Raw genomic sequence first — 288,358 nt, 5'->3', positions numbered from 1 at the left:
TCATCAAGGTAGATGATCTTCAGAGATTGTGTGTGAATGGGCCTGCAGCTGGATTTTTATACATTTGTCCAAAACCTAACACAATGGAAACTGTAATCTCTTTGTCTATTGGTCACTGGGATGGTCATTTACAGTACAGGAGAGATGATAGGTCGGTTTGAATAGGTGGGCGATGTCTGGTCCAGGTGCACTTGCAGATGTTCTCCACTGGGTTCCTGCCGAATATCAGGAGTACAGTAAATACAGTTGATATTAATATTCTGCTCCTGCGCATAACTATTCGCAGGAGCGTGCGATCTTCTGCAAACTAACACCGGAATATTGTTCTTAAAATACCCTACAGCTGGATACCAAACACCACCTCCTAAACTAATTCTGTCTCCTCCTATCCTGTAAAGGTGAATCCCTTTGTTATTATACCCTTTAAGCAAGTATAACTCGCTGGTGTGGTGCATGTAGACTATGTGTACATTGTGCACTATGTGGATTAAATATGTAATGTGTTTTTATGGCTTTTCCATGCGATTACAAATACTACCATAATTACTCATACCACGCGCTAATACGCAGGACCGCGGGAGCGATCATACGCAAATTGTAAATATATGTGCACGCACGGCAGAACAAGTACGTGCACGGAGGCCATCTGTGTGTAGTTTGTACGTGATGTGTGTACTGCAATATTTTCGACTTCAACAGTCCACCATTTGGCAGTCATCAATAACTGCCACACTTGACTACTAAACAGAAAATGTTATCTACACAATATATACAAGTCTGGATGATCGGGGAGAGTTGTAGGTGGGAAATGTATAACCTAGTGGGATAGTAAAAGCATGTATGTATGAATCAATGTCTGAGGGGCATGTATCATCGTGCCGTATACTGTATGTTCTAAATAAGCTTCAAGGTATTGCGAAGTATACATTAAATCCTTCTCATCCCGTATTAAGGGTCTGTACTTGGGCAACAAACACTACCGAGCTTCGTTCGGGCAAGGGCTTTTAGTCCCTTGCCTCTTCAGCTTCTAGTACCAAGAAATGGGGAGCACATTTAGTTGATGATACATGGAGGGGTAACATATGTGAGTGCTAGTAAATGTGGTTAACACCTGTCGACTATGTGTGCCATTAACTGGAGGGTGCAGATATGAAGATAAGACACATATATAAAAATGCATTCACATAAACATTGGGTTGGGCTGACGTCTTTTCCGGTTGGATGTTTCTTTACTTGAGTGATGTGCTACTCCTGAGATCCTGCAAATTCGTACTCGCCATCAGAATCCATTCCAGATCCTTGCTCGACCTCTCTGGGACCCTCACCAAAACAAATTGTCCTGAGCAACAACAGTATTACTAGCAGAACCCGAAATGCAGTCTCTTGTGATAGATCCATTTCGTTAGGGGAAAGAAGGAAAATAAGGAGGAGAAAAGAAAGGAAAATGCAGTGGGGGGGATGAAAAAAGAAAATGGTGCAACAACCGTCCTTGATCTTGTTGCTCTCCGCGCTCAGGTGCCGTTCAACAGTCCTGCCTCTCAGCTTTCCCGGAATAGACTCTCTAGTGATATGAGGTTCTCTTCACCTTGCTCTTTGTCACGCGTTTTCTCCGGGTCAGCGACCTTCTTGCAGTGGGACGAGTGGACCCAAGTTTCTCTTTTGGCGACCTTTAATGCTGTTGTGCTGGTTAACAAGACTTGGTACGGTCCTTCCCACCTGTCTATGAGGCAACCTGAGCGTAGAAAATTTTGTATCATCACATAATCCCCAGGCTCAATGTCATGACAATTACTGTTCAGTAGGTCAGGAATCATCAGCTTTAGATTTCTTTGTTGATTTCTCAGTTGCCGGCTCATCCTAACCAAATATTTCACAGTTATTTCATTATTGCATTTCAAATCATCCTGGGGGTCTATCATTACATGCGGTTGTCGACCAAAAAGAATTTCAAAGGGTGATAAGTTAAGCGGTGACCTGGGAGTGGTTCTGATGCTGTACAACATTAGTGGCAAAGCTTCTGGCTACAACAATCCAGTTTCAGCCATCACTTTGCTCAGCTTGTTCTTAATAGTGCTATTCATTCTCTCCACCTTTGCACTCGCCTGTGGCCAGTACGGAGTATGTAGCTTGCTATTAATTCCCATCAGTTTGCACATGACCTGAAAGACTTCACCTGTAAAATGGGTACCCCTATCACTTTCAATCATTCTAGGGATACCATATCTGCACACAAATTCCTGCACGATTTTCTTTGCAGTGCACACAGCAGTATTTGTGGCAGCGGGGAATGCTTCTACCCAGTTGGAAAACACATCAGTACATACTAACACATATTTCAAATTCCTACAGGGTGGTAACTGTATAAAGTCGATTTGTATTACCTAAAAAGGTCTGTCTGTAGGAGGGATATGGGATGGCTCCGTTGGTATTGTCTTACCAATATTCTTCCTCAAGCAAATAAGACATGTCATTGCTTTCTTACCCGCATGAGAAGAGAATCCTGGTGCACTCCAGTAGGCTCATACCAGCTTGCACATACCCTCTTTGCCCTAGGTGAGTCAGACCATATGCCGCCTCAGCTAGACTTGGAAGATATGCTCTGGGGGCCACTGGCTTACGTTGTCCATCTCTCCAGAGTCCTGAGGACTCCTGACCATACCCCTTCGACTTCCAGACCTCCTTTTCCTGTAGGGAACACAAATTTGTATCTTAATTTAACTGTTGTGTGTTTGCAATGTAGAGTACCATGAGCATAACTCAAAAAAAAAAAACATCTCTAGAGGAGAGAAAGAAGGAGAAAATGAAAAAGAAAATGTCAGGTTTACCATTCACCAACAGACATATCAGTGTCTATACAAAATTTCCCTTCACCAGTATTTTCATCCTTCCTCCACCCTTTGTACATGACGGTTCCGGTATGAATGGTCGACCATGTTATGGTCGACAGTCATTAGGTCGACCACTATTGGTCGACATTTACATGGTCGACACGGACACATGGTCGACACATGAAAATGGTCGACACATGGAAAGGTCGACGTGCGTTTTTTAACTTTTTTTGGTGTCGTTTTTTGCGTAAAGTGACTGGGAACCCCAATTAGTGCTCCGCGTCCCCTCGCATGGCTCGCTTCACTCGCCATGCTTCGGGCATGGTGCTTTTGCTCCGCTACCGCTTCGCTCAGCACAGATTACCGTTCCAATTGTAGTCCACGTGGATCGTAAAGTATGGAAAAGTTCCCCAAAAGAAAAAAAACTAAAAAAAACTCATGTCAACCTTTTCATGTGTCGACCTTTCATGTGTCGACCATTTTCATGTGTCGACCATGTGTCCATGTCGACCATGTCAATGTCGACCAATAGTGGTCGACCTAATGACTGTCGACCATAACATGGTCGACCATGTGAACGGATACCGTGCATGACAGGGCACACTGCAGTAATACTGGTGTTATCATGCTGGTGAGATGTACTGGGTTCAGGCAGAACTCTGAAGGACCAATTATTAGGCATGTAGTGTTTGAACTGTAATCAGGTCCATGTATTGTACCACCATGTGTGAACGCAAAAGATGAAGAGGAAACTGTGGAGGAACAGAATAGAGGTTGGTGACAGATGAGTTTGTAGGGTAAAGAAGATTTTATAAAAATTTGACAACTGGATTGGGCACTAAGGGGAAGTGATTCTCTACTTGGTCTACTCCCCTTAAAAAATTCTGTGTTTGTTGTATCGCTATTGGGACTATCCCAGCCATCAATCCAGTGTCCTGTCCATCCTAAGTTCATAGGGAACCCGGTATCTGTGAGATAATTTCCTCTACCTGTGATGGACATGAATCTAGAACAGTGAAATGTAACATTAGTCTTCGTGGGTGTCTAACATACTTTGTACTTCCTGAGCGGGAGCACATTATATGTATATCATATCAAACAAAGCTCCTGTTAAGTTAATCAGGGGCCATTTCTGCTAGGAAAAAGAAGCAAAAGTTTAGAGGCCCAATCTTAACCCCAGCAAATTTTGTCAAAGGGTAATGTTGCATTTATTTTGTTCTTCCCATTAGCCGAATCTGTGTTTTCTATATGGCCTGTGATTCCTTACTATATGTCCCTTGGTCCCATCTATGTGTTTAATAATGTGGCTTGTGTTTTCTGTCTAGGGTGATCTATATTGACTATGTGTCCTACTACTCCTACAATCTCTGGCAAAATGCCCTTCCTTCCTACAAGTGTAACATATTATTGACCTTGACTTACCATTAAGGATCTGGGGTTTGGACTGATGGGTTTTTCCTGTATGTGTTTGTATACTTACCGTCCTCAACCTCTCCTCCTGTTGTTCTCTGCGCCTAACAATATTCTTGTGATGCTCAAAAGCGCACTCTCTAAGATTAGCTACTGTGACCCCTTTCCAATTTGGTAAAGAAGTCTGCACCCTGACCCTCAATGCTTTATTGAGACTGTCCATTAGCACAGAGACAGCCACCTCCCTGTAATTCTCATCGTTCCCTATATCTAATACCCCAGTGTATCTAGCCATTATTTACAAAGCCCTATGGAAATATTCTCTCTATTTTCTCTCTGTTTTATGGAGAAAATTTAGCTCCACTTAACAGCAGTGGGGAAATACAATCCTAGTTGCATGTTAATTCGATCCACATTGGATTCATCAGTCAGAAGATCGTCTGACTCTATTTTATACTCTGTTATAAATTTTTGGGTGTCAATATTAGGGGGTAGGCACGCTTTCAAAAGTATCTGCCAAACTTTGTTTGCAGGTCCATAGGCATTACACAGATCTTTTACATACTTCTGACATCTGGCTAAATGCTTCTGGGGATCGGGGAATTCTGAAATGATTGACCGCAGCTCTGATCTGGTCCACGGGCAATACAATGCATTATTCCTGGTTAGGGTTAATCCCTGACTATCGGTTCTCCAATTGGGAGTTACTATTTCCAGGACAGGATGTAACCCAACCATTCCATTCTTGATCTGCTCACTGTGAGGTGTTAATGTCTCTGTGTAATGAACAGTCTCACACATACCAATGTCTGTGATCTCACCAGTTCTTTCAGTGGGGGATACTGTTACTGCTCTTACTGGTTGGACAGGGCCCACATGAATTTCCTGTAAGGCGACTGCCTGGATGAGGGCTGAGAGTGGGATAGATGCATCATTTTCCTCTGACCTATGACCTTGGAGAGAATTCCAAACAGGATACAACTTGCAAGGGTTAAGGTTAACACATTGATTTTGCATTTTTCTATAATTTACAGATATACCATTGATTGTAGCCACTTTCTCTCCCCTTCGACCTGTGTCGGTAATGGTGTGTTCGTGCCCACACTCCTGCCATGTTTGGAATTTGCTGTGAGAGCCAATTCCCTCTACACATTCCCCTCTTGCTGCCACAAGTTTAAACAATCATTATGTCTGATCCTTTGTTTTCTAGGTTTGATCAGGCATATTCTAATACCTACATTCTGCAGTACCTCTGGTTCAAAGCTGCCCATCCTATGGAATGATGCCCTATCTTTGTCAGTCATATGTACCCATTCAGAACCAAAAAAGTCTCTGCGTGTGGACCATATTTCCCACACATAATAACTTCAGCCTGCACCCTGGCTACCATATGTCTCTTACTTGAGCAACTGGCTCCCATTGTGGGTCCTTTCCCACAAACACCACCAAAATACACAATGCAAGCAGACGGTGAAAGCTCTTCGAGTGCTCTTTACCCGCTCTCGCCCATGTTGGCCAGTACTACGATACACTGTTGATAGCGTAAGGCAATGTACCCAACTTAGCGCCCCTAACTGGCTTCTATTCACTGGAAGTTTTTAGGAGTGACTTACCTTTTCCAGTGAATATCTACCGTTGGAGATTTTCCAGAGAGAGACCAGTGTCAAAGTCGAAAAATATCATGATTTACATGCCTTGTACTAACCCCAATGCACATGCCCGCTGCTCGTGCATTCAGTCTGCCGTGAGTGCACATGTCCACAAATTGCGTAAACTCGCTCCGGCGATAACGCGCGTGATATGCATATTTACGGTAGAGTTTGTGAGCTTGTAGCGGGCGACTCGTTTATAGCATAGTTAACTCACATAGTGTGTTTTGTAGATAATATTTCCCTTAGCAATGACAGAAAAAATGTTTAGTTTAAATGGTTTGTGGACATGGGGATTCCTCTTTGCATGATATGAAGGGTCAGACAAAGGTTGAATGGTGGTGTTTAGTATCTAACTGAAGAGTATTTTAATAGTAACATTTCAGTGTTGGTTAGGAAGAGATTGTTCGCTGCTGAGTATAGTTATGTTTAAAAGTAGTTTATAGACATTCACTGTATTTGCAATTCATTACACATGCAGGGGGGAATCCAGAGGATACCTCCCACCTGGGCAGTTGGAGAAGGACACAGCCCATCTGTTTAAACCCACCTATGACCTTTACTATAATGTGGAGACACATTCCTGTGTCCAATGAACAATGAGATTGTAGGGACCATTGTATTGTGAATGTATGCTGTAAATATAAGGACTACCATTGCTGGGACACTCACTTCTCTCTACAAAGGTTTTCATGGTGAAAAGCTGAGGGCTGGTTTCCAGATAGCGCCTGCGAGTCATTCCCACGTGTGTAAGTTTCTCTGTAGCCATTGTGGTATTCATTGTGGTAGCCATTGTGTTATTCATTTTGTTATTCTTTATGTACGCCATTCGTTCTCATTTTGTTATCCTTTAAGTGTTTGCCATTTTATTCTCTTTGTGTTTATGTGTATTTGCGATCGTTCGCTATTGTTTATATTTCTGTTTAGTTATTCTGTTTTAGTTATTAATGTTAGGTTTGTAGAGTATAAGCTGTAACTGTTTTTCCCCTTTTTCATACTAAAATCATCTAGAAAGGTGTTGGAACCTTATCAAGCATTGTGTGTTTCACCAGTTATTATAAAGGGTTTCTGAGCGTCTTAATCGCTCAAACAGCTTTCATATTATCAGGGTTAACCAGTGTTACATCATTGCAGTATCTCAGTACTGAGGTTTACAGTATAAGCATATTCTGTGTTTAAGGTTTAAAAGGTTATTAACTGTGTGTATGCTCGCTGTGTGTATTCCGTACACCCAGTGCAGCGTGTGTACGTAACTTGCGTACCACATGCGCGGTCTTTGTACGCAAATAGCGTACGAAGTGCGTAGCACGTGCACGTGGTTTAGCGGCCATTACGGCTTCACGGTATTAGTAAATAGCTTATGTTAAAAGGTGGATATCTGACTCTATCAATTGAGGGCTCATCCGTCCACCTCATATCCGCAGTCAAGCGAAACCAGGCAGACTTTATCCGTCAGCAAAGGGCGGAAAAGTAGTATCCCCTGTATCCGTGTTTGTGGTTGGGGATACGGTAGTGCTGATCAGATAAGCGTCTGCTTCGCTTGGTTTGTAGGGATGCTGGTGGAATCCGGTTCCAGAAGGTAAGAACGTTAAGCTATTGTCTTTTTAAATCTGGTTTCAATTTCTGTTTGGTGCCAACTGCACACGCAACACATGTAACACACGCACATACCTGTACTCTGCATATCTGACCATATTGTTGCAAAACAAGGTTCAAATGAGTCATATTGTGTTTGATTCAGATTGGATTGCTTATCTGTTTAAGTAGGTTTAAAAGTATTTTTAAAAGTTTGCATAGCTTGATAGTTTTATTTTTAACCCAGGCCTAAAATAACTTCAGGGGCTTGCATGGTGATTTTTTTTTGTGACAATAGAAGCCGCATGGTCTGTCCTCAATTTTGTGTAACCCTCATGGATGTGGAAGGGGGAGGAGCAGCGGCCATTTTGGGGAATGTTATTTTTTTCAAAATAGCTGATTTTCAGTTGACTCAGGAATAATCAGCCGTCCCTTGTCAAAAAGAAATCACCATTTACGAGTTTCCAATGCATTTATTTAACCCATGTCACAATCAATTATAAATAGTTCAGATGGGGCTTAATAAAAATTAATAATACAATGAATATTTGATTTAGGAACGACACACAGAGAAACAAAGTTTTGTTTTTTGTTTTTTCCCCCTCTCCTTACCTCTAAGATTCTGTTGAACTGCTTGTTGTGAGATGGGAACCTGTGTAACTGTTTTTTCTCCCCAGCAGTGAAGAGAATCACCTTCACATACAGTCAAGGGCACATTCATATGCAAATTAGAGGAGTGAATGGGTCTCGGGAGACCAGTGATTAGTACCTAGATGTAATATTATAATTAGAATTGTATTGTATCTGTGTATTTTCACCTATCTACCTTCCTGTTTGCCATTTGCATTGATAACGTGCTGAGGAAATTTGGTGCTATTTTAGTTAAAAGTAAACAGTAATACTTAAGGGAGTAATTATAAAAACACGCACACAGCATAGCAGATACTGTGTGGTGTACGGTAGGTGATTATAGTGAAATATCGCTTACATTTATAGAAGCGTGTTATTTGTGTTACTGTAGACGTATCCAGCCTGTGTACACGTGTCTCTCACCGAGTGCGAGTCAAGCGTACGCGACGCAAAGGCCTACACACGTAGCGTGTTTACGCAACGTGCGTACAGATACGCCCACTAAACACAAATCACACGATAGCATTGTTTTAGTAAGGCGACACGGAAGCCACGAAGATAATAGCACACATTTGTTCAGTTTCCAAAATTTAGTTTAAATACCTTACTTTACTGTAATACCTCTGGGGAGAGCTATCAGATTACAGGAAATGATTATTTTTTTTCTGATCAGAAACCTATAGAATGATAGTGTGGGCAAAAAGGAAAAAGGTATGAGTGTATTGAACTCCGCTTGGTGGTCTTGGTGAAGTCTTGGTGAAGTCTTGGTGAAACTTGGTGAATCACGGTCTAGGTGAAAACGTGCGAGCACGGTCTTGGTGAACACGTGCGACTGTTAGGGTCTCCTGCTCTGTGCTGCCACATCGTCATGGCAACCGGGAGACAAGTGCTAGCGGAGTAACCTGAGCGTAGCTGATACTCCGGTTCGGGTCTTTTGCTGTGCAATGGTTACAGAATCTGTGCACGGCAGGGGATCTGGTACTGGTTTTTGTGCTCACAGTCTGTGAGGTCTGAGTGGGGCGTGGACAGCACCTGCTATATAAACCCTCTTCTCAGGTTAGGCAGCTGCTGCTGAATCTTTGTTGGTTAGTCAGTTCCTGAAAGCTAGCTAGTACTGTGTAAACTTTGTATTTGTTTGTTGCTTACTGCAAATAGGCCTTGGGATTTGGTATTACACTCTGCCAATCCAGACCTAGCAGTAAGACTGGAGTCAGTCGTTTAACCTGCTGGGGTTCTTTTGCTACTCTGTGAACCTAGCAAGTTTGCGGCTGTATTCTCAGACTTGCCTGCCAAAATCCTTTCTCACTGTGCAAGGTGTTCAGGTGTCAGTTTAGTGGCAGTAAGCTGAACCAGTGCACTGCAAGTGAGGACTAGGATTGTGGAGACTCTCCTTGTGTCTATTATTCCATCTCTGACCAAGGAGTTTACTGCCACACCCGTTGGTAACCCTTTAGGATTTTGCTGTTGCCCTTAGCAACAGCATTTCGGGTTCTCTACGTATTAAATCACAACATCTCGCTTCTTTCCATCTGAGCATTCCTAATACTAGGGAGACACCCAGTTTCTTAGCCTTTGGGCTTCTCTGTTCACTTTGTGTTTATTTTGTTACCCTATCACCTTCTATGTATGTAAAGTCATGTTCCCCAGTCTGTCTGTGAGTTCATTTGTTTTGCATCCCTCTCCGTTCAGACACCAGTACATTCCTGCTGGCACTGGTGTGCATAACATATTCAGCAGCCTAATACTCCTGTTGAAATTTTGTGGGAAAATGGAGCATACCCCTCAAAATACTATGCAACAGGTGGTCGATCAGGTGCAGGTCCTGACTCGACAATTTAATGATTTGTCCATTAAAATGCACACCTCGCAGGCCGCTGGCAGAGCTCCCGCAGCAGCAGTGCCTTCAGGGGTTAAGGAGCCGAAAGTAAATCTCCCGGATCGTTTTTCTGGAGATCGCTCGCAGTTCTTTTGTTTCAAGGAGAGCTGCAAGCTATATTTCCAGCTTAGGCCTCAGTCTTCTGGGTCGGAGATTCAGCGGGTGGGCATAGTGATTTCCTTGCTACAAGGAGACCCACAGGTCTGGGCATATGGGTTGCAGCCTGACTGTCCGTCGCTTAAAAGTGTTGATGCTTTTTTTACGGCACTGGGCATGTTGTATGATGACCCTGACAAGACGGCCTCAGCCGAGGCTCAGATTTCGATCCTTAAGCAAGGGCGAAGGCCAGTTGAGGTTTATTGTACGGAGTTTCGGAGGTTGGCCCATGATACCCAGTGGAATGACCCAGCCCTGAGACACCAGTACCTAAGAGGTCTTTCTAACCAGTTAAAAGACCAACTGGTACAATATCCCTTGCCTGATAGCTTGGATCAGCTCATGCAGTTATCCATTCGGGTGGATAGACGGCTGAGAGAGCGCAGGCTTGAAAGGGAGACCGAGGTTTCCTTCTTTCCCAAGGGAACCTCAGACTCTGAGGAATTTTCCGAGGAGCCTATGCAGATTGGGGCTACCCGCCTCTCCTCGCGTGAGAAGACGCGGAGGAGACAGCAGGGGTTATGTTTGTACTGTGGGAATAAAGGTCATGTGGTAGTATCATGCCCAGAAAAGCCAGAAAACTTCAGGGCCTGAGGGTGATGGGAAATATCCTGTCAGGCCAGAAGTCAGAATTTCCCAAGAAGACTTTTATCATTCCGGTGACCTTGAAGATCCTCGGTCAAACTGTCAAGACTGAGGCCTTTGTGGACAGTGGGGCCGACGGGGTTTTTATGGACCGCCAATTCGCCCTGAAACACTCTGTTCCCTTAGTACCCTTGGCATCGGAAATTGAGATTTGTGGGTTAAACGGGGAACCATTATCCCAGGGTAAAATTACCTCTTGCACTAGCCAGATTTCTTTGTTTATTGGAGCCACACACTCTGAAAAATTGTCCTTTTATGTGACTGTCTGTACTTTTGCCCCATTGGTGTTGGGGTTACCCTGGTTAAGGGCCCACAATCCTCAATTTGACTTGGTCTCTGGGGAGATTCTTAGTTGGGGTACTGATTGTTTCAGGAGTTGCTTGAGCCTTCCAGTCAGGCTTTCGCAGCTAAGTTTGCCAGGATTGCCAGGATGTTATGCAGATTTTGCGGACGTGTTCTCCAAAAGAGTTGCAGAGGTACTACCTCCCCATCGCCCCTATGACTGTGCCATTGATTTGTTGCCGAATGCTAAGCTTCCCAAGAGCAGGTTGTACTCCCTGTCACGTCCTGAGACTCAGGCTATGGCAGAGTACATTCAGGAGAACTTGGCTAAGGGATTTATCAGACCTTCACAGTCTCCAGTTGGGTCGGGGTTCTTCTTCGTGGGTAAAAAGGACGGTTCGTTGCGACCCTGCATCGACTTCAGGGAATTGAACCGTATCACGATTAAAAACTCATACCCACTGCCTCTCATTTCGGTCTTGTTTGACCAGCTTCGTACTGCCACCATTTTTTCTAAGATTGACCTACGCGGTGCGTACAATCTAATCCGAATAAGAGAGGGGGATGAATGGAAGACTGCCTTTAATACCCACTCAGGGCATTATGAATATTTGGTGATGCCTTTTGGGCTCTGTAATGCCCCGGCAGTCTTCCAGGACTTCATGAACGATGTGCTCAGGGAATATTTGGATAGATTCTTAGTTGTATACTTAGATGACATCCTAATCTTCTCCCATTCCCTGGAGGAATATCGGAAGCATGTACGCTTAGTCCTCCAGAAACTCAGAGACCACCGGCTTGGGGCGAAGCTGGAGAAGTGCGAATTTGAAGTTCCGCAAATCGCATTTCTAGGATATATTATCTCCCCAGAAGGTTTCCAAATGGAGGGTTCCAAGGTACAGGCAGTCCTGGATTGGGTGCAGCCCACTAGTTTGAAGGTGCTTCAGCGTTTTCTGGGCTTTGCGAATTTTTATAGACGATTTATCGCTGGATTTTCGTCTATAGTGGCGCCCTTGGTGGCACTCACTAAGAAAGGGGCGGATGTTGCTCACTGGTCTTGTGAGGCCAAAGGGGCTTTTGCCCGTCTCAAAAGGGCATTTGTCTCGGCCAAGGTGCTGCGACACCCAGATCCAGAGCGTCCTTTTGTGGTGGAGGTGGATGCCTCTGAGATGGGTATTGGGGCAGTGCTCTCTCAGATGGGGGTGTCTGATAATCGCCTTCATCCCTGTGCTTACTTTTCCCGTAAATTTTCGCCTGCCGAGATGAATTATGACGTGGGTAACCGGGAATTGTTGGCTATTAAGGATGCACTCGAGGAGTGGAGACACTGGCTTGAGGGGGCTAAGTTTGTGGTCTCAATTCTCACCGACCATAAGAATTTGGCATATTTAGAGTCAGCGAAGCGCCTCAATGCCAGGCAGGCATGATGGGCTTTGTTTTTTGCTCGCTTTAATTTTTTGACAACATATCGCCCTGGGTCAAAAAACATCAAGGCTGATGCGCTCTCGCGGAGTTTTGCTCCAATCCAGGAGACCACCGAGGAGCCATTGCCCATTGTGTCCCCATCATGTATTAAAGTGGGCATTACCCAGGACCTCTTGTCATTAGTCCTTAGAGCACAGGAGCAGGCTCCTCCAGACCTTCCGGTAGGTCTTTTGTTTGTGCCTCCTAGGTTAAGACAGCGAGTGTTCCTGGAATTCCATGCCAAGAAGTCGGCAGGTCACCCGGGTATTGCCAGAACTCGGGAGTTGCTATCTAGGGCGGTGTGGTGGCCCTCGGTGGCTAGGGATGTGGATCAGTGGGTTCGGGCATGTGACATCTGTGCCCGAAATAAGACTCCTAGAGGGGTTCCTGTTGGCCCATTACATCCACTCTCTATTCCATCTAAGCCATGGACCCACATTTCAATGGATTTTGTGGTGGACTTGCCCAAATCCTCGGGGATGACAGCCATCTGGGTTGTCGTTGACAGGTTTTCGAAGATGGCGCACTTTGTTCCATTGGTTGGGCTGCTATCGGCCAGACGCCTGTCTGAATTAGTTATGCTGCATGTTGTGCGCCTCCACGGGTTGCCACTTGATGTGGTCTCTGACCGCGGATCCCAGTTTGTGGCCAAATTCTGGAGGGCATTTTGTTCCGATCTCCAGATTTCTGTCAACTTATCGTCAGGCTACCATCCGCAGTCTAATGGGAAAGGGTGAACCAGTCCTTGGAGCAGTTCCTCAGGTGTTATGTCTCCAAGTGTCAGACTGACTGGGTTGCTCATCTGTCCATGGCGGAGTTTGCCTATAACAACGCGGCTCACTCTGCTACAGGGATCTCTCCCTTCCTTTGTGTGTATGGGCATCATCCTAAGGCCAATTCTTTTGACCCCCAGGACTCCACGCCTGGTGGTTCCTCTGTGGTTTCGGTCCTTAGAGGTATTTGGAGGAAAGTGAAGAAAGCCCTTGTGTCTGTGTCATTAGTGACCAAAAGGGTTTTTGATAAGCGGAAAAGACCCTGCAGCTTCAAATTAGGAGACTTCGTCTGGTTGTCTACCAAGAATTTGAAGTTGAGACAGCCATCTCATAAGTTAGGCCCCCGGTTCATCGGTCCTTATAAGATCACTAGGGTTATCAATCCGGTGGCATTTCAGTTAGATCTACCCCGTTCTTTGGGTATCAATAAAACATTTCATTGTTCCCTTTTAAAACGGGCGATTAGTAATCCTTCTTCCAGTGGAAGACCTTCCCCTCTTCTGATACGTGGCCAGAGGGAGTTTGTTGTTGAAAGGATTCTTGACTCCAAGATGGTTCGGGGTCGGCTGTCATTTTTGGTGCACTGGAAGGGGTATGGCCCGGAGGAGCGGTCGTGGGTGCGCAGTTGTGATCTTCATGCCCCCAGACTGTTACGCTCTTTTTTCTCGCAGTTCCCCGATAAACCCGGTGGTAGGGGTTCTTTGACCCCTCGTCAGAGGGGGGGGTACTGTTAGGGTCTCCTGCTCTGTGCTGCCACATCGTCATGGCAACCGGGAGACAAGTGCTAGCGGAGTAACCTGAGCGTAGCTGATACTCCGGTTCTGGTCTTTTGCTGTGCAATGGTTACAGACTCTGTGCACGGCAGGGGATCCGGTGCTGGTTTTTGTGCTCACAGTCTGTGAGGTCTGAGTGGGGCGTGGACAGCACCTGCTATATAAACCCTCTTCTCAGGTTAGGCAGATGCTGCTGAATCTTTGTTGGTTAGTCAGTTCCTGAAAGCTAGCTAGTACTGTGTAAACTTTGTATTTGTTTGTTGCTTACTGCAAATAGGCCTTGGGATTTGGTATTACACTCTGCCAATCCAGACCTAGCAGTAAGACTGGAGTCAGTCGTTTAATCTGCTGGGGTTCTTTTGCTACTCTGTGAACCTAGCAAGTTTGCGGCTGTATTCTCAGACTTGCCTGCCAAAATCCTTTCTCACTGTGCAAGGTGTTCAGGTGTCAGTTTAGTGGCAGTAAGCTGAACCAGTGCACTGCAAGTGAGGACTAGGATTGTGGAGACTCTCCTTGTGTCTATTATTCCATCTCTGACCAAGGAGTTTACTGCCACACCCGTTGGTAACCCTTTAGGGTTTTGCTGTTGCCCTTAGCAACAGCATTTCGGGTTCTCTACGTATTAAATCACAACATCTCGCTTCTTTCCATCTGAGCATTCCTAATACTAGGTAGACACCCAGTTTCTTAGCCTTTGGGCTTCTCTGTTCACTTTGTGTTTATTTTGTTACCCTATCACCTTCTATGTATGTAAAGTCATATTCCCCAGTCTGTCTGTGAGTTCATTTGTTTTGCATCCCTCTCCGTTCAGACACCAGTACATTCCTGCTGGCACTGGTGTGCATAACAGCGACGGAGTGTGATAGAAGTTTTCGTGGTATTACGCTCCAGCTGTTGTGGAGCACAGTAGGAAGACTCCAGTGATCCTACCACTTATAGATAGCAAGTGTCTATAAGCGGTACGATTGGACCGCACGGTTGTATGGGCAACACGGCGCAACGTGATACGAAGTTTTGCATATTTGTGCGTAAATCTCGTCATCATAAGCGTTATGTGAAGCACATGTAAGCGTGATTTGTGTAAAATATAAAGGTAGGCTGGTAGGGCCTGCAACGACTACACGTGTCTGCTAAAAGAGGCGGATCCGTGATACTCGGAGCAGAAGAAGCTGGTGGAAGAGCTTGAAGAACTCCCACCGTAGACTTCTGTGTTTGGTGCATTTTAGGAAGTTTTTCTGTGTTTAAAAGGTCCACAATGGAAGCCAAATGCACAACATAGGGACGTTTAGCAGTCAGGGTTCAGACTGAAGAGGCTTGCAGACCCCGAGGGTCTGCTCGGTTAGTAATGTGGGGGAAGTATGGTCCCCACACTGAGACCTTTTGTGATGAATGGACACGAATGACTGTGGGGGATAAAGCACCATTTCCTGGGATAGGTAGTTTTGACTCAGAGGTATTGCATAATCTAAGGAGAAGGATCTGTCTCATAAAATCCAGGAAGCAACGGATTAGACATTATGATTGTTTACAGATATGGCAACAGGAAGGTGAGATACAAAGGGAATTAGCTTACACAGCTGGTTCTCACCTTAGCAGGAAACACATGGCAACTAGAGAAGCAATGGCTACAGAGAATGGCATACTGGGATATGATGATAATAATGCACTTAGTAACTGTATTAATGATGATCGTAATAAATGTAATAATGATAGAAGTAAAACTGATGAATGTACAAATTCTAACCCGTGCAAGTTGCACCCCATGTTAAACTCCCCTCAGGATTACAAGCAAGAAAGTGAGCCCAGCACGATGTCGGCACCTTTTCCAGCAGCCATCATACGAGACCCCCAGGTGGGCACGGCCTGATCGGTAAAAGTAGTAGTAAAGCCCCCTAACGGAGGGTCAGGTGAGGTCGTGTCCACAGGTAAGTATGGTATTGTATGTCATGCACAGACAATTGCACCTCACATTGTAGAGTCAACACAAGATGGTGTAATTGAACTAAATCCTGTCAGGGTGATCACAGTCCCCAATGGGAGGACTGACGCTCAGGGAGTCACTCCCGTCAGAGACATTGCTATGCACTGTCCCTGGTCCCGGATGGAATTGAGGACAATTATGTCTGAATTTCCTGATCCCAGGAGAGATCTAGCCGCATGTCAGAGGTTTATTAAAGAATTAGGTAACGCCGCAGAACCCACAAACAAAGATTGGCGAACAGTGCTACGAGTATGTTTACCTTCCAACATTGATCCTGCAAAATTCATCACTGATTGTAGGTTAGACGCAGACGTACCTCTCACTGAGGAATACACCCAGGAGAATGTACGACAAATCAATCTGCAATTAGGAGTATATTTCCCAACTGTTGTCGAGTGGAACAAAATTTTCTCCATTAGACAAAAAAGAAGGTGAAATGGCAGCGGAATATTTCCATCGAGCACTGCAGGAAATATCTAGATACACTGGGATCACGGACATTGAGGATAATGTACATCATAGGGAGGTAGCTGTGTCCATATTAATGGACGGCTTAAAAGACACACTAAGAATCAGGGTACAAACCTCTCTACCTCACTAGAGAGGTATCTCGGTGGCTGCATTAAGAGAGTCCGCTATCGAGCATGACCGTAATATCCAAAGAACCAGGGAAGCACAGGGAGAACGGTTGATGGTGATGAGCATCCAAGCACTAGAAGAGACATCAAATCGACTAAAACCCCAGGCCACTGGCACATGGAGGAAGCCAAGGGTTTGTTATCTTTGTAAAAGAGAAGGGCATTATGCCAGCAACTGTAACAGCCCACATAAAGTCAGACCCCCTAGACAAGAACACAAGCAAAGTTATGACACACGCAATTGTAATCAGGGATCACATATGAAGAAGTTTGGGCCGCACCTGTAATTTGCAGCCAGTAAAGTTGATCATTAGCCCTGATAGTAAGCCTGAGGTTACAGTCAATGAAATTGGGAGGTCAGTTCCTCGTAGACACAGGGACGGCCGAGTAAACTTTGTAATTTATCTTTAAATGTTTTCTTCTCATCTCTAACGTTCACCAACAGAACTCAAACGTCACATGACTACTTGGTCTTTTTCAGAGGTCTACCCAACCCCAGTATATCTTACCAGCATCGTTGTGTTTGGCCAGACACAAAGGGTGGAGAGTGGAGATACTGGTGGGGGAGACTGTGCAGAGATACCGGTGTTCATGTTGATGCGACAGCCTGTTGATGAATCTGACAATGTTTTCCTTTTCTATTTGTTCTCTCTCTCTTTTTGTTCTTTCATGTTTTACGGATAGTATGTCACACATCAGTTAGACAAATGGTAATGCAAGATTTATGCTCCTTACAGAAAGATCGCTGATTTGGAAAGAATATTGTATCACCGGAGTGTTCGTTTTGGGAAGAACTGAGAGACAGCACCTTTGAGATGACAACTGAGCAAGAAGAACAACAAGACTAGAGGACAAATTATCGTAACAAGTTTTTTTCCCTGCAATTATTTTCTGTACCCCCATTACAACTTTCCCTTTCTCCTCCTGTAAGATGGACTCGCCCCAAGAGACTGCAGTCTGTGATTTTCCTGTTGACCCTGTTGTTGACCAGAGCAGTCTGTTTCGGTGAGAGTACCAGTGAGGTCGAGAAAGGATCTGGAATGGGTTCTGATGATCAGGATGGATTCGTAGAATTCCAAGAGCAACACAATCACCGAGCAAAGGCGAGTATCAGAAAACGATCTGGTAGCCATGACATTAATAGACATTGTGAAGGATTGTTAGCTGAAGAGAACTGCATCTGTAGGAATTATGAAAATATATTTGAGGACGACTGCATCAAGAAATGTCAGTCCAGTTTTAATATCAACATGGACCGGCATCCATTGAGTGACTATCACTCATTAGTGGGTAAAGTGTTAAATCAGACAGACTGCTGGGTGTGCTCACAAGTACCTCAAGGTCATAGAAAGTCAGGACTAGTGCCATACCCTTTAACGACAGATGAGGTACTAGAGCTAAGGGGTGGGAGACCGGTGGACAAGAGATTTAATATTTCTAGTCCTCCTAGTTTGAAGCTCCACCAATACCGTGTAGATAGGTCCCTAATATGTTTTAACATTTCCAATCCCCGAAAGCCGGGAAATTGGGAAGTGTCATGGAACAACCAAACCATGACATTCTCACCCAGAGCCGACAGAATGCCCGTAGACTTAGAACTTATACGCCAAATAACCGACAGTGGAAAATATTTCCGGTATAGGTACACTCTAGGAAGTAGGACCATGCGAGTTGGAGAAGTATCACCAAGATAGTGTGCACATATCATACAGACTGATACGTGTACTAGACAAATGAGAGAGTTAGGGATAGGACTTTTTACATGGAAGGTTTGTAAATGGTTATGTCATATTCTGTCCCATATGTTCTCCCCGATGACGCATATTTCATATGTGGGAGAAAGGCGTATAGGTTCCTTGCCCCAAACTCAGAGGGATTGTGTTACATTGGAAAAGTGTTGCCTGAAGTGAATTTATGACCCGTCAATCGAGACAATGTTGTGATAAAATGTGATTCCACAGTCCGTTTCTTTCACCCTTTTCTCCTAGGTACCAAGAGATCCACCTGGAAGAAGAAGAATTTGATGACCATTTATACAAGACCACTGATGAACTGTGTCCCAGACACCTAATGAGCTTTTTAGAGACTGTAATTCTTTCTTTATGGACACTTGAAGAAGCTTTCGATTGCCAATAACCGCAAAGCTACAGTAAAGATACGACAATCCGGACAAGACATCAGACAAGACATCAACAAGACCCCAATCGGCGAACACATACATAATCATATGACTGCATTTATAACGCATGTTTCTTATCTTCATCTCTACAACCTCCAGGTAGTACCCCACATAGTCGACAGGTGACTTTCACATATTAGCATTCACATACTTTCCCCCTTCATGTATCATCAACTAATGTGCACCCCATTTGTTGGAATTGAAAGCCGAAAAGAGCTCGGTAGAGTTTGACAGCCCATCCACACACCCTTAATACGGGATAAGAAGGATTCAAATGTATACTTCGCAATACCTCGAAGCTTGATTTAGAACACATACGGCACGATGATACATGACCCCTCAGACATGGATTCCATACACACATGCTTTTACTATCTCACTAGGTCATATCTTTCCCACCTTCTCCTCTCCTCCCTCTACCCAATCATAATAAGGTATTCCATGATGACATATATATTTTTCTGTTTGAATTGTTTAGAAAGTGGCAGTTATTGGTGACTGCCAAAGGCTGGACTGTCAAAGTCGAAAAATATCATGATTTACATGCCTTGTACTAACCCCAATGCACATGCCCGCTGCTCGTGCATTCAGTCTGCCATGAGTGCACATGTCCGCAAATTGCGTAAACTCGCTCCGGCGACAACGCGCGTGATATGCATATTTACGGTAGAGTTTGTGAGCTTGTAGCGGGAGACTCGTTTATAGCATAGTTAACTCACATAGGGGTATATTTACTAAGATTCGTAATTTCCGAAAATAGGTCAAAGTTCAATCACGAATGACATCGAGAGTGTAAAACTGCAACTTTTTGAATTTATTACGATGGATTTACTAAGCTGTCGTATTCGTGTTTTTCTTTTCTTCCGATGTCGATGTCATTCGTTTTTTTTTTCCTAATTTTACGGCAGTGATTAGCAAAACACTGCCGTTTTTTTTTACAATCAATCTCGGCCGGATCTGTGTGATCCGTGCTGGGGTTCTTTTTATTTTTTATTTTTAATTAAACAATGTAAAATCCCCCCAAAAAATGCGTGGGGTCCCCCCTCCTAAGCATAACCAGCCTCGGGCTCTTTGAGCCGATCCTGGTTGCAGAAATATGGGAAAAAAATGACAGGGGTTCCCCCATATTTAAGCAACCAGCATCGGGCTCTGCGCCTGGTCCTGGTCCCAAAAATACGGGGGACAAAAAGAGTAGGGGTCCCCCGTATTTTTAAAACCAGCACCGGGCTCCACTAGCTGGACAGATAATGCCACAGCCGGGGGTCACTTTTATATAGTGCCCTGCGGCCGTGGCATCAAAAATCCAACTAGTCACCCCTGGCCGGGGTACCATGGGGGAGTGGGGACCCCTTCAATCAAGGGGTCCCCCCCCCCCAGCCACCCAAGGGCCAGGGGTGAAGCCCGAGGCTGTCCCCCCCCATCCAATGGGCTGCGGATGGGGGGGCTGATAGCCTTTGTTGTAAAATAAAAGATATTGTTTTTAGTAGCAGTACTACAAGTCCCAGCAAGCCTCCCCCGCATGCTGGTACTTGGAGAACCACAAGTACCAGCATGCGGCGGAAAAACGGGCCCGCTGGTACCTGTAGTACTACCACTAAAAAAATACCCAAAAAAACACAAGACACACACACCGTGAAAGTATAATTTTATTACATACATACACACATACATACATACTTACCTTATGTTCCCACGCAGGTCGGTCCTCTTCTCCAGTAGAATCCAAGGGGTACCTGTTGAATAAATTCTACTCACGAGATCCAGGGGTCCAGGCTCCTCGGCAAATCCAGGGATAATCCACGTACTTGAATAAAACAAAAAAACGGTTGCCCGACCACGAACTGAAAGGTGACCCATGTTTGCACATGGGTCACCTTCCCACGAATGCCAGAAACCCACTTTGCCTTCTGGCTAAGTGGGTTTCTTCAGCCAATCAGGGAGTGCCACGTTGTAGCACTCTCCTGATCAGCTGTGTGCTGCTGTCCTCACTGACAGGCAGCACGCGGCAGTGTTACAATGTTGCGCCTATGCGCTACATTGTAACCAATGGTGGGAACTTTCTGCTCAGCGGTGACGTCACTTTAGGTCAACCGCAGGGCAGAAAGTTCCCACCATTGGTTACAATGTAGCGCATAGGCGCTACATTGTAACACTGCCGTGTGCTGCCTGTCAGTGAGGACAAGAGCACACAGCCGATCAGGAGGGTGCTACAACGTGGCACTCCCTGATTGGCTGAAGAAACCCACTTAGCCAGAAGGCAAAGTGGGTTTCTGGCATTCGTGGGAAGGTGACCCATGTGCAAACATGGGTCACCTTTCAGTTCGTGGTCGGGCAACCGTTTTTTTGTTTTATTCAAGTACGTGGATTATCCCTGGATTTGCCGAGGAGCCTGGACCCCTGGATCTCGTGAGTAGAATTTATTCAACAGGTACCCCTTGGATTCTACTGGAGAAGAGGACCGACCTGCGTGGGAACATAAGGTAAGTATGTATGTATGTGTGTATGTATGTAATAAAATTATACTTTCACGGTGTGTGTGTCTTGTGTTTTTTTGGGTATTTTTTTAGTGGTAGTACTACAGGTACCAGCGGGCCCGTTTTTCCGCCGCATGCTGGTACTTGTGGTTCTCCAAGTACCAGCATGCGGGGGAGGCTTGCTGGGACTTGTAGTACTGCTACTAAAAACAATATCTTTTATTTTACAACAAAGGCTATCAGCCCTCCCATCCGCAGCCCATTGGATGGGGGGGGACAGCCTCGGGCTTCACCCCTGGCCCTTGGGTGGCTGGGGGGGGGACCCCTTGATTGAAGGGGTTCCCACTCCCCCAGGGTACCCCGGCCAGGGGTGACTAGTTGGATTTTTGATGCCACGGCCGCAGGGCGCTGTATAAAAGTGACCCCCGGCTGTGGCATTATCTGTCCAGCTAGTGGAGCCCGGTGCTGGTTTTAAAAATACGGGGGACCCCTACTCTTTTTTCCCCCCGTATTTTTGGGACCAGGACCAGGCGCAGAGCCCGATGCTGGTTGCTTAAATATGGGGGAACCCCTGTCATTTTTTTCACCATATTTCTGCAACCAGGATCGGCTCAAAGAGCCCGAGGCTGGTTATGCTTAGGAGGGGGGACCCCACGCAATTTTTTTTGAAAAAATAAGCACTTTCCCACCCCTTCCCACTGATATACATGCACGGATCTCATGGATCCGTGCATGCCTATCCAATCACGAATAAAAAAAAAAGGTCTGTTTTTTTTTAGCACTTTTTTACGAGTTGTAATTTTTCACGGCAGTGTTTGTTCTTTTTTGGCTTTGCACTTCTTAGTAAATGACCGAGATTCATACTTAAACAGCCGCGTTTTGACCGATGGTGTATTCATTCGTAATTTTTTACCTGAACTTGCAAAAAATTACGAATGCCCTCATCACTGCCGTGATTAGTGTTTAGTAAATTACCGAGATTAACCGAGATGACACTTTGAAGAAAAAACGGCATCTCGGTCAAAATCGGGAGCTTAGTAAATATACCCCAGAGTGTGTTTTGTAGATAATATTTCCCTTAGCAATGACAGAAAAAATGTTTAGTTTAAATGGTTTGTGGACATGGGGATTCCTCTTTGCATGATATGAAGGGTCAGACAAAGGTTGAATGGTGGTGTTTAGTATCTAACTGAAGAGTATTTTAATAGTAACATTTCAGTGTTGGTTAGGAAGAGATTGTTCGCTGCTGAGTATAGTTATGTTTAAAAGTAGTTTATAGACATTCACTGTATTTGCAATTCATTACACATGCAGGGGGGAATCCAGAGGATACCTCCCACCTGGGCAGTTGGAGAAGGACACAGCCCATCTGTTTAAACCCACCTATGACCTTTACTATAATGTGGAGACACATTCCTGTGTCCAATGAACAATGAGATTGTAGGGACCATTGTATTGTATGCTGTAAATATAAGGACCACCATTGCTGGGACACTCACTTCTCTCTACAAAGGTTTTCATGGTGAAAAGCTGAGGGCTGGTTTCCAGATAGCGCCTGCGAGTCATTCCCACGTGTGTAAGTTTCTCTGTAGCCATTGTGGTATTCATTGTGGTAGCCATTGTGTTATTCATTTTGTTATTCTTTATGTACGCCATTCGTTCTCATTTTGTTATCCTTTAAGTGTTTGCCATTTTATTCTCTTTGTGTTTATGTGTATTTGCGATCGTTCGCTATTGTTTATATTTCTGTTTAGTTATTCTGTTTTAGTTATTAATGTTAGGTTTGTAGAGTATAAGCTGTAACTGTTTTTCCCCTTTTTCATACTAAAATCATCTAGAAAGGTGTTGGAACCTTATCAAGCATTGTGTGTCTCATCAGTTATTATAAAGGGTTTCTAAGCGTCTTAATCGCTCAAACAGCTTTCATATTATCAGGGTTAACCAGTGTTACATCATTGCAGTATCTCAGTACTGAGGTTTACAGTATAAGCATATTCTGTGTTTAAGGTTTAAAAGGTTATTAACTGTGTGTATGCTCGCTGTGTGTATTCCGTACACCCAGCGCAGCGTGTGTACGTAACTTGCGTACCACGTGCGAGGTCTTTGTACGCAAATAGCGTACGAAGTGCGTAGCACGTGCACGTGGTTTAGCGGCCATTACGGCTTCACGGTATTAGTAAATAGCTTATGTTAAAAGGTAGATATCTGACTCTATCACCAGCGAAAACTCCCTATGCACTTATTCACAAATCACGCTTGCATATGCGTCTGCACGGCGCTAATGATACCGTGGTTTTGTGCAAAAAGTTCGCACAAGGGTATCAAATTGCGTCACGTATCGCACCCACAAACGCGCTGTCCAAACGCACAGCGTATAGGTACTTGTTACCTATCCGCTCTATAACTACTGGAGTCGAATATACAAGCTGCGATACCCATCCGGAGCGTAACAAAAAACCTTTACTTCAATATTTCACAATGCACAAATCCCTATTGCGCTCCTCTGCAAATTTCCTCACGATTTGCGTACTTCACTATACCATATTCAGCATGAGTCAGCCGCCAAGCCTCCAATTACTTGGTGTACCAACGATGGGATCCCGAATTCACGGGGTTCAATACACTCACTCTTACTTTCAGCTCACACAAATACACAGTGTTTTTCTGTACAGAAAATTTCCACTCTTTCTGATCGTCCGCTTTACCCCAGAGGCAGTACAGTTTAGACAAAAGTCTTATACTAATCTGCTTTTGAAATCAGATAGTACTGTGCTATTTGTATTTAAGGTATACTATCCCTCCTTTAATTGAACAACTATCGTGTGATTTGTACTTAGCATCCGCACTCCTATGCAACCTTGCGTAAACACACTACCGTGCGTGCCTTTTACGCCACGTGCGCGCTCATGTACTTTGTCTGGGCCACGTGTACAAAACGTGTGTCCGCAATAAAACAAATCACACAACCTCTATAAATGTGAGCAATACAAACTATAATTGCTCACAAACACAACCAGGCCAGAACTGCAGTTTGTGTTTTTATAATTACTCCCTTAACACACTAATTCAAATTTATCTATATTGCAAACAAATGTATCCAATTTCACACAGCTCTAAACTGATTTAAAAATCTATACCTTGCGGCAACAATATGTGAGAGGGTATGCAAAGTATCGGTACCTTTTGTGTACGCTTTTGGCGCCCCAAAAAAAATTACACAGATTTTAAATAGCTTTTTTTCCTGTTTACCTCCGGATTCTTTCAGCACCTCTGCAGACCAGTCTAACAGCACACAAATAGGGTTTAAAACATCCAGCAACCATAAAAAGGTTTAACGTAAAGATGTATTTCCACCCTTTGCTGATAGATTAAAGTCTGCTATGATCTGCTAGCCCTTGAGTGTGTGAAAAACCGGATCGAGCCCCCAATTGTGAATGCTGATTATTTCACAGGACAGAAAGCAATACCTTAATACACTTAAATTCGAGCCACTGCGGCCGCTGTATGAAATCTTTATCCTACGTACTTTTTACACAGTTAGCGTACAAAGACCCGTACCGTGTACGCACTTTGCGTACCAACGCCACGACGGACATACAAAGTACACGCAGTGCATACAAACACACCAACATGCTGAGAGCACAATGCAGCTACACGTGTGATAGAAATATACCTTAAACCTTAGCAGGAAATGGGACACAACACCAAATTGTATTTCAAGACTATGTTGGGGTCCAACCCACCAACGGTTATTTTACTAACAGGGGGTTACAAGAATAATACAATACAATAAGAGAAAAAGGCTACAGTCAATGGTACATATGTTTGTTCACCTGCGCTTCCCAGTCCGGTCCTCAATCATCAAGGTAGATGATCTTCAGAGATTGTGTGTGACCGGGCCTGCAGCTGGCTTTTTATACATTTGTCCAAAACAATGGAAACTGTATTCTCTTTGTCTAATGGTCACTGGTATGGTCATTTACAGTACAGGAGAGGTCATAGGTCGGTTTGAATAGGTGGGCGATGTCTGGTCCAGGTGCACTTGCAGATGTTCTCCACTGGGTTCCCACCAAATATCAGGAGTACAGTAAATACAGTTGATATTAATATTCTGCTCCTGCACATAACTATTCGCAGGAGCGTGCGAACTTCTGCAAACTAACACCAGAATATTCAGTTTCTCCACAGGATTGTAATAGATGTTTATAAGAAGGTGAATGAGAGTAACACTGTGATCTATTTGTTGTGAAAACGGCAAAGAGGATAAATACCACATAATAATAACCAATTCTAACTAATTAAATTATGACGTCACTTCCTGTTGAATTTCTATTGGGCACATGCCCTTTAAATATCAAGCAACTGCCACACTCCATTATGTCTTGATAAAGGCCCAGGCCAGGGCTGAAACATGTTGACAACAGGAGTGTGAGTAGTTATTTACCTATTGGATATTTCAAACAAAAACTTTTCTGCTGCTTTGGAACTTTTAACCCCTTTGCCGATTTTTGCTGCTATTTTTCTATTTTGTTTATTTTATGGATGGACTCCATTTTAAGTGTTCATGTTTGTGATTTTTATTAAATTTGTGTACCTTCCTGCTTCCACTTGAGGAGAGTGAGTTTCTTTGGGGCGCCAACATTACCACTTTATGCACACAGTCCGGGAAACAGAACTGAAATATACCTTTATGGGAGCACTGTGAGTTGGGGTACGCTTGAGTGTACCCATATTTCACTCCTTTCCATACTAAAGATACCTTGATGTGTTTAACACCTACCTTGCGAGTGTGAGTTCTTGGGTACGCTTCATTTATATATATATTTCCATCCTAAAACATCACGCCGGGCGTAGTTCAAGTGGGCGAGGCCACGGCATTGGGCAAAGAAACCTTGATGGGCTTATAGCTTCTTAATCAAAGTGTGAGTGGGGTACGCTCCTAAGCCACCTCTTGATCATATAAAAATACACTAAGAACTGTGGATACATAAAAGGAATCTACTACACATTGGGGGTAATTCTGAGTTGATCGCAGCAGCAAGTTTGTTAGCAATTGGGCAAAACCATGTGCACTGCAGGGGGGGGCAGATATAACATTTGCAGAGAGAGTTAGATTTGGGTGGGTTATTTTGTTTCTGTGCAGGGTAAATACTGGCTGCTTTAATTTTACACTGCAATTTAGATTTCAGTTTGAATACACCCCACCCAAATCTAACTCTCTCTGCACATGTTACATCTGCCCCTCCTGCAGTGCACATGGTTTTGTCCAACTGCTAACATCTTTGCTGCTGCGATTAACTCAGAATTAGGCCCTTTGGTCTTTATTTTTTATTCCCTTACATGTTACTATACTCTGGAGAAATTCCATCAGAACATTCGCTTTGAGGACTCCATTACAGGAACCTTCATTAAGGGACGTTATGGTGATTTTTATTTGTCTATAATTTTGTGTTAAAGCCCTGTGGTTATCAACACAGATCTCTGATTTTGTGGTAACACCGGAATATTGTTCTTAAAATACCCTATAGCTGGATACCAAACACCACCTCCTAACCTAATTCTGTCCCCTCCTATCCTGTAAAGGTGAATCCCTTTGTTATTATACCCTTTAAGAAAGTATAACTCACTGGTGTGGTGCATGTAGACTATGTGTACATAGTGCACTATGTGGATTAAATATGTAATGTGTTTTTATGGCTTTTCCATGCGATTACAAATACTACCGTAATTACTCATACCACGCGTTAATACGCAGGACCGCGGGAGCGATCATACGCAAATTGCGAATATGTGCACGCACGGCAGAACAAGTACGCGCACGGAGGCCATCTATGTGTAATTTGTACGTGATGTGTGTACTGCAATATTTTCGACTTCGACAGAGCATCTACAGTAGATCCACGTACCAGGCCCTTCTTGGCCAATCCGGAGCAATGAGAATTGCTTGGACCTTTTCCATTTTTATTCGTCTGAGAATTTTTGGGATCAGTGGAAGAGGCGGGGACACGTAAACCATCTGGTAGACCCATGGAGTCACCAGAGCGTCCACCGCCACTGCTTGTGGGTCCCTCGACCTGGATCAATACCACTTTAGCTTCTTGTTGAGATGAGAGGCCATCATGTCTATTTGTGGAATTCCCCACCGACAAGTTAAGGACTCGAACACCTGCGGGTGAAGGCCCCACTCTCACGGGTGGAGGTCGTGTCTGCTGAGGTAGTCCGCTTCCCAGTTGTCTACTCCCAGAATGAAGATTGCAGACAGTGCTACCGCCTGTCTTTCTGCCCAGAGGAGGATTCTTGTTACCTCTGAGATTGCTGCTTTGCTCTTCGTTCCGCCCTGTCGGTTTATGTACATTACTGCCGCCACATTGTCCAACTGAGCCTGAATGGCGTGATCTTGAAGAAGATGGGACGCCTGTAGAAGGTTGTATATGGCCCTTAGTTCCAGAATGTTGATCGGAAGAATGGCTTCCTGAATTGACCATTTTCCTTGGAACTTTTCCCGCTGGATGACCGCTCCCCAACCTCTGAGGCTTGCATCTGTGGTCAGCAGAATCCAATTTTGAATCCCGAACCTTCGACCCTCGGTCAGGTGAGAAGTCTGAAGCCAACACAGAAGAGAAATCCTGGCTTTTGGTGAAAGACTTATTCTCTGGTGCATGTGGAGATGTGATCCGGACCATTTGTCCAACAGATCCAGCCGGAAGGGCCTTGTGTGAAACCTTCCGTACTGCAGAGCCTCATAAGAGGCTACCATCTTCCCCAGAAGGCGAATGCATAGATGCACCGATATCCGGGCTGGTTTTAGAACATCCCGCACCGACTGGATTACCAATGCCTTTTCCAATGGAAGGAATACTTTCTGTTCCTCCGTATCCAGTATCATCCCCAGGAACAGAAGCTTCCGTGTGGGTTCCAGGTGGGATTTTGGTAGGTTCAGAATCCACCCGTGATACTGGAGTAGCTGGGTTGACAGGACAATGCTGTCCAACAACCTCTCCCTGGATGGTGCTTTTATCAGTAGGTCATCCAGGTACGGTATTATGTTCACTCCCTGCTTGCGGAGGAGAGACATCATCTCTGCCATTACCTTGATAAATACCTTCAGCGCCGTGGAGAGGTCAAATGGCAGTGCCTGGAATTGGTAGTGACAGTCCTGTAGTGCAAACCATAGATAAGCCTGATGAGGCGGCCAAATCGGAATATGAAGGTACGCATTCTTGATGTCCACAGACACCAGAAATTCCCCTTCCTCCAGACCTGAGATCACCGCTCTCAGAGACTCGATCTTGAACTTGAACACCGGCAAGTACGGGTTTAGCGATTTGAGGTTTAAAATGGGCCTTACCGAACCATCCGGTTTCGGAACCACAAACAGGTTGGAGTAATAACCCTTGTTTTGTAGTTGAGGTGGAACTGGGACAATGACCTGAGTCAGTACCAGCTTTTGAATGGCTGTCTGTAAAGTCATACTTGCTTCTGGAGAAGATGGTAAGCCTGATTTGAAGAATCTGTGAGGTGGGAGTTCCTCAAATTCCAGTCTGTATCCCTGGGTGATAAGGTCTGTTACCCAGGGATCCAGGCAAGATGCTGCCCAAATGTTACTGAAATAACGTAACCGGGCTCCCACCTGCCTGTCTTTCAGGCAGTGTGGTCCACCGTCATGCTGAAGGCTTTGAGAGAGAAGATCCGGAGGTCTGTTCCTGAGAACCTGCAGCTGCTGGTTTTCTGGGTTTACCTTTATTGCCTTTGAAGGCTGTAGAAGAACCCTTGGTTTTGTTTTAAAATTTCACTGTCTGAAAGGACTGCAGAGTTAGAGCAGAGTAGGTTTTCCTAGCTGGGGGTGCTGCGGAAGGAAGACCTACCCGCCGTAGCCTTGGGTATCCACTTATCCAGTTCATCTCCAAAAAGGGCCTCACATGTGAATGGTAGGCTTTCCACGCCTTTCCTGGAATCCGCATCCGCAGTGCACTGGCGTAGCCAAAAGCCCCTGCGTGCTGACACTGCCATGGCAGTAGTGCGTGCGTTGAGCAAACCAATTTCCTTTATGGCCTCTACCATAAAGTTTGCCGAGTCTTGAAAATGCTGTAGGAGTAAATTTATTTCCCTCCTGGGTAAGGAATCTAATTAGTCAATTAGGTTACCTGACCACTTAGCAATGGCCTTAGTGATCCATGCACAAGCAATAGTGGGTCTCTTGGCCACACCCGCCGCAGTGTATAAAGATTTGAGAGTGGTCTCAATCTTGCGGTCAGCCGTATCCTTTAAGCAGGGCTGTTTCTAGCCAATTTGGCTCCCAGTGCGAGATTAAAAAATGCGCCCCCCCATGACATAAAAAAAATGTGCCCCCCCCCCCACACACACACACCTAGATTAAAAAAAGCTTGCGCGCGTACCCGGCAAGGGGGCGTGGTCTCATCTAAATGGGTGTGGCCTCGTTTGAAAAGACTACCTCACAATCCAGTTTTTGACCCTGCTCCAACAGATCACGACCACCACAGGAAAAAAAAAATCTACCATATTAAGCCCCACACAGTAATGCGCCCTGCACCATATTATGCCACACTCCGCAATGCCCTTGATACATTAAATCCCCACACTACAGCAGGCAAGAGTCCCCATTTCACACATTATGGCAGGTGTCCCCATTTTACACATTGAGAGAGAGAGAGAGAGAGAATACTTACAGAGGCGATTACCGCTCTTCGGCCCGCCTCACCAGTCGCTCCTCGCGCCGGCCTTTCCCTCTTCTTAACTTGGATCCCCCTCTGTACTCCGCTCGGGGGGCGGGGAGTTTCGCGGAGTGACGGGGTTGCGTCGTGATGTAACGACGCAACCGCGTCATTCTGTGAAACTCCACCCCCCGAGCGGGTTACTCGGGGAGAAATAGTAGGGGGAGGCAGGGAGCCACAGTTAGTGCCGCGGCGGGCGCCCAGTGCGGTTGCACTACTCGCCTGCCCCAAGAAACGGCCCTGCCTTTAAGGATGCTGCCCCAGGAACAGGTAAGACTATCTTACGTTACAACCTAGACACCGATGCGTCCACAATCGGCGGGTTCTCCCATTTCTTTCTATCATCCAGACTAAATGGAAAGGAAGTAATTGATCTCTTAGGGATCTGAAACTTTTTATCAGGATTAGCCCAAGTTTCCTCAAACAGGGCATTCAATTCCTAAGATGCAGGAAAAGTTGTTGGGGATTTCTTTTTCACATTACAATAAGATTCCTTCTCTACCTCCGCCACCCTGTCAACTTGTGACAGGACAGAACCCCCCCCCCCCCCCCCCCTCCCAGTTGCATCCACCTCACCCTCCTCTGGGTCTGATGTATCGTCATCAGTATCAGCCTGCATGAGCTGGGCCAGAGTACGCTATTGTGGGCAAATGGCGGGGACCTGAGACGGTGGTATGGGAACTGAATCTCTATTATCAGGTCATCCAGAACTGCATCTCTTTCTCAGTATGGGATAATTTAGTAGAAATATTAGCTATCAACCCTTTAATGGACTCCAACCATGGGGGTTCACCCCCACTGGCCTGAGAATGTACACTATCCTGAGTACAGGGTAGTGAGTCTCCTGGGGAGGACAGACACTATGCTGTTCAGGAAACACAGTTTCTGGACATTGCAACGTGAAGGGACACACACACCCACACACACACAGGAGGGGAAAACACAGTTTAACCCGCACAGAGCCCGCAGGGAGACACAGAAGCCGGAGCAAGCCACACAGCTCCCTTCTAGCTAAAGTAAAACTCAGCTGGGTCGCAAACTAAGCACCTTAATAGGGCTTAGTATTTGAACACTGCTCCCCACCCCTTACTAAGACCACCTGGTACCGCTGATGAGACATGGAGTCCTTGTGGAGGAGCTGCGCTTCCCTGTGAATCCTGTCAGTTGAAGCTGGAGAGGGAAAATGGCGCTGGTGAGCTGTTGGATCCGCTCATAGTGAAGCCCTGCCCCCGTAATGGCACTCGGCTTCCCGCATTTTTTATACTGGCCAGAGGGCTTATTGTGACTATCAGAAGGTTAAAACCATCTGTAAGGTATGTGGCCAGATTTGGGTACTCATTGGTGGCTCAGCGCACCTGCCTCACAGCGGGACACATTCTGTGTATGTCCTTACTGAGCCCCCTGGAGCGCAGCCTGCATCAGCGCTGTGCTCCCACACTTGTGCCGCCATTCCCGCCGGCGGCCCGCTAACTGGGACTCCAGCACTGTACTCACCACTCTTCTACCTTCTGGCTCTGTTAGGGGTGGCGGCATGCTGCGGGAGGGTACGCTCACCGTGGTGGGGCTTGCGAATGACTCCCTCAGGACTCAGTGTTCTGTCCGCGGAGAAACGGGACCATTAACTCTTCAGGAAATTGGGCCGTTCTCCCCCCTAAGTCCCACGAAGCAGGCAGGCTGGTGCCAATCAGCCCTGCCTGAAAATAACATACGGAAAATAAATGCAGAAAACTCTTCAGGAGCTTCCCTTAGCGTGACCTGGCTCTTACGGGCACATTTTCTAAACTGAGTCTGATAGGAGGGGCATAGAGGGAGGAGCCAGTGCACACTATTGATTTTTTAAAGTGCCCAAGGCTCCTAGTGGACCCGTCTATACCCCATGGTACTAGTGTGGACCCCAGTATCCTCTAGGACATAAGAGAAATTTAAAAAATTGGAGAGAGATAAAGTACAAACTTTAATACATCTCCCCCCAAAGTTTTTTGTGTTCAGCCTTAACATAAAGATGATTGGTAAAAGTACTGAACAGAACAGGGTTCATAAATACACAGGACTAACTTTATACCCAGCAGGCTGCCAGAAGACATACCCATCAAAGAAAGAGTAGAGACCTTACCAAAATATTTAATGAAATTCTGAAGCAATCACCGGATGCACAAATTGCATTTGACAGGGAACACAGTGCCCTGAGGCCATCAGGACTCAAACAGACTGATCCAGAGCCATTCGCTGCCACCTACAGCCCATCCAGGGTCCTGAAAGTACAGCCTTTAACATTCCAAATATACCAAAACAAATTCTATATTATACCATATCAAAGGTGTCTTTTCAAGCTGCTCACAGATGGGGTTTGCAAAAAACATGTGCGCTGTAGGTAATTTTTGACCTTAAACAAGAATGTCCAAGATGATGTGAAGACAACATGGCTGCAAGAACCATAAGATGTACTGTAGGTCCTTATGCTTGTTAGAAATAACTGTACATAACTAGTGAGAAAAGTCGCAGTGCAGCAGTCACAGAAGAACAAGTAATATTGGTCTATCTCCATCTATACCACATCTCTTGGTAAACTAATCAACTCTTTCAGCTTTCAGTAGCATCTGTATGCGAATGATACTCAAATCTACCTATCCTCCCCAGATTTGTCACCATCTGTATTGGGCCTTGTCACTGAATGCCTTTCTGCCATTTCATCTTTGATGACATCTCACCACCTCAAACTTAATATTTCCAAAACAGAATTAATTATATTTCCACCGGCCAATAGTAGTTACCAACCTGATATCTCTATCACTGTTGATAACTCAGCAATCATCCCTACCCCACAAGCTCGCTGCCTAGGTGTCATTCTTGACTCTGAACTGTCCTTTGTTCCCCACATTCAATCTGTCTCAAGATCATGTTACATACATCTAAGAAACATATCCAAAATACGACCAAATCTTACACAAGACACAGCAAAAATTCTAATCCATGCTCTCATTATCTCCCGCATTGATTATTGTAATAGTCTCCTGACCGGTCTTCCCAAACATAGGCTCTCACCACTACAATCCATTTTGTATGCAGCTGCGAGGCTAATCTGCCTCGCTAGACGTTCATCATCTGCAGATCCGCTCTGTTAGTCCCTCCATTGGTTACCGGTATTCTACCGTATTAAATATAAAATGCTTTTACTTACATACAAGGCTAGTAACCAAACTGCACCAACAGACATCTCTTCACTCATCTCAAAATATCTCCCTACCCGTCCTCTCTGCTCTGCACAAGATCTGCGTCTCTCATCCACACGCATTACATGTTCACACTCAAAATTACAGGACTTTATCTGTGTGGAATGCCCTCCCACGCACAATAAGACTCACCTCTAGTCTCAAAACCTTTAAACACTCCCTAAAAACTCACCTCTTCAGACAAGCCTATCAAATTCTAAACCCACCCACATAACCTTCAGTGCTTCCCTATCTAATTGCATCCTCTCTGTACAGTACACATAACATCACATATCTTGTCTTTACTCTCACACCCTCTTGACACTTGGCCAACATTGCTGGGTGATCATATCATACAACCCATTAAGAACCTAGCAATCTGGTGGACCATTATGCAATAGGTAGCATCTATCCTTGCGTATCAATGCCTATTTCCCTATAGATTGTAAGCTTGCGAGCAGGGCCTTCCTACCTCTATGTCTCTCTGTTTTTACCCAGTTTTGTTCTATTACTGTTGTGTTTTAATTGTAAAACACAACGGAATATGCTACGCTATATAAGAAACTGTTAATAAATAAATAAAATAAATAATAAATATTGGTCACTGGATTAAGCTGGGGGCATTGTGTAAATAATGAGCATAACATTCAATAACTTATGACGAACACCGACAAAACATACTGAACCCGTATGGATACAAAAAAATGGAAAAAATCCTACCGCGCCCTCTGGGTTGCAGCGATGGGTGTATAGAGGGAGATGTCACACAACCTCCAAGGGGGAAAATGATCAAAAGAAAAAAGTTCTACCACCTAAACGCGCTACCCAACACAGATTACAGTGTGCGTGTATAGTAAATATGTCCAAACAATGGATGACAAATGTTCCAAATGATGGAAGAATATATAAAATCTTGAAGAAGGGGTATTTAGGGAGAAAGAGTTCCTGGAAGCGGAGAACAATTCCACGGGGTACACACACCGTACTCACATCGACAAAGAAAGGTCGGTATTCGTAAAGGTTTCTTTTCCTGTCAAAAGTCCATGGGGTGGATGTCCGTGAAGAGAGGGAGATCTTCCAAAGCTGGTATGTGATTTCCTCTGAGATACAAATGACAAAGAGACTAATAGTATAGTATGTCTCAACCAAAACTTGAAAAGATAATAAAGGGAGCTAGGGATATTCTGAACAGTAGAGGCAATTTCGGCGTACCAAACTTACGGTAATACGTAAGCAAATCCTCATATAAAGGTATCTTTGGTAAGTGGGGAAGTGGGTGTTATTTTTCTTTAGGTACACACCGTACTCACGTGGAATCAAGATGTTTGAAGCTCATAATGGTTTCTTTTTTCCAGTCGGTGACTCGTTTGGAAAATGTCCTTCTAGTGGTGCCTCTTCATATCGATACGCAGTCTCCCAAGTGAGGCAAGTGGTAAACAGTCTCCCAGGTGGAACCGAGAATGTAAGCAATAAGAAAACCAATGGTATGGCGTATCCCACCCGTGAAAGGAGGGCAAGGGAAAGATTCAAAAAATGTAAACAAGAGAGACGTACCAAACTTACATAATCATAAGTAAGGATCCTCATATAAAGGTACCTTTAACAGGTGAAGGAGAGAGGAACATAAAAAGAGGAGGGATCTCTAGATAAGGCGTACCCTACTCACGTGAACACAATGAAGGACGAAACTCATAAAGGTATCCTTAGGTGATTTTTCCACCAGTGTTCTATCTTTCTGGAACCGGCACTGGTTTATTACCAGGATGAGCTTTCTTGCAGCCTCCTTCTTTTTGCTTTCTCTCGTGATCCCACAAAAAACAAGCAGAAACAGGGAACCAACGTTGGTTGTCACTGGCCAATTTAAATGTCAAAATGTATGGAGGAGATTATCCCACCTTTATGAAAAAAAGGGGTTACCCAAGTTATATAAAAAAGGAAATTTAATCATGATCCATTAAAAATACATCTACAATGATGTGTATAGAAGCACATGTGACCTGGGGGGCAGATTAAATAAACAGAACCTGGATAGTAGTGATGTCCGGATCATCACGCTCCCAGGGACTTTACCCCCAAGTAAACAGGTGCCCTAAAATTAAACCAACGCGTTTCGACATACAGTCTTTCTCAAGGTCACATGTGTTTTGGTTTTCTGGTGTTTGATGTATTTTTTTTCTGCCCTATTGAATCTCAGCAACAAAAAAAAAAGATATATTTATACATTTATTTTGCTTTCCGATTGGTGGGTGACAGAAAATAAGATTTTAAACCTACCGGTAAATCTTTTTCTCGTAGTCCGTAGAGGATGCTGGGGACTCTGTAAGGACCATGGGGATAGACGGGCTCCGCAGGAGACATGGGCACTTTAAGAAAGACTTTAGGTGTGGGTGTGCACTGGCTCCTCCCTCTATGCCCCTCCTCCAGACCTCAGTTAGAGAAACTGTGCCCAGAGGAGACGGACAGTACGAGGAAAGGATTTTTGTTAAATCAAGGGCAAGATTCATACCAGCCACACCAATCACACCATATAACTTGTGAAATACTACCCAGTTAACAGTATGAAAACAACATAGCATCAGTCCAAGACCGATGAAAATAACCCTTATGTAAGCAAAACTATATACAAGTCTTGCAGGAGTAGTCCGCACTTGGGACGGGCGCCCAGCATCCTCTACAGACTACGAGAAAAAGATTTACCGGTAGGTTTAAAATCTTATTTTCTCTTACGTCCTAGAGGATGCTGGGGACTCCGTAAGGACCATGGGGATTATACCAAAGCTCCAAAAACGGGCGGGAGAGTGCGGATGACTCTGCAGCACCGATTGAGGAAACAGGAGGTCCTCCTAAGCCAGGGTATCAAACTTATAAAACCTCGCAAGGTGTTTGAACCCGACCAAGAAACCACTCGGCCCAGCTGTAGAGCCGAGACCCCTCGGGCAGCCGCCCAAGAAGAGCCCACCTTCCTAGTGGAATGGGCCTTGACCAATTTAGGTAACGGCAATCCAGCCGTTTCACGCTCGCTGAATAGTGTTGCAGATCCAGTAAGCAATGGTCTGCTTTGAAGCAGGAGCGCCAACCTTGTTGGCTGCATACAGGACAAACAGTGCTTCTGTTTTTTCTGACTCTAGCCGTTCTGGCTACGTAAGTTTTCAAAACCCTGACTACATCAACGGACTCGGAATCCTCCAAGTCACGCGTAGCCACAGGCACCACAATAGGTTGGTTCATATGAAAAGATGACACCACCTTAGGCAAGAATTGAGGACGGTTCCGCAATTCCGCTCTATCCATATGGAAAAAAAACAGATAGGGGCTTTTATGAGACAAAGCCGCCAATTCCGACACTCGCCTAGCCGAAGCCAAGGCTAACAACATGATCACCTTTCAAGTGAGATATTTTCACTCCACCATTTTAAGTGGTTCAAAACAGTGCTCCTTAAGGAAACTCAACACCATGTTAAGGTCCCAAGGCGCCACCGGAGGTACAAAAGGAGGCTGAATATGCAGCACTCCCTTCACAAAAGTCTGTACTTCTGGGAGAGAAGCCAATTCTTTTTGAAAGAAATTGGATAAGGCCGAAATCTGAACATTAATGGAGCCTAATTCTAGGCCCAAATTCACTCCAGTTTATAGGAAGTGAAGGAAAACGGCCCAGATGGAATTCTTCCGTAGGAGTATTCCTGGCCTCACCCCAAGAAACATATTTTCGCCCATATATGGTGATAATGTTTAGTTGTCACGTCTTTCCTAGCCTTTATCAGCGTAGGAATGACATCATCTGGAATGCCCTTTTCCGCTAGGATCCGGCGTTCAACCACCATGCCGTCAAACGCAGCCGCGGTAAGTCTTGGAACAGACCGGGCCCCTGTTGCAACAGGTCCTGTCTTAGAGATATATGCCACTGATCTTCTGTGAGCATTCTCCTGCAGATCCGGATATCAGGCCCTTCGTGGCCAATCTGGAACAATGAGAATTGTCTGCACTCCTCTTTTTCTTATTATTCTCAACACCTTTGGGATGAGAGGAAGAGGAGGAAACACATAGACCGACTGGAACACCCACGGTGTCACTAGGGCGTCCACAGCTACCGTCTGAGGCTCTATTGACCTGGCGCAATATCTTTTCAGCTTTTTGTTGAGGCGGGACGTCCTCATGTCTATTTGGGGCAGTCCCTACTGACTTGCAATCTGTGTGAAGACTTCCTGATGAAGTCCCCACTCCTGGATGCAGGTCGTGTCTGCTGAGGAAGTCTGCTTCTTAGTTGTCCACTCCTGGAATGAACCCTGCTGACAGTGCGCTTACATGATTTTTCGCCCAGCGAAGAATCCTGGTGGCTTCTTGACACTCTGCTCCTTGTGCCGCCCTGGCGGTTTACATGAGCCCCTGCGGTGATGTTGTCTGATTGGATCAGAACTGGTAAGTCACGAACCAAGGTCTCCGCTTGACGAAGGGCGTTGTATATGGCCCTCCGCTCCAGGACGTTGATGTGAAGACAAGTCTCTTGACTTGACCCAAGACCCTGGAAGTTTTTCTCCTGTGTGACTGCTCCCCCACCTCGGAGGCTCGCGTCCGTGGTCACCAGAATCCAGTCCTGAATGCCGAACCTGCGGCCCCCTAGAAGGTGAGCACCCTCAGAGGAGAGATACCCTGGCCCTGGGGGACAGGGCGATCAACTGATGAATCTGTAGATGTGATTCGGACCACTTGCCAGTAGGTCCCATTGGAAGGCTTTGTATGACGCCACCATCTTTTCCAGGACTCGAGTGCAGTAATGCACTGACATCTGTTTTGGCTTCAATAGGTTCCTGACCAGAGTCATGAGTTCCTGAGCCTTTTCTATCTGCAGATAAACCCTTTTCTGGACCGTATCCAGAATCATGCCCAAGAAAGTCAGACCAGTCGTAGGAATCAACTGCGACTTCGGGATATTGAGAAAACAGCTGTGTTGCTGTAATACCTTCAGTGAAAGTGATACTAATTGCGACATCCTGCTTGCGCAGGAGCACCATCATTTCTGCCATTACCTTGGTGAAAATCCTCAGTGGAAAACCCTGGTAATGACAACCTGCACCGCAAATCTTAGGTACGCATGATGTGGTGGACATATGGGAACATGAAGGTATGCATCCTTTATGTCCAGGGATACCATAAAATCCCCCCCTTTCTAGGCTGGCGATGACCGCTCTGAGCGATTGCACCTTGAACTTGAACCTTTTCAAGTATAGGTTCAAGGATTTTAAATGTAAAATGGGTCTGACCGAACCGTCCGGTTTCGGGACTACTAACAGGGTTGATTTACTACCCCTTCTCATGTAGAAGTAGGGGAACATTGACCACCACCTGTTGATGATACACTTTGTGAATTGCATTTAACAGTCGCTCCCTTTCTGGGGGAGAAGCTGTTAAGGCCGATTTGAGAAACCGGCGAGGAGACACTTGTTCGAACTCCAGCTTGTAACCCAGGGAAATAATTTCTATTGCCCTGGGATCCACCTGTGAGTGAACCCAGATGTGGTTGACCAGTCGAAGACATGCCGCCCCTGTGGCGGACTCCCTCAACGGAGTTTCTGCATCACGCTGTGGATTTTATAGAGGCCGGGGAGGACTTCTGCTCCTGGGAACTAGCTGTGGTTGGCAGCTTGTTTTCCCTGACCTTACCTCTGGCAAGAAAAGACTATCTTCGTACTCTCTTGTTTTTATATAACCAAAAGGACCGCATGTGTTAATGTGGTGCTTTCTTAGGCTGTGAGGAAATACATGGCAAAAATGTTATTCAGTTGCAGTAGTTGTGGAGACCAGGTCCGAGAGACCTTCCCCAACCAATTCCTCACCCTTGTAAGGTAAACCTCCCTATGCCTTCTGTCCATTGCCGGGTCCATAGGACTCGTCTAGCAGAAATCGACATAGCGGTGATTTCTAGAACTCAGTAGGCCAATGTCTCTTTGAGCATTTCCCATATATAAGACAGCATCTTTAATATGACCCAGGGTCTATAAACCGGTATCCTTATCCAGGGTATTAATTTCCATCGATAAGGCACCTATCCTTGCTGCTACAGCGCTACAAACCCAAGCCGACACTAACGCCGGGTTGAGTAAGGTACTAGATTGTGTAAATGGACTTCCAGGTAGCCTGCTGTCTGCGATCAGCAGGATCCCTGAGGGTAGCCATAATGGCAGCGCTACCTTTTTTGGATAAGTGTGTCCAAGCTTTTTTCCCTCTTGGGGAAGATTCTTACCGTAACCTGTCCTTAGTCGGGAAAGGATACGTCCTAAGAATCCATTTTTGGGAATCTGCAGTTTCTTGTCTGGAGATTTCCAAGCCTTTTCAATAACTTGTTCATGAGATGGGGGAAAGTTTACCTCAGGTATCTTTTCCCTATACATGTGTACCCTCGTGTCAGGGACAGGGGGTTTGATATGCAAATCCTCTTTTATTACAATAATCATATATTGAATACTTTTAGCCAATTTTGGCTGCAACTTTGCATCATCGTAGTCGACACTGGAGTCAGAATCCGTGTCGGTATCTGTGACTATTATTTGGGATAGAGGGCGCTTTTGAGACCCTGAAGGCCCCTGCGACATAGGGACAGACATGGGTTGACTCCCTGGCTGTTCCTTCTCATCTTTTGTGCAATAAATTTACATTAGCACTTAAAACATTCCACATATCCATCCAGTCAGGTGTCGGCGTTGTCGACGGAGACACCACATTCATTTGTTCCCCCTCCTCCCTAGGAGAGCCTTTTTCCTCAGACATGTCGACACACGCGTACCGACACACCACACACTCAGGGAATCCTCTTATCTGAAGACAGTTCCCCCACAAGGCCCTTTGGAAAGACAGAGAGAGAGTATGCCAGCACACACCCCAGCGCTATATGACCCAGGAAAAAAACACAATAAACATATGTTTACCCAGTAGCGCTGTGTATAAATGTATATATATGCGCCTAATTATGTGCCCCCCATCCTTCTTTAAAACCCTCTTTAACCGTGGTATAAGCAGGGGAGAGTCCGGGAAGCTTCCTCTCAGCTGTGCTGTGGAGAAAATGGCGCTGGTGAGTGCTGAGGGAGAAGCCCCGCCCCCTCGGCAGCGGGCTTCTATCCCGCTCAAATATACTGAAAACTGGCGGGGGCTCTTATATATATACAGTGGCCAGCTGTATATATACTATTTTTGCCAGAAAAGAGGTTTATATGCTGCCCAGGGCGCCCCCCCTGCACCCTGCACCCTTACATTGACTGCCGTGTGTGGGGTGTATGGGAGCAATGGCGCACAGCTTCACCGCTGTGCGTTACCTCAGTGAAGATCATGAAGTCTTCTGCCGCCTCTGAAGTCTTCTTTTCTTCTCATACTCACCCGGCTTCTATCTTCCGACTCTGTGAGGAGGACGGCGGCGCGGCTCCGGGACGAACTCCAGGGTGAGACCTGTGTTCTGACTCCCTCTGGAGCTAATGGTGTCCAGTAGCCTAAGAAGCAGAGCCTTGAAACTCACAGAAGTAGGTCTGCTTCTCTCCCCTCAGTCCCTCGATGCAGGGAGTTTGTTGCCAGCAGGCTCCCTGAAAATAAAAAACCTAACAAATATACTTTCTGTCAGAAAGCTCAGGAGAGCTCTCTGAAAAGCACCCAGTGTCCAATGGGCACAGTATCAAACTGAGGTCTGGAGGAGGGGCATAGAGGGAGGAGCCAGTGCACACCCAGACCTAAAGTCTTTCTTAAAGTGCCCATGTCTCCTGCGGAGCCCGTCTATCCCCATGGTCCTTACGGAGTCCCCAGCATCCTCTAGGACGTAAGAGAAACACCCTTTTGGTTCTTGTAGCTTTCTTACTATGTTTATGTATATTGAAATGCACATTATTATTATTATTATTATTATTATTATTATTATTTTTCATTAATACTGTGCATATGCATGTGAATTTCCTACATTACAATGCTGCAAGTGTTACAGTCAATTGCGATGCATAGTGACTTTAACATCACCACTGATGATATAATCAAACTTCCCTGCTGGCTGTACAAAATAATATCTAACATTTGGGACTCAAAGGGAACCACTGCAAATGAAACACAGAAGGAATCAGCACATCCTCATGTCACAAATGAGCTAGTATGGACATATTTAGAAATTACTGCAGATACCTTGGGTGAAATTCAATTCATATCCCGTCGGCAGCCACTAGATGGCGCCCAAACTGAGCTATTCAATTGTAGCTCTGTTTACGGGGCTAAACCCGACACTAATGGGCACGATCATTGTAATAGGGGGAATTAAATATCACCCCAGCGATCTTCCATCACTTTAGACGGACGACCGGGGGGGGGGAGGTAACAATTGAATTCCACCCATTGTGGCTAGTCTAGGATCTCCAGACTTGCTTAAAATATCTATACACTATGTCATCAAAAATACAAATTCCCGATTGAGGCCGCAGTGGCCACTTCCAGACACTTTGTGAAGACCTAGGAGAGGGGTATAGCCAGCAAACTACCTGAGGCTCATTTGACCAAGATCTTTAAAATTACTCATGCCTGCTCTTACAGCAACCAGGTTACTATACCTAATACTACAGACTCACAGGGGTAAATTTGCTAAGGATCGTCTTTCACCCATGAGAAAGTTTTTTCACAACTAACTAATGGACTATCAACTCGTCACCAGCACCCTGGGATGTAGGAGATAGCCCTGGCCTTGGGAGCCTGGGCCCTTTATTGAAGGGGGTCCTCACTCCCCCAGGAATCCCTGGCCAGGACTGACTAGTTAGGGGGGGCGGTTAATGTTATGGCAAGGGGACCAATTTAAGAACGACCTCTCTAGCTAGTGGAGCCCAGTGCTGGTTTCAAAAATATGGGTGACCCCTACATTTCCCCCCCCCCCTCCCCCCATATTTTTGGAGCCAGCACCGGTCAAAGAGCCCTGTGCTGGTTCTTAAAATACTGGGGGACCTTACACATTTTCCCCCCTTCATTTTCAGAACCAGGACCAGCTCAAAGAGCCTGGGGCTGGTTATGCTTATGGTAGGGAAAAGGGGGGACCCCACACAGTTTTTTAATCTATTTTTTAACCTTTTAACACATTTACACAGACAAGCACTGCACTGATCTCACTGGTCTGTGTATGCTTCTCTAAACATGCTTCTGAGGGGGAACGTCTATTTCAAAAGTTCATTTTGATCAAAGTTTTAATATTTCACGGGTGTGTTTGCAGAAACAATTCTAGGTAAATTCCAGTGTTTCAGTGTTTTCTATGGAAATCACTAAATCCCTTCTGAGTTTGGCCGATGGTGTATTTGATTGCATGTCCATGTCCACCCGTTTTTTGTACATCTATTTGAACAAACACTCCCGTGTTTGTTCTTTAGTAAATTTCTGTGAAAGATAAAATGCCCAAACATTCCCTTGTTTGCCAACTCAGGTAAATACGGAGCTTAGTAAATGTACCCTTTAAACTCCATATTCTCTTCACACTATGCTATACTTCCTACAACTTTTCATGAAAGGTCACAGACTGCGATACATTTTCCAATTGTTCAACTCATCTCAGTCCTCTGGCAACTTCCCTTCATCGGTTGCAATGTCGGCAGTCACATACTGCGACACATTTCCCACTTGGTCAACTCACATGACTCATCTGGCAACTTCCCTTCATCGTATGAAGATGGGAATGAGTCCGTACTGTTGGTAAAAATAGGTAAATATGGTAAAATGTGAACCAATGTGCTAAACTGTAGTTTTAAGTTTTGTACAGTATTCTATTGGTGGTGCTCCCGGAATTTTTTTGTAGATATAGACTACACAATTACGAGAGAAAGAAAGACAAAAAGATCTCTTCAGGAGCACTCTTATGTTTATTTTTTAACTTGAAATACCACCTTACTTATTTCAAATTCAAAAATAATAATAAAAGTGCTACTGGAAGAGATCTTTTTGTCTTTCTCTTGGAATTGTGTAACTTCCCTTCATCCTCAATGCATGCCCTGGTCATTTTTAAGAAATACTCTTTTGACCACTTCTCACTCACTAACTACTATTCCATCTCTCTTGTCCCCTTAACTTCCAGGTCCTTGAAATTATGGTATACAATCCCCTCACCACCTTCCTCTCCACCCATTCCCTCGTACATCCACTCCAGTCTGGCATGTAGTCTCTTCATTCCACCATAACTGATGTCATGAAGTAAGTCAATGAGCTCATCATTGCCAAATCCAATGTCCAGTTCTCTAAGCTTATGATCCTTGACCTCATAGTAGCATTTTACACCACTGATCTCCTCCTCCTCCTTCCAACCCTCCACTCCATCTGTCTTTGTGTCTCAGCAATCTCCTGGTGTGCCTTCTATTTGTCTCATTACTCCTTTTTCCTTATCTACACCCACCTCCACCTCCACCTCCCTTCTGCTTTCCCTTCCTATTGGAGTCCCCCAAGGTTCTGTCTTTAATTCCTTCCTCTTACCCATCTTAACTTCTTTCCTCTGCAAACTTCTTAGTTCCTTTGGACTTCCTTATCACCTCTATGCCATTGGTGCCCAAGTTTACCTATCTTTCCCGGACATATTTCCTTCTTTGTCATCCTGTGTAACCTCCATCCTCTCTGTCAACTATCTCAATATTTCAAAACAAAGCTTGTATTTCCCCCTGCCAAGGACCCCTCTACTGAAACCTTATGCCTTTCTCTTGCCAATGTTTTCTCCTAAGTTTCCCAAGTCTGATATCTAGATGTCACGCTTTCCTTCTCCCCTACATACAGTTCCTTTCACAATCCTGCCTTTTCCACCCTTCAATATTTCCAGAATCAGGCCCTTCCTCATCCTGGAGGTTACTAAAACTCTAATTTCATTTCTTGAATTGATTACTGTGATCTGTTCTGGGCTTTATAACTCCAACCTTGCACCTCTTCAGCATAGATGTGCACATGCGGGGTGTCTTGTATGTATATGAAACCCTAATGTTTGTCCAGGGCCGATGTGGGGTAAGCATTGCAGTGTAGCGCTGGGTTGGAGGGGTGTTCTCCCTGCTGCTATCCAGGGGTCAGTCAGTTGTTCCCTCTCCACCCACAGCAGCATGTAGGCAGGAGGCTGGCTTCTCTTCTGCTGCCACCTGTCCCGCTGTGTGCATCCCATTGATACTGCCCATTTTAAAATAATTTAATTGATTAATGTGGTGGGAGGGTGCTGGGTGGTGCTACATGCAGCAGAGTAACTTGGCCCGCCTCCTCCAGTGACAATCCCAACCCCCTGGTGGCAGCAATGGGCAGTGATGTCATCACACAAATGACTCACGTGCAGCGTGAAGAGGAGCCAGGCTGAGAGCATGAGGAGACTTGAGAGGACCCACAGGAATGCCACTGCCTTCAGAATGGAGAAGTTCTTCCCAGATGATGTGCATGTGAGTGGTGTGTTCTGCTGGGGTGATATTATTGAATAGGGGTGGGGGAGCTGCTGGGGTCTCTTTAGTGAATGAGGGGTGTTGGTCTAAGCACTGCTGGGGTATCTTCAGTGAATTAGGGGTGTGGGTGTGAGTGTTGCTGGGGTTTCTTTACCTCTACCCATCTTCTCCAAGGAATCTCCCCAGTATCACTTACTATCTTTCCCTAGATTCATCCACTGCTATCTCCTGAGAGTCTCCCCACTGTCATCCACTGCCTCTCCCCAGCCTCTCCACAGTGTCACCCACTGCCTCTCACACTGTATCTCCCTAGAGTCTCCCCACTGTCACCCACTGCCTCTCCCCAGCCTCTCCCCATTGTCACCCACTGCCTCTCTACAGCATATCCCCAGCATCAACCACTGCCTCACCCCAGCGTCTCCCCAGTCATCTACAGCCTCTCCCCAGTGTCTCCTCCAGTGTCACCGACTGCCTCTCTCCAGCCTAACTTCCTAGTGTCACCCACTGCCTCTCCACAGCATCTCCACAGTGTCACCCACTGCTTTTCCCCATCGTCACCCACTGGCTCTCACACTGCCTCTCTCCAGCATCTCCCCAGCATCAACCGCTGCCTCTCCCTAGCATCACTCACTGCCTCGCCCCAGCATCTCCCCAGTCACCTACAGCCTCTCCACAGTGTCTCCTCCAGTGTCACCGACTGCCTCCCCCAAGCATCACCCACTGCCTCTCTCCAGCCTAACTTCCTAGGGTCACCCACTGCCTCTCCCCAGCATCACCCACTTGGGAGGTAGTGGCTGATGCTAGTCATAAAAAAGGTTCTATGAAAAAAGAAACACATTAATATTCTCAATTAAATAATGATATTGTTAGTCTGTTATTCATTACAGTTTAAAAAGCAAACTAATATATACTGTACAGTAGTTTGCTATTTTATATTCTAATAACAAGCTATCAATATAATTATATTATTGAGAATATTAAAGTGTTTATTTTTGTACAGAACATTTTTCTATTCTATCTATCTATCTATCTATCTATCTATCTATCTATCTATCTATCTATCTATCTATCTATCTATCTATCTATCTATCTATCATCTCTATCATCTCTATCTCTCTCCCTCTATCTATCTATCTATCTATCTATCTATCTATCTATCTATCTATCTATCTATCTATCTATCTATCTACAGTATCTAATGCAGGTAGTAGTTATGGTGTCGTCCGTGACTATGTCAATCTCAGAATGTAGGTGCTGCCACGTTGACAATGTTAATATGCTATTTGCAGCATATTAACTGGATCGAGAGCGCAACTTGAAACTTGCTACCTAACTTGCGTGTTTACAGTTGTAATACCGATCCAGTTCACATGCTTTAAGTAACATGTTTTTAACCTTATTCATGTGCCAGCGCCTGCATTCTGGGATCAACATACAGTAGTCAGAGATGATCCCACGTATCCCCCTTTTTTTGCATTCTTACTTTCTCTCCATACACTTATTGTAAAATAGTGCTAGACACACTCGGTAGGCCGTACTAGACACATCCCTCCGATGGTGCACCCCCTAATAAACTGTGCTGCACACATCAATGCTCTTCAGTCTATCCACAACTCCTCTTCACTCTATGGCCCTCATTCCGAGTCGTTCGCTCGGTAATTTTCATCGCATCGCAGTGAAATTCCGCTTAGTACGCATGCGCAATAATCGCACTGCGACTGCGCCAAGTAATTTTACAATGAAGATAGTATTTTTACTCACGGCTTTTTCTTCGCTCCGGCGATCGTAGTGTGATTGACAGGAAATGGGTGTTACTGGGCGGAAACACGGCGTTTTAGGGGCGTGTGGATAAAAACGCTACCGTTTCCGGAAAAAACGCAGGAGTGGCCGGAGAAACGGGGGAGTGTCTGGGCGAACGCTGGGTGTGTTTATGACGTCAAACCAGGAACGACAAGCACTGAACTGATCGCAGATACCGAGTAAGTCTGAAGCTACTCTGAAACTGCTAAGTAGTTTGTAATCGCAATATTGCGAATACATCGGTCGCAATTTTAAGAAGCTAAGATACACTCCCAGTAGGCGTAGGCTTAGCGTGAGCAACTCTGCTAAATTCGCCTTGCGAGCGATCAACTCGGAATGAGGGCCTATATTTGCTGTCCCTCTTTGCCAGTCACTCTGTTGGCACCCTATACCAAAATTCAAACTCCTCTCTCACCGACAAACCTCTCAACCTCCGCACTCCTAACATTTCCTGCCCTATTTCTTTGATTACTCTCTCCCACCCTTTGCACTCTACTAATAATTAATGCCTCCCGGATCGAAAACCTGTAAACCTGATTAATTCATTATAATGGAGTTGATTTATGAAACAATGAAAAGAGTAATGAAATAGACCAGTAAAGAAGTTGCCCATAGCAACCAATGGAGAATTTCTCCACTCTTTTCACTGCTTGACACATTGGGGTTAATTCAGACTTGATCGCTGCTGTGCGTTTTTGCACAGCGGGCGATCAGGTCTAACTGCACATGCGCCCAGCGATCACCTCTGCCTGACTGACAAGCAGAGGCGTTCGCTGGATGGGCAAGTAGCATTGTGCCGCTGTTTTGGAGGCATGCGCCGAGCAACGCAGGCGTGCCCGGACCGCTTGGGGGGCAGACCGCGGCGGCTGCGTGACCCAGAGAGCGACGGGTAGCTCGCAGCCAGCACGCAGGAGCTACACTGGTAGGGAGCTACTCTTCAGGTACAAAAGCATCGCCGCCGTGCAATGCTTCTCTACCTGTGCAGCGGGGGGAGGGCCAGACATGCGGAGCGGACTAGCTCTGTGCAGGGCGTCCCCTCTTCATGTCAGGGTGGCTGATACGAAGCCGTGCAAAACTTTGCACGGCTACGATCAGGTCTGAATTAGGCCCATTGACCCCAAGGCTCATTCTGTGACCTCAGTTAGTTGAGTACATAGGCAGAACTGGTGCTAACACCAGGGGTGAATCTAGAGAGGAGGAGACACATGTGCAGGATCTGTCTGGGTCTCCTCCGCTCTAGCCGGCAGTGCTGTAGAGCTCTGGGCAATAGGGGACCCTAGTGCTGTCCCAGAGTCAAGAGCGCATGCGCAAATCTCTGGGAAAATGGTGCGGTGGCCATTTTCTCAGTGATTTTTCTACTGCGCATGCACAAAACACCAGGAAAATGGCACAGCTCCATTTTTCCAGTGACTGCTGCTGCGCTGTGGGACTCTGGATGGTAAGTATTAAAAATAATGGGTGCAGAGTGTGCGGTCTGGACACTGCACCCATTATAAATACGCCAGTGTATCACATGTTTCTGCAAAATCTACTTGACATATTTGAGTGAACACTGTTATCATCCACTTTCTGAGACATTTCCATTTTTCCTATATAGTGTTTCTGTAGCGATATATTACGCATATATGATTCGTCCAGCGTCATTATTGAATGCAGTTATTCAAGTGTGAATTCTGTATGACATGCCTTACTATGCAGCTAGATAAAGGAGGGGTGGGGGGGAGGGGTGTATTACTGTACTTCTAGATAATTATAAAAGAAAGCAGGTCCTTTATTTAATTTCCAATGATTTGGAAAACCTATATATACATTTCTCTAACGTCCTAGAGGATGCTGGGACTCCGTAAGGACCATGTGGAATAGACGGGCTCCGCAGGAGATAGGGCACTTTAAGAAAGCTTTGGATTCTGGGTGTGCACTGGCTCCTCCCTCTATGCCCCTCCTCCAGACCTCAGTTTTACACTGTGCCCAGAGGGAAATGGGTGCACTGCAGGGAGCTCCCCTGAGTTCTCTGCCTAGAAAGCATTTTTGTTTGGATTTTTTCTCTATTTTTTACAGGGAGCACTGCTGGCAACAGGCTCCCTGCATCGAGGGACTGAGGAGAGAGGGGCAGACCTACTTAAATGATAGGCTCTGCTTCCTCGGCTACTGGACACCATTAGCTCCAGAGGGGGTGAACACAGGTTCGTCCTGGGCGTTCACTCCCAGAGCCGCGCCGCCGTTCTCCTCACAGAGCCAGAAGAAAAGTAGTCAGAAGACATCTCAGGCTGCAGAAGCCTTCAGAGCTTCACTGAGGTAACGCACAGCACTGCAGCTGTGCGTCATTGCTCCACACACCTCACACACTCCGGTCACTGTAAGGGTGCAGGGCGCAGGGGTGGTGCCCTGGGCAGCAATATAAACACCTCTCTGATGGCAAAAGACCATATACATGTACAGGTGGGCACTGAACATGTATATAAAAGAGCCCCCGCCATGTTTTAATAACTTTGAGCGGGACAGAAGCCCGCCGCCGAGGGGGCGGGGCTTCTCCCTCAGCACTCACCAGCGCCATTTTCTCTCCACAGCACCGCTGAGAGGAAGCTCCCCGGACTCTCCCCTGCTTTACACAGGGTGAAAGGGGGTTTTGAAGGAGAGAGGGGGGGGCACATAATTGGCGTTTTATTACTACACAGCGCTACTGGGGAAAAGCATTCTGTGTTTCTTTCCAGTGGTATAGCGCTGGGGTGTGTGCCTGCATACTCTCTCTCTGTCTCTCCAAAGGGCTTTAAAGGGGATACTGTCTTCAGAAAAAGAGTTTCCCTGTGTGGGTGAAGTGTGTCGGTACGCGTGTGTCGACATGTTTGACGAGGAAGGCTTGCTTAATGTGGAGGGGAAGTGCTTGAGGATCCTGCTGATCGCAAGCAGGATATTACCATGGAGCACATTTACACACATTCAGGTACTATTGTTAGACCGGCTATGGCGTCGGCCTGGGTTTGTAGTGCTGTCGTGGCATGGGCAGATTCCTTATCTACGGAGCTTGACACCTTAGATAGGGATGCCATTTTAATGACCATAGAGCATATCAGAGATGCTGCCTTGTATATGAGAGATGCTCAAAGAGACATTTGTTTACTAAGCTCCAGAATAAACGCTATGTCTATTTCTGCTAGGTGACTCTTGTGGACCCGACAGTGTACGGGAGACGCCGACTCAAAGCGGCATATGGAGTCATTGCCTTACAAGGGGGAGGAGTTGTTTGGAGATGGCCTCTCGGACCTTGTCTCTACTGCTACGGACGGTAAATCGAATTGTTTACCTTATGTTCCCCCGCAGCATGCATTATCAGATGAAGTCCTTTCGTTCCAATAAGAGCAAGAAGGTACGGGGATCGTCCTTTTTTTGCCAGAGGTAAAGGCAAGGGAAAAAAGCTGCACGCAGCTAGTCCCCAGGAGCAGAAGTCCTCCCCTGCATCTGCAAAGTCCACCGCATGACGCTGGGGCTTCCTGGGGGGAGGCAGATCAAGCGGGGGCACGTCTTCGATTTTTCAGCCACGTCTGGGTTCACTCGCAGGTGGATCCCTGGGCATTAGAGATTGTTTCTCAGGGATACAGACTGGAATTCGAAGACATGCCTCCTCGCCAGCTTTTCAAATCGGCTCTGCCGACTTCCCCGTCAGAGAGGGAGCTAGTGTTAGCTGCAATCCAAAAATTGTATATTCAACAGGTGATAGTCAAAGTTCCTCATCTCCAACAAGGAGAGGGATATTACTCAACCCTGTTTGTGGTCCCGAAACCGGACGGTTCAGTCAGACCCATTTTAAATCTAAAATCCCTGAACCTGTACTTGAAGAGATTCAAGTTCAAAATGGAATCATTCAGGGCGGTCATCGCCAGCCTGGAGGGGGGGGGGATTGGATGGTGTCCCTGAACATAAAGGATGCATACCTTCATGTTCCGATTTTCTCCCCTCACCAGGCGTTCCTGAGATTTGCAGTACAGGACTGTCACTACCAATTTCAGACGTTGCCGTTTGGGCTTTCCACGGCCCCGAGAATTTTCACCAAGGTAATGGTGGAAATGATGGTGCTCCTGCACAAGCAGGGTGTCACAATTATCCCATACTTGGACGATCTCCTCATAAAGGCGAGAACTCGGGAGAAGTTGCTGGACAGCGTGTCTCTGTCCATGAAGACGTTGCAAATGCACGGCTGGATTCTCAATATACCGAAGTCCCAGCTAGTCCCTGCAACGCGTCTGACCTTTTTGGGCCTGATTCTAGACACAGACCAGAAGAGGGTTTTTCTTCCGATGGAAAAGGTTCAGGAGCTCATAGCCCTGGTCAGGAACCTTTTGAAGCCAAAAAAGGTTTCAGTGCATCATTGCACATGGGTTCTGGGGAAGATGGTGGCTTCATACGAGGCCATCCCCTTCGGCAGGTTCCATGCGAGGACCTTTCAATGGGACCTATTGGACAAATGGTCCGGGTCCCATTTACAAATGCATCAAAGTATAACCCTGTCTCCCAGGACCAGGGTATCTCTCCTGTGGTGGCTGCACAGTGCTCACCTACTAGAGGGTTGTAGGTTTGGCATTCAGGACTGGGTCCTGGTGACCACGGACGCAAGCCTCCGAGGCTGGGGAGCGGTCACGCTAGGAAGAAATTTCCAAGGTCTCTGGTCAAATCTAGAGACTTGTCTCCACATCAACGTCCTGGAGTTGAGGGCCATATACAACGCCCTACGTCAGGCGGAGAAATTGCTTCGGGACAAACCGGTTCTGATTCAGTCGGACAATGTCACGGCAGTGGCTCATGTAAACCACCAAGGCGGAACAAGGAGCAGAGTGGCCATGGCAGAAGCGACCAGGATTCTACGCTGGGCGGAAGGCCATGTAAGCGCACTATCAGCAGTGTTCATCCCGGGGGTGGACAACAGGGAGGCGGACTTCCTCAGCAGGCACGACCTGCATCCGGGAGAGTGGGGACTTCATCAGGAAGTCTTCGCACAGATCACGGGTCGGTGGGGACTGCCTAAGATAGACATGATGGCATCCCGTCTCAACAAAAAGCTGAAGCGGTATTGCGCCAGGTCAAGAGACCCTCAGGCGGTAACGGTAGACGCTCTGGTGACACCTTGGGTGTTCAGATCGGTCTATGTGTTTCCTCCTCTACCTCTCATACCCAAGGTGTTGAGAATAATAAGAATAAGCAGGGTCAGAACAATCCTCATTGTTCCAGATTGGCCAAGGAGGACTTGGTATCCGGAGCTACAAGAGTTGCTCACAGAAGATCCGTGGCCTCTTCCTCTAAGGCAGGACCTGCTGCAGCAGGGGCCCTGTCTGTACCAAGACTTACCGCAGCTGCGTTTGACGTCATGGCGGTTGAACGCCAGATCCTAGCAGAAAAAGGGATTCCGGAAGAGGTCATTCCTACCCTGATCAAGGCTAGGAAGGACGTGACATCGAAACATTATCACCGTATATGGCGAAAATATGTTTCTTGGTGTGAGGCCAGAGCTGCTCCTACCGAGGAGTTCCATTTGGGCCGTCTACTTTACTTCCTTCAAACAGGAGTGAATTTGGGCCTTAAACTAGGGTCCATAAAGGTCCAAATTTCGGCTTTATCCATTTTCTTTCAAAGAGAATTGGCCTCTCTTCCTGAAGTACAGACTTTTGTTAAGGGGGTGCTGCATATTCAGCCTCCTTCTGTACCTCCGGTGGCGCCTTGGGATCTTAACGTGGTATTACGTTTCCTCAAGTCCCCTTGGTTTGAACCACTCAAAACAGTGGAGTTGAAATACCTCACTTGGAAAGTGGTCATGTTGTTGGCATAAGCTTCGGCAAGGCGTGTTTCAGAATTGGCGGCTTTATCACATAAAAGCCCATACCTGGTTTTTCACGTGGATAGGGCGGAGTTGAGGACTCGTCCTCAATTTCTGCCAAAAGTGGTCTCATCTTTTCATATGAACCAACCTATTGTCGTGCCTGTGGCTTCACGGGACTTGGAGGATTCCGAGTCCCTGGATGTGGTCAGGGCTTTGAAGATTTATGTGACCAGAACAGCTAGGATCAGGAATACTGAGGCTCTGTTTGTTCTGTATGCGGCCAACAAGGTTGGCGCTCCTGCTTCAAAGCAGACTATTGCTCGCTGGATCTGTAACGCGATTCAGCAGGCGCATTCTACGGCAGGATTGCCATTGCCTAAATCGGTTAAGGCCCATTCCACTAGGAAGGTGGGCTCTTCTTGGGCGGCTGCCCGAGGGGTCTCGGCATTACAGTTGTGCCAAGCAGCTACTTGGTCGGGGTCAAACACCTTTGCGAAGTTCTATAAGTTTGATACCCTGCCTGAGGAGGACCTCCTGTTTGCTCAATCGGTGCTGCAGAGTCATCCGCACTCTCCCGCCCGTTTGGGAGCTTTGGTATAATCCCCATGGTCCTTACGGAGTCCCAGCATCCTCTAGGACGTTAGAGAAAATAGGATTTTACTTACCGGTAAATCTATTTCTCGTAGTCCGTAGAGGATGCTGGGCGCCCGTCCCAAGTGCGGACTTCTTCTGCATGACTTGTATATAGTTATTGCTTACATAAGGGTTATGTTGTAGTTTTATCGGTTGGACCGAGGCTATGTTGTTGTTCATACTGTTAACCACCTCTGGGCACAGTTTCCCTAACTGAGGTCTGGAGGAGGGGCACAGAGGGAGGAGCCAGTGCACACCCAGAATCCAAAGCTTTCTTAAAGTGCCCTATCTCCTGCAGAGCCCGTCTATTCCCCATGGTCCTTACGGAGTCCCAGCATCCTCTACGGACTACGAGAAATAGATTTACCGGTAAGTAAAATCCTATTTTTACTTTTTTTAGGCTTGTCATTGCAATCTACCATTTATGGGTAACTTAAATTATTTGCTACAAGTTACTCAATACCGATACTTTGTTTGTAGTGAGTGCAATGCCTACATTTTAAATGTCCAAACAATTCAATTTTCTAAATCACATGTATAGCTGAATCCACAGTAGCATCTAAATTATTTATAGCAGACCACAGCCAATCTTCTCCGTGAATATTCAAAATTCCTCGCCCAAGAAGCCAAAAAATTACAGAAAACATTTATATGTTTATCGTGCCATCTGTCAGCTAAACCTTGTTTGCTTTTGGACTCTTACCAACTTTTTAAACCAGATTTTTCTTGTCTCCGTTTTGATCTACATTTTAGAACTTAACACTGCAGTGTTTATACACATTTGTTTTTATTATACCTGCACACAAGACACCCAGAAAGACAAGAACAATTTATTATAGCGTGATATGAAAGAGCTCCAAAATGTGTGTACTTATTAATTCTTAGACCGTTTGTTGTTTCTCAAGAGTAAAATAATTAGAAGTGGTTATCTTGAAGACTGATGATATCACAGACCAGTGTGCAACAGGCTGATAATCTTATCAACCATTGATCTGTTTTATTTGGTTTTATTCTTCTTCCAGTAAATAAGACAAGACATTCAGAACATGAGCATACTCAGGCACTGAATTACATATAGGCTTCATTAATATAGGATAAATGTATTGAATTGAGTTACTCAACTTTCAACATTTTATAATAAAAAGTTAAATCAGGGGCATTCTTCTTGCATAGTTATCTGTACGCCATTCTTCAGAAATACAGGGTGAGTCAAAGAAACCTCCCACATTTTAAACAAAAAAAGGCATGACAAATGCAATTCAAAATGTAAGTACATAATCTAAAAGTGCATGCAATACAGTTTATTTTCAATTGGTTTTGAATACGATATCGTCCAGATGGTGGTCATTATTCACGATACACATTTGTAGTCGATTTCTTTTTTTAACTCAATACATTTTTATTGAAGAAAAAGTGGTAGTACATTCGGTATAAAACACTGATCAATCTTACCATACTGTATATAGATTACAAAGTACTATGTTAAAGATATCTGTAAAAGAGAAGATACAGAACAACAGGAGATGTAGATGATTTCTGAAAGTGAGCTTTGTCACTTGTGTGCAGAACCGGGCAGGCAACAGAAATCTTGGGGTCCAACACACTGATGTCTCTAGGGGCTCCCACCACACCTACCACCCTCGGCTTTACAACCCCATACTCCCCCCTGTGTGTGCTAATATATGTTCTAAACATGCCATGCTGCTGGGTATCCCAGATTGGTGTTCTCTTGTGCTGGCACCACACCGCTGCCGGGTGTTAGCGAGTGCTCCCAGAGACAAAATGGACATGACATACAGTAAATATAAACTTGCCATACACTTGTTTCTCTTCTTGATTAAGCACTGCTGTGGCCTGTGGCTGCCTCAGGGGTGGGGAGGCTGTCTGCAGTCAGCAAAGAGACCGTGCTGGTCTTGCTGCAGCTTGCTTCTTGTGCTTGCAGCCACGTCGCGATACAAGCTTGTTCTTGTCTTGCCTCCTGTGGCTCTTCAGTGGCCACCACAGCAGGTAAGCAGGGAGAAGCACAGAAGAGCTGGTGCAGAGTCGGGCATAATGATGTAGCCGTTGTTCATTCCTATGGCATGTGCAGAAAACACCAGACCAGCGGACGGGAGTAGCTGGGGAGGGGGTCGCTGGAGGGGAGAGGGGGCTTGTTACTCTGGCCGGTTTCCTTGTTTGTTTATTTAATGCTAGTTGCGCAGATGGATGGATGGTGTGGCCTGCATGTAAATCAAATTTAGATGCTGCTGACCCGCTTTTGTGTGGTTCCTCTGAACCTCAGGGCCCCTTTGTACTGCGGGGTCTGGGATGGGTCTACCCTTTGTACCCTCCTGTCGCTGAGCCTGGAGAACAGCATTTGCAGGAACTCTTTGAAGGATAGCCTCAAAACATGCCATTCAGTTCTCCCAGTCGTGTATATATTGAGTTCCTGTACAACCATCATTTTGTACGGAGGGAACCATCCCTTCCCTTCATGCTCCTCATTTTGCTGTTTACTTTTAATCCCACCTGCCTCCTGATGTGCAGCAGGAGAAGAAGGTCCCAATGATAAGGTAAGTGTGGAAGAAAGCTTGGCCCACATGCCAAAGATAGCAGCTATGGCACAGAGGGGTATAATCCCTTGTGTTGCAGTGCCATTTTCATATGAACTATTTATTATTTTTTATTATTATTATTATTATTATCCTTTATTTATATGGCGCCACAAGGGTTTCTGCAGCGCCCAATTACTGTACACAGTACATATGCACATAATCAAAACAGGAAAACAGTTGAAGACAATATAGGACAAGTACAGGGTAACTAAGCATAACTACATCAGTAGATGACACTGAGATAAGTATCAAGGTGGCTGAAAACTGGAGGATTTGGGCAGTTGGGGATTATTAAAGTAAGAAAAGGAAAAGCACATGATGCAAGAAGGCCCTACTCGTGAGAGCTTACATTCTAAAGGGGAGGGGCAGACAGACAGGGGTGACTATCATATAATATGTACTGTAATTGTATATTTAATAATGTATTTTAACATATTTATATTTAATGCACTGTGCGCAGTTCTAGAACTATGTAAAATGCATGTTTAGTGCATGGACTATTATTTATTTATTTATTTATTACCAGTTACTTATATAGCGCACACATATTGTGCAACACTTTACAGACTATGCACTTATAGGAAGGTATTTTGTGTTACAAGCGTTTGACATTTGGAAACAAATTGCTCTTGAGACATTCTCACATAGGAATTGTGTTTGGTGGTAACTGAACATACCTTTTCTTGCAATTCACACTGGGGGGTCTCCTGTGTGTCTTTGTGTAAATTGCTCAACAGTTGTGAGGAAAAGCAATTTGTTTTCAGAAGTTCCTGTACATTTATGAGAGTTACGTGCTAAATCAAATTGTGTTTTAAGAAAGCAAACTTTATGTATAAAGGATGAAGACAGTCTAGTTCCCTTGAAATGTAAAAACGTATTCATTTATATTTTGTGATGTTTCGAATAGTTAAGGGAAGCAGAGTGGGCTGTGGTATTATGTTTAGAATGAGATAAAAGAGGGCCCTGTGTGTGTGTGTATCCGCTGTAACTTCAGTAAGGATTGTACTTTTATACCATCTGTATGCTGTGAATTGTCCCTAGCGCCTTTAGTGATGGGTTTTAATCGTTTAAAAGACTTTTTGAGCAATAAACATATTGCCTTTAAGATTACCAGAATAATGCAAAATGCTATTCCTTTCTCTGGCTGTTCTGGGTTGTTTCTCCAGGCTCAAGCTCTGTGCCAGCTATGCTGCAAGGACTGGTAAATTGTGAAAGACCAGTGGGAATTTTATGACACCAACCAGGAGGTGTTGCAGAAGCATGTCCACTAGAGATGAGCGGGTTCGGTTCCTCTGAATCCGAACCTCCCCAAACTTCACCCATTTTACACGGGTCCGAGGCAGACTCGGATCCTCCCGCCTTGCTCGGTTAACCCGAGCGCGCCCAAACGTCATCATCCCGCTGTCGGATTCTCGCGAGATTCGTATTCTATATAAGGAGCCGCGCGTCGCCGCCATTTTCACTCGTGCATTGGAGATGATAGGGAGAGGACGTGTGCAGCGTTCTCTCAGTTGTGTTCAGTGTGCTGCAAATATCTGTGCTCAGTGTGCTGCAAATATCTGTGCTCAGTGTGCTTGCAAATATCTGTGCTCAGTGTGCTGAAAATATCTACGTTCTCTGCCTGAAAAACGCTCCATATCTGTGCTCAGTGTGCTGCAAATATCTGTGCTCAGTGTGCTTTATTGCGGGGACTGGGGACCACCAGTATATAGTAGGAGGTTCAGTGCAGAGTTTTGCTGACCAGTGACCACCAGTAATATACGTTCTCTGCCTGAAAAACGCTCCATATCTGTGCTGCATTGCAGTATATAGTAGGAGGACAGTGCAGAATTTTGCTGACCAGTGACCACCAGTATTATATCAGTACGGTACAGTAGTCCACTGCTCTACCTACCTCTGTGTCGTCAAGTATACTATCCATCCATACCTGTGGTGCATTTTAGTTGTTGTGCGCAGTAGTAGGAGGACAGTGCATAATTTTGCTGACCACCAGTATATAATATATAGCAGTACAGTACAGTAGTCCACTGCGCTACCTACCTCTGTGTCGTCAAGTATACTATCCATTCATACCTGTGGTGCATTTTAGTTGTTGTGCGCAGTAGTAGGAGGAGAGTGCATAATTTTGCTGACCATCAGTATATAATATATAGCAGTACGGTACAGTAGTCCACTGCTCTACCTACCCCTGTGTCGTCAAGTATACCATCCATCCATACCTGTGGTGCATTTTAGTTGTTGTGCGCAGTAGTAGGTGGACAGTGCATAATTTTGCTGACCACCAGTATATAATATATAGCAGTACGGTACAGTAGGCCATTGCTATTGATATATTACTGGCATATAATTCCACACATTAAAAAATGGAGAACAAAAATGTGGAGGGTGAAATAGGGAAAGATCAAGATCCACTTCCACCTTGTGCTAAAGCTGCTGCCACTAGTCATGGACGAGACGTTGAAATGCCATCAACGTCGTCTGCCAAGGCCGATGCCCAATGTCATAGTAGAGAGCATGTAAAATCCAAAAAACAAAAGTTCAGTAAAATGACCCAAAAATCTAAATTAAAAGCGTCTGATGAGAAGCGTAAACTTGCCAATATGCCATTTACGACACGGAGTGGCAAGGAACGGCTGAGGCCCTGGCCTATGTTCATGGCTAGTGGTTCAGATTCACACGAGGATGGAAGCACTCATCCTCTCGTTAGAAAACTGCAGTGCCACTCCTAGATGGGCCAGGTGTTTGTGTCGGCCACTTGGGTCGCTTAGCTTAGTCACACAGCTACCTCATTGCACCTCTTTTTTTCTTTGCATCATGTGCTGTTTGGGGACTATTTTTTGAAGTGCCATCCTGTCTGACACTGCAGTACCACTCCTAGATGGGCCAGGTGTTTGTGTCGGCCACTTGGGTTGCTTAGCTTAGTCACACAGCTACCTCATTGCACCTCTTTTTTTCTTTGCATCATGTGCTGTTTGGGGACTATTTTTTGAAGTGTCATCCTGTCTGACACTGCAGTGCCACTCTTAGATGGGCCAGGTGTTTGTGTCGGCCACTTGGGTCGCTTAGCTTAGTCACACAGCTACCTCATTGCACCTATTTTTTTCTTTGCATCATGTGCTGTTTGGGGACTATTTTTTAAATCTGCCATCCTGTCTGACACTGCAGTGCCACTCCTAGATGGGCCAGGTGTTTGTGTCGGCCACTTGGGTCGCTTAGCTTAGTCACACAGCTACCTCATTGCACCTCTTTTTTTCTTTGCATCATGTGCTGTTTGGGGACTATTTTTTAAATCTGCCATCCTGTCTGACACTGCAGTGCCACTCCTAGATGGGCCAGGTGTTTGTGTCGGCCACTTGGGTCGCTTAGCTTAGTCACACAGCTACCTCATTGCACCTCTTTTTTTCTTTGCATCATGTGCTGTTTGGGGACTATTTTTTGAAGTGCCATCCTGTCTGACACTGCAGTGTCACTCCTAGATGGGCCAGGTGTTTGTGTCGGCCACTTGGGTCGCTTAGCTTAGTCATTCAGCGACCTCGGTGCAAATTTTAGGACTAAAAATAATATTGTGAGGTGTGAGGTGTTCAGAATAGACTGGAAATGAGTGGAAATTATGGTTATTGAGGTTAATAATACTATGGGATCAAAATGACCCCCAAATTCTATGATTTAAGCTGTTTTTGAGGGTTTTTTGTAAAAAAACACCCGAATCCAAAACACACCCGAATCCGACAAAAAAATTTCAGGGAGGTTTTGCCAAAACGCGTCCGAATCCAAAACACGGCCGCGGAACCGAATCCAAAACCAAAACACAAATCCCGAAAAATGTCCGGTGCACATAACTAGTGTCCACGCATATCTATAAGTATGCAGTTCCAGGTGCCGGAGGTAGGAGCCTGGGAGAAGTCGTTCCAGGTGCCAGTGTAGGAGCTTCGGTGGAAGTAAGCAGTTCTAAGTGTAGTTGTAGGAGCTTGGTGGTGGCAACAAGTTACCTGCCCTCTGCACAATGGCTGGAGTCAGTAACAGGTGGTTACCGAACCTAAAATGGAATCTCTAATATTCTAAGTCAGCAGTGGGATGACAAAAATCTGTGATAACTTGATGGAAGGAGGCCATCCGGTTACAGTAAGTATGTGTGTTATAGGTGTAATGTGGAGAGTTGGTGGGTGCAGTTTTGGTGTAATGTGAGGGAAAAGGGGTGGGTATGGTATTGGTGGAGGAAGACGGTGGAGTTGCATTAATGTAATGTTTTGAGAGATGTGTGCAGAGCTATTGGTTTAATGTGTGGGTAGATAGGTCCAGTCTTTCACTCACTCTACCAGGCCCAGTGAGCACCCAGGTGGTGATGTCCTCCTAACTTCCAACTTTACTTCCATGTAATACCACCCAAACCTCCCTCTAATTCTCCTCTTTTAGGGTCCACTCAAAATGTATCTTTTTCCCATGTCACCTATCTGTTTCTATTAACTACCACTTCAATTGACCATGCCATCTTCTTCTCACTATAATTCCTACTCTCTCCTATCTCAAACAATACTAGTACTATCTACAATCTTTGTCTTACCACCAGCCACAGCTCATTTGCCCCTGCTATCTATTGACATGACTTGGGTAGTTACAATAAGTACCACCAGAATATGAATTGGAGATTAGTCCACACAGTAGGCTTGTAGGTATATTTGTAACAGCAGTACACACGCAGTGGTAATGGAGATACACAGCAGTAGCTATATGTTTAGCTAGCTATAGCAAGTAATATAAATGGTATATGGACACACGTCTAAGGAGCTAAGTACTGGAGAGCCATGTACCACTATGACACTAAAATAGTGCCACGTGCCAGGTTAAGCATGCTCAGTGATATCATTCTGTTAAGGTCATTGCCCTGAAAAGAAGACAGCACAGGAGCTCATTACTCTCCAACACCACCTTGGTCAAACTCTGACAAACCCCCAAACCTAGAATTCTAAATTGACCAGATTCTTTCACCAATGCTCCTGCATTTACTGTGGAGGAAGTATCACTCTCTTACTGACTTCCTTAATTTGTTCTCTCCTTCTGTAGTTCAGCTGTCACATAAAACAAACTACTTCTTCAAGGATTTTATAGCCTCCCAATTTTCCAAATCCATGTTTTTCTCTATGCACCTCTACCACTCATCCTGTCCCCCACCATCTCCCTATAACTTATGTACCTTTTCAATATTTTCCCTCTCTACTTGTATTTTTTCCACTTCCATCAATCATGTCCTCATATCCCCTTTCCTCAACAAACTCATCCTTACCACCACCACCACCACCACCACCACTCAATCTAACTACAGGTATAACAAGTGTGTAAACTATGTGGAACAGGTCAGGGATACCTTGATGGGATATTCCTCCTTCAGCAGCAGCTCTTCCCTATTCCTGGCAGAGAGGCAAGGTTTTCCCCAGACACAAAGAAAGGCAGACTGGGCTTTGCATGAAAGAATAAACGGTTTACTACGTAACCCAGAAAAGGAACTGATTACAGTAGGGAAGGGAAAGATTTGATTCAAGCAACTTAAACACAGACACCATATACACTTTAAGTCATTACACAAATGGCAATATAACTAAATCTGAGATTAATACTATGTTGCTTAATAATAGAAATCAACCTATGCAGACAATATTTAAGTCCCAGATAACTTTGGTGTCACTGCAGGGGGTCTCTATGTGCACGTCGGGGCCCGGTCATCTTGTTACATAGTGATATGCACCTATTGTGTCTTTTAGCCGTGAACAAAATATTGCAACTCTGTGTATTAAAGATGATTGTTTCAAACAAACTGGAGCTGCTTCCCATATAAGAGGCTGCATAGGTATAGTAAATATAGGATAATGTCCTATGCAGTGGAGCAGGTTTCAGTATAAATATGGATTTATCTCACCCAGTCAACAGATGTTGCTGAGGCAGTTTCCCCTCAGATGTAGGCCAGTCAGCATTGGTATAAAGGCTTTATACTCTCCTGTCTCTGACACTTGCTGTGCACTCTCTTGGCTGAGGGTGTCATGCCATTCTTACTTGTTAATTGCTGCACTTCCACTGCTGTATTTTGCACTTCTGCTTATTCTCTCGTGCAACTTTGAGCTTATTTGTCTTCCCTCTCTCAGCTGCTCATCTCTGCATAATGGAGTTACCAGCTCTTTCCTCGCCACAGCTCCAACTGACTCTTCTCAAACTGCTGTTCATTTTTTTTTTTTTAAATAAACTTTATTTAAAATGGCACAGCCAACTACACTGTTGTCAAAAATGTCCTCGATTTTATGGGATGTCACACAGTTTTTTCCCTTTGCCTACAAAACTCTTTATAGGCTTGTTATCACCCTCCTCTCCACCTTTTTTCTCTGTCAATTTCCTCCTTGACCCTCTCTATTTCAATTTACACCCCCTCTACACTACAGAAATTGCCCTGACCCTAGTCACTAATGACATGTTCTCTCTGCTGAATCCAAGGGTACTTCTCTGTCCTATTCTTAAGTTCTCCACAACATTTGAAATATTGACTACCCACTTGTTATCTGCTCCATTTGTGCACTTGTTCTAAGTGATAAAATCCTCTCTTGGTATTTATGTTGATAATATCTAAAAATATCTGTCCCCCCTGATCACTTACATTATATTCTCTGGCATTTCAAACTGTCCATCTAATATCTCCTTTTAGATGTCTCATGTTTTTCTCAAACTGAATGTCAAAGACTGAACCTTACCATCAACAACACAACCATTTCTTCACTTCATAAAGTCCACTGCCTAAGCGGCACTCTTGGCTCAGCTCTCTCATTCACTCCCCACATCTAGTAATTTACCCACTCTTGTAGGTTCCATCTCCAGAGTAACCCCAGGGTTCAAACATTAATGTTCTCAGCATCTCCCATTACAATTCTAAAATTCTTCTCTAGTCCTTCTCACAGGATAGGTATGATTTACCGTTTGCCGGGATGCCGGACGTCATTATACCGATGCCGGCATCCCGGCCACCAGGATGCCGGCAGAGTGGCGAGCGCTAGTAAGCCCCTTGTGGGCTCACTGTGCTCGCCACGCTGCGAGCACGATGGCTCGCTGTGCTTGCCACAGGTTATATTCTCCCTCTATGGGTGTTGTGGACACCCATAGAGGGAGAAAAGCTTGTGGCGCCGACATTCCAGCGTCGGTATTGTACCACTGTGCGGGATCCCAGCATCGGAATTGTGGTTGCCGGGATCCCGTGCGGTGGTATGTTAAACGCATACCCTTCTTACAATCTCCTCTCTCTCTCCAAACTGTTCTTAATGTTAGTGCTGGACTGATCTTTCATTCACAATACTCTGTTTCTGAATCCCCTCTCTGATAAACCCGCTAATGGCTCCCTATTCCCTACAGGATGCCCTCACCTACAAAGCTCTTATGTTTTCCTCTCCCACCTGCATTTGCAACTTCATCTCCCTCCACACCCCCAACCCCTTTTTGGTGGTTTCTCGGTGACTGATGAGTCTCCTCACACTGCTCCTCACTGCCCAAAATCTACAGCGCATTCTCCCTCAATCCCATTCTTTCCAAACTTCCATTGCTTTAAACACTCCCTGGATCTCTGCCTAATCTATCCATTCCATCCTGAACTCCTACCCGCTTAAGCTTATAGAAGTGTCCTTTGCACCATACGGCACAAAACATCTGACAGGATTCACATATTGCATACTTATTCCTCAATTTTGCTACTTTCTCCTTCATTGTGCTTTTTCCTCAATTGTGCATCTTAATACACAAATAGTGTACTAGGTACTTAATTTAGGATTATGTTTTTAAACCTGGATTGTGTAGTTTTTGCTCATCCTTGCTACTTTTTCCTTCATTATACCAGTTTTTCCAGAAGTTTGCATGTAACATAGTAACATAGTAACATACATATAACATAGTATCTGAGGTTGAAAAAAGACAATTGTCCATCGAGTTCAACCTATTTGTGGTCTCCTATGCATGATGATTTGACTAAAATTTCTGACTGATGCTGCTGTCAGCCATTGCATTTTATCCCTATTTCTAGTAACTATAATGCATGACTATGCACCATACCCCTGGATATCCTTATCCAATAGGAATTTATCTAACCCATTCTTAAAGGTGTTGACAGATTCCGCCATTACAACTCCCTCGGGCAGGGAATTCCAAACACGTATTGTCCTTACCATGAAAAAGCCTTTACGCCGTATTGTGCGGAATCTCCTCTCCTCTAACCTGAGCGAGTGTCCACGAGTCCTCTGTGTTGATCTAACCAAAAACAGGTCCCGCGCAAGCTCTGTGTATTGTCCCCTTATATATTTGTAGATGTTGATCATATCCCCTCTTAGTCTCCGCTTTTCCAATGTAAACATGCCTAGTCTTTCAAGCCTTTCCTTGTATTCCATCGTCTCCATGCCCTTAATTAGTTTGGTCGCCCTCCTCTGTACCTTTTCAAGCTCCAGGATATCCTTTTTGTAGTACGGTGCCCAGAATTGTACACAGTATTCAAGGTGTGGCCTCACTAGTGATTTATATAACGGGAGTATAATACTCTTGTCCCTAGCATCAATACCCCGTTTTATGCATGCTAATATCTTATTAGCCTTCTTTGCAGCAGTCCTACTTTGGGTACTACTGCTTAGCTTGCTATCTATGAGGACACCTAAGTCCTTTTCCAGTACAGAATCCCCTAATTTTACCCCATTTAGTAGGTAGGTGTAATTTTTGTTCTTGTTACCACAGTGCATTACCTTACACTTGTCTGTGTTGAAGCGCATTCTCCATTTGGCTGCCCATGCTTCTAATTTAACTAAGTCGTTCTGAAGAGACTCGGCATCCTTGTTAATTCACTTATAGTGTTCTCGGTACTTAGGATTAGTGTTATGACACGGCTAAGTATCAAAGAGCTATGGCGTGCTAAATGGGGCTATTTTGCTCCATTTGAGGACAGGTGTGTGTGGGTACTACTGTATACTGTATCTCCCTAGTACCTTCACTCATTCCCCTTCACTTTAGAATGTTTCCTCCTTGCCCTTCACTTCAGAAGCTCTCATGTTCAGTAACTGCCCTCTTTTTGCCTTATCATTCCCTGAACATCACTAACTGAGCCAACACATATATGCCTAACACATATATATATATATATATATATACTGCAATTTTTTTACTTTTTTTGCCATTTTTTTACTTTTTTTTTGCTTTGTTTTGTATCTTTGCTATGTAAGGCTAAAAATATTGTATACAATTACCTTCAGGCTGTGTGTCTAAGGTGGTATATATGCAGAGGCGGCCATAGGCCGGCCATAGGCATAGGCAAACTAGGCAATTGCCTAGGGCATTTGATATGCCTAGGGGCATCAGCAGCTTCTGCTGATTAAAATGATATGCAGAATGCATATATTCTGTGTGTAGCATTTCATATGCAGATGCAGCCAAAGTATCTCACAGTATATAGGCATGCTGCATATCATTTTAATCAGCAGGGCATTATTGATGTGCAGCATATGTGTAACAGGGTACTACTGTATATGTGTCATTATGTGTATAGGGGCACTAATAATGTGCAGCAAATGTGTAGGGGGCACTATGTGTGTCATTATGTGTATAATGGCATTAATGTGCAGCATATGTGTAAGGGACATTATGTGTAAAAGGGCATTAATAAAGGTTGTCATAATGTGTAAGGCACTTTATGTTTATAAGGACATTAATAATGTGTCTCATATGTTTAAGGGGCATTACTGTGTGGCATTATGTGTATAAGGTGCTCTACTATGTGGCATTGCGTACAGAAAGGGCACTACTGTGTCGTCTAATGTGAATAAAGAGCAATAGGGTGTGGTGTAATGTGAATAAGGTGCAATTCAGTGTGATGTAATGTGAATAAGGGGCTCTACTGTGAGGAGTAATGTTTATAAGGTAAAGTGATACTACTGTGGGATGTAATATGAATTATGGACACTATCGCATGATCAAATGTGAATAAAACTGCAGTACTGTGTGGCGTAATTGGAATTGGGGTTACTATTGTGTGCCATGTCCCTTGCCAGCAAAAACACCCCCCTTTTTGGGCTATACGCCAAATGTGCGAACTGTTCCTATTTAAAATATAGGGGGTACTAACACCAAAATAAGGACTGCTATGGATGAGGGGTGGTGGTGCTGGGAAAGCGGTCCAAGGTCAGAGGCGGAACCAGCAGTGGTGCTAGGGGGCACCAGCCAAAATATTGTCTAGGGCATCATATTGGTTAGGGCCGGCTCTGTATATATGAAACATAAATGTGTTTCGTGTTTAGATGTCTCATTATGCATGCAAATATTTCAGAATAATATATATATATTTTTTAATCCAAAATGCTTCTGGTCCAAAGCAATTTGGATATGGGAGACTCAGACGGTATAGCCATAATTTTCTGACATTAAAGCAACGGCAAGGTAGCACAGGTCACATGATCTACAATACAAGGTATGGCTATTAAATAACAAGAAAAAATAAACCATACTGAATGAGTTAAAAGGGAATGGAGAACTTTGACTATCCACAAACAGTTTTGCAAGTTTCACCCTTCTCTCACAAATAAAATGCTTATTTCAATAGTAGAGGATTATGTTAACTTCAAACTTTTTGATAAATTGAACAAAACGCACACAAAATATTTCCATTTGCTAATCAAGGTTTACGGGGCAGATTGTATGTCACGTGCACATGTGTTTGAGTGGCACAAAAGATTTAGTGATGTTCATGAGGATGTCGAAGATGATGAATGTCCCGGAAGACCTTGCACATCAAAAACAAACAGAAATGGGGGCGTGGCCTGGAGCCTGTTGGAGCAGGCTGTGTTTCTGAGAGCTCTCAGGGATCTGAGAGTTTTTAACATAAAAATACAGTCTCCACGCAAGAGATAACAGCCCAAAACACCTGGACTACCTACCTGGAGTGTGGGAGCAGGTGGCGAGGACGAGCTGCGGAATCGGGGAGCCGGTTTCCTGGCTCCCGCGGATTGCGGCCTGCTCGTCGCCCAGAAGCCGGGGCCTAAATTACACACTGTCCCCCGGCCGGGAGGACGGCCTGCCCGGGATGAGAGACGGACCTGCCGTGACCCTGTTACCTGCGGAGGCGTCGCTGGACACTGCACCAGGACCCTGACCGGCTGGATAGGGGAGACAAGAGTCCGGACGGCTGCAGAAAAGCTCACCTCGGAGCGCGAACGGCGGCCATCTTGGAAACAGAGGAGAGGGGAGACGAAGCGGCGGTGGCCCGGAGAAAGCGCCTGGCGGCCCCCAGAGGTGAGAGACTTGCAGCGGCAGCTTCAAGGAGGTGGCTGCACGTATCCCCCCCAGGCAGTGATACCACCCATAAAGATCGCGGGCCCGGCCGGAGCTCCCCCCCTGCTTGCTAGGCTGACAGTACTCAGCCAATTTAAAAGGAGTACCCCCCTCATTTAATTAAGAGCCGGAGATAGCGGGTGCCCACCCGGAAAGTCGGACTCCCCTGGAGCGGAGGAAGAGGCCCCCCCTGCGGTCACGATCTGCGCTACCGACGACCCGCAGTTGGTGGTCGATCCAGTGAGCCCCGGCCCTCTGCGAGTCCGCCCGCGGCTGTGGGTGGCTCATTGGACGGAACGGGTGAGCGGCGCAGACCGCAGCGTTTGGCAGACGTCCAAAACTAACCCTTTTGTTCTTGGGTCGCATCATTCAGCCGTTTGATCCCGTCTCTTGTGGCTGGGCAGCACTCCGGGATCTGCACCTGGCCTCATCAAAAGTGCCTCCTTGCTACAGGGTAATAGATATCCATAGAGGTCCCTGGCCCTGATCCTGCCCCTACATATTCTGTGGCCTATCCCTGAGTGGACTCGGGCTACTTGGGGCGCGGGACTAAAGTTCCCCCCAATGCTATATATGCTCATAGAAGAGGATGGCTAGTCATATAGCCTTACCAGCCCTGCTCATGCCAATGTAAATCGAGCAGTATCTCCTACCCATGCCAATATCTACGTGACATCTTGGTGACCCTTGAGACAGAGGAGCCTCCAATCCTTCTATAATTTACGAGAGTGAAATTGCCGCACTAGCCTTTCCTGGCCTCAGTATGCCGTCCAGACGCAGCAAGCCGTCAAAGCCCGCGCAACAGCTGTCATTTTTCAAGTCATCCCCGAGGATGTCAGGTCCTAAAACCACTGGGTCCTCTGCAGCAGATAAGGTTCCACAAACCCCCCCCTCCCTGGAGGTACCTCCTCACTCTTCCATAGCTGCTACAAGCCTGGATAAAATTGGAGATGGAGATGCCCTGACCGTGGGCACTATGAAACTACTCCTGTCACGCTTTAAAGAGGACGTAGCAGCGGAGTTCCGTACCACATTAACGGCGTGTCAACAATCCATAGATGACTTAGGTGGACGTACAGACCATCTAGAAACCAAAATGGAGGAGGTCGTGGGATCCCATAACAGCTTGTTGGACTCCCATGATGCCTTGGAAGCAGAGGTGAAACTTCTACGGGACAAGGTCACAGAGCTGGAGGACAGATCGCGTCGTAGTAATCTCAAATTACGCGGAGTCCCCGAATCTGTGTCACACAGCAGTTTGCACGACTATGCAGTGGCCCTATTTAAAGCTCTATTACCACAATCCCCTTCGGCAGACTTCCTTATAGACCGAATACACAGATTGCCAAAGGCTAGGGCGGCCCCAGGAGATGCGCCTAGAGACGTCCTAATGAAAATGCACTACTTTCACGTCAAAGAGGCCCTACTGAAGGCATCCAGACCGACGTCAGACAAATCCTCAGCCCTTCAAGGTCTTCAACTCTTCGGAGACCTGTCTGCAGCCACTCTCTACAAACGGCGCTCCTTTAATCCCGTTACAACAGCTCTTAGGAAGGCGGATATCCCTTATCGTTGGGGATTCCCCACCAAGCTGCTAATTCACCGGGATGGCTCCACTGTCTCTATCTCAACCGTAGATGAAGGAGCAAAATTGCTTAAATCTTGGAACATTGCGGAGCCTGCAGCGGACTCCTCACCCCGTCGACTTCAGCAGGACTGGTCCTCGGTGAAGTGAGGTCGCCTGCGGAGGTTCGGATAACCTCTACAGATGCTATCTTTCTAAAGGTTGAAGTCTCTGGTGACTCCTTTATTATAAATGTTGGAGTTTGATAAGTAGGATGAGTCGCAGGAGAGACTTTAACGATTCTTCTAAGTATAGAGTCTGTTTTTGTACTATGTTTCCAGGTTGAATCGTTTCTGCTATGCAATATCTGCTCTTTATTGGTTATTTACATATAAGTGTTTTTATATGCCCTGACATCACCAGGATGTCCACGTGTTTAGTATAGGTTATAGTAATAAGTATGGCAACGGGTAGGTGCTTTGCCACTAACTCCCCCTTTAGCCTACACAGCCGCCATTTTATGGCGACTGGTTTTGATCTCAAGGGAGATCAATTTAGTTTAGTTCTTTTAATTATTTCTTTTTTGTCTGTCTTCCTTTCCCCGGATATGTCCCCCCCCCTATTAGGTATGTCAGTCTAAGCACGGAAAATGGTCAACGGAATTAACAGCTCTATTTGCAAAGGACTATGGTTAACATAGTCTCTATTAATGCCAAAGGGCTGAACTCCCCTCAAAAACGAAGAGTAGCCTTGAACTCTTTTTATAAGCTCAAGGCTCATGTAGTAGCAGTGCAAGAGACTCACTTCCAGAGCCATAACCCCCCCTCCTTCACTAATTCACGTTTCCCCCACTGCTATATGGCAAACGGACCTACTAAGAAGGCAGGCGTGGCTCTTCTTATAGCACAGCACTGCCCGTTTGTTCTGTCTAATAAATATGAGGATCCAAACGGGAGATACCTAATTTTAGTAGGCAAACTGGATAATGTTGAGACCACTTTAGTCTCTCGTTATGCACCCAACACCAAACAAATCCCATTTCTTAGAACCTTCTGTAGATTTCTCAAGGAACGCACTAAGGGAGCCCTTTTGATCCTAGGAGACTTCAATATGGTACTGGACCCCGTAATAGACCGCTCCCGTCCGACCCGGGCCCTTCGCAGCAGCCAGCCCCAGGATCCCTCAGGCAAATTTAGCCAATTGCTGGCTGAGTATGCGCTGTACGATGTCTGGAGGGCTAAACACCCGACAGAACGAGATTAAACTTTCTATTCTCACGTACACAGTTCATACTCACGAATAGACTTAGTATTAGCCGATAGATGGACATTAGCAGCGGTCAGCAAGATAGATATATTACCTATGTCTTGGTCCGACCACTCCCCACTTATTATTGCCTGGGACGTTAGTAAGAGGGCAGTCCCACACGGCCCCTGGAGAATGGGCCAACATTTACTGGCGCATCCAGAGGCATACCAGGCCATCCAGCAATCGCTGGACTCATATTTGACTACTAACCACCCAGGGGACACATCTGTCTTCACCCATTGGTGTTCTTTGAAAGCAGTGATCAGAGGTTCTGCAATTCAAATTGCATCTAGACTTAAACGGGAAAATAGGAAAAGACATGAATCAGCTGAAAGAGAAGCTGCAAGGTTAGAGGCAGCACATAAAATCAACCCCGATAACAAATCTCTTTTTAAGCAACTTCTTATCGCTCGCGACAAAGTAAACACTTTTGCCTTAACCGAAGTCCACCGCAACCTGAGGCGATTAAACCAAAATTATTATAGGCTTGGCAATAGAGCGGGATGGCTATTGGCGCGTAAATTGAGAGGACGTAGGGCCAAGGAACGCATACATGCTATTCATACGTCCTCAGGAGTCAAAGTAACAGACCCGATTGAGATAGCGAATGCATTCGCAGATTATTATTCGCAGTTGTATAACCTCGCAGATGACCCTGGCACACCTCAGCCCACGTTAACAGATATCACTGGTTTTTTGAGCGGGCTGTCGCTGCCCACTATAGATTCCCAAACCCGTGAATTCCTGAGCGCTCCCTGGCGGCTCGACGAAGTCGAAGCAGCCATAGATCTATGCCCGGCAAATAAAGCCCCCGGTCCTGACGGCTACCCTTCCAACTTCTACAAAACATTTAAATCAACCTTTGCCCCACTCCTAACGTCGGTCTATAATGAAGCTTCGGACTCCAGGTGCTTTCCGAAGGAAATGATGGAGGCTAGAATAGTTGCCATCCCCAAACCAGGAAAATCCCCTACAGCGGTTCAGAACTATCGCCCAATAGCATTGCTGAACACTGATCTTAAACTATTCGCTAAGATGGTTGCAAATAGGATCTCCCCTCTACTGCCAAGTTTGATTAATCCTGATCAGGTGGGTTTTGTTACGGGTAGGCAGGCGTCCGATAACACACGCAGGGTGATTAACTTAATCGACCGTTGCCAGGCCCGGGGCGATCCCCTCTTACTTCTCTCTTTGGATGCAGAAAAAGCATTCGACAGGCTCCATTGGGACTACCTAAAGGCCACCCTGGCCCACTTCGGGTTTGCAGGTAGGATACTTGACTCCATCTTAGCTCTGTACTCCTCACCCTCGGCTACGGTCTTTATTAATGGGTGTAACTCCTCTATATTTAATATTACTAATGGGACCCGTCAGGGATGCCCATTATCGCCCCTTATTTTTGTGCTAGCAGTGGAGCCGCTGGCAGAGAGAATTAGGAAGTTAGACTCAATTGTAGGTCCAGAGATAGGAGGGATGCCACATAAAATTTGTCTCTTTGCGGATGACATTTTAGTGTGTCTCAGTGAGCCTGAAACGTCCCTGCCTCATTTACACTCCCTTCTAGACTCCTATACAGCGGTATCTTATTACAAACTGAACGCTGCTAAGACTGAGGCCCTCCCCTTGAATATTCCGGATAGCACTCTTAGCCGTTTAAAAAATGACTATAAGTACGCGTGGCAACTTAGATCACTTAAATACCTGGGTGTTCATTTATCCAGGGGGCGAGACTTAATAGGATGCAACTACGATCCACTATTCCGTGCATTTGAATTAGTAATTAAAGACTGGATGATGCAGGAGGTTTCCTGGGTCGGACGGGTGGCAGCTGCGAAAATGGTCCTCTTACCAAAGTTGATGTATCTCTTTCGTACCATCCCAAGGGCGTTCCCCAAAGACGTCTGTAACAGATTCAACCGTTTATTAACTAATTATATATGGGGGGGCTCTAAACCGAGGATAGCGAAATCCACATTAAGTGCGCCTAAATGTGCAGGGGGTGTTGCATATCCAGACTTAGAGAAATACCATACCGCTTGCTTACTCACCCAAGCAAGAGATTGGTGCACTCAGGACAATAAGAAACCATGGGTATCCCTGGAAACGGACGCAATGCACCCCTTCACACTATCGGATTTGTTATGGTTACCCACTAATTTAGTTCCAGCTAGAGTTGCGGAATGCCCAGCAGTACACGCAACCCTGATGGCATGGAAGGAAGCAATTAGGTATCTCCCTCTTGGTACTTTGCCCTCCCCCCAATTGTCCCTCCTCACTATTGCTTTATTGATCCCAGATATGCAACTATCCCATTGGCAATTCCTAGGCCTGATCACACTAAAAGATATCCTCCGGGATGGCTCACTAGCCCCCTTCTCCCTACTTCAAGACCAGTTTCAGGTTCCCAAACAAGATTTTCATAAATATCTACAAGTGCGGCATTGGCTTCAAAGTTGCTCACCGAGACAAATCCCACATACTGACCTCCCCAAAATAATGATGTCACTTTTAATACCCAGGGGCAAAAGAGGAGGCATATCCCGGTGGTACCAGCACCTTGTGACCAAGTCTCAACATGGGGTCTTCCCCGCACAGACTAAATGGGAGAGAGACCTCCCTGCAGTCTTCACCGAAGATGTCTGGAAGGGTATCTTTACTTCCTGCTTTAGAATTTCTAAATGTGTAAACCATTGTGAAATGTACTACAAATTGATTCATAGGGTATATCTAACACCAGACCGTCTGCATAAGATCTGGCCTGAGACTTTTGCTAGCTGTTGGAGAAATTGTGGGATGGTGGGAGATATTCTACATATATTCTGGTTATGTCCGGTGATTCGGGTGCTCTGGAAAGAAGTGTTTTTACTAATTTCCCACATATTGGGAGAGGTCCTTTTGCCCGACCCCCTTTTGGCACTCTTCCATTATAATGAGAAAGTGATGTCGGGCGGTGATAGATATCTTCTAGGCCATATCCTTATAGCTTCTAAAGCCGCTATCGCCTCTAAATGGAAATCAGCGCTCGTCCCCAGTATCTCAATGATAGAAAATAAAGTTCATCAACACTATATCTTTGAAACTGCCGAGAGCAGGTACTCACCTGGGAATACCTCTATATGTAAGAAATGGATCAAATGGTCCCGATACAGGGAGAGTTTAGGTCAGTTAGGCACTCCTAGTGCTTTAATAGATATTCCAGACCTTTCCGTGCTCTGTTCCCCGGCTCATACCGGGAATTAAGTTGCTAAGTGATGTTCACCTCTTGTTTTCTTAAGGTGATATGACTCTACTGTTGTATAAAGATATCCCTGATATGTGTTTTCCTCCCCTTTGTATGTATCTGTTTTGTTTAGTATTTGTCCCCATACCCACATCCAGATCTTGTTTACCAATCTAAAAGTCTATGTATATGTAATCTGTATGAAAACCCAATAAAAATTCAATATTAAAAAAAACAAAAAAAAAACAAACAGAAATGTGGAAAAACTAAGATAACTGTTAGAATTGACCAATGACTCAGCATCTGAATGATAACAGAAATGGTAAACATCGACAAAAAAAATATTAGGCAAGTTTTGCATCAAGATCTTAACATGACAAAAGTTTGTGCTAAGATGGTTCCAAGACTTCTCACTGCTGAGCATTTGTTAGTTAAAGTCATTACCTGTGATGAAAAATGGATCTTCCAGTACAATCATGAGAAAAAACTTCAGTCCATGCACTGTAAAACACCATATTCATTAATAATGAAGTAAGCACCTCAAAGCAAATCTAATTAGAGAGCCATTCTAATTGCAACAGCAAATCAACATTAGTACAAAAATGTTCTAGAAACTTTGCGGGAAAGAATCAGAAGAAAGAGGCCAGAGTTGTGGGAAAATGGATTCATCCTCCTTCAAGACAGCATACCAGCTCACAGAGCTATCTGTGAAGCAGTGTTTGGCCAAGAAACAGATTGCAGTGCTAGAAAACCATCTATACTTGCCAGACTTAGCACCGTGTGACTTTTACTCAGGGGAACTTGTTTTGCATCAGGTACTGAGGTAAAGAAGAAACAACAAAGCTGTGGAGACAGCCGACTGATAATGAGCTACAGCACGGCTTTGATCAATAGAAAGTAAGAATGCAGTGGAGTGTGGATGCAGAAGGAGAATATATACAGTAGAAGGGGAACGGAGTTAAAATTGACTTAATATAATTAAATGTAAATTATAGTATCAGTCTGTTATGAGTCGCTGCTGTGGCTCATTTCTGTTTGTTTTTCTGGCTGTCTCCTAGCAACGTGGAAGCTTGCTACTACGTGTAGCAGCACACCTATTTGAAATGCTTTGTTTCCTGACTCCAGCCTGTTGTCTCTTGAATAAGTCAGGAGGCCAGTGGACATGCAGCAGCACAGTTGCAGAGAGTTGGTAATTAGGGGAGGATGGCTGTGCGGTGACTCTCATTGGCTCTTTTCTCCTATATATGTGTTGTCTGTCTATCACTCCCTGCTGATCATAGTTCCTGGTTGCAGCAGGAGCCCTTGTCTCTAGGTTCTAGTACTAGCCGTGGATACCTTTGTCTGGTTATTCTTCTACTGTCCTCTACAGTATTCCTGTGTCCAGCTCCGTGTCAGTTGCATAATAATCAGCATCCAACTCTGCAGTATTCCTGTGTCGAGCTCCGTGTCAGTTACATAGTTTCCAGCTTCCAACTCTGTGTTAGTTGCGTAATCTGTCTAGTTGCTTTTGTTATTTCTGCTAATATTACTCCTCATCTTCTTGCTATACAGTCTTGTGTTTCCTCTGTTCTCTATCTCTCCTGCATACCTTCAGTACTCCCACAGTACTCCCACTGTCAGTTGCTCTATCTCTTTCTTGTTTTGTCTAACTTTTTTCTCTAGAGTATTGTTTGTTTGCATACTTTACGTACTCCCCTCGCCCGAAAGCTGCCCAGAGTTTGGGAGAGATCTGGTTAAGTGTCTATTGTTCATCCTCCTTCTCTTCAGTGAATCTTCCTTATTCATGCTCTAAACACACCAAACATACTTTTCATGCTTTTTGGTCTCCTTCCTCTCCGAAGTGTTGTCTTTGCTCTTGACTTTTATTTCCTAGTCTTCATCTTTTAGTTTAGTGTTAGAGTCTTCTTCTATACCGGCATTGATTCAGGTCACTCGGGGTTGAGCTCATACTGCCAACAGCAGCGTAAGTCCTGGTGGCATCCCAGTTCCGGTAGGCACGTTTCGCCTTATGGGAAGAGTGGCTGTTATAGGAAGGAACACCTGCTGGTGAGTTCTACGAGTCTCAACCTCAGGTGTACAAGGGTCACTGTCCAGAAGATCTTCGGAGAACACAGACTGGTCAAAAAAGAGGATCCTTCAGGTGTAACATTCAAAGAAGAGGATCCTTCAATTGTAACACAGTATCACTATTTAATAAATAGATTTATTTTAAAATCACAAAGATTTTAATATTTTTTAAAGTTCAGTTCTTTCTGGATTATGTCCATGTACACCAAGAAAACAGTTGTTTGAACTCCATTTAAAAGTACAGTGGAATAAATTAGATGTTTTCAGACATACTGAAATTATTATGAAACAGAGAACAAAATTACTTAAGGTATCGCTCAGCTATAAGAAAAACGATTGCAAGCCGAATAAATGTGGCTTAGCATAGTAAAACATATACAAATCATTCACCATGGACTAAACAACAGGATGGAAATGAGTGCAGAAATTGGAATAGCATGGACATCGCTGCTGTGACTCTGGCAAAATGTGAGCCACATTTCATTTCTGTAGTTTCAAGAATAATATAATTTACTGAACCAATTTATTCTGTCATAAAACGTTACTGATTATTGAAGAATGATGGCTTGCCAGGACAGACTGTAGCTTAAGAACATAAGAAGAAAATTCCTATTATTTTAAGTTCTATCAACCCAGGCGGACAAGCTTCCATGCCTGCAAAAATAAGTAACATTTTATGAGACAAGAGTATTCCTCCTATACCTATTGATTTGTATCAGCAGCCCAGAGGCAACAGTCCTGCCTATACTCCCGATGCACAGCGCTCTTCCTACATCACTAATCCTAAAGCTGCTGCCAGTGAATCATAAATTATTGTGTAAATGTAAATTGTAATGTTCTGTGTACATCCCAGGAGAGGCATATTTAGGATATGAAAGTGTACGCCTGTGAACAAAATAAAATTTCCACATAGTTGGAGCTAAGCCATTGATGTTGTATAGCCGTCATTTAAACTGAGTTACTAAGGGGATTATTTTTCAAATAAAACATGGGGGCTACCCGCAAATATTAAGTATCACTCTAATGTCCCTCTATTTCCGACAGCAGCTTGGCCCTGGCAGCTTTAGATGGCGTTAGCTTGATGTAGCCTATGGGCTACATACCGCAGACTTTTTGGGAGTGGGATACGTAGGATTCCTCCCCTCTGTTGCCCGCTCAAACATGCGCCAACTAACATCAGTAGATGCGTAACTGGCCAAAATAGAAAGTAAAGTGATCGCAGATACTTGTTCTAATCGCAAGGACGGGCTCCAATCCCAGGGACTAATTAATGATACATTTGGGTGAACAAGGATTCCTTATTGTTGGAATACTTATTATCGGAGGACTGGATGCATTTATTAATAAATACGCCCCCGAGTATGTTAAGTGCACAAGTCTATATTTAACAACGGACTTATGAATTAATAATCACAGCACTGCCGCAATAATTAACAGTCTGTATCAGAATGGATATTTTAATTTTGAATGACAACACCCCTACTATGTACTAAAGTTAACTAGCAGACACAGTGGTAGCGATAATCACTTTCCCTGCAAGTTACTTCCTCGGCATATTGAAGGAGTCATCCACATTTGTGAAAGGCTACTGCAGGAAATCTGGCACTACGCATGCGCAGTGTCAAATCCGGTAGCCGGCTGGAGGCTATGGGAGAGGGATCATGAGTTCTCTCTCCTGAAAATATGCCTACATAGACTTAAAGCGGTTTACGCCTTCTGGGAATTGCTTAAACCGACCGGGCCAAAGACAGATCCATCCAGGTTCTGTACCACTTAGAATCGGACAGATACAGGTATATGCAAAATGCATCAATTCCCAATTGCGCCTGCGCTGTATGCAAAATCCCCCTCTTTGCGCCTCATTTGACAAAGACTCAAGTCCACAAAGCTCAATAATTGTGGGCCTGATTCAGCATGGGTTGTCGTTGTGTGACAAATTGCGCAACTACAACCCTTTTCGCTGGACGCATGCCGGTTCCTGTCCCCTCGCTAACATACAAGCGCATAACTGTACAGCGGTGGGATTGTATGATAAGGGGTGCCCCCTGCCTGCGCAGCCTTGTCGTCGACGCCCATTACCACCCCCGCATGCTCTTAAACCGCGTGTGATCGCAGTTTTAGAACTTGCACATGCACACACCACTGTTCACGCATGCAATGAAGTGCAGAAATTTGCAAATAGCGATTTCCGCACTTCTGCGGGGCTAGTTGAATTAGCCCCAGTATTCCATACCCAGTACATTATTACGGAATCTATTGCCCTAAGTGAGCCTGTAGATAAATGACTCCTATATGTACTGCTTTTGTTCCAGACTAAAAGCTCTGTCTCTTTTGTTGTTCTCCGCAGCTTGGGATAATGTGTTCTCCTATGAAAATATAAGTTTAATATGTTTGTCCAGGCACATTATTGAAAATGTAGTTATCTAAGTACATCCAACAATTTTATCATGTTTTACAATTTTCAAGTTATTTTAATTTCTGAATTGATTATTGTTTTATTTCTTCTTTTTTCTGGTCATCGATAAATGAATGCATTTCCTTAGAGTTGTTACTGATTCAGTGTTTCTTAATACAGTTTCTTCTCATTGTTGCCGGCATACACTGTGCAAGCACTGTCCTTTCTGCAGCTGAACAGAGTTCCTAGGATCTCTAAGTGTACTCCTGTACAGTCCTTCTCCTGGAAACTATTCTCAATTACAACCCCTGGATCCAGTGCAACAGAGTGGAACCATCTAAACCAGTTTCCGATAATGAGATCAGCATTCTAAATACAACCTTGTGCTGAGGCAGCTGTAGCCATGCTTCCGAATCCAAGTGGAACCTGCAGGAGGGAGAATCTTTTTCAGATCCAGATGAGCTTTCAGAATGGCAGAGCTATAGCTCAAAGTTGCAGTGTCTGGTATTGTTTTGGTGTGTGCGCACTAATCTTTTGCTATGCTTTGGCAGCTGCATGTCAAACAGAACAAATACCAGACAGAAATAGCGCAGATGACCAAAACTGTATGTTTTCCTCATGATGCTATATAGACGGTTTTATCTCAAAATGTTTAAAGAGAAATGGACCCTTAAAGGGAAAACCATTCTAATTTAGTTCTCTCTCAGTGAGCCCATCACTTCAATGTGTTAGGAGTGAAGTGATTGCATTAGCGTTCACTTCACTCTCTGTCAGAACGAAGGCTTCTAGAGGACCCTCTCTTGGTAAGTTTTGCAGAATCTAGCCAATAGGCTACAGCAGCTAATGCCATCTTCAGCATGGCAAATCTGACAGCTTCACAGCCCCCTACAAACCTGAGGGCTCCAGTTGCTGTCAGAAATGGAGGCTCTGCAGCAGATATGGAGCTGGACTTCTCTCCCCATGAGCATCAATGAGCCTTGGGCACCCATGACCCTACCCCTTGTTGTCCACTTTTGGCAGGTACTAACCACTGCATACTGTTACCAGAAACACCCCCCACAAGACCTGCCATTTTGGAGATGCTCCGACCCAGTCGTCTAGCCATCACAATTTGGCTCTTGTCATAGTCGCCCAAGTCCTTACACTTACCCATATTTACTGCTTCCAACAAATCAACTTCAAGAACTGACTATTCACTTGCTGCCTAATAAATCCCACCTTTTGACATGTGCCATGCTAAGGAGATAGTCAATACTATTCCTGTCAGTGGTTTTAATGCTGTGGCTGATCAGTGATATATATATATCCCTGAGGAAGTCTCAGAGATGAAACATGTTGGATGAGCCCTCATCATACTAATCCGAGGGAATCCAAGGAGCATTCTTTTGCTGGAAAATTCCATCCACCTAGGACTGCGACTTGTTATCAGAAAAGCTTATTGATCAAGTTTTTTAAACTGTTCATTCTTTTAAAATGTACGCATGAAACTTTAGATGTTGTGTTTAATACAAGTTTTACAAATATTATACTATCATCTCTATTCGATATCACGGTGCTTTCTGGTAAGTGGTGTGTTCTAGAATCACATCATAAGGGAGAATGGCATCCAGAAGTGCTCTCCATCAGTGTTAATTTTGTCAAGGATTTCACAATTAGTTTTAGTCACTTTCTTAAAATTTGACTAAATTAAAAGTCACATTTTAGTCCTTTTTTTCTTTTCGTCTTAGTCAAGATTTACTCAGTGGATCTCCGTTAACATTTTAGTCTAATTTTAGTCAATGTTTTATTCATAACTTTGCATTTTAATTAAGAACATTCCTCTATTATTCCCTTGAGTACTTTGTATACCTTTCACTATGTGTTTACTAATCTAGGTAACAAGTGCAACAAAATGATATTTCCTTCACAGCAGGTAATTTATTTTTATGTTCTTTAATTAAAGTACTAGTAATAGTTCAAGTTCGCTAAGTTCACACAAGATGTAAAAAGTAATGTACATATATACATACTAGTATATATACATACTGATAAAGCAAACTGTCTTATTCTCTCATGACCCTTGCCCCCCCTTCCCCCATTGCAATGGGCCCTGATGATCTCTTGGGTCCCTCCCTGCCCAGTGCCCTGTAACATGACAACAGAAAAATACCTTGGCAGGCAAAAGCCTGTGATGCAGCAGCGGGCACTGCAACTTGTTGCAAGTAAATCTATTCTAGGGCCAGAGAGACTTGATAAAAATGTATAAAAAATACAGTATTAATTAAAAAATACAATAAATCACTAGAAAAATACAACCTGTCTGATACAAGTAGTAGTACAGTACTTCTGCAAAAAAATTAAGCCGTAATGATGCATATCATCATATGATAATATATAGTTATTTAGCTAAACTGAGTGATTCTCATGACAAAGAGTTGTTGCGCACAATGCGCAGCACTGTCCGGGCTGGCAGACCACTACGACCTATCCGCAAGGCTAGAGCTCTCTCTTTAGTTTATTGTTCTTTTGCATCTGGATGGTACTTTGAAGCCAAAGCAATCACATTTGGAAGAGTTGTCTGTTGTTTATCTTTTTCCCAGCTTATTTTCTGTACAGCGATAGTATCCGGAATTTGGAGGATTAAAAAAGTGTTTTATATTATTGGTACATCCGAGCCCATTGAATTACTTCATAATCAGTCTTTGTGGACAATGTTCCTCCCCAGATTTATAATCACTATCTGTATTGGCCCACGTCACTGAATGCTGCCCTGAACTGAACTGTTGTTAACTCTATACAATAAACACCACAAGCTCGCTGCCTAGGTGGTGTCATCCTTAACTCTCTGAATTGTTCTTTTGTTCCCCACATTCAATATGTTTTGACTCAAAATCATTTACAATCTGTCACAGATTACATCCAGTCATCCACACACATAAGACTCTCCTACTAGTCTCTCAACTCCAAACCTTCAAGTTTAAGCATTTCCTAAAAAGTGAAAACTCACCTCTTCACGACAGCTTATCAAATTCCAGAACCACTGACATACGCTTCACACTATCTAATTACATACCCAGCCTACACAGTCCACCCAAGTCCACACATATTTTCTCTTTCTTCACTTCCACATTCTCCTCCTCCTGACCCCTGCCCAACAATGCTGTGCCTGTGCGACTGGAATGGAATTGATCATAGTACATTCAGGGCAGGCAATATATGACACATTTCCGTAGGCAATGTTATGTTATTGAAATATCAATCAACACATACAACAAGACATATTTACCTTAAAAAACACTGAAGTTTCTCTTCAAATTTATAGTGTTTTTTTCCAGCCATCTTAATTCCACACAGCACTCCACCCTCACTGGAAATAGTACACTGTCTTTCTTTTAGTTTTACAATAACTGAAATGTGTCCATAAAACATTTCTCTGTTTCCTTCCCACTGCCAATGCTGTAGTCGCAGGCAAAGTTTCAGAATTTTCAGCATCATTCGACATTATTTTGCTAAGCTGCCAATTACGGTGACCACGTTCTTCACGTCAGCTAGTCAAAACATGGACAACACTCTAAACCCCCCCACATTATGAATATATATATATACAGTATTATATGTATGCCACAGTCACACCGCCTGTACAATGAATGCCCCCACATTATATGCCACACTGCCTGTTCATGCCCCTACATGATATGCCACACTTTAGGTGCATGCCCCCCTGCCCCAGTACACATTGTACATGCCACCACAACCGCAACACACTGTATATATAATATATACATTATATATATATATATATATATATACACGAGTGCCATACCCTGTATGTGCATGCCCCCTTGCCCCAGTTCACATTATACATGCCACTGCAACACATCAGATATATATAAAACACTCACTTCTCCAGCGATGCAGAAAAAGTAGACAAGCCAGCACTCACGTGTAGATGAAAGAAAAGCAGGATTTATTCCTTAACCAAACGGCATGGTGAAGTACAGCAAATACAGCAAACACAGCCCGACAGCTGTTTCAACCGGCTGGTCTTCCTCAGGGGCTGGAGACCAGTCGGTTGAAACAGCTGTCGGGCTGTCCTTTTGTATTGTATTTCTATGCAAATCCACAGTTTACAAGCGAAGATCGTGAAATATTAGAGAAGCATATTAAAACATGGCAGAGGCAACTAAAACAATTTAAAATCCCTAGCACCCCTAGGGGGGCAGACAGCAGCATAGAGTATATCAGGAGACAGCATAACTCCGGAATTGCATGAGCAATGTACTAAGAAATTGGTACACATATGCCTTACAATCTGGCAACAAACACTGTGGGGGGACGACATCCCAAGCACCCTTAGGGGTGGGGCAGCAGCACTGAGTATTTCAGCCGACAGCATAACTCTGGAATGCCTACAGCAATTTACACCAAACTTGCTACACATCTGACTTACACTCTGGAAACAAACACTATGGGAGTCAGACACCCCTAGGGGTGGGACAGCAAAACATAGTATTTCATCAGACAGCAAAACTATGAAAGGGCTTGGAGCAATTGACACCAAACTTGGTACACATCTGACTTACAATCTTGAAACAAACTCTGTGGGGGTAAGACACCCCTAGAACCCCTAGGGGTGGGACAGCAGCACTGAGTATTTCAGGAGACAGCAAAACTATGAAAGGGCTGGAGCAATTTACTCCAAACTTGGTACACATCTCACTTACAATCTGTAAATAAACTGTGGGGGTTAGACACCCCTAGGGGAGGAACAGCTGCACAGAGTATTTCAGGAGACAGCATAACTGCCGAATGGCTAGTCCTAGTTACAACAAACTGGGTACACATATGACTTACACTCGAGAAACAAACACTGTGGGGGTCAGACACCCCTTGCACCCCTAGGGGTGGGACAGCAGCACAGAGTATGTCAGCAGACAGCATAACTGTGGAAGGCCTGGAGCAATTTACACCAAACTTGGTGTACATCTGACTTGCAATCTGGGAAGAAAATCTGTGGGGTTTAGACACCCCTAGCAACCCTAGGGGTGGGACAGCAGCACATAGTTTTACAGGAGACAGCATAACTCCAGAATGCCTACACCAATTTACAATGAACTAGGTACACATATGACTTACAAGCTGGGAACAAACGCTGTGGGTGTAAGACACCCCTAGCACCCCTAGAGTTGAGGCAGCAGCACAGAGTTTTTCAGCAGACAGCATAACTCTGGAATGCCTGGACCAATTTGCACCAAACTTGCGACACATATTACTTACACTCTGTGAACAAACACTTTGGGTGTAACACACCACTAACAGCCCTAGGGGTGGGCCAGCAGCACAGACTATATCAGAACATGCATGATATGTCAGTGATGACAGGGCTGCATGTGACAGGGCCAGTGACATGATGTGAGGAGGGGAATGGAGGTAGCAGGAACCCACACATAGGGGAAGTAGCACGGTCCACCAGCAGCACAGAGTATATCAGGAGATACATAATGTGCTATGCTATATAAGAAACTGTGGAGTGTTTGCGGGGAGGAGGATCTATCTAGGTACTTATCTAATATATAAAGCAAAAAATTGTGCTTCTGCCCTTCTGTCTTTTTATACAAATCCAGTTTACAAGCGAAGATCGTGAAATTTTACATACGAGCGTATTGTTATTTATACTGTGTGTTTAATATTTAAATACTTTTTTGTAAACAAACATTCTTAAAATCCCGGGCAACGCCGGGTACTCCAGCTAATATATATATATATATATATATGCAACACTGCCTGTGCATCTCCGCTGAGTCCTTCTTTTGTTTCTTACCCAGTCTGAAATGGTGTTAAACTTAAAAGAATGTCCCACTCCTGAGTCCGACTCCTGGTCAGTGCTCTGGCGCCTGTGCTGCTTGAAATTGTGAAAGCTCAGCCTCTCGTCTGTCCGTCTGGTCACCATGACTCACTTTTCCCCACTCTGAATCTAGACTCCAGTCACACACGCCACGAGTCCCGTATCCCAGGTCCAGCAGTGCTTCCTGGGTAGTTACATACTATCGCGAGACCTGTGGGCAGGCGGGGCCGGTGGCGTCCAAACGAAATAGACACAACTTTTTCATCTCGTCATTATTCGTCAGGACTTCAATGACTAATATTTCATCATCATATTCGTTATTATGAATCTCCTGTTTTCGCTATCGTTATAATTTAGTCATGAAAAAAACCCTTCGTCAATGATTAGTTTTAGTCTAAATTTTTGTCAACATAATTAACACTGCTCCCCATAAAGGATACCGTGAAAAGCTCTTAAACATGTTTGTGACTGGCACGCACATATAAAATTGCCTATGACAAGGATCCACATGGGGTGAAAATATTACACTACGAGCACTTGTTTTTTTCTGTTTTTGTATTTTTATTTAGATCCTGCTATGGCTTGGATCATCAGGGGAGAGCATCTTAATTACTGCAATATGTTTACATACATATATAAAAGTGAAGGAGCGCAACAATTTATCATTGTGAGATATATATATATATATATATATATATATCTTATACAGTGGCATAAGTTCGTCACAGTTGCCCGGAGGCAAGATAAATATTGGTGTCCCCCTATTTCCTATATTAGGATAAGAGTGTGTGTGTGTGTGTGTGTGTGTGTGTGTGTGTGTGTGTGTGTGTGTGTGTGTGTGTGTGTGTGTGTGTGTGTGTGTGTGTGTGTGTGTGTGTGTGTGGAGTGTTGTGAAAAAAAATGTTTATACTGTATTTATACATTTAATTGTATTTTATTTTAAATTACACATTTCTTAGCAGTCATACCCAGCATTAGAACCCATGACCTATTACAATAACAGCAGACACTTTACTGATGGAGCTATTTTCAGTATAATAAAGAGGGTGTGATTTGTAAGGTGCAGGGACCAGTGAGGAAGTTGGCCACTGAAAAGACAGCGACAGCTATCAATTAACTTAATTCAATGGTGTCACAGAATGGGAGGATAGGTGCCCCCCTTCAGAGCAGGAGCCCGGCGGCAGGTGACTCCGTTGCCTCCCAGAGTTCTGCCTCTGATCTTATATGATATGGTGTTAAGCCAGTAGCTGGAGGCACCACTCTCATGTGGAAAATACAACGGTGATGCCATTTTCATGTATTGAGCACGTGGCTCCATGTGCATAGTGAGAAAAACAGGCGGCACTCGCCGGGCTTAAAATCAATATCATGTATAAGTGCAAATTGCAAAGTATAAAAATTACAGCATGTTTCAAGACCGCGGCAGGTCTTGTTATCAAGGTGCTAATAAATAAATATATATATATATATATATATATATATAGCTATGTAACATAGCTTTTGAGGCTGACAAAAGACAATTTGTCCATCAAGTTCAACCTGTTTTTGGTCTCCTATGCTGTATTGTTTTTAGGACTGTATTGTTTTTAGGACTGTTTTTGTTTTTAGGACTAATTTTATCTGTTGTTAATGTCAGCTGTTGTGTTTATTCCTCTTTTGTTAACTATAGTGCGTGATCTACCCACCATAACCCTGTATCTCCTCTCCTCTAACCTAAGCGGGTGTCCACGTGTCCTCTGTGTCGATCTTATCAAAAACAGTTCTTCCGCAAACTCTGTATAATGTCCCCTTATATATTTGTAAATGTTAATCATGTCCCCTCTTAATCTCCTCTTTTCCAGTGTAAACATACCTAGCCTAGCAAGCCTTTCCTTGTATTCCAGCGTCCCCGTCCCCTTAATCAGTTTGGTCGCCCGCCTCTGAACCTTTTCTAGTTCCAGGAGATCCTTTTAGTAGTATGGTGCCGAAAATTGTGCACAGTATTTAAGATGTGGTCTCACTAGGGATTTATATAATGGGAATATAACACTCTCATCCCTTGCATCAATTCCCCGCTTTATGCATGCTACAGTAATAACTTGTTTGCCTTTTTTGCTGCAATCCTACTTCGGATACTGCTGCTAAGTGTGTTATCTGTGTTAACACCTAAGTATTTTTCCAGTACAGAATCTCCTAATTTTACCCCATTTAGTATGTAGGTGGTATTTTTGTCCTTGCTACCAAAGTGCATTACCTGACACTTGTCTGTATTAAACCGTATTCTCCATTTTGCTGCCCATGCCTCCAGTTTAAATAAATAGTTCTAAAGAGACTCAACATCCCCTACCGAATTTATAACCTTACACAGTTTGATATCAACTGCAAAAATTGACACCATGCTCTCTATACCTACTGCTAGATAATTTATGAAAATGTTGAACAATAGTGGTCCAAGTACAGACCCTTGTGGCACACCACTTAGTACTTCAGTCAAATTTGAAAAAGTTCTATTTGCCACAACTCGCTGCTCCATATTATCTAACCAATTTCTAACCCAAGTGCATATTGTGCTCCCTAGCCCCAGTTCTTGTAACTTCTAGATAAGGCTCATGTGCGGTACTGTATCGAAAGCTTTAGCAAAGTCTAAAAAGATTACATCCACCTCCTTACCCTGATCTAGGTTCACGCTAACTGTTTCATAAAAGCCTAGTAAGTTTATTTGACATGATCTATCCTTCACAAATCCATGTTGGTTCCTATTAATAGCCTTATTGGCTTCAAGGAACTTCTGTATACTATCCCTTAAAATACCTTCCAGTACTTTCCCAACTATAGATGTAAGACTAACTGGTCTATAGTTACCCAGTTCAGATTTATTTCCCTTTTTGAATATCGGCACTACTTCCGCTATACACCAGTCTTTGAGAACCATGCCTGAGTCAATGAAAATCAAATATAGGGGCCTTGCTAATTCGCAGTGTAGCTCCATGAGAACCCTTGGGTGCATTCCGTTGGGACCAGGTGATGTTAATCTTAATTTTTTTTAAATCAGTCACAGACTACTTCCTCATTTAAATAAGCACCTAGTAGTGGGACATTATCGTTGCTGAGGTTATGTGTTAATCCCTCCATCTGGTCCTCTATTGTGAATACAGATGAGAAAAACTAATTTAATTTTTCCGCTATGTCATTATTGTCTTGGAATAAGACACCCACCTTGTCCTTTAAAGGGCCTATACTCTCCTTCTTTAATCTTTTGCTGTTGATGTATTTAAAAACCTTTTTGGGGTTTGATTTACTTTCCTTTGCTACTAGCTTTTCAGTTTCTATTTTAGCCGCTCATTTCTTTTTGCATATTTTGTGACAATCCTTATAGTACTGGAATGACTCTGCTTTCCCGTCTGATTTATATTTTTTGAATGCTCGCCTCTTTTTGTTAAGCCACATTGGTTTAGAATTATTACTCCTTTGTTTGCCGCCAATGGGAATAAATTTACGAGTATAATTAATGAGCAGCGTTTTTAATACCTCCCATTTCTCCATAGTATTTTTTCCTTGAAACAAAATTTCCCATTAAATGCCCCGTAAAGCTTCCTTCATCATGTCAAAGTTGGCTTTGCTAAAGTTTAGAGTTCTAGTTGAGCCTATATAGGACTGCTTATGAAAACTGATATTGAATGTGACCATATTGTGGTCACTGTTACCCATGGGCTCCTCTACTATAATATTTGATACCAATTCCCAATTGTTTGTTAATACCAGACCTAAGATTGCATTGTACCTAGTTGGTTACTTGATTAGTTGAAATAAATAGTTATCATTTAGTGTGTTTAAAAACCTATTACCCCTAGCAGTATCACATGAATCATTTGTCCAATTAATCTCTGGATAGTTAAAATCTCCCATCACTATTACGTCTCCTAATCCTGCAACTTTTTCAATTTGCTTCAGTAACAATTCCTCATCAGGCATATTAATACTAGGTGGCTTGTAGCATAGCCCTAATACTATTTTATTTGTTCCCCTACCACCACATGCAATTTCTACCTAACGTCTCAACAGTACTTACAGTCCCCTCATGAATATCTTCCCGTATATCAGGTTTAAAAACGGCTTTATGTAAAGACATACCCGTCTACCCAGTTTATTTAATCTGTCTCTCCTAAACAGCGTATAACGCTCCAGATTGACTGTCCAATCATGAGATTCATCCCACCAAGTTTCAGTAATGCCTATAATATTATACTGTTTGCTTGCTGCAAAGACTTCTAGTTCCCCCTTTTTTTCTCTAAGGCTTCTAGCGTTATACATACAATTAAAATAAGTATTCCTACTTGTGCTAGGGACATAATTTTCTATATGCGTTATTGATGATCCATAATCGCTAGTTAGTGTTTTGGCAATACCCTCGTTAGTACCCTTGATGACTGCTCTTTCCCTCCCCCTCTCCACCCCCATTTAGTTTACTACCTCCACCCTTACTATTCTCACTGTATGACCCACAGTTTTTAGCTAAACCCTCCCCCCAGGCACCTATCTTAAAATCTCCTCCAACCTTCTAACCATCCTTCCCCCTAGCACTGCTGCCCCCTCCTCATTCAGGTGCAATCCATCGCAACAAAAAAGATGGTGCCTCACTGAAAAGTCCACCCAGTGTTCCAGGAACACAAACCCCTCTTTCCTACACCAATCTCTAAGCCACCAATTACCTCCCTAATATCCATCTGCCTCCCTTGGCTAGCGTGTAACACATGTATTATTTCAGAGAATATTACCTTAGATGTTCTTGCCTTTAGTTTCTGGCCTAAGTCCCTATAATTTTTCTTAAGGACATCCCACCTACCACTTTGTCGTTGGTGCCAATGTACACCAAGACCACCTGGTCGTTCCCAGCCCCTCCCAACAATCTTTCTACCCGGTCCGTGATGTGCCGTACCCGAGCACCCAGGAGACAACAGACTGTATGGCAATCAAGGTCCCAGTAGCAGATCATGCCTCCAGTTGCTAGAGGGAACAATCTCCTCCAGCTCCGTCATTTCTTCACTACCATCCACCGAATCTTCACCCAGGGCGAAATTGTTGGGGTTTGGTAGTTCAGAGATGTCGTGTATACCCCTCTTTTTCTTCCTTCTGTGACCCAGCTGGCTACCTGGTTGTCCTCGTCTACCGGTGTCCCCCACTGCAACTAAGCTTTGCTCGAGATTGTGAATATCCCTCAGTCACGTAATGGTTTGCTCTAGATCAGTTACCTGGGCTTCCAGGGCAATCATTCACACACACCTCACGCAGGTGTATTCACACTGGTTGCTCCAGGTGCGCATACATCTTGCACAACATGCGCTGAATAAGAATCTCAATCATGGCCCCACGCATTTTGTTTGTAAAGTCTAACTCCCTGTTACCTTTAGAAAAACAATACAAACTATGCAATACAATATGGTACTATAGCCTAGCTGTGAAGAGAAACAATATTTAACAACAGAACAGAAATTGAAAATACAATCAGAATGTGTGACAATGGAGAGAAACAATATTCACAACAGAATAGTAATTGATAATACAATCAGTACAATCAAAACGAATGTGTAACAGTGTATAACAGTGGAATGTGTGTAATGTGTGACAGTGATACTTGTGTATCCGGAGTGCCTGGACCTCCTGCAGCATCACCCGCTCACTTGTCACAGCTCCCAGCTCCTTTTTCCCACTCCTGGCACCGTTCCCGGCAATGCTCCTGCATTTGCCCAGCTCTGACATCTTGAACCCCGCTCTCGTCACCTTGCGCCCGCTTGCCCGTCATCTTGTTACCAGCCGTGGCTCCTGCTCGTCCCGCGTGCACAATCGTGAGTCGCTTCCGCTATTGTGTCCCCACTGCCTGGCTTGCTCTCATATATACATACATATATATGGAAAGCAGACAGCGGGCACTTCGGGGCTCGTAGCCCCTTTGTCAAGGTGGTACACACCTCGACAAAAGGGATACGAGCCCCGAAACATTGGTTGATATTTGTGGGACACCATTAAATACAATTTTTGCACAAGAGGACCCGAAGTGGCGCTGTGTGCTTTCCATATTACTACCTTATAACAGAAGGCACCTAATGTGTGTGTGTGTGTGTATGTATGTATGTATGTATGTATGTATGTATGTATGTATATATATATATATATATATACATTGCTCAAAAAAAATAAAGGGAGCACTTAAACAACACATCCTAGATCTGAATTAATGAAATATTCTTATTAAATACTTTGTTCTTTACATAGTTGAATGTGCTGACAACAAAATCACACAAAAATTATCAATGGAAATCAAATTTATTAACCCATGGAGGTCTGGATTTGGAGTCACACTCAAAATTAAAGTGGAAAAACACACTACAGGCTGATCCAACTTTGATGTAATGTCCTTAAAACAAGCCAAAATGAGGCTCAGTAGTGCCTGTATGACCTCCCTACAATGCCTGGGCATGCTCCTGATGAGGTGGCGGATGGTCTCCTGAGGGATCTCCTCCCAGACCTGGACTAAAGCATCCGCCGACGCTCCTGGACAGTCTGTGGTGCAACGTGGCGCTGGTGGATGGAGCGAGACATGATGTCCCAGATGTGCTCAATTGGATTCAGGTCTGGGGAACGGGCGGGCCAGTCCGTAGCATCAATGCCTTCGTCTTGCAGGAACTGCTGACACACTCCAGCCACATGAGGTCTAGCATTGTCTTGCATTAGGAGGAACCCAGGGCCAACCGCACCAGCATATTGTCTCAAAAGGGGTCTGACGATCTCATCTCGGTACCTAATGGCAGTCAGGCTACCTCTGGTGAGCACATGGAGGGCTGTGCGGCCCCCCAAAGAAATACCACCCCACACCATTACTGACCCACTGCCAAACCGGTCATGCTGGAGGATGTTGCAGGCAGAACGTTCTCCTTGGCGTTTCCAGACTCTGACACGTCTGTCACATGTGCTCAGTGAGAACCTGCTTTCATCTGCGAAGAGCACAGGGCGCCAGTGGCGAATTTGCCAATCTTGGTGTTCTCTGGCAAATGCCAAACGTCCTGCACGGTGTTGGGCTGTAAGCACAACCCCCACCTGTGGACGTTGGGCCCTCATACCACCCTCATGGAGTCTGTTTCTGTTCGTTTGAGTAGACACATGCACATTTGTGGCTTGCTGGAGGCCATTTTGCAGGGCTCTGGCAGTGCTCCTCCTGTTCCTCCTTGCACAAAGGTGGAGGTAGCGGTCCTGCTGCTGGGTTGTTGCCCTCCTACGGCCTCCTCCACGTCTCCTGATGTACTGGCCTGTCTCCCGGTAGCACCTCCATGCTCTGGACACTACGCTGACAGACACAGCAAACCTTTTTGCCATAGCTCACATTGATGTGCCATCCTGGATGAGCTGCACTATCTGAGCCACTTGTGTGGGTTGTAGACTCAGTCTCATGCTACCACTAGAGTGAAAGCACCGCCAGCTTTCAAAAGTGACCAAAACATCAGCCAGAAAGCATAGGAGCTGAGAAGTGGTCTGTGGTCACCACCTGCAGAACAACTCCTTTATTGGGGGTGTTTTGCTAATTGCCTATAATTTCCACCTGTTGTCTATTCCATTTGCACAACAGCATGTGAAATTGATTGTCAATCAGTGTTGCTTCCTAAGTGGACAGTTTGATTTCACAGAAGTGTGATTGACTTGGAGTTACATTGTGTTGTTTAAGTGTTCCCTTTATTTTTTTTGAGCAGTGTATATATTACTGTATATAAGCATTATACACTATATAATTCTGTTGATGAGATAAGTCCAATTTTATTGGTTGAACTTTAACTAAAATTCATCCAGTTTACCAATTGTCCCGCATGCAATATATATTCTCTCCAAAATGGAGATTAGCTGGTTTATAATTTAGTGTCTACTAGTTTATTGATTTTCACTTCTGCCAATTTATTATTATATCATCAAGTTCAGCTTTATTGACACATTTTTGTGTTATCATTTGTGCTGATATTTTTAGATGGCAGCCATAATAAATATTGACCTTTTTCTATTTGTGCTGTATAGTTCTTTTGTTACGAACCGCTGAACAATAATTTTTCACCAGTTCTCGTTAGGATAGGTTTCCCTTTTCTAGTATACAGGGACAAAACATTATATTGCTGGACTAAAGCACAAAATTTGGTGTGAAGGTCCCAGCATTGTAGCTCACCTTCATGTAAAAGTGCAACCTTCTCACATAAGCGATAGGAACCTTGTAGCAGTTATCTATACTGTTGGGGAAACGCATTTTCTTTAGCTGTCAAACTCAGTCTGTAGCTTCCTGCTTCTCCTCTTCTGACCATGACACTGCTCCATCACATGCAGCCAAGCACCCACCAAGGCAAACGTGAATAGACAGCTTCACACATCTCCTGGTAAATTTTGTGCTGCTGTGAACATCATGACCCAAACCCTATAAGGGTCTACTCCAGGCATGTCCAAACTGCGGCCCTCCAGCTGTTGAGAAACTACACATCCCAGCATGCCCTGACACAGCTTTAGCATTCTCTGACAGCAAAACTGTGTCAGGGCATGCTGGGATATGTAGTTTCACAACAGCTGGAGGGCCGCAGTTTGGACATGCCTGGTCTACTCTGACTAGTAAAATTGCTTTGCAGCTTTTAAGACTTATATTTCCAATACTGATAAGGTGACCGGTACACTCGGGAAAAGGGTCATTATCAGCCTTTGCTGCAACATTCAAGAGCATAAACAATCAGTACAATGGGCCAAGGGGGTCATTCCAAGTTGATCGCACGTAGCAACTTTTTGCTGCTCGTGTGATCAACCTACGGGGGAGTGTATTTTAGCATAGCAGGGCTGCGATCGCTTGTGCAGCCCTGCTATGCTAAAAAAAAAAAAAAAAATTCAAGTAAAAGAAGACCAGCCCTGCAGCTACTTACCCAGTGCAACGCATCCAGCGATGAAGGTCCCGGCAGTGACATCAGACATTCGCCCTCCAAACGCCTGGATCCGCCTGTGTTGGAATCATCACGCCTGGAAAACGGTGAGTTTCCGCCCTGGAACGTCTCCCGCCTGTCCGTCTTCTTGCGATCGCCGCTGCAATCACTTTTCTTGCTAGCGGCATCGCGGCCCAGTGACAACGGTCGCCGGGCAATGATGCGCAATGCGTCCGACGTGCACTTCCCACCCATTTGCACCACAGCAAAGAACCGCTGCGTGCGAACAGGTCGGAATGACACCCCTAATTCAGTAGGTATTGCAAATTCTGCTTATTTGCAATCCTTTGGATCGCATGTTGGGGGCTGCCCATTGCTGGGCAAGGCTGCCCAGCATGCTGACCGCCACCTTCCCCCAGTTCATCAAGCAGAAATTGCAAACACATCGCAATTTCTGCTTGTTAGCAGAAACTGAGGATGGCTCTTGCTGGCGCAGCTTAGCTGCACCCGCAGGAGGCCCGCCACCATGTTCTTGATCACGCCACCAATCCCGCCCCACAAGCGCCCGTGCCTGATTCACAGACAGAAGCAATCGCATTTTCTGTGGCCTCCCGTAGCACTGATCACTTTCATGGATATTTATGAATGCACCATGCATGTACCCATGTCATCACTATGTATGTCTTTTTAGTGAAATCTTGTTGTGTATCTTTTAATGCAATAAATTTAATTATTTTGTTTTTACTTTTGCATTGTGGATACTTTTCCCATTGTTCACTGTTTATTTCTACGGTTGAAATGACCAATTACTGGGTAACCGTATATCTTTAAGGACCTAGCACCAGTGGCATTCCCCTCTTTTTGTTTGTTCATAGATGTCATCTAGCCACTAAGAAAATATTTAAATTTGGAGCCAAAACCCATCTAGGCAAGCTCTTTGAAAGATTTGGCTAGAACTTTCCATGTGTATACTCTAAAGGTGAAACTCAGAAAATTAGAATATTGTGCAAAAGTTTATTTATTTCAGTAATTCAACTTAAAAGGTGAAACTAATATATTATATAGACTCATTACATGCAAAGTGAAATATGTCAAGCCTTTATTTGTTATAATTATGAGGATTGTGGCTTACAGCTTAAGAAAACCCCAAATTACTGAAATAAATTAACTTTTGCACGATATTCTAATTTTCTGAGTTTCACCTGTAGAGTTGAGTCAGGAGCAGGGAACTGAAAGTGAACGATGTTATCTTTCAGTCTTTCCATATGTACCCAGCTTTAATGCTAAAGCAGAAAACCCACGTTTTCTTTTTTTTTTTTTTAATATAAGATTATAATAAGAATTTACTTACCGATAATTCTATTTCTCGTAGTCCGTAGTGGATGCTGGGAACTCCGTAAGGACCATGGGGAATAGCGGCTCCGCAGGAGACTGGGCACAAAAGTAAAGCTTTAGGACAACCTGGTGTGCACTGGCTCCTCCCCCTATGACCCTCCTCCAAGCCTCAGTTAGGATACTGTGCCCGGACGAGCGTACACAATAAGGAAGGATTTTGAATCCCGGGTAAGACTCATACCAGCCACACCAATCACACCGTACAACCTGTGATATGAACCCAGTTAACAGCATGATAACAGAGGAGCCTCTGGATAGATGGCTCACAACAACAATAACCCGATTTGTTAACAATAACTATGTACAAGTATTGCAGATAATCCGCACTTGGGATGGGCGCCCAGCATCCACTACGGACTACGAGAAATAGAATTATCGGTAAGTAAATTCTTATTTTCTCTGACGTCCTAGTGGATGCTGGGAACTCCGTAAGGACCATGGGGATTATACCAAAGCTCCCAAACGGGCGGGAGAGTGCGGATGACTCTGCAGCACCGAGTGAGAAAACTCCAGTTCCTCCTCAGCCAGAGTGTCAAATTTGTAAAATTTTACAAAAGTATTTGACCCTGACCAAGTAGCAGCTCGGCAGAGTTGTAAAGCCGAGACCCCTCGGGCAGCCGCCCAAGATGAGCCCACCTTCCTTGTGGAGTGGGCTTTTACAGATTTTGGCTGTGGCAGGCCTGCCACAGAATGCGCAAGCTGAATTGTACTACAAATCCAGCGAGCAATAGTCTGCTTAGAAGCAGGAGCACCCAGCTTGTTGGGTGCGTACAGGATAAATAGCGAGTCAGATTTTCTGACTCCAGCCGTCCTGGAAACATATATTTTCAGGGCCCTGACAACATCCAGCAACTTGGAGTCCTCCAAGTCCTTAGTAGCCGCAGGTACCACAATAGGCTGGTTCAGATGAAACGCTGAAACCACCTTTGGGAGAAATTGAGGACGAGTCCTCAATTCTGCCCTGTCCGTATGAAAAATCAGGTAAGGGCTTTTACAGGATAAAGCCGCCAATTCGGACACACGCCTGGCTGAAGCCAGGGCCAACAACATGACCACTTTCCATGTGAGATATTTTAATTCCACAGTGTTGAGTGGTTCAAACCAATGTGATTTTAGGAAATCCAAAACAACATTCAGATCCCAGGGTGCCACTGGAGGCACAAAAGGAGGCTGTATATGTAGCACTCCCTTAACAAACGTCTGGACTTCAGGCACTGAAGCCAATTCTCTCTGAAAGAAAATCGACAGGGCCGAAATCTGGACATTAATGGATCCTAATTTTAGGCCCATAGACACTCCTGCTTGCAGGAAATGCAGGAATCGACCCAGTTGAAATTCCTCCGTCGGGGCCTTTTTGGCCTCGCACCACGCAACATATTTCCGCCAGATGCGGTGATAATGCTTTGCGGTTACATCCTTTCTGGCTTTTATCAAAGTAGGGATGACTTCGTCTGGAATGCCTTTTTCCTTTAGGATCCGGCGTTCAACCGCCATGCCGTCAAACGCAGCCGCGGTAAGTCTTGGAACAGACAGGGTCCCTGCTGGAGCAGGTCCCTTCTCAGAGGTAGAGGCCTCGGGTCCTCTGTGAGCATCTCTTGAAGTTCCGGGTACCAAGTCCTTCTTGGCCAATCCGGAGCCACGAGAATAGTTCTTACTCCTCCCCGCCGTATAATTCTCAGCACCTTGGGTATGAGAGGCAGAGGAGGGAACACATACACCGACTGGTACACCCACGGTGTTAACAGAGCGTCCACAGCCATTGCTTGATGGTCCCTTGAGCTGGCGCAATACCTGTCCAGTTTTTTGTTGAGGCGGGACGCCATCATGTCCACCTTTGGTTTTTCCCAACGGTTTATCATCATGTGGAAGACTTCTGGGTGAAGTCCCCACTCTCCCGGGTGGAGGTCGTGCCTGCTGAGGAAGTCTGCTTCCCAGTTGTCCACTCCCGGAATGAACACTGCAGACAGTGCTATCACATGATTTTCCGCCCAGCGAAGAATCCTTGCAGCTTCTGCCACTGCCCTCCTGCTTCTTGTGCCGCCCTGTCTGTTTACGTGGGCGACTGCCGTGATGTTGTCCGACTGGATCAGCACCGGCTGACCTTGAAGCAGAGGTCTTGCTTGGCTTAGAGCATTGTAAATGGCTCTTAACTCCAGGATATTTATGTGAAGTGATGTCTCCAGGCTTGACCACAAGCCCTGGAAGTTTCTTCCCTGTGTGACTGCTCCCCAGCCTCGCAGGCTGGCATCCGTGGTCACCAGAACCCAGTCCTGAATGCCGAATCTGCGGCCCACTAGAAGATGAGCACTCTGCAACCACGACAGGAGAGACATCCTTGTCCTTGGGGACAGGGTTATTCGCTGATGCATCTGAAGATGCGATCCGGACCATTTGTCCAGCAGGTCCCACTGGAATGTTCTTGCATGGAATCTGCCGAATGGGATTGCTTCGTAGGAAGCTACCATTTTTCCCAGGACCCTTGTGCATTGGTGCACTGATACTTGGCCTGGTTTTAGGAGGTTTCTGACTAGCTCGGATAACTCTCTGGCTTTCTCTTCCGGGAGAAACACCTTTTTCTGGACTGTGTCCAGGATCATCCCTAGGAATAGAAGACGTGTCGTCGGGATCAGCTGCGATTTTGGGATATTGAGAATCCAACCGTGCTGCCGCAGCACTACTTGATATAGTGCTACTCCGACTACCAACTGTTCCTTGGATCTTGCCCTTATCAGGAGATCGTCCAAGTAAGGGATAATTAAAACTCCCTTCCTTCGAAGGAGTATCATCATTTCGGCCATTACTTTGGTAAAGACCCGGGGCGCCGTGGACAATCCAAACGGCAGCGTCTGAAACTGATAGTGGCAGTTCTGTACCACAAACCTGAGGTACCCTTGGTGAGAAGGGTAAATTGGGACATGGAGGTAAGCATCCTTGATGTCCAGAGACACCATATAATCCCCTTCTTCCAGGTTCGCGATCACCGCTCTGAGTGACTCCATCTTGAATTTGAACCTCTGTATGTAAGTGTTCAAAGATTTTAGATTTATAATAGGTCTCACCGAGCTATCCGGCTTCAGTACCACAAACAGCGTGGAATAATACCCCTTTCCCTGTTGCAGGAGGGGTACCTTGCTTATCACCTGCTGTGAATACAGCTTGTGAATGGCTTCCAATACCGCCTCCCTGTCGGAGGGAGACGTCGGTAAGGCAGACTTTAGGAAACGGCGAGGGGGAGACGCCTCGAATTCCAATTTGTACCCCTGAGATACCACTTGAAGGATCCAGGGATCCACTTGTGAGTGAGCCCACTGCGCGCTGAAATTCTTGAGACGGGCCCCCACCGTGCCTGAGTCCGCTTGTAGAGCCCCAGCGTCATGCTGAGGACTTGGCAGAAGCGGGAGATGGCTTCTGTTCCTGGGAACTGGCTGTTTGCTGCAGCCTTTTTCCTCTCCCTCTGCCACGGGGCAGAAATGAGGAGCCTTTTGCCCGCTTGCCCTTATGGGGCCGAAAGGACTGCGCCTGATAATACGGCGTCTTCTTATGTTGAGAGGCTACCTGGGGTAAAAATTTGGATTTCCCAGCAGTTGCCGTGGACACCAGGTCCGATAGACCTACCCCAAATAACTCCTCCCCTTTATAAGGCAATACTTCCATATGCCTTTTGGAATCAGCATCACCTGATCACTGCAGCGTCCATAACCCTCTTCTGGCAGATATGGACAGCGCACTTACTCTTGATGCCAGGCGGCAAATATCCCTCTGTGCATCACGCATATATAAAAACGCATCTTTTAAATGCTCTATAGTCAGTAATATAGTGTCCCTATCCAGGGTATCAATATTTTCAGTCAGGGAATCCGACCAAGCCACCCCAGCACTGCACATCCAGGCTGAGGCGATTGCTGGTCGCAGTATAACACCCGTGTGAGTGTATATACATTTTAGGATATTCTCCTGCTTTCTGTCAGCAGGTTCCTTAAGGGCGGCCGTATCCGGAGACGGTAGTGCCACCTGTTTTGACAAGCGTGTGAGCGCTTTATCCACCCTAGGAGGTGTTTCCCAACGTGCCCTATCCTCTGGCGGGAAGGGGTATGATGCCAATAACTTTTTAGGAATTATCAGTCTTTTATCGGGAGAAACCCACGCTTCATCACACACTTCATTTAATTCCTCAGATGTAGGAAAAACTACAGGTAGTTTTTTCTCACCAAACATAATACCCTTTTTAGTGGTACTTGTACTATCAGAAATGTGTAAAACATTTTTCATTGCCTCAATCATGTAACGTGTGGCCCTACTGAAAGTCACATTCGTCTCTTCATCGTCGACACTGGAGTCAGTATCCGTGTCGGCGTCTGTATCTACCATCTGAGGTAGCGGGCGTTTTAGAGCCCCTGATGGTCTTTGAGACGCCTGGACAGGCACCAGCTGAGTAGCCGGCTGTCTCATGTCATCAACTGTCTTTTGTAAAGAGCTGACACTTTCACGTAAATCCTTCCATAAGCTCATCCACTCAGGTGTCGACTCCCTAGGGGGTGACATCACCAGTACAGGCAATTGCTCTGCCTCCACATCATTTTCCTCTTCATACATGTCGACACAGTCGTACCGACACACAGCACACACACAGGGAATGTTCTGATAGATGACAGGACCCCACTAGCCCTTTGGGGAGACAGAGGGAGAGTATGCCAGCACACACCAGAGCGCTATATATATGTTGGGATAACACCAAACAGAGTGTTTTTCCCCTTATAGCTGCTGTGTATATTATACTGCGCCTAATTAGTGCCCCCCCCTCTTGTTTTACCCTTTTCTGTAGTGCAGGACTGCAGGGGAGAGTCAGGGAGACGTCCTTCCAGCGGAGCTGTGAGGGAAAATGGCGCCAGTGTGCTGAGGAGATAGGCTCTGCCCCCTTCTCGGCAGACTTTTCTCCCGCTTTTTTTCGGAATCTGGCAGGGGTTAATATACATCCATATAGCCCTGGGGGTTATATGTGATGTAATTTAGCCAGTCAGGGTGTTTATATTGCTGCTCAGGGCGCCCCTCCCCCCCCCCAGCGCCCTGCACCCATCAGTGACCGGAGCGTGTGGTGCATGAGGAGCAATGGCGCACAGCTGCAGTGCTGTGCGCTACCTTGGTGAAGACTGATGTCTTCTGCCGCCGATTTTCCGGACCTCTTCTTGCTTCTGGCTCTGTAAGGGGGCCGGCGGCGCGGCTCTGGGACCGGACTCCGAGGCTGGGCCTGTGTTCGGTCCCTCTGGCGCTAATGGTGTCCAGTAGCCTAAGAAGCCCAAGCTGGCTGCAAGCAGGCAGGTTCGCTTCTTCTCCCCTTAGTCCCTCGATGCAGTGAGCCTGTTGCCAGCAGGTCTCACTGAAAATAAAAAAACCTAAAACTAACTTTTCCTAAGAAGCTCAGGAGAGCCTCCTAGATTGCACCCAGCTCGGTCGGGCACAAAAATCTAACTGAGGCTTGGAGGAGGGTCATAGGGGGAGGAGCCAGTGCACACCAGGTAGTCCTAAAGCTTTTCTTTTTGTGCCCAGTCTCCTGCGGAGCCGCTATTCCCCATGGTCCTTACGGAGTTCCCAGCATCCACTAGGACGTCAGAGAAATATCTTTTAAATTTACTAATAATATCTGTATCTGGTAACCAATAGAATACAGATATGTCTACAATACTAAGATGCAAACAGTCTGCTTCACAGGCTCTCAGGGCCGGACTGCCCATCTGGTACTTCTGACAAATGCCAGAAGGGCAGATGGGCTGGTCCGGTCAACAGAGAGCCAGAAAGGCCGTGCGCATCGCAGCTTCCGGCTGTCTGGTTTGTCCCCCGCCATCGCCCATAATGCCTGTTGCTAGGCAATATGGGGGCGTGCTGCGAGTCCATGCCCCTTGACTCGCAGAACGCCCCCATGAGCAGTGTCCGCTCACCCCCTTTCACATTTGCACGGATGCCAGGGCTGACAAGTGGCCCCAGTCCATCCCTATTCTCAGCAATCATGTGATGGCAGAGGGGTGAGACAGTAGGGGAGGATCTTACAAATAAAATAGAGCTCAGAAGGGAGTAACAATGCCTCTCTGCGTACCATGTGATTGTGGTTGTCATGGTAGTCACATGGCACTCTAATGATTTACAAATCTACAGATTTTTTAATCGCATTCTGTGAAAGTTATGCTTTAAATGCTTACCTTCAACAATCAGGAACAGCTTTGTAAACCTGATTCTTCTGGCTGATATTGGAGTAAAATTAAAAAGTGAAATTTGCACTGAAATTACATGACAAAATCTGAACACAAACTGGTGTTACAGCAGATAACTATGTGTGAGCCACACGTTTGGTAAAGAATAATGAGCATAGAAAATTGGTCAATTAAAGTAATTAGTATCTTTAACAGGTTGTTATGGTTCTATATTTCTTAAAAACAGTCCTGTCACAATCTGCATTGGCCCATTAATGAAAAATGAACAATTAGGCTAAAGTGGGGACATCAATGCCATGTGTAGGTGCAAAGGCTTCCTGCTGGGTGACAGTCTGCTGAGAAGTTAGAATGAAAAGATGCCTAAGTGCTGTTTCTTTTATATAGCAACAAGCAGACAATAGAAATCGGTAGATAATTTAGATATCCAGGTGTTGTGGACTACAGCCCTAAGTATGTTATCAAAAGATGTGTAACAGAGCCGCACAGACAGAAATTCCCCCTAGGGAAGTCTGTTAGCCTATGCGCAATATCTACAGTGTCCCCTGGGGATGAAGGAGAAATATCAGTGCAGAGTCTTGGTGGGGGTACATACTAGAGTGACTGCCAACTCTCCCCCATGGTCGCGCCGAATTCCCTCTGGTCCAGACCATGAGATTTTGGTAATACATACTACATGATGTAATGAATAATAAAACAATACACCTTGTTCCTATTTTCAATACACTGCACAGTCCCCCATAGAATACGGTCTGTTTATCCCTGCAGCACAGCCTACCAGAAGATACCGCATGCGACCAGCGGGATCGCACAATTGTACGTACACACTAGAAGATGTAGACATTTGTCATTCCAAATTGGCAAATAGTCTCGATTTCGTTCTAGTGTGTACCCACCCCTTATAGGTTTACTTGCAGGACAGTAAACATCTGAAAAATCTCTAGAGAGGTTAGTGACTAATCTGCAACTTCCATAATATGGGCACATGGATGATAAAGGTTTATATATGGGATATAATAGTGCTGTACTAACAGTGAACTAATCGTGTTGTGACCATATAAGAGCACAGAATATCCCAGCATTGTAGTATTTCTACATGATATTAATCTACCCATGTCACATGTAGCTGTATTCACTCTGACTTAGTTGGGGTAGAGACATTTCTTTACATGGTTCGTACAGCTCTGTCTCTTCACTTGCAGAGTGGGTGAGAATTGGGGATTCCTTTTATGGAGTGACCCCCAGCAAACATTTTACTCCATCTAAATGAATGGGAATTAAAGTGGACGTGTCACCTACGTACAAAGGCATCATCCGTTTAGTGGAATTATGTATTGCTAGGAAACAATGACACAGATGAAGCATTGTCTGACTTATACAGTACTGGTTCCTAGTGAATCAATAGGCTATTAGGTGACAACTTCACTGTAATTTCATGGAAGTCAGAATATAATCCTGACCTGGAAGAGGATTACACTGGATAACCCAGACTATGTCAGCAGGAGGACTGAACACTTTCTTTTAGATACTATTGCACTAGACATTATTCATACTGTTTGGTCCCTCCAGTCATCCTAATGCCACCTCTCCTACTCCCCTACTGCCTTTTATACCTCTGTCAGATGAATCTGGTGTAAATACTTCATGCGCTTATTAGAATGCAAAAGGTACAGTAAACATGGTTTTCAAAGGTACCTTTCAAAACAGTATCTTCCCATACTATGTGAAATGCTCATACTGCTATGCTGTGACCATAGAGAATTTAAACCACATGTAATATGTAAATATCACATACGTCATATAAACCACGTATGACTCAAAGTTAAGATGTTTAAAAAACACACAAACTGTATATAAATTGAAACTCATATTAAAAACGCATCTATACATAGTGCGAATGAGCCCCAGTAAAAGGTCAAAATTAATGTTGAAAATTTTTATCCCATTATACAGAATAAAATACTAAACTATAAATCCAAGTTACATACTGTTTAATGTTCACTACACACCTTAGAGCGAGAAGAACATGTTCTACTGGCCCAGTTACCGAAGTCTGTGTGGTCCACTATCCCGGAAAACCTTTATTTAATGGCATCAATACAATAAGGCGGTATTCCAATGTCATGTGATTGGAGACTAAATAATAAGCTTAGGGGCATCAAATCATTTGTTTGACGTCAAATTTGAACAGAAAGGAACTGGCGATCCTAAAAACATTACTCAAATTCTATCCCCTCCCAATAGCCAGATTAGTCTCATCTGAAACTGCAGCAACGGGGATCGGTATGAAATGCCTACAATCAAAATCCCGACAAGGTCAAAATCCTGACATTTAAAATACCGTGGCTGGGTGTCCCTGGGGCATCGCAATTTAACACTATTTCATCACTCCATGGCACTTATAGTTTGTTTTTATATATATGTAACACCTTCACATAATTTTCTTTTACTCCTCACATTATTCACACATGCAGCAACAGCTGCTCCTACCTCTTTAACCCTATATTTTTATCACTCCTGCAATGCCCTGGGGTTGTCTGGCTGGGTGGCTCTGGGGTGTCCTGCCCCCCGGACCTGAACCCCTATAGTTAGTGTTAGGGACTTACCCAATGAGAGGCTACCTTGATGCGGTGGGTAAGCTCATAGCCCTGGCCAGGAATATGCTAAGTGCCTCTGGTTACTACAGGTTGAGCTAGTGTGAGATAGTGCACCTGCTACCTTTTCCTTCTGTACATTTAAAATACCGACAAGGTCAAAATACAGACATGTAAAAACTCGACAGGTCAAAATGCCAACACGAGTTTTTCATTATTTTTTTGTGTATGTCGACATCGGTCGACATGGCCACCATATAAGTGTATCGATGCACTCGCCATGCTTTTGGGCACACTATTATATTCCCCCTCCAGGTCCACTGGGATGGTAAAGTATGAACAAGTCTGTTTCAATGGAAAAATCATGAAAATATCATGTCGGCATTTTGACCTGTCGACATTTTACATGTCAGTATTTTGACCTTGTCGGTATTCTAAATGTCGGTATTTTGACCTTGTTGGGATTTTTACCATCGGTCAATTGCTGTTGGTATTTTGGCCGTCAGGATTTTGATTGTCGGTAAATTGACTGCATCCCGCAGCAAAGTCCTGACAAGTGTTCTGTGCTGTGGTAGACATGCATAGCAGTGCAGGAAATAGAACTGTGGTTTAGTGTCCTGTCGTGGTGGAATTTTCATGTTTTATGATTCTCTTGTCTGTTTCAGACAGAAGTCACTTTGTTTAATGTTGGATTAATTCAACTGCACAGAGGTAGAAAGAGTAAGGTACCGCAGACATGATTCCATACACCAGTGGTTCTTAAACTGGGGGCCTTGGGGCAAGTACCAATTCAATTTATTTATGGTCAATGTAATAGGCAAAAGCAGTACTTGTGGCTTCTAATCATAAACTATGTGGACAAAGAGAAACAAATCTTGTCCCTCACAACACAACTGAATCCAAGGATGACATATAAACACAATTTACTTAATTTTTTTTTGCTGAATTACTCAATAAGAAGCCTGATTTATCATTTATTACAGTTGCCAATTTAACCCAATAGATTTAAAAACCTGACAATAATAAATCTACCCCATGGTGTGTTCCTGAGACAGATAGCGGTCCCCTTTGAGTAATGGTTTGGGTGCCTATGTACACTGTTAAAACTGCACTACCAGTGCCCGAGCTCTGGCACAGGGTGTAAAGTTTCAATAGGCCCTGTCCACTCCCCCTCCTCCCCCCACATCTATGGGCAAGCAGAAATCAATTGATGGCTCTGCAAGACATAAGGGGGGTACACAAGAAGAGATCCGTGTTTTAATCTAAGCAATCTGACTAGATTGCTTAGATTTCAAGCAGGGATCTGTCATGTGTATGCCCCCCAGAGATAGCGATGTGCGGGCTATCGCCGGTGCTAGATTGAGCCTGCATGCAGGCTCAATCTAGCGGGACGCTCACTTCACCGCTGTTTGAAGTGAGCGCCTCCCCGTCCGTCCCCTCGCTCAGCACATCGCGCTGTGCTGAGCCGGGGGGAGAGATGTGTGCTGAGCGGTCTGTGTTAAAATCGCTCAGCACACATCTCTCCCGTCAGTACGCCCCTTAAGGTAAAATGGTCTTTGAGGCTCTAGCAAGGGGGCTGGGAGAAGAGAAAGAAAGGGGCAGCACTTACCATACATGAGAAATCAGGATCATACAAACCATTGCTCAATTACTCTTAAACACCTTTAATGCAGGAAAACTGATTTTTTTCCCCCCTTTACTGCGACAGTTTAGTACAATGCTACAAAGCTGTATAGGTTAAACCAATTTACGTCCCACAGCCTCGAAGTTACTGAAATGGAATCTTAACATGTCCTTGTATTGTTAGGCTATGGAAATGCATTCATTTTTCCCAATTTTCAAAACAGAACAGTGGAATGATATCAAGGCATAAAAACAGGGTCTGGAGAGTGTTCACGCTTCTAATTTCACCGAGTCCAGCATGGCACGGGCATCTTTGTATTCCTCCGTCTCTTCCAAGTCTTTTTCATTCTCCTAAAAGAAGAGGAGGAGATGGTCACTTCAAAACACGGACTTACATTCCTTTCATAGTATCAGACTCTAGCTTCCATAAAATCATAACTACACATAATCTACACTACAGTGCAAAACTCTTCTATGATGTGCTATATTGTAAGCATATAACAAATTACAATGAATGAGATCAATGCAGTTTTGCAAAGCCATCAAGCAATCTCAATGCTCGGTGGGCCCGATTCAGGCGAGGTTGGAGGTGGCATCTGTTGCATACTTGTCAGCAGCAGCACTAGTATAAGTAAATGCCTCCTGCATGCATTTGTGTTCCAGTGCTGCATCCTAGGACCCAGCATCATATCACTTGCAACACCATCAGCCGGCTGTGTGACCCATGGGGTCACACAGCCGGCCAGAGCAACTTCTACCAAGAGGCTGGGAAACCTCTGTTGGAAGATGGAGATCCTGGTCTCAGCACCCCCACAAAACTGAGGCGACATTTCGTCCATTTTGGGAAACGGTGGCAATTTCCAGCTCCTCCCCGCCCCCAAACAGCTGCAAACTGTCCATCACTTGACGACTGCTACTGTTCTGCTTCTGATGATGCAGGACTCGTACCGCACATCTGCAAAGTAATTAACATGGGTACTTTGCGTATTATGCTTTATTTATATGGCGCCACAAGGGATCCGCAGTGCCCATTACACAGTACATAATCAAATGAGCAAACAAGAAAACAGCACTAACAGCTCATGCAAGCTTACAATCTAAAAGGTGAGGTGCTAACAGACCGGGGTGACACAGAAAGGGTAGACAGTGAGCATAGACAAGAGGGTTAGGAGGAGAGTTGGCTGGGTTTGGTGAAGCAGTGGGTCTTGAGAGCCCGTTTGAAGTTTTGTAGAGAGGTGGAGAGTTGGATGGGGATAGGCAGAGCATTCCAGAGATAGGGAGCAGCACGTGCAAAATCTTGTAGGTAGAAGTGGGAGGAGGTAATCAGTTGGTAGGAGGACGGGTGGGAATGTAAAGAGAGATAAGGGCAGAGATGTAAGAGGGAGAAGAGTGGGTGAGGGCTTTGTAGGTGAGAGTGTGAGAAGCTTGAATTGGATTCTGAATGGGAAGGGTAGCAAGAGAGGGGATGTGGATGTAGTACGATTGGTGAGGAAGATGAGATGGGCAGCAGCATTGAGGATAGATTGGAGTGGAGAGAGGCATTTTTGAGGGAGGCCAGATAAAAGGAGATTGCAGTAGTCCAATCTGGAGATGACCAGTGAGTGGATGAGGGTCTTAGTAGCGTCCTGGGTGAGAAAGGGTCTGATCCTGGAGATGTTTTTGAGATGGAAATGGCAGGTTTTTGAGAGGTACTGAATGTGTGGTTTGAAGGAGAGGGAGGAGTCAAGGATTACTCCAAGACATCGCACTGGGGGTCTAGAGGAGATAGTTGTGCCATCAATGGATAATGAAATTGTGGGAGGTGAGGTTATGCGGGAGGGAGGAAAGACGATCAGCTCAGTCTTTGACATGTTAAGTTTAAGAAAGCGTCGGGACATCCAGGATCAGATAGCAGAGAGACCTTCGGGAAATGGAGGAGGGGGGTTGCTCAGGTTCTGGTGGGATGTTATGTCCTGACGAATGGAGTCAATTTTGGATGTGAAGTAGGTGGAAAAGTCAAGAGCAGAAAGTGAAGAGGGGAGTTGAGGTGTGGGTGGGCAGAGGAGCGAGTCGACAGTGGCAAAGAGGCGCCGGGGGTTTGAGGATTGGGAGGAGATGAGGTTTATGAAGTAAGATTGTTTAGAGAGGGTAAGGGCAGCAAAGTAGGATGAGAGCATAAATTTGTAGTTGAGGAAGTCGGCCTTAGAGTGTGATTTCCTCCACTGTCGCTCAGTGGTACGTGAGCATTTTTGCAGATATCTGGTGCATTTGGTGTGCCAGGGTTGAGGTGTCGATCTGCGAGGGTGAATAGTGGTTGGTGGGGCGACAGAGTCAAGAGCAGAGGTAAGGGATGGGATGCATTGTATAGGGAAGTAGCTTGTTCTGTGCAGGAAAGAGAGAATAGGAGAGAGGAGTGACTTAAACAGGGAGGATAGGGAAGTGGTGTCAATAGCCTCAATGTTACACTTTGTGATGGTAGTCTTAGGTGGTACAGATGGAGAAGCAGATAGAGATAGGTTAAAAGTGAGCAGGTGATGGTCAGAGAGGGGGAACAGGGAGTTGGAGAAATCAGAAAGATCACAGCGGTGAGTGAAGACCAAATCCAGTGAGCTTCCACTCACATGGGAGGGGGAGGAGTTCCACTGGGAGAGACCAAGAGAAGAGGTGAGGTTAAGGAGTTTAGAGGCAGGTGATTTTGTGGGGTTATCTATAGGGATGTTGAAATCCTCTAGGATAATGGAGGGAATGTCAGAAGAGAGGAAATGAGGAAGCCAGGAAGCAAAGTTGTCAAGGAATTTGGAGGGTATGCCAGGGGTCGGTAAATGACAGCTACTCGAAGATGAACAGGTTGGAAGAGGCGTATGGCATGGACCTCAAATGTAGAGAATGTAAGGGTTGGTTCAAGTGGTATGAGTTGGTATGAGTAGCTAGAGGGTAGTAGGATCCCAACACCACCACCGTGGCGACCCCCAGGTCGGGGTGTGTGTGAGAATGCGAGACCCCCAGCAGAGAGAACAGTGGGAGAAACTTTGTCAGAGGGGGTAATCCAAGTTTCAGTGATTGCTAGGAGATGCAAGGAATTTGAGATGAAAAGGATATGGGTGGGGACCAGTTTATTACAGACAGATATGGCATTCCAGAGGGCACAGGAGAGAGGGAGAGAGTCTGAGGAAGTGATGTGAATGAGATTATCAGGGTTGCTGTAGCAATGAGGTGAGATGGATTTAGAAGACAGGGATACAGAGGATGTAGTGAGGATGCTGGCTCCTGGGCTAAGAAGGGACACTGCAGCAGTTGAGCATGGAGGGAGTAAAGTGTGGTACAGAGGGGTATGAGGTGAGGTAGGTAGAGGAGGGAGGGAGCAGGGCAGAGTGGTGGACGATTGGGCCCATGGTAGGGTAGAGGTGAATGACAGTGGTGTGTCAGGGTAGGAGTGGAAGTGAGGCAGTGGAGTGGATGGGAGATAAAGGAGGGGAGAGAGAAGGAAATGTAGGAGGCTAGGGGAGAAGGCTAGAGGTGCGAGCAGGGGACAGAGAAAAGGTTAGGGCAGACAAGGAGTGTTGGGGGATGATAGTGACAGGCTAGACATGCTGTAGTGTGGATTAGGTAAATAGAATGATACATTTGGAAATAGGAGTGGTGGTTGTAAGATGCAGCAGAGCAGTAGAATTGCAGAACTGCAGGTGAAAGTACAGTGTTGGAAGTGTTCAGTGACAGTAATTTGGTTACAGCAGAAAGTTTATGTAGTTGCAGAAATTGAAGTAGAAGGAGGTGTTAGAAATGAGAGAACATGAGAGGGTAGGCAAAAAGCAAAAGGTAATTCAGACTGGATTTGCAAGTATGTAAAGATAAAATTATATAGGTTCAGCATGTGCATGAAGATGTTTGTTAATACTGCAAATTAATATACAAGTAACTGAAAGAGAAATTAAAAATTGTAAGTGCGTCAAAAACATGGAAATACAGTGCTTATTGTCCAAGTTACACAAACGGGAGTTGTTAGGTGTGGTAAGAAGGTGAACTCACAATTGTGCCAATGAAGATCTTTGTGATCCTGATTAAGGATGGAAACTTGATCTTACATATGTTCCTTTCTGCAAATGGGTTGCATAGTGTTCACAGAGTCAAAGTAGGAGGGTGATAAATTTGCATATACAGTTGATATTGATAAGTAGTTCATCTGTTGTTAGATGTTTTCTTTCTGTTTTCGTCCAGTTTAAGTCCAGCTTTGATATTAAAATGATATATCTTCTCCCTTTGAGCCTAGTCCCTAATACCCCTTTCACACAGACCAAAATTTTCCGGGGTCATTGCACATGAACGCGCATCAACCCGGGAAATTTCTCAGTGTGAAAGGGTCCTTGGCCAAAATCCCGGGAATCATGCCCCGGCATTTCAACCCTGCTATCGACCAGGGTTGGTCCCGGGATCTTCCCAGGAACCTGGTCAGTGTGAACGGGAGCCGGGTCAATGCGCCCCGGCTCCCGTTCACTCTCTATGTACAGGCGGCACTTGGAGATCATGTGATCTCTAGCGCCGCCCCTGCCGCGTCACCGCTAACGTCAGCAACCCGGCAATATGCCGGGCTGCTGACTGCGGTATGCAAGGCGTCTTACCCGGCAATGTCCCTGCATGATCCCGGGACTGTATTCCTGTGTAATACCCTGCATTTTTGGTGTGAAAGGGGTATTGGAGTCCTACACCCTGGATCAATCAGCCAGGATTAATCAGCCTACAATACTCTAATATGAACTAATACAAACATGTGTAAGGTATAGGTTCATCGATTAAAATCTCACCCATTGCCCAACACCCACTGATGGGCAATAAAAGCTAAAACAAACAAATAATGATAGGGGAGGTGGCCATCCCAAATTCCCCAAATATCTAACAATTAAACAGGCTAAATGCTGCTTAGAACAATAACTCCAGAATACCTAAGCAAAACAGACAGTGCAGTGCTATAGTATCCTAGTTCACTGTGCAGCTGGTGAGAGTTGTAGTAATTGTTTTGATTACCTAAGTAGCGTATAGTGCTACAACAGTGTTGGGACCTGAATCAGGCCCTGTGTGCCCAATCCTGGATCCCGATTAGAAAGTGAGGGGACAACATAAGCTATAGGTGGAGACCGTGCAATAGAATGCATGATGATTGTATAATGGTAAATAGCACTGGGATGCATCACTATAACAGAGATTTGATGAAAAAATACTGGAAATCCTAAAAACATTACTCAAAAGTGTTTTCATTTCACTGTCCCCATTACACAAAACAGCAATGGGGAACACCTACCACTCACAGGGCAATTAAAGAGAATTAAATGTACAAATAGGGGAGACACAAAGTTTTAGGAGATAAATAGCAATGGCTTCTTAATGTGTGGGCTTAAAACCCTGTGAGTGTAACAGAGATCCAGCCATACACATCATTACAAAGAGAGGACGCATCTTCACATCGTTAACATTAGTAAATGTGTAGTATGATCTCTAGTGGCCACAGCATGTATGTGGAAAAACTAGTTTCCATGATCACATATATCTACTTACTAGGAGCTGAGAAAGATCGGCATGTGCTGCTTCTAGCCTGCGGTGACAGTCTGGGACCATCATGTAAGATTCCTGCAGTACTTCTTTCTGAAATAAAAATGTAAAATTAAGAGTTCTAAAGCACACGTAAGAGGCATCAGCACAGCTAAGGTTCAGTCAGATTGAAATTAGTCATCATTCGGGTTTCACCAACATCTTACCAAATTCTAAGGAGGGGGGCGGGGGGGATTCAATTAGGTGTGAGCTTGATCCCGCAAGGCGAATTCACAGAATCTGCAATTTACTTCCAAACTCTACTTTCATTTTCAGAGTAAATTTGCCCATTTATGTTCACACCCATGAGCAGGTGAAAAGTTAGGGAAAATCTATATTTTATGGTAAAAATGTCAGGACTTGCTGCAATACCCCCTGAACACCCCCCTCCCTATTGACTAATTATTTGGAAGTTTTTTGTTTTGAATAGAGTATTTTTATTCAACAAGAATGAACTCATTACAGACATTTCATTACATACTGGGAGATTCAATTGTGGTTATACAATATAGTCATGCATAGATCCTTTTCAAACAATATGTGCATATGCGTGGTGTCACAAGTGGTCTCAGGTCCATATAATGTCAACCCACAGATACCAGCTTCTCTGAAGTCTGCAAGCAAAATCAAAACACATACTAACATTTCTTGTTTTCTCCCCGCAATACTTCGGCAAACCCCCCCAACTATGGGGCCTAATAGAGCCTACAAGACGCCCGAGAAGAAAAAATAAAATAAAGAAATAAAAAAGGAAGATAGCATAAACCATAAACAAAACAGACCAAAACAACACCAGCAAGTCCAGATTCCTACAGTTGTGCGAGATGAGGTGCATTATTCCTACAGTGTAGAGTACGGGAGAAGAGCCTGGCTCGTCCCCACGGGTCCAAAGTAGCCGGGCCGCCGTTAAAAACATACGGCAATTTAAATTAAGTTATAAATCTTTAAATTAAATTCTAAGGGCAGGGGAGGAATATGTAGAGTTAATCCAAGAGGACCATATCTTCACGTGTTTAGAAAGGGCATTATTTTTCATATAAATGTACCGATCCTACAATACTGTGTCATTCACAAGGGCATTAAATGCAGACATCGTAGGGGATTGTGGAGCCATCCATGTCCGCGCAATGCACACCTTGGCGAGGGCGCATATACTACGAGCATACAAGTCCTCCCACTTATTCCCAGAGTCCGTTCCTCCTACTCCCAGAATGCAAAATCCTGGAGTCAGCATGCCTCTCGGAATCCCGGTATGTTCCAGAATCGACTCGACCCGACCCTAGCCCAGAATTTCTGCAAGGATGGACATTCCCACACCAGGTGCCAGAATGATCCGCCAGCGGTCCCGCGCTTTGGACAGGCGGCAGCGCCACCAGCCCCAAATCTGGCCAGCCTGTTCGGAGTCATATATGATCTATGCAATATAAAGAGTTGGATTTGTTGGAACTGTAGTGATTTGGTGACTTGGCTCGAGTTCCCCAGCGCCACCTCCCAGTCCTCCACATCTATGGGGCCCACGTCACGCTCCCAGCGTTCCCGAAGGTTCGAGAGCGGGTCTGCGTGAATTGTTTGTATGAGGTACGAGTAAATGAAGGAGATCACCTTGACCCGACCCAATGAGCATAGAAAGGTCTTTATAGGGAAGGGGAGAAGCACCGGGGGAGAATCCCCGAACTGTGATTGTAAAGCGTGCCTGAGCTGTAAAAATCTATAAAAGTAAGAGTTCGGGAGACCAAACTCTTCCTTTAGTTGCTGAAAGGACTTCATTGTACCGTTGTTGTACAACTGGAATAATAAAATTTTACTCACCGGTAAATCTATTTCTCGTAGTCCGTAGTGGATGCTGGGTACTCCGTAAGGACCATGGGGAATAGACGGGCTCCACAGGAGACTGGGCACTCTTTAAAGAAAGATTAGGTACTACATCTGGTGTGCACTGGCTCCTCCCTCTATGCCCCTCCTCCAGACCTCAGTTAGGGAAACTGTGCCCGGAAGAGCTGACATTACTAGGAAAGGATTTGGAATCCAGGGTAAGACTCATACCAGCCACACCAATCACACCGTACAACTCGTGATAACTATACCCAGTTAACAGTATGAACAACAACTGAGCCTCATTAAACAGATGGCTCAGAACAAAAAACCCTATAGTTAAGCAATAACTATATACAAGTGTTGCAGAAGTCCGCACTTGGGACGGGCTCCCAGCATCCACTACGGACTACGAGAAATAGATTTACCGGTGAGTAAAATCTTATTTTCTCTGACGTCCTAGTGGATGCTGGGTACTCCATAAGGACCATGGGGATTATACCAAAGCTCCCAAACGGGCGGGAGAGTGCGGATGACTCTGCAGCACCGAATGAGCAAACTCAAGGTCCTCCTCAGCCAGGGTATCAAACTTGTAGAATTTTGCAAACGTGTTTGATCCCGACCAGGTAGCAGCTCGGCAAAGTTGTAAAGCCGAGACCCCTCGGGCAGCCGCCCAAGAATAGCCCACCTTCCTTGTGGAATGGGCTTTGACTGATTTAGGATGCGGCAGTCCAGCCGCAGAATGTGCAAGTTGAATCGTGCTACAGATCCAGCGAGCAATAGTCTGCTTAGAAGCAGGAGCACCCAGCTTGTTGGGTGCATGCAGGATAAACAGCGAGTCAGTTTTTCTGACTCTAGCCGTCCTGGAAACATAGATTTTCAGGGCCCGGACTACATCCAGCAACTTGGAAGCCTCCAAGTCCCGAGTAGCCGCAGGCACCACAATAGGTTGGTTCAAATGAAACGCTGATACCACCTTAGGTAGAAATTGGGGATGAGTCCTCAATTCTGCCCTGTCCATATGGAAGATCAGATAGAGGCTTTTACATGACAAAGCCGCCAATTCTGACACACGCCTAGCCGAAGCCAAGGCCAAAAGCATGACCACTTTCCACGTGAGATATTTCAACTCCACGGTCTGAGGTGGCTCAAACCAATGTGATTTTAGGAAATCCAACACAACGTTGAGATCCCAAGGTGCCACTGGAGGCACAAAAGGGGGCTGAATATGCAGCACTCCCTTAACAAACGTCTGAACTTCAGGCAGTGAAGCCAGTTCTTTTTGAAAGAAAATAGACAGGGCCGAAATCTGGACTTTAATGGATCCCAATTTTAGGCCCATAGTCACTCCTGACTGTAGGAAGTGCAGAAATCGACCCAGCTGAAATTCCTCTGTTGGGGCCTTCATAGCCTCACACCAAGCAACATATTTTCGCCATATGCGGTGATAATGTTTTGCTGTCACATCCTTCCTAGCTTTTATCAGCGTAGGAATGACTTCAACCGGAATGCCCTTTTCCATCAGGATCCGGCGTTCAACCGCCAAGCCGTCAAACGCAGCCGCGATAAGTCTTGGAACAGACAGGGCCCCTGCTGTAGCAGGTCCTGTCGGAGCGGCAGAGGCCAAGGGTCCTCTGAGATCATTTCTTGTAGTTCCGGGTACCAAGTCCTTCTTGGCCAATCCGGAACGATGAGTATAGTTCTTACTCCTCTCTTTCTTATTATCCTCAGTACCTTTGGTATGAGAGGAAGAGGAGGGAACACAGAAACCGACTGGTACACCCACGGTGTCACTAGAGCGTCCACAGCTATCGCCTGAGGGTCCCTTGACCTGGCGCAATATCTTTTTAGCTTTTTGTTGAGGTGGGACGCCATCATGTCCACTTGTGGCCTTTCCCAACGATTTACAATCAGCTGGAAGACGTCTGGATGAAGTCCCCACTCTCCCGGGTGGAGGTCGTGCCTGCTGAGGAAGTCTGCTTCCCAGTTGTCCACTCCCGGAATGAACACTGCTGACAGTGCTATCACGTGATTTTCCGCCCATCGGAGAATCCTTGTGGCTTCTGCCATCGCCATCCTGCTTCTTGTGCCGCCCTGTCGGTTTACATGGGCGACCGCCGTGATGTTGTCTGACTGAATCAGCACCGGCTGGTTTTGAAGCAGGGGTTTTGCTTGACTTAGGGCATTGTAAATGGCCCTTAGTTCCAGAATATTTATGTGTAGGGAAGCCTCCTGACTCGACCATTGTCCTTGGAAGTTTCTTCCCTGAGTGACTGCCCCCCAACCTCGGAGGCTTGCATCCGTGGTCACCAGGACCCAGTCCTGTATGCCGAATCTGCGGCCCTCGAGAAGATGAGCACTCTGCAGCCACCACAGCAGAGACACCCTGGCCCTCGGGGACAGGGTGATCAGCCAATGCATCTGAAGATGCGATCCGGACCACTTGTCTAACAGATCCCACTGAAAGATCCTTGCATGGAACCTGCCGAAGGGAATCGCTTCGTAAGAAGCTACCATCTTTCCTAGGACTCGCGTGCAGTGATGCACCGACACCTGTTTTGGTTTCAGGAGGTCTCTGACCAGAGATGACAACTCCTTGGCCTTCTCCTCCGGGAGAAACACCTTCTTCTGATCTGTGTCCAGAATCATACCCAAGAACAGCAGACGCGTCGTAGGAACCAGCTGCGACTTTGGGATATTCAGAATCCAGCCGTGCTGTTGTAGCACTTCCTGAGATAGTGCTACTCCGACCAACAACTGCTCCATGGACCTCGCCTTTATAAGGAGATCGTCCAAGTACGGGATAATTATAACTCCCTTCTTTCGAAGGAGTATCATCATTTCGGCCATTACTTTGGTAAATACCCTCGGTGCCGTGGACAGACCAAATGGCAACGTCTGGAATTGGTAATGGCAGTCCTGTACCACAAAACGGAGGTACACCTGGTGAGGTGGGTAAATGGGGACATGTAAGTAAGCATCCTTGATGTCCAGTGATACCATAAAATCCCCCTCTTCCAGGCTTGCAATAACCGCCCTGAGCGATTCCATTTTGAACTTGAACTTCCTTATATAAGTGTTCAAGGATTTCAAATTTAGAATGGGTCTCACCGAACCGTCTGGTTTCGGTACCACAAACATTGTGGAATAGTAACCCCGTCCCTGTTGAAGGAGGGGAACTTTGATCATCACCTGCTGGAGGTACAGCTTGTGAATTGCCGCCAGTACTACCTCCCTGTCCTGGGGAGTAGCTGGCAAGGCTGATTTGAGGTAACGGCGAGGGGGAGACGTCTCGAATTCCAGCTTGTATCCCTGAGATACCACTTGTAGAACCCAGAGATCCATCTGTGAGCGAACCCACTGGTCGCTGAAGTTCCGGAGACGGGCCCCCACCGCACCTGGCTCCACCTGTGGAGCCCCAGCGTCATGCGGTGGACTTAGTGGAAGCAGGGGAGGATTTTTGTTCCTGGGAACTGGCTGTCTGGTGCAGCTTTTTCCCTCTACCCCTGCCTCTGGGCAGAAAGGACGCGCCTCTAACCCGCTTGCCTTTCTGAGGCCGAAAGGACTGTACTTGATAATACGGTGCTTTCTTAGGCTGTGAGGGAACCCGAGGTAAAAAAGTCGACTTCCCAGCTGTTGCTGTGGATACGAGGTCCGAGAGACCGTCCCCAAACAATTCCTCACCCTTATAAGGCAAAATTTCCATGTGCCTTTTAGAATCAGCATCACCTGTCCACTGCCGAGTCCATAATACTCTCCTGGCAGAAATGGACATTGCATTAATTCTAGATGCCAGCCGGCAAATGTCCCTCTGTGCATCCCTCATATATAAGACTACGTCTTTAATATGCTCTATGGTTAGCAAAATAGTGTCCCTGTCAAGGGAATCAATGTTATCAGACAGGGAATCAGACCACGCTGCTGCAGCACTACACATCCATGCTGAAGCAATAGCAGGTCTCAGTATAGTACCTGAGTGTGTATACACAGACTTCAGGATAGCCTCCTGCTTTCTATCTGCAGGCTCCTTTAAGGCGGCCGTATCCTGAGAAGGCAGTGCCACCTTTTTTGATAAGCGTGTGAGCGCCTTGTCCATCTTAGGGGATGTCTCCCAGCGTAACCTATCCGTTGGCGGGAAAGGGTACGCCATTAGTAACCGCTTAGAAATCACTAGTTTCTTATCTGGGGAACCCCACGCTTCTTCACACAATTCATTTAACTCATCAGATGGGGGAAAAGTCACTGGCTGCTTTTTCTCCCCAAACAGAATACCCTTTTTTGTGGTAACCGGGTTAATGTCAGAAATGTGCAACACATTTTTCATTGCCGTAATCATGCATCGGATGGCCCTTGTGGATTGTACATTTGTCTCATCCTCGTCGACACTGGAGTCAGACTCCGTGTCGACATCTGTGTCTGCCATCTGAGGTAGCAGGCGTTTTTGAGCCCCTGATGGCCTCAGATGCCTGGGCAGGCGCGGGCTGAGATGCCGGCTGTCCCAAAGCTGCGTCATCGAACCTTTTATGCAAGGAGTTGACACTGTCTGTTAATATCTTCCACATATCCATCCACTCAGGTGTCGGCCCCGCAGGGGGCGACATCACACTTATCGGCACCTGCTCCGCCTCCACGTAAGCGTCCTCATCAAACATGTCGACACAGCCGTACCGACACCGCACACACACACAGGGAATGCTCTGACTGAGGACAGGACCCCACAAAGTCCTTTGGGGAGACAGAGAGAGAGTATGCCAGCACACACCAGAGCGCTATATAACAGAGGGATATACACTATACACAAAGTGAATTTTCCCCCAATAGCTGCTTATATCACAATTTGCGCCTAAATTTATGTGCCCCCCCTCTCTTTTTTACCCTTTCTGTAGTGTATACTGCAGGGGAGAGCCTGGGGAGCGTCCTTCCAGCGGAGCTGTGAAGAGAAAATGGCGCTGGCTGTGCTGAGGAAGATAGCCCCGCCCCTTCAGCGGCAGGCTTCTCCCGCTTTTTTAATGAAAATTATGGCGGGGGATTAGGCACATATACAGTTTAGAACTGTATTATGTGCAGTTTGCCATTTAAGGTATACTAATTGCAGCCCAGGGCGCCCCCCCCCCCCCCCCAGCGCCCTGCACCCACCAGTGACCGGAGCGTGTGGTGTGCTGTGGGAGCAATGGCGCACAGCTGCAGTGCTGTGCGCTACCTTATTGAAGACCGGAGTCTTCAGCCACCGATTTTCTCCGGTATCTTCCGTCTTCTGGCTCTGCAAGGGGGACGGCGGCGCGGCTCCGGGAACGGACGATCGAGGTCGGGCCCTGTGTTCGATCCCTCTGGAGCTAATGGTGTCCAGTAGCCTTAGAAGCACAAGCTAGCTGCAAGCAGGTAGGTTTGCTTCTCTCCCCTCAGTCCCACGTAGCAGTGAGTCTGTTGCCAGCAGATCTCACTGAAAATAAAAAACCTAACAAATACTTTCTTTATAGTGAACTCAGAAGAGCCCACTAAGTGCATCCAGCTCTGGCCGGGCACAGATTCTAACTGAGGTCTGGAGGAGGGGCATAGAGGGAGGAGCCAGTGCACACCAGATATAGTACCTAATCTTTCTTTAAAGAGTGCCCAGTCTCCTGCGGAGCCCGTCTATTCCCCATGGTCCTTACGGAGTACCCAGCATCCACTAGGACGTCAGAGAAATGGAAGTTACTGAGTACGGGGGGAGTTTACACCAAGCCCTCGACTTGCGTACAATCAGCTGTACGAGTGGGTCAAGGTTCAAGGGTATAAAATCCGAAGGGTCATTAGTAACCTGGATCCCAAGATATTTAAACTGGCCTCTCCAGCTCAGCGGTAGGGAAATCTTTGGCACCCGGGGAGGAGAGCCCATAATGGGCATTATAAATGATTTGGACCAGTTGATGCGGAGACCAGAGAAGCCGCCAAAGGTCTCTATGACCTGCAACACTACAGGCATATCCACACTGTAGTCGTGTAAAAAGAGTAATAGGTCGTCTGCATAAAGGGCTATTTTGTCAGTACATGGGCCCGTGTCAACTCCCCCAATGTCCGGGTGCAATCTGACCAAACAGGCCAAGGGTTCAATGGCTATGGCACCTAAGGCTGGGGAGAGGGGGCATCCCTGTCTGGTGCCCCGAGTCAGAGTAAAGGAGGAGGAAACATAGCCATTAACCAAGATCCTGGCGCGTGGGCCTTGATATAACAATTTGATCCATCGTATAAAATTAGGGCCAAAGCCCATACATGTCAAGAAGAAGAAGAAGAGGAAGAGAAAGATGGGGATCACCATCTCCAAACAGATACCCAATTCGTGCCCGGAAGGAGAAGTGAAAGATGCTTTGAAGGTTGTTAATCTATCCGATCGGCTGCTAACTGAAGTTGAAAAAGATGTACTTAGTAGGGGTTTATTATTCTCACCTAGCATTAAATTTGATCGATTCCAATTAGAAAAGGATCTTAAGCTCTTTGAACGTAAATTATTACTTAAAAAATTCTTTGCAGCAAAGAAGACTGATGTTCCTATACCGGTTGAAGAAGAGATCATACAACAAGAGCAAGAGGCACTAATTGCTCTTGAAGAGCTCTATGATGAATCCGAAGGCACAGAACAGGTGGATAGGACAAGAAACAAACCATCATGTAAGAAAAAGTCCACATTTTTTCCACCAGAGACAATCTGCCCGGAGGTAAAGGTTTTCACCAATCTTGTGTCACAAGAATTTGATCACCTATATCATAATCGTTCTCTGCAAAAATCTAACAACAATCTCAGTAAGGATGAGAGGGAGTCCTTAAGGAGTATTAAAAGTTGGAATGACGTGGTGATCAAACCCTCGGATAAGGGTGGTAATGTAGTGATCTGGCCTAAAGAACAATATATGGAGGAGGCATACAAACAGCTTAACAACAAGGACTGTTATAAGCAGATGCTACTAAATCCCCTACAGTACATCAAATCCAAATTTAAAACCATCATAGAAGAGGCCTTTAACAACAGGGTTATAACTAAACATGAATTTGAATACCTATGGACGGAAAATCCAACAATATCGACATTATATCTGCTTCCTAAGATCCACAAAAATCCACATAACCCCCCAGGTAGGCCGATTGTATCGGGAATAAACAGCATATCTGAAAAACCAAGTCGGTTCATTGACCTGCATTTGAGAGATTTTGTTCTTGGATTACCCTCCTATATACAGGACACTAGGGATATCCTTAGAAAGATCAATGAGACCACTTTGGATAATGATCAACTATTAGTTGGTCTCGACGTGGAATCATTGTACACTAGTATTGACCATGCGGCTGGTATATCAGCCATTAAGTATTTCCTAAGCATGGGTGATTACGATGTATTCCAGGAATTCCTAGTTGACCTATTGGACTTCGTATTAAACAACAATTTCTTTACTTTTGATGGAAAAATTTTCCTACAAGTAAGGGGGACCGCTATGGGGGCGGCATGCGCTCCAACCTACGCAAATCTTTTTTTGGGATGGTGGGAGCGTGAGCACGTTTTTTGTGATGGTAATGAAACCTATACCCAACACATATCAATGTGGTATCGCTACATTGATGATATCTTCATGATATGGAATGGAGGTTTGGATCTTTTGCTGGAATTCATCAAGGTATTAAATACTAATTGCCTCAATTTGAGATTAACTTCAGAAATCAGCAGCTCAGAAATTTCATTTTTGGATGTCAAAATATACAAGGGCTCACAAAACAGGTTGGAAACTAAATTATTTAGGAAAACTACAGCTACGAACACATTGTTACATCAAACTAGTCATCATTTTCCACCCACTGTGGAAAATATACCTAAGGGAGAGTTCTTAAGATTGAGGAGGAATTGCTCTGAAAACATGGTATTTAAACAACAAAGTGAGGAACTAACCAACAGACTTAGAGAAAGAGGGTCTAGTCATAGGTCTATAAAAAGGGCTAAGAAATCGATAAATGAGACCAACAGAGAAGCACTCATCTTTAATCGTAAGGATATCTCAACTCACAAGGATGACAAATTGAGATTTGTTATGAATTTCAGCCAGGGTTGGGATCAGATCAAAAAATGTATTCAAAAACACTGGCATATATTACTATCGGACAAAGATTTGTCAAAATACGTTGGTGACAATGTATCAATGAGTTGGCGACGTGCCCCTAATCTACAGGATCATCTAGTAAAGAGCCACTTTGTACGTACAGCTCCTAAACCTCCGACGATAGCTGGATCTTTCCCTTGTGGTGCCTGTAAGGCTTGTCAATATATGTCTAGAACAAAAGAAGTGGTGGACAAATACGGCAATAATAATATAATTAGGGCCTACATCAATTGCCGAACAACAGGAGTGGTTTACTGCATTTCTTGTGAATGTGGTATGCGATACGTGGGTATGACCACCAGGATGGTGAAACAGCGTATCCTGGAGCATGTTGGTACCATCAGGAATGCCGCTCTAGATATAAGTAGGGGTAGGCAACTCACCACGGTGGCCAGACATTTCCATTGTACACACAAAGGAGATCTCAGGAATTTTAAGACCTTTGGTTTGGAGAGGATACAACTTGGCATTAGGGGTGGTGATCTGACCAATGAATTGTTAAAGCGAGAAAGTTTTTGGACCTTCAAACTGGGTGCTTTGACACCTGAAGGCCTGAATGAATATATAAACTATAGTGCGTTTATTTAAAGTAATCCTGAATAACATGGCTCGCTAAGGAGTCTCTGACCCGCTTCGTTTTTGATATTATTCAAAATGCCCCGTTTGCCTCTCTCTGACTATCCCTCTATCCATATCCTTTCTCTTCATTTTTAACCTTGCCTTAAAGCCAATTGATCAATTTTAGACCTCCATTTATGCTTATACATAGATTAGGTACATATATTCATATGGGATATGGGCTTATGAATCTGCATGTCCCTATATGTAAACATTAATTGACAAGACTGATGCCTTTTTCTCGTCCGGAATGGAATACACCTTTCCACTAATTTATTAGTGGTCTTTGATCTTGGTGAATAAAATTCTATATAGTCTCTAATGTGGTTTTTCTTTATCCACTTAGGTTCTGCTAGTATTTATCTATACAATTTTCTATGTGCATGTGTTGATGTGCGGGTATACAGTATGTCGATGTGCGGTTATGCAGTTTGTGCGTGCGCACACATGCGGACACGAGTATTCATATGTATCCGTGTATATACATGGGTGTATGTTACCCTTGCTTTAAACTTAAATTTAATATAGTATAACTTATTGTCAGACTAAGTAATTTCTCACTCATCCTATACTCAGTTATGAGACATATATTTCTTCACTAGGAGCATATTTTGTTAAAATAAAAAATAAGAATTTACTTACCGATAATTCTATTTCTCGGAGTCCGTAGTGGATGCTGGGGTTCCTGAAAGGACCATGGGGAATAGCGGCTCCGCAGGAGACAGGGCACAAAAAGTAAAGCTTTAGGATCAGGTGGTGTGCACTGGCTCCTCCCCCCATGACCCTCCTCCAAGCCTCAGTTAGGATACTGTGCCCGGACGAGCGTACACAATAAGGAAGGATTTTGAATCCCGGGTAAGACTCATACCAGCCACACCAATCACACTGTACAACCTGTGATCTGAACCCAGTTAACAGTATGATAACAGCGGAGCCTCTGAAAAGATGGCTCACAACAATAATAACCCGATTTTTGTAACTATGTACAAGTAATGCAGATAATCCGCACTTGGGATGGGCGCCCAGCATCCACTACGGACTCCGAGAAATAGAATTATCGGTAAGTAAATTCTTATTTTCTCTATCGTCCTAGTGGATGCTGGGGTTCCTGAAAGGACCATGGGGATTATACCAAAGCTCCCAAACGGGCGGGAGAGTGCGGATGACTCTGCAGCACCGAATGAGAGAACTCCAGGTCCTCCTTAGCCAGGGTATCAAATTTGTAGGATTTTACAAACGTGTTTGCCCCTGACTAAATAGCCGCTCGGCAAAGTTGTAAAGCCGAGACCCCTCGGGCAGCCGCCCAAGATGAGCCCACCTTCCTTGTGGAATGGGCATTTACATATTTTGGCTGTGGCAGGCCTGCCACAGAATGTGCAAGCTGAATTGTATTACACATCCAACTAGCAATAGTCTGCTTAGAAGCAAGAGCACCCAGTTTGTTGGGTGCATACAGGATAACAGCAAGTCAGTTTTCCTGACTCCAGCCGTCCTGGAACCTATACTTTCAGGGCCCTGACAACATCCAGCAACTTGGAGTCCTCCAAGTCCCTAGTAGGCGCAAGGCACCACAATAAGCTGGTTCAGGTGAAACACTGACACCACCTTAGGGAGAGAACTGGGGACGAGTCCGCAGCTCTGCCCTGTCCGAATGGACAAACAGATATGGGCTTTTTTGAGAAAAAACCCACCAATTTGACACTCGCCTGGCCCAGGCCAGGGCCAAGAGCATGGTCACTTTTCATGTGAGATGCTTCAAATCCACAGATTTGACTGGTTTTAAACCAATGTGATTTGAGGAATCCCAGAACTACGTTAAGATCCCACAGTGCCACTGGAGGCACAAAAGGGGGTTGTATATGCAATACTCCCTTGACAAACTTCTGGACTTCAGGAACTGAAGCCAATTCTTTCTGGAAGAAAATAGACAGGGCCGAAATTTGAACCTTAATGGGCCCCAATTTGAGGCCCATAGACACTCCTGTTTGCAGGAAATGCAGGAATCGACCGAGTTGAAATTTCTTCGTGGGGCCTTCCTGGCCTCACACCACGCAACATATTTTCGCCACATGTGGTGATAATGTTGTGCGGTCACCTCCTTCCTGGCTTTGACCAGGGTAGGAATGACCTCTTCCGGAATGCCTTTTTCCCTTAGGATCCGGCGTTCCACCGCCATGCCGTCAAACGCAGCTGCGGTAAGTCTTGGAACAGACATGGTACTTGCTGAAGCAAGTCCCTTCTTAGCGGCAGAGGCCATAAGTCCTCTGTGAGCATCTCTTGAAGTTCCGGGTACCAAGTCCTTCTTGGCCAATCCGGAGCCATGAGTATAGTTCTTACTCCTCTACGTCTTATAATTCTCAGTACCTTAGGTATGAGAAGCAGAGGAGGGAACACATACACCGACTGGTACACCCACGGTGTTACCAGAACGTCCACAGCTATTGCCTGAGTGTCTCTTGACCTGGCGCAATACCTGTCCCGTTTTTTGTTCAGACGGGACGCCATCATGTCCACCTTTGGTATTTCCCAACGGTTCACAATCATGTGGAAAAACTTCCCGATGAAGTTTCCACTCTCCCGGGTGGAGGTCGTGCCTGCTGAGGAAGTCTGCTTCCCAGTTTCCACTCCCGGAATGAAACACTGCTGACAGTGCTATCACATGATTTTCCGCCCAGCGAAAAGTCCATTGCCCTCCTGCTTCTTGTGCCGCCCTGTCTGTTTACGTGGGCGACTGCCGTGATGTTTTTCCCACTGGATCAATACCGGCTGACCTTGAAGCAGAGGTCTTGCTAAGCTTAGAGCATTATAAATTTACCCTTAGCTCCAGTATATTTATGTGGAGAAAAGTCTCCAGACTTGATCACACTCCCTGGAAATTTTTTCCTTGTGTGACTGCTCCCCAGCCTCTCGGGCTGGCCTCCGTGGTCACCAGCATCCAATCCTGAATGCCGAATCTGCGGCCCTCTAGAAGATGAGCACTCTGTAACCACCACAGGAGAGACACCCTTGTCCTTGGATATAGGGTTATCCGCTGATGCATCTGAAGATGCGATCCGGACCATTTGTCCAGCAGATCCCACTGAAAAGTTCTTGCGTGAAATCTGCCGAATGGAATTGCTTCGTAGGAAGCCACCATTTTTACCAGGACCCTTGTGCAATGATGCACTGACACTTTTCCTGGTTTTAGGAGGTTCTTGACTAGCTCGGATAACTCCCTGGCTTTCTCTTCCGGGAGAAACACCATTTTCTGGACTGTGTCCAGAATCATCCCTAGGCACAGCAGACGTGTCGTCAGGATCAGCTGCGATTTTGGAATATTTAGAATCCATCCGTGCTGTTGTAGCAGTATCCGAGATAGTGCTACTCCGACCTCCAACTGTTCCCTGGACTTTGTCCTTATCAGGAGATCGTCCAAATAAGGGGTAATTAAGACGCCTTTTCTTCGAAGAAGAATCATCATTTCGGCCATTACCTTGGTAAAGACCCGGGGTGCCGTGGACAATCCAAACGGCAGCGTCTGAAACTGACAGTGACAGTTCTATACCACGAACCTGAGGTACCCTTAGTGAGAAGGGCAAATTTGGGACATGGAGGTAAGCATCCCTGATGTCCCGGGACACTATATAGTCCCCTTCTTCCTGGTTCGTTATCACTGCTCTGAGTGACTCCATCTTGATTTGAACCTTTGTAAGTGTTCAAATTTTTTTAGATTTAGAATAGGTCTCACCTAGCCTTCTGGCTTCAGTACCACAATATAGTGTGGAATAATACCCCTTTCCTTGTTGTAGGAGGGGTAATTTGATTATCACCTGCTGGGAATACAGCTTGTGAATTTTTTCCCATACTGCCTCCTTGTCGGAGGGATACCTTGGTAAAGCAGACTTCAGGAGCCTGCGAGGGGGAAACGTTTCGACATTCCAATCTGTACCCCTGGGAAACTACTTGTAGGATCCAGGGGTCCTGTACGGTCCCAGCGTCATGCTGAGAGCTTGGCAGAAGCGGTGGAAGGCTTCTGTTCCTGGGAATGGGCTGCCTGCTGCAGTCTTCTTCCCTTTCCTCTATCCCTGGGCAAATATGACTCTTATAGGGACGAAAGGACTGAGGCTGAAAAGACGGTGTCTTTTTCTGCAGAGATGTGACTTAGGGTAAAAACGGTGGATTTTCCAGCAGTTGCCGTGGCCACCAGGTCCGATGGACCGACCCCAAATAACTCCTCTTCCTTTATACGGCAATACACCTTTGTGCCGTTTGGAATCTGCATCACCTGACCACTGTCGTGTCCATAAACATCTTCTGGCAGATATGGACATCGCACTTACTCTTGATGCCAGAGTGCAAATATCCCTCTGTGCATCACGCATATATAGAAATGCATCCTTTAAATGCTCTATAGTCAATAAAATACTGTCCCTGTCAAGGGTATCAATATTTTTAGTCAGGGAATCCGACCAAGCCACCCCAGCTCTGCACATCCAGGCTGAGGCGATCGCTGGTCGCAGTATAACACCAGTATGTGTGTATATACTTTTATATGATATTTTTCAGCCTCCTGTCAGCTGGCTCCTTGAGGACGGCCCTATCTATAGACGGTACCGCCACTTGTTTTGATAAGCGTGTGAGCGCCTTATCCACCCTAAGGGGTGTTTCCCAACGCGCCCTAACTTCTGGCGGGAAAGGGTATACCGCCAATAATTTTCTATCGGGGGGAACCCACGCATCATCACACACTTCATTTAATTTATCTGATTCAGGAAAAACTACAGGTAGTTTTTTCACATCCCACATAATACCCTCTTTTGTGGTACTTGTAGTATCAGAAATATGTAACACCTCCTTCATTGCCCTTAACGTGTGGCCCTAATAAGGAATACGTTTGTTTATTCACCGTCGACACTGGATTCAGTGTCCGTGTCTGTGTCTGTGTCGACCGACTAAGGTAAACGGGCGTTTTAAAACCCCTGACGGTGTTTTTGAGACGTCTGGACCGGTACTAATTGTTTGTCGGCCGTCTCATGTCGTCAACCGACCTTGCAGCGTGTTGACATTATCACGTAATTCCCTAAATAAGCCATCCATTCCGGTGTCGACTCCCTAGAGAGTGACATCACCATTACAGGCAATTGCTCCGCCTCCTCACCAACATCGTCCTCATACATGTCGACACACACGTACCGACACACAGCACACACACAGGGAATGCTCTGATAGAGGACAGGACCCACTAGCCCTTTGGAGAGACAGAGGGAGAGTTTGCCAGCACACACCAAAAAACGCTATAATTATATAGGGACAACCTTATATAAGTGTTTTCCCTTATAGCATCTTTTTATATATTTCTAACGCCAAATTAGTGCCCCCCCTCTCTGTTTTAACCCTGTTTCTGTAGTGCAGTGCAGGGGAGAGCCTGGGAGCCTTCCCTCCAGCCTTTCTGTGAGGGAAAATGGCGCTGTGTGCTGAGGAGATAGGCCCCGCCCCTTTTTCGGCGGGCTCGTCTCCCGCTCTTCAACGGATTCTGGCAGGGGTTAAATATCTCCATATAGCCCCCGGAGGCTATATGTGAGGTATTTTTTGCCAAAAAATAGGTTTACATTGCCTCCCAGGGCGCCCCCCTCCCAGCGCCCTGCACCCTCAGTGACTGCCGTGTGAAGTGTGCTGAGAGCAATGGCGCACAGCAGCAGTGCTGTGCGCTACCTTAAGAAGACTGAGGAGTCTTCTGCCGCCGATTCTGGACCTTCTTCTCTTTTCAGCATCTGCAAGGGGGCCGGCGGCGAGGCTCCGGTGACCATCCAGGCTGTACCTGTGATCGTCCCTCTGGAGCTAATGTCCAGTAGCCAAAGAAGCCAATCCATCCTGCACGCAGGTGAGTTCACTTCTTCTCCCCTAAGTCCCTCGTTGCAGTGATCCTGTTGCCAGCAGGACTCACTGTAAAATAAAAAACCTAAGCTAAACTTTTCTAAGCAGCTCTTTAGGAGAGCCACCTAGATTGCACCCTTCTCGGCCGGGCACAAAAATCTAACTGAGGCTTGGAGGAGGGTCATGGGGGGAGGAGCCAGTGCACACCACCTGATCCTAAAGCTTTACTTTTTGTGCCCTGTCTCCTGCGGAGCCGCTATTCCCCATGGTCCTTTCAGGAACCCCAGCATCCACTAGGACGATAGAGAAATAACAATAAGAATATCACCTTTTAATCATACCTTATCAGTCTGATTTACATTATGAAAATGACTATATTCTTGCAAGCATCACTGATTTTAGATGGGATGAAGTTTTTGAGGAACTGTTTAATCTTTAGAAATCGGAGAATTGACATATAAATGGCAAAAAAAAAAAATCTTGCTTCCCTTCCCCCCACGCTTTTTTCCTTCAATATAACTACCGGTAAGGGGATATTTTAATTAGTGATGATTAATTGCTGTGCATATGATAATAACAACAACTTTGTTATAATAATAGATATCTGGTATGTTTCACGTTTTTCGTTACCTTTTTGGTTTGCTTTATTTTGAATTCTAATAACAATGAGGTTTAGTAAAAATTTTAATGAGCATCTATGTATGTTTTCTACGGGGTTATTCTTGATGATCCTTTGCTACAGGTGTAAACTGTTAAGCATTTGGTGGAACAAACCGTGAGAATTAAAACATACACATTTATCTCCTCCCCCCGCAATTTGTATTGGATAATATCAACGCCAATCAATCTATTTTGAATGTGATAGGAGGAACTAGTCAATATAGTGATTGTCATCACGCTCCACAACAGATGTCAGACGGTGCAGTGATGTGAACAAGCCCTACGGGTGAAACGCGTCATCACGGCAATCCCGCCGCAAAGACCTGTCTAACCACTGGCTCAATCGATACCCTCAGCTCCACCCGGGACCGCTCGTACTATATGCATACACGGTAACATCTCGGCCAGCTCTCATCCACGATTGCGGTGCAGCGTCCCTGCAATGTCTCCTGACACCAAGGTGCTGCAACCGCTCTAACGTGGACAGCAGTACGGCCACTTTCACTTCTTTTCCTACAGACGATACCTGATCTGCCCCTGTACACTCGCTCACCGTCCGCTGTATTGGTCCTGAGACCCTAATTCATGACGGGAAAACGGCTGTTACGGAGTGGTCAGGTCTGCTGTAACTATTAACTATTACCTATTCTCCCTCGTTAATACGAGTTCTCACAATAACTCTTTGTAACTGTTAAAAACCTTGGTACTTAGATTCAATACAATTATGCTAATCACCATATAAACACTAACAAGATTACAAGCAGGAACCTAGCTTTAATATGGTGTGATTCACACTAACTGGTTCCGAGTAAGATAGTTTAAACATTACTGTGATTTAGCAGCTCTTTTAACAGAGGTCGATAAGTTGTGCAGACCTGTGTACTAAGGACCTTATCTTATGCTGCAATATTATGGTGTGATGTCCTATGAATACTACCAGGCAAAATAATTATTTATGCAATTTATGCAAATCAATAGACCCAATTAAAAGGTACACTAATCAGTAATTACTGTGATCTACTAATTTTCGGTCAACACTCATTCCTGAATCATGGCATAATGTTCTGCAATGTCTTTGATATCAGGACACTGTGAACATCCTAACGGGGAAAGCAGTACGGCTTCTATCTTTCTTCCAATCAGCTAAAAACTCAGACCGCTGCTCTCTCATCTACCGGCCGCTGTGTCGACAATCTTGTCCTAACTCATGACGGATAGACAGCAGAAGTAACTGGATATGAGTTGCTGATTTTTTCCCCCTTAATCCTTGATCATAATTTTATATACTGAAAAGGAATATTATAAAGTTACACAGTGTTTGCTTGTAATGTTTAACAATTTCTGGCAAATTGGGTCCAGGTTTTTCCTTAATTGTCACCACTTTTCAGAAAATTATTAACAAGAGTAAGACAATGAATGTGTAGAACTCACCATGTAACACTGACAGCAGAGTTGTATTGCCTGTGTATGCTGAGACGTTAATTCCCTGAATATAACCAATTTTTAGGTACAGTGCGGGACAAACTCATATCATATTAATCCTGGGTGCAGCCACAATTTGTGAAGTTCACAACAAATTATATGGTAGTGGCATACCTACAGGGGGTATTGATTTATTAATAATAAACAATATTGTTTGGTTAATCAACACATAGGAATAGTTGTGTTGTAGTTATAATATTTAGATCAGTGTGTAGCTCTTTATGTTATGTTTGTTATATTGTCATATTTTAATGGATAAATAAAGGTTATGTTTTATGACGACTAGGACATTAATAACCCTGTCTTGGATTTCTAAGAGTGCCCCCAAAATAGAATCTTCTTTTCTTTCTATTTCTATTTTGACTTTCTGACTCTGGGGAGCAACACCAACCTCTGCCTGTGACGGATTTCCACAGCAAATATAGGTATCTGGTTCATAGACCCTTTTTTATATTTTCTTACTCTTCAACTATATATTTATAGTAACAAAGGGTTTTTTTCTTGTTGCGGATCTTCTCAACTGTCTGTTTCATGTCATGACCCCCCACAGATACGGCCATTCGACACTGTCGAATGCCCTAGCCGCATCCAAGGAAACCACAACCGCGTCCGAGGGGAAGTCATGGGGAGCCTGCAAAATAGTGTATAGCCTGCGCAAATTAATGGACGTGGATTTCCCTGGCATGAAGCCAGATAGATCCTGATGTATTATAGATGTAATTACCATGTTGAGCCGGACCGCAAGGATTTTTGCCAGGATCTTGGCATCGGTAGGGATAAGGGAGATCGGCCTATAGGACTCTACTAGTCTGGGGTCCTTACCGGGCTTTGGCAGTACTACAATTACGGCCTCGGACATTGAGGGAGGAAGTTGATTAGTGGCAAACATGTCTGTATACATCTCATGCAGCTTGGGACCAAAGAACTGTATGTATTGTTTATACAGCTCAGTGGGGATGCCATCGCTTCCCGGAGACCTGCCACTGGGAGACATTCCCACCGCTGCAGTCACCTCCTCCAAAGTTAAGGGCGCGTCTAGAATATCCCTAGCCTCGGGGGAAAGCTTGGAAAGGGGTATATTGGACAGGTACAGGTCTAAGTTCTCCACGGAGCACGTCGACTGAGAGTCATAGACCTCTTTAAAGTACGAAAGGAACATCTGCGCTATGTCGGGGGTATTATCTATTATGGAGCCGTCAGGGTCAGTCATCTGCACTATCGTGGTCCCCGGGCGGTCGTAGTGCACCAAATGGGCCAATAAACTACCTGGCCTGTCCGCCTGCATATATATATTGGTGGCCCTGAACAAAAGGGAGCGCGCATTTCTATCCGAGAGGTGGGCTAACCAGGCCTCCTGAGCTAGTAGCCAACTTGCCTTTAGCGCAGAGGTTCCCTGAGCCAAGTAGCGGGTCTCTAGATCCCTATATTCAGAATCAAGCCGTCTCCCCGTCGCTCTGTACTCTATCTTGCGGGCAGCTATTTTGCCTATCAGCGTACCACGTAAATAAGCTTTGAATGCATCCCATAAAACCGGTGTCGGGGCCGAGCCCACGTTATCCGCAAAGAAACCTTCCCACCTAGGCGGCAAATCCGGGCACTCTCCCAGCTGAATCAGCCAGGACGGGTGTAACTTCCAATATGACTGTCCCCTCCGGCACTCCACATCGAGAGACAGCAACAGGGGCGAATGGTCGGACACCCCCCGTGCCTCATAATGAACATCCGTTATACTAGGTAGGAGCATGGGCGAGACCAGGGCCAGGTCGATTCTGGAGAAGGAGCCATACGCACCGGAGAAACACGAGTACTGCCTAAGCGTAGGGTAGCGAGCCCTCCTGACATCCACCCACTGCATGCTATCTATAAAATCCGCAAACTTAGATTGAGATATAGATTGGCCACCCCCCGCCCCCGAATCCCGAGAGGACCTCCATCTATCCAGAGAGGCATCCAGCACGTTGTTAAAATCCCCTACACAAATAACAGGAGTATATGGAGAAGAAGCAATAAATGAGGTCGCCTTTTGCAGGACATCATACGAGAATGGGGGAGGAACATAAACAGACAAAATAAAGAAATTACGGGAGTTCAGCTTGCATTCCAGAAACCCAAACCTACCATTTTGGATCCGTGTTTACCGTAATTAATTCAAACTGTACAGTTCTCTTTATCATGACTGACACCCCCCTGGAAGAGGAGGAGTGAGAGGATTGATACGCCCAGCCTACCCAAGGCCTGTGGAGCGACAATAGTCTATTCCCCTCCAAATGAGTTTCACTCAGACAGATAATATCCGGGCCATATTTCTTAATCATTTGAAATACTAAGGATCGCTTTACTTTATTATTAATGCCCCGGACATTCCATGCCAGAATCTTTAAGGCAGACATGTCATCTTTTGTACCATCTGAGACACAACGTGCAGAGACCCAACAAGGTGAGAGAGGAGCCCCCCCATTACCATTATCCAAGTATCTATCTGCCCGTACACGGTACCATCCCTGGAACCATATCGCCCGCAGGCCCCGGGCCCCGAGCCAAACCCCTCTAAATAGCACAGCATCACCTCACAATTTGGTAAATGGTCGTATGAAAAACAATAAACTGAAAAAAAGAGAAATAGAAAAACAAACATCATCCCAACAACATCCCCCCTCCCCGTATACCTCCCCGAACTGTGGCATACACATATCCCTAACAGAGCTCAAACCTTGGTAATCCGAAAGCCTACGGCAGCGCTATGCGTAGCATACAGATTCAAACTAAAACCCCCAATACAAAACCCGATGCATAAAAGTCACTACCCAGCAAAGTCCAGAACAACTAATACAAAAGGAAGCTCCCCGGACTTATACTTGCATATTGTAGGCCCATATAGAAAGGACACTGGATGTCAGTCCGGAGCCATCTGGCGGGCACCCGGAGCGTATCTGTCCAGCCAGGTCGCCGCCTCCTTTGGAGAACTGAAGAACTTGGTATCCCCGTCCGCCACCACACGCAGCCTGGAGGGAAACGGCATCGAATAGGGAAGATTCAGGTCACGAAGACGCCGCTTGATGGGCAGAAACTGGGCCCGATTCTTCTGGACATCCGCTGCAAAATCTGGAAATGCCGACACCCGAACACCATTTCAAAGCAGGGGGCCCTTCACGCGGCCCAGGCGCAGGACGGAGTCCCGGTCTTTGTAATGCAGAAACTTGGCTATAAATGTTCGCGGAGGTGCACCCGGAGGGAGAGGCCAGAATGGCACTCGGTGCACCCGCTCCACCGCAAACTGGGGCGTAAAGGATTCAGCGCCATACGCCTCTTTCAGCCAGGACTCCAGGAAATCCTCGGGATGTGCCCCCTCCTCCTTTTCAGGCAGGCCCACGAATCGCACATTGTTTCTGCGAAGGCGTCCCTCCATATCCAGGAGTTTAGTTTGCATAGCCGAAACTTGCTGGGAGACAGCAGACACTGACCGCTGCAAGGGGCCAGTGAGGTCCTCTAGGTTGGAGACCCGCGTCTCAGGTTCGCCCACTCTCTTTTGGACGCGCTGGACATCCTGGCGTAACAGTGATAAATCGCACTGCACCTTCTCCATTTTGTCCGACAGGCGTTGTTTGCTGGCCGCTATGGCCTCCAAGACTTGTTGAATGGAAGGAGCAGACGGCTGCATGTCCACACCCGTATCGGCCCCAGCTGGGGGAACGGGTCGGGTAGAGGGGGAGGTTTTAGGAGAGGATTGTGTCGGCTGGGTGGGAGGCTGACGGGCAAACCTCTCCAATTTAGCCGCCGCCGCGCTTTGACCACCCCTCACCATAATATCAATGTTCAAGTAGCACTCAAAGCCCAGGTATTCAGTGTCAGGAGGTGCAGCAAAGGACAGTAATTGCAGTGTCAGCAATGCACGAAACAGAGGGGGGATGGGGGCCAGGGGGACCCAACAGGAGGTGTTATAATATAATATAGGCTAGGCAATGAAAAAGCAGGGCAGCGTGTCCTGGGCCACTCTATCCAGCCCTGCAGCCCCTGTAGAGTCCCAGAGCAGTGCAGTGCAGAAAGGATTAATACAGGGAGGAACTTCCAAAATGGCCGCCGGGCCCACTGCCTCACCTCCCTCACTCAGGCACACGGATCTCGGGCGCCAGGGGACAGGAGCAGCCAGGTATGGGATCCAAGTGGTGCAAGGAAAGGGCGCCACTCACCCCACGCCGGCGGCAATCTTCACCACGGGTCCGCACCCCGCAAATCGAGGTCGGGGATGTGCTGGCGGCCTAGGGCCGAGTACCGGGCGGCAGCCGGCGCTGGCCTGAGACACGGGCAGAAGCTCTCAGCAATGCCCGCTGCCTCCCCAGAGAGACTGTTAGAGTTAGGAGCCGGAAAGCAGGTTTAGGGGAGCCCAAGGAGTAGATCAGGATTAATAATCCGGGGAGCTCCTATATCCTGCTTCCTACCCACTTGCCGCCGTGGCCACATTATTTGGACGTTTTCAATTAGCTTTTTTTTTTTTGTATAGCTGTGTTGCGGTGGGAAAGAACAGCAGGTCACCAGTATGGGTGCAATTGTTTAGTTGAGGTGCGGTCCCTTCATTGAATGGTAGTTGGCTGTACCACCCTAATGGGGGGGCGGTATCAGCACTCAAACTGTGGGTAGTCCAGGTAGAAGGTGAGTGGGTTCCCTTTGTTGCCTATAGGGGTTTTTATAGATGTTTGTGCACTCCGGCCGGTATCCGCCAGCAATGTCTGATATTGGTTGTGTTTGGGCATTGCAGTTTGGCTGTCCTTTCTCTGCCATCATACAGCCATAAATAATAATCATTTGCATTCAATAAATAATAGTTTATCTGCCAGAATCTACTTCTCAGTGTCTTTATTTATAGTTTAAGGTTAAGTGGTTTGCGCCCATGACACACCTGATCCGATAGAAGGTTTAATGCACAAAATCAGCCATTTGACACCTTTCAAAAGCGTCCAGTACTTTCCTTATACCCGCCTTCTTTATGGTCCAGGTAAAGTAGTAGTCACTTTTTGGGGGTCCAGGAAGGTCTCCCTACTTTTTCATGCTCTTTTCCCAGTTTGATTTTTGGGCAAAATTCGCACCCACTCACTGTGAGTAGTGTGAATTGGCATTTCTAATTGAATTGTGTGAATCTCGGGTGTGCGCATGAAGGCAAAGTGTTAAAGTTTAACTAGGCGAGTTTGCCTTTTGCAAACTCACATTTAATTGAATTCCCCTCTTTATCTTTGCCATATTGCACTTCAATTTTGCCTATGTTTAACATCATGATTAATTTGTAAGACGCAACAATTCTCCATAGCACCCATGTATGGAATAAAGAGGAGGGTAGGGGTCAAGGATAAGCTTGAGGATGATATCAAGGCAGTGGGCTTGGGGAAGAGTTCCGCTGTTCTTTATTATTTAGCCTTATGTACCATTTTGTTGCAGATCAACTCAAACTTGCAACTAGGGAACCTGATGTAAGTGTGCCATATTCAGCAAAGGGTAGTGATACATATTATTGTAGTGTGAGCTATTAATCACAACATTCTGGGGGTAATTCAACTAAATGTGATGTCAGACTGCATGATCTGGCACGAGATACACGCAGTGCGCACATGGGGCCTGATTCAGATACGGATTAATTAAGCGCAGCACCTGCATCTTTGTATGCAGCTGCTGTGTAATAATATGCTAATACTGATGACCTCTGTGATGCGCTGCTATGTCGGTAGACGCAGCAACTTTTCACTCTGTGTGAACATCGCCCATCTGAGTAACCCTCAGGTTACACAGGATGACCAGGTATTTCACACTGCAGAGTCCAGTAAATCTGTGTTGGAAGACAGAGACACAGACCTCGACACACCCAGAAAATGGAGGCAATGCACCTCTGTTTTGGGAAACTATTCCCGTTGCTGCCCCCAAGCGGCCGCAGCCTTTGAATCAGGCTGTAGCTTAGGAACTAGCACTGCATCTGATGACACAGGACCCCTTTTCACACATGTGCAGAATGAGTCCTATCCATGCCCAGTACAGAATACATTGGAGATGTACATAAACCATCGGTTTGCATAATCTCTGAATCAGGCCCATAAACCGTATACATAAGGTAGCTTAACAATATGCATTTTCCTCCTGGAGGTGTGAGTTAGGGTGCCATACCATCCTAGCGGGAGACCATCTGCACCATCCATACATCAAAACTGGCAAAACTCTGGGTTATTCTAATATGCCCATCTGACACCAACTAAAGCAATAATAAGAATTTACTTACCGATAATTCTATTTCTCATAGTCCGTAGTGGATGCTGGGGACTCCGAAAGGACCATGGGGAATAGCGGCTCCGCAGGAGACTGGGCACAAAAGTAAAAGCTTTAGGACTACCTGGTGTGCACTGGCTCCTCCCCCTATGACCCTCCTCCAAGCCTCAGTTAGGATACTGTGCCCGGACGAGCGTACACAATAAGGAAGGATTTTGAATCCCGGGTAAGACTCATACCAGCCACACCAATCACACCGTACAACTTTTGATTTGAACCCAGTTAACAGCATGATAACAGAGGAGCCTCTGAAAAGATGGCTCACAACAATAATAACCCGATTTTTGTAACAATAACGATGTACAAGTATTGCAGACAATCCGCACTTGGGATGGGCGCCCAGCATCCACTACGGACTATGAGAAATAGAATTATCGGTAAGTAAATTCTTATTTTCTCTAACGTCCTAGTGGATGCTGGGGACTCCGAAAGGACCATGGGGATTATACCAAAGCTCCCAAACGGGCGGGAGAGTGCGGATGACTCTGCAGCACCGAATGAGAGAACTCCAGGTCCTCCTCAGCCAGGGTATCAAATTTGTAGAATTTTGCAAACGTATTTGCCCCTGACCAAGTAGCTGCTCGGCAAAGTTGTAAAGCCGAGACCCCTCGGGCAGCCGCCCAAGATGAGCCCACTTTCCGTGTGGAATGGGCTTTTACAGATTTTGGCTGTGGCAGGCCTGCCACAGAATGTGCAAGCTGAATTGTACTACAAATCCAACGAGCAATCGTCTGCTTAGAAGCAGGGGCACCCAGCTTGTTGGGTGCATACAGGATAAACAGCGAGTCAGATTTTCTGACTCCAGCCGTCCTGGAAACATATATTTTCAGGGCCCTGACTACGTCCAGCAACTTGGAATCCTCCAAGTCCCTAGTAGCCGCAGGCACCACAATAGGCTGGTTTAAGTGAAATGCTGAAACCACCTTAGGGAGAAATTGAGGACGAGTCCTCAATTCTGCCCTGTCCGTATGAAAAATTAGGTAAGGGCTTTTATAGGATAAAGCCGCCAATTCTGATACACGCCTGGCTGAAGCCAGGGCTAACAGCATTACCACTTTCCATGTGAGATATTTTAAGTCCACAGTGGTGAGTGGTTCAAACCAATGTGATTTTAGGAATCCCAAAACTACATTGAGATCCCAAGGTGCCACTGGAGGCACAAAAGGAGGCTGTATATGCAGTACCCCCTTGACAAACGTCTGAACTTCAGGAACTGAAGCTAGTTCTTTTTGGAAGAATATTGACAGGGCCGAAATTTGAACCTTAATGGACCCTAATTTGAGGCCCATAGACAGTCCTGTTTGCAGGAAATGCAGGAATCGACCCAGTTGAAATTCCTCTGTAGGGGCCTTCCTGGCCTCACACCACGCAACATATTTACGCCAAATACGGTGATAATGTTGCACAGTTACATCCTTCCTGGCTTTGATCAGGGTAGGGATAACTTCATCCGGAATGCCTTTTTCCTTCAGGATCCGGCGTTCAACCGCCATGCCGTCAAACGCAGCCGCGGTAAGTCTTGGAACAGACATGGTCCCTGCTGGAGCAGGTCCTTTCTTAGAGGTAGAGGCCACGGGTCTTCCGTGAGCATCTCTTGAATTTCCGGGTACCAAGTCCTTCTTGGCCAATCCGGAGCCACGAGTATAGTCTTTACACCTCTCCTTCTTATGATTCTCAGTACCTTGGGTATGAGAGGCAGAGGAGGGAACACATATACTGACTGGTACACCCACGGTGTTACCAGAGCGTCCACAGCTATTGCCTGAGGGTCCCTTGACCTGGCGCAATATCTGTCCAGTTATTTGTTGAGGCGGGACGCCATCATGTCCACCTTTGGTTTTTCCCAACGGTTCACAATCATGTGGAAGACTTCTGGGTGAAGTCCCCACTCCCCCGGGTGAAGATCGTGTCTGCTGAGAAAGTCTGCTTCCCAGTTGTCCACTCCCAGAATGAACACTGCTGACAGTGCTATCACCTGATTTTCCGCCCAGCGAAGAATCCTTGCAACTTCCGTCATTGCCCTCCTGCTTCTTGTGCCGCCCTGTCTGTTTACGTGGGCGACTGCCGTGATGTTGTCCGACTGGATCAACACCGGCTGACCCTGAAGCAGAGGCCTTGCCTGACTTAGGGCATTGTAAATGGCCCTTAGTTCCAGGATATTTATGTGAAGTGACGTTTCCATGCTTGACCACAAGCCCTGGAAATTTTTTCCCTGTGTGACTGCTCCCCAGCCTCTCAGGCTGGCATCCGTGGTCACCAGGACCCAATCCTGAATGCCGAATCTGCGGCCCTCTAGGAGATGAGCACTCTGTAACCACCACAGGAGAGACACCCTTGTCCTTGGAGACAGGGTTATCCGCTGATGCATTTGAAGATGCGATCCGGACCAGTTGTCCAGCAGATCCCACTGAAAAGTTCTTGCGTGGAATCTGACGAATGGAATCGCTTCGTAAGAAGCCACCATCTTTCCCAGGACCCTTGTGCATTGATGCACTGACACTTGGCCTGGTCTTAGGAGGTTCCTGACTAGGTCGGTTAACTCCCTGGCTTTCTCCTCCGGGAGAAACACCTTTTTCTGTACTGTGTCCAGAATCATCCCTAGGAACAGCAGACGTGTCGTCGGAATCAGCTGCGATTTTGGAATATTTAGAATCCATCCGTGCTGTCGTAGTACTACTTGAGATAGTGCTACTCCGACCTCTAACTGTTCTCTGGACCTTGCCCTTATCAGGAGATCGTCCAAGTTAGGGATAATTAAGATGCCTTTTCTTCGAAGAAGAATCATCATTTCGGCCATTACCTTGGTAAAGACCCGGGGTGCCGTGGACAATCCAAACGGCAGCGTCTGAAACTGATAGTGACAGTTCTGTACCACAAACCTGAGGTACCCTTGCTGAGAAGGGCAAATTGGGACATGGAGGTAAGCATCCTTGATGTCCAGAGACACCATATAGTCCCCTTCTTCCAGGTTCGCTATCACTGCTCTGAGTGACTCCATCTTGAACTTGAACCTTTTTATGTAAGTGTTCAAGGATTTCAGATTTAAATTGGGTCTCACCGAGCCGTCCGGCTTCGGTACCACAAACAGCGTGGAATAATACCCCTTTCCCTGTTGTAGGAGGGGTACCTTGATTATCACCTGCTGGGAATACAGCTTGTGAATGGCTTCCAATACCGCCTCCCTGTCGGGGGGAGACGTTGGTAAAGCAGACTTCAGGAACCGGCGAGGGGGAGACGTCTCGAATTCCAATTTGTACCCCTGAGATACTACCTGCAGGATCCAGGGGTCCACTTGCGAGTGAGCCCACTGCGCGCTGAAATTCTTGAGACGGGCCCCCACCGTGCCTGAGTCCGCTTGTAAGGCCCCAGCGTCATGCTGAGGACTTGGCAGAAGCGGGGGAGGGCTTCTGTTCGTGGGAAGAGGCTGTCTCCTGCAGTCTTTTTCCCCTTCCTCTGCCCCGGGGCAGATATGAGTGGTTTTTTGCCCGCTTGCCCTTATGGGGACGAAAGGACTGAGCCTGAAAAGACGGTATCTTTTTCTGCTGAGAGGTGACCTGGGGTAAAAAGGTGGATTTCCCAGCCGTTGCCGTGGCCACCAGGTCCGATAGACCGACCCCAAATAACTCCTCCCCTTTATACGGCAATACTTCCATATGCCGTTTGGAATCCGCATCACCTGACCACTGTCGCGTCCATAACCCTCTTCTGGCAGAAATGGACATCGCACTTACTCTTGATGCCAGAGTGCAAATATCCCTCTGTGCATCTCGCATATATAGAAATGCATCCTTTAAATGCTCTATAGTCAATAATATATTGTCCCTGTCCAGGGTATCAATATTTTCAGTCAGGGAATCCGACCAAGCCACCCCAGCACTGCACATCCAGGCTGAGGCGATTGCTGGTCGCAGTATAATACCAGTATGTGTGTATATACTTTTTAGGATATTTTCCAGCTTCCTATCAGCTGGTTCCTTGAGGGCGGCCGTATCAGGAGACGGTAACGCCACTTGTTTTGATAAGCGTGTGAGCGCCTTATCTACCCTAGGGGGTGTTTCCCAACGTGCCCTAACCTCTGGCGGGAAAGGGTATAATGCCAATAATTTTTTAGAAATTAGCAGTTTTTTATCGGGGGAAACCCACGCTTCATCACACACCTCATTTAATTCATCTGATTCAGGAAAAACTACGGGTAGTTTTTTCACACCCCACATAATACCCTTTTTTGTGGTACTTGTAGTATCAGAAATGTTCAAAACCTCCTTCATTGCCGTGATCATGTAACGTGTGGCCCTACTGGAAAATACATTTGTTTCCTCACCGTCGACACTGGAGTCAGTGTCCGTGTCAGTGTCTGTATCGACCTGAGGTAACGGGCGTTTTAGAGCCCCTGACGGTGTTTGAGACGCCTGTACAGGTATTAACTGATTTGCCGGCTGTCTCATGTCGTCAACAGTCTTTTGTAAAGTGCTGACACTATCACGTAATTCTTTCCATAAGACCATCCAGTCAGGTGTCGACTCCCTAGGGGGTGACATCACTAACACAGGCAATTGCTCCGCCTCCACACCATTTTTCTCCTCATACATGTCGACACAACGTACCGACACACAGCACACACACAGGGAATGCTCTGACAGAGGACAGGACCCCACTAGCCCTTTGGGGAGACAGAGGGAGAGTTTGCCAGCACACACCAGAGCGCTATATATATATAGGGATAACCTTATATAAGTGTTTTTCCCTGATATAGCTGCTGTATATATTTATCTGCCAAATTAGTGCCCCCCCTCTCTTGTTTTACCCTGTTTCTGTAGATCAGGACTGCAGGGGAGAGTCAGGGAGCCTTCCTCCAACGGAGCTGTGAGGAAAAAATGGCGCCAGTGTGCTGAGGAGATAGGTTCCCCCCCTTCTCGGCGGCCTTTCTCCCGCTTTTTTATGGAAAAATTGTCAGGGGTTAAATGCATCCATATAGCCCAGGAGCTATATGTGATGTATTTTTTTGCCAAAAAATAAGATTTTACTTACCGATAAATCTATTTCTCGGAGTCCGTAGTGGATGCTGGGGTTCCTGAAAGGACCATGGGGAATAGCGGCTCCGCAGGAGACAGGGCACAAAAAGTAAAGCTTTTCCGATCAGGTGGTGTGCACTGGCTCCTCCCCCTATGACCCTCCTCCAGACTCCAGTTAGGTACTGTGCCCGGACGAGCGTACACAATAAGGGAGGATTTTGAATCCCGGGTAAGACTCATACCAGCCACACCAATCACACCGTACAACTTGTGATCTAAACCCAGTTAACAGTATGATAACAGCGGAGCCTCTGAAAGATGGCTTCCTTTAACAATAACCCGAATTAGTTAACAATAACTATGTACAACTTATGCAGATAATCCGCACTTGGGATGGGCGCCCAGCATCCACTACGGACTCCGAGAAATAGATTTATCGGTAAGTAAAATCTTATTTTCTCTATCGTCCTAGTGGATGCTGGGGTTCCTGAAAGGACCATGGGGATTATACCAAAGCTCCCAAACGGGCGGGAGAGTGCGGATGACTCTGCAGCACCGAATGAGAGAACTCCAGGTCCTCCTTAGCCAGAGTATCAAATTTGTAAAATTTTACAAACGTGTTCTCCCCTGACCACGTAGCTGCTCGGCAAAGTTGTAATGCCGAGACCCCTCGGGCAGCCGCCCAAGATGAGCCCACCTTCCTTGTGGAGTGGGCCTTTACAGATTTAGGCTGTGGCAAGCCTGCCACAGAATGTGCAAGTTGGATTGTGCTACAGATCCAACGAGCAATCGTCTGCTTAGACGCAGGAGCACCCATCTTGTTGGGTGCATACAATATAAACAACGAGTCAGATTTTCTGACTCCAGCTGTCCTTGCAATATATATTTTTAATGCTCTGACAACGTCCAGTAACTTGGAGTCCTCCAAGTCACTTGTAGCCGCAGGCACTACAATAGGCTGGTTCAGATGAAATGCTGACACCACCTTAGGGAGAAAATGCGGACGAGTTCGCAGTTCTGCCCTGTCCGAATGGAAAATCAGATATGGGCTTTTGTAAGATAAAGCTGCCAATTCTGACACTCTCCTGGCAGAAGCCAGGGCTAGAAGCATGGTCACTTTCCATGTGAGATATTTCAAATCCACCTTTTTTAGTGGTTCAAACCAATGAGATTTTAGGAAGTCCAAAACCACATTTAGATCCCACGGTGCCACTGGAGGCACCACAGGAGGCTGTATATGCAGCACTCCCTTAACAAAGGTCTGGACTTCAGGGACTGAAGCCAATTCTTTTTGAAAGAAAATCGACAGGGCCGAAATTTGAACCTTAATAGATCCCAATTTGAGACCCATTGACAATCCTGATTGCAGGAAATGTAGGAATCGACCCAGTTGAAATTCCTCCGTCGGAGCACTCCGATCTTCGCACCACGCAACATATTTTCGCCAAATGCGGTGATAATGTTGCACGGTTACTTCCTTCCTTGCTTTAATCAAAGTAGGAATGACTTCTTCCGGCATGCCTCTTTCCTTTAGGATCCGGCGTTCAACCGCCATGCCGTCAAACGCAGCCGCGGTAAGTCTTGAAACAGACAGGGACCCTGCTGAAGCAAGTCCCTCCTTAGAGGTAGAGGCCACGGATCTTCCGTGATCATCTCTTGAAGTTCCGGGTACCAAGTCCTCCTTGGCCAATCCGGAACCACTAGTATCGTTCTTACGCCTCTTTGCCGTATAATTCTCAATACTTTTGGTATGAGAGGCAGAGGAGGAAACACATACACCGACTGGTACACCCAAGGCGTTACCAGCGCGTCCACAGCTATTGCCTGCGGATCTCTTGACCTGGCGCAATACCTGTCCAGTTTTTTGTTGAGGCGAGACGCCATCATGTCCACCATTGGTCTTTCCCAACGGGTTACCAGCATGTGGAAGACTTCTGGATGAAGTCCCCACTCTCCCGGGTGAAGATCGTGTCTGCTGAGGAAGTCTGCTTCCCAGTTGTCCACTCCCGGGATGAACACTGCTGACAGTGCTATCACATGATTCTCTGCCCAGCGAAGAATCCTTGCAGCTTCTGCCATTGCCCTCCTGCTTCTTGTGCCGCCCTGTCTGTTCACATGGGCGACTGCCGTGATGTTGTCCGACTGGATCAATACCGGTTTTCCCTGAAGCAGAGGTTCTGCCTGGTTTAGAGCATTGTATATTGCTCTTAGTTCCAGAATGTTTATGTGAAGAGACGTTTCCAGGCTCGTCCATACTCCCTGGAAGTTTCTTCCTTGTGTGACTGCTCCCCAGCCTCTCAGGCTGGCGTCCGTGGTCACCAGGATCCAATCCTGTATGCCGAATCTGCGGCCCTCCAATAGATGAGCACTCTGCAACCACCACAGAAGAGACACCCTTGTCCTTGGAGACAGGGTTATCCGTAGGTGCATCTGAAGATGCGACCCTGACCATTTGTCCAACAGATCCCTTTGGAAAATTCTTGCGTGGAATCTGCCGAATGGAATCGCTTCGTAAGAAGCCACCATTTTTCCCAGGACTCTTGTGCATTGATGTACAGACACCTTTCCTGGTTTTAGGAGGTTCCTGACAAGCTCGGATAACTCCTTGGCTTTTTCCTCCGGGAGAAAAACCTTTTTCTGAACCGTGTCCAGAATCATCCCTAGGAACAGCAGACGAGTTGTCGGCATTAACTGGGATTTTGGAATATTCAGAATCCACCCGTGCTGTTTTAGCACTTCTTGAGACAGTGCTAATCCCATCTCTAGCTGTTCTCTGGACCTCGCCCTTATTAGGAGATCGTCCAAGTATGGGATAATTAATACGCCTTTTCTTCGAAGAAGAATCATCATCTCGGCCATTACCTTTGTAAAGATCCGAGGTGCCGTGGACAATCCGAACGGCAGCGTCTGAAACTGATAGTGACAGTTTTGTACAACGAACCTGAGGTACCCCTGGTGTGAGGGGTAAATTGGAACGTGGAGATACGCATCCTTGATGTCCAAGGATACCATAAAGTTCCCCTCTTCCAGGTTCGCTATCACTGCTCTGAGTGACTCCATTTTGAACTTGAACTTCTTTATGTACAGGTTCAAGGACTTCAGATTTAGAATAGGCCTTACCGAGCCATCCGGCTTCGGTACCACAAAAAGAGTGGAATAATACCCCTTCCCTTGTTGCAGAAGAGGTACCTTGACTATCACCTGCTGAGAGTACAGCTTGTGAATGGCTTCCAACACCGTCTCCCTTTCGGAGGGGGACGTTGGTAAAGCAGACCTCAGGAAACGGCGAGGTGGATCTGTCTCTAATTCCAACCTGTATCCCTGAGATATTATCTGCAGGATCCAGGGATCTACTTGCGAGTGAGCCCACTGCGCGCTGTAATTTTTGAGACGACCGCCCACCGTCCCCGAGTCCGCTTGAGAAGCCCCAGCGTCATGCTGAGGCTTTTGTAGAAGCCGGGGAGGGCTTCTGATCCTGGGAAGGAGCTGCGTGTTGCTGTCTCTTCCCTCGACCTTTGCCTCGTGGCAAATATGAATAGCCCTTTGCTCTCTTATTTTTAAAGGAACGAAAGGGCTGCGGTTGAAAAGTCGGTGCCTTTTTCTGTTGGGGAGTGACTTGAGGTAGAAAGGTGGATTTCCCGGCTGTAGCCGTGGCCACCAAATCTGATAGACCGACTCCAAATAACTCCTCCCCCTTATACGGCAAAACTTCCATATGCCGTTTTGAATCCGCATCGCCTGTCCACTGTCGCGTCCATAAAGCTCTTCTGGCCGAAATGGACATAGCACTTACCCGTGATGCCAGTGTGCATATATCCCTCTGTGCATCACGCATATAAAGAAATGCATCCTTTATTTGTTCTAACGACAGTAGAATATTGTCCCTGTCCAGGGTATCAATATTTTCAATCAGGGATTCTGACCAAACTACCCCCGCACTGCCCATCCAGGCAGTTGCTACAGCTGGTCGTAGTATAACACCTGCATGTGTGTATATACTTTTTTGGATATTTTCCATCCTCCTATCTGATGGATCTTTAAGTGCGGCCGTCTCAGGAGAGGGTAACGCCACTTGTTTAGATAAGCGTGTTAGCGCCTTGTCCACCCTAAGAGGTGTTTCCCAGCGCTCCCTAACCTCTGGCGGGAAAGGGTATAATGCCAATAATTTCTTTGAAATTATCAGCTTTTTATCAGGGGCAACCCACGCTTCATTACACACGTCATTTAGTTCTTCTGATTCAGGAAAAACTATAGGTAGTTTTTTCATACCCCACATAATACCCTGTTTAGTGGTACCTGTAGTATCAGCTAAATGTAACGCCTCCTTCATTGCCAAAATCATATAACGTGTGGCCCTACTGGAAAATACGGTTGATTCGTCACCGTCACCACTGGAGTCATCGCCTGTGTCTGGGTCTGTGTCGACCGACTGAGGCAAAGGGCGTTTCACAGCCCCTGACGGTGTTTGAGTCGCCTGGACAGGCACTAATTGATTGTCCGGCCGTCTCATGTCGTCAAACGACTGCTTTAGCGTGTTGACACTATCCCGTAGTTCCATAAATAAAGGCATCCATTCTGGTGTCGACCCCCTAGGAGGTGACATCCCCATATTTGGCAATTGCTCCGCCTCCACACCAATATCGTCCTCATACATGTCGACACACACGTACCGACACACAGCAGACACACAGGGAATGCTCCTAATGAAGACAGGACCCACTAGCCCTTTGGGGAGACAGAGGGAGAGTTTGCCAGCACACACCAAAAGCGCTATATATATATCAGGGATAGCCTTATAATAAGTGCTCCCCTATAGCTGCTTTGTTATATAAAAATATCGCCATAAATTTGCCCCCCCTCTCTGTTTTACCCTGTTTCTGTAGTGCAGTGCAGGGGAGAGACCTGGGAGCCGTCCTGACCAGCGGAGCTGTGAGAGGAAATGGCGCCGTGTGCTGAGGAGATAGGCCCCGCCCCTTTTCCGGCGGGCTCGTCTCCCGCTATTTTGAGAAATCAGGCAGGGGTTAAATATCTCCATATAGCCTCTAGGGCTATATGTGAGGTATTTTTAGCCTTTATAGGTACTCATTTTGCCTCCCAGGGCGCCCCCCTCCCAGCGCCCTGCACCCTCAGTGACTGCCGTGTGAAGTGTGCTGAGAGGAAAATGGCGCACAGCTGCAGTGCTGTGCGCTACCTTTAGAAGACTGCAGGAGTCTTCAGCCGCCGATTCTGGACCTCTTCTGTCTTCAGCATCTGCAAGGGGGCCGGCGGCGCGGCTCCGGTGACCATCCAGGCTGTACCTGTGATCGTCCCTCTGGAGCTTGATGTCCAGTAGCCAAGAAGCCAATCCATCCTGCACGCAGGTGAGTTGACTCCTTCTCCCCTCAGTCCCTCGCTGCAGTGATCCTGTTGCCAGCAGGAATCACTGTAACATAAAAAACCTAGCTAAACTTTCTCTAAGCAGCTCTTTAGGAGAGCCACCTAGATTGCACCCTTCTCGGCCGGGCACAAAAATCTAACTGGAGTCTGGAGGAGGGTCATAGGGGGAGGAGCCAGTGCACACCACCTGATCGGAAAAGCTTTACTTTTTGTGCCCTGTCTCCTGCGGAGCCGCTATTCCCCATGGTCCTTTCAGGAACCCCAGCATCCACTAGGACGATAGAGAAAAGGTGTTTTTATTGCGTCTCAGGGCGTTCCCCCCTCGGCGCCCTGCACCCTCAGTGACCGGAGTGTGAAGTGTGCTGAGAGCAATGGCGCACAGCTGCGGTGCTGTGCGCTACCTTATTGAAGACAGGACGTCTTCTGCCGCCGATTTTCCGGACCTCTTCAGTCTTCTGGCTCTGTAAGGGGACCGGCGGCGCGGCTCTGGGACCCATCCATGGCTGGGCCTGTGATCGTCCCTCTGGAGCTAATGTCCAGTAGCCTAAGAAGCCCAATCCACTCTGCACGCAGGTGAGTTCGCTTCTTCTCCCCTTAGTCCCTCGGTGCAGTGAGCCTGTTGCCAGCAGGTCTCACTGAAAATAAAAAACCTACTTTAAACTTTTACTCTAAGCAGCTCAGGAGAGCCACCTAGATTGCACCCTGAGGCTTGGAGGAGGGTCATAGGGGGAGGAGCCAGTGCACACCAGGTAGTCCTAAAGCTTTTACTTTTGTGCCCAGTCTCCTGCGGAGCCGCTATTCCCCATGGTCCTTTCTGAGTCCCCAGCATCCACTAGGACGTTAGAGAAATTAACATTATTTTGCAAGTCAAATAACAGCAAATGATTTCGATTCACCGCTGTTTTTCTCATTATCCTTAAAATCAAACCAGTGACATTTACTTATTTATTCCTTTTTAACAAAAAAAAAAAAACACCCATCGACTTAAAAATAAGAGCTCTGAGCAGATTAGTTAAATATAATATGACATCAAAAGCAAATTGCTAGCCCCGATTTGACTTCTAATCAACAAATCACTTGAGAAAAACTATTCTGTTTATCAAAAAATGCTGCATTTCTACAAATGGTTTTCTTCATGCTTGATTCAAAAACAGCAGAGAAGGACAGCACACGGAGAGGCAGAGCTGTCAGTCACAGAAAGCCCAGCTCCGGTTCTGAAAGTTTACTTAAAATAAACGCTTTCCGCTGTTTTTCCGTAGAGCACCTTTACCCTGAATGGGATCAGCTGCTTGTATTAAAAAAATAAAAAAAATAAAAACAAATTGCCAGGATCTTGTAGCTAATAAAGAAATACTGTGCCGAGATAAAATCACATTGAGATAATTACTGTATGGGGGGGGGGAGAAAGTGTTATTGAGTATATTGATCATGTTGCGAGACCCTGGCAGGAGATTTTAAGTGAAAGAGAAAGGTAAAGAAAATGATAAGCAGAAAACAGCAGGTTTGTATTTTGGTGCTTATCATGCATAAAAAGTTATTACTTATCGCCGCATTTCATTTTAGCAGAGATGATATTCTCACCATGCGGCTGGGAGAAAAATTACTAAACTGGAACCCCACCGAACGTGAACATTTTTCCTGCCTACGTACGCCTAAATGTTGTTTTGTGCAAATCCTTATGTTAAGGACAAGAAATAGTAGCAGTTTACCTTCTCTTTTAGAAGAATCATGAGCTGGCCTAAATTATATTTCAGTGCAATGAACCGGGATCAATGTACTACAAGCCAGCACCTGAGAACCCAAATTATATCACTTACATGTGAAACTTACATTTCTCTCCATGTTTTCTGTAAAGCAGTGATGTTGTGGCAGTTACTCTACGCCAATTTAGGAATAAAGTTGCAGATGTGGTTTAGCTGCTTAAACTTCTGCTTCAAGGTTATAAACCATTTTTAAAACAGTAGTATGCTCTCATATGTTTATTAACCTGTGTTGTTATATGATCGTTATTGTCTTATTTTTGTACAGCTGTTAAAAAATATGGACAAACATTCTGCACATTGAATTATTTTTCTCCATAAACTTACATTTATGAACATATATTTATTTAAAGTTTCTCATAAGCGCAGCATATTATGTTGCGCTTTACAATTGGAAGCATATATAATAATAATAATAATAATAATAATAATATTATATCAAGGTAACGGTGAGCTGACTATAGTGTAAAGTAGCGGTCGCCAACCCATCGCTCGCGAGTGACGGGTAGCTCACCGCTGTAATTGGAGCAGCTCGCGGGCAGAATCCAGCCATCAATACTGACACTAATCACATGCACTGGTACTCGGGGAGTAGGAGGCGGCAGGGAGCTGTTATACGCGGCTTTACGTCACCGTGCGCACCGGCCGCGGGCGTGTGCCCCGGCTGCGGCAGTTCACGAGGTACGCGGTAGAGCTGGTGGCGCTTTCACCATGCCCCTGAGTAGCCGCTTCAAGTGTGCACACACCATCCGGACCTTGCAAATGGGTAGGTAGTGAGTCCTACAGGTGCCAGCAGCAATGTTTTTAAAAGGCTTCAGTGTGTGTGTAGTGTAGTAGCAGTCAGCACAATGCAGATGTATTATGCTGGAGTATAATGTGGCTGTGCCACAACCTCATTATGCTCCATCAGTATACACCTGCATTGTGCTGATTATTGCAGGTATCACCTCACCTAGATAGAGACAAATAAACTGTACAATCCAATATGCTCCATCAGTATGCATTGTGCTGATTTTTGCAGCAATCCCCACACCTATTTAGAGTCTAAATAGGTATGGCAATGGCTGCAATAATCAGCAGAATGCGGGTGTATACTGATGGAGCATATTGGATTGTACAGTTTATTTGACTCTAACTAGGTGAGGTGATACCTGCAATAATCAGAACACAGACCCCTGACAACGAGCAGGTAATTTAAAGTTAATTAGAAGCCTTACTGTGGAGCGTAATGTATAACTGGCATTGCGGTGTGTGATAATATGTGTAATGTGCATTATGATGCGTGGCATACTGTGTCATGGGCAATGCGGTGTGTGATATAATGTGTCAAGGGCATTACGGTGTGTGGCATAATGTGTCAAGGGCATTGCGGTGTGTGGCATGATATGTCACGGGCATTGCAGTGTGTGGCATAATGTATCACGGGCATTGCGGTGTGTGGCATAATGTATCACGGGCATTGCGGTGTGTGGCATAATGTATCACGGGCATTGCGGTGTGTGGCATAATGTATCACGGGCATTGCGATGTGTGGCATAATGTATCACGGGCATTGCGGTGTGTGGCATAATGTATCACAGGCATTACATGTGTGGCATAATGTGTCATGGGCATTACTATAAGGAGGAAAAATGACAAATAATGTAAAGGGCATGAATCAGGATTTTTTTTCTTCCTGTGGTGGCCAATGTCTGGGCGTGCACGTTGCAAAACTGGGATAAAAGGTATTCTCTTCCTGCAATGCCACACCCCTTGCAGTGAGGCCACACCCTCTTTTTGGAGCACTAATTCTTTACTTTTAATATAGCAATGGGAGGGGCACCAGAAACTTTTTTGTCCACAAGTCCAGTCTTAACACTGAGAGCGCTCCAGCAACCTTTCAAGTACTTTTTTTTTTTTCAAAAACTTTAGTAGCTCCTCAGGTGGTTTAATTTTTCTCGAGTAGCTCACACCCCAATTAAGGTTGGAGACCAATGGTGTAAAGGAAAGGATGAGACACAGAAGTCATTTCGTTTGTATAACAGGCAAACATGTAACCTGTGGTAGTTGAAGTCATGGTAGTCAAGTACAGCATTGAGAATGGTGAACTTGAAACAGGTCAGTATCAATATATGTATAACGCAGTGGTGAATAAACGCTGTACTCTGCTGCATGCAAGATAAATCCGCCATGCGAAAATTGTGTAGGTGGAGCAAGACAGTCACAACCCCCCCCCCCCCCATCTTCCAAAAAAAAAAAAAAAACCCCAACCTATTTATACTTAAGATGACATATAACAAACAGCCCACACTCAGCACTGTTTTTAGAAGAGTGTTTCCAATTTCAGGAATGCTAGTCACAAAATAATAAACTCCCTTTATAAATGTGTTGCAACAGGATTCATATTAACACTGGCAAAGTTCATCCAGGCCAGTGGAGTATCATCAGGTCTAGTACCAGTTTGGATGGTGTAATGGTTAGCATTACTGCCTCACAGCATTGAGAGTTCTTAGGTTCAATTCCCACCATGGCCTGCGTTGGCAGACTAGATGGGCCAAGTGGTTCTTATCTGCTGTCAAATTCTATATTTCTATGTATCACTGTTGTACTTTAACGATTGTACCTCTTACAGGCCACAATTGGTGATGCATTAGGAAACGCTAAGTAATAATAAGAGTATATCTGGTGACAATGCATTCTATTTTCAGATCCCTATAGATTAGTTATAGGGGTATATGCAATTGCGGTCGAATTCTGAGCTCAGACGCGCATACAGCCAATCAGGAGAGTGCCACGACGTGGCGCTTCCTGATTGGCTGAAGAGACCTTTCTGTGACAGGAGTCACGGGGGGGTCTCTGTATTCGGGGAAAGGGGTCCCATGTGTAAACATGGGACCCCTTTCAGTCCGCCTGGTCCAGGTGTTCGTTTTTTTTTTGCCAAGTACGTGGATTATAATCTTGACACTGGATCAGGTGAGTATAATTTTATTCACAGGTACCCCGGCTTCTTCAGTGACTAGGGGGGCGTGGCAGTCGGCGGGTCAACATAGGTAAGTATGTGTGTGTCGGCAGGTGTGAAATAAAGTTTTACTTTCACGGTGTGTCTCCTGTTTTTATTTGGGTATTTTTTTTCCAGTAGAACTACAGGAACCAGCGGGCCCGTTTTTCTCCCGCATGCTGGTACTTGTGGTTCTCCAAGTACCAGCTTGCGGGGGAGGCTTGCTGGGACTTGTAGTACTACTGGAAAAAACAATATTCTTTCATTTTTCTCAAGGCTATCAGCCCCCCATCCGCAGCCCTCCCCCGGGTACCCCGGCCAGGGGTGACTAGTTGGATATTTAATGCCACGGCCGCAGGGCGCTGTATAAAAGTGACCCCCGGCTGTGGCATTATCTGTCCAGCTAGTGGAGCCCGATGCTGGTGTAAAAAATACGGGGTACCCCTACTCTTTTTGTCCCCCGTATTTTTTGCACCAGCACCAGGCGCAGAGCCCGGTGCTGGTTTTAAAAATACGGGGGATCCCCTGTCAGTTTTTCCCCCGGATTTTTAGAACCAGGACCGGCTCGAAGAGCCCGAGGCTGGTTATGCTTTGGAGGGGGTACCCCACGCTATTTTTTTTCGGGTTTTTTCCCGTTTTTTAAAAATCGGATCAAAATCCGTCAAATCGGCCGTTTTTCGACAGCGGGACTGTCGAATCCGTTTTTTATTGAATATGTTGAATTTCGGTACCCACTTGCCGGAATTCGACGGTCGAATTGTGTCGAATTAAAAAACGGGCGAAAAATTGCCGCGATTCGCCGGCAATTGCATATACCCAATAAAGTCTATAAAATGAATGGGTATAAGACCTTATTTAGGAAAAGCCAAGTAACTGTTCTGCAATTTGATATGTATATGGTGCCATGGTGTAGGAGGCACTGTGGATAATGCTTTAATTGTCCCCTGATAGAAAAAGCTCTTATTAAGGAGTATAAAATAAGCAAAGGGTTACATGCATCATGATAAATAACCACTAGAAATGTGGAATATGAGGAGAACAGCATTTTCAATTGCAAATCATTACTTGCCTGTTTTTTAATGTCATATTCATCCCCTCCGTCACGTTTCATCCGCTCAATCTTCTCTTCCTGTTGTTTGGCTTCTTTTTGATACATTAATTTTTCCTTGGATAACCTGGATATATGAGATTATTAAACGTTATTAGCAACACACAAACAATAGAAATGCTTGGTCAAAATGAACCAGACTCTAACAATTAAATACATTTCGTTATTGCTCAGTGGTTTCTAAACATTATTTATTGACCCTGGTTATACAGTAAAGCAGATGCCCTTCAGCATCACAGTTCTAATGATTGCTTCATGGTTAGTAGAGACTTGTGTGGCACTACACCCTGTATATAATACGATATATTGTAGGCATGATCTCTCCCAGAAACCCAATTCCACTGCTTCCATGTTAGCATTGTTTTTGGAAAGGTCCATCCTGGATAGCACTACACATACAATGTTGAATAGAGAGTATAATGCTTTAATAAAATACATATTCCGCGTAGTGGGTTGGGTATGTGTGACGGGCGGTGATGCTGGGATCCCGACTGTTAGATGGCCGGCGGGGAAGGAGGGGGGAGCGAGCGCAACAAAAAAACTTGCGGGCTCGGTGGCTCGCCACAGGCTCTATTCCCACTCAATGGGTGTCGTGGACGAGTGGGAATAGTCCCTGTTGGCCGGCATGCCGACCGGCGGGATATATAGGGTTCGGGATCCCGGCGTCTGTATTGTGACAGGCGATCTCCTGACCGCTGGTAAAATAACCGCATCCCAGTTCGGTTGCTCATTTTGAAAGTCCAGAGCATGCCGCTATTACTGGTGTCTGCATATGGGATATTTCCCATATTGGAGAATGCAATTCCATAGCTAGAACTATGCTTACATACACACAGTCTACAATAGTATAAACCATTATAAATTGGTAAATTATGTAATTGTCAAACACAGTGAATATAGAGGCATCTGCAAGAACATTCATAACCCTTAGTGGTATAAACAGGTTGGCACCTTGCAGTCATATTCATAGTGCCCAGGTAATCTAACACAGAAATGTATCTGTGATTAGTTGTGCCTGGTACCTGGATTATGTAGGCTACACATACTTTCATGTTACCCCTCTGTGCAGTCTATCACATACCTCCCAACATTCAGAGTTCTCTATATCAGGACTAAAGAGAGTGACCACCCTGGAGGGGCATGGCAACAGCCCCAGCCAGCGTGTTAATCAGAAAATCAAAGCTGGTTATGCCACGCTGTCATATGAAACACCAAAACGCTGGACGGTTGCACAGTCCTACAACAGTGGGACAGACAGGGGAGGATTTAGGGGCGAGGGCGCCCCTAGGCACAACAGTAAGGGCTGCCCCCTGCCTGACTAATTTTATTATTTGTATTGATTGGTTAGAAGCCCTCATTTGATGATAGCCAATATAATCAAATAATAAAAATGCCACTAACTAGGACAATTTTTTATTTTTCATTATGTATACATATTTACTAAGTGGGACAGCTTACAGCGGCAGTATATGCATATTCTAGCCATTTATGCTCCATTCAAGATGGCATATGGTACAGTTCAGTGGATATAATTTTGCAGTTACTGGTACTTTATGGGTTGACAGTACCAACACAAGTGGCATGCACTTAATGAGAAATTCGCCACTGGGGACACGAACAAACATAGGGAGTCGAGTCTGACACGTATTTACGTGTCCTCTGTCACTTTCACAGCTTTCCATCCCCCCAGCTGCCAATGATGTTGCACACATTCCTTTGGCATCAGGGAACATCCCAAGATAATGTATTGTGAAAATAATATCCCAGCTCCATTAGACCAACAGGAGACCTCTGGCAGTAAATAAAGGGGTCCTGGGGAAGAGAAAGAAACTAATGGAACAACTGAGCATATACCTTAATATTAATGTTAGACAAATACTAAAAAGGGACAAATTAAAAATGTAAAGTAAAAGTTCATGAGTCAGAAAAATAAATCTAGGGACAAACTTCAATATTTCATCCTGCCCCAATTTAAGTCACATCCAATATAGGGTGGCTAAGCCCAGTATGCATCTTTGAAAAGAATACATTTAAAACCAAACACGTTACATTTGTTTGTTGCAACAACAGCATTTTTTTTAAGCATTCAACAACCCAAGTTCCTTAGTTCCCCACGCATACATTGGAGAGTAATACCTATACTGACAGCCATATATACTTAAATCACCCCTCCTGTGTCATGTATTGCAGGTTTCGCCACCAGAAATGCCAAACATTTCTAGAATATGCCCAGCTCTCCAGTTCCTGCCCTTGCTGATCCTCATCCCTTACATAAACTTTCTGTTGTTGCTTTCACAATGACTAAAGGTTCCAGAGTACTTAATAGCTTTATACTTTGGCCAAAAAAGGTCCAGAAGTACCAGGCAATCCATACGGAGGCACTGCGAGCAAGTGGGTATCCGGACTCCAGGTCAACACACCTTAGGCCGACACCAGAAATAGGTCGATATGGACAAAAACAACATGGAAAAAGGTCGACATGAGGGGGGGGGTTTGGTTTTTTATTCTTTTTACTTTTTCATACTTTACGATCCACGTGAGCTACAATTGGGAACGGTAACCTGCCTAAAGCATGGCGAGTGAAGCGAGCCATGTGAGGGGACACGGTGCACTAATTGGGGTTCCCGGTCACAATACAAAGAAAACAACACCAAAAAAAAAAAAAAAACACAACAACAAATCATAAAAACCTCATGGCGACCTTTTTCCATGTCGACCTATTTTGGGTGTTGACCTAAGGTGTGTCTACCTAATTGGTGTTGACCTTGAGTCCCAGACCCGAGCAAGTGGTTGAGTGCTAATTCTGTAATAGAAGCCCTTTCTGTTAAGGGGCTGGATGTAATGACGCCCGAGTTTGGCGGCCATGCGGGATGCCGGCTGAACTAGACTTTTTTTTTTAAAGGAGTGATCACTTATGAGGCAAAACCATGCCTTGTAAGTGATTGCCCCTTTAAAAAAAACTAAAAAAGTATGAGTTCGGCTGGCATCCCGCATGGCCCCCAAACTCAGGCGTCATTACATTCGGCCAAGATATCTCAGCAATGGAAACTAATAACAGCAGAGGAAGAGCTACTATCTTAATCAATGATAGGTGCTCAATGGCACAAAGACGGATATGCAGTAGAGGTACAGTAAGGTTGTGCCCTGGGGTTTGCCAGAGCTGGGACCACCAAAACAGGGACACATCTGGTAACCTTACATGTCAGGAACATATTTACATAGCTCACTGAACATTTACGAAAAAAAAAAAAAAGTTGTAACAGGTGCATTTATTTTCTTTTTGTATTTCTAATAAGCGTCGCTTGCAAATAAGGTCATTTCACAGAAGAGATGCTGTAGGTACAGGGATAAAACAGCCAAATAAATGCAGAGGTGCAATGCGGCTGTTCCCCATTTAAATAAACAGCAACTGCCTCAACGCAAGCTGCCAACTGGGCTAAAACACTCTGGGGCAGATGTATTAAGCCTGGACAAGTGATAGGAGCGGATTGGCTGGTGCATTATCACCTTCCACTTCATCATTTCTCCAGGCTTAATACATCTGTCCCTCTGTTTCTAACTTACAAGGTCAACATAAAGGCTGCTCTATGGCCCTTATTTAGATTTCAAAAGGATCTACTGGCCATGTCGCAAAGTACCAATGTTCGGGAGTTTGCGCATGTGTACTGCATCATCGAAAGCAGGATGGGTGCAGATGTCACTTGACTGACAGTTTGCAGCCATTTGGGGGTGGGGAGGGGGCAATGATGGCCTCAGTTTATCCAAAATGGATGTGTGTTGGCTCAGTTTCTGAGGAGTGCGGAGGACAGGTTCTCCATCTTCAGCTGAAGGTCTCCCAGCCTCTTTGTAGGAGCTCACAGCTAAATGGAGCCACAAGTCCTAGGGCGCAGCACAGGATCACAAACACATGCAGTAGGCGTCTACATTTACAAGATGCCTCCTGCTGCAGTACCATATCAGTGCATCACTTAATGCATACTTTCTCCTGTATGCAGAGTTTTACGCACCTTAGCAAGCACTATCTATTCGTATGCTTGCAACAGCCCTATACTTGGTGAAAAGATGCATCTGATAATAGATGTATTTCTGCTTCCAGCCAACCTGGCATAGCAGCAGTTCCACTGGCATGTCCCCAACTGAACATGGTCTACGTGAGAATGCCCAACTACAGCCGATTTATGTCTCTTCAGTCCCAAGTGCAGATGCGAATGGATTGCGTACCACTCAGAATCGCCCACAGTTGTGAACGTTTGGTTCTGGAGTATGCACAGTGTGAAAACACGGCAAATGGGCGCAGGTTCAACCCCGATAGTGCTCCAATGCCACAGAGCTCTAAACAAGGAACAGACAAAGGTATAAATGCCAGCACATTTGGGATTAGGAGATCACGAAGATATGGCTACTGGCAAGTAAAATGACCTGACATAACTTGAAGACCATTTGAGAAAGAATTATTTTCCGCCCTGTTAAATCAGTCAAGTTCCTACTATTAGAGTTAGATCACTGGCAAAGGCGTTTATGCATCTCTGAATCTGACAAAGGCATCTGAGAGAAATTAAGAAAATGTGCAATGATGGAATGACCCTTTACTGCCTGTAAGCTTTATTTTTACCCCAACCAAGCTCAAAGTGTAGTCAGAATTCAGATTTTTAAATATGCCACTAAACGGATCTTAATTTGGAATGTTTAAAAAGTCACATACAAAGGGCTTCTAGCTAAACACCCAGTATACAAAAACAAATCTGAAATACAAAACTTTTAGGCAATAAATAACAGTACATGCATGTCAGTCTTATGTACTATTTGAATCAGGAGTGTGAGGGGCGGTTTATCAGGGATTTTTTTTCACCTGTCTCAGGCAGGCGAAACCAAATCTCTCACGGCAGCTCTGTTTTCACATCCACAGGATGTGAAAAAAACAACCCACAGGTTTCACTGAACCGGTGTGTTTCCGAAAAAAAAATTTTTTTCAGGTGATCCTAATAGGATAGCCCAAAAGAAATATAGGAGAAACATCGGGGCGGGGGGGACTTTGGGGAATTGCGAAAAACATCCATTTCTCAATCCCGATGTTTCTTCGCAGCTAATTGGATAATCCCCTTAGTCCTGTAAAAGGAGAAGTTCACCTGTAATGGTACTTTGGTATCAGGGAAGGAGGTCTGCATGTAACACTCTACCATGTCCTCCCCTCACAGTCAGAGATTTTGAAATCACTTGAACAAATAAATGTTATCCTGAGGAATACCAATGCTGTGATGTCAGGCATAACACAGACATAGGTGTGGTATGATAAGTCATGCCAACAACCATCATATAGACACTGATGAAATGGACATGTAATGCAGACATATCGTTCCTGATGGGCCAGTGGTGACTACTGGGGCCTGGTGGTCAGGTGACTAATTTCCGGCTGATGGAGCGGGCTTTCGGGAAGCATACCTGCCAAATCTAATTCTGACTCCTAACACGTGCATGACTTTAACAGCTGCATTACCCCCATAGCGCCTAACCCGGATGTCAACATTCTGACAGTTGATATTATTCACGTCGACATTCTGAGTGTGTCGACATAACTGTCGACACTGAAGTCAACATTATGAATGACGACATTGTCGTAATGTGGACCTAACGACTACATTCCAACACAGGGTGTGTGTGGAAGACTGCACGCTATACCCCTTCATTTAGGAGGTACTGTTAGAGAGTGTATCTAACCAATAAAATAAAAAAAAAGACAAGGCGCTTATGTTTACAAAATTAGCCACAGGGGTATATTAAATTGGCTAAAATAATCCTTAAATTATTTTTAAGAACATTTTCTGGGTAGTTGGCAAAGTTTAAATGATGGTGTAATGTTTTGTTCTACCATATATCATCTGAAAGGATGGATCTGTAGTCAAACTGATTAGTTCCTATCCCATAGCCCAGTGATTCCCCCCCACCCCAAAAAAAAAGTGTCTAGACAACTTGAGGTGCTGCAAGACTCTCTAAGGGGTGCTTCGGGTTGGTGGTCCAGGACCAAAGCAAATTATTTATGTACAAAGTGATAGGCAAAACTAGTGCTAGTGGCTGCCAATCATAAAACAGGTGGACAATCAGAAGGACAACTGTACACCCCACATAGCTGACCCTAAGGATGACAGACACAATTAACTATTTATTTTTCAAATATTTCAATAATAAAAACTTTTATTCTAGGGGTGCTGGAAAAAAAATGCTGATACAGGTTGAGTATCCCATATCCAAATATTCCGAAATACGGAATATTCCGAAATACGGACTTTTTTGAGTGAGAGTGAGATAGTGAAACCTTTGTTTTTTGATGGCTTAATGTACACAAACTTTGTTTAATACACAAAGTTATTAAAAATATTGTATTAAATGACCTTTAGGCTGTGTGTATAAGGTATATATGAAACATAAATGAATTGTGTGAATGTAGACACACTTTGTTTAATGCACAAAGTTATAAAAAAATAAGAATTTACTCACCAGTAATTCTATTTCTCGTAGTCCGTAGTGGATGCTGGGAACTCCGTAAGGACCATGGGGAATAGCGGGCTCCGAAGGAGGCTGGGCACTCTAGAAAGATTTATGACTACCTGGTGTGCACTGGCTCCTCCCACTATGACCCTCCTCCAAGCCTCAGTTAGGACACTGTGCCCGGACGAGCTGACATAATAAGGAAGGATTTTGAATCCCGGGTAAGACTCCTACCAGCCACACCAATCACACCGTACAACTCGTGATACTATATCCAGTTTGACAGTATGAAAACAACTGAGCCTGCCTCTCAACAGATGGCTCAACAATAACCCTTTAGTTAGCAATAACTATTTACAAGTATTGCAGACAATCCGCACTTGGGATGGGCGCCCAGCATCCACTACGGACTACGAGAAATAGAATTACCGGTGAGTAAATTCTTATTTTCTCCGACGTCCTAGTGGATGCTGGGAACTCCGTAAGGACCATGGGGATTATACCAAAGCTCCCAAATGGGCGGGAGAGTGCGGATGACTCTGCAGCACCGAATGAGAGAACTCCAGGCCCTCCTCAGCCAGGGTATCAAATTTGTAGAATTTTGCAAACGTGTTTGCCCCTGACCAAGTAGCTGCTCGGCAAAGTTGTAAAGCCGAGACCCCTCGGGCAGCCGCCCAAGATGAGCCCACCTTCCTTGTGGAATGGGCATTTACAGATTTTGGCTGTGGCAGGCCTGCCACAGAATGTGCAAGCTGAATTGTACTACAAATCCAGCGAGCAATAGTCTGCTTAGAAGCAGGAGCACCCAGCTTGTTGGGTGCATACAGGATAAACAGCGAGTCAGATTTTCTGACTCCAGCCGTCCTGGAAACATATATTTTCAGGGCCCTGACAACGTCTAGCAACTTGGAGTCCTCCAAATCCCTAGTAGCCGCAGGCACCACAATAGGCTGGTTCAGGTGAAACGCTGACACCACCTTAGGGAGAAACTGGGGACGAGTCATCAATTCTGCCCTATCCATATGGAAAATCAGATAAGGGCTTTTACATGATAAAGCCGCCAATTCTGACACTCGCCTGGCTGAAGCCAAGGCCAATAACATGACCACTTTCCACGTGAGATATTTCAGATCCACGGTTTTTAGTGGCTCAAACCAATGTGATTTTAAGAAACTCAACACCACGTTGAGATCCCAAGGTGCCACAGGAGGCACAAACGGGGGCTGAATATGCAGCACTCCTTTCACAAATGTCTGAACTTCAGGTACTGAAGCTAGTTCTTTTTGAAAGAAAATCGACAGAGCCGAGATCTGTACTTTAATGGAGCCTAGTTTTAGGCCCATATTCACTCCTGCTTGCAGGAAATGCAGATATCGACCTAGTTGAAATTCCTCTGTTGGGGCCTTTTCGGCCTCGCACCATGCAACATATTTCCGCCATATGCGGTGATAATGATTTGCCGTAACATCTTTCCTGGCTTTAATAAGCGTAGGAATGACTTTTCCTTCAGGATCCGGCGTTCAACCGCCATGCCGTCAAACGCAGCCGCGGTAAGTCTTGGAACAGACAGGGCCCCTGCTGTAGCAGGTCTTGTCTGAGCGGCAGAGGCCACGGGTCCTCTGAGATCATCTCTTGAAGTTCCGGGTACCACGCTCGTCTTGGCCAATCCGGAACCACGAGAATTGTGTTTACTCCTCGCTTTCTTATTATTCTCAATACCTTTGGTATGAGAGGCAGAGGAGGGAACACATAAACCGACTGGTACACCCACGGTGTCACTAGAGCGTCCACAGCTATCGCCTGAGGGTCCCTTGACCTGGCGCAATATCTTTTTAACTTTTTGTTGAGGCGGGACGCCATCATGTCCACCTGTGGTTTTTCCCAACGGTTTACCAGCATCTGGAAGACTTCTGGATGAAGTCCCCACTCTCCCGGGTGGAGGTCGTGTCTGCTGAGGAAGTCTGCTTCCCAGTTGTCCACTCCCGGAATGAACACTGCTGACAGTGCTAGTACATGATTCTCCGCCCATCGGAGAATTCTTGTGGCTTCTGCCATTGCCATCCTGCTTCTTGTGCCACCCTGTCGATTTACATGGGCGACTGCCGTGATGTTGTCTGACTGGATCAGCACCGGCTGGTGTAGGAGCAGGGATTTTGCTTGACTTAGGGCATTGTAAATGGCCCTTAGTTCCAGAATATTTATGTGAAGGGAAGTCTCCTGACTCGACCATAGTCCTTGGAAGTTTCTTCCCCGTGTGACTGCCCCCCAGCCTCGAAGGCTGGCATCCGTGGTCACCAGGACCCAGTCCTGTATGCCGAACCTGCGGCCCTCTAGAAGATGGGCACTCTGCAGCCACCACAGTAGAGACACCCTGGTTCTTGGAGACAGGGTTATTAAGCGATGCATCTGAAGATGCGATCCGGACCATTTGTCCAACAGGTCCCACTGAAAGATTCTGGCATGGAACCTGCCGAAGGGAATTGCTTCGTAAGAAGCTACCATCTTTCCCAGGACCCGCGTGCAGTGATGCACCGATACCTGTTTTGGTTTCAGGAGGTCTCTGACTAGAGATGACAACTCCCTGGCTTTCTCCTCCGGGAGAAACACTTTTTTCTGGACTGTATCCAGAATCATACCCAGGAACAGTAGACGTGTCGTCGGAACCAGCTGTGACTTTGGGATATTCAGAATCCAGCCGTGCTGGTGCAGCACTTCCTGAGATAGTGCTACTCCCACCAACAACTGTTCCTTGGACCTCGCCTTTATTAGGAGATCGTCCAAGTACGGGATAATAAAAACTCCCTTTTTTCGAAGGAGTATCATCATTTCCGCCATAACCTTGGTAAATACCCTCGGTGCCGTGGACAGTCCAAACGGCAGCGTCTGGAATTGGTAATGGCAATCCTGTACCACAAATCTGAGGTACTCCTGGTGAGGTAAATGGGGACATGCAAGTAAGCATCCTTGATGTCCAGGGATACCATGTAATCCCCCTCGTCCAGGCTTGCAATAACCGCCCTGAGCGATTCCATCTTGAACTTGAATTTTTTTATGTATGTGTTCAAGGATTTCAAATTTAAAATGGGTCTCACCGAACCGTCCGGTTTCGGCACCACAAATAGTGTGGAATAGTAACCCCGGCCTTGTTGAAGTAGGGGTACCTTGATTATCACCTGCTGGGAATACAGCTTGTGAATTGCCGCTAGCACCGCCTCCCTGTCTGAGGGAGCAATCGGCAAGGCAGATTTTAGGAACCGGTGGGGTGGAGACGCCTCGAATTCCAGTTTGTACCCCTGAGATACTATTTGAAGGATCCAGGGATCCACCTGTGAGCGAGCCCACTGATCGCTGAAATTCTTGAGGCGGCCCCCCACCGTACCTGGCTCCGCCTGTGGAGCCCCACCGTCATGCGGCGGACTTGGAAGAAGAAGCGGGGGAGGACTTTTGCTCCTGGGAACCTGCTGTTTGTTGCAGCCTTTTTCCCCTACCTCTGCCTCTGGACAGAAAAGACCCGCCTTTTCCACGCTTGTTTTTCTGGGTCCGAAAGGACTGAACCTGATAAAACGGCGCCTTCTTAGGCTGTGAGGGGACATGGGGTAAAAATGCTGACTTCCCAGACGTTGCTGTGGAAACTAGGTCCGAGAGACCATCCCCAAATAATTCCTCACCCTTATAAGGCAAAACTTCCATGTGCCTTTTAGAATCTGCATCTCCTGTCCACTGGCGAGTCCATAAGCCTCTCCTAGCAGAAATGGAAAATGCACTTACTTTAGATGCCAGCCGGCAGATTTCCCTCTGTGCATCTCTCATATATAAGATCAAGTCTTTGATATGGTCTATGGTTAGCAGGATCGTGTCTCTGTCTAGTGTGTCAATATTTTCTGACAGTTTATCTGACCACGCAGCGGCAGCACTGCACATCCATGCTGACGCAATAGCTGGCCTAAGTATAATGCCTGAGTGTGTGTATACAGACTTCAGGATCGCCTCCTGCTTTCTATCAGCAGGTTCCTTGAGGGCGGCCGTATCCGGAGACGGTAGTGCCACCTTTTTAGACAAACGTGTGAGCGCTTTATCCACCCTAGGAGGTGTTTCCCAACGTGACCTATCCTCTGGCGGGAAAGGGAACGCCATTAGTACCTTCTTAGGAATTACCAATTTTTTATCAGGGAAAGCCCACGCTTCTTCACACACTTCATTTAATTCATCTGATGGGGGAAAAACTACGGGTAGTTTTTTCTCCCCAAACATAATACCCTTTTTAGTGGTACCTGTATTTATATCAGAAATGTGTAACACCTCTTTCATTGCCTCAATCATGCAGTGAATGGCCTTAGTGGGCATCAGGTTAGACTCATCGTCGTCGACACTGGTATCAGTATCAGTGTCGACATCTGCGTCTGCGATCTGAGGTAGCGGGCGTTTCAGAGCCCCTGATGACCTTTGAGACGCCTGGACAGGCACGAGCTGAGAAGTCGGCTGTCCCACATTTGGCATGTCGTCAAATTTCTTATGTAAGGAGTCTATACGTGCACTCATTTCTTTCCATAAGCTCATCCACTCAGGTGTCTGCCCCGCAGGGGGTGACATCCCTTCTAAAGGCATCTGCTCCGTCTCCACATCATTATCCTCATCAAACATGTCGACACAGCCGTACCGACACACCGCACACACACAGGGAATGCTCTAACAGAGGACAGGACCCACAAAAGCCCTTTGGGGGGACAGAGTGAGAGTATGCCAGCACACACCAGAGCGCTATATAATGCAGGGACTAACTGAGTTATGTCCCCTATAGCTGCTTTTTCTATATAAATGTATACTGCGCCTAAATTTAGTGCCCCCCCCCCCCCCCTCTCTTTTTTACCCTTTTCTGTAGTGTAGACTGCAGGGGAGAGCCAGGGAGCTTCCTTCCAGCGGAGCTGTGAGGGAAAAATGGCGCCAGTGTGCTGAAGGAGATAGCTCCGCCTTTTTTCCGCGGACTATTCTCCCGCTTTTTCCTATATTCTGGCAGGGGTATTTTCCACATATATAGCCCCTGGGGCTATATATTGTGGTATTTTTGCCAGCCAAGGTGTTATTATTGCTTCTCAGGGCGCCCCCCCCCCCAGCGCCCTGCACCCTCAGTGACCGGAGTGTGAAGTGTGTGTGAGGAGCAATGGCGCACAGCTGCAGTCCTGTGCGCTACCTTGGTGAAGACTGATGTCTTCTGCCGCCGATTTTCCGGACCTCTTCTTGCTTCTGGCTCTGTAAGGGGGACGGCGGCGCGGCTCCGGGACCGAACACCAAGGCTGGGCCTGCGGTCGATCCCTCTGGAGCTAATGGTGTCCAGTAGCCTAAGAAGCCCAAGCTGGCTGCAAGCAGGCAGGTTCGCTTCTTCTCCCCTTAGTCCCTCGCTGCAGTGAGCTTGTTGCCAGCAGGTCTCACTGAAAATAAAAAACCTAATTTCTATACTTTCTTTCTAAAGGCTCAGGAGAGCCCCTAGTGTGCATCCAACCTCGGCCGGGCACAAAATCTAACTGAGGCTTGGAGGAGGGTCATAGTGGGAGGAGCCAGAGCACACCAGGTAGTCATAAATCTTTCTAGAGTGCCCAGCCTCCTTCGGAGCCCGCTATTCCCCATGGTCCTTACAGAGTTCCCAGCATCCACTAGGACGTCAGAGAAATATTGGCTAAAATGACCTTCAGGCTGTGTGTATAAGGTGTATATGTAACATAAATGCATTCTGTGCTTAGATTTAGGACCCATCACCATGATATCTCATTATGGTATGCAATTATTTCAAAATACGGAAAAATCCCATATCCAAAATACCTCTGGTCCCAAGCATTTTGGATAAGGGAGACTCAACCTGTACTCTAGGATGCCAGGGCCCAATAAAGTTTGGGAACCACAGTGATAGCCTATGATTTGTATTACTCCATCAAGATAACATGTAAAAATGACATGAAGCTTACACACACAAAAAAAAAAGGTGAATAAGGACTAAAACACAATTTTATAAAGATACATATTTATTTTACTGTCACTCTCAGTTGGGAGGAAGAATAAATAGCGTGGCGAGCGCAGCGAGGCCGCAAGGGTCTCATTTGCACTCGCCCAGCTGTCTGTATGCCAGCGGTCGGGATCCCGGCGCTGGTATGCTGGCTACCGGCATACCATACTACACCCATTGTTAGATACATACAGCCCTTACACTGATGCAGTGATTACAATTCTACTGCTTAGTGTTTTACTGTTTTAGACCGTCAATGACAACCAAAACCATCGCCTCCCATCATCAAGATTGGATCGGGCTGGTTGAAAATGAATCCCACAGGTAAACCTATATAATGGGCGGTATTCAATTCTTTTCACCCCCTTTCACACCCATTCTGTGTCTGCTGACAGGTGTGGTATAATCATTTCACCTCCCTACCCCCACGGTAGCGAGGGCACCCAATCAGTTACGCAGCTAAACCTGATTACTATGGGCGCAATATGCGCGATAACGGGGACCACTTTAGAAAGGAGATTGGGAGTGATATCATTTGAATACCGCCCATTGTGTTTAATATGACCGGAGGAAATATTCTGAATTGCAAGGTAAGACCAAGTGTGCGATGACAGAAGAGTTGCAGATAATAGCAGCTCAGTCTCCTTTATTGCTACAGAGATGTTGCTTGTTACAATCTGAACCTTATCTTTAGCATCTGTCAAACAGCAGCCAATCCTGCCTCACTGTAGCTACTGGGAAGAGTCTCAGCCAGGTCTGACTCCTGAGATCTCCCTTTCCAGCAAATGGAGGCTAGCATCCATTACTTTACCACTTTATCTTATCTGTCAGAGCGTTTTCACAAGCATCAAAAACACTACAAATATAAGTAGGCTATAAAAGGCAGGTTTCTTTCCAGGACAGCAGGGAACAAAGGAACACAGAGCTCTAGACGTTACACGGCATCTTCATTTTCAGGAACACAGTGATCTGCAAGAGTGAAAGCAGAATACGCTCCATAACACAAAACCAACGTCGCAGGTACACCGCGCATTTAGCCTACATTAATGCAACCTCCAAATCTGAAAAATACATGTATAGCATTATACAAAGCTTGCCCAATATCGGTGATCATTCACTTTTTATTCCCAAAGCTGCCCTGGATATAAATATACACTGGAAAGTTGTTTTTAGTTATTTAGCTGTATCGCTACCGTCCATTAGAGAATGCAAACGTTTGCATGTAGGTCTAAACCTAAGCTGACCTGTCAATGCGGATTAACGTTTCCAAATACTATGCAGTAAATACAAACAAGTCTCTATTGAAACTTATTTGATTTTTCTTTTAAATATAATTTACAATTTTATACTTTTGTTTTATTTTATTTTGCTCCTAGTATTCTATTTAAATACAAAAGGAACCCAAATTACCAAACTTATTTAAGAAATAAAAATAAAATAAATAAATAAATAGATAGATACTATTCTCCTCCAGCAGCTACTGGGAAGAGTATAAAAACAAATATACAAATCCCTGTATGAGTTTGCAGACCATCTTGACAAATCATTATGTGATATTTAAGTTATTGTTATGTGTGTGTGTTTGTTTCTTTGCTTGTTTGGGTGTGTGTTTTGGGGGGGAGTTGCCCTAAGTTATAAAATAAACATTAATGCCCTTATTTATGAATGAGTGATACATTTCACTGCGAGTGGTAAATTGCACCAGCCAATCACCTCCTATCATTTTTCAAACACTGTCTGTAACATGGCAGTTAGGAGCTGATTGGCTGGTGCAATTTACCACTCACAGTAAAATTTATCACTCATTGATAAATAAGGGCATATAACTGTAAAATCATTGACATCTTAGCACGTTAACTCGCATGACCACAGAGATGTACGACCATGTATCTGCTCTATATGCAGAATCTACAAAGCTTCGAATACTAATAATTTCAGCCATGCTACAGTGTAAACGTTTTTTGAGGCGACACTATAAAATCCAGCATTTGTAATCCAGCTGCGTGCCTATTAGCTGTGAACCATAGCAGCACAGCTCATTCTACTAATCTTCTCTCTTAACCACACTTATTTGCCTATTTTTTTATTTTTACCGTTTCTCCTTTACACAATACAACACTGCCCCTTCTAAGATTAATTGATCATCAATTTAATCCTAATTTGGACCAAGTCAGGTGGTAAATGGACCATTTTTGCTCGATTGTTAGTGAAATGTGTGCAAGCACATTGATAAATTTTGATTATTTGTCAATTACCACCAAATGAGCTAAATCTATTGAATAAATTCTAACCTGATTGCTATAATAGAGTTTGAAAATATTGCTATTGATAATGATTCTCGGTAATGGTCTTTTCCGGCTGCAGTTCCTCGGTTGTCGGCGAGACAACAAAGAATTCATTTTTCATAACATCAGCGGGGTATGCCTCAGCAATCCTTCATTAATCAGTTACATTATGGGGCTGCTCCTCCGTAATGTGTGTTGCTTTGCTCAGAAAGCCTAAAACACTTTGTCATATTTTATGTCAATTACCAGTAATTTTAATATCCTTCCGTCAAGGCATCTTGTAATAGTTAACATATGCTACAGTAAGTGTCTTAAGACTCCTTGAGATGAGTTATACTGCAGATATGGTTGCAAGTCACAATGCCATCGCTGGAATGCAAATAACAAAAAACGACAGGCTAATGAGAAAAATGTCCCTTGATCTTAATTTCTGATTGCACAGGCTAAGTCACTTAGAGCCAGGGTGGAGCTGCGCTGCTTTTAAACGAATCTGCCAGTGTGTTTTCCCAAAGTTAATGGAAAAGCCGCTCTCTGGAAAATGGAAAAAAGAATTAGACCCGACACACATTCAGCAACCCTAATACTGTATTTTTGAGGCATGTAGCCAGAGCCGGTTCAAATGACAAAACCAAATTACTGTTGTCATTTTATTAAGGGTATCCGCTGTGCAAGGAGCTAACTGAAATGTGCAAAACTGTATAAAAGCCATGTACAGTGTTTTTAACTTCCAGAGAAGAAAAGGAAGCCTGGGGGCAATGCTTCATTTTACCTTCCTCTGTGACTGCAGGTCCGGCCCAAGGTCACACTTTAGTAAATGTGCACCCGGCACCGTTGCGGAATTATAAATGATATAGAATTGAGGCCACTGTTCAGTGAATTTCTATTTCAGTAACAGAATATGCTGCCACTGACTCAAACGGATTTCTTTATTACAGGCGAGAAATTAATCATAATCTCGCTTTTCAGGTTTGAATAGGCAGGTAGTTAAGCTGTAAACGGATTGTGTAAAACCAAAAGATCAATGTGCAGCGCAGAAGTTAATGAAGATTCTCTCATTTTCATTAGATAAAAATGACCTCATCTGAGAACTTGGGAAAAATAATTTGATTGAAATATCTTCAGCGTTTGTAATATTGTAAGTGTTACACAGGTCTTGATGAGAGAAACAAACTAAAATAATGACTAGAACCAGTATTAATATACATTATTATTTATACCATCTACCGTGGCTTTGAGCCTGGGAAACAAATTACGGACATGGGCATTTCATTAAATCTATTCAATTTCAATGACATTATACTTTTGAAAAGGTAGCGAGTTCTGTACGGGCAGCGGCGATATAGGCTACTGTGCCCTTTTCCCAGGCTGTGCCGGTGATCAACAAGATCTAAAATGCTCTTTAAAAAGGTTTCCTAACATCTTCTCTTTACCAAGGCGGCAACATCTTGGTAGGATGAAGACAATTTATTCCACAATCTCTTTTCTTCAAAGATAGAACAATATGTTTATAATAAAGTATTCCATATTGATAACGCCAAACACTAGGCAACAAAAACAAACCCCACTTTTTCATGATCATAAGTCCTCCTCTATTTCTCTTTTTAAATCTGATACCCAACAAGTTTTCACTAGGAAGAGATGTTCGGTAAAAAGAAAAATTAAACCTTACAGCTGTTTCTATTTTATTTTTATGTACAAGTCATCTTAGACTTTTATTGATGTAATTTAATTTGGACTTGTTTGCCCAGTGTACAATGGAACAGATGACCTGGACCCATACCTACCTCTCTGGCAGTCTTTATGTGGTACTGGATTGTCGGACAAGCACCCAAAAATCAACAGTGCACAGATGTCATTTTAGCACAATAAAGAGCCCTCCCGATAAGTATGGTTCAAACACTAAATTAAAATTTGATGAATTTGGAAATGCCAGAAACAAGATAAAGTCTCGTGTATGGAAGCGGAGGTCAAAAAACAAACAAAATAAAAACTTCTCATGTGATTTAGATGTAAAAGAAAAACAACAAAAAGCCCCATCAAACAGTCTGCCCATCAGAATACTACTACAGACGAGACTTGTAGATCAGAGCTGAACATCCCACTGGCATTAAACATGCTGTTGTAATGGAACAGGATCGGGATGTTGGTGCTTGGGATGCTGGTGGTCAGAATACGGATGCCTGTAAGTCGAGTATTTTAACACTAACCTTCCATACCCGCAGTCTGGCCCTAAACTTCCCCAGTGGTGCCTAAACCTAAATACACCCCCCCCTTTTCCTGTTTAGTGCCCAAAACTGTAATCCCCTCCCCAGCCTAACACTAACCTCCCCTATACTGCCTAAAACTAACACCCCCCACCCCGCTGCCTAACCCTATCCAGCCCCGCAACACCAGTATGCTGACAAGATCCCGCTGCAACTGGCCGTGGTACTGCAGATAGAGGTCAATGGAGAACACTATATTGACCAGGGTGTATTTAGCCAAATAATACCGCCTACTACCGACTGCAAGTGGGTAGGGGGTCATTGGAACCTATACATTTCACTCCCACACCCATCTGCCTGCTTTCATTAGCACTGAAAAATATTTGTAAAAGAATGTAATAAGTGTGTCTTCATATACTGTAGCCTGTGTATCAATACCATCTTCATTTAAGAACAATAAAAATGTATTTGAATAAATGAAAACACTGTGTGCAATATAGAATTACTGTGCAGTGTAAAACATAGTAATCATTGGAAAGCTTTGATAGAAAGTACAACCCACTGACAAAAAACAAACAAAATCGTTTCAAACAAAGGACCCGATACAGAGGTTGGACACAAATTCCACCACGACTGCGATTACGTATATAGCGGATTTGCAAAAAAAAAGCCAAAAAACTGCCAATGTCACAGCTGCAGGGATTTGTACTGGGCTTCCGCAGTCAGAGTTTCAGATCCGCCATTTGCATACAAAGAGCACCAGCAATCTGCTCAGAATATCGTAACTAAGACGCCGGAGCCTTTACGCGGGTTGTGCAATAAGGTTCTGGTTGCACAAAAAGTATTTTAACTACACAGTAAACATGAAATTGTTTTCAAATTACTCACCAGAAGGGTCTATGCAAACTTGCATGTGGTCAAACCACCTGAACAGTTACATGCTGAGCGCAGCTTCCGGATACATTTATAGGCTTGATACACCCTTTTTGAAATGCGAGTAAGGGTATACCTATACCTACCATCTGTCTTCTCTTCTGTTGGACACGGAGGGTGCATTTTAATAAATGTGAATCAGGAAAAAAAAAAAAAAACCTGCTCTACACATGCATATAGTTGTTTCTTTTTCATGCTATCACCAATCGAGTGGAGGACACGGAAGAGGAGACGACGACACTCCTGACCATCATCATAGGCTTCAAGAAACCTCTATTTGAAGGGATGTACATTTCTATATCTATTAATAGATTAGAAACACCTAGGATATCAAGTCCTACTATTTGTATTTACTTGTGGTAAATGTATTCTGTGCAGCTTTTGTTGCGCCAATCATCAGGGATTTATTTATCAGACTGTTACAAATTTACTCCGCTACCTCTTCTGCCTGTGAAGGTGGACATGCCTAAGCATATAATACCAACAGAAGAAAAATAAATAAAATACACCCCACCCCTTACAGCAGTAGCAGACGTGCTGTTGCTAGATGCCCTTCCCTTAGCCTACTCCAATTCTTAGTAAGCCAAGCTTCAACAAAATGGCACCACTGTACATAGACATGAGATAGAAATTGTATGTAAACCAATTATGTGACTTTCAGTGCATCACAAAGAGGTTTTCAGTGGGGAGAACGGGACTGCATAATGAAGATACTGGGGAGTTGTGTGACTTTGGAAAGCTCTATAATATCAGAGGAGGCAGAATGTTTAGTATCGAGTTTATTACTAAATTATTCATGTACAAAGGCAGGAATTCAGCCTTCAATCTTAGCTTCTGTAACAAACAGAAAGGAAAGGTCAGAAGCAGAATATGGGGAAACCCTGTGGCAAGGTGAACATAATGACCCCGTAAAATAAGTTGGAAGTGAACAAGCCCGGCTGTACAGGGGAAATGCGTCTTCCTTCCTATACGGACCCATTACCCTTTATCTCCTAACCAACGGACCTCACACCTTATTGATTTATGCTGATCAACATGCAGCACTGACCGTACCCCACTGGAGTCATTTTGCCACTCAGGGTACCCTTTTCTGTTTGTTTCCCTCAGAATATCAGCACTACTCAATTCATTTTGTATATGGTATTAATAAGCATTAATTGTGCTCTCTCTGTGTATGGAAACCTATTTTCACGCATATACTTCATGCTTGAAATATATTCAAACGCCAAAGAATTACAGGGTACATATAATCTTTCCAGTAGTGGCCATTGAATTTCAGTGTAAGTTCTCAGCATCTCAGTGAACACACGATAGTACCTCTGCGGACACAATTTGTGTGTGGTGTTATGAACCTACTCCACAGATACATGTATTTAGATTTCTGCATGGCTAAGATGTCCTTTTGGGTCTGATTATTGTGATCACACAAACTCTGGGACATGCAGCACTGACAGTGCCTTTGGAATTACTTTTTCACTCAGGGATCTGAGTGATAATTTGTATTCCCTTTGTTTATATTTATTGTTATCACTTGTAGCTCACTAGTGCTATCTAACTCATTCAGTGTATGGTGTTGAGATATTAAAATATCAATTGTAATACTTAATTGTGCCCTCTCTGCGTATGTAGCTTCTTTTCATGCATAAAACTCATGGTTCATTTATACAAGTGTATTACTGTAAATATACAGCAATATGTCCGTGGTTAATAAGATTTTACTTACCGGTAAATCTATTTCTCGTAGTCCGTAGAGGATGCTGGGGACTCCGTAAGGACCATGGGGAATAGACGTGCTCCGCAGGAGATAGGGCACTTTAAGAAAGCTTTGGATTCTGGGTGTGCACTGGCTCCTCCCTCTATGTCCCTCCTCCAGACCTCAGTTAGAGAAACTGTGCCCAGCGGAGATGAACAGTACGAGGAAAGGATTTTTGTAAATCTAAGGGCAAGATCCATACCAGCCACACCAATCACACCGTATAACTTGTGATAAACTACCCAGTTAACAGTATGAACAATAACATAGCCTCGGTTCAAACCCGATCAACTATAACATAACCCTTATGTAAGCAATAACTATATACAAGTCTTGCAGAAGAAGTCCGCACTTGGGACGGGCGCCCAGCATCCTCTACGGACTACGAGAAATTGATTTACCGGTAAGTAAAATCTTATTTTCTCTAACGTCCTAGAGGATGCTGGGGACTCCGTAAGGACCATGGGGATTATACCAAAGCTCCCAAACGGGCGGGAGAGTGCGGATGACTCTGCAGCACCGATTGAGCAAACAGGAGGTCCTCCTCAGCCAGGGTATCAAACTTATAGAACTTTGCAAAGGTGGTGTTTGACCTCGACCAAGTAGCAGCTCGGCACAGTTGTAGTGCCGAGACCCCTCGGGCAGCCGCCCAAGAAGAGCCCACCTTCCTAGTGGAATGGGCCTTAACCGATTTAGGCAATGGCAATCCTGCCGAAGAATGCGCCTGCTGAATCTTGTTACAGATCCAGCGAGCAATAGTCTGCTTTGAAGCAGGAGCGCCAACCTTGTTGGCCGCATATAGAACAAACAGAGCTTCGGTCTTCCTGATCCTAGCTGTTCTGGTCACATAAATCTTCAAAGCCCTGACCACATCCAGGGACTCGGAATCCTCCAAGTCCTGTGTAGCCACAGGCACAATAGGTTGGTTCATATGAAAAGATGAGACCACCTTGGGCAGAAATTGAGGACGAGTCCTCAACTCTGCCCTATGCACGTGAAAAATCAGGTATGGGCTTTTATATGATAAAGCCGCCAATTCCGAAACCCGCCTTGCAGAAGCTAAGGCCAACAGCATGACCACTTTCCAAGTGAGGTATTTCAACTCCACTGTTTGGAGTGGTTCAAACCAAGGTGACTTGAGGAAACGTAATACCACGTTAAGATCCCAAGGCGCCACCGGAGGTACAAAGGGAGGCTGAATATGCAGCACGCCCTTCACAAAAGTCTGTACTTCAGAAAGAGAAGCCAATTCTCTTTGAAAGAAAATGGATAAGGCCGAAATTTGAACCTTTATGGACCCTAATTTTAGGCCCAAATTCACTCCCGTTTGAAGGAAGTGAAGTAGACGGCCCAACTGGAACTCCTCCGTAGGAGCAGCTCTGGCCTCACACCAAGAAACATATTTTCGCCATATACGGTGATAATGTTTCGACGTCACGTCCTTCCTAGCCTTGATCAGGGTAGGAATGACCTCCTCCGGAATCCCTTTTTCCGCTAGGATCCGGCGTTCAACCGCCATGCCGTCAAACGCAGCCGCGGTAAGTCTTGGAACAGACAGGGCCCCTGCTGCAGCAGGTCCTGCCTTAGAGGAAGAGGCCACGGATCTTCTGTGAGCAACTCTTGCAGATCCGGATACCAAGTCCTCCTTGGCCAATCTGGAACAATGAGGATTGTTCTGACCCTTCTTCTTCTTATTATCCTCAACACCTTGGGTATGAGAGGTAGAGGAGGAAACACATAGACCGATCTGAACACCCAAGGTGTCACCAGAGCGTCTACCGCTACCGTCTGAAGGTCTCTTGACCTGACGCAATACCTCTTTAGCTTTTTGTTGAGGCGGGACGCCATCATGCCTATCTGAGGAAGTCCCCACCGATCCGTGATCTGTGTGAAGACTTCTTGATGAAGTCCCCACTCACCCGGATGCAGGTCGTGCCTGCTGAGGAAGTCCGCCTCCCAGTTGTCCACCCCCGGGATGAACACTGCTTATAGTGCGCTTACATGACCTTCCACCCAGCGTAGAATCCTGGTCGCCTCTGCCATGGCCACCCTGCTCCTTGTGCCGCTTTGTCGGTTTACATGAGCCACTGCCGTGACATTGTCTGACTGAATCAGAACCGGTTTGTTCCGAAGCCATTCCTCCGCTTGGCATAGGGCGTTGTATATGGCCCTCAACTCCAGGACATTGATGTGGAGACCAGTCTCTAGGCTTGACCAGAGACCCTGGAAATTTCTTCCTAGTGCGACAGCTCCCCAACCTCGGAGGCTCGTGTCCGTGGTCACCAGGACCCAGTCCTGAATGCCGAACCTGCGACCCTCCAGGAGTTGAGCACTGCGCAGCCACCATAGGAGAGACACCCTGGCCCTGGGAGACAGGGTGACCCGTTTTTGCATGTGTAGATGGGACCCGGACCATTTGTCCAATAGGTCCCATTGAAAGGTCCTTGCATGGAACCTGCCGAAGGGGATGGCCTCGTATGAAGCCACCATCTTCCCCAGAACCCTCGTGCAATGATGCACCGAAACCTTTTTCGGCTTCAATAGGTTCCTGACCTGAGCTCCGAGCTCCTGAGCCTTCTCCACTGGAAGAAAAACTCTTTTTTGGTATGTGTCTAGAATCAGGTCCAAAAAGGTCAGACGCGTTGCAGGGACTAGCTGGGATTTCGGTAAATTGAGAATCCAGCCGTACCTCTGCAACGTCTTCACGGACAGAGACACGCTGTCCAGCAACTTCTCCCGAGATCTCGCCTTTATGAGGAGATCGTCCAAGTACGGGATAATTGTGACGCCCTGCCTGCGCAGGAGCACCATCATTTCCGCCATTACCTTGGTGAAAATTCTCGGGGCCGTGGAAAGACCAAACGGCAACGTCTGAAATTGGTAGTGACAGTCCTGTACTGCAAATCTCAGGAACGCCTGGTGAGGAGGGAAAATCGGAACATGAAGGTATGCATCCTTTATATCCAGGGACACCATCCAATCCCCCCCCTCCAGGCTGGCGATGACCACTCTGAGCGATTCCATTTTGAACTTGAACCTCTTCAAGTACAGGTTCAGGGATTTCAGATTTAAAATGGGTCTGACCGAACCGTCCGGTTTCGGTACCACAAACAGGGATGAATAATAACCCTCTCCTTGCTGGAGATGAGGAACTTCGACTATCACCTGTTGAATGTACAATTTGTGAATTGCAGCTAACACCAGCTCCCTCTCCGACGGGGAAGCCGGCAGAGTCGATTTGAAAAACCGGCGAGGAGGCATGTCTTCGAATTCCAGTCTGTATCCCTGGGAAACAATCTCTATTGCCCAGGCATCCACCTGTGAGAGAACCCAGATGTGGCTGAAAAGACGAAGACGTGTCCCCACTTGATCTGACCCCCCCCCCCCGGAAAGCCCCAGCGTCATGCGGTGGACTTTGCGGAAGTAGGGGAGGACTTCTGCTCTTGGGAACTAGCCGAGTGCAGCTTTTTTCCCTTGCCTTTACCTCTGGCAACAGAGGACGATCCTCGTACCTTCTTGCTTTTATTGGAACGAAAGGACTGCATTTGATAATGCGGTGCCTTTTTAGCATGCTGCGGGGGAACATAAGGTAAAAAATTCGATTTACCGGCCGTAGCAGTAGATACAAGGTCCGAGAGGCCTTCTCCAAACAACTCCTCCCCCTTGTAAGGCAATGACTCCATATGCCGCTTTGAGTCGGCGTCTCCCGTCCACTGTCGGGTCCACAAGAGTCGCCTAGCAGAAATAGACATAGCGTTTATTCTGGAGCTTAGTAAACAAATGTCTCTCTGAGCATCCCTCATATACAAGGCAGCATCTCTGATATGCTCAATGGTCATTAGAATGGTATCCCTATCTAAGGTGTCAATCTCCGTAGATAAGGAGTCTGCCCATGCCACGACAGCACTACAAACCCAGGCCGACGCCATGGCCGGTCTAACGATAGTTCCTGAATGTGTGTAAATGTGCTTCATGGTAATTTCCTGCTTGCGATCAGCAGGATCCTTGAGGGAAGCAGTATCCGGAGAAGGCAGTGCCACCTTCTTGGATAAGCGTGTCAGTGCCTTGTCTACTTTAGGCGAAGATTCCCATCGTAGCCTATCCTTCTGTGGAAAAGGATACGCCATAAGAATCCTTTTGGGAACATGTAGTCTCCTATCCGGAGACTCCCAAGCCTTTTCGCACAATTCGCTTAGCTCAAATGAGGACGGAAACGTGACCTCAGGCTTTTTCCCTTTATACATGTGAACCCTCGTGTCAGGGACAGGGGGTTCCTCAGTGATATGCAAAACCTCTTTTATGGCAATAATCATGTATCGAATACCCTTTGCCACCTTCGGCTGTAATTTTGCATCCTCATAGTCGACACTAGAGTCAGTATCTGTGTCAGCGACCTGGGATATGGGGCGCTTTTGAGACCCTAAAGGTCCTGGCGCCACAGGGACAGGCACGGTCTGGCTACCTGACTGATCCCTAGCCTCAGCCTTGTCTAAACTTTTATGCAGGAGATTCACATTTGCATTTAAGACATTCAGCATATCCACCCAGTCCGCTGTCGGCGTTGCCGACGGCGACCTGACATTCAAACACTCCCCCTCCACATTAAGCGAGCCTTCCTCGTCAAACATGTCGACACACACGTACCGACACACTTCACACACACAGGGAAACTCTTTTCTGAAGACAGTATCCCCTTTAAGGCCCTTTGGAGAGACAGAGAGAGAGTATGCCAGCACACACCCCAGCGCAATGACCCTGGAGACCAACATAAAATGTTTTTTTTCCCCAGCATCGCTGTATAATATCTTATCCGCCAATTATGTGCCCCCCCCCCCCCCCCCCCTCTCTCTTTTAAACACCCCTTCACCATGTGTAAGCAGGGTAGAGTCCGGGGAGCTTCCTCTCAGCGTTCTGTGGAGAGAAAAATGGCGCTGGTGAGTGCTGAGGGAGAAGCCCCGCCCCCTCGGCGGCGGGCTTCGGTCCCGCTCAAATTTGTGTAATAATGGCGGGGGCTCTTTTATATACATGTACAGTGCCCAGCTGCACATGTATATATCTTTTTGCCATGTTTTGAGGTGTTATTATTGCTGCCCAGGGCGTCCCCCCTGCGCCCTGCACCCATACAGTGACCGGAGTGTGTGAGGTGTGTGGAGCAATGACACACAGCTGCGGTGCTGTGCGTTACCTCAGTGAAGCCGCTGAAGGCTTCTGCCACCTGAGACGTCTTCTTGCTTCTGTTCTTCTGGCTCTGTGAGGAGAACGGCGGCGTGGCTCCGGGGGTGGACGCCCAGGACGAACCTGTGTTCACCCCCTCTGGAGCTAATGGTGTCCAGTAGCCGAGGAAGCAGATCCTATGATTTAAGTAGGTCTGCTCCTCTCTCCCCAGTACCTCGATGCAGTGAGCCTGTTGCCAGCAGTGCTCCCTGTAAAAATAGAAAAATCCAAACAAAAATGCTTTCTAATGCAAAGAACTCAGGAGAGCTCCCTGCAGTGCACCCATCTTCCTCTGGGCACAGTGTAAAACTGAGGTCTGGAGAAGGGACATAGAGGGAGGAGCCAGTGCACACCCAGAATCCAAAGCTTTCTTAAAGTGCCCTATCTCCTGCGGAGCCAGTCTATTCCCCATGGTCCTTATGGAGTTCCCAGTATCCTCTAGGACGTTAGAGAAATATATATGTATCTCATATGAGCATGGCAAAGATACCCCTCATATTTGCATCTTGAGTTTGACCACTGTGATGATAATTTTGTTCAATGTTTCCAAATTTTGGTATTCTGCATTTATGAGCCTAGGAGAAATCACCAACATATTCCTAATCATATCACGGAATTTCTGCAGAATTCTGATAATATCATTCTCTCTTTTCCTACTTTGTGGACTCTCATCCACGATTCAGAGAAATCTCTGCCTAACGCAGACAGCAGATCCACACTTCACAAATCTGTGAATTCCCACTATTTTCTTTTAGGAATACCTTGAGATGTCATTTCCGGTGCACTCATTAGTGGTCAGGAATGTGTGTTTTTGGCTACTATCATACCACACCGTATACGCCCAACCTCGTCTGACCTTGGAAGCTAAACGGTGTTGGGCATGGTCAGTACCTGCAAGGGTGACCCCCAGGGAATACTACGTGTAGTAGCACACATTGCAATTTGTTCCTGAGTTAACACTAACAGCAGGATCACCACTATTTACTTCCTTCTTTCTGTTCTAATACTAAAGCTCATGCACAGACTCTGCATAATTGCTTTCAATTTACTATCTATATGCGACCGATTGGTTTGGTTTTGTGACATAATTATATGCTAATACTAATAAGGATAATGGTCATTGGATAATAAAGGTCCTGAAATTCCAATCTGTGACTCCAACCCATTGAGGTCCTATTAACACAAGCATTGCTTGTACTGGTGTGATGAGATAATGCTACAGGTCTGACAGTGTCTGCAGCCTCTCATCAATCTATCATTGATATAGATAACCAGAACACATTTTATTTTTATTTTATTTTTTAACTATTATATTCAGTAGCATACCAGACTACGACTTTATGCACACATAAATGTGGGATACTACAATATTTTATGACTATAAATAAAATTTGGTTTTAAATCATTCATTCAACATACTTTGTCATTAACACAATAATAATGAGTGCACCCACACAAGAGTCTTCTTTTCTTCTTATTTTCTCCCGTAAAATAAGTTTCAGCACGATCATGTCTGTAGCTGTATCAATTACATCTCTAAAAGTACAAATATGGCCAATAGTATGTGGGCCGCCAAACATCACATTTGTAATATCTTTTTGAACATCTCATTCCCAACAATAGGTCATATGGAGTTGGTCCCATCCTTTGTGGTTAGAACAGCCTCCTCTCTTCTGAGGTTTTCCACTAGAATTTGAATCATGGTTCCTGGAGACTGGCATCCACTATGTCACGAGAGCATTAGGGAGGTCAAGCATTGAAGTTGGGCAATAAGTCCTTGCTGTAGTCTGTTTCTATTCATCCCTTAGATGTTTAGTGGGGTTGTGGTCAGGGCTCTGTGCAGGTCAATCAAATTCTTATAAACCAAAATCGCCAAACCAGTGCTCTGGGAAGGGCCTTCATCAACATGCTGCTCCAGTCACAAACACACAAAATGTCACTGCATTCTGTAGCATTAGGATATCCCATCACTGAAAGGGGTCCAGCTAAACCATAATAAAAAATAAAAAAAAAAGAGACAGGGCCAGACCAACACCAAGGTACTGGAATGAGATGTTCAACAAACTACATAAAAAACTTTTCCCAGTCTGCTATACTTGATAATATGTTTTCAACATAACTATCTGTATTTGTACGTAATTCTCTTGCAATATGGAGAATATGAGACATTCTGTATTACTTGAAGCAAAAGAACTTTAATAAAAAAAAAACGTGCTGTTGACAAATGCTCGTTGCTTTTGTACCAATTTGTTAATCTACCATAAGTATTCCAACAAGTATACAAAGCATGACATCTGCTTTATGAACACATGCTGGCATTATTCTTGTAATTATGTACTTTAAATGTGTAACAACCACACCTCCTACTGGATGCGTCTACTTGTCTGCTTCCACTTTTAATAAACCTTGAGCTAAGAATCACCATACAATCGCTAAGAAAAGGAAAACAAGCTGAATTTATGCATAGGTCTTTAACATAACCAAGTGTTTAAACGCTATAAGAATTTACGGTGAAATCATAAGGAACCATTTAATATCGCAATTCAAAAAATGTACATTTGTTTTGCTAACCTTAACTGTCTTATGTACAGTAGTACAGGTTAAGTATTCTCTATCCAAAATGCTTAGGACCAGAAGTATTTTGGATATCGGATTTTTCAGTTTTTTGGAAGAAACGCAAAGCATAATGAGATATCATGGCGATGGGACCTAAGCACAGAATGCATTTGTTTCATATACACCTTATACACACAGCCTGAAGGTAATTTTAGCCAATATTTTTTATAACTTTGTATATTAAACAAAGTTTGTGTACATTGAGCCATCAGAAAACAAAGGTTTCACTATCTCACTCAAAAAAATTCAGTATTTCGGAATATATGAATATATGGGATGCTCAACCTTTACTAACTATTACAGTACTTATAAGAATAAGACTTTGTACACGAAGACGCTGCAATTTCCACCAACTGTACTTTGCAATACTGCTTTGTACCATAAGCTCAGAAGAGAACCACTGTTCAGCAATTTTTTAAATCATTCCACATATTCTGAATGGGCCGAGGTCTGGGCTAAGACTGGCCCAATGCTGGAGACAGCTTTTTGTATATAAGCCGCTTCAGTGCTTTATGCTTTGGGTCACTGCCCTTCTGAAATACAAGTGTTCCAAATTATACAACTAAACTAGATTTGCACCACAATTTGCCTGTATCTAACTAATACCCCTTTCACATCGCACTAAAAACACGGTATCGACACGGCATATTGCCGTGTCGAAACGGGTCCGTGTGCGATGTGAAAGGTCCTTTGGTGAATTAGCGGGTCGCCTGACCCGGTAATTCAACCCGGTAAAAAAGAAGGGTTATTACCGGGTCAGGCGCAGTGTGAATGGGAGCCGTTCCGATGCGACACGGCTCCCATTCACAGCATAGGCAGAGGCGGCGCAGGAGATGAGCTCATCTCCCGGCGCCGCCTCCACCCCCGCCCCTGCTGCTACTGCGCCCTCCGCTGCTATGGCAACCGACCCGGTATATTGCCGGGTCGGAAAGCCAGCAACGGAGCGCAAATGCCGGATCCCACCCGGTAAGTACACATTTCTCTTACCGGGTAGGATCCGGCATTTGCGATCTGAATGCAGCATAAGGGGGATATTCAGGTTGGTTAGCAAACAAAAAATGCACACTAATGGGTAAAACCATGCTGCATTGCAGGTGGGGCAGATGTAACATATGCAGAGAGTTAGATTTGGGCTGGTTATATTGTTTCTGTGCAGGGTAAATACTGTCTGCTTTATTTTTACACTGCAATTTAGATTTCAGTTTAAACACACCGCACCAAAATCTAACTCTCTCTGCACATGTTATATCTGCCACACCTGCAGTGCAACATGGTTCGAGATCCCCAAATAACATGCAGTCACTCATACCCCTTTCACACAGCCATAAAATTTCCCGGGTTAAAACACATGAACGCGCATCAACCCGGGAAATTTCTTGGTGTGAAAGGGTACAGGGACAAAAACCCGGGATTTCTGTCCCTGCATTTCAACCCTGCAATCGACCAGGGTTGGTCCCGGGATCGTCCCTGGAACATGGACAGTGTGAATGGTGCAGGGACATGTCCCACCTTCCCGGGTTGCCTCTGCTGATGCGGATTGGCTATTCAGGGCACTTCCTGGTCTTGTGGTTTTTCTGAGACGCCCATTTTCAGAAAATGCAGGGCCATCCCGGGTTCAGTATGAAAGGTGCAGACCCGGGATGTCTCGGCAAAAAAATGCTGGTGTGAAAGGTGCCAACCCGGGAATGTCCCTGCATGAGCCCGTGGCAGAATTCCCGGGTTTTGTCCCTGCATTTCTGGTGTGAAAGGGGTATGACACTCCTGTGATCAAAAGTAGCAGATCAGTAAAACGGCTACAACCAGTGGAGTACAAAAGTTGTACTGGAAGAAACTTATGATGCACAACCTGTTGTATCCAGTCATGGGTGAGCACGACATCTGCAACCCAATTCTTGCAGACTGTAAGCCAGATCTTGTATAGATGTTGCTCTCTGTATCTGGGAGATGAGAGCATTTAGCTGCAATGCAATGGTGTGCTGGGCATTTACGGTAATGTAGGGACTTGCAGAGAATTAGGGTCCTGTGACGACAGTCTGCAAGATTCAATGTTTTGAAAATCTGAACAAAATCCCCATGCTTTTATTTGCTAGACACACACAGATTTGCAGTATAGAATTGTTAGCGTGGTGGATGTGATCCCCATTACGAAAAAGACTAAAATATTTTTAGAATATGTATTTTATAAACACATCAGAATAGCACTTTTACCAATAATTTTCAACATTCAGTTACAGCCACGTCTACTGGCAGAATCCCAGATTTATACTTCGTATCCAATACTTTAGCTGTTGGATACGGAATAATTCTGCCTAATTCCCTGTAATGAATCAAACTTCTTACCTATGTTCTGAATTCGTTAATAGAGTTCCAGCTTGCCTAATCTCAATTTGCTATCTGGCCTGCTTTCTTCTAATTTAACAGATTTTGATTTAGAATTGAAGACACATTTTCTGCCATTTTGAGATAGTCAAGTGATCTCTGTTCTTGAGGCATTTTTCACTGTTCAGCACCAGGTTCTGTAAGATAACTAGGAAACATTATGTAGGATGGCATGAATGGAGGAGTCACAGGTCCAGGCCTGCTTTGACTGCACGGAATGGGGGGTCTTTGAAGCCTCGGCAACCGACCTGAATGACTTGACAGACACTGTCACATCCTACATCAGCTACTGTGAGGACATGTGTGTACCTACCAAGACTTACCGCATTTACAACAACAAGCCCTGGTTCAATGCCCAGCTCAGGCAACTTCGTCGAGCCAAAGAGGAGGCCTATAGCAGCGGTGACAGAGCACTATACAACCGTACTAGGAACTCTCTGACTAAAGGAATCAGGCTAGCAAAAAAGCGGTTCTCGGACAAGCTGACAAACTATCTCTCCACCAATGACCCCGTATCTGTATGGAAAGGAATGCAATCCATAACCAACTATAGGAAAACATCAAAGTCCACCGCCATGCACCAAGACCTTGCAGATGAACTGAACCACTTTTATTGCAGGTTCGCAAAAGAAGTCCCCTGCAACCCAAACAATCACCTCTACGATGCCCCGAACACCGACGGCCAACCCCAGACACTGCAAGTCACCCAAGAAGAGGTGGAGGCATTGTTCAAAAGGGCCAAAACCAGGAAAGCTCCGGGTCCTGACGGAGTGTCACCATCTGCCCTAAGAGCATGTGCGGGTCAGCTCGCCCCCATATTCACCAAAATCTTCAATAAAATCGCTGGAGCTACAGAAAGTCCCTTCCTGCCTAAAAAGGTCTACTATAGTCCCGGTCCCCAAGAAACCCACTATCACGAACCTGAACGACTACAGGCCGATAGCACTGACGTCTGTGGTCATGAAAACGTTTGAGCGTCTGGTTTTGAATCACCTGAAAACTGTGACTGGCCCCCAACTGGACCCCCTGCAGTTCGCCTATCGCTCGAATCGGTGTGTCGTGGATGCTGTCAACCTGGGCCTGCACTACATTCTACAGCACCTAGACATTCCCGGTACCTACGCGAGGGTCCTGTTTGTCGATTTCAGCTCGGCCTTCAATACAATCGTCCCCAGCATCCTCCACCCCAAATTACTTCGCCTAGGGGTCCCAGAAGCTACCTGTTCCTGGATAATAGACTTCCTGACAGATAGGACACAGGTGGTGAAAGCGGGGGAATTCACCTCTCAAGCGTGGTCCATTAGTACAGGGGCCCCTCAGGGCTGTGTCCTCTCACCCCTGCTCTTCTCCCTGTACACAAATGACTGTACCTCAGAGGCGCAATCAGTAAGGATCATCAAATTCGCCGATGACACCACCGTCATCGGCCTCATCAAGGATGGGGATGAATCGGCCTATAGACGGGAAGTAGACCGGCAGGCCCAGTGGTGCATCCACAACAACCTTGAGCTCAACCCCCTCAAAACTGTCGAGATGATAGTGGACTTCAGGAAGAAGTCATCTAGTGCACCTCCGCTAACGATTGCTGACAGTGTGGTATCGTTAGTGGACTCCTTCAAGTTTCTAGGGACCACAATCTCCAGGGACCTTAAATGGGGGTCCAACGCTGACGCCACTGTTGGGAAAGCACAGCAGAGGTTGTTCTTCCTCAGGCAACTAAGGAAGTTCAACATCCCACAGAAGCTTCTGCTCCTCTTCTACTCCGCGATTGTGGAGTCGGTACTGTGCTCCTCGATACTCGTATGGTACAGCTCCACCAGCGCAAGGGACAGATGCAGGCTCCAAAAGGTGGTCAGAACCGCAGAGAAGATCATCGGGGCCAACCTTCCCTCAGTCCAGGACCTGTACTTGTCCAGAGCTAAAAAGCGGGCAATGAAGATAGTAAAAGACCAGCTACACCCCGGCCACAGCATGTTTAACTTGCTTCCTTCAGGCAGGCGTTACAGGGCTGTCCCCACCAGAAGCCTCAAAAGTTTCTTTCCCCAAGCGGTCCGCCTGCTGAACTCCTGAACATTGACTGACTAGATGTACATGTAACTAACTTGTGTCCCTACGGTATACCTATCTGTGTAACTTTACTTGCCGCCCCACACACACACACACACACACACACACACACACACACACTCACCTGCTTACCTGTTACCTACTTGGCTGTTGTATAGCAAACCGAAGACAAATTCCTAGTATACGCAAGTATACCTGGCCAATAAAGCTGATTCTGATTCTGATTATGTCTTGCATTCACCTTGTCTTTTCAAATACAGCTGACCAAAGCAAGTTTCTGTTATCTCCTACAATGGGGTCGATTCAATTCGGAGACAGATGAATAGCGCCGGGAATTAGCTCCCAACGCTATTCAATTCAGCTACTAGTTACCCGCAATTGTCGGGAATTCTTCTCTCACCCCGGAGGGTGAGAGAAGAAAACCGACAAAAAAGTGCTGCCGCGCGGCCGGCGCGAGGTTGATTCTGTCGGGAATCAGCATCGCCGCGGGTAGTTAAGTCGGAGAATGCCCGTTCTCCCGACAAAACTACCTGTTAAGTCGGCGAGAATGGGCATTCACCGACTTAACTTTAGCTGAATTGAATAGCGTCGGGAGCTAATTCCCGGCGCTATTCATCTGTTGCCGAATTGAATCGACCCCATAGTTATATGTGGCCCATCTTAAAGAGTAATACACCGCAAATCTAATCCAAATGTCATATCAGAACACTAGGTTGCTGTCTCGGTGCGGTCATCAGTACTTTGCTCCTGCCCCGAGCGTCTCTCACATTACCTGAGACAATGGGATTCAGCCCCAAGACCAGTGGTTCCCAAAGTTTTTTGAATCACAATGCCCTAGAGTATCAGAATTTTTTTCATTGCACCCCTGGGCCAAATGTTTCTTATTGAGAAATTTAGAAAGAAATATTAAAGCAAATTGTGGTTATATGTCATTCTTAGGTTTAATTGTGTGGTGAGGAACAGGGTTCGCTTCTGTTTGCCCACATATTTTATGATTGGCAGCTACCAGCACTGGTGTTTCCTATTACACTGACCATAAATAATTTTAATTGGTCCTGGACCACCAACCCAGGGCACCCCTGCAAGTGTCCCGAGTCACCCCAGTGTGCCACGGCACACAGTTGAGAACCACTGCCCCAGAGTCTCAGTGCCTGCTGTGGCTGTTTCACTGTGGACGCTTTGATCTGCTGCCAAGAGGAAATGAGTCCCCCTCTCAGCGGTAACATTTACTAATACCCCTTTTCCACTAGCTCTTTTAAACACGGGTAAATGCGCGGGGGCGCGCATTTACCCGTGTTTTTACCTAGTGGAAACGGGTCCCCCGGCAAATTCCCGGATCAAGTGATACGGGAATCCTACCCTGGTAGCTAGCCGGGTTGAACACGTGTTCAACCCGGCTAGCTGTCTAGTGTGAACGGGTGCCGCGTCGAGGCGACACGGCTCCCATTCACAGTGCATAGGGAGGGCGGCGCTGGGAGATCATGTGATCTCCCAGCGCCGCCCCTGCCGCATCACTAGCGCGTCACCAACCCGGCAATTGCCGGGTTGGTGAGCGCTGTCTGCAGGGGGCTGTAGCACGGGTCGCAGCCGTGTCAGACGACACGGCTGCGACCCGTGCTACGCTAGTGGAAAAGGGGTATAAGGTGGGAGTGTTTTTTAGAATTGGTGATGTTGCTCATACCAACCAATCAGATTCTACTTAACATTTATCTAGCTGCTTCTAGAAGATAGTAGATAGAATCTGATTGCTATGGGCAATATCACCAGTTCTAAAAAAAACTCCCTAGTAAATTTACCCCTTATAGTGACTGTTTGCTGTCTGGAGCTTCCATTGACCCTATCTGATGTATTTGAGACTGTACTACTGCCTATTTTGTACTATATTTTCCACTTCTGTGTCTGCTGTGTTTTCCTCACTACTGCTTCAATGTTGCCTTTTTGCCACTTTGTTTTGCACTGCTCCTTAAATGGCTTATCCGCCACAGTGTAACCTTTGTAGCGCGCCCAACATGATGCCTCAAGCTAGTGGATGGGATGAAAATACACAGACGTGACCAATATGTTAGGACCCTACTCCTAGCAGTAGGAGGCTGCAACCATCCATTGTGTGTCATCTCTTCTAGGTCTGACCTATTTCACCAAGGGTAATCCTACGTAGTGTGCACAACATGGCTGCCTCATCTGCTAACTTTCGTGGGTGGAATATGTAACCCGTGGAAGTCGGCACCAAACCTACATTGCGCATGTTGTGTGCTATAGGTTTTCTTTTTATACCTCTGTATTACTGTATTAAACTTTTGTACTATGTGCAATATTTTTTTATGCCTTTAAAGCACCTTGAGTCTTGGAGAACGAGTGCAATATAAATAAAATATTGATAATCTGATTTCTGCTAGTCTAATTCACCAGGTATTCTATCTTATCACGTCTCACCTTGTATTGTATGAAAACGTTATTGAATTTGAATTAAATCTTGACATACATCAAGTACATGAAGTATAAACTTTAAAAAATACACTATACACTGGCAAATATATTTAAGAAGATCATAGAACAAGTTAAGATTATGTGGCCTATTTATCACCATCCGCATCCAGGATGCGGATGACAGGTGATAAAATCGCCCCAATTTGCACTGCGATAATAGATTACATAGCAGGGATGTATCAATTATCGCCTGCAGGAACAGAGCTTGCGGTCAAGCTCTGTCCCTGCGATGCCTCTTCGCAGCATCATCTGGGTATTTTTCCGCCGACATCGCCACCGCCCAGTCGACCCCCCCCCCCAACGCGACTACCTCCGCGCGCCGCGGACCCCCCTTTCCCAGAAGATCAATATACTCACCTGTCCAGGAAGCCGGTCCGCGCTGCTTCAGGAGGCTGCCGGGCGCCGGGTCCTTCTCCTGTGCGGTGACTCCCGGGTACTGTAAAGTGTGCTGCCATTTTGCAGCGTCACTTTACTGCACTGGGGTCACAGCGCAGCATATGGGGGACCCAGCGCCCGGCAGCGCTCACCGGAGCAGCACATTTCCCATTTGGGGAATGCGATGTGGGTTACAAAACAAAAAGTGAAAAAAGGGTCTGGAGCAGTTTTTTGCATGAAAACTGCTCCAAATGCCCTTTAATACATTCAGGTGATACTAAGATAATGTGACATGGGTGTGAAAACACCCCTTTTCACATTATTTTAGTAAAAATAATGTTAATAGACCCCTAAGAATGATGTTTATGTGTGAAGATAATAAGACTATATGTATAGTGTCTCTATATAGAATACTCAGATATTGAAACATTTTGTTTTAGGACTTCTGAGCAAGGTTATGAATCTGAACTGCTTATGAATAATATAGACTAAATCAGGCATGGCTAATAGTACTACTGAGCATATCCTGGAGTAAGTAAACAGTAGAATAACAGTAATATTTATACATAACAGGAGTGGAATTAGGATCAGTAGACAAAGGAATACACATAGGGGATGATGTGAAGGCCAAATGAATGCTAAAAAATCTTTAAGCAGTAAGTATTGAAGGCTTGCTACTTTATGTAGAAGGTATCTACACAACTAAGGAGTGTACGAGTTGTGAGAACACTGAGCAATAAATGTTGAGGATAACACAAGTCTAAGCATGAATAGCAATAAATCAATCAATATATTACTATATGCTGAAACAGATGGACTCATAATTTGAATATATGTTTTTGAGTCATCATTTTTCACTTTACTAATTATTCCAATTAGGTTAGCATGGAAACTTGCTAATCCATTTAATTTTATTTTGAGACAGAAGTAACCCTTAAATCTGAGGTAACTTTTGGGCTATTTACCTAGGTATTATATGACTGCAGTGGGGTCCAGGTATGCCCAGAGGACTATATACACCCACAGATCAACAATGTACTTATATGTACTTTTCTAGAGAGTGTATCTAACCAATGGTTATACCTGTATTATAATCTACTGTATGCTGCTAATTTATCTTACCTGATAAAGGACAGAAGAGCACTGCAAAGGCAATGAGTAATAATCAGAGCTGAGTGGAGTATGAAACTATAGCAACACTGCCTAGAGTCAGACCATGGGAACTACCCTTCATTGAACAAGCCACAGCGTCAACTGTGGAATTAAATACGCTATAGAAGTCAATGGCTGAGATAGAAGATAAAGTGCACAACTCCAATCGTCATATATATATATATATATATATATATATATATATATATATATATATATATATATATATATATATATATATATATATATATATATATATATATATATATATATATATATATGTATATATTTTTTTTTATTTTTTTTTTTATTTTTTCTCCGACGTCCTAGTGGATGCTGGGAACTCCGTAAGGACCATAGGGAATAGACGGGCTCCGCAGGAGACTGGGCACTCTAAAGAAAAGATTAGGTACTATCTGGTGTGCACTGGCTCCTCCCTCTATGCCCCTCCTCCAGACCTCAGTTAGAATCTGTGCCCGGCCAGAGCTGGGTGCTCCTAGTGGGCTCTCCTGAGCTTGCTAGAAAGAAAGTATTTGTTAGGTTTTTTATTTTCAGTGAGATCTGCTGGCAACAGACTCACTGCTACGAGGGACTGAGGGGAGAGAAGCAAACCTACCTGCTTGCAGCTAGCTTGTGCTTCTAAGGCTACTGGACACCATTAGCTCCAGAGGGATCGAACACAGGGCCCGACCTCGATCGTCCGTTCCCGGAGCCGCGCCGCCGTCCCCCTCGCAGAGCCAGAAGGAGGAGATAAAATCGGCGGCAGAAAACTCCGGTCTTCATTAAGGTAACGCACAGCACTGCAGCTGTGCGCCATTGCTCCCACTGCACACCACACACTCCGGTCACTGTAGGGTGCAGGGCGCTGGGGGGGGGGGGGGCGCCCTGGGCAGCAATAAGTATACCTTTTGGCAATATATACACATAATACAGTCTGGAAAACTGTATATGTGTAAAACCCCTGCCATTTTTAGTCAGAAACAGGACAGAAGCCCGCCGCTGAGGGGGCCGGGCCTTCTTCCTCAGCACACCAGCGCCATTTTCTCTTCACAGCTCCCCTGGAAGGAAGCTCCCCAGCAGTATCCTGGTACACAAAGGGTGAAAAGAGAGGGGGGGGGGCACATAAATTTAGGCGCAAAATTTGTATATACAGCAGCTACTGGGTAAACACTGAGTTGTAGTGTAATCCCTGGGTTATATAGCGCTGGGGTGTGTGCTGGCATACTCTCTCTCTGTCTCTCTAAAGGGCCTTGTGGGGGAACTGTCCTCAAATAGAGCATCCCCTGTGTGTGTGGTGTGTCGGTACGCGTGTCGACATGTCTGAGGTAAAAGGCTCCTCTAAGGAGGCGATAGAGCGGATGTGTGTGAGAGGGTGTCTCAGTCGACAACGCCGACACCTGTTTGGATATGTGTAAGTGCTAAGGTGAATTTATTGCACAAAAGGTTAGGGAACAGACAGGAAATCTACCCATGTCTGTCCCTATGTCACAGAGACTTTCAGAGTCTCTCAATGCTCACTATCCAAAATAACAAACACTGGTATCGACATGGAGTTTAACTTCACTGTCGACTACGATAATGCAAAGTTACAGCCAAGATGGCTATAAGGTATTCAATATATGATTATTGAAATAATAGATGATTTGCATATCACTGATGAGTCATCTGTCCCTGACACGAGAGTACACATGTTTAAGGGGAAGAATGCTGAGGTAAATTTCCCTCCTCTCATGAGGAAAAAGAGCGGGAATCTCCAGACAAGAGACCGCAGCTTCCCACAAGAGAATTCTCAGGCTGTATCCTTTCCCCACTAGGGCCAGGATATGTTGAGAATCTTCCCCTGGGGTGTCCTGTTTGCACAGACGGTAGCACTTGCTATTCTCAGGGATAGCGTGCACATTCTAGTATACTACCCAGACCGGCGATTGTGTCGGCATGGGTTTATAGCGCTGTGGCAGCGTGGACAGAAACCTTATCAGCAGAGATGAGACCCTAGTATGTAATATAAATATATTAAAGATGCTGTCTTAAGTGATAGATATATAGTTATAAAGCATGCCCAAAGAGACATGAGTATACTGGGTCCTAGAGTCAGACGTCCTTTCTTGTCAGAGACGGGCAGCTAGTTCCCAGGAACAGAAGTCCTCCCCAGCCCCTACAAAAATCCACCAATGTCGCTGGGGCTCCACAGGCGGAGCTAGGCCCGGTGGGGACACGCCTTCGTAAGTTCAGCCACAAGTGGGTTCACTCCCTGGGCAATAGATATTGTGTCTCAGGGATACAAGCTGGACTGTGAGAAGATGCCCCCTCACCGACAGCCCTGCGGGCTTCCCCCCAAGAGAGGGAGCCAGTGTTATCTGCAATTCACAAATTGTATCTTTAACAGGTGGTGGTCAAGGGTCCCCTCCTTCAACAAGAGGGTGTTATTATTAGACCATGTTGTAATCCCGAAACCAGACGGTTCGGTCAGACCCATATTGAATTAAAAATCCCTGAACATATACCCGAGAAGGTTCAAGTTCAAGATGGAATCGCTAAGAGCGGTCAGTGCAAGGGGGGAGACTTTATTGTGAATCGGGACATAAGGGATGCATACCTTCAGGTCCCCATTTATCCACCCCATTAGGCGTACCTCAGAATTGCGGTACGGGATTGTCATTACCAATTTCAGATGTTGCCGTTTGGTCTCTCCACGGCCCCGAGAATATTCACCATGGTAATGGCGGATATGATTGTGCTCCTGCGGAAGCAAGGTGTCACTATTATCACGCACTTGGACGATCTCCTCATAAAAGCGAGATCAAGAGAGCAGTTGCTGAACAGCGTATCACTTTCTCTGGAAGTGTAACGGCAACACGGCTGGATTCTATATATTCCAAAGTCGCAGTTGTTTCCTACAGCTCATCTGCCTCTCCTAGGCACAATCCTAGACACAGATCAGAAGAGGGTTTATCTCCCGATAGAGAGAGCTCAGGAGCTCATGGTCAGGAATCTATTAAAACCAAAACAGGTGTCAGTGCATCACTGCACTCGAGTCCTGGGAAGGATGGTGGCATCATACGAGGCCATCCCCTTAGGCAGGTTCCATGCGAGGACCTTCCAATGGGACTTACTGGACAAGTGGTCCGGATCACCTCTTCAGATGCATCGGTTAATCACCCTATCCCCCAGGGCCAGGGTGTCTCTCCTGTGGTGGCTGCAGAGTGCTCACCTTCTCGAGGGCCGCAGATTCGGCATTCCGGACTGGATCCTGGTGACCACGGATGCAAGCCACCGAGGGTGGGGGGCAGTTACACAGGTAAGAAATTTCCAAGGTCTGTGGTCAGGTCAACTGACTTGCCTTCACATCAATATCCTGGAACTAAGGGCCATATACAATGCCCTAAGTCAAGCGGAGATCCTACTTCGCGACCAACCGGTTCTGATCCAGTCAGACCGCAGGGGTTCATGTAAACCGCCAAGGCGGCACAAGGAGCAGGGTGGCGAGGGTAGAAGCCACCAGAATTCTTCGCTGGGCGGAGAATCAAGTAAGCGCACTGTCAGCAGTGTTCGTACCGGGAGTGGACATCTGGGAAGCAGACTTCCTCAGCAGGCACGACCTCCACCCGGGAAAGTGGGGACTTCATCAGGAAGTCTTCACGCAGTTTGCAAATTGATGGGAACTGCCTAAGGTGGACTAGATGGCGTCCCACCTCAATAAAAAGCTAAAAAAGGTTTTACGCCGGGTCAAGGGACCGTCAGGTGATAGCTGTGGTCGCACTAGTAACACCGTGGGTGTTCCAGTCGGTCTCTTCCTCTCATACCCAAGGGCTGAGAATTGTAATAAAAGGAGGAGTGAAAACAATATTCTTTGCTCCGAATTGGCCAAGAAGGACTCGGTACCCGGAGCTGCAGGAAATGCTCTCAGAGGACTCAGGGCTTCTGCCTCTCAGACAGGACATGTTGCAACAGGGGCCCTGTCTGTTCCAAAATTTACCGCGGCTGCATTTGACGGCATGGCGGTTGAACGCCGGATCCTAGCGGAAAAGGGCAATCCGGATGCAGTTATTCCTACGCTGATAAAGGCTAGGAAAGACGTGACAGCAAGACTTTTTCACTGTATATGGCGAAAATAGGTTGCTTGGTGTGAGGCCGGGAAGGCCCTACAGAGGAATTCCAGCGGGGTCGATTCCTGCACTTCCTACAGTCAGGAGTGACTATGGGCCTAAAATTAGGATCCATAAAGGTCAAGATTTCGGCCCTATACATTTTCTCTAAAAATGAACTGGCTTCACTGCCTGAAGTTCAGACGTTGTTCCGGGGGTGCTGCATATTCAGCCTCCTTTTGTGCCACCGGTGGCACTTTCGGATCATAACGTTGTGTTGGATTTCCTGAAATCCCACTGGTTTGAGCCACTTAAGACCATGGAGCTAAAATATCTCACGTGGAAAGTGGTCATGCTATTGGCCTTAGCTTCGGCTATGCGTGTGTCAGTATTGGCGGTTTTGTCATGTAAAAACCCTTATCTGATCTTCCATATGGACAGGGCAGAATTGAGGACTCGTCCCCAATTTCTTCCTAGGGTGGTATCATCGTTTCAATTGAACCAGCCTATTGTAGTGCCTGCGGCTACTAGGGACTTGGAGGATTCCAAGTTGCTGGACGTAGTCCGGGCTTTGAAAATGTATGTTTCCAGAAAGGCGGGAGTCAGAAAGTCTGACTCGCTGTTTATTCTGTATGCAGCCAACAAGGTTGGCGCTCCTGCTTCGAAGCAGACTATTGTTCGCTGGATCTATAGCACGATTCAGCTGGTTCACTCTGCGGCTGGATTGCCGCATCCAAAATGGTGAAAGCCCATTCCACAAGGAAGGTGGGCTCTTCTTGGGCGGCTGCCCGAGGGGTCTCGGCTTTACAGCTTTGCCGAGCTGCTACTTGGTCGGGGTCAAACAAGTTTGCCAAGTTCTACAAGTTTGATACCCTGGCTGAGGAGGACCTTGAGTTTGCTCATGCGGTGCTGCAGAGTCAAAAAATATATATATTTTTTTTTTTTTAAAGGGTAGCTTTTATGGTAGAGATGCATAAAACAAACCCTGTTGACAAAACCACCACAAATAGTTTGCAAAATGCCATCTAGAAGATACTGCAGAGATATGACAGAAGATTCTTGTGGTGTAAGGAATGTATGGTACAGAGCTATCACTGCACACAAGCAAGGGAACAGCTATCCAATTGAGTTATGTGGTCATAGTAGAATAATGTTAAGGAGTTGGTTTTAAATGGCAAGGACTGACAAATACCTGCATTGATAGGAAGATAACAGACAAACCCTGCACAAAAACTTACTACACTCTGCCAAAGAGCTTAAACTGAGTAAGCTTATCTTGCAACTGGACAATGGTCCACAGCACACTGCAAGTTGTTGTATCTATGGTGTAACTGAAAAAGTGATCTGTCAGACCCTATGACCCATTTCCAATCATTTACTGTGTTCCTGAGCAAACAGGAAGTGTTTCACCCAGTTTGCAGTAGATAGCAATGGTGTACAGAAAGGCCTTCTTCTGTAGTGCAGTATACTGTTATTTGAGAGGCCATCTGACTTAGGGGGGACATGTACTAAGCAGTGATAAAAGTGGAGAAGTGAACCAGTGGAGAAGTTGCCCATGGCAACGAATCAGCTGCTCTGTATATGTTTATAGTATGCAAATTATAAATGTTACATTAATGCTGATTGGTTGCCACAGGCAACTTCTCCACTGACTCACTTCTCCACTTTTATCACTCCATAGTACATCTCCCCCTTAGTCCCCATTTCATTTTCTCCTGTGGCCTGTCTGTGGGACTGAACAAGCCTGCCCACTCTCCGTTATGCTTGAATTTCCAGAAGCCATTTGCGTCCACAGGCCTTGTGTTTATACACAGATTTTGATCTGCTGGTCCACTTTAACAAATGATGGCCTTGAACAATTCGCCGGTGCAGCCGTTTTCCAATGCTCGCACCACTGCTGTGAGCGCCAACAATCACCCCATGTTCAAAGTCCATCAGCTTGCGGTGTTTACCCATTATTTAATGAGTTTTACACTTCAATAGTCTCTGCATACTTTCTCTTGTTTCACAGTTACATACACCCAATGTTAGCAATATCTATGGCCACTGTTGTATCTCAGTATTAAAAATAAAGCTTCCAGGGTCCGATATATATATATATATACTGATCCAATTCAGCCGGCACTCTACGCTGTAGTCACAACTGGTCCTGGTGCCTAGTGCAAAACAATCCATATTGGTGTATCCTGACGAAAGGGCTGATGCCCTGAAACATGTTGAGCTAACACACCGTTATTAAAGGTGCTTGCAGAAGAGTCCTTGGAGTGCCGTGCTTTTCATATTATATATATATATATATATATATATATATATATATATATATATATATATATATATATATATATATATATATATATATATATATATATATATATATATATATATATATATATACTTGCAGAGACGGCCGGCACTCAAATCCCATAGGACAACTTGCTCCGGTGCCAGTTAAAGCAATGCAATACTGATCCAGACGACAACGGCACTCAGAGAACTTGAAGAAGTGAAAAATTTAATTCAAGTCATTCACGTTTCGGGGTCGCAAACCCCGTCCTCAGAATGAACACAGCAAAGAAGACAAGGACACACACTTACCAATTTAAATAGATCCCCACACCGCCAGAGCCGCCGTCCCTCATTTCCGCCCTCTCGCATCACACACCAAACTGCATCCGCCGCGTCACTTCCGTGTTCACGGCTCGCGGTTGTCAAGGGAACGCAAGTATGCGTTCCACCGTCGGACAGCGCTGTGTTCCACAGCAACAAGCTGTTCAGACCTCAAGCGGGGGGAGTCTGCGAGGGGGAACAAAAGGGGGTCGGAGGCGCCAGCATGAAAAACAATACCAATGCCACGTCCCTACATACACTATGCAGGTTGATGACACCACATAAACACAAACAAGAGCCGAAAAATACAATGTAATCAGAGGGAAAAATGCAAAGTTAAACATAAACACCCACAACATATATATATCCATCTGAAAAATGAATTAAATGCATCATAATATATAAGGCATAAATTATTAGGAAAACTCTGATATATATTCCAGTATCATAACTATATCAACGTGTTCCAATTGATCTTTTCATTAAGGCCACCCGGAAAGATAGTACCTAGTCGGGTGATCCAACGTGCTTCTTTAGTAAGTAAAATTTTAGATCTATCCCCCCCACGTAGTGACACGGGGACATGATCAATCATAAAATACCGAAGGGATTCTAACGGATGGCCAGCCTGCTTGAAGTGTTTAGCCACCGGTTGGTCAATCAATTTACCTTCAAGAGTTAATTTGATAGCTGACCTGTGGGCAGCCATTCTTTCAGAGAATTTGCGAATGGTTTGCCCCACGTAAAACAATCCACAAGGGCATATAATAATGTAAACAACATGAGTGGTGGAACAGGTCAATACATGTCGGATGTCATATTTTTTCTTATTTTTTCTTTTTACAGTGGGGGTGTTGAAAGGCTTTACAGCTAAACATAAAGCTGCATGTGGTGCATCCACTACAGCGGTAGCACCCCGGAGCTTTATAGTGTACATTGGGAAGTCTAGAAACTCCCATCCCAGTTATGTCTGTTCTAACCACTCTATCTCTAATATTCCTCCCCCGCCTAAATGCCATCATCGGGGTGGACTGATGTAGCCCTCTAAGATCTGGGTCTGTAGACACTATAGGCCATAATGCCCGAGTGGCCCTTCTCATAATAGGATTAGAAGTGGAAAAATCACAGGGGAAAGGGATTCTAGACCCCTGTTGCTTCCTCACAGGTTGAAGTAGCGTATGCCTAGGTAGTAGCAACACCTCCGCCTTATTGGCCTGTAAAAGATTATTATCGTAGCCACGGGCCAAGAATTTAGTGATCAAAGTGTCAATTTCCCCACTGAGTACTAATGGATCACTGACAATGCGAGCAATACGCATCATCTGTGACCGAGGTAAGCCATTTTTTAAAGGTACAGGATGGTGACTGGATGCCGTCAAAAAAGTATTCCGATCCGTGGGTTTGTGAAACACCTCGGTACTCAAGACACCATTATCAACCCTAATGGCAACATCAAGAAAATGCGCATAACTGGTGCTGCAAGAAAAAGTAAACCTAATGGGGGAATCACTGTCATTGACATCCGACATCAGTTTCCTGAAAGAACATTCACCACCCTTCCATAATAGGAAAATATCGTCGATATAGCGACAAAACATTAGAATATTATCACTAGTATCCTGATTGTTAAAAAACAGTATCATCTCCTGGACAAACATATATATGTTAGCGTACGAGGGGGCCACAGGGGACCCCATCGCACACCCCCTGAGTTGCAAAAAGAACTGTCGTCAAACAAAAAATAGTTACGACGGAGAGTTAATTCCAGCAACCTGAGGAACAAATCATGATCAAACATATCAGTAGGGAGATTGGAGCTCAAAAATTCCTGCATAGCTGCCAGGCCCTCAGAATGAGGGATCACCGTATACAGACTGCATACGTCTAAACAACAAAGTAACGTCCCTTCAGGGAGTTGTGTAAAGTCCTGTAATTTCAGCAGGAACGAGGTGGTATCCTTCAAAAATGTTGGTTGAAGAGGAAGATAGGGTTGCAGGATAGAGTCCAGAAACTGTGCCACGGACCTGTACAAAGAATCAGGAGCAGAGATTATCGGTCTGCCCGGTGGTTTTAGAATATCTTTGTGTAGTTTGGGCAGTGTATATAACACTGGTACTGGTGTATATAACACTGGTAACCGCCAGTGCTGCCGATATCTTCGCTGGTAATTTGCCCTCCTGCACCGCCGTACTTAAAATGCCGTCAAGTTCCTTCTGGAACGGCGGCTCTGGCGGTGTGGGGATCTATTTAAATTGGTAAGTGTGTGTCCTTGTCTTCTTTGCTGTGTTCATTCTGAGGACGGGGTTTGCGACCCCGAAACGTTAATGACTTGAATTAAATTTTTCACTTCTTCAAGTTCTGAGTGCCGTTGTCGTCTGGATCAGTATTGCATTGCTTTAACTGGCACCGGAGCAAGTTGTTCTATGGGATTTGAGTGCCGGCCGTCTCTGCAAGTATACTATTGTGCTTTATCTTAGCACTCGTGGTCAGGCACCTCCAAGTTGATTTATTTATTACATTCCTCAAGGGCACTTTATTGATTTTATGACCCTACACTGGGACTGATTTTACTGGCACTTGGTGTGTGTTCTCTGAGGGGTTGCACCCTGATTACACGATGTCAACACCACAAGAGCTCCTTGGTTGCCGCAATCTGGTCATTACTGATACAGGGGAGACATTTAGCTTCTCTGAAGCGGAAATTGAGCAAATCTTGTCTAAAGAAGCTGCTATTCTCTCAGATAAATCTGTAGATCCAGAAATCCTGTATCATCAGATCAGGAAACTTAAACGCCGGGAAATTGACTTTGCACTCCATGGCAGCACTTTGTCTGAATATTACCGTGAACACAAAATCCCCCGCGGTTTCCGAGTACGGAATGTGCCAACCATAGGACGTAACAATCCGGAGTTTGTTCGTCGTTGGATTGCCATATTAAACAAATGTGCATTCGACCTGATGATTTTAGTAATCAATGAGGCCAACAAGGAACTGTCTAACACCAGATCTAAGATTGACACGTTTGAAAAAGAACATTATAAATCCCTGGAGGAAGATAGTTCACAGGATTGGATCGTGAAACTTGAGAACCAGTGCACTCAATATAAACGGGATCTCCTTAAGTTTAAAAGGAATAAAAAACTCACGGTGGACACTGACTACGAGGAGAATCTTGTCTATCGTTGGCTATCTGGGGGAAACCCTACTGATTCCAACAAAAGACCGCCACGTATGAGAAGACCTTGGTTCCGCAAGTCTAATCGGAAAGATGGCACTCAGAAGTCCAGCTCTGAGAGCGAATTTGCAACATCAGAAACAGAAGATGTGTCTGCCCCCTTAAATGTCCCTTTAGAGGGTACGTCTCGAGAGGCAGCAACCCCTATAAGATCACTCCCACCCGCCGGGGTGGCCAAAACAAAAGGGGTAAGAGCGGTGACACAACGCAAGAACCGCTAATCTTTAATCTCTCAAGCCGGGTGCTGAGTGCCGCTGAACTTTCTGTCCTTAATAAAGGACTTAGTTTTGTCCCGACTAATCTTCATGACCCTTTCAACTGGAATAGGGACCTCCACGCTTTTTCACGTAGGCTTCGTCTAAAAGAACATTTTCAAGATCGAAGGGATGATTTTGAGACTTCTATTTTTTCATCTTTTTTGAAGAAATCATCCAGATCCTCGTATGATCCACCGTCCAGCAACGCCTCTCTGAAAGCTTTCCATAGATTACTTGACGAGTCCATCATTAAATTTACTGCCGCTCCGTCTAAAATTAAATTTAATCTCTCCAGGGAAGAGTCCCAAGCTCTTACTTCGTTGGGATCCTATGATGATATAGTAATCAGACCCGCCGATAAAGGTGGAGCCATTGTGATCTTAAACCTGGAAGATTATAAAACGGAGATATATTCTCAACTGGCGGATGTGGAAGTATATCAAAGGTTGGCTATGGACCCAACACCAAAATTCCAGAAGGAACTTGACGGCATTTTAAGTACGGCGGTGCAGGAGGGCAAATTACCAGCGAAGATATCGGCAGCACTGGCGGTTAAATATCCTAAAGTACCAGTGTTATATACACTGCCCAAACTACACAAAGATATTCTAAAACCACCGGGCAGACCGATAATCTCTGCTCCTGATTCTTTGTACAGGTCCGTGGCACAGTTTCTGGACTCTATCCTGCAACCCTATCTTCCTCTTCAACCAACATTTTTGAAGGATACCACCTCGCTCCTGCTGAAATTACAGGACTTTACACAACTCCCTGAAGGGACGTTACTTTGTTGTTTAGACGTATGCAGTCTGTATACGGTGATCCCTCATTCTGAGGGCCTGGCAGCTATGCAGGAATTTTTGAGCTCCAATCTCCCTACTGATATGTTTGATCATGATTTGTTCCTCAGGTTGCTGGAATCAACTCTCCGTCGTAACTATTTTTTGTTTGACGACAGTTCTTTTTGCAACTCAGGGGGTGTGCGATGGGGTCCCCTGTGGCCCCCTTGTACGCTAACATATATATGTTTGTCCAGGAGATGATACTGTTTTTTAACAATCAGGATACTAGTGATAATATTCTATTGTTTTGTCGCTATATCGACGATATTTTCCTATTATGGAAGGGTGGTGAATGTTCTTTCAGGAAACTGATGTCGGATATCAATGACAGTGATTCCCCCATTAGGTTTACTTTTTCTTGCAGCACCCGTTATGCGCATTTTCTTGATGTTGCCATTAGGGTTGATAATGGTGTCTTGAGTACCGAGGTGTTTCACAAACCCACGGATCGGAATACTTTTTTGACGGCATCCAGTCACCATCCTGTACCTTTAAAAAATGGCTTACCTCGGTCACAGATGATGCGTATTGCTCGCATTGTCAGTGATCCATTAGTACTCAGTGGGGAAATTGACACTTTGATCACTAAATTCTTGGCCCGTGGCTACGATAATAATCTTTTACAGGCCAATAAGGCGGAGGTGTTGCTACTACCTAGGCATACGCTACTTCAACCTGTGAGGAAGCAACAGGGGTCTAGAATCCCTTTCCCCTGTGATTTTTCCACTTCTAATCCTATTATGAGAAGGGCCACTCGGGCATTATGGCCTATAGTGTCTACAGACCCAGATCTTAGAGGGCTACATCAGTCCACCCCGATGATGGCATTTAGGCGGGGGAGGAATATTAGAGATAGAGTGGTTAGAACAGACATAACTGGGATGGGAGTTTCTAGACTTCCCAATGTACACTATAAAGCTCCGGGGTGCTACCGCTGTAGCGGATGCACCACATGCAGCTTTATGTTTAGCTGTAAAGCCTTTCAACACCCCCACTGTAAAAAGAAAAAATATGACATCCGACATGTATTGACCTGTTCCACCACTCATGTTGTTTACATTATTATATGCCCTTGTGGATTGTTTTACGTGGGGCAAACCATTCGCAAATTCTCTGAAAGAATGGCTGCCCACAGGTCAGCTATCAAATTAACTCTTGAAGGTAAATTGATTGACCAACCGGTGGCTAAACACTTCAAGCAGGCTGGCCATCCGTTAGAATCCCTTCGGTATTTTATGATTGATCATGTCCCCGTGTCACTACGTGGGGGGGATAGATCTAAAATTTTACTTACTAAAGAAGCACGTTGGATCACCCGACTAGGTACTATCTTTCCGGGTGGCCTTAATGAAAAGATCAATTGGAACACGTTGATATAGTTATGATACTGGAATATATATCAGAGTTTTCCTAATAATTTATGCCTTATATATTATGATGCATTTAATTCATTTTTCAGATGGATATATATATGTTGTGGGTGTTTATGTTTAACTTTGCATTTTTCCCTCTGATTACATTGTATTTTTCGGCTCTTGTTTGTGTTTATGTGGTGTCATCAACCTGCATAGTGTATGTAGGGACGTGGCATTGGTATTGTTTTTCATGCTGGCGCCTCCGACCCCCTTTTGTTCCCCCTCGCAGACTCTCCCCGCTTGAGGTCTGAACAGCTTGTTGCTGTGGAACGCAGCGCTGTCCGACGGTGGAACGCATACTTGCGTTCCCTTGACAACCGCGAGCCGTGAACACGGAAGTGACGCGGCGGATGCAGTTTGGTGTGTGATGCGAGAGGGCGGAAATGAGGGACGGCGGCTCTGGCGGTGTGGGGATCTATTTAAATTGGTAAGTGTGTGTCCTTGTCTTCTTTGCTGTGTTCATTCTGAGGACGGGGTTTGCGACCCCGAAACGTGAATGACTTGAATTAAATTTTTCACTTCTTCAAGTGCTCTGAGTGCCGTTGTCGTCTGGATCAGTGTATATATATATATATATATATATATATATATATATATATATATATATATATATATATATATATATATATATATATAAAAATGAAGAACAGCGCCTAGGCTAATCCTAAATTTAGACACACAAAGTGAAATATATGGTGAATGTGATCAAATAAAAAATGTTTCGACACCCCCCATGGATCAATGGGTGGCAGCTCGTGCCCAGTATATAGAAAAGATGTAAAAAATGAAGTGCAATAGAGCGCCTACTGGTGTTTAACAGGATTCTGGATTTATAGGATTTCTATATAGCCAGTTCACCATGTGAAAAGTGCAAAGTGTAAGTTAAGAAGGATTGACTTAGCTTCCTTGGGAACAGCTTCAGTCTGATGACACTTTTAGGACATGTAAAACAGAAATAAAAACCAACATAGTGTATACTGTTTGATTATATACAGTGTTCAACACTTTAGGGACCTTGCTAGTCCCAATATGGGTCAATAAGCTGGATGATAGGTACTATTTCCAGTACACAAAGGCTGGACGAATTTATAAAACAAACAATTTAATATAACAAATCCTGAAGTAAATGTAGGTAGCACACGTACAAGAATAAAATTGTATATACAGCTTATCTGTCCACAAACGGAATCACCAGGTGAGCAACAACCCAATCCTATTGGTGGATATTAAAAATGTCCCGAAGCAAATGCAGGTAACATACGTACAAGATATAAAAATAAATACAGCTTATCTGTCCATTCAGAGAAGTCACAGGTGAGTCATAAGTCCCGGTCCCGACGCGTTTCGTCCTGTGGCATAGGACTTCATCAATATATATATATATATATATAAAGAATTTACTTACCGATAATTCTATTTCTCATAGTCCGTAGTGGATGCTGGGGACTCCCTAAGGACCATGGGGAATAGCGGCTCCGCAGGAGACTGGGCACATCTAAAGAAAGCTTTAGGACTATCTGGTGTGCACTGGCTCCTCCCCCTATGACCCTCCTCCAAGCCTCAGTTAGGATACTGTGCCCGGACGAGCGTACACAATAAGGAAGGATTTTGAATCCCGTGTAAGACTCATGCCAGCCACACCAATCACACCGTATAACCTGTGATCTGAACCCAGTTAACAGCATGATAACAGAGGAGCCTCTGAAAGATGGCTCACAACAATAATAACCCGATTTTTGTAACAATAACTATGTACAAGTATTGCAGACAATCCGCACTTGGGATGGGCGCCCAGCATCCACTACGGACTATGAGAAAATAGAATTATCGGTAAGTAAATTCTTATTTTCTCTAACGTCCTAAGTGGATGCTGGGGACTCCGTAAGGACCATGGGGATTATACCAAAGCTCCCAAACGGGCGGGAGAGTGCGGATGACTCTGCAGCACCAAATGAGAGAACTCCAGGTCCTCCTCAGCCAGGATATCAATTTTGTAGAATTTTACAAACGTATTTGCTCCTGACCAAGTAGCTGTTCGGCAAAGTTGTAAAGCCGAGACCCCTCGGGCAGCCGCCCAAGATGAGCCCACCTTCCTTGTGGAGTGGGCATTTACAGATTTTTGGCTGTGGCAGGCCTGCCACAGAATGTGCAAGCTGAATTGTACTACAAATCCAACGAGCAATAGTCTGCTTAGAAGCAGGAGCACCCAGCTTGTTGGGTGCACACAGGATAAACAGAGTCAGATTTCCTGACTCCAGCCGTCCTGGAAACATATATTTTCAGGGCACTGACAACGTCTAGCAACTTGGAGGCCTCCAAGTCCCTAGTAGCCGCAGGCACCACCAATAGGTTGGTTCAGGTGAGACGCTGAAACCACCTTGGGGAGAAACTGAGGACGAGTCCTCAATTCCGCCCTGTCCGAATGGAAAATCAGATAAGGGCTTTTTCAGGATAAAGCCGCCAATTCTGACACGCGCCTGGCCCAGGCCAGGGCCAACAGCATGACCACTTTCCATGTGAGATATTTTAACTCCACAGATTTAAGTGGTTCAAACCAATGTGACTTTTGGAACCCAAAACTACATTGAGATCCCAAAGTGCCACTGGAGGCACAAAAGGAGGCTGTATATGCAGTACCCCTTTTACAAACGTCTGAACTTCAGGGACTGAAGCTAGTTCTTTTTGGAAGAAAATTGACAGGGCCGAAATTTGAACCTTAATGGACCCCAATTTCAGGCGCATAGACACTCCTGTTTGCAGGAAATGTAGGAATCGACCCAGTTGAATTTCCTCCGTCGGGCCTTACTGGCCTCGCACCACGCAACATATTTTCGCCAATTGCGGTGATAATGTTTTTGCGGTTACATCCTTCCTGGCTTTGATCAGGATAGGGATGACTTCATCCGGAATGCCTTTTTTCCTTCAGGATCCGGCGTTCAACCGCCATGCCGTCAAACGCAGCCGCGGTAAGTCTTGGAACAGACAGGGTCCTTGCTGGAGCAGGTCCCTTCTTAGAGGTAGAGGCCACGGATCCTCCGTGAGCATCTCTTGAAGTTCCGGTTACCAAGTCCTTCTTGGCCAATCCGGAACCACGAATATAGTGCTTACTCCTCTCCATCTTATCAATCTCAGTACCTTGGGTATGAGAGGCAGAGGAGGGAACACATACCAGAGCGTCTACAGCTTATTGCCTAAGGGCCCCTGGACCTGGCGCAATACCTGTCGAGTTTTTAATCATGTGGAAGACTTCTGGGTGAAGTCCCCACTCTCCCGGGTGGAGGTCGTGCTGAGGAAGTCTGCTTCCCAGTTGTCCACTCCCGGAATGAATACTGCTGACAGTGCTATCACATGATTTTCCGCCCAGCGAAGAATCCTTGCAGCTTCTGCCATTGCCCTCCTGCTTCTTGTGCCACCCTGTCTGTTTACGTGGGTGACTGCCGTGATGTTGTCCGACTGGATCAACACCGGCTGACCTTGAAGCAGAGGTCTTGCTAAGCTTAGAGCATTGTAAATGTCCCTTAGCTTCAGGATATTTATGTGAAGTGATGTCTCCAGGCTTGACCATAAGCCCTGGATATTCCTTCCCTGTGTGACTGCTCCCCAGCCTCGCAGGCTGGCATCCGTTGTCACCAGGACCCAGTCCTGAATGCCTAATCTGCGGCCCTCTAGAAGATGAGCACTCTGCAACCACCACAGGAGGGACACCCTTGTCCTTGGTGACAGGGTTATCCGCTGATGCATCTGAAGATGCGATCCGGACCATTTGTCCAGCAGGTCCCACTGGAAAGTTCTTGCGTGGAATCTGCCGAATGGGATTGCTTCGTAGGAAGCCACCATTTTACCCAGAACCCTTGTGCATTGATGCACTGAGACTTGGCTCGGTTTTAGGAGGTTCCTGACTAGCTCGGATAACTCCCTGGCTTTCTCCTCCGGGAGAAACACCTTTTTCTGGACTGTGTCCAGGATCATCCCTAGGAACAGAAGACACGTCGTCAGAACCAGGTGCGATTTTGGAATATTGAGAATCCAATCGTGCTGCCGCAACACTACCTGAGATAGTGCTACACCGACCTCCAACTGTTCCCTGGATCTTACCCTTATCAGGGAATTGTCCAAGGAAGGGATAACTAAAATTCACTTCCTTCGAAGGAATATCATCATTTCGGCCATTACCTTGGTAAAGACCCGGGGTGCCGTGTACCATCCATACGGCAGCGTCTGAACTGATAGTGACAGTTCTGTACCATAAACCTGAGGTACCCTTGGTGAGAAGGGTAAATTTTGACATGAAGGTAAGCATCCTTGATGTCCCGAGACATCATGTAGTCCCCTTCTTCCAGGTTCGCAATCACTGCTCTGAGTGACTCAATCTTGAATTTGAACCTCTGTTCGTAAGTGTTCAAAGATTTTAGATTTAGAATCGGTCTCACCGAGCCGTCCGGCTTCGGTACTACAGTGTGGAGGGGTATCTTGATCATCACCTGCTGGGAATACAGCTTGTGAATGGCTTCCAAAACTGTCTCCCTGTCAGAAGGAGACATCGGTAAAGCCGACTTTAGGAAAACGGCGAGGGGGAGACGTCTCGAATTCTAATTTGTACCCCTGAGATATCACCTGAAGGATCCAGGGGTCTACTTGCGAGTGAGCCCACTGCGCGCTGAAATTCATTGAGACGGGCCCCCCACCGTGCCCGATTCTGCTTGTAAAGCCCCAGCGTATACTGAGGGCTTGGCAGAGGCGGGAGAGGGTTTCTGTTCCTGGGAACTGGCTGATTTCTGCAGCCTTTTTCCTCTCCCTCTGTCGCGGGGCAGAAATGAGGAACCTTTTGCCCGCTTGTCCACGAAAAGACTGCGCCTGATAATACGGCGTCTTCTCATGTTGAGAGGCGACCTGGGGTACAAACGTGGAATTCCCAGCTGTTGCCGTGGCCACCAGGTCTGAAAGACCGACCCCAAGTAACTCCTCCCTTAATAAAGCAATACTTCCAAATGCCGTTTGGAATACGCATCACCTGACCACTGACGTGTCCATAACCCTCTACTGGTAGAAATGGACAACGCGCTTAGACTTGATGCCAGTCGGTAAATATTCCGCTGTGCATCACGCATATATAAAAATGCATCTTTTAAATACTCTATAGGCAAAAATATACTGTCCCTATCTAGGGTATCAATATTTTCAGTCAGGGAATCCGACCACGCCAACCCAGCACTGCACATCCAGGCTGAGGCGATTGCTGGTCGCAGTATAACACCAGTATGTGTGTAAATACCTTTTAGGATACCCTCCTGCTTTCTATCAGCAGGATCCTTAAGGGCGGCCATCTCAGGCGAAGGTAGAGCCCTTACAAGCGTGTGAGCGCTTTATCCCCCCTAGGGGGTGTTTCCCAACGCACCCTAACCTCTGGCGGGAAAGGATATAATGCCAATAACATTTTAGAAATTATCCGTTGTTATCGGGGGAAACCCACGCACATCACACACCTCATTTAATTTCTCAGATTCAGGAAAACTACAGGTAGTTTTTCCTCACCGAACATAATACCCCTTTTTTGGTGGTACTCGTATTATCAGAAATGTGTAAAACATTTTTCATTGCCTCAATCATGTAACGTGTGGCCCTACTGGAAGTCACATTCGTCTCTTCACCGTCGACACTGGAGTCAGTATCCGTGTCGGCGTCTATATCTGCCATCTGAGGTAACGGGCGCTTTAGAGCCCCTGACGGCCTATGAGACGTCTGGACAGGCACAAGCTGAGTAGCCGGCTGTCTCATGTCAACCACTGTCTTTTATACAGAGCTGACACTGTCACGTAATTCCTTCCAACAGTTCATCCACTCAGGTGTCGACCCCCTAGGGGGTGACATCACTATTACAGGCAATCTGCTCCGTCTCCACATCATTTTTCTCCTCATACGTGTCGACACAAAAGTACCGACATACAGCACACACACAGGGAATGCTCTGATAGAGGACAGGACCCCACTAGCCCTTTGGGGAGACAGAGGGAGAGTTTGCCAGCACACACCAGAGCGCTATATATATATATACAGGGATAACCTTATATAAGTGTTTTTCCCCTTATAGCTGCTGTATAGTTAATACTGCGCCTAATTAGTGCCCCCCTCTCTTTTTTTAACCATTTCTGTAGTGTAGTGACTGCAGGGGAGAGACAGGGAGCTTCCCTCCAACGGAGCTGTGAGGGAAAATGGCGCCAGTGTGCTGAGGAGATAGGCTCCGCCCCTTTTTCGCAGACTTTTCTCCTGCTTTTTTATGGATTCTGGCAGGGGTTAAATGCATCCATATAGCCCAGGAGCTATATGTGATGCATTTTTTTTGCCATCCAAGGTGTTTTTATTGCGTCTCAGGGCGACCCCCCCCAGCGCCCTGCACCCTCAGTGACCGAAGTGTGAAGTGTGCTGAGAGCAATGGCGCACAGCTGCAGTGCTGTGCGCTACCTTGTTGAAGACAGGACGTCTTCTGCCGCCGATTTTCCGGACCTCTTCTGCCTTCTGGCTCTGTAAGGGGGCCGGCGGCGCGGCTCTGGGACCCATCCAAGCTGGGCCTGTGATCGTCCCTCTGGAGCTAATGTCCAGTAGCCTAAGAAGCCCAATCCACTCTGCACGCAGGTGAGTTCGCTTCTTCTCCCCTTAGTCCCTCGATGCAGTGAGCCTGTTGCCAGCAGGTCTCACTGAAAATAAAAAACCTAATCTAAAACTTTCACTAAGAAGCTCAGGAGAGCCCCTAGTGTGCACCCTTCTCGTTCGGGCACAGAGATCTAACTGAGGCTTGGAGGAGGGTCATAGGGGGAGGAGCCAGTGCACACCAGATAGTCCTAAAGCTTTCTTTAGATGTGCCCAGTCTCCTGCGGAGCCGCTATTCCCCATGGTCCTTACGGAGTCCCCAGCATCCACTTAGGACGTATATATATATATATATATATATATATATATATATATATATATATATATATATATATATATATATATATATACATACACACACACACACATACACACACACACACACACTGCTCAAAAAGATAAAGGGAACACTAAAATAACACATCCTAGATCTGAATGAATTAAATATTCTTATTAAATACTTTGTTCTTTACATAGTTGAATGTGCGGACAACAAAATCACACAAAAACTATCAATGGAAATCAAATTTATGAACCCATGGAGGTCTGGATTTGGAGTCGCACTCAAAATGAAAGTGGAAAAACACACTACAGGCTGATCCAACTTTGATGTAATGTCCTTAAAACAAGTCAAAATAAGGCTCAGTAGTGTGTGTGGCCTCCACGTGCCTGTATGACCTCCCTACAACGCCTGGGCATGTTCCTGATGAGGTGGCGGATGGTCTCCTGAGGGATCTCCTCCCAGACCTGGACTAAAGCATCCGCCAACTCCTGGACAGTCTGTGGTGCAACGCCACGTTGGTGGATGGAGCGAGACATGATGTCCCAGATGTGCTCAATTGGATTCAGGTCTGGGGAACGGGCGGGCCAGTCCATAGCATCAATGCCTTCATCTTGCAGGAACTGCTGACACGCTTCAGCCACATGAGGTCTAGCATTGTCTTGCATTAGGAGGAACCCAGGGCCAACCGCACCAGCATATGGTCTCACAAGGGGTCTGAGGATCTCACCTCGGTACCTAATGGCAGTCAGGCTACCTCTGGCGAGCACATGGAGGGCTGTGCGGCCCCCCAAAGAAATGCCACCCCACACCATTACTGACCCACTGCCAAACCGGTCATGCTGGAGGATGCAGCAGGCAGCAGAACGTTCTCCTTGGCGTCTCCAGACTCTGTCACGTCTGTCACATGTGCTCAGTGAGAAACTGTTTTTACCTGTGAAGAGCACAGGGCGCCAGTGGCGAATGTGCCAATCTTGGTGTTCTCTGGCAAATGTCAAACGTCCTGCACGGTGTTGGGCTGTAAGCACAACCCCCACCTGTGGACGTCGGGCCCTCATACCACCCTCATGGAGTCTGTTTCTGATAGTTTGAGTAGACACATGCACATTTGTGGCTTGCTGGAGGTCATTTTGCAGGGCTTTGGCAGTGTTCCTCCTGTTCTTCCTTACACAAAGGCGGAGGTAGCGGTCCTGCTGCTGGGTTGTTGGCCTCCTCCATGTCTCCTGATGTACTGGCCTGTCTCCTGGTAGCGCCTCTATGCTCTGGACACTACGCTGATAGACACAGCAAACCTTCTTGCCACAGCTCGCATTGATGTGCCATCCTGGATGAGCTGCACTACCTGAGCCACTTGTGTGGGTTGTAGACTCCGTCTCATGCTACCACTAGAGTGAAAGCACCGCCAGCTTTCAAAAGTGACCAAAACATCAGCCAGAAAGCATAGGAGCTGAGAAGTGGTCTGTGGTCACCACCTGCAGAACAACTCCTTTATTGGGGGTGTCTTGCTAATTGCCTATAATTCCCACCTGTTGTCTATTGCATTTGCACAACAGCATGTGAAATTGATTGTCAATCAGTGTTGCTTCCTAAGTGGACAGTTTGATTACACAGAAGTGTGATTGACTTGGAGTTACATTGTGTTGTTTAAGTGTTCCCTTTATTTTTTTGAGCAAAAAAAAAAAAAAAAAATTATTATATACACGGTTTGATCCGGCACTCAAAATAAGGTCTCACGGATAAATCTGCTCTGGTGCCTTCCCTGGGTTTGTGACCCTGTAATAGCTTGCAAGAAAAGGCGGCACTCTCCAGGCTTTTTTCAATTTTCCATAGCGTCCTTTATTTTTACGTTACGTTTCGGGCTCTCGCCCGTCGTCAGGGACAATCATACACATTATGACATACAAGATTACAAACATTTATACCCCACAAAACATGTACACAAATTGCTAAACTCACTCACCTGCTCCACGCCGCTCGGTGCAGCCGGGTCCGCGCGCAGGAAACTGACGTCACTGAATCCCGACATCACCAGGCGGCGCCGAGCCGGAGCTACACTCATTTTCTGTTGCCCAGCAACCTGGCGATACAAAGATAGATTTTTTATTATTACAAACATTTAAAACCATAGTTAAATTAAAAACTGAGCATGCTCTTTACCCACTGTGTGTCATGGCTACATTGCACTCTATTATAATACCTGTTAAACTTAATTGTCTATAGATATATTTAATGCAGCAATGCTTACTCATGATTCTTTTTAGTTAATTGCTTTTGTCCCTTATACTGAGGCGATCTGTTCACTGAAACATAGACCCATAGCTCATCACTAGTTTAAATATTACACATAGGTGCATATAATATCTTTATAAATAACATTGTAACCCCAGAGTTTCGTTTAACCCTTTTGGGGCCAATGTGTTCAGCATAAATATCCATCTACATTCCCGCTTAAGCAAGATCTTTGCTCGATTCCCTCCTCTTGGTAGGGCAGGAATGTGGTCAATGATAATGCTTCTTAATGTGGCCATGCTATGCTTCGCCTTGGTGAAGTGTCTAGCAACCGGCTGGTCACTGGTACCTGTTTCCAATGCCTGTCTTATTGCCATACGGTGCATTGCCATCCGTTCCCGAAACTGCCGCTGGGTTTTGCCCACGTAGGACAAACCACAGGGGCAGGTCAGGAGATATATGACATATGTGGTTGTACATGTAACCGCATGTCTAATCTGAAATTTTTTACCAGTGTGCGGATGGGAGAAATTAGGGCTGGCTATCATGAACCTGCACGTTGTACATCCGAGGCACTTAAAGCACCCCGGCTTCCTACTCAAAAAGTGTGTTGGTTTCTTGCTTTCCATACCCGTGATATCTAATTTTACAATTTTATCTTTTAAATTTCGATTTCTCAAATAGCTAGGCATCAACTTTGAACCCTGAATCGATGGTAGTTCCCTGTCAGTACTGACAATAGGCCACCAATTTTTAGCTTTTTTAGAAAGATTCTCACTATGTACATTGTAACGATTTGGCCATGGAATTCTCTGCATATTTTGTGTCTGTTTAATCTTAGGTTCCAGTAGTGTGGATCTGGGGATGTCTAATACCCGAGTTTTAATTTTTATAAGCTCATCCTTTTTGTATCCCCTTTGTTTAAAGCGCTCAACCATAGTGTTGAGTGCTGGTTCCACTTGCTCTGGATTTGATGTAATTCGTTTTGCCCTTAATAGTTGGGAATAAGGGAGGCTTTTTTTCAATGGTACCGGGTGGAAACTCTCATATTGAAGGAGAGTATTCCTATCCGTACTTTTTCTATACAATGTTGTCGTGAGTTCTCTACCATTAATGTGAATCTCCACATCCAAAAATTGAATGATACTAGTATTGATTTTATAAGTGAGTTTTATCTTACTTAAAGATCTATTATGATCGTCTATCAGAGTTTTGAGATTCTCTTCAGTGCCTACCGAAAAAATTAATAGGTCGTCTATGAACCTATTATATATCAGAATATGAGGGTTCAATTGACTCCCGACATTAAATGATTTCTCCACTGAATACATGTACGCATTGGCGTACGATGGGGCCACTGATGACCCCATCGCACAGCCCGTGCGTTGTAAAAAGAATTGGCCATTGTAATAAAAATAATTTTTTGTCAACACTAAACTAAGAGCTGTAATATAAATTGAATTGAAGGACCCCTGTAACGGGGGTTATCAGTGATAAGTTGCTTGACAGCCTGCACACCTGCATCATGTGGTATGCAGGTGTACAGGCTAGTCACATCTGCACTACACATGACTGTATCATCAATTGGTAGCTTTAGGGAATCCAAAATGGACAGAAGCATGTTAGTGTCCTTCAAATATGAGGGGATATTGTTGAATCCTTGTATTCAGGGTGAGTCCAGATAAATTGATATTGGTTCAAACAGGGAGCCACATGCTGATATAATCGGCCTCCCTGGGGGAGGTAAAAAATTTCAGATTAGACATGCGGTTACATGTACAACCACATATGTCATATCTCCTGACCTGCCCCTGTGGTTTGTCCTACGTGGGCAAAACCCAGCGGCAGTTTCGGGAACGGATGGCAATGCACCGTATGGCAATAAGACAGGCATTGGAAACAGGTACCAGTGACCAGCCGGTTGCTAGACACTTCGCCAAGGCGAAGCATAGCATGGCCACATTAAGAAGCATTATCATTGACCACATTCCTGCCCTACCAAGAAGCGGGAATCGAGCAAAGATCTTGCTTAAGCGGGAATGTAGATGGATATTTATGCTGAACACATTGGCCCCAAAAGGGTTAAACAAAACTTTGGGGTTACAATGTTATTTATAAAGATATTATATGCACCTATGTGTAATATTTAAACTAGTGATGAGCTATGGGTCTATGTTTCAGTGAACAGATCGCCTCAGTATAAGGGACAAAAGCAATTAACTAAAAAGAATCATGAGTAAGCATTGCTGCATTAAATATATCTATAGACAATTAAGTTTAACAGGTATTATAATAGAGTGCAATGTAGCCATGACACACAGTGGGTAAAGAGCATGCTCAGTTTTTAATTTAACTATGGTTTTAAATGTTTGTAATAATAAAAAAATCTATCTTTGTATCGCCAGGTTGCTGGGCAACAGAAAATGAGTGTAGCTCCGGCTCGGCGCCGCCTGGTGACGTCGGGATTCAGTGACGTCAGTTTCCTGCGCGCGGACCCGGCTGCACCGAGCGGCGTGGAGCAGGTGAGTGAGTTTAGCAATTTGTGTACATGTTTTGTGGGGTATAAATGTTTGTAATCTTGTATGTCATAATGTGTATGATTGTCCCTGACGACGGGCGAGAGCCCGAAACGTAACGTAGGAATAAAGGACGCTATGGAAAATTGAAAAAAGCCTGGAGAGTGCCGCCTTTTCTTGCAAGATATATATATATATATATATATATATATATATATATATATATATATATATATATATATATATATATATATATATATATATATATATATATATATATAGATATATAGATATAGATATATATAGATATATATATAGATATATATATCTATATATATCTCCCCCACCGCAGGAGACATAGGCACTTTAAGACTTTGAAAGGGTGTGAACTGGCTCCTCCCTCTATGCCCCTCCTCCAGACTCCAGTTTCAGAATTGTGCCCAGTGAGACTGGACGCACTGCAGGGAGCTCTACTGAGTTTCTCTGAAAAAGACTTTTGTTTTTATGTTCAGGGAGGCTGCTGGCAACAGTCTCCCTGCTTCGTGGGACTTAGGGGAGAGAAGTATGACCCACTTCCAGTGAGTTCAAGGGCTTTACTTCTGACTACAGGACACCATTAGCTCCTGAGGGTGCTGATCGCTGGGTACGCCTAGATGCTCACTCCCGCAGCCGGCCGCCACCCCCTTACAGAGCCAGAAGTCAGGTGAGTAGCTGAAAAGAAGACTTCAGTGACGGCATTCTCCGAGGTACCGCACAGTGCGCGGACGCTGCGCGCCAAGCTCCCACATACACACAGCACTATAGGGTGCAGGGCGCGGGCGCCCTGGGCAGCTAATAAATCCTCAGTGGACACTGGCAAGAGGGGACATTAGTGCCGAAGCACTGTCCTAACCCCCGCCAGTATAATCATATAGTAAAAGAAGCAGGACGGAAGCATGCCATTAGGGGGGCGGAGCTTCGTCCTCACAGCTCACTCGACGCCATTTCCTCCCCGTCAGGCTGCAGAGACGCTGGTCCTTCCTTCACACTGTCGAGTATCAGGGTACAAAACGGGGGGGGGGGGGGGGCACTGGCCAATTTGGTGCAATATACTTTATATTAAGAGCGCTGCAGGTCTGGGGCGTTTATTGGGCGCTAGCTGGCAAATCCCCTCTCTTTCTCTCTGACAGGCTTTACTGTGGGTCTGTCCCCTAACGCCCAGTGTGTCTGTGGGTGTTTGGTGCACGTGTGTCGATACGTCTGAGGCTGAAGGCTCTTCCCAGGAGGAGGCTGTATTAGGGACACAAAAGGAAGTGGAGGTGACCATGTCGGCACCGCCGACGCCTGATTGGGTAAATGTGTTGAACGCCTTGAATGCTAATGTGGCTCTTATTAGTAAGAGGCTGGATAAGTCTGAGTCTCAGACCCAGGCATGGAAGAAATCTGTGGAAGATATGTTATTGCAAAGTCAGGTTCCCTCAGGGTCACAAAAACGTACGTTGGCCCAGTTGGCAGACACTGCTACCGACACGTACTCGGATTCCAGTGTCGACTACAGCGATTCCAGATTAGATCCAAAATTGGCAAAAACCATTCAGTACATGATTGTGGCAGTTAAAGAGGTATTACATATCACTGAGGACCCGGCTGTCCCTGATAAAAGGGTCTGTATGTATAAGGAAAGGAAACCTGAGATAACGTTTCCTCCCTCTCATGAACTGAACACGCTGTTTGAAAAAGTCTGGGAAGGTCCTGACAGAAAGTTTCAGATTCCCAAAAGAATTACAGTAGCTTATCAGTTTCCCTTGGCGGATAGGGAAAAGTGGGAGTCACCCCCCACTGTGGACAAGGCCCTGTCACGTTTGTCTAAAAAGGTGGCTCTCCCGTCACCTGACACGGCGGCCCTTAAGGATCCTGCGGATCGTAAACAAGAAACTACGTTAAAGTCCATTTATGCGACCACAGGTACGCTACTCAGACCTGTCATTGCGTCTGCGTGGGTAAGTAGTGCTATCGAAAAGTGGGCAGACAACTTGTCTTCTGAAATAGATACCCTAGATAGGGATAGCATCCTCTTGACGCTGGGTTATATCAAGGACGCTGCAGCATACCTTAAGGAAGCTGCGAGAGATATTGGTCTTTTGGGATCAAAGGCCAAAGCCATGGAAGTCTCAGCTAGACGAGCGTTGTGGATTCACCAATGGAATGCTGATTCCAAGAAAAGTATGGAATCTCTACCATATAAAGGTAAGGCCTTATTTGGCGACGGCCTTGATGATTTGGTATCAACAGCTACCGCGGGTAAGTCATCCTTTTTGCCTTATGTTCCTCCACAACAAAAGAAAACGCACCACTATCAGATGCAGTCCTTTCGGCCCAATAAATACAGAAAGAGCCGAGGTTCTTCCTTCCTTGCTACTAGAGGAAGAGGTAAACGATCACCAGCTTTGTCAGGCTCCCAGGAGCAGAAGTCCTCCCAGGCTTCTGCCAATTCCACCGCATGACGTTGGGGCTCCTATGCGAGAGTCCGCACCGATGGGGACACATCTCAAACTCTTCAGTCAGTTTTGGGTTCGTTCGGACCTAGACCCATGGGTTTTACAAATAGTATCCCAAGGGTGTAAGCTGGAGTTTCAAGACGTTCCCCCTCGCCGTTTTTTCAAATCTGCCTTACCAGCTTCTCTTCCAGACAGGGAGGTAGTTTGTGACGCAATACAAAAGTTGTGTCAAAATCAAGTTATCGTCAGGGTTCCCCAGTCACAACAGGGAGAAGGTTTTTATTCGAGCCTGTTTGTGGTCCCGAAGTCGGACGGCTCGGTCAGACCAATCCTAAACCTGAAATCCCTAAATTTCTTCCTAAAGAAATTCAAATTCAAGATGGAGTTTCTCCGAGCGGTGATCTCCAGTCTGGAGGAAGGGGATTTTATGGTGTCGGTGGACATAAAGGATGCCTACTTACATGTTCCCATTTATCCTCCGCATCAGGCTTACCTGAGGTTTGCAATACAGGACTGTCATTACCAATTTCAAACGTTGCCGTTTGGTGAAAATCCTCGGAGCTGTGGACAGACCAAAGTGATGGCGGAGATGATGGTTCTCCTTCGCAAGCAAGGAGTCACGATTATCCCGTACTTGGACGATCTACTGATAAAGGCGAGATCCAGGGACCAGTTGGTGCAAAACGTTGCATTCTCCCTGACAGTCCTTCAGCAACATGGTTGGCATCTAAACTTGCCAAAATCACAGTTAATTCCGACGATGCGGTTGTCGTTTTTGGGAATTATATTGGACACAGAACTACAGAGAGTCTTTCTTCCAGTGGAAAAGGCTCTGGAACTTCAAGAGTCTGGTCAAACAAATTCTGAAACCAGCAAGAGTGTCAATCCATCCATGCATTCGGTTGCTGGAGAAGATGGTTGCGGCCTACGAGGCCATTCAGTTTGGCAGGTTCCATGCCAGAGTGTTCCAGTGGGACCTGTTGGACAAGTGGTCCGGGACCCACCTAAAACATGCACCGGAGGATAATCCTGTCTTCCAAGACCAGGGTATCACTCCTGTGGTGGCTGCACAGCTCTCACCTCCTAGAGGGGCGCAGATTCGGGATCCAGGACTGGATCCTAGTAACAACGGATGCAAGCCTCCGAGGCTGGGGGGCAGTCACGCTGGGAGAAAACTTCCAAGGAAGATGGTCAAGTCAGGAAACTTGTCTCCACATAAACGTTCTGGAGTTAAGGGCCATTTACAACAGCCTTCTGCACGCGAAACATCTTCTTCAAGATCTACCTGTACTGATCCAGTTGGACATTGTAACAGCAGTAGCATACATAAACCGTCAGGGCGGAACGAAAAGCAGAGCGGCGATGACAGAATCCACAAGGATTTTCCGCTGGGCGGAAAAACATACAAGCGCTCTGTCAGCGATCTTCATTCTAAGAGTGGACAACTGGGAAGCAGGCTTCCTCAGCAGACACGATCTCCATCCAGGAGAGTGGGGCCTCCACCAAGAAGTCTTCGCAGAGGTGACAGGTCGTCTCAACAAGAAGCTTCAGAGATATTGTTCCAGGTCAAGAGACCCTCAAGCAATAGCAGTGGATGCATTGGTGACACCGTGGGTGTTTCAGTCGGTGTATGTATTCCCTCCACTTCATCTCATTCCAAAAGTTCTAAAGATCATAAGAACAACAAAGATTCGGGCGATCTTCATTGTCCCAGACTGGCCAAGGAGGGCTTGGTATCCAGATCTTCAGGAATTACTCATAGGAGATCCCTGGCCTCTTCCTCTGCGCAAGGATCTGTTACAACAGGGGCTGTGCATGTATCAGGAATTACCGCGGCTACGTTTGACGGCATGGCGGTTAAGCGCAAAATCCTAGCCCGTAAGGGTATTCCCAGTGAAGTCATTCCCACACTTATTCAGGCCAGAAAAGGGGTAACGTCTAAACATTACCACCGTATTTGGAGAAAATATGTTTCTTGGTGTGAATCCAAGAAGGCTCCTTCGGAAGAGTTTCAGCTGGGACGTTTTCTCCATTTTCTACAAGCAGGTGTGGATGCGGGCCTAAAGTTGGGCTCAATTAAGGTACAGATTTCAGCATTATCGTTTTTCTTTCAGAAACAATTGGCCTCCCTTCCAGAAGTTCAGACTTTCATGAAAGGCGTGTTGCACATCCAACCTCCATTTGTGCCTCCAGTGGCACCATGGGATCTTAATGTGGTGTTGCAGTTCCTTCAATCACATTGGTTTGAACCTTTACGGAAGGTGGAGTTGAAATTCCTCACTTGGAAAGTGGGCATCCTGTTGGCCTTGGCATCTGCAAGGCGGGTGTCTGAGTTGGGGGCCTTGTCTCACAAGAGCCCTTATTTGATCTTCCATGAAGATAGAGCTGAATTGAGGACACGTCAACAATTTCTACCGAAGGTGGTTTCCTCTTTCCACATGAACCAACCTATTGTGGTGTCTGTGGCTATTGACGCCTTCGATGTATCAAAATCTCTGGATGTGGTCAGAGCTTTGAATATTTATGTCGCCAGAACTGCTCAGATTAGGAAAACAGAGGCTCGGTTTGTCCTGTATGCTCCCAACAAGGTTGGGTGTCCTGCTTCCAAGCAGACCATTGCACGCTGGATCTGTAACACGATTCAGCAGGCTCATTCCATGGCTGGATTGCCGTTACCGGAATCGGTGAAGGCCCATTCTGCTAGGAAGATGGGCTCATCCTGGGCGGCTGCCAGGGGGGTCTCGGCATTGCAACTTTGCCGAGCAGCTACTTGGTCGGGGTCATACACATTTGCAAAGTTCTACAAGTTTGACACCTTGGCCGATGAAGACCTTAAGTTCGGTCAATCGGTGCTGCAGAGTCATCCGCACTCTCCCGCCTGTTCTAGAGCTTTGGTATAACCCCATGGTTCTATGGTGACCCCAGCATCCTCTAGGACGTATGAGAAAATAGGATTTTAATACCTACCAGTAAATCCTTTTCTCTTAGTCCGTAGAGGATGCTGGGCGCCCGTCCCAGTGTGTACTGTATCTGCAGTTATTAGTTGTGGTTACACACGTTGTGTTACGTTTATTGTCAGCATGTTGCTGCAATTGTTCATGCCGTTGGCTTGTGTTCTGTTGAATGCCACGTTGTGCGGCATGCTTGAGGTGTGAGCTGGTATGTATCTCACCTTAGTTTAACAATAATCCTTTCCTCGAAATATCTGTCTCCCTGGGCACAGTTCCTATAACTGGAGTCTGGAGGAGGGGCATAGAGGGAGGAGCCAGTTCACACCCTTTCAAAGTCTTAAAGTGCCCATGTCTCCTGCGGATCCCGTCTATACCCCATGGTTCTATGGTGACCCCAGCATCCTCTACGGACTAAGAGAAAAGGATTTACCGGTAGGTATTAAAATCCTATATTATATAGAATATATATATATATATATATATATATATATATATATATATAGATAGATAGATAGATAGATAGATATAGAGAGAGAGAGACACACACACACATATATAGTGGCAGATGCTCAATTAGCTTAGTGATATAATTCAGGTGCTTGAAAGGAAGGGGGTATTTCTAAGCAAGGGGGAGAAAATTTTTTTTATTTGTTTCCCCCAGCACCCTGAATGATAACAGTAACCAGATTTAAATCCCACATAATATTAGAATTCAGAGATCTCGGTTACATATATTTGCACAAATGTATGAATAAGCCCCAGAGCCGCATCAAGGCGTCTCTGTATATTTGGGGTCCCCAGCGCTACATCTAGGTGCAGGGTGTGGCACCCCAAAGCACCAGCATAAGCCAGAAAGCCCAGGGCAGCATACCAGTGAAAAAACTATAGTGTTAATAAATTAGTGTTAGGAAGCCGAAGCTATAAAGGGGATACAAAAATTAGATGTAATTGAAATGGAGAAATAGTGTTAAAGAAAAGAGTATGTGAAAAGTGTTAATAGAATGTAAAGTTATGCCACACTAAAGCCATCCAGCTCAGCCAGTCCAGAGACACCACACCCCACACCCCCATTACCCCAATCTGGGTCTAAGATTAACCAGTAAGGAGCCACGTGATAATGGCTCCTTACTTAAATATTGCTAAGCTAAGAGCTACCTACCTTGGAGCAACCCCATAATGCTCCATACGAGCATGTCAGAGCCTGTACCTCCTCCTAATGCAGAAACCTCTCTGCCTCTCACAAAAGACACCTATAGTGGCAGATGCTTAATATATAAATATATTTATATTACACATACATATACACTAGCTGGAGTACCCGGCGTTGCCCGGGATTTTAAGAATATCTGTTTACAAAAATAAATGTAAATATTAAACACACAGTATAAATAACATTGTAGATAGCTGAATACCCGTGCTTCGCTACGGGATGAGGATGGTAAATTAGAAAGTTAGTTGTTCGAGAATTTACATTGGTTGGAGATTTAGTATATAGGTATATCTTGCTTCCCTGACGCACTTTGTGTAGTGGCCGGATCCCTTTTTGTTCCCCCAAGGGACCCTGCTCTTCCCACTATACAACTCTCAGTCTGTGGCTTCCTGCTGCCTCCATTCCCCTCCTCACATCATGTCACTGCCACTGTGAAATTATCGATTTATTTACAGTTTCATAAATAGCGTAGCACATTATGTATCTCCTAATATGCTGGGGAACCATGCTACTTCCACTATATAACTGTCAGTGTGTGGGTTTGTGCTACCTGCATTCCCCTCCTCACATCATGTCACTGCCCTGTCACATGCAGCCCTGTCATCACTGACATATCATGCATGTCCTGATACCTACCTCCCTACATTTGGATCTTTGAAGTAGGGACTCCTGGGCGCGGAGAAGTCGCGCGGCACCGAAAAGGGGGCGTGGCATCACGTGGATGACTCGATCGTGGGCCATGCCTCCAATTTCTGTCACAGTGGGGGCACGGCCAGCGCTCTATGAGCTGCTGGCCATGCCCCCATTCCCTCTGCCTCACTGGAATAGACACTGTGCGCATGCACACAGCATCTATTCACCGCTGCTCTGCTCTGAACTGAGCAGGGCAGCAAGTGATAGTGAGCCTCCCAACTCCTGACAACCCCCCCCCGACAACTGCGGGACACTGTGGCTCGCGGGAGGGACAGCGGGACAGACCCCCCCAAAAAAAGGGACTGTCTCGCGAAAATCAGGACTGTTGGGAGGTAAGCCTGATATAGTCTGTGCTGCTGCCTTACCCCTAGGGGTGTCTTACCTGCACAGTGTTTGTTCCCAGCTTGTAAGTCATATGTGTAGCAAGTTTGTTGTAAATTGGTCCAGGCATGCAGGAGTTATGCTGTCTTCTGAAATACTCTGTGCTGCCGTCCCACCCCCTAGGGGTGCTAGGGGTGTCTAACCCCCACAGAGTTTGTTCCCAGATTGTAAGTCAGATGTGTACCAAGTTTGGTGTAAATTGCTCCAGGCCTTCCACAGTTATGCCGTCTGCTGACATACTCTGTGCTGCTGTTCCACCCCTAGGGGTGCTAGGGGTGTCTGACCCCCACAGTGTTTGTTCCCAGAGTGTAAGTCATATGTGTACCAAGTTTGTTGTAAATTGCTGCAGGCATTCCAGAGTTATGCTGTCTGCTGAAATACTCAGTGCCGCTGTCTCACCCCTAGGGGTGCTAGGGGTGTCTTCCCCCCACAGTGTTTGTTCCTAGATTGTAAGGCATATGCGTACCAATTTTTTTGTACATTGCTCCAGCAATTCCTGAGTTATGCTGCCTCCCCCCTAGGGGTGCTAGGGATTACTAATTGTTTTAGTTGCCTCCGCCGTGTTTTAATGCGCTCGTATGTAAAATTTCATGATCTTCGCTTGTAAACTGTGGATTTGTATAGAAAGACAGAAGGACAGATTTTTGCATATATATATATATATATATACACATACATACATACATACATACACATACACACGTGTTATATATTTTCTGCTTTATGATAGGATAATATATTATGGATGGCTGGATAAAAACATATTGGTTTGATAACTGGCTGTAAATGGAAGATTATCAACTTTGGGAAAGAAAAAATTGTTTTCTTTGAAACAAACGTCAATACGTGTTCCCTATAGGTTCCGATGTAAAATTCTTTAATCAAGGCTTGTAGATTTGTAATTATGGTATGTCAGCTACATTTAAACAAGAGTGTTAAAAGATTGTTAAAGTTAAACTAACACAATTGCAATGTGAATTGTCTTAGTTTCATTCTAATCTACTGTTGTCACTTTCATTTAGCCGGAAGTTAACAACGGGACAGTGTCAGCGCTGTTTTTGTATGGCCCTAGCACTCTTTATTCACTTTAAATTGAAAACCATTATTAGTTTCAAATGGATAGAAAAAGACATATTTAAGGATGTTTTATGCAATTAAAGACTAACTTATGGACAAATCAAGAAGACCAGAATGCACGGTCAGAATTCCACGTGTTTTCCGAGATAAAACTTGATTGCATGAATCAGTCATTCTCACCTTTAGTGTCAGGACACATTTATGTGTCACAGGCCCAGATTTATCAAGTCTTGGTGAGTGATAAATAGCACGGTGATAAAGTACCAACCAATCAGCTCCTAACTGTCATTTTACAGGCTGGGTTTGAAAAAATGAGGTTTCGGTATGAACGGTCGACCATGTTATGGTTGACAGTCATTAGGTCGACCACTATTGGTCAACACTGGCATGGTCGACATGGACAAATGGTCGACACATGAAAATGGCCAATGCGTGAAAGGTCGACACAGGAAAAGGTCGACATGAGGGTTTTTTTCTCTTTTTTTGGTGTCGTTTTCTGCGTAAAGTCACGGGGAACCCCAATTAGTGCACAGTGTCCCCTCGCATACCTCGCTCCGCTACCACTGCGCTCAGCACAGGTTACCGTTCCCAATCGTAGTCCACGTGGATCGTAAAGTATGGAAAAGTTCCACAAAATAAATAAAATGTGAAAAACTCATATCAACCTTTCATGTGTTGACCATATGTCCATGTCAACCAATAGTGGTCGACCTAATGACTGTCGACCATAACATGGTTGAATATCCAGATACCGAAAAAATAAGAATTTACTCACCGGTAATTCTATTTCTCGTAGTCCGTAGTGGATGCTGGGAACTCCGTAAGGACCATGGGGAATAGCGGGCTCCGAAGGAGGCTGGGCACTCTAGAAAGATTTAGGACTACCTGGTGTGCACTGGCTCCTCCCACTATGACCCTCCTCCAAGCCTCAGTTAGGTACTGTGCCCGGACGAACGTACACAATAAGGAAGGATTTTGAATCCCGGGTAAGACTCATACCAGCCACACCAATCACACCGTACAACTCGTGATATGAAACACAGTTAACAGTATGAAACAATAGAGCCTCTCAACAGATGGCTCAACAATAACCCGATTTAGTTAACAATAACTATGTACAAGTATTGCAGATAAACCGCACTTGGGATGGGCGCCCAGCATCCACTACGGACTACGAGAAATAGAATTACCGGTGAGTAAATTCTTATTTTCTCTGACGTCCTAGTGGATGCTGGGAACTCCGTAAGGACCATGGGGATTATACCAAAGCTCCCAAACGGGCGGGAGAGTGCGGATGACTCTGCAGCACCGAATGAGAGAACTCCAGGTCCTCCTCAGCCAGGGTATCAAATTTATAGAATTTTGCAAACGTGTTTGCCCCTGACCAAGTAGCAGCTCGGCAAAGTTGTAAAGCCGAGACCCCTCGGGCCGCCGCCCAAGATGAGCCCACCTTCCTTGTGGAATGGGCATTGACAGATTTTGGCTGTGGCAGGCCTGCCACAGAATGTGCAAGCTGAATTGTACTACAAATCCAACGAGCAATAGTCTGCTTAGAAGCAGGAGCACCCAGCTTGTTGGGTGCATACAGGATAACAGCGAGTCAGATTTTCTGACTCCAGCCGTCCTGGAAACATATATTTTCAGGGCCCTGACAACGTCTAGCAACTTGGAGTCCTCCAAATCCTTAGTAGCCGCAGGCACCACAATAGGCTGGTTCAGGTGAAACGCTGACACCACCTTAGGGAGAAACTGGGGACGAGTCCTCAATTCTGCCCTATCCATATGGAAAATCAGATAAGGGCTTTTACATGATAAAGCCGCCAATTCTGACACTCGCCTGGCTGAAGCCAAGGCCAATAACATGACCACTTTCCACGTGAGATATTTCAGATCCACGGTTTTTAGTGGCTCAAACCAATGTGATTTTAAGAAACTCAACATCACGTTGAGATCCCAAGGTGCCACAGGAGGCACAAATGGGGGCTGAATATGCAGCACTCCTTTCACAAATGTCTGAACTTCAGGTACTGAAGCTAGTTCTTTTTGAAAGAAAATTGACAGAGCCGAGATCTGTACCTTAATGGAGCCCAGTTTTAGGCCCATATTCACTCCTGCTTGCAGGAAATGCAGAAATCGACCTAGTTGAAATTCCTCTGTTGGGGCCTTTTTGGCCTCGCACCATGCAACATATTTCCGCCATATGCGGTGATAATGCTTTGCCGTAACATCTTTCCTGGCTTTAATAAGCGTAGGAATGACTTCCTCCGGAATGCCTTTTTCCTTCAGGATCCGGCGTTCAACCGCCATGCCGTCAAACGCAGCCGCGGTAAGTCTTGGAACAGACAGGGGCCCTGCTGCAGCAGGTCCTGTCTGAGCGGCAGAGACCACGGGTCCTCTGAGATCATCTCTTGAAGTTCCGGGTACCACGCTCTTCTCGGCCAATCCGGAACCACGAGAATTGTGTTTACTCCTCGCTTTCTTATTATTCTCAATACCTTTGGTATGAGAGGTAGAGGAGGGAACACAAACTGACCGGTACACCCACGGTGTCACTAGAGCGTCCACAGCTATCGCCTGAGGGTCTCTTGACCTGGCGCAATACTTCTCTAGTTTTTTGTTTAGGCGGGACGCCATCATGTCCACCTGTGGACGACCCCATTGATTTACAATCATTTGGAAGACTTCTGGATGAAGTCCCCACTCTCCCGGGTGGAGGTCGTGCCTGCTGAGAAAGTCTGCTTCCCAGTTGTCCACTCCCGGGATGAACACTGCTGACAGTGCTAGTACATGATTCTCCGCCCATCGGAGAATTTTTGTGGCTTCTGCCATCGCCGTCCTGCTTCTTGTGCCGCCCTGTCGATTCACATGGGCGACTGCCGTGATGTTGTCTGACTGGATCAGCACCGGCTGGTGTAGGAGCAGGGATTTTGCTTGACTTAGGGCATTGTAAATGGCCCTTAGTTCCAGAATATTTATGTGAAGGGCAGTCTCCGGACTTAACCATAGTCCTTGGAAATTTCTTCCCTTTGTGACTGCCCTCCAGCCTCGTAGGCTGGCATCCGTGGTCACCAGGACCCAGTCCTGTATGCCGAATCTGCGGCCCTCCAGAAGATGAGCACTGTGCAGCCACCACAGAAGAGACACCCTGGTTCGTGGAGACAGGGTTATTAAACGATGCATCTAAAGATGCGATCCGGACCACTTGTCCAACAGGTCCCACTGAAAAATTCTGGCATGGAACCTGCCGAATGGAATTGCTTCGTAAGAAGCTACCATCTTTCCCAGGACCCGCGTGCAGTGATGCACAGATACCTGTTTTGGTTTTAGGAGGTCTCTGACTAGAGAAGACAACTCCCTGGCTTTCTCCTCCGGGAGAAACACTTTTTTCTGGGCCGTGTCCAGAATCATTCCCAGGAACATTAGACGTGTCGTGGGACCAGCTGTGACTTTGGAATATTCAGAATCCAACCGTGCTGGCTCAGCACTTCCTGAGATGGTGCTACTCCCACTAACAACTGTTCCTTGGATCGTGCCTTTATTAGGAGATCGTCCAAGTATGGGATAATTAAAACTCCCTTTTTTCGAAGGAGTATCATCATTTCCGCCATAACCTTGGTAAATACCCTCGGTGCCTTGGAGAGTCCAAACGGCAGCGTCTGGAATTGGTAATGGCAATCCTGTACCACAAATCTGAGGTACTCCTGGTGAAAATTGTAAATGGGGACATGCAGGTAAGCATCCTTGATGTCCAGGGATACCATGTAATCCCCCTCGTCCAGGCTTGCAATAACCGCCCTGAGCGATTCCATCTTGAACTTGAATTTTTTTATGTATGTGTTCAAGGATTTCAAATTTAAAATGGGTCTCACCGAACCGTCCGGTTTCAGCACCACAAATAGTGTGGAATAGTAACCCCGGCCTTGTTGAAGTAGGGGTACCTTGATTATCACCTGCTGGGAATACAGCTTGTGAATCGCTGCTAGCACCGCCTCCCTGTCTGAGGGAGCAATCGGCAAGGCGGATTTTAGGAAACGGCGGGGTGGAGTCGCCTCGAATTCCAGCCTGTATCCCTGAGATACTATTTGAAGGATCCAGGGATCCACCTGTGAGCGAGCCCACTGATCGCTGAAATTCCTGAGGCGGGCCCCCACCGTACCTGGCTCCGCCTGTGAAGCCCCACCGTTATGCGGCGGACTTGGAAGAGGAAGCGGGGGAGGACTTTTGTTCCTGGGAACCTGCTGTTTGCTGCAGCCTTTTCCCTCTGCCTCTGCCTCTTGACAGAAAAGACCCTCCTTTTCCCCGCTTATTTTTCTGGGACCGAAAGGACTGAACCTGATAAAATGGCGCCTTCTTAGGCTGTGAGGGGACATGGGGTAAAAATGCTGACTTCCCAGACGTTGCTGTGGAAACTAGGTCGGAGAGACCATCCCCAAATAATTCCTCCCCCTTATAAGGCAAAACTTCCATGTGCCTTTTGGAATCTGCATCTCCAGTCCACTGGCGAGTCCATAAGCATCTCCTAGCAGAGATGGATAATGCACTTACTTTAGATGCCAGCCGGCAGATTTCCCTCTGTGCATCTCTCATGTATAAGACTGAGTCTTTGATATGGTCAATTGTTAGCAGGATCGTGTCTCTGTCTAACGTGTCAATATCTTCTGACAGTTTATCTGACCACGCAGCGGCAGCACTGCACATCCATGCTGACGCAATAGCTGGTCTGAGTGTAATGCCTGAGTGTGTATATACAGACTTCAGGATTGCCTCCTGCTTTCTATCAACAGGTTCCTTAAGGGCGGCCGTATCCTGGGACGGTAGTGCCACCTTTTTAGACAAACGTGTGAGCGCTTTATCCACCTTCGGTGGTGTTTCCCAACGTAACCTATCCTCTGGCGGGAAAGGGAACGCCATTAGTAGCTTCTTAAGAATTACCAATTTCTTATCAGGGGAAGCCCACGCTTCTTCACACACTTCATTTAATTCATCTGACGGGGGAAAAAACTACAGGTAGTTTTTTCTCCCCAAACATAATACCCTTTTTTGTGGTACCTGGATGTAAATCAGAAATATTTAACACCTCTTTCATTGCCTCAATCATGCAGTGAATGGCCTTAACGGGCATTAAATTTGACTCATCGTCGTCGACACTGGTGTCAGTATCCGTGTCGACATCTACTTGTGCCACCTGAGATAGCGGGCGTTTCAGAGCCCCTGATGACTTTTGAGACACCTGGACAGGCACGAGCTGAAGACTCGGCTGTCCCACAGTCGGCATGTCGTCAAATTTTTTATGTAAGGAGTCTATACGTGCACTCATTTCCTGCCATAATACCATCCACTCAGGTGTCTGACCCCCAGGGGGTGACATCCCTGCTAAAGGCATCTGCTCCCCCTCCACATCATTATCCTCCTCAAACATGTCGACACAGCCGTACCGACACACTCCACACACACAGGGAATGCTCAGACAACAGAGGACAGGACCCACAAAAGCCCTTTGGGGGGACAGAGTAAGAGTATGCCAGCACACACCAGAGCGCTATATATATATATATATATATATATATATATATATATATATATATATATATATATATATATATATATATATATATATATATATATATATATATATATACACACACACACACACACACACAGGGACTAACTGAGTTATGTCCCTAATAGCTGCTTTTCAATATAATATACTGTATACAGTGCCAATTTTAATGCCCCCCCTCTCTTTTCCCTCTTACTGTACTGTAGAATTGCAGGGAAGAGCCAGGGAGCTTCCTTCCAGTCGAGCTGTGAGGGAAAAATGGCGCCAGTGTGCTGAGGAGATAGGCTCCGCCCCTTTTTCGCAGCGTATTCTCCCGCTTTTTATGGGATTCTGGCAGGGGTATTTACCTCATATATAGCCCCAGGGGCTATATATTGAGGTATTTTAGCCAGCCAAGGTGTTTTTATTGCTGCCTCAGGGCGCCCCCCCCCAGCGCCCTGCACCCTCAGTGACCGGAGTGTGAAGTGTGTATGAGGAGCAATGGCGCACAGCTGCAGTGCTGTGCGCTACCTTGGTGAAGACAGGATGTCTTCATGCCGCCGATTTTCCGGACCATCTTCTTGCTTCTGGCTCTGTAAGGGGGACGGCGGCGCGGCTCCGGGACCGAACATCAAGGCTGGGCCTGCGGTCGATCCCTCTGGAGCTAATGGTGTCCAGTAGCCTAAGAAGCCCAATCCGGCTGCAAGCAGGCGAGTTCGCTTCTTCTCCCCTTAGTCCCTCGCTGCAGTGAGCCTGTTGCCAGCAGGTCTCACTGAAAATAACAAATTCTAAGACTATAACTTTCTAAGAGCTCAGGAGAGCCCCTAGTGTGCATCCAACCTCGGCCGGGCACGAAATCTAACTGAGGCTTGGAGGAGGGTCATAGTGGGAGGAGCCAGTGCACACCAGGTAGTCTAAGATCTTTCTAGAGTGCCCAGCCTCCTTCGGAGCCCGCTATTCCCCATGGTCCTTACGGAGTTCCCAGCATCCACTAGGACGTCAGAGAAATGATAGTTAGGAGCCAACTGGTTGGTACTTTATCACCTGGCAATTTATCACTCTCCAAGGCTTGATAAATTTGGGCCACTATACCAAGTGGAATCCATTCTCAATATGCATTGGTAATAATGGAGGACTCTTAAATAAACAATTGAGTTTATTTCTAAACATTGTTTTATCTGTACACAGAAATCTATATATTTTATAATGTTTATAATATTTTAACATCAGTGCCTGTAGATGTGACAAAAGATGGATGCGGTACGCTGAAACTAAAACTCTAAGAAATATATTTTATTCTTATACAACTTTGTCCGTACTATAAACATTAGGTGGCAGATTTAATTAATTAGTGGGTGACGCATGGGTAACCCATAGATTTGACACTCAACATGGAATGTAGGGGTTAACGTGCGTAATTTAATAGATCCAGGTATTAAACCCAGAGCAATATTCAGTGTGGTAAACATTGTGGGCCAATGAAATCTACATGTCCAGTCAGAATTCTCCATAATTTTACTGCTTTCATTAATACATCTCAAAAGGTGCTGATGCAAGGAAAATTCAAACAGAGGTGAGTACAGAAAGAAGAGGGGGCAGGGGTGAGTACAGGGAACTGCAGGTGTCGCAGACATAGGAGCACCAGGGTTATGCTAGTTTGGAGGTGGGTGGGTTGTGTTATTAAACAGGAAAACATTAAGTGGAGTTATCAATAATTAAATAACAGTGGCTTTTACAAACAAAAACTATGGACAGAAAGATTGTTTCCCCACTCCACTAATTTGCTTGGCACAATAGAACGCTACTTGTGTGATTCAATGGCCCATATAATACTTGGCCGAACTGTATTCTGTCATCTCCATCCTTGGATATTTTGTATTCCGTAAATTATGCATCCATTTTATTTGTCTTTCGCTTCAACGGTGAAGAGATCGTATACAACACACAGGAGCGCGTAACTGTGTGTACACCTTGTACGATCCCCACGACATGTCGCTCCAATATGACATATCGTGCAAGCGTGTACCCGGCCATAGAGCATCTCCAGTCCTGAGCAAGCAGGGGGTTTCTTTTTATTTGCTACCGTCTATTCAAAGCGCAGTCTGATAGGCTCTGTAGTGTGACCACTTGCAGCATTAACATATTTGTACTTGGGAAACGTATGGAAATACATGAAAACTTAATGATGCTTCACATATATTTTCTATAAGCTAGCTTCACTTTGATAAAGCTAATCCATCACCACCTAACACCCTTCCCTGACTAGCCAATACCATTTAACCCCTGATCATTGGAATAAACTTCTAAAATTGTAAACACTATTGCTGTCGTCTATTTATAACAATCTTTTTATGCAATTAATAGTGCACAAGAAGGGTGTTAAAAGTAGATACATGAACGAGTCACGTGTTTAACACACATGTAATACAACAGCTTCTTTTTTCACTGGTCACTATAGAGTACACTAGTAAAAACTCCAACCCATTCCCAATGGTCTAAGAGGCTAATTCAGACCTGATTGTAGATGAGTCTACAATCAGTCACACAGACATGCTGGGGGACGCCAAGCACAGGGCTAGTCCGCCCCGCATGTCAGTCCCTGTCAGCGGCGATGCTTTTGTACTTGAAGAGTAGCTCCCCACCAGCGCAGCTCCTGCGCACTGGCAGGGAGCTACTCGTCGCTATGAGGGTCGCAGCGGTTGCGTGTGACGTCACGCAGCTGCAGCGGGACGCACCGCCAATGGTCCGGGCATGCCTGCGTTACCCGGCCCCCCTCCCGCCCAGGCAGAGGCGATCGCAGGGCTAAGACAGCCGTCGAAAACGCACAGCACCGATCAGGTCTGAATTAGGCCCTAGGAGAAAATATGTCCACGTCACAAACACAACCTGATCATGTATCACTTCCCCAGGGAAGCTCACTTAGCGTATACCTTTAAGCTATCTGCATAAAAAACAGCAAATACATAAGACTTGGGGCTGGATTCAATTAGCAGCATAAGTGTTCTGGCAGCTTTGTGCATTACGTCTCAGTAGACCAAATCTGTTCACAGCTTAAAACGCAGCATCAGATCTGCGAGGCCATCGGTCATCTGAGGTAACTCAGATTGGTGCTCGCAGCTCTGTAACCAAGGCCAGGAAGTCCACCGTGGCCATGACTCTCCCAGAAAACAGTCTCCGTTTTCCGGAACGGAGGTAAGCACTGCCCCCACCTTATCCCCAAATCGTCCAAATCCTGTCAATCAGGGGGCGTCTCAGAAAGCACTGCGTGCGACAATGCAGGTCCCATTCTGCACATGAGCGTTCTGCGCATGCGCGTGTATCTCTGAAATAAGTCTATGGTCAGCAACAACTAATACTCCGGTAGGCTGTGGCAACACCTCTCAATTTTTGTATTCAGATGCCTAATATGTTTCAAGAAAACATTCTGCACATCATTACATCAATAAAGTTTTTGTAATCAGACGGTAGACCAGTCACTGTTTTTGTAATATTTATCTGTCCAGACTGGTGGGTGTCACGCTCGGCGTAAGTTGGGGTTCCAACAACCGAGTTTTGGCTGAAGGGACAGCTACCTGTGAGGAGAGTAAACGAGGTGGCTTAATGAAATTCCTCCTCATGGGGTGGAAGCCAAACTAAGTGTTAACGTTGGCCGGAGGGCGTAAAGAAAAGGAGGACTTCGTAGGAAGATAACTGTAGTTTTAATGAATAATCAGGCTGTACACGAATATTGGAGAAATTAAAGAAACTGGAAGAATTAGAGTCGATGGTTAAATGACTTGAAGAGTGAAGCTGAAGAACTCCGGTAAAGAAGAACTGAAGACTTTTATGATTAAAAGACGAGGCCGAAGAACTTGGACTTTGAGGAAATGAAGACTGTGGTTTGTGATTGAAAGACGAGGCTGAAGAACTTGGACTTTGAAGAAATGAAGACGTCTGCTGGAACCGCCGTTAGCATTTGGAGATCCTCTACGACCTGGGACCCCGTGAGCGCTTCCACGAGTGGCAACGGACTTAGACAGCAGGACTGCAGCAGCGTTTAGGTAACCGATGGTTGAGAGCAACGAGGACCAGGGAACCAGAAGTAACCTGGGAGCACAGAGCTGGAGAACCTTTCACAAGGAGGTAACTTGAAGCACTGGCACTCTCCCTCTGACCCAGCCCCCTTTTGTAAGGGGAGAACACGCAGGATTGGCTGGACACAGATTGGGAACTTCATTGGTAATACTCTCTTGGCAATAGTCTCCAACATGGCTGCCCCCAGCACAGGAGACATACTTAGCTGTTAGCACACAGCTTTAGCCAGCTTCTGTCTCTGACACACTATACTGTGTCACCACCAGAGGACCTTACCGCAGCGATCCCCGCCGCAGCTCCCGGCTCTCCAGACCCTCAGCCCCTGGCAGCCGCACATCCGTCCAGGAGGACCCGCTGCCAGCAGCTCCCTGCCGCCGCAGCCGCACCAACCAGCGGGACGGTAACCCGCGGGAGCAACCGTCGGAGGTAAGGCACCGAAGCCTGACAGTGGGTATGTGCTACTGTCACCTTGGTTTTGCCGACATGAGTTAAACCCAGTGTGATCTTCTACTGCAATAAACCATCCATTCCAAGGTTCTACATGCAGAGGTGTAGCTAGGTGTAATGGTGCCCGGAGCAAGGGTATGTTTCGGCGCACCCTCCCCTTTACTGAATTGGGTGCATGATACATTTGAAAAGAAAAAATATTTGAAAATCATAAATTGGTGACAGGGCCAGTTCTAGACCTTGTGGGCTCAGGGCAAAAGTTTCCTTTTGGTGCCCCCATGTCTAAATAAGGGACAGTGCACGCCGAAGACAGACAACAAAAATATAGGGGCGTGGCCACAGAATAGTACCAATTCACATTACACCGCACAGTAGAGCCCCTTACACACGTTCCGCCACACAGTAAAGCCTCTTATACATGTTACCCTGCAGCTTCTAATGCAGAGAGAGGTGCTAAAGCAGCAGCAGCAGCAGCTGGTTCAGAGAGAGGTGCATCAATGTAGAGAGAGTGGTGTTGCAACAGCCAGGGCAGAGAGAGGTGCTGCAGTAGCGGGTACAGAAAGAGGTGCTGCAGCAGCTGGGACAGAGAGTGATGCTGAAGGACAGAAGTAACCCTGCTGTACAGCTACAAGCAGACAGTGAGACATATAAAGAAGGCGGCAGAGGTGTCAGTGTCTTCTGCTATCGCCTCTGGCTTGCACTGTTCCCTACCTAGTCTCCGAGTCTGAGTCAGTGTGCACTCCTCTGCTTCTCCTCCTCCTGCTCTGTGGCTGCCTGTACAGTGGCCCGTGGTATAGCAGGTGACGGGAGGGGACGTGGGTCAGGCGATGGCGCGCCCTCTAACTTTTCCAACACACGGAGCTTGTGCTCCACCGGAGCCACCCTCGCTATACCCCTGTCTACATGCTGTGCTCTTCAGCATGCCAGAATTATAATGCATGTTTATACGAGTTACTGTTGCTTTCCTATGACCTTTGATCAGTTTGGCTACTCTCTGCTTGAGTTTTTCGCACCATGCTCTGTAAACTCTAGAAACTGTTATGCATGAAAATCCCAGGAAGTCAGCAATAAGAATTTACTTACCGATAATTCTATTTCTCGTAGTCCGTAGTGGATGCTGGGGACTCCGTAAGGACCATGGGGAATAGCGGCTCCGCAGGAGACAGGGCACAAAAGTAAAAGCTTTAGGATCAGGTGGTGTGCACTGGCTCCTCCCCCTATGACCCTCCTCCAAGCCTCAGTTAGGATACTGTGCCCGGACGAGCGTACACAATAAGGAAGGATTTTGAATCCCGGGTAAGACTCATACCAGCCACACCAATCACACTGTACAACCTGTGATCTGAACCCAGTTAACAGCATGATAACAGCGGAGCCTCTGAAAAGATGGCTCACAACAATAATAACCCGATTTTTGTAACAATAACTATGTACAAGTATTGCAGACAATCCGCACTTGGGATGGGCGCCCAGCATCCACTACGGACTACGAGAAATAGAATTATCGGTAAGTAAATTCTTATTTTCTCTGACGTCCTAAGTGGATGCTGGGGACTCCGTAAGGACCATGGGGATTATACCAAAGCTCCCAAACGGGCGGGAGAGTGCGGATGACTCTGCAGCACCGAATGAGAGAACTCCAGGTCCTCCTCAGCCAGGGTATCAAATTTGTAAAATTTTTCAAACGTGTTTGCCCCTGACCAAGTAGCAGCTCGGCAAAGTTGTAAAGCCGAGACCCCTCGGGCAGCCGCCCAAGATGAGCCCACCTTCCTTGTGGAATGGGCATTTACATATTTTGGCTGTGGCAGGCCTGCCACAGAATGTGCAAGCTGAATTGTACTACACATCCAACTAGCAATCGTCTGCTTAGAAGCAAGAGCACCCAGTTTGTTGGGTGCATACAGGATAACAGCAAGTCAGTTTTCCTGACTCCAGCCGTCCTGGAAACCTATATTTTCAGGGCCCTGACAACATCTAGCAACTTGGAGCCCTCCAAGTCTCTAGTAGCCGCAGGTACCACAATAAGCTGGTTCAGGTGAAACGCTGACCCCACCTTAGGGAGAAACTGGGGACGAGTCCGCAGCTCTGCCCTGTCCGAATGGACAATCAGATATGGGCTTTTGTGAGACAAAGCCGCCAATTCTGACACTCGCCTGGCCGAGGCCAGGGCCAACAGCATGGTCACTTTCCATGTGAGATATTTCAAATCCACAGATTTGAGCGGTTTAAACCAATGTGATTTGAGGAATCCCAGAACTACGTTGAGATCCCACAGTGCCACTGGAAGCACAAAAGGGGGTTGTATATGCAGTACTCCCTTGACAAACTTCTGGACTTCAGGAACTGAAGCCAATTCTTTCTGGAAGAAAATCGACAGGGCCGAAATTTGAACCTTAATGGACCCCAATTTGAGGCCCATAGACACTCCTGTTTGTAGGAAATGCAGGAATCGACCGAGTTAAAATTCCTCCGTGGGGGCCTTCCTGGCCTCACACCATGCAACATATTTTCGCCAAATGCGGTGATAATGTTGTGCGGTCACCTCCTTCCTGGCTCTGACCAGGGTAGGGATGACCTCTTCCGGAATGCCTTTTTCCCTTAGGATCCGGCGTTCAACCGCCATGCCGTCAAACGCAGCCGCGGTAAGTCTTGGAACAGACATGATCCTTGCTGAAGCAAGTCCCTTCTTAGTATCTCTTGAAGTTCCGGGTACCAAGTCCTTCTTGGCCAATCCGGAGCCACGAGTATAGTTCTTACTCCTCTCCGTCTTATAATTCTCAGTACCTTGGGTATGAGAGGCAGAGGGGGGAACACATACACCGACTGGTACACCCACGGTGTTACCAGAGCGTCCCAGCTATTGCCTGAGGGTCTCTTGACCTGGCGCAATACCTGTCCAGTTTTTTGTTCAGACGGGACGCCATCATGTCCACCTTTGGTCTTTCCCAACGGTTCACAATCATGTGGAAGACTTCCAGATGAAGTCCCCACTCTCCCGGGTGGAGGTCGTTCCTGCTGAGGAAGTCTGCTTCCCAGTTGTCCACTCCCGGAATGAACACCGCTGACAGTGTTATCACATGATTTTTCGCCCAGCGAAGAATCCTTGCTGCCATTGCCCTCCTGCTTCTTGTGCCGCCCTGTCTGTTTACGTGGGCGACTGCCGTGATGTTGTCCGACTGGATCAGCACCGGTTGACTTTGAAGCAGAGGTCTTCCTAGGCTCAGAGCATTGTAAATTGCCCTTAGCTCCAGTATATTTATGTGGAGAGAAGTCTCCAGACTTGACCACACTCCTTGGAAATTTCTTCCCTGTGTGACTGCTCCCCAGCCTCTCAGGCTGGCATCCGTGGTCACCAGAACCCAGTCCTGAATGCCGAATGTGCTGCCCTCTAGTAGATGAGCACTCTGCAGCCACCACAGAAGAGACACCCTTGTCCTTGGAGACAGGATTATCCGCTGATGCATCTGAAGATGCGATCCGGACCATTCGTCCAGCAGATCCCACTGAAAAATTTTTGCGTGAAATCTGCCGAATGGAATCGCTTCGTAAGAAGCCACCATTTTTCCCAGGACTCTTGTGCATTGATGCACTGACACTTGGCCTGGTTTTAGGAGGTTTCTGACTAGCTCGGATAACTCCCTGGCTTTCTCCTCCGGGAGAAACACCTTTTTCTGGACTGTGTCCAGAATCATCCCTAGGAACAGCAGACGTGTCGTCGGAAACAGCTGCGATTTTGGAATATTTAGAATCAACCCGTGCTGTCGTAGAACTACTTGAGATAGTGCTACTCCGACCTCCAACTGTTCTCTGGACCTTGCCCTTATCAGGAGATCGTCCAAGTAAGGGATAAATAAGACGCCTTTTCTTTGAAGAAGGATCATCATTTCGGCCATTACCTTGGTAAAGACCCGGGGTGCCGTGGACAATCCAAACGGCAGCGTCTGAAACTGATAGTGACAGTTCTGTACCACGAACCTGAGGTACCCTTGGTGAGAAGGGCAAATTGGGACATGGAGGTAAGCATCCTTGATGTCCAGGGACACCATATAGTCCCCTTCTTCCTGGTTCTCTATCACTGCTCTGAGTGACTCCATCTTGATTTGAACCTTTGTATGTAAGTGTTCAAAGATTTCAGATTTAGAATAGGTCTCACCGAGCCGTCTGGCTTCAGTACCACAATATAGTGTGGAATAATACTCCTTTCCTTGTTGTAGGAGGGGTACTTTGATTATCACCTGCTGGGAATACAGCTTGTGAATTGTTTCCAATACTGCCTCCCTGTCGGAGGGAGACGTTGGTAAAGCAGACTTCAGGAACCTGCGAGGGGGAGACGTCTCGAATTTCCAATCTGTACCCCTGGGATACTACTTGTAGGATCCAGGGGTCCACTTGCGAGTGAGCCCACTGCGCGCTGAAACTCTTGAGACGACCCCCCACCGCACCCGAGTCCGCTTGTACGGCCCCAGCGTCATGCTGAGGACTTGGCAGAAGCGGTGGAGGGCTTCTGTTCCTGGGAAGGGGCTGCCTGCTGCAGTCTTCTTCCCTTTCCTCTATCCCTGGGCAGATATGACTGGCCTTTTGCCCGCTTGCCCTTATGGGGACGAAAGGACTGAGGCTGAAAAGACGGTGTCTTTATCTTTATACGGCAATACTTCCATGTGCCGTTTGGAATCTGCATCACCTGACCACTGTCGTGTCCATAAACATCTTCTGGCAGATATGGACATCGCACTTACTCTTGATGCCAGAGTGCAAATATCCCTCTGTGCATCTCGCATATATAGAAATGCATCCTTTAAATGCTCTATAGTCAATAAAATACTGTCCCTGTCAAGGGTATCAATATTTTCAGTCAGGGAATCCGACCAAGCCACCCCAGCGCTGCACATCCAGGCTGAGGCGATCGCTGGTCGCAGTATAACACCAGTATGTGTGTATATACTTTTTAGGATATTTTCCAGCCTCCTATCAGCTGGCTCCTTGAGGGCGGCCGTATCTGGAGACGGTAACGCCACTTGTTTTGATAAGCGTGTGAGCGCCTTATCCACCCTAAGGGGTGTTTCCCAACGCGCCCTAACTTCTGGCGGGAAAGGGTATAACGCCAATAATTTTCTATCGGGGGAAACCCACGCATCATCACACACTTCATTTAATTTATCCGATTCAGGAAAAACTACAGGTAGTTTTTTCACACCCCACATAATACCCTTTTTTGTGGTACTTGTAGTATCAGAAATATGTAACACCTCCTTCATTGCCCTTAACATGTAACGTGTGGCCCTAATGGAAAATACGTTTGTTTCTTCACCGTCGACACTGGAGTCAGTGTCCGTGTCTGTGTCTGTGTCGACCGACTGAGGTAAATGGGCGTTTTAAAGCCCCTGACGGTGTTTGAGACGCCTGGACAGGTACTAATTGGTTTGCCGGCCGTCTCATGTCGTCAACCGACCTTGCAGCGTGTTGACATTATCACGTAATTCCCTAAATAAGCCATCCATTCCGGTGTCGACTCCCTAGAGAGTGACATCACCATTACAGGCAATTGCTCCGCCTCCTCACCAACATCGTCCTCATACATGTCGACACACACGTACCGACACACAGCATACACACAGGGAATGCTCTGATAGAGGACAGGACCCCACTAGCCCTTTGGGGAGACAGAGGGAGAGTTTGCCAGCACACACCAAAACGCTATAATTATACAGGGACAACCTTATATAAGTGTTTTCCCTTATAGCATCTTAATATATAATAATATCGCCAAATAAGTGCCCCCCCCTATCTGTTTTAACCCTGTTTCTGTAGTGCAGTGCAGGGGAGAGCCTGGGAGCCTTCCTAGCAGCGGAGCTGTGTAGGAAAATGGCGCTGTGTGCTGAGGAGAATAGGCCCCGCCCCCTTTCCGGCGGGCTTCTTCTCCCGTTTTTCTGACAACCTGGCAGGGGTTAAATACATCCATATAGCCCCAGAGGCTATATGTGATGTATTTTTAGCCAGCATAGGTACTTTCATTGCTGCCCAGGGCGCCCCCCCCCAGCGCCCTGCACCCTCAGTGACCGTTGGTGTGAAGTGTGCTGAGAGCAATGGCGCACAGCTGCAGTGCTGTGCGCTACCTCATGAAGACTGAGAAGTCTTCAGCCGCCGATTTCTGGACCTCTTCTCTCTTCAGCATCTGCAAGGGGGTCGGCGGCGCGGCTCCGGTGACCCATCCAGGCTGTACCTGTGATCGTCCCTCTGGAGCTAGTGTCCAGTAGCCTAAGAAGCCAATCCATCCTGCACGCAGGTGAGTTCACTTCTTCTCCCCTAAGTCCCTCGTTGCAGTGAGCCTGTTGCCAGCAGGACTCACTGAAAATAAAAAACCTAACAAAACTTTTACTCTAAGCAGCTCTTTAGGAGAGCCACCTAGATTGCACCCTTCTCGGCCGGGCACAAAAACCTAACTGAGGCTTGGAGGAGGGTCATAGGGGGAGGAGCCAGTGCACACCACCTGATCCTAAAGCTTTTACTTTTGTGCCCCGTCTCCTGCGGAGCCGCTATTCCCCATGGTCCTTACGGAGTCCCCAGCATCCACTTAGGACGTCAGAGAAATCTGAGGTACTCAAATCACCATTTGGCACCAACAACTATTACTTGGAGTAATGGCCCCCATACATCACTGGCCACAATGCCAGCGGTCAGTGATTGGCGATCCACTGGGGAACTTCACGCTGTCCACTTTGTGTCCTCTACTTGCCCTGTACCTGCTGGTAGCCAAAACATAATCGGCATATGTTTCAGCTAACAAACAGGGACAGGGTAATACCCCCAACCCACTTTCTTTCATATCTGGAATGCAGTAGAAGACTAAATACGAAATGCCAGAATACTGACACAGTCATTCAGACAAATTGGTTAAATGAAATGGATTTAACCAATTTGACTTTCTGACAATTTTGTTCAATTGTCATTTGCTCCCATACATTACCAGATTTTTGTTCCAACCAGCAAGATTGAGCAATAAATCTTTAGATGTATGGGCCCGTTTAGTCTCCAGACTCGGATTAAAACCTTGGCACACAGACCTCTAGCCCATTGTAACAGATCACTGGACATACAGGGGGAGATGTACTAAGCCTTGAAAAGTGATAAATGGCACGGTGATAAAGTACCAGCCAATTAGTGCACATTATGTGTGCTCATACCACTTTTCCCCCATGTATGACTGCGGCAGTGTGCGGTAAAAGGGGCACTATGCGCCACGGTCTATATCGGCACTATCTACAAGATAGCATGCCGATAAGGCGGGGGCAATAGAAGAACGGTCCGTTGCACTGACCATTCGGACACCTGCACCTATCGATTTAGACAGCTACAGGTGTCACTACCCATACACCACAGCCAGGGACGCGGCTGCCGGCTCCGAGCTGTACAGGAGTTCTCGCGCATGCCCAGTGGAGACAGCCGGACAGAGAGACACAGTACACTGACACTAAGCTGATGCGCCGTGCGCTCTAGGTGGGGACAATACATCTTGTCCATGCGGCTTCCTGCTTCGTCTCGGTAATGAAGCTAGACGGAAGTGCTATAGCGGCCCGATCAGTGCTATCAGTCTCCTCCTCCTATACAATAAGGAATTGTAACTGCTAGCATATCAAACCTGACGACATCGCATGTGACCACAGGAGCGCGCATATTGAGCGAACAATCAATGATGTAAGCTATATGTCGGTCCAATCAGCTTGATCCAAAGGCATATTGCTCAGTGTGTACCCAGCTTAAGTCTTTTCACTTTCATGTTTAGTTTGCAAATGCTTCTGTTTATGTACTATGTAAGGCGCCATATAAAGGTTAATAATAATAATAATCATAAGTGGCCAGCAGAACGTCATCACTTACAGTCATGGCCATTAAAAAGTACATTACTGTTAGTTTAATAGTAAGCATTACTGCTTCCCATGGCTTATATTGCCCAGCTAATATGAAAGTAGTAGAATGTAAGCTCAAGAGCAAGTCCCTTTTCCCCTCACGTGCTTTTCCTTCCCCAACTTATACCACCATCTACTCCCTTGGGTTCTATGCTTACTTGAGCATTACGACCGCTGATGCAGCAACATTTCTAAACCATGACCACGTCCTGCAATGTTCTGTACTGTCATGGAGCAACAGACCCTTATGGCACCATATTAATAAAGGATAATAAAATGAGTACTCATTAATGACACTGCTGACATATTGTGACACTACTACTCGGGACTTCACTGTACTACATACACATACATACAGTATATAGTACCACAGAACAACACAAAGCTCATTACCAACCACTACTAGTACTAGTGGCTTATTACTGTGGCATATGGTTGGTCAACTACTTTCTGCTGTACATACTGTACCAGTGTGCATTACTGGTGCTGTGAGCACACAATGGGGGTCCTTCAGGTGCAGTTGGTTTAACTATCACTGCTGCTTCCTTGGAAACAACAGTGATAGCGCTGTATGTAGATGCAGCAGAAGGAGTCTATTACATGCAGACGCCTCCTGTTGCACTACTGATCCAAGCTCCGCTCTAGGACGCAGCATGGGATCAAACCACCCACCATCGGGCGGCTTACAGCACCCATGGTGCATCACAAGCTGCCTGTCGCAGAGGCCCGGAAATCTCCATCCTACGACGGAGATCCCTGGCCTCTTCCCACCCCCAAAACAGCGGTGGCACGCCTCCATTTTGTCACCACCCACTCCCCACCCCGAAACAGCATCAAACTTTCAATCAAAGACAGTCTGATGCCGTGCTGCGTCCTATGCAACAGCATGCACCGAACAGGTCCTGCGCATAAGCAAATTACAGAAAATCTGTACTTTGCGCAGACTGTTGCACAAGCAACTGCACCTGAATGACCCGCTATCACTTTTGCTTCTTTGGAAGCAGCAGCGATAGCTCTGTATGGTAATGCGCCATTTACAAGCAGACACCTCCTTCTGCAGTAGTGATCCGAGCGATCACTCACTCGCCATTGGGCAGCTTGTGGTGCGCAAGTCAGCCATCGCAGAGGCCAGGAAATGTCCGTGCAACCACAGAGATCCTTCCCCCCCCCCCCCCCCCCCAACAGTGGTGGCAACTGAAAAACGGAGGCTGCCGTCACCCCCCACTGCCAAACGGCATCAGACTGTCACCAATAATATGTACTTAGCGCAACCCAACACAGAATCTTTGGACCCCCAATAACAGCATCAGAGACCTATTACTCCACAGTGAACGTTTCCAATACATGTTTTAATTCAATCTTAAAATAGTTGGAATTTTCTGGCTCAGAACACCAAGGAAGACGTCTACCACTGACCACTATATGTCTCACGCAAATACTTTTGGGATCGAAGTGAGGCAAATATTCCTCCATAGCTATGCAATCAATTGTGAGGTGAGGCCAATTGCAGAGGAATGGGGGGAGACAGGTGCCTCAGGTCCAACAAGGGGACCTGGCCTGTGTACATAAGCCTACGATTAATACAATCCCATTACATGAAAATTTCAACAAAAACACATACTCTGGGTTTTGTTTACATGTGTGCACTAGGCATGTTACAATTAGAACATATATGTTTATGGAATCTAGTTATTACATATAAGAAGGTAAGTGCATTATACATAGTTCAGCCTGGAAGGTGCAGCACATACTGTATATACCCACACATTTTTACCCAGCTGCCTATAGAGAGAGCCTACGTACAGTATGCGGCCTGCCCCGTCACCCAGGCACAGGCTGCCCACACTACGGGTATGCGTGTAATCCAGGGCGAGGCCTGCTCACATGGCCCCACTCACCGCTTCACCACGCCGGTCTTGATCTTGATCTGTCTGACTCGCGGGTCTGCCATCTTACCGGAGCTCACACACACAGACAGGGAACGGACACGGAGAGCGCAGGAGTAGCAGTTGTTACTGTAGATACTGTTGTAGTGTGGCGCTGGAGTCAGGCGACACTGAGCATGCGCGTGAACCGTCTATGTCGTACGTTGAACCTGTCATGTGACGGTGCTGTGCCAGCTGCAGTGTGGGTATAGACTGAGCCTGAGAGAGATCCATTCCATGTCAGATGGAGACCAGGAATTAACCTTCTTGCTGGCGTACTCTAAACTCTTATTGTAGAATTAGGTGTATCTATCAATCCACATAAAGAGCAGTATACTATTAGCAGTGGGGTATGAGGACAGCAGCTATGTCTGAATCGAGTCACACTTAGGGCCTAATCCAGCATGGATCGCTAGTCAGAGAAATTGCAAATCAAGTGATTATAGAATGACAGCGCAGGCGCGAGGGGTAATAGTGACAGAAAATGCGTGCAGATTGTAGTTGCACCGTAGCCGATGTTTGACAGGAAGACGGCGTTTCAGGGCGGAAACCTGATGTTTTCTGGTTGTGTTAGAAAAAACGCAGACGTTCCCAGGCATTTTTGGGGAGGGTCTCTGATGTCAGCGCAGACCACTTGTAGGCCGTCTCAGTCACAGATTAGTGGCAGCCTCAGACCTACTCACATTTGCAAAAAATCTTCAATGTTCCGGAAATTGCGTATGCATCTGCGTATGGATAGTGATCTATGATGCATTCACAAACTTGCACGGGTTGGTTTTTTTTCCTGTCCGGCGACGCCTTTCTTTTCGCAGACAACTGCAATTTCTCAGAATAAAGATTCATGCTGAATTAGACCCTTAGGTCTGAATGTCAGGGGCATATGCAGGATTCCTAAAGGAGGGCAACTGGTGCAGTAGTAGAAGAACCTATGTAGACCCTGAACATATATATATACACACATTACAGTATTAACAACACAAAAGATGGGCTGTAGTATAGGCTGTATAAAATATATTGAACTAATTTAATATAAGTGGTCAGGAAAAGGCTAAATATCCAATGATTACTCAAACAATAGAACCAGTAGCAGGGCCGTCTTTTCATATGGGCTCAATGGGCACTTGCCCATAGGCCCCAGGAGTATAAGGGCCCTATGCTGATAGCTGAGGGTCCCCTCTTTCCAGGGGTACCAGATTTTTTAAAATCGGCCCTGGGGAACTGGAGATATCCTACTTCAAAGCAGTGATCCCCATCCAAGCCTGTTAATTGTTTTTCTCAGCCAGATATCTCAGGTTCTGTCTGACTTAGAGATTTCATGAGGGTATACTCCAAAAGCTGGGACTCACCCCTTTCATTGAACCCTTGCAGCTTGTCTCTACTATGTCCAGAGCCAGACATATCAGCCTTCCAGCAGCTGGTCCCTTTTACAGCTCCACACACCTAATGTGCAGGTTTATATATTCATTGGTGGATTGCTCTGGCTCCTGAACTCTGATCCCCAAGTCCCCAGTACCTCCTGAAAGGTGAGACTCTCTAGTTTGTTATGCCATTAAAAGCTAAGAAATCTATTTCCAGGAACTTGAGATATCTGCAGTCAAGCAAGCTGCCCTCCCACCGCAAAATGATGAATATTAAGCCCACTCACTACCCACCCATCCCCTATGTATTAAACACCCCCTACTACCATGGAAGTCATGGACCAGGCCCTTTCATTCAGCCCAATGCCCCCTTCTACAGTTTAGTGTTCTCCCTCCCGCCCCACCTGTGCAGTAAAGGAGTAATAACCAGAAATTACTGCTCGAGGTCCTACATGCTGAGCAGAAGAAAGAACACCCCCTACCACCTGCGGGACATCAAAGCTGCCACTGATAACACCCCAGACCCCTACTGCTGGAGGATGGGTAGGGGCCCCAGTGCATTGCTGTGCCCAGGGGCCTACACTGCTGTTAAGACGGCCCTGACCAGTAGGTGACGGATCTGCATTTTCTGAGCACTCATTCTCCCACCTTTTGGAAGGGAACCTGTCTCTTCTTCCTGGCATCTATTCTCTCGTCCAGTGCACTGCTGGAGCTCTAAGATCCATACACAGCAAACTCGATAGAAGAAGCTGCTGACACTCATCTTTTAAACTGCATATTGTGGCCGCAGCTCTAGTAATCGTATTATGGGCCTAATTCAGAACTGATCGGAGCAGCAAATTTGTTAGCAGTTGGGCAAAACCATGTGCACTGCAGGGGGGCAGATATAGGGGCTAATTCAACAAGGAACCAAAACTGCAAAAATTTAGAAAATACGTAAAATTTGAGACAAAAAATAACAGATCAGACAAAAAATATTACTTCTGAGACGTAGCAAAAACTGCATATGCACTACGAAAACTAGGCGTGTAGGGTGCGTACTAAAGGGCTGGACTCGCAAAAAATACGAGCAGGGGCGTGTTGTGGGCGGATGCAGATTTTAGATAGGTGGGGCATACGCATTTTTTGCAACTGAACGCACATTTATGGTGTGCAGTTTCTGAGTGACTACAGGTCAACCTTAGGGCTGTAACACACGTAGCGGCTTTTGCCGGCCGGGAAAAAGCCGGATGGCTTTTTCCCATGCCGGTATTGTAATTAACAGTGTAAGGTGTACTGTCCTTTCACACGGCACAGCCCTGGCCCGGCTGCCGGGTTGCAGCCGGAAATATCCACTGGAAGGTCCGGCTGCCGGGGCTGTGCCATCTTTGTAGGCAGTGGACTGTGTGTGTGGAGGGGAGCTTTCACACACAACTATTTTTTTTTTTTTTTTTTTTATTTAATATTTTTATTAAGTCGAATGAACTGTTACAATACAGACAGGAGATGACAACTCCGAGTAAATATTGAATCACATACAAGTTATCCCGTGGAGGGGAAATCCAATATAACAAGAACAAAGGAGTGCGTCAATAATGACAGAAGTGTATATCGACTACAGTTTTTCTGAGATTAAACAATGATAAACGTAAAGAGGAGAAGTAGTAAGAGGAAAGAAGAATCTGAGGAAGAGACAGATAGAGTGGGAGAAAGAGAGGGAAGGGGGGGGGAATGGGAGAGTGGTGGATCGTCAGAGAAGTTAGCAGGGTGGGAGTGTGCCTTGGAGGGCAAAACCTCCCTAGCGCAGACCATGTCAACTGTCCAACCCAGGACGGCATAGCATCTCTTATATTTATTATGACCTTTTTGGTATAGGTTAATGCATCATACCGCATCACTTTACATCACACCCCTGAAATGGAGGGTGTAATAAAGATGAACCAAGGTTCCCATATCCTCCTATATTTGTCCGATCTATCATGTAAGGATGCTGTAATTTTCTCCATTGTGGAGATATGCCAAATTTTAGCTATTAGCATGCTCCTATGGGGGGTATTGGTTTTTTTCCAATTCTTAGCTATCACACAGCGGGCTGCATGTAAGATTTGAAGAACTAGGCTATTTGCATGGCTATCTAAATTGGGTAAGGGAAGGCCCAGTAGGGCTGACCATGGACCCAGGGTTATTCGTGAACAGAAGATAGAACTAATGAGAGCTTCCACCTGAGTCCAGAACATGTGTATTTTTGGGCATGACCACCATATGTGTTTGAAATCTCCGGTTTGGCCGCATTCACGCCAACATAGTGGAGAGGACCCTGGAAAAATCCTGTGTAGGGTCGCAGGGACCCGATACCATCTCGTGTAGACTTTGTAAGAATTTTCCTTTACTAAGGAGGAAATTGAAGACTGGGCTACTTTTTGTCTAATGGTTTCCCAGGAGTCTTCATCAGGGGGAGGGCCTAGGTCCTGTTCCCACTTACTTTCATGGGGGAGTAGGTCAACTGCCTTCAGGGAACGTAACAAACCGTAGAGTATGGATATAATGCCCTGCCGCATGGGAGAATAAATACAAAGACGTTCCAAGGGGGTAGGCTGGCGAAAAACCTGGGATTTGGGAAGGGAGCTTAAAAAGGAGCGGAGTTGTAAGTATTCATATGCCACAGGTTGGGAAATATTATATCTGTCACATAGCGATTGAAGGGAACGCCATGAGGACCCATCTATAAAATCAAACACCAGACCCGGGCGCGGGTCCAAGTGGAGCCACGAGTGGGATCGCAATGTTGAGCCTGGGGGGACACACACAACTATTTTTTAGCCGCTGCGCATGCGCACAGCATTACACACGGCTCAAAGCCGTTGTGTGTGAAAGACCCTCCTGGATGGCAAAAAGCCGAACAAAGTTTGTCCGGCTTTTTGCCATCCGGGAAAAACCGGAGAGTGTGTTACAGCCCTGCACAAGTTGACCTCAGTTGTAGAATGTTCGATGTATACAGCAATCATTGCTTCATTATACCCAGCTGATGCGAGCCTCCTGGGCTGGCGCGCAGTCACTCAAGGGGAAACCTTCCAAGGAAGGTGGTCAAGTCTGGAAGCCGGCTTGCCGATCAACATCCTGGAACTAAGAGCAGTCTACGACGGTCTTCTTCAGGCAGCCCATCTTCTAAGAAATCGGGCCATTCAAGTACAATCGGACAATGTAACAACGGTGGCTTACATAAACCGACAGGGTGGAACGAAAAGCAGAGCTGCAATGTCAGAGGTGACAAGAATCTTCCTCTGGGCAGAAAAAATCGCGTTAGCGCTCTGTGCAATCTTCATTCCGGGAATGGACAACTGGGAAGCAGACTTCCCCAGCAGACACAATCTCCATCCAGGGGTGTGGGGTCTCTATCCGGAGGTGTTCAAGGAAATAACAGACCTTTGGGAGTTACCCCAAATAGACATGATGGCCTCTCGTCTCAACAAGAAGCTTCAACGCTATTGTTCCATGTTGAGGGACCCACAAGCAGTGGCAGTGGACACCCTGGTGTCTCCATGGTTGTTCCAGTCGGTGTACGTGTTTCCACCACTCCCACTCATTCCAAGAGTTCTAAAGCTCATAAGGAGAACAAGAGTTCAAGCGATCCTCATTGCTCCAGACTGGCCAAGGCGGGCTTGGTACGCGGACCTTCTAAATCTCTTGCAGGAAGAGCGGAGGCCTCTTCCTCTTCGGGAGGACCTGCTGCAGCAGGGGCCGTTCGCCTATCAAGACTTACGGCGACTTTGTTTGACGGCATGGAGGTTGAACGCCTGATACTAGCTCGGAAGGGCATTCCTGAAGAAGGTCATTCCTACCCTGATACAGGCTAGGAAAGGGGTAACGTCTAAACATTATCATCGTATTTGGAAGAAATATGTCTCTTGGTGTGAGTCCAAGAAGTTTCCTGCGGTGGAGTTTTAATTGGGACGTTTTCTCCTCTTCCTGCAAGCAGGTGTGGATATGGGCCTGAGGTTGGGATCTGTGAAGGTCCAGATTTCGGCCCTATCCATTTTATTCCAGAAACAATTGGCTGCCCTCCCTGAGGTTCAGACCTTTTTGAAGGGAGTTCTGCACATTCAACCTCCCTTTGTGCCACCTACGACGCCTTGGGACCTTAACGTGGTATTGCAGTTCCTCCAGTCGTACTGGTTTGAGCCTCTACAGAAGGTTGAGGTCAAAAATTCTTACATGGAAGGCTGTCACGTTGTTGGCATTAGCTTCTGCTAGATGTGTGTCAGAATTGGGGGCTTTGTCTTGTAAAAGCCCTCACGTCAGCAGTTTCTTCCAAAGGTTGTGTCGGCATTTCATATCAACCAACCTATTGTGGTGTCAGTGGCTACTGACTCCTCAATTTCATCAAAGTCCTTGGATATTGTGAGGGCTTTGAGAATCTATGTGAAGAGGACTGCTCGTCACAGGAAATCGGACTCTTTGTCCTGTATGATCCCAAGAAAATTGGGTGTCCTGCTTCAAAGCAGACTATATCTCTCTGGATTAGATTCACTATCCAGCATGCTTATTCTACGTCAGGATTGCCGTGTCCAAAATCTGTTAAGGCCCACTCTACTCGTGTGGTGGGGGTCTTCCTGGGCGGCTGCCCGGAGTGTCTCGGCGTTACAACTTTGCCGAGCGACAACTTGGTCTGGGTCGAACACGTTCGCAAGTTCTACAAGTTTGATACTTTGGCCTCTGATGATCTGAAGTTCAGTCAATCAGTTCTGCAGGAGCCTCCGCGCTCTCCCTTCCATTCTGTGAGCTTTGCTACATCCCCATGGTACTAATGTGGACCCCAGCATCCTCTAGGACGTAAGAGAAAATAGGATTTTGGTTACCTACCGGTAAATCCTTTTCTCGTAGTCCGTAGAGGATGCTGGGCGCCCGCCCAGCGCTTCGTTTTCCTGCAACTGTTATCTGGTTCAGTACAACTTTGTTTAGTTATGTACTGCATTGTTACTTGGTAAGTAATGTTTCAGCAGTTGCTGAGTTTTTCAAGCTAGTTAGCTTGATGTGCCTTGTATGTGTGAGCTGGTATGAATCTCGCCACTATCTGTGTTAAATCCTTCTCTCGAAGATGTCCGTCTACTCGGGCACAGTTTCTAGACTGAGTCTGGTAGGAGGGGCATAGGGGGAGGAGCCAGCCCACACTCTCAAACTCTAAAAGTGCCAATGGCTCTGGTGGACCCGTCTATACCCCATGGTACTAATGTGGACCCCAGCATCCTCTACGGACTACGAGAAAAGGATTTACCAGTAGGTAACCAAAATCCTATTTCCCCCCTCCTACACTCAATCCCTAAATCCCTCCAACCCTCCTTCCCACACTCCATCCCTCCAACCCTACCTATCATTTCCTCTCCATCCTTCAATCCTTCCCACCCTACCTTCCACTATCCCTACCTTCCACACTCACTCCTTACCTCCTTCCTACTTTCCATTATTCCCACACTCCCTCAATTCGTAAATTCCTCCGACCCTCCATACCACACTCCCTTTCCCATTTCCTCCCACCTTTCCTCCGTCCAAACCAAAATCCTCCCACCCTATCTCCCCCTTCCCCTCCCTTCATTCCTCAATCCCTTCCACTATTTGTCCCCCCACCCTTTATGCATCCACCCCCACTTCCTAATTCCCACCTTCCCTCCCCCTTTCTCCCTCCCTCTTCCCTCCATCCCAACCAGCAGTGTAGGCGCCTGGGGCGCTGCAACCTGAGGGCGCAACAACTATCACCTCGCCAGCGCCATCTAAATTGCGTGTGCCCACCCGCTACCCACACCTAAAACCGCCACTGGTTCCAGTTGTCTCAAGACTGTTTAGCAATGTCTGTTACATAGCAGAGCCGCACCCCTGCCTCCCACTTACCGCTCCGTGCTGGCCACTTCCCACTGCCTGCACTTCACCCTGGGAAGCTTCACGCTGGGCATAAGTGAGGTGAGCTAAGAGAGCTGGGAGCAGGGGGACCTACTGCCGCTGGGCCATGCGATGGTGAGTGATGGCACATACACAAACATACACACACTCTCTAGAGAGGCTCTACCTGGCACAATGTGTATAAAGGGTTACCTGGTGCAATGTGTATAAAGGGCTCTACCTGGCTCAGGGTATACAAGGGGCTACTTGGTGCAATGTGTATATACGGGGTCTACCTGTCGCAGTGTGTATAAGGTGCTACCTGGTGCAATGTGTAAAATGGTCTGTACCTGGCACAGTGTGTATAAGGGGCTACCTGGTGCAGTGTGTATAATGGGGTCTACCTTGCACAGTGTGTATAAGGGGCTACCTGGTGCAATGTGTATAACGGGCTCTAACTGGCGCAGTGTGTATAATGGGCTACCTGGTGCATTGTGTATAACGGGCTCTACCTGACGCAATGTGTATAATGGACTCTACCTGGCTCAGTGTGTATAAGGGGCTACCTGGTGCAATGTATATAAGGGGCTACCTGGCCCAATGTGTAAGGGGCTACCTGGCATGTGAATAAAGGGGTACCTAGCAAAATGTGTATAAGAGGCTCTACTTGGTGCAATGTGTATAAGAGGCTACCTGGTGCAATGTGTATAAAAGGCACTACCTGGTGCAATGTTTATAAGGGGCTACCTGGTGCAATGTGTATAATGGGCTTTCCCTGGCGCATTGTGTATAACAGGCTACCTGGAGCAATGTGTATAAGGGGCTCTACCTGGCACAATGTGCATAAGGGGCTACCTGGCGCAATGTGTATAAGAGGCTACCTGCCCGCACTCTGCCCCCCACCCCCACACACACACACACTTACTTCCACCCAGCTTCATACTGGGCAGAAGTGAGATGTGCTAAGAGAGCCAGGAACCAAAGGACCTACTGCCGCAGGGCCGCGTCCGGTTGGTGAGTGATGGCACATGCACACACTCTCACTCATACACACACACATATACACACACTCTCTAGCAGAGGTGGAATGGGATGGAAAACCAGCACGGGAAATTTATGGAAGCAGCCCTAATGGGGTGTGGTCAGATGAGGGGGTGGGTTCTGTTGAGGGGGTCCTGATCCCCACTCATAGGGCCTGATTGTACGCAGTTTCAGCCTTCCTTGTGACCTTGCTGCAGTTGCCTGAGAACAGTGGCGGACTGGGAACTAAAAGTAGCCATGTAAAATTTTGTAGAAGTGGCCCGATATGGGTAGCACAAGAGGTATAACATACCGTATAGCCAAGACAGCATCACTGATTGGCAGAGTTGCTGTACTGCAGAGATGGAATAACAGAATGATTAAGGACAATGCAATGTAATGAGTGCAATGGGCTGACTGTCATGTGGGGGGTGGGACCACATGACAACACACAAAACAGGCCCCACAGACATATTAGCCTACCAGGAATCTTACTGGTGAGCCCTATGGCCAATCCGCCCAGCTCTCTAGAGAGGCTCTAACTGGCGCAGTGTGTATAAGGGGCTGCCTGGTGCTATGTGTATAATAGGCCCTACCTGGCACAGTGTGTATAAGGGGCTACCTGGTGCGATGTGTATAATGGGCTCTACCTGGCACATTGTGTATAACAGGCTACCTGGTTCAATGTGTAACGGATTCTGCCTGGCGCAGTGTTTATAAGGGGCTACCTGGTACAATGTGTGTAACGGGCTCTACCTGGCGCAATGTGTATAATGGGCTACCTGGTGCAATGTGTATGATGGGCTCTCTCTGGAGCATTGTGTATAACGGGCTACCTGGTGCAATGTGTATAAGGGGCTATTTGGAGCAATGTGTATAATAGGCTCTACCTGTTGCAATGTGCTTAAGAGACTCTACCTGGTGCAATGTGTATAAGGGGCTCTACATGGCACAATGTGTATAAGGGGCTACCTTGCGCAGTATGTATAAGGGGCTACCTGTCACAATGTGTATAATGGGCTCTACCTGGTGCAGTGTATATAAGGGGCTACCTGGTGCATTGTATAAAATGGGCTCTACTTGGTGCAGCGTGTATATGGGGCTACTTGGTGCAATGTATGTAACAGGATCTACCTGTGACAATGAGTATAATGGGCTATTTGGTGTAATGTGTATAACAGGCTCTGCCTGACGCAGTGTGTATAAGGGACTACCTGGCGCAATGTGTATAATGGGCTACCTGGTGCAGTGTGTATAAGGGGCTACCTGGTACAATATGTATAATGGGCTCTACCTGGCGCAATATGTAAAAGGGGCTACCTGGCACATTATGTATATAGGGTTCTACCTGGCACAATGTGTATAAGGGGCTCTACCTGCCGCAGTGTGTATAAGAGGCTCTACCTGGTGCAATGTGTATAAGGGGCTACCTGGCATAATGTGTATAAGGGGCTCTACCTGGCGCAATGTATATAAGGTGCTCTACCTGGCGTAACATGTATAAAAGGGTCTCTACCTGGCATTTTGTGCACAAAAGGGTCTCTACCTGGCGTAATGTGCATAAGGGGCTCTACCTGGCACAATGTGCATAAGAGGCTCTACCTGGCACAATGTGTGTGAGGGGTTACCTGGCACAATGTGTATAAGGGGCTACCTGGCACAATGTGTATAAGGGGCTATCTGGCGCAATGTGTATAAGGGGCTATCTGGCGCAATGTGTATAAGGGGCTCTACCTGGTGCAGTGTGTATAAGGGGCTATCTGGTGCAATTTGTAAATGGGCTCTACCTGGTGCAATGTGTATAAGGGGCTCTACCTTGTGCAGTGTGTATAAGGGGATCTACCTGGAGCAGTGTGTATAAGGAGCTACCTGGCACAATGTGTATAAGAGGTTCTACCTTGCACAATGTATATAAGGGGCTTCCTGCACAATGTGCATATGGGGCTACCTGACGCAATGTGTATAAGGGGCTACCTGATGCAATGTGCATAAGGGGCTCTACCTGGTGCAATGTGCATAAGAGGATCAACATGGTGAAATGTGTATAAGGGGTTACCTGGCGCAATGTGTATAAAGGGCTACCTGGTGCAATTTGTATAAGGGGCTCTACCTGGTGCAATGTGTATAAGAGACTCTACCTGGCGTAAAATGTATAAAAGGGCCTCTACCTGGCATTATGTGCATAAAAGGGGCTCTACCTGGCGTAATGTGTATACAGAGCTCTACCTGGTGCAATGTGTAAAAGGGTCTCTACCTGTTGTGTATAAGGGGTACGACTGTGTGGTGTGATGTGACTGACGGACTCTACTGTGCGGTGTGAATTGGTACTATTCTGTGGCCACACCCCTATATTTTTTGCGTGCGCCTTAGGCGCGCACTGTCCCTATTTTAAATGTGGGGGTGCCAAAGGAAATGTTCGCCCTGGGCGCCACAAGGTCTAGAACCGACACTGCTCCCAAACGACAGGGTTTTTTTTTTACCAAGTAACGACAGTTATACACATTGCAAACCCTTCCCGACAGAGGGTCCCGGAAATGGCCGCTATGCATGTGTGGTCAGTGGGACCACGCATGTGCAGAATTCCCGCTGCAACACTGATCACATTGCAGGGAAGGGCTCCTTTCAGAATTCTAGATCTGTCAGAACTTCCCAAAATGTAACAAAATATTTAACGGAATGTTGATCATTTCTCCCATTTTGCATCTGCTCCCACATTCAGACAGAGAGTAGACTGATCTAGACTCTCCACTTTTAAACTTGACTGATGCAGTATGTACTATAGATTTTGAAAAGTAGACAAGGTTTTCAATGAGGTTCATCTTAACACGTGGGGAAATTTAAAAAAAAAGTCTTTCAATTGTTTTTGCGGATGGGAATAAGTGCATCACGTATCGTGCTTGTCACACCCAAAAGCACTGGATATAGCCAAACCTAACAACTGTTCTGCTTTCAGCGGGACAGTTTCACTTTGCTATGCAGCTGGTGAATATCTGCTGAGTGCATGTGTACAGCATTTATTTAGAGTGCAGGGAGAGCCTGGGGGCTGCCCAGAATCTCAGAGATGCTAATGGGGGAGGGGGGGGGGAAGGGTGTGAGGCCATGCCCCCTACTATGTGACTCCCATCCCTTTTCCACTACAGTAGAACGGGTCGCAGCCGTGTCGCCTGACACGGCTGCGACCCGTGCTACAGCCCCCTACAGACAGCGCTCACCAACCCGGCAATTGCCGGGTTGGTGACGCGGCTAGTGACGCGGCAGGGGCGGCGCTGGGAGATCACATGATCTCCCAGCACCGCCCTCCCATACACAGTGAACGGGAGCCGTGTCGCCTCGACATGGCTCCCGTTCACACTAGCCAGCTAGCCGGGTTGAACACGTGTTCAACCCGGCTAGCTACCCGGGTAGGATTCCCGGATCACTTGATCCGGGAATTTGCCAGGGGACCCTTTTCCACTAAGGAAAAACACGGGTAAATGCGCGCCCCCACGCATTTACCCGTGTTTAAAAAAGCTAGTGGATAAGGGGTATAAGGGAGCAATTCAGAGTTGATCGCAGCAGCACATTTGTTAGCAGTTAGGCAAAACCATGGGGGTAATTCCAAGTTGATCGCAGCAGGAATTTTGTTAGCAGTTGGGCAAAACTATGTGCACTGCAGGGGAGGCAGATATAACGTGCAGAGAGAGTTAGATTTGGGTGTGGTGTGTTCAATCTGCAATCTAATTTGCAGTGTAAAAATAAAGCAGCCAGTATTTACCCTGCACAGAAATAAAATAACCCACCCAAATCTAACTCTTTCTGCAAATGTTATATCTGCCTCCCCTGCAGTGCACATGGTTTTGCCCAACTGCTAACAAAATTCCTGCTGCGATCAACTTGGAATTACCCCCCATGTGCACTGCAGGTGTGGAAGATACAACATTTGCAGAGAGAGTTAGATTTGGGTGGGTTATTCTGTTTCTGTGCAGGGTAAATATTGGCTGCTTTATTTTTATACTGCAATTTAGATTTCAGTTTGAACACACCCCACCCAAATCTAACTTTCTCTGCACATGTTATATCTGCCCCCCCTGCAGTGCACATGGGGGGTCATTCCGAGTTGATCGCTCGCTGCCGTTTTTCGCAGCGCAGCGAACAGGTTACTACTGCGCATGCGTATGTACCGCAATGCACACGCGCGTCGTACGGGTACAAAGCGGATCGTAGCTGGGCAATGGATTTAATGAAGAATCCATTCGCACAGCCGATCGCAAGGAGATTGACAGGAAGAGGGCGATTATGGGTGTCAACTGAACCGTTTTCTGGGAGTGTTTGGAAAAACGCAGGCGTGTCCAGGCGTTTGCAGGGCGGGTGTCTGACGTCAATTTCAGGACCAAAAAGACTGAAGTGATCGCAGGGCTGAGTAAGTCCAGAGCTACTCAGAAACTGCAAAAAACTTTTTCGTCCCGCTCTGCTGCACACGTGTTCGCACACTTGCAAAGTGAAAATACACTCGCCTGTGGGAGGCGACTATGCATTTGCACGGCTGCAAAAAGTAGCTAGCGAGCGATCAACTCGGAATGACCCCCATGGTTTTGCCCAACTGCTAACAAATTTTCTGCCACGATCAACTCTGAATTAGGCCCCAAGCCCCTTACCAACGTCAAGCGTGATTCGGGAATGTGACGTGAGGCCATGCCCCTTTGCTGCGTGACCAGTGGCGTAACTACTGCCCCCGCAGTCCGCGCTGTGGCTTGGGGGCGAGGGGCTGCGGGGGCGCCACTGATTACAGCAGACTGACATGCGGACGAGCGCCCGCATGTCAGACTGCTTTCTCCTTCCCGCCGCCGCTTGTTGGAGGGACACGGACGGCACAGCGTGTGCCTCTCCTGTGTCCCTCCTGCATCATCTCCGGCGGCCGCGGGTCTAATAGGGGGAAGTGCCGTCCGTGAGCTCTAATTGGCTCACGGACGGCACTTCCCCCTATTAGACCCGCGGCCGCCGGAGATGATGCAGCAGGAGGGACACAGGAGAGGCGATCTGTGCCCTCCGTGTCCCTCCAATAAGCGGCGGCGGCGACGGCGGCACTGGGAGGAATATCTGGCACTGGGGGGGGGATGTCTGGCACTTGGGCATATATGGCACTGGGGGGGAGATGTCTGGCACTAGGGGGGATATCTGGCACTGGGGCATATATGGCACTGGGGGGGGGGATGTCTGGCACTGGGGGGATATCTGGCACTGGGGGGGGGATGTCTGGCACTGGGGCATATATGGCACTGGGGGGGGGGATGTCTGGCACTGGGGGGGATATCTGGCACTGGGGGGGGGATGTCTGGCACTGGGGCATATATGGCACTGGGGGGGAGATGTCTGGCACTAGGGGGGATATCTGGCACTGGGGCATATATGGCACTGGGGGGGGGGATATCTGGCACTGGGGGGGAGGGGATGTCTGGCACTGGGGGAGATATCTGGCACTGGGGGGGGGGTGTCTGGCACTGGGGCATATATGGCACTGGGGGGGATGTCTGGCACTGGGGCACATATGGCACTGGGGGGGGATGTCTGGCACTGGGGGGGATATCTGGCACTGGGGGGGGATGTCTGGCACTGGGGCATATATGGCACTGGGGGGGGGATGTCTGGCACTGGGGGGGGATGTCTGGCACTAGGGGGGATATCTGGCACTGGGGGAATATCTGGCACTGGGGGCATATGTGGCACTGGGGGGGAATATATGGCACTGGCGGCATATCTGGCACGGGGGGAATATCTGGCACTGGGGGCATATGTGGCACTGGGGGGGAATATCTGGCACTGGGGGCATATGTGGCACTGGGGGGGGGGTATATGTGTACCTGGCACATGGGGGGGCTATATTTGGCACCGGGGGCATGTGAGTACCTGGCACCGTGGGGGAATATCTGGCACTGGGGTCATATGTGGCACTGGGAGCACAGCCCTAGCAACAAGGACTACCTCCTAGCAACGAGCATGACACCCAGTGCATGAAACACCTGACAACGAGCATGACACCCAGTGCATGAAACACCTGGCAACGAGCATGACACCCAGTGCATGAAACCCCTGACAACGAGAAGGTAATTGAAAAGTAATTAGAAGCCTTACTGTAGGACTTAATGTGTAATGGGCATTACGGTGTGTGGCATAATGTATCACGGACATTGCGGTGTGTGTCATAATGTGTCACAGGCATTACGGTGTATGGTATACTATATCGCGGGCATTGTGATATGTGGTATAATGTCTCAGGGTCATTGCAGTGTGTGGCATAATGTATCACGGACATTGCGGTGTGTGTCATAATGTGTCAGGCATTACGGTGTGTGGTATACTATATCACGGGCATTGTGGTATGTGGTATAATGTCTCAGGGTCATTGCAGTGTGGCATAATACATAACGGGCATTGCGGTGTGTGGCATAGGGTATAACGTGCAGGGCATTGCGGTATGTGTCACAGGCATTACGGTGTATGGTATACTATATCACGGGCATTGTGGTATAATGTCTCAAGGTCATTGCGGTGTGTGTCATAATGTGTCACAGGCATTGTATGTGCTATAATGTATCAGGGGCATTGCAGTGTATAGCATAATGTATAACGGGCATTGCGATTCCTGTCATAATGTGTCGGGGGCATTACGGTGTGTGGCATAATGTGTCACAGGCATTACGGTGTGTGGCATAATGTGTCACAGGCATTACGGTGTGTGGCATAATGTGTCGGGGGCATTATGGTGTGTGGCATAATGTGTCATGTGCATTATTGTGTGTGGAATAATGTCTAAGGGCCATTGCAGTATGTGGCATAATGTATACTGGGCATTACTATAAGGAGGAAAAATGACAAATAATGTAAGGGGCATGAATCAGGATTATTTTTCTTTCCTGTGGTGGCTAACGTCTGGGCGTGCAGGTTGCAAAACTGGGGTATAAGGTAGTCTGTTCCTGCAATACCACGCCCCTTTATGAGAAACCACGCCCATTCCAACAAAACCACGCCCTTTTTTTGCAGCGCGCGCCGAAGGCGCGCGCATATTTATCCCTTTCTTGCTCCCAATTATGCGGCGGGGGGGGGGGGGGGCGCCAAAGAATTTTTTGGCTTGGGGGAGAAAAATTTCTAGTTACGCCACTGTGCGTGACTCTACCCCTTTACCACGTGATTACACCCACTTTTCAGGTGCACGTCTCCACCATGTGCATAGTCCTGATTTTGCCAACACCAATGTTAGTATGTAGGGGTACAGCCGTGTAAAGAGGCTAAATCTGTCTAAAGTACTGATTAGTCCACCCAAACAGTAGTTGGACTTTTCACCGATTTCTGCTCGCCAGCCCAGGAAGCTGTGTGCAGAAATCATGAATTTGCGTCCATTGGGGGAAACAATTGAATAGCTCCGACAGACCCCATTACTAACAGCCGCACAAAAAAACAATTGAGTTCCCCCCCATGGAGATGGCGGTCAAGGTCTTAGCATGAAATAGAACTCTGATTGTGGCTAGCTAGCATATCTATCCCTTCCTTGTGGGTTTCCAATATAAATAGGAACCTAAGCAGCAGGTAGGGGGCAGCAAGGGAGGTTACTTTTCAAAATATAGAATCACTGTAGCCTGTAAATTGGGGACATTCCTTGACAAATGGAAAACCAGTACTGTATATTCTCAGGGTATACTCAGTGAGATACATCAGGAAGATTCGTCCATGTGTACATGTCTGCGTTTTTTTATTCTAACCTCCACTGTATTGGATTGGGAACTGCTGAGTATAATAAGTAAGTAAGATAACATGAATAAGTAGAACATACAGATGATGTCACTAAACTCAGAATCTTAAATTATCAGGCTATATTGAATATGTGTAATAAATTTTCTCTAACGTCCTAAGTGGATGCTGGGGACTCCGTCAGGACCATGGGGAATAGCGGCTCCGCAGGAGACAGGGCACAAAAATAAAGCTTTAGGATTAGGTGGTGTGTACTGGCTCCTCCCCCTATGACCCTCCTCCAAGCCTCAGTTAGGTTTTTGTGCCCGTCCGAGCAGGGTGCAATCTAGGTGGCTCTCCTAAAGAGCTGCTTAGAAAAAGTTTTTAGGTTTTTTATTTTCAGTGAGTCCTGCTGGCAACAGGCTCACTGCATCGAGGGACTTAGGGGAGAGAATTTCAACTCACCTGCGTGCAGGATGGATTGGATTCTTAGGCTACTGGACACCATTAGCTCCAGAGGGAGTCGGAACACAGGTCTCACCCTGGGGTTCGTCCCGGAGCCGCGCCGCCGACCCCCCTTACAGATGCTGAAGATTGAAGGTCCGGAAACAGGCGGCAGAAGGCTCTTCAGTCTTCATGAAGGTAGCGCACAGCACTGCAGCTGTGCGCCATTGTTGTCACACACTTCACACCAAGCGGTCACGGAGGGTGCAGGGCGCTGCTGGGGGCGCCCTGGGCAGCAATATTTAATACCTTTATGGCAAAAGAATACATCACATATAGCCATTGAGGCTATATGTATGTATTTAACCCATGCCAGTTATCTAAAACTACGGGAGAAAAGCCCGCCGAAAAGGGGGCGGAGCTTATTCTCCTCAGCACACAGCGCCATTTTCCTGCTCAGCTCCGCTGTGAGGAAGGCTCCCAGGACTCTCCCCTGCACTGCACTACAGAAACAGGGTAAAACAGAGAGGGGGGGCATTTTTTTGGCGATATTTTGATATATTTAAGCTGCTATAAAGAACAACACTTATATAAGGTTGTTCCCATATATATTATAGCGCTTGGGTGTGTGCTGCCAAACTCTCCCTCTGTCTCCCCAAAGGGCTAGTGGGGTCCTGTCTTCGATAAGAGCATTCCCTGTGTGTCTGCTGTGTGTCGGTACGTGTGTGTCGACATGTATGAGGACGATGTTGGTGTGGAGGCAGAGCAATTGCCGATAATGGTGATGTCACCCCCCAGGGAGTCGACACCGGAATGGATGGCTTTGTTTATGGAATTACGTGATAATGTCAGCACATTACAAAAATCAGTTGACGACATGAGACGGCCGGCAAACCAGTTAGTACCTGCCCAGGCGTCTCAGACACCGTCAGGGGCTGTAAAGCGCCCTTTACCTCAGTCGGTCGACACAGACACAGACACAGACACTGAATCTAGTGTCGACGGTGATGAAACAAACGTATTTTCAAGTAGGGCCACACGTTATATGATCACGGCAATGAAGGAGGCTTTGCATATCTCTGATACTGCAAGTACCACAAAAAGGGGTATTATGTGGGGGGTGAAAAAACTACCTGTAGTTTTTCCTGAATCAGAGGAATTAAATGATGTATGTGATGAAGCGTGGGTTAACCCAGATAGAAAAATGCTAATTTCAAAAAAGTTATTAGCATTATACCCTTTCCCGCCAGAGGTTAGGGCGCGCTGGGAAACACCCCCTAGGGTGGATAAGGCGCTCACACGCTTATCAAAACAAGTGGCGTTACCGTCTCCTGATACGGCCGCCCTCAGGGATCCAGCTGATAGGAGAATGGAAACTACCCTAAAAAGTATATACACACATACTGGTGTTATACTGCGACCAGCCATCGCCTCAGCCTGGATGTGCAGTGCTGGGGTCGTCTGGTTGGATTCCCTGACTGAAAATATTGATACCCTGGATAGGGACAGTATTTTATTGACTATAGAGCAATTAAAGGATGCTTTCCTTTATATGCGAGATGCTCAGAGAGATATTTGCACTCTGGCATCGAGAGTAAATGCGATGTCCATATCTGCCAGAAGGAGTTTATGGACGCGACAGTGGTCAGGTGATGCGGATTCCAAACGACATATGGAAGTATTGCCGTATAAAGGGGAGGAATTATTTGGCGTCGGTCTATCGGATCTGGTGGCCACGGCAACTGCCGGAAAATCCACCTTTTTACCTCAGACCCCCTCCCAACAGAAAAAGACACCGTCTTTTCAGCCGCAGTCCTTTCGGTCCTATAAGAACAAGCGGACAAAAGGACAGTCATATCTGCCTCGGGGCAGAGGAAGGGGTAAGAGAGGGCAGCAAGCAGCCCCTGCCCAGGAACAGAAGCCCTCCCAGGGTTCTGCAAAGCCCTCAGCATGACGCTGGGGCCTTACAAGCGGACTCAGGAGCGGTGGGGGGTCGACTCAAGAATTTCAGCGCACAGTGGGCTTGCTCACAGGTGGACCCCTGGATTCTGCAGGTAGTATCTCAGGGTTACAGGTTGGAATTCGAGAAGTCTCCCCCTCGCCGGTTCCTAAAGTCTGCTTTGCCAACGTCTCCCTCAGACAGGGCGACGGTATTGTAAGCCATTCACAAGCTGTTTTCTCAGCAGGTGATAGTCAAGGTACCCCTCCTACAACAGGGAAAGGGGTATTACTCCACGCTATTTGTGGTACCGAAGCCGGACGGCTCGGTAAGACCTATTCTAAATCTGAAATCTTTGAACCTGTACATACAAAAATTCAAGTTCAAGATGGAGTCACTCAGAGCAGTGATAGCGAATCTGGAAGAAGGGGACTTTATGGTGTCCCTGGACATAAAGGATGCTTACCTACATGTCCCAATTTGCCCTTCACATCAAGGGTACCTCAGGTTCGTGGTGCAAAACTGTCATTATCAGTTTCAGACGCTGCCGTTTGGATTGTCCACGGCACCTCGGGTCTTTACCAAGGTAATGGCCGAAATGATGATTCTTCTGCGAAGAAGAGGCGTATTAATTATCCCTTACTTGGACGATCTCCTGATAAGGGCAAGGTCCAGAGAACAGCTGGAGGACGGAGTAGCACTAACCCAACTAGTGCTGCAACAACACGGGTGGATTCTGAATTTTCCAAAATCTCAGTTGACCCCGACGACACGTCTGCTGTTCCTGGGAATGATTCTGGACACGGTTCAGAAAAAGGTGTTTCTTCCGGAGGAGAAAGCCAGGGAGTTATCCGAACTTGTCAGGAACCTCCTAAAACCAGGGAAAGTGTCTGTGCATCAATGCACAAGAGTCCTGGGAAAGATGGTGGCTTCTTACGAAGCGATTCCATTCGGCAGATTCCACGCACGAACTTTTCAGTGGGATCTGCTGGACAAATGGTCCGGATCGCATCTGCAGATGCATCAGCGGATAACCTTATCGCCACGGACAAGGGTGTCTCTTCTGTGGTGGTTGCAGAGTGCTCATCTGTTAGAGGGCCGCAGATTCGGCATACAGGACTGGGTCCTGGTGACCACGGATGCCAGTCTGAGAGGCTGGGGAGCGGTCACACAGGGAAGAAACTTCCAGGGAGTATGGTCAAGCCTGGAGATGTCTCTTCACATAAATATACTGGAGCTAAGAGCGATTTACAATGCTCTAAGTCTGGCAAAACCCCTGCTTCAGGGTCAGCCGGTGTTGATCCAGTCGGACAACATCACGGCAGTCGCCCACGTAAACAGACAGGGCGGCACAAGAAGCAGGACAGCAATGGCAGAAGCTGCAAGGATTCTTCGCTGGGCGGAAGATCATGTGATAGCACTGTCAGCAGTATTCATTCCGGGAGTGGACAACTGGGAAGCAGACTTCCTCAGCAGACACGATCTACACCCGGGAGAGTGGGGACTTCATCCAGAAGTCTTCCACATGATTGTGAACCGTTGGGAAAAACCAATGGTGGATATGATGGCGTCCCGCCTCAACAAAAAACTGGACAGGTATTGCGCCAGGTCAAGAGACCCTCAGGCAATAGCTGTGGACGCTCTGGTAACACCGTGGGTGTTCCAGTCAGTGTATGTGTTCCCTCCTCTGCCTCTCATACCAAAGGTACTGAGAATTATACGGCAAAAAGGAGTAAGAACGATACTAGTGGCTCCGGATTGGCCAAGAAGAACTTGGTACCGGAACTTCAAGAGATGCTCACGGAGGATCCGTGGCCTCTACCTCTAAGACCGGACCTGCTTCAGCAGGGACCGTGTCTATTCCAAGACTTACCGCGGCTGCGTTTGACGGCATGGCGGTTGAACGCCGAATTCTAAGGGAAAAAGGCATTCCGGAAGAGGTCATTCCTACACTGGTAAAAGCCAGGAAGGAGGTGACTGCACAACATTATCACCGCATTTGGAGAAAATATGTTGCGTGGTGTGAGGCCAGGAAGGCCCCCACGGAGGAGTTTCAACTGGGTCGATTCCTACATTTCCTGCAAACAGGATTGTCTATGGGCCTCAAATTGGGGTCCATTAAGGTTCAAATTTCGGCCCTGTCGATTTTCTTCCAGAAAGAATTGGCTTCAGTTCCTGAAGTCCAGACTTTTGTAAAAGGAGTACTACATATACAGCCCCCGGTTGTGCCCCCAGTGGCACCGTGGGATCTTAATGTAGTCTTGGATTTTCTCAAATCCCATTGGTTTGAGCCGCTCAAATCGGTGGAGTTGAAGTATCTTACATGGAAAGTAACCATGCTACTGGCCCTGGCTTCAGCCAGGAGAGTATCAGAATTGGCGGCTTTATCATATAAGAGCCCATATCTGATTTTCCATACGGACAGGGCAGAACTGCGGACACGTCCTCATTTTCTGCCTAAGGTGGTGTCAGCGTTTCACCTGAACCAGCCTATTGTGGTGCCTGCGGCTACTAACGATTTGGAGGATTCCAAGTTGTTGGACGTGGTCCGGGCATTGAAAATATATATTTCAAGAACGGCGGGAGTCAGAAAGTCTGACTCACTGTTTATATTGTATGCACCCAACAAGATGGGTGCTCCTGCTTCTAAGCAGACGATTGCTCGTTGGATTTGTAGCACAATTCAACTTGCACATTCTGTGGCAGGCTTGCCACAACCTAAATCTGTCAAGGCCCATTCCACAAGGAAAGTGGGCTCATCCTGGGCGGCTGCCCGGGGGGTCTCGGCTTTACAACTCTGCCGAGCTGCTACTTGGTCAGGGGCAAACACATTTGCAAAATTCTACAAATTTGATACCCTGGCTGAGGAGGACCTTGAGTTCTCTCATTCGGTGCTGCAGAGTCATCCGCACTCTCCCGCCCGTTTGGGAGCTTTGGTATAATCCCCATGGTCCTGACGGAGTCCCCAGCATCCACTTAGGACGTTAGAGAAAATAAGAATTTACTTACCGATAATTCTATTTCTCGTAGTCCGTAGTGGATGCTGGGCGCCCATCCCAAGTGCGGATTGTCTGCAATACTTGTACATAGTTATTGTTACAAACAAATTCGGGTTGTTATTGTTGTGAGCCGTCTGTTCAGAGGCTCCTACGTTGTCATACTGTTAACTGGGTTCAGATCACAAGTTATACGGTGTGATTGGTGTGGCTGGTATGAGTCTTACCCATGATTCAATATCCTTCCTTATTGTGTACGCTCGTCCGGGCACAGTATCCTAACTGAGGCTTGGAGGAGGGTCATAGGGGGAGGAGCCAGTACACACCACCTAATCCTAAAGCTTTATTTTTGTGCCCTGTCTCCTGCGGAGCCGCTATTCCCCATGGTCCTGACGGAGTCCCCAGCATCCACTACGGACTACGAGAAATAGAATTATCGGTAAGTAAATTCTTATTATAAACAGTGTTTCATCTGTTTATTTACCTGTGAGTGTCTGCTGTATGCACTCCTCTTATTGGTTGTATGAAATAGAACTTATTGTAGTGTTTCTGGTTTTAAAACAATCCAAGTAAAGAGCAGTCAATGCCCCTCTGCTTATGCTCACACTGGCCTTAGCGTTTATTGTGGCATAAATAGGTCTGTACAAATAATAATACATGACTTAAATTAAACCTACCTTCAACGTTAAAAACATTTTTAATATGTAAACATATTTCTCTGACGTCCTAGTGGATGCTGGGAACTCCGTAAGGACCATGGGGAATAGCGGCTCCGCAGGAGACTGGGCACAAAAGTAAAAGCTTTAGGACTACCTGGTGTGCACTGGCTCCTCCCCCTATGACCCTCCTCCAAGCCTCAGTTAGATTTTTGTGCCCGAACGAGAAGGGTGCACACTAGGTGGCTCTCCTGAGCTGCTTAGTGAAAAAGTTTAAGTTAGGTTTTTTATTTTCAGTGAGTCCTGCTGGCAACAGGCTCACTGCATCGAGGGACTAAGGGGAGAAGAAGCGAACTCACCTGCGTGCAGAGTGGATTGGGCTTCTTAGGCTACTGGACATTAGCTCCAGAGGGACAGATCACAGGCCCAGCCATGGATAGGTCCCAGAGCCGCGCCGGTTCCTAAAGTCTGCTTTGCCAACGTCTCCCTCAGACAGGGCGACGGTATTGTAAGCCATTCACAAGCTGTTTTCTCAGCAGGTGATAGTCAAGGTACCCCTCCTACAACAGGGAAAGGGGTATTACTCCACGCTATTTGTGGTACCGAAGCCAGACGGCTCGGTAAGACCTATTCTAAATCTGAAATCTTTGAACCTGTACATACAAAAATTCAAGTTCAAGATGGAGTCACTCAGAGCAGTGATAGCGAATCTGGAAGAAGGGGACTTTATGGTGTCCCTGGACATAAAGGATGCTTACCTACATGTCCCAATTTGCCCTTCACATCAAGGGTACCTCAGGTTCGTGGTGCAAAACTGTCATTATCAGTTTCAGACGCTGCCGTTTGGATTGTCCACGGCACCTCGGGTCTTTACCAAGGTAATGGCCGAAATGATGATTCTTCTGCGAAGAAGAGGCGTATTAATTATCCCTTACTTGGACGATCTCCTGATAAGGGCAAGGTCCAGAGAACAGCTGGAGGACGGAGTAGCACTAACCCAACTAGTGCTGCAACAACACGGGTGGATTCTGAATTTTCCAAAATCTCAGTTGACCCCGACGACACGTCTGCTGTTCCTGGGAATGATTCTGGACACGGTTCAGAAAAAGGTGTTTCTTCCGGAGGAGAAAGCCAGGGAGTTATCCGAACTTGTCAGGAACCTCCTAAAACCAGGGAAAGTGTCTGTGCATCAATGCACAAGAGTCCTGGGAAAGATGGTGGCTTCTTACGAAGCGATTCCATTCGGCAGATTCCACGCACGAACTTTTCAGTGGGATCTGCTGGACAAATGGTCCGGATCGCATCTGCAGATGCATCAGCGGATAACCTTATCGCCACGGACAAGGGTGTCTCTTCTGTGGTGGTTGCAGAGTGCTCATCTGTTAGAGGGCCGCAGATTCGGCATACAGGACTGGGTCCTGGTGACCACGGATGCCAGTCTGAGAGGCTGGGGAGCGGTCACACAGGGAAGAAACTTCCAGGGAGTATGGTCAAGCCTGGAGATGTCTCTTCACATAAATATACTGGAGCTAAGAGCGATTTACAATGCTCTAAGTCTGGCAAAACCCCTGCTTCAGGGTCAGCCGGTGTTGATCCAGTCGGACAACATCACGGCAGTCGCCCACGTAAACAGACAGGGCGGCACAAGAAGCAGGACAGCAATGGCAGAAGCTGCAAGGATTCTTCGCTGGGCGGAAGATCATGTGATAGCACTGTCAGCAGTATTCATTCCGGGAGTGGACAACTGGGAAGCAGACTTCCTCAGCAGACACGATCTACACCCGGGAGAGTGGGGACTTCATCCAGAAGTCTTCCACATGATTGTGAACCGTTGGGAAAAACCAATGGTGGATATGATGGCGTCCCGCCTCAACAAAAAACTGGACAGGTATTGCGCCAGGTTAAGAGACCCTCAGGCAATAGCTGTGGTCGCTCTGGTAACACCGTGGGTGTTCCAGTCAGTGTATGTGTTCCCTCCTCTGCCTCTCATACCAAAGGTACTGAGAATTATACGGCAAAAGGGAGTAAGAACGATACTAGTGGCTCCGGATTGGCCAAGAAGAACTTGGTACCCGGAACTTCAAGAGATGCTCACGGAGGATCCGTGGCCTCTACCTCTAAGACCGGACCTGCTTCAGCAGGGACCGTGTCTATTCCAAGACTTACCGCGGCTGCGTTTGACGGCATGGCGGTTGAACGCCGAATTCTAAGGGAAAAAGGCATTCCGGAAGAGGTCATTCCTACACTGGTAAAAGCCAGGAAGGAGGTGACTGCACAACATTATCACCGCATTTGGAGAAAATATGTTGCGTGGTGTGAGGCCAGGAAGGCCCCCACGGAGGAATTTCAACTGGGTCGATTCCTACATTTCCTGCAAACAGGATTGTCTATGGGCCTCAAATTGGGGTCCATTAAGGTTCAAATTTCGGCCCTGTCGATTTTCTTCCAGAAAGAATTGGCTTCAGTTCCTGAAGTCCAGACTTTTGTAAAAGGAGTACTACATATACAGCCCCCGGTTGTGCCCCCAGTGGCACCGTGGGATCTTAATGTAGTCTTGGATTTTCTCAAATCCCATTGGTTTGAGCCGCTCAAATCGGTGGAGTTGAAGTATCTTACATGGAAAGTAACCATGCTACTGGCCCTGGCTTCAGCCAGGAGAGTATCAGAATTGGCGGCTTTATCATATAAGAGCCCATATCTGATTTTCCATACGGACAGGGCAGAACTGCGGACACGTCCTCATTTTCTGCCTAAGGTGGTGTCAGCGTTTCACCTGAACCAGCCTATTGTGGTGCCTGCGGCTACTAACGATTTGGAGGATTCCAAGTTGTTGGACGTGGTCCGGGCATTGAAAATATATATTTCAAGAACGGCGGGAGTCAGAAAGTCTGACTCACTGTTTATATTGTATGCACCCAACAAGATGGGTGCTCCTGCTTCTAAGCAGACGATTGCTCGTTGGATTTGTAGCACAATTCAACTTGCACATTCTGTGGCAGGCTTGCCACAACCTAAATCTGTCAAGGCCCATTCCACAAGGAAAGTGGGCTCATCCTGGGCGGCTGCCCGGGGGGTCTCGGCATTACAACTCTGCCGAGCTGCTACTTGGTCAGGGGCAAACACATTTGCAAAATTCTACAAATTTGATACCCTGGCTGAGGAGGACCTTGAGTTCTCTCATTCGGTGCTGCAGAGTCATCCGCACTCTCCCGCCCGTTTGGGAGCTTTGGTATAATCCCCATGGTCCTGACGGAGTCCCCAGCATCCACTTAGGACGTTAGAGAAAATAAGAATTTACTTACCGATAATTCTATTTCTCGTAGTCCGTAGTGGATGCTGGGCGCCCATCCCAAGTGCGGATTGTCTGCAATACTTGTACATAGTTATTGTTACAAACAAATTCGGGTTGTTATTGTTGTGAGCCGTCTGTTCAGAGGCTCCTACGTTGTCATACTGTTAACTGGGTTCAGATCACAAGTTATACGGTGTGATTGGTGTGGCTGGTATGAGTCTTACCCATGATTCAATATCCTTCCTTATTGTGTACGCTCGTCCGGGCACAGTATCCTAACTGAGGCTTGGAGGAGGGTCATAGGGGGAGGAGCCAGTACACACCACCTAATCCTAAAGCTTTATTTTTGTGCCCTGTCTCCTGCGGAGCCGCTATTCCCCATGGTCCTGACGGAGTCCCCAGCATCCACTACGGACTACGAGAAATAGAATTATCGGTAAGTAAATTCTTATTATAAACAGTGTTTCATCTGTTTATTTACCTGTGAGTGTCTGCTGTATGCACTCCTCTTATTGGTTGTATGAAATAGAACTTATTGTAGTGTTTCTGGTTTTAAAACAATCCAAGTAAAGAGCAGTCAATGCCCCTCTGCTTATGCTCACACTGGCCTTAGCGTTTATTGTGGCATAAATAGGTCTGTACAAATAATAATACATGACTTAAATTAAACCTACCTTCAACGTTAAAAACATTTTTAATATGTAAACATATTTCTCTGACGTCCTAGTGGATGCTGGGAACTCCGTAAGGACCATGGGGAATAGCGGCTCCGCAGGAGACTGGGCACAAAAGTAAAAGCTTTAGGACTACCTGGTGTGCACTGGCTCCTCCCCCTATGACCCTCCTCCAAGCCTCAGTTAGATTTTTGTGCCCGAACGAGAAGGGTGCACACTAGGTGGCTCTCCTGAGCTGCTTAGTGAAAAAGTTTAAGTTAGGTTTTTTATTTTCAGTGAGTCCTGCTGGCAACAGGCTCACTGCATCGAGGGACTAAGGGGAGAAGAAGCGAACTCACCTGCGTGCAGAGTGGATTGGGCTTCTTAGGCTACTGGACATTAGCTCCAGAGGGACAGATCACAGGCCCAGCCATGGATAGGTCCCAGAGCCGCGCCGGTTCCTAAAGTCTGCTTTGCCAACGTCTCCCTCAGACAGGGCGACGGTATTGTAAGCCATTCACAAGCTGTTTTCTCAGCAGGTGATAGTCAAGGTACCCCTCCTACAACAGGGAAAGGGGTATTACTCCACGCTATTTGTGGTACCAAAGCCGGACGGCTCGGTAAGACCTATTCTAAATCTGAAATCTTTGAACCTGTACATACAAAAATTCAAGTTCAAGATGGAGTCACTCAGAGCAGTGATAGCGAATCTGGAAGAAGGGGACTTTATGGTGTCCCTGGACATAAAGGATGCTTACCTACATGTCCCAATTTGCCCTTCACATCAAGGGTACCTCAGGTTCGTGGTGCAAAACTGTCATTATCAGTTTCAGACGCTGCCGTTTGGATTGTCCACGGCACCTCGGGTCTTTACCAAGGTAATGGCCGAAATGATGATTCTTCTGCGAAGAAGAGGCGTATTAATTATCCCTTACTTGGATGATCTCCTGATAAGGGCAAGGTCCAGAGAACAGCTGGAGGACGGAGTAGCACTAACCCAACTAGTGCTGCAACAACACGGGTGGATTCTGAATTTTCCAAAATCTCAGTTGACCCCGACGACACGTCTGCTGTTCCTGGGAATGATTCTGGACACGGTTCAGAAAAAGGTGTTTCTTCCGGAGGAGAAAGCCAGGGAGTTATCCGAACTTGTCAGGAACCTCCTAAAACCAGGGAAAGTGTCTGTGCATCAATGCACAAGAGTCCTGGGAAAGATGGTGGCTTCTTACGAAGCGATTCCATTCGGCAGATTCCACGCACAAACTTTTCAGTGGGATCTGCTGGACAAATGGTCCGGATCGCATCTGCAGATGCATCAGCGGATAACCTTATCGCCACGGACAAGGGTGTCTCTTCTGTGGTGGTTGCAGAGTGCTCATCTGTTAGAGGGCCGCAGATTCGGCATACAGGACTGGGTCCTGGTGACCACGGATGCCAGTCTGAGAGGCTGGGGAGCGGTCACACAGGGAAGAAACTTCCAGGGAGTATGGTCAAGCCTGGAGATGTCTCTTCACATAAATATACTGGAGCTAAGAGCGATTTACAATGCTCTAAGTCTGGCAAAACCCCTGCTTCAGGGTCAGCCGGTGTTGATCCAGTCGGACAACATCACGGCAGTCGCCCACGTAAACAGACAGGGCGGCACAAGAAGCAGGACAGCAATGGCAGAAGCTGCAAGGATTCTTCGCTGGGCGGAAGATCATGTGATAGCACTGTCAGCAGTATTCATTCCGGGAGTGGACAACTGGGAAGCAGACTTCCTCAGCAGACACGATCTACACCCGGGAGAGTGGGGACTTCATCCAGAAGTCTTCCACATGATTGTGAACCATTGGGAAAAACCAATGGTGGATATGATGGCGTCCCGCCTCAACAAAAAACTGGACAGGTATTGCGCCAGGTCAAGAGACCCTCAGGCAATAGCTGTGGACGCTCTGGTAACACCGTGGGTGTTCCAGTCAGTGTATGTGTTCCCTCCTCTGCCTCTCATACCAAAGGTACTGAGAATTATACGGCAAAAGGGAGTAAGAACGATACTAGTGGCTCCGGATTGGCCAAGAAGAACTTGGTACCCGGAACTTCAAGAGATGCTCACGGAGGATCCGTGGCCTCTACCTCTAAGACCGGACCTGCTTCAGCAGGGACCGTGTCTATTCCAAGACTTACCGCGGCTGCGTTTGACGGCATGGCGGTTGAACGCCGAATTCTAAGGGAAAAAGGCATTCCGGAAGAGGTCATTCCTACACTGGTAAAAGCCAGGAAGGAGGTGACTGCACAACATTATCACCGCATTTGGAGAAAATATGTTGCGTGGTGTGAGGCCAGGAAGGCCCCGACAGAGGAATTTCAACTAGGTCGTTTCCTGCATTTCCTGCAAACAGGACTGTCCATGGGCCTAAAATTAGGATCCATTAAGGTTCAAATTTCGGCCTTGTCGATTTTCTTCCAGAAAGAATTGGCTTCAGTTCCTGAAGTCCAGACTTTTGTAAAGGGGGTACTGCATATACAGCCGCCCTTTGTGCCTCCAGTGGCACCCTGGGATCTCAATGTGGTTTTGGGATTCCTAAAATCTCATTGGTTCGAACCACTTGCCACAGTGGATTTAAAATATCTCACATGGAAAGTGGTAATGCTGTTGGCCCTGGCTTCAGCCAGGCGCGTATCAGAATTGGCGGCTTTATCCTATAAAAGCCCTTACCTGATTTTTCATTCGGATAGGGCGGAATTGAGGACTCGCCCTCAATTTCTCCCTAAGGTGGTTTCAGCGTTTCACCTAAACCAACCTATTGTGGTGCCTGCGGCTACGGGGGACTTGGAGGATTCCAAGTTACTGGATGTAGTCAGGGCCCTGAAAATATATGTTTCCAGGACGGCTGGAGTCAGAAAATCTGACTCGCTGTTTATATTATATGCACCCAACAAGCTGGGTGCTCCTGCTTCTAAGCAGTCTATTGCTCGTTGGATTTGTAGTACAATTCAGCTTGCACATTCTGTGGCAGGCCTGCCACAGCCAAAATCTGTCAATGCCCATTCCACAAGGAAGGTGGGCTCATCTTGGGCGGCTGCCCGAGGGGTCTCGGCTTTACAACTTTGCCGAGCAGCTACGTGGTCAGGGGAAAACACGTTTGTAAAATTCTACAAATTTGATACCCTGGCTAAGGAGGACCTGGAGTTCTCTCATTCGGTGCTGCAGAGTCATCCACACTCTCCCGCCCGTTTGGGAGCTTTGGTATAATCCCCATGGTCCTTACGGAGTTCCCAGCATCCACTAGGACGTCAGAGAAAATAAGAATTTACTTACCGATAATTCTATTTCTCGTAGTCCGTAGTGGATGCTGGGCGCCCATCCCAAGTGCGGATTGTCTGCAATACTTGTACATAGTTATTGTTGCCAAAAAATTCGGGTTTTTGTTGTAGTGAGCCATCTGTTCTGGAGGCTCCTCATGTTATCATACTGTTAACTGGGTTTAGATCACAAGTTATATGGTGTGATTGGTGTGGCTGGTATGAGTCTTACCCGGGATTCAAAATCCTTCCTTATTGTGTACGCTCGTCCGGGCACAGTATCCTAACTGAGGCTTGGAGGAGGGTCATAGGGGGAGGAGCCAGTGCACACCAGGTAGTCCTAAAGCTTTTACTTTTGTGCCCAGTCTCCTGCGGAGCCGCTATTCCCCATGGTCCTTACGGAGTTCCCAGCATCCACTACGGACTACGAGAAATAGAATTATCGGTAAGTAAATTCTTATTTTTTTACATTCCAGGCTTCCTGTGTGGTGTGCATGTGCGAACCAGCAATGCCAGGTCACCAATGAGCAGAAGGGATCCGGATTGGTCGGCGCAACAGTAAGTTTCAGCTGCAACGGCAATGTGTTTTTTTTTATTAAGCATCAGCCAAAGAATATTTCTATCACTGTAATAAGCACCAATTGAAAATATGTTATAATTGATAAATAGACCCTTATTTATTAACTTAAGGCTTTTATTTTATTTAAACAGCAAGTTAATTACCTTTTAAATATACATTTTTCTTAGTTATCCTCCTACAAATCATTATCTCCTTTTTCTAAAGTGAAACCAATCTCAAAGCTCCCATGAAGTCATATGAAGGCAGAGGGGAGATATGGAAGAGAGAATGCAGAACCGCCCTAACCAATTTGATGCCCATGGGGTCATTCCGTGTCAAGTGGAACAATTTTGAAAATTGTCCTCACTTCACCATCTCCGATTTTGTTGAAATTTTGCATGAAAGTTGGTATATATGCTTGTATAATTAACTTTGGTAAAGTTTCAGTTCACAGAATGCAATATTAGTGGAGTTGTGGCACTTGTAGTGGAGGTAGGTAAAACTGTCACAGAATCCACGGTGCACAATCAGCAATGTTCAAGTAATTGCTGTGGCAGATCTATGAGAGCAAAAGTTGTGAAAGTACACATGCTTATACAACTTTTGATGTTGATTTCAAGGCTTACAGAAAAGTACTTTTTTCTTACGTCCTAGAGGATACTGGGGTTCCATTTAGTACAATGGTGTATAGACGGGTCCACTAGGATTCATGGGCACTTTAAGAATTTGATAGTGTGGGCTGACTCCTCCCTCTATGCCCCTCCTACCAGACTCAGTTTAGAAAATGTGACCGGAGGAGCCGGTCACGCTTGTGGAAGCTCCTGAAGAGTTTTCTGCATGTATTTTTCTGTTCGTTATATTCAGGCAGGTCTGGATGGCACCAGCCTGCCTGCTTCGTGGGGCTTAGGTGGGGGAACGTCCCAAACTCTTGAAGGGTTAATGGTCCTGTTCCCCGCTGACAGGACACTAAGCTCCTGAAGGAAGTATTCGCAAGCCCCACCACGGCGAGCGTACATTCCCGCAGCACGCCGCCACCCCTAACAGAGCCAGAAGATAGAAGAGTGGTGAGTACTAAGCTGGCGTCCCGGCTAGCGGGTCACCGGCCATTATGGCGGCACGAGGGTGCGGAGACGCAAGGCTTATAACCGGGGCGGATTGCGTCTCCAGACACAGTACACGACTGCGTCTCAGTACACTGTACACAGTACTCAAACTGGCAAACACAGCCTTAAAATGGTTCTGCTCCATTTTAAGCACAAACATTTCCTCAGCCAGAATAAAAAAAGCGGGAAGACCGCGTGCCATTGAAGGGGCGGGGCTTCACTATGAGAGGATCCAGCAGCTCTCCAGCTCCATTTTCCCTCTGCAGTAGACACAGACGCTGCCTGACAGGGACGCGCAGCTCCTCCAGTGTGACTCTAGATTACCTCAGCGGTACCAGGGGGCAGCGTCGGACTGGGGCATGAAGGGCCCACCGGGGAAATGCAGTTATAGGGGTCCATGCTAAAGGGTATGGCCAGGCTCCACTGGGGCGTGACCAGCCACCACAGAGATTTGGCTAACCATTACAGAGTACATGTTCTGTACGCCTTGGTAAATATATAATAAACCATATTCTTGTGAAGTATAATGTAACATAAGTATAATGCATAATTCAAGTGCACTAGGATAGAGTCTGGAACCTGATCCCTAGAGGAGGAGGAGGGCCCACAGACAGTGGGGCCCACTGGTGGTTTCCCCTCTTCCCCTGTGGGCCAGCCAGGGGATCATTGCAGGGGGGAACGATATTAGTGTACTAAGGGGGTAATTCCAAGTTGATCGCAGCAGGAAATTTTTTAGCAGTTGGGCAAAACCATGTGCACTGCAGGGAGGGGCAGATATAACATTTGCAGAGAGAGTTAGATTTGGGTGGGTTATTTTGTTTCTGTGCAGGGTAAATACTGGCTGCTTAATTTTTACACTGCAATTTAGATTGCAGATTGAACACACCACACCCAAATCTAACTCTCTCTGCACATGTTATATCTGCCTCCCCTGCAGTGCACATGGTTTTGCCCAACTGCTAACAAAAATCCTGCTGCGATCAACTCAGAATTACCCCCTAAGTCTCCAATCTGGGTACTTAGTCTGCGACCCGGCTAAGCTTGGCATTAGCAATAAAGGCGCTGTGGGCTGGCTCCAAAATACTCTGTGTCTCGCTGGAAGGACTCTTTCTGGGTTAATTGTGCTTTTAACCTTTCCTGTGTGTGTATTGTCACTGCTCCTGAGGAAGCTGGCAGCAAATAAGACCAACGATACGCGTCGAGCTTTTATTCCATGACCACAGACATCCCTTCCATCTGCCACTTATTTATCTGACAACAATTGGACTCATACACTCCTGCAGGATCCTCCTAAGTGCTATCATCTGGACACCCTGGACATATACCCCTGCTGCTACTGGATCTCGGTCTGCAATCGGAGAACCAAGGGGACTCTGTACTAAGAAACCGGGTAATATCCACAATCTAATTGCATTGAGGACTATTCGGAGGAATGAGCCCTAGTCGGAAATAAGTATCATTTGCTTTAATGGGGATAGAAGTGGTCCTACTTGCTTACTTGAGAGACTCTCAAATCTTTTTAAGTCCACTATACTGAAGCTTTTTTAACAGTCATTTATATGGTTACATTTTTCCGGTACATATTGTAATAAAATGTTACATTTGGTTTTTACAAATACGTTTATCCGTTCATTAATTGAAACTCAGCTGGCGCCAGTATACACTTTTATCCTAGATCCATTTTTTTCAGGGACTAACCATCCCTATACCGGCAGCCGTTGACAGCGCACTCACCTCTGTAATCTTGTAAATTCACATTTACATTATGTCAGGCAAAGAGTGTGTTTCATGTACGGCAGAGTGTTCCTCTTCCACAGGGAGCTCACTACTATGTACTCAGTGTAGTGCACCTTCTCATGCTAGTGGGGCTGAACCAGTGTGGCTGAATTCCCTCAAAGGAATGATTTGAAATATCTCTAATAAATTGTCCCGCAATGAGAAAGAGACGCAATACTTAAGACAGTCTGTGGATGAAATTATGAACAGAGACTCAGTCCCCAAACAAGCGTCTCAGTCCCTTGCCATTTGTCCACAAAAGCGAACTCTGGCCCATATCCTGCAGTCTGACTCTGACGATCGATGAGGGGTCAGACATGGAGGAGGGGGAGGTGGATTCAGAAGGGGGGGACGCTGCTCTGTCACAGGGAATACAGGCTCTTATACAGGCTATCAGAGATAAGCTACAAATTCCTGATAAGGTGACAGAGGAGTGTGAGGAATCTTATTTTAATGTAAAAAAGAAGTCATGTTTCCTGTGTCAAAGGAATTGAACACCCTGTTTGAACAACCGTAGGTAAATCCTGATAAGAAATTTCAAATCCCTAAAAGGCTACTCTCATCTTTTCCTTTTCCTCCTGAGGATAGAAAAAAATGGGAAAGTCCACCGATAGTGGATGCATCTATGTCCAGGTTGTCACGGAAAATTTTGTTACCTGTCCCTAGTGCAGCCTTCCTGAAGGACGCTGCTGATCGTAAGATTGAGACTACACTCAAATCCTTGTACACAGCGGCTGAGGTGGCTCAGAAACCCACTATAGCATGTGCGTGGATTACTAAAGCCATTATCTAGGGGAAAGATTGTGTTACTCCCTGCAACATATAATACAGGACTCTGCAAACCTTATGGTGGAAGCCATAAAAGAAGTTGGTTTGCTTAATGCACGCACCACTGCTGTGGCAGTATCAGCACGCAGAAGCTTGTAACTACACCAGTGGACTGCGGATGCGGACTCCAGGAAAGGCGTGGAAGGCCTACCCTTCACAGGAGAAGCCTTATTTGGAGATGAACTGGACAAATGGATCTCCAAAGCTACTGCGGGTAAGTCCACATATCTTCCTTCTGCAGCTCCCCCACCCAGAAAGACCTACTCAGGACCTACCCTACAGTCCTTTCGGACTGCCAAGTTTAAGGGCAAAGTCAGAGGATCTTCTACTGCTACCAGAGGCGCTAGAGGTAAGCCACGCAAACCAACAGCTGCCAGTTCTCAGGAACAGAGCTCCAGTTCTGCTTGATCAAAGCCTTCTGCATGACGGTGGACCGCGTGGCCTGGAAAACTGGCAGGTGGGAGCCCGACTAAAGAATTTCAGTCACATCTGGACAACATCATGCCAGGATCCCTGGATCATAGATCTTATTTCCCAGGGATACAGACTGGAGTTTCAGGAACTCCCACCTCACAGATTCTTCAAATCAGGCTTACCAGCTTCACAAGAGGCAAGTATAACCTTACAGGATGCCATTCAAAAACTGGTACAGACTCAGGTCATTGTTCCAGTTCCACCTCATTTGTGCAACAAGGAGTACTATCCCAACTTGTTTGTAGTACCGAAACCGGACGGTTCGGTTAGACTGATTTTGATTCTAAAATCCTTGAACCCGTACTTACGAGTGTTCAAATTCAAGATGGAGTCTCTGAGAGTGGTGATCTCAGGTCTGGAGTAGGGGGAATTCCTAGTGTCTCTGGATATCAAGGATGCATACCTTCACATTCCGATCTGGCTGCCTCATCAAGCTTATCTACGCTTTGCACTACAGGACTGTCACTACCAGTTTCAGGCCCTGCCATTTGGTCTCTCCACAGCACCGAGGGTGTTCACCAAGGTGATGGTAGAGATGATGTTTCTCCTTCGCAAGCAGGGAGTGAACATTATTCCGTACCTCAACAATCTTCTGATAAAGGCACCGTCCAGGGAAAGGCTGTTGGACAGCATTGGTCTCACAACCAGACTAATCCTGGATCACGGGTGGATTCTAAATCTTCTGAAATATAATTTAGAGCCAACTCGGAGGCTCCCATTTCTGGGAATTATACTGGACAGAAAGTTTTTCTTCCGTTGGAAAAGGCATTGGTAATCCAATCGATGGATCGGGATGTCCTGAAGCCAACCTGGATATCGATGCATCTATGCATTCGCCTTCTGGGGAAAATGGTGGTCTCTTACGAGGTGCTTCAGTTCGGAAGGTTTCATGCGAGGCCCTTCCAGCTGAATCTGTTGGACAAATGGTCCGGATCGCATCTTCACATGCATCAGAGGATCCGTCTGTCACCAAAGGCCAAAATCTCCCTTTTGTGGTGGCTACAGACTTCTCACCTAATCGAGGGCCGAAGGTTCGGGATTCAAAATTGGATTCTGCTAACCACAGATGCATGCCTCAGAGGTTGGGGAGCGGTCACCCAAGGGGTGCAGTTTCAAGGAAGATGGTCAAGTCAGGAAGTCGTTCTTCCAATCAACATTCTGGAACTCAGGGCTGTATACAACGCCCTTTGGCAAGCCTCATATCTTCTTCAAGATCGGGCCATTCAGGTTCAGTCGGACAATGTGACGGCAGTAACGTACATAAACCAACAGGGAGGAACGAAGAGCAGAGCAGTAATGTAAGAGATATCAAGAATTCTCCTCTGGGCAGAAAAACACGCTGTGTCATTGTCGGCGGTCTTCATTCCGAGAGTAGACAATTGGGAAGCAGACTTTCTCAGCAGACACGACCAGCACCCGGGGGAGTGGGGCCTTCACCCAGAGGTGTTCGGTGCTTGACACGTCGATGGGGATGTCCACAAATCGACATGATGGCCTCTCGTCTCAACAAGAAGCTCAAGCGGTATTGTTCCAGGTCAAGAGACCCACAGGGAGTGGCAGTGTACGCTCTGACAACTCCATGGGTCTATCAGATGGTGTACATGTTCCCTCCATTTCTGCTGATCCCAAGAATTCTGAAAAGAATAAAAAGGGAAAGAGTTCAAGCAATTCTCATTGCTCCGGATTGGCCAAGAAGGGCCTGGTACGCTCACTGTGCTGGCTGCCTTTGTTGGTTACTGCTGGTTACTGTAAAGGCAGCCAGCACAGTGAGTGTCACTGAAGTTGATCACTCAGCTCATAAATTACAGGCAGCATGACTCGAATCCAGTGGCTGTACCAAGTGTCCAAAGTCGGCGGTCAGGATGCCGGCATTCAGTATACCGACACCAGCATCCCAATCGCAGCAATGCCGACAAGGGTGCAGAGGGTACCCTAACCTCCCACCCCTAACCCTCCTTTCCCGCAGCCTAAACCTAACCCTCCCCCCTTAGTGCCTAACCCTTATCCCCCCTCTCTGCCGCCTTACCCTAACCTCCCCAACACCCAGTGCCGTTTCTTGCGGCGGGCGAGCCGTGCAACCGCACGGGGCGCCCGCCGCGGCACTTTGCAGGTCCCGGTTTCCCTGTTCTCCGTCTTTCCGAGTACTCTTGCTCGGGGGGCGGAGTTTCGCGGAATGACGCGATTGCGTCGTGATGTCACGACGCAATCGCGTCATTCCGCGAAACTCCGCCCCCCGAACAGGAGTACTCGAGAAGACGGAGGAGGGCTGGAAGGAGGAGGCGCGAGGAAGCTGGAAGGAGGAGGCGCGACGAGGAAGGAGAGACGGCCAACCCGAAGAGCGGGAAGATCCTTCATATGTAAGTTGTCTCTCTCTCTCCCTTCCTCCCCCCCACTTGACACTTGCCTGCCAGCTGCCACACTGTGTAAAATTTGGACTCTTGCCTGCTGCACTTTGTATTTGGGGACACTTGCCTGCTGCACTGTGTAATTGGGGACACTTGTCTGCTGCACTGTGTAATTGGGGACACTTGCCTGCTGCACTGTGTAATTGGGGACACTTGCCTGCTGCACTGTGTAATTGGGGACACTTGTCTGCTGCACTGTGTAATTGGGGACACTTGCCTGCTGCACTGTGTAATTGGGGACACTTGCCTGCTGCACTGTGTAATTGGGGACACTTGCCTGCTGCACTGTGTAATTCGTAACACTTGTCTGCTGCACTGTGTAATTGGGGACACTTGCCTGCTGCACTGTGTAATTGGGGACACTTGTCTGCTGCACTGTGTAATTGGGGACACTTGTCTGCTGCACTGTGTAATTGGGGACACTTGCCTGCCATAATGTGTAAAATGGGGACTCTTGCCTGCCATAATGTGTAAAATGGGGACTCTTGCCTGCCGCAATGTGTAAAATGGGGACTCTTGCCTGCCGCAATGTGTAAAATGGGGACTCTTGCCTGCCTACTGTGTAAAATGGGGACACGTGCCTGCCGCAATGTGTAAAATGGGGACTCTTGCCTGCCGTAATGTGTAAAATGGGGACTCTTGCCTGCTTACTGTGTAAAATGGGGACTCTTGCCTGCCTACTGTGTAAAATGGGGACATGTGCCTGCGTAATGTGTAAAATGGGGACTCTTGCCTGCCGTAGTGTGTAAAATGGGGTCTTTTTTTTTTTTTCCCCCTGTGGTGGCCGTGATATCAGATGAGGCCACGGCCATTTTAATGAGACCACGCCCATTTTAATGAGGCCACACACCCTTGTCGAGAGGGGGCGCATTTTTACATCTCGCACTGGGAGCCAAATTGCCTAGAAACAGCCCTGCCAACACCATATACTAAACCCCCCCACACACACACACGCTAAACCTGTGGCGGCAGTGCATACTTACCTTCGGGATCCTGACGGTCAGGATATCGTCGCCTGGATCCTGATCTCCTCGGGATGTCAGCATCGGTATTCTGGCGGCTGTCAGGATTCCATCGTCGGTAATACGGCTGCTGGGATCCCGACAGCCGGGATCCTGAATGCATACAATATGAAAACAGCCCAGCAGCATTGTCACCCTCTCGCCCCTCCCTCCCCCACAACACTTTTGTAGTGTCTAAATATAGTCTGGGGCTCCTATTATAGCAGCACCATAAACGCATTACATATATAAAATGTATTATTTAATAATGTTGTCCTGTTTTTTAATCATATAATTGTTAAGTGCTCTACCTGGTGCAATGTGTATATTGTGCTCTGCCTGGCGCAATGTGTGGCGCAATGTGTATAACGTGCTCTGCCTGGCGCAATGTGTATAACGTGCTCTACCTGGTGCAATGTGTGGCGCAATGTGTATAATGTGCTCTGCCTGGCGCAATGTGTATAACGTGCTCTACCTGGCGCAGTGTGTATAACGTGCTCTACCTGGTTCAATGTGTGGCGCAATGTGTATAACGTGCTCTACCTGGCGCAATGTGTATAACGTGCTCTGCCTGGCACAATGTGTATAATGTGCTCTACCTGACTCAGTGTGTGTATTGGAGGTTCTACCTGGTGCAATGTGTATAAGCGGCACTTCTATGTGGTGTAATGTGAATTGGTACTATTATGTGGCCACGCCCCTTCCCCACAAAGCCATGCCCCAAATGTTTTGCTGCGCGCCAAAGAGTGTGAGTGGGGGAGCACCAATTTGCTTTCTTCCACAAGGGCACCAAAATGTCTAGTTACATCTCGGAGTGTCCTATATGCTACACAGCCCAGCAACATCGTAACCCCATCCTCCCCCTTGCACTATTTTTGTAGTGTCCAAATCAAGTCTGTGTTTTTATATTTGCATCATTAATAAGACTAATTAAAAAAATCATTCCGATGGGACCCAGAAAAGGATAGGTAGGACCCCAATTTTTAAAAGTGAGGGGTCCCTGGGACCCACTTATTTTTTGGGCTCAGCGCGATCACCGCTTGTCCATTTTCTTTCAGAAACAATTGGCGTCTCTTCCTGAGGTCCAGACGTTCTTGAAAGGGGTTCTGCAAATCCAGCTTCCATTTGTGCCTCCCACGGCACCTTGGGATCTCAATTTGGTGCTGCAGTTCCTCCAATCAGACTGGTTTGAACCTTTACAGGAGGTAGACATAAAATATCTTACGTGGAAGACCGTCAAATTGTTGGCTTGGATTCTGAAAGACGTGTGTCGGAACTGGGGGCGTTGTCTCACAAGAGCCCCTACTTAATCTTCCATGAAAACAGAGCTGAACTCAGGACTCGTCAGCAATTCCTTCCGAAGGTGGTGTCCGCGTTTCACATCAACCAACCTATTGTGGTTCCGGTTGTTACGGACACCTCTGCTACTTGAAAGTCTTTGGATGTTGTGAGGGCTTTGAAGGTGTATGTAAAGAGGACAGCTCGTCACAGGAAATCCGACTCGCTGTTTGTTGTCTATGATCCCAATAAGATTGGGTGTCCTGCTTCTAAGCAGTCCATTGCACGCTGGATCAGGCTCACTATCCAGCATGCTTATTCCACGGCAGGCTTGCCGGTTCCAAAATCTGTTCAGGCCCACTCGACTAGGTCAGTGGGTTCTTTTTGTGCGGCTGCCCGTGGTGTCTCGGCTTTACAGCTCTGCCGAGCAGCTACTTGGTCAGGTACGAACACGTTTGCTAAGTTTTACAAGTTCGATACTTTGGCCTCTGAGGACCTTCAGTTTGGTCAATCAGTTCTGCAGGACCCTCAGCACTCTCCCACCCGGTTTGGGAGCTTTGGTACTTCTCCATGGTACTAAATGGAACCCCAGTATCCTCAGTAAGAGAAAATTGGATTTTAATAACCTTCCGGTAAATCCTTTTCTCGTAGTCCATAAAGGATACTGGGCGTCCGCCCGGTGCTTCGTTCTTCCTGCAATGTTACTTGGATAAATATTGTTTGGTTCAACTGTTGCTGTTCCTGTTTCAAGTTTGATTAGCATGGCTTTCCTCTTGTTTGTGTGTGCTGGATCGGAATCTCACCACTATCCTTTTATATCCTTCTCTCAAAGTAGGTCCGTCTCCTCGGGCACAGTTTCCTAGACTGAGTCTGGTAAGAGGAGCATAGAGGGAGGAGCCAGCCCACACTATCAAATTCTTAAAGTGCTCATGGCTCCTAGTGGACCCATCTATACCACATGGGACTAAATGGAACTTATCTTACCGGTAGGTAATTAAAATCCTATTTTTTGACAGCATGAGGCCAAAGTAGGCCAAAACATGTAAAATGTAATGTAGAATTTGTTCTAGAATTCAGCTGCCCATGGTGGTCATTCCGAGTTGTTCGCTAGCTGCATTCGTTCGCTGTGCAGCGATGAGGCAAAAAAACGACACTTCTGCGCATGCGTATGCGGCGCAATATTAAAACGAACGATGTAGTTTCACACAAGGTCTAGCGAAGCTTTTCATTCGCACTGCTGGCCGCAGAGTGATTGACGTGAAGTGGGCGTTTCTGGGTGTCAACTGACCGTTTTCAGGGAGTGTTCGGAAAAACGCAGGCGTGCCAGAAAAAACGCAGGCGTGGCTGGACCAACGCAGGGCGTGTTTGTGACGTCAGAACAGGAACTGAGCAGTCTGAAGTGATCACAAGCGCTGAGTAGGTATTGAGCTACTCTAAAACTGCACAAAAAAACTTTGTAGCCGCTCTGCGATCCTTTCGTTCGCACTTCTGCTAAGCTAAAATACACTCCCAGTGGGAGGCGGCATAGCGTTTGCACAGCTGCTAAAAACTGCTAGCGAGCAAACAACTCCGAATGACCACCTATATCTCCAAAGGAAAACATTATTTTGGTATGACATTAGTATAGCTAACTATCCAAGTGGACACCATTACATTACAATAAAATAACATACTTTAAAGTTACTTAGTTCTTGTGATAATGGCATCTAAAATTCACAAATCGCCTGTTAAATTTGACGCCATCTTTGAAGTACAATAGCAAAAAATCCAGCCATCGAAACCACACAGATCCAATATAGCAGCCACACCCAGGACCACGCCAGAACAGGTAACGAGGAGAGATTCAGGCACCACTATGAGAAGCCTGGGGAGTTGGAAGCAGAGGCTGTCCAGACAGAGGAGGAAAGCAGCAGCTGGTGCCCACACAGACCATTGGAGCCGCAGTGCACACAGGACTACTAGGAATAACAGCCGCGGACATATGAAAGCTGGCGGCTGCAGCAACACTCACCAGCCAGAATGCTAGGAACACTCAGCGGGACCCTGAAGTAGACGGGTGGCCTGGTAAAGTGCAGGCACAATCCATAGATGTAACAGCCGGGACCACACGGAAAGCTGCAGAAGGAGACTCAGAGCTGGAGGCACAGTGACCCTGACGACTGACAGCCAGAGCCGGGTAATTACAACCAGGACAGCTGGGGAGAACGGAAAGCAGGTCCAGTGGTAGGAAAGAGAGGGTATAGTATGGTATGCCACGGCCGGGCTCCTGGCGACCAGCATTCCGGCCGCCAGCATACCGACAGCATGGCAAGCGCAAATGAGCCCCTTGCGGGCTCGCTACGCGTGCCACGCTATTAACTCTCTCTCCAGGGGGGTCGTGGACCCCCAAGAGGGAGAAAAAGTGTCGGTATGCCGGCGGTCGGGATTCCGGCGCCGGTATACTGTGCGCCGGGATCCCGACAGCCGGCAAACTGAAGACCACCCGGCAAGAGGGGGTCAGCAACACAGCATCAAATGTAGGAAGGGGATTTTCATAAATGCAGGACATTTGCAGAATTCTGCAGGAGAGCAGGCAAACTGCAATTTGCGCCATGCTGCTCCATGCAACGCCCCCTGACCAGTGGCCATTTTAGTTACTGTTCGCTGCCCCCACTGTGTCTGCTCCGTGCTCCAGCACTCCTGCTGCTGCCCGCTGTCAGTGCTGGCTCTGGGAGGACATTACACTGGAACCAACTGAGCCGGGGTGTCCTCACTACATCATGAGGCTCATTCAGGTGTGGTTGTTCTTGCTGCTGCCATTGCTGTCTTTTGCTTTACGCAATTGCAGTTGTATGCTAATATAGGCAGAAGCTAACCTGAGCATAGGGATGCCCACTGCTATTGCATAATTTCTGTTCAGTTGCGTACAACCACTGATACACCAGTATGATCGTCGCAAATCGGGTCATGTCTGAGTGCCTCTGAAGACGCGCAGGCTGAGCTGCTCTCCTGAGACGCTTAGGGCTCTCCAGTAGCAACTAAGATCGTAACTGCTAACTTATGCCTGCCCAGAAAATGGCGTTTGAACGGCCTTGACACGCCTGCATTTACCTGACCATTCCCCATTCCCAACCTCCAAACATTGGGGGTGATTCAGACCTGATTGCACGCAGGCGTTTTTTGTGCTGCGATCAGGTAGTTGCCGCCTACAGGGGGAGGGGGTAATCGCTGTGCAGGGGTCGGGACGCTTGTGCAGGGAGCTGCACAAACAATAGTTTGTGCAGTCTCTGAACAGCTCGGGACTTACTCAGCCGCTGCGATGATCTGGCCGGAGCTGACGTCAGGAATCCTCCCTCCAAACGGCTGGGCACGCCTGTGTTTTTCCGGACACTTCCTAGAAACGGTCAGTTGACACCCACCCACGATCGGCCTCTTCCTGTCAATCTTCATGCGATCGCCCATGCGATCGCTTTCTTGGTTAAACCTAGCGCTGTCCGGAGATCCCCGTCGCCGGGGGGTGACGCGCCTGCACATTGCGGTGCATACGCATGCGCAGTTCTGACCTGATCACAGCGCTGCACAAAAACGTAGTGTGCGATCAGGTCTGAATGACCCCCACTGTCTTCCTCTCACTCAGTTTGTGACTAATGTCTCGGTGTGATCGCAATCACAATTCACTCGCTGCATGTGTGTACTACGGTCAGACACATGTGCAGTAAGAGAACATCAACCAATGTGCATACAATAGCCACTTTGCGGCTGCACCTGAATAAGCCTCCATATGCCATGTGGCTGTGGTTGCCATGGTTATCAGATAACACTGTGGAAAATCTGCAGAATTATCAATCATGAATAGAAGTCAGAACAAAAAGACCAAGGGAAAAAGGTAAGCACTAAGCTGCTTCTTCCAGCTTGCCACAGTGATTTATTTAAAATAAATATCCGTGTTTTTCATGGCATTGCTGCTTTGAGAAAGAAACTGTAATGAAGTCTGCAGTCTTTTTCCCTGGATGCTGGTGATAGTAGTAGCTAAGGCTGCCTCTACCCACTCTGATATCTGCTTATTCTACTTCTCTAAATAATTGTTACATATGTGGTGATAAGGAATGTTAATTTTCTGGAATGTAGCACCATTATTAATAAATCGTCCCCTTGCCTGATGATCTCTGCGCAAGCCATGCAGATACACCAGTGCAAAACCAAGGTTTTTTGCAGCCTGACGGGGGTTTACATGGGTTGGGAATGGAATCCCGGCGGTCGGGATCCCAGAGGTCAGAATACCAACCCCGGCTGCCAAAATTCCGGCAGCGGGGCGAGCACTAGAAAGCCCCTTGTGGGCATGCTGTGCTCCCCACAGGTTCTGTTCCCACTCCATGCCGGCATTCTCATCGATCGGGATCCCGGGGGCTATTTTCTGACTGCCGGGATCCGGACCTACGGAATAGTAACTACATCACGTTTACATTACCCGAGTACCCTAAGAATATAATACTTGCCATTAGCTTCTCAGTTCAGACTGCAGATGCCTATCATTACTATTGCAGGACGGTGAATGCATCAAGATCATGTGACTGTATGATCTGTCCAGTAGGACCTTGGAAACACCATGGCCAATATTTACTAATAATCCGAGTTTGCCCGATTTGTGTTTTTTTTTTCTAAGTCCCAACACGGGAATTCACTAAGCACAAATCTCGGCAGTGTTTGGGCCATTCGTAATGGTTTGAACGGCAAAGTCCAGAAATACGTATGAATAGACAATCGGTCAAACGCGGCTGTTATTTCATACAACACGGGTATTCACTATTCATTCGTATTTGGGTGTTAGTCTCTAAGTGCTCAAGTGCGGGTGTATTTTTTTGCGATTCGTTAAAAAAAGCAGCAAAAAAATAGACCTGCTTTTTCCAGGCGAGTTTGGATAATCATGCACGGATCAGTGAGATCTGTGCATGGTTATCTATGGGAAAGGGTCTGTTTACTGTAAAAACTTGAAAATAAAATTGCGTGGGGTCCCCCCTCCTAAGCCAAACCAGCCTCGGGCTCTTTGAGCCGGTCCTGGTTGAAAAAATATGGGGGGGAAATTGACAGGGGTTCCCCCATATTTGAACAACCAGCACCGGGCTCTGCGCCTGGTCCTAGTGCCAAAAATACGGGGGACAAAAAGCGTAGGGGTCCCCCGTATTTTTTGAACCAGCACCGGGCTCCACTAGTCAGAGAGATAATGCCACAGCCGGGGGACACTTTTATATAGGTCTCTGCGGCCCTGGCATTAAATCACTAACTAGTCACCCCTGGCCAGGGTACCCTGGAGGAGTGGGGACCCCTTAAATCAAGGGGTTCCCCCCCTCCAGCCACCCAAGGGCCAGTGGTGAAGCCCGAGGCTGTCCCTCCCATCCAAGGGCTGCGGATGGGGGGCTGATAGCCATGTGTAAAAAAAGAATATTGTTTTTTGTAGCAGTACTACAAGTCCCAGCAAGCCTCCCCCGCAAGCTGGTACTTGGAGAACCACAAGTACCAGCATGCGGTGGGAAAACTGGCCTGCTGGTACCTGTAGTACTACTACAAAAAAAATACCCAAATAAAAACAGAACTCACACACCTTGAAAGTAAAACTTTATTACATACATGCACACCTACATTCACACATACTTACCTATGTTCACACGAGGGTCGGTCCACTTCTCCAAGTAGAATCCATGGGGTACCTGTGAATAAAATTATACTCACAAAAATCCAGTGTAGATCGGTCCTCTTCTGAGCTTGTAATCCACGTACTTGGCAAAAAAACAAACCGAAAAACCCGAACCACGCACTGAAAGGGGTCCCATGTTTACACATGGGACCCCTTTCCCCGACTGTCGAGACCCCCCGTGACACCTGTCACAGAGGGTCCCTTCAGCCAATCAGGGAGCGCCACGTCGTGGCACTCTCCTGATTGCCTGTGCGCTCCTGAGCTGTCAGTCAGGCTGCGCACGGCAGAGATACAATGTAGCGCATAGGCGCTACATTGTATCCAATGCTGGGAACTTTGCGGTCAGCGGTGAGGTTACTCGCGGTCCCGCCTCAACAAAAAGCTGCAGAGATATTGCACCAGGTCAAGAGACCCTCAGGCGATAACTGTGGACGCACTGGTGACACCGTGGGTGTTCCCGTCGGTCTATGTATTTCCGCCTCTTCCTCTCATACCCAAGGTGTTGAGAATCATAAGGTAACGAGGAGTGAGAACAATACTCATTGTTCCGGATTGGCCAAGAAGGACTTGGTATCCAGATCTGCAAGAAATGCTCACAGAGGACCCGTGACCTCTGCCTCTAGGACAGGTCTTGTGCAACAGGGGCCCTGTCTGTTCCAAGACTTACCCCGGCTGCGTTTGACGGCATGGCGGTTGAACGCCGGATCCTAGCAGAAAAAGGCATTCCGGATGAGGTCATTCCTACGCTGATAGAGGCTAGGAAGGATGTGACGGCTCAACATTATCACCGTATATGGCGAAAATATGTGGCTTGGTGTGAGGCCAGGAATGTCCCTACGGAGGAATTCCAGCTGGGCCTTTTCCTTCACTTCCTACAGTCGGGAGTGACTTTGGGCCTTAAATTGGGTTCCATTAAGGTTCAGATTTCGGCCTTATCCATTTTCTTTCAAAAAGAACTGGCTTCTCTGCCTGAAGTTCAGACGTTTGTAAAGGGAGTGCTGCATATTCAGCCCCCTTTTGTGCCTCCAGTGGCACCTTGGGATCTTAACGTGGTGTTGAGTTTCCTGAAATCACACCGGTTTGAACCACTCAAAACGATGGAAGTAAAATATCTCACGTGGAAGGTGGTCATGCTATTAGCTTTGGCTTCGGCTAGGCGTGTGTCAGAATTGGCGGCTTTGTCACATAAAAGCCCTTATCTGGTTTTCCATGCGGATAGAGCAGAATTGCGGACCGCCCACAATTTCTGCCGAAAGTGGTTTTATCCTTTCATATAAACCAACCTATTGTGGTGCCTGTGGCTACTACTGACTTGGAGGATTCCGAGTCACTGGATGTAGTCGGGGCTTTAAAGGTTTATGTAGCCAGAATGGCTGAGGTCAGGAAAACAGAATCTTTGTTTATCCTGTATGCTTCCATCAAGCTTGGGGCGCCTGCTTCAAAGCAAATTATTGCTCGCTGGATCTGTAACACGATTCAGCAGGCTCATTCTGCGGCTGGGTTGCCGCTGCTTAAATCAGTTAAGGCCCATTCCACAAGGAAGGTGGGCTCTTCTTGGGCAGCTGCCCGAGGGGTCTCGGCATTACAGCTTTGCCGAGCAGCTACTTGGTCAGGTTCAAACACCTTTGCAAAGTTCTACAAGTTTGATACCCTGGCTGAGGAGGACCTTGTGTTTGCTCATTCGGTGCTGCAGAGTCATCCGCACTCTCCCGCCCGTTTGGGAGCTTTGGTATAATCCCCATGGTCCTTACGGAGTCCCCAGCATCCACTAGGACATTAGAGAAAATAAGATTTTACTTACCGGTAAATCTATTTCTCGTAGTCCATAGTGGATGCTGGGCGCCCGTCCCAAGTGCGGACTTCTTCTGCAATACTTGTATATAGTTATTGCTTAAATAAGGGTTATGTTATGGTTGCATCAGGGTTGATCTGATGCTCCGTTGTTGTTCATACTGTTAACTGGGTATGTTTATCACAAGTTATACGGTGTGATTGGTGTGACTGGTATGAGTCTTGCCCTGGATTCCAAAATCCTTTCCTTGTACTGTCAGCTCTTCCGGGCACAGTTTCTCTAACTGAGGTCTGGAGGAGGGACATAGAGGGAGGAGCCAGAACACACCAGAATCCAAATTCTTTCTTAAAGTGACCTGTCTCCTGCGGAGCCCGTCTATTCCCCATGGTCCTTACGGAGTCCGCAGCATCCACTACGGACTACGAGAAATAGATTTACCGGTAAGTAAAATCTTAATTTTTTTTTAAAGGAGCACAATGAAGCCCTGTACGGATCTCACAGATCCGGCCGGGATTCCTTGTGTTTTGTCAGGCAGTGTTTTACTCATCACTCCCGTAAAACACTGCCTGACATTACGAATCACATCGACATCGGAAAAGACGAATGTTGCAAACTCGGCAGATTAGTAAATGACCGTATCAGGATTCAAAAAGTTGCAGTAAAATGCACCCGATACCATTCGAGTTCAAACACCCTTAAAAACGGCAAAAACACGAATATTAGTAAATATACCCCCATGTCGCACTGCAGGGAGGGATACATTTGTCCAGGATCATCTCTAAATCGCAAGAGGTCATTTATTGTATGCAACAAAATAAATTATTATTTGTTACACTAACATGGTTTATCCTGGTGCAGATTTGCTCCCTTTCACTAGTTTTGCTCCTAACTTAAATGTGTCCCACAGTTTTACTGTACAGAAAAGAAAACTTCATACTGAACCAGGGGCAGATTAACAGAGGAAGGGGCCCATGTGTAGACTCTGGGGGACATTTAGACCCGGCCGCATTAGCAGTCCGCAGTGCAGTTTGCTGATAGAGTGCGGCCGCACACATTGCGGTCCCATTCCCAATGGATGCAACGCAATGGGATTGACAGCGCCAGGCATTTGCGGGGCAGCGATACGGAGTTGAGGGTGGCGGGGGTGAACGGGGGCGGGCTGGGACCGTTTGCTGGGCAGCTACGTAACGTCACATGCAGCCACTCTGGAAAATAACATGGCTGCCATGCACTGCCAGGTGTCAACCTTAGATCCGATGCCTCCACAATTTAATTGTGGACGCATCAGGGGGCGGCCTCACACTGGGCGGCTTTGCCCTGGGCTGGGCGGCCCTTACATGTGAGGAGGTGGATGCAGATCTGACTGCTTATGCAGCGATCTGCGTTCATTTCTGAATAACCCTCTTTTTGCATGCCCCCTTCTCTCTGCTGCACATGTGCAGGTCTCCAGAAACATGGCACCCACCATTTCCGGCGACTAATCACTACTGTGCATGCGTGGTGGCCATTTTCCCAATGGTTTTACCGTGGCTGCAGTGCCAACGCTGGACTCCGGAAAAGTAAGTAATTAAATGTGTGCAGTGTGGGCCCCCCCCCATAAGCACTGCAAAAACTGCACCCATTATAGATACACCAATGTACTGAGCACTTTAGACCCAGGACTGCCAGTGTATGATGTCCAGTGATTACGATATAGAGACCCATTACCATGGATTAAATTTCTGTTGAATTGACCTTATTACTGGTTTAACTCAATGTATCTGTAACAGAAACAGTAAAAAATTAGTATAAATGAGCAGCTGCTTTAATTGACTTCTGCACTTCTGTAGGTGAGCTCAGCGTCTAAGATCACAGCACGAGCTTATTAAACAATTCTGATTCTAATTTTTTGACTATACCCATGACATTTGCCTCGCACTTACTGTCATTAAAAACTTGGCTCTTGAGCTTTTAAATTACTATGAAGGGCTATTCTAAAATGAAGATAGTTAAATAGTACTTTAATATCTTAACATTACCTTCAAAAAATGTAAATTATAAGCAAGAAATCATGTGTGAGACACGCGGATAGGACCCATGCCTCTTTTTAAACAGTTAAGTTTCAAAGTTGTCTTAATTGGTCTAATGTATTGCAATGTTCACACTAGGAACATGTATTACACATAGTCTAAGGAACGTCTTGTGGTGTGCTTAGCATATATTAAACAAGCTTTTCATTAGTATGCTATTCTGCACTGAAAAGACTGCAATGTACAGACCACAGAGGATCCTCATCGCTTCAGTAAATAAAATGGCTCCTTTGGTTCTGATTCTGAGTCATACGTAATGTGGCAACAATTCCGGACTCCTCCAGTGATTGGAGTCATACACAACTCTGCGGCAGCACTCCTCCAGCTTACTAGCCACAAGAGCAGCCCCCCCAGAAGTAATAGAACTTACATCTACCCAATGCTTGGTGCAGAAGGTACAACGAAAAATAGTGTGCAAACAACTCAGAATAGAACGTAACTCCGGCTACATGTCCGTAGGAATCTTCTTTCACATGCAAACGGCCATTCAGCCCTTGATGAGAAGCTACTGAGTTGTGTATGACTCATTCATAGCTGATTTAAGTTGCGTATGTCAGCTACTGCGTAATGTCTTTAATACCCCTTTCAGACATACGACCCGGGAATTTCCCTGCTTAGACCCGGGATTTTCTCTTCAGCAAAAACCCAGGTTTTTCTACAGACTCCCTTTCACACTACACCACAGACCCGGGAAATTCCCGGGTTGGCCCCTTTCGGATATAAGCTGTTTTTTACAGTTTTGAAGGCATGAAATAGCTCCAGGATCTCCTCCTCCTTCCAGTGAGACATAATGAACAGAATGGGAGTCTCTTCACTGGCACCATCTGGCACTGGGACACTTCTCTGCACAGCTCTGTGTTCCTCTTGCACCCTCTGGCACTGGCACACATGTACAGTATATGCACTCTTGCACT

The 288,358-nt window shown here is 46.3% G+C and overlaps 1 protein-coding gene, 1 long non-coding RNA gene and 1 pseudogene across 2 annotated transcripts; 2 read left to right on the top strand and 1 right to left on the bottom strand.

Annotated features, from left to right (window-relative positions):
* Nucleotides 1-103,946: 103,946 nt before the first annotated feature.
* On the bottom strand, nt 103,947-239,441 carry TBCA (tubulin folding cofactor A). Its single transcript, XM_063963642.1, has 4 exons — nt 239,268-239,441; nt 150,519-150,628; nt 109,448-109,530; nt 103,947-104,272 (listed from the first exon to the last, which is right to left on the bottom strand). Exons 1-4 carry the CDS (start codon nt 239,318-239,320, stop codon nt 104,192-104,194), a joined length of 327 nt encoding a protein of 108 aa, XP_063819712.1. The 5' UTR covers nt 239,321-239,441; the 3' UTR covers nt 103,947-104,191.
* LOC134940277 (5S ribosomal RNA) lies at nt 176,242-176,360 on the top strand (annotated as a pseudogene).
* LOC135057952 (uncharacterized) lies at nt 239,437-269,607 on the top strand. Its single transcript, XR_010244490.1, has 3 exons — nt 239,437-239,496; nt 268,965-269,046; nt 269,273-269,607. It is a non-coding gene; the product is annotated as an uncharacterized LOC135057952 (long non-coding RNA).
* The last annotated feature ends 18,751 nt before the right edge of the window (nt 269,608-288,358 follow it).

The sequence above is a fragment of the Pseudophryne corroboree genome, chromosome 1 (genome assembly GCF_028390025.1).
Source record: "Pseudophryne corroboree isolate aPseCor3 chromosome 1, aPseCor3.hap2, whole genome shotgun sequence".
NCBI classification, from domain to species: Eukaryota; Metazoa; Chordata; class Amphibia; order Anura; family Myobatrachidae; genus Pseudophryne; species Pseudophryne corroboree.
The sequence above is the reverse complement of the archived record's forward strand: the minus strand, read 5'-3'. Positions and strand labels throughout refer to the sequence as shown.

What these genes read in the sequence shown, in the direction of transcription:
- TBCA (XM_063963642.1), bottom strand. Translation starts at nt 239,320, where the DNA reads ATGGCAGACCCGCGAGTCAGACAGATCAAGATCAAGACCGGCGTGGTG. An exon ending in AAGACCGGCGTGGTGAAGCG is followed by an intron (nt 150,629 to 239,267) that starts GTGAGTGGGGCC and finishes TCATATATCCAG; the next exon opens with GTTATCCAAGGAAAAATTAA. An exon ending in CCGATCTTTCTCAGCTCCTA is followed by an intron (nt 104,273 to 109,447) that starts GTAAGTAGATAT and finishes CTCTTCTTTTAG; the next exon opens with GAGAATGAAAAAGACTTGGA.